This window comes from Paroedura picta, chromosome 2, assembly GCF_049243985.1.
Source record: "Paroedura picta isolate Pp20150507F chromosome 2, Ppicta_v3.0, whole genome shotgun sequence".
In the NCBI taxonomy this organism is placed as follows: Eukaryota; Metazoa; Chordata; class Lepidosauria; order Squamata; family Gekkonidae; genus Paroedura; species Paroedura picta.
Window position 1 is genome coordinate 167188017 of NC_135370.1, and position 251700 is coordinate 167439716.

At 44.0% G+C, this 251700-nt stretch overlaps 5 protein-coding genes and 1 long non-coding RNA gene across 23 annotated transcripts; 3 read left to right on the forward strand and 3 right to left on the reverse strand.

The window, feature by feature from the left end:
- Positions 1 to 25093: 25093 nt before the first annotated feature.
- PPP2R5C (protein phosphatase 2 regulatory subunit B'gamma) lies at positions 25094 to 116328 on the forward strand. Of its 8 annotated transcripts, none has more exons than XM_077323723.1 (16): positions 25095 to 25382; positions 28697 to 28762; positions 39577 to 39736; positions 89624 to 89823; positions 91580 to 91690; positions 93026 to 93118; positions 93208 to 93338; positions 96057 to 96116; positions 96481 to 96589; positions 98436 to 98489; positions 101450 to 101620; positions 102281 to 102408; positions 104626 to 104727; positions 107555 to 107648; positions 111706 to 111822; positions 113316 to 116328. In XM_077323723.1, exons 1-16 carry the CDS (start codon positions 25350 to 25352, stop codon positions 113445 to 113447), a joined length of 1761 nt encoding a protein of 586 aa, XP_077179838.1. In that variant the 5' UTR covers positions 25095 to 25349; the 3' UTR covers positions 113448 to 116328. The 8 variants fall into 8 exon arrangements, with proteins under 8 accessions (XP_077179833.1, XP_077179832.1, XP_077179838.1 ...); XM_077323716.1 differs by having other exon boundaries at positions 107555 to 107627; XM_077323718.1 differs by lacking the exon at positions 111706 to 111822 and having other exon boundaries at positions 25094 to 25382.
- Positions 116329 to 118387: 2059 nt separating this feature from the next.
- On the forward strand, positions 118388 to 126767 carry LOC143830756 (uncharacterized). Its single transcript, XR_013228591.1, has 2 exons — positions 118388 to 120717; positions 126478 to 126767. It is a non-coding gene; the product is annotated as an uncharacterized LOC143830756 (long non-coding RNA).
- A 3346-nt stretch (positions 126768 to 130113) lies between these two features.
- Positions 130114 to 195617, forward strand: DYNC1H1 (dynein cytoplasmic 1 heavy chain 1). 2 transcript variants are annotated; one of them, XM_077323699.1, is made up of 78 exons: positions 130114 to 130507; positions 134387 to 134474; positions 136165 to 136338; positions 137305 to 137560; positions 138125 to 138311; positions 138893 to 139164; positions 139877 to 140104; positions 142297 to 143373; positions 144056 to 144235; positions 144853 to 145002; positions 146117 to 146263; positions 146378 to 146518; positions 147115 to 147291; positions 147514 to 147624; positions 148255 to 148374; positions 148596 to 148835; positions 150354 to 150509; positions 150646 to 150759; positions 151224 to 151334; positions 151434 to 151643; positions 152413 to 152559; positions 153181 to 153347; positions 153524 to 153697; positions 154084 to 154249; positions 154333 to 154521; positions 155542 to 155736; positions 156054 to 156336; positions 156777 to 156877; positions 157356 to 157515; positions 158516 to 158759; positions 159415 to 159598; positions 160316 to 160528; positions 160645 to 160883; positions 161004 to 161160; positions 161916 to 162143; positions 162286 to 162516; positions 162629 to 162769; positions 163765 to 163998; positions 164702 to 164908; positions 164997 to 165118; positions 166351 to 166516; positions 166624 to 166787; positions 168737 to 168866; positions 169874 to 170007; positions 170354 to 170468; positions 170590 to 170751; positions 172203 to 172417; positions 172984 to 173188; positions 173460 to 173633; positions 173740 to 173859; positions 174169 to 174289; positions 175612 to 175807; positions 175950 to 176067; positions 176280 to 176495; positions 177327 to 177539; positions 178038 to 178165; positions 179513 to 179666; positions 180337 to 180483; positions 180579 to 180729; positions 181321 to 181574; positions 182548 to 182682; positions 182803 to 182897; positions 183580 to 183754; positions 184207 to 184282; positions 185112 to 185272; positions 186162 to 186273; positions 186382 to 186442; positions 186539 to 186662; positions 187748 to 187861; positions 188339 to 188509; positions 189089 to 189306; positions 189419 to 189522; positions 190842 to 191053; positions 191302 to 191455; positions 192297 to 192439; positions 193278 to 193446; positions 194754 to 194881; positions 195244 to 195617. In XM_077323699.1, exons 1-78 carry the CDS (start codon positions 130240 to 130242, stop codon positions 195370 to 195372), a joined length of 13953 nt encoding a protein of 4650 aa, XP_077179814.1. In that variant the 5' UTR covers positions 130114 to 130239; the 3' UTR covers positions 195373 to 195617. The 2 variants fall into 2 exon arrangements, with proteins under 2 accessions (XP_077179814.1, XP_077179813.1); XM_077323698.1 differs by lacking the exon at positions 175612 to 175807 and adding an exon at positions 174995 to 175190 and having other exon boundaries at positions 130115 to 130507.
- Positions 195618 to 200580: 4963 nt separating this feature from the next.
- LOC143830758 (uncharacterized) lies at positions 200581 to 209001 on the reverse strand. 3 transcript variants are annotated; one of them, XM_077323701.1, is made up of 5 exons: positions 208673 to 209001; positions 205928 to 205995; positions 203961 to 204011; positions 202292 to 202354; positions 200581 to 201280 (listed from the first exon to the last, which is right to left on the reverse strand). In XM_077323701.1, exons 1-5 carry the CDS (start codon positions 208725 to 208727, stop codon positions 200738 to 200740), a joined length of 780 nt encoding a protein of 259 aa, XP_077179816.1. In that variant the 5' UTR covers positions 208728 to 209001; the 3' UTR covers positions 200581 to 200737. The 3 variants fall into 3 exon arrangements, with proteins under 3 accessions (XP_077179816.1, XP_077179815.1, XP_077179817.1); XM_077323700.1 differs by having other exon boundaries at positions 203961 to 204014; positions 208673 to 208999; XM_077323702.1 differs by lacking the exon at positions 203961 to 204011.
- A 5505-nt stretch (positions 209002 to 214506) lies between these two features.
- Positions 214507 to 226569, reverse strand: LOC143830759 (uncharacterized). 8 transcript variants are annotated; one of them, XM_077323710.1, is made up of 7 exons: positions 226452 to 226539; positions 223014 to 223079; positions 222004 to 222093; positions 221277 to 221327; positions 219733 to 219796; positions 217292 to 217395; positions 214507 to 215131 (listed from the first exon to the last, which is right to left on the reverse strand). In XM_077323710.1, the coding sequence occupies exons 5-7, from the start codon at positions 219746 to 219748 to the stop codon at positions 214577 to 214579; spliced, it is 675 nt and encodes a 224-aa protein (XP_077179825.1). In that variant the 5' UTR covers positions 219749 to 219796; positions 221277 to 221327; positions 222004 to 222093; positions 223014 to 223079; positions 226452 to 226539; the 3' UTR covers positions 214507 to 214576. The 8 variants fall into 8 exon arrangements, with proteins under 8 accessions (XP_077179825.1, XP_077179824.1, XP_077179821.1 ...); XM_077323709.1 differs by having other exon boundaries at positions 221277 to 221330; XM_077323706.1 differs by having other exon boundaries at positions 221277 to 221406.
- A 2898-nt stretch (positions 226570 to 229467) lies between these two features.
- HSP90AA1 (heat shock protein 90 alpha family class A member 1) lies at positions 229468 to 237658 on the reverse strand. The gene is made up of 11 exons (XM_077323713.1): positions 237482 to 237658; positions 235530 to 235688; positions 235077 to 235443; positions 234578 to 234711; positions 233476 to 233784; positions 233137 to 233302; positions 232776 to 232966; positions 232536 to 232683; positions 231698 to 231966; positions 230530 to 230863; positions 229468 to 230182 (listed from the first exon to the last, which is right to left on the reverse strand). The coding sequence occupies exons 2-11, from the start codon at positions 235686 to 235688 to the stop codon at positions 230073 to 230075; spliced, it is 2187 nt and encodes a 728-aa protein (XP_077179828.1). The 5' UTR covers positions 237482 to 237658; the 3' UTR covers positions 229468 to 230072.
- Between the last annotated feature and the right edge of the window lie 14042 nt (positions 237659 to 251700).

A 251700-nucleotide genomic window follows, 5' to 3' on the forward strand; every position in this document is an offset into this window, starting at 1 on the left:
ATTTTATTTATTTATTTATTTATATTTTTATACCGCCCTTTCCTACAGTTCTGGGTGGTTTACATAAAACATTTTTGAACATTCACATAGAACACTATCAAAGTCAATATAACAGTATAGCAATAACATCAACACATCAACTGGAACAATTAGAACAGCACTTCAACAATAACTTGACAATCCCTCAGTCGGTTCATTCCCTCAGTCTGGGGGGCACCTGTAGATGTTATGGCTCAGTCGGCCCCACCAAATGCCTGGTGGAAGAGCTCCTTTTTGCAGGCCCTGCGGAATTGTGGAAGTTCCGGCAGGGGCCTGATCTCTTCGGGGAGCTCATTCCACCAGGTGGGGGCCGGGCCTGAAAAGGCCCTGGCCCTTGTTGAGGCCTGACGTGCCTCTATGGGGCCAGGGATCCGTAGCCAGTTATGTATTCTGCTTTATTTATGCCTGACCATTGATTAAGGCAGTAATGCCCAAACATGTCTGGCCAGTGGTGGCATTAGTATGAATGCACACTTCAATTTTTATTCAATTTTAATATTAAGACTTGAATTTTTAATTTGAATAAATATTAATATTTAATTTTACAACATGGTTTATCCTACAGAGGCTTGAGCACATATTCCTTATTTTGACTCCATTTTGGGGTGGGTTCATGACTTGGGTCAGGATATTTTCTCCTTTTTGTTGTGGCCAGTAATTAGTCACCTTCTGGCCTGCCTCTCAGGGGGGAAGTTCTTCATGTAGCTCAACACTGCACAGGCCTACCATCAGCTACCCATAGATGACAAGTCAGCTGAAACCCAGACGATCGTCACCTACTGGGCTGCATTCGAGGTCAGACGCCTGCAGTTCAAGGTAAGCATCACTCCCAGAATCTTCCAAAACCTCCTCAAGGGCATCCCAGGGGTCATCCCATATTTTGATGATCTCTTGCTTGCCGGGAGAATCAAAGAGGAACTGGCCCCCCACTTACGAGAGGTCCTCAGCCTTTTCCAAGCCACCGGGCTTAAGGTCAAGCAGGAGATGTGCCACATCAGGATTCTGTCTCGAGTTCCTGGGGTTTCTGATTGACATGGCTGGCACCCACCCGAATCCCAAGAAGGTCAAGGCAATCCGGCAGTCTCCAGCACTGCAATCCAAACATGATCTTCAGCCCTTCATGGGGCTGGTTAATTTCTACCACGCATTCCTCCCCAACAAGGCAACAATCGCAGAGCTGCTTCACCGACTGCTGGACAAGAAGACCCCGTAGGTATGGGGGCCCGCACAGAAGTCTGCCTTCTCCGCCATGAAGTGCCTCCTGACCTCCAACAGCATCTCTGCTCACTTTGATGATACACAACCTGTTGTCCTCGCCTGCGACACCTCTCAGCACGGCATCAGGGCCATCCTCAGTCATCGCTTCCCAGATGGACAAGAGGCCCCGGTCGTGTTCTACTTGTGGAGCATGTCATCGGCCAAGCACAACTATGCTCAGATAGATAAAGAGGTGCTTGCCATCATGGTGGGACTCCACGATTACCTATATGGATGCAGGTTTATAATCATCAAAGATCAGAAACCTCAGTCTATTCACAATGGACCACTGGACACCCCAGATTCTGTCACCCAGGATGCTGCATTGGTCTATTTTTCTCCACAGATACAACTTCCACCTGGAACACTGCCCATGAAAGTCCATCAGTCATGCCGATGTCCTTAGCTGTCTGCCACTGCCCAACCTTGGTCAGGATCTAGCTCCCACTGCCTTCATCTTGCAGATAGACTCACTGCCAGACGCCACTGCGCCCCGCAGATATCGCAGACGTGTAGTCTGCGAAAGACTGTCTCTTCTCCCATGTCATCAACTGGGTGTGGAGGCGATGGCCGAGTGGTAAGCAAGATGCCAATTTTGCTCCTTTCATAACCCAGTGGACAGAGCTTTCACGAGGACTGCCTACTGTGGGGCCACCCAATGGTAGTTCTACTGAGGGCCACCCGGGAATGTAAAAGCACTGGCCCATAGTTACATTTGTTGACCGGACATCGATCAAGAGGTGGAAACATGGGTCCACCACTGCCAAGGCTGCCAGGAGTGCCGGCTGGAAATGCCTCAGGCCCCAGTGCAACCGTGGGAGTCTGCCAAGAACCCCTGGTCATGTAGACTTTGTCAGACCGTTCCAGGGACATACATTCTTGGTGGTTGTGGGTCCTTGTTCAAAGTGGTTAGAAGTGGTTCCCATCTCCACCATGACTTCTGCCGCAGTCATCAGAGCCTTGCCACGGCTATTCACGACCCACGGACCGCCAGACACATTGGTATCAGACAATGGGGCTCAGTTTACCTCAGCAGAATTCAAGGCATTCCTAGAGTAACGACTGATCTTCCACATCACATCAGCACCATTCCACCCTTTCACAAACGGCCAGGCAGAGAATATGGTCCGCATGACCAAGGATGCACTCTCTTACCTCACCTAGGGAGACTGGCAGCAGCAACTCTTCCTGGTAGGCCAGCATGTCACGCCATCATCAGCAATGCGATCTGAGATGCCAGCCAGCACAAGCCAACAACCACACCTTTCCAATTTGTCCCGGATGACCTGGTCTACATCCAGAACTACAGGGCTGGTCCTGCGTGGGTGCCAGCTACGGTCACACAAGCTACAAGACCTGTCTCCTACCACGTGGAGACACCAGAGGGCTGCCTGCTGAGAAGACACATGGACCAGGTTCGGCACCACATTCCAAGAGTGGCCGGCTCCACCAACCGACCTCCATAACTGCTCCCCTGCTCAGCTGCACGCAAAAATGCAGGCGTGCTGATTCAAATGCCAGTCACCGACAACACACTGCCAACAACTGCAGCCCCAGCTGTGACCACTGAGCTCCGCCACTCTACAAGGACTCGCATGGCCCCCCAGTACATGCAGGACTTTGTACATCATCTGCTGAGTGACTTCTTAAGGGGGTAGCGGTGTTGTATATGCAGGCACACAAGCGATCCATATGGTCCACAGTAGGATTGGGTAGACCTGGACTCTGTCATGGCTAACATAGCAGTCAATCAGTTTAAATTAATCAAAGAGTCTGAGCCAATGGCTTGCTGCCCTGGCCAGCCTCATTGGCCAGCCTCATTGGCCAGCCTCATTGTTCTGTGTGTGTGTGTGTATGCATGTGTATATGTGAGTGTGTATATATGTGAGTGTTTGTGTGTGTGTGTACGTGTATATATGTATGTATACATGTATATATATGTATGTGTACGTGTGTGTATGTGTGTGTGTGTGTGTACACACACACACACACATATATGGGTTTTCTGGGAGGGGTTAACAGAGTGAAGTCTTGGTATTTTCTGTATCATGTTCTCTCACAGTTAAAGAGGTGCAACCATTCCAGTCCTTGAACCCACATATTCAACATGGTGAATCATGGGAGGCCTTCGCATCCATAGCTACCCAACTCTGCTCAGGATGTCTCAACAGCTAGAAATCTTGGTTAGGAATACCTGAAGATTGGGGGGGAGGGCTGGATTTGGAGAGGGACCTCAGTGCGGACCTCATTGTCCAATATGTGTAAAAGAGTATACGGGATGAAGAGGAAAGCAAAAACTCCCATGTAATTATTTTTACTGAGCAGTATTTTACATTGCCAGCTGAAGGATAAACAAACAATATAAAATGAATACCACAAGTATATTTTTTTACAAATTCTTATCATCAAACAATTTTAAATAACAAGAATGCAGTCCATTTTGCACTAAAACAAGCGTTACCACTAGAGGGCGGTGTTGGCACATGCAACTAATAGTAAGGAAGAGTTACTAACGTGACCTTTGATTCAGTAAAGACAGTCACAGTCCCTTTTTTTTTTCTTTTTTTGAAACTGCAGGCTTGTAGGCACAGCAAACAGCGAAGCTCTCTTCTCCTCCGAAAATAGAAATGTCACGCTGCATAATTGCTCATCATGACTAATCTGCTGTTTTATAAGCGCTTCTGTTATACTCTCCTGAAATGAATGCAGTAGCTCAGCAAGCTGAAGACACTGGCTATATTCTGTGATTAAATGTATTTTTGGTGACTGCAAGATGGACAGTACGAATCTCGTCATTTCATTGGACACAGGCTGATACAGAACACATTAAAAATGCCCTAAAAACTGAGGCTTTTGTTGTTGCAGTTCAAATTATACAATGTTTCCATTAGTGGCATGAGAATATAAAGTGGTGAAAGTTTTTGAAAAGGGTTAAGCAGGTGTCCTTAATCAAGGAAACAGAGAGGGGGGGGGCAATTACTCCCATTCTACAGTAGCTCTGTTGGTTATGGGGCTCAATACAAGGCCTCCATGTCCCTGGACCTTCATGTTTGGGGGCCTCCTCTCGCTCTATGCTCCTCCACAACAGCTTTGATCATTTGCAAAGGGCTTTCTATTGGTAAGGTAAAAGGTATCCCCTGGGCAAGCACCGAGTCATGTCTGACCCTTGGGGTGACGCCCTCCAGCGTTTTCATGGCAGACTCAATGCAGGGTGGTTTGCCAGTGCCTTCCCCAGTCATTACCGTTTCTATTGGTGCCATCTTCCAAATTTGGAAAATCAACAAGGGTACATACACATGGACCCCACCTCGTGGCCCCCTCCTTTCCAGGGAGGTCAAAACTGAATTACTCAAGAGGGCTTTTTGCATGCACAATAGGGCTGCACTGTTTTGTTTCATTTGACTTCCCTGTCAATTAATGGATTTAAGATCTCATGATGCTATTAATGTTTGAACTCATGGCACACAGACAACAACTACGCATGGACTTATTTTTAGATATATATGTAAGATGGATAGATGGATGGATACCAGAAGTGAGGGAAAGTTATGCAGTTATTGGGAAAAAACACAATTGCTTCAACAGCTTTCAAAGTCTGGTTTAAGTGCATAGCTGACCTATAGGCATTTTTAGGCTAGAATTTAATACATTATCTCCAAGAGAAAACACTGTTTAGCTAGGATTTAAAAATGGGCATTCTACAGCGAGTAAGAAACATGTTTGAGAAGGCAACTCTGGATTGAGTCAGTGACCTAAAAATAAAAGGCATTTTATTATCTGAGCGTTTTTTACTCTGCTCCTAAAGAGATTTGTTTACAAGCTTTAAACCCCCCCCCCCCCACAAAGATGCCACAAGCCATTTTACACTTATGACAATCCTGTGAGGCAAACTTGGCTTAGAAGACAAGCATATTGGTCAAGGTCTCATTTATATAAGTGTTTCATTTTTTATAAGCAGAGCTGAGAGGAGAATAAAAATGAGGCCCCACATTTATTTCTGCTGGATACTTCTGTTTTTCATGCCCTTTTAACTACCTGAGGGAGTCTCCAAGGGGTTTACAACCGCCTACCCTTCCTCTCCCCCACACCAAACACCCTGTGAGGTAGGTGAGGCAGAGAGAGCTCTAAGAGAACTGTGACTGGCCCAAGGTCACCCAGCTAGCTGTATGTGGAGGATGAGTGGGGAATCAAATCCAGTTTTCCAGATTAGAGGCTGCCACTCTTTACCACTACAACACACTGGCGACACAATAAGGTTTTCATGGCGATTAGGTAGAGGTGGTTTCTCATTGCTTGCTGCAAAGTCTCCTTGGTGGTCTCCCATCTCAACACTGAACCGGCTTGGCTTCTGAGATCCAATGAGATTGAGCTATATACCATGCCATCCTATTTCCCTAAAAAGGTAAAGGTATCCCCTGTGCAAGCACCGAGTCATGTCTGATCTTTGGGGTGATGCCCTCTAGCGTTTTCATGGCAGACTCAATACGGGGTGGTTTGCCAGTGCCTTCCCCAGTCATTACCATTTACCCCCAGCAAGCTGGGTACTCATTTTACCGACCTCGGAAGGATGGAAGGCTGAGTCAACCTTGAGCCGGCTGCTGGGATCAAACTCCCAACCTTATGGACATCGCTTCAGACAGCATTTCTGCCGCTTACCACTCTGTGCCACAAGAGGCCTGGTTACTTATTTATAAGAAAACTATACAGGGACCCGAAGCAGTTGACAGCATGATTCTTCCCTCCACCCCTTTCTCTTCCTGACAATGATCCCTCTGAGGTATAAGCACAAAGACAGTAGCAGCATGAATGGTATTTCCAGACAAAGAAATTACGGTTTAACTAAAGGCAGATTACTTGAGAGGAGATTGTCAGGACTGACAATGGACTGATGAACTGCATGTCAGCTTTGTTTGTTCCTCATGCCTTTGTTGTTGTGACGAAAAAGATCTCCTCTGGCTCCAAGTTTTGGAGAGCTCACAGCCAAGGTGACACCCCCCCACCCCGCCCCCAGTGAGCCGCCTCCTTGTCGTTCCCTAATGCTGATGCATTCTTCCTCTTCCTCCAGGCCCAGATCTTCACCACCATCCGGAGTGTGAGGACAATTATTTCTACTGTCTATTTCTAACCCATCATTCTTCCAAGGTCAGGGTGGGACACACTGTCATTCCCTCTCACTCATTTTATCCTCACAATACAACTCTGTGAGGTAGGTCCAGCTCAGAGCATGTGAGGGCCCAAAGTCACTCAGTGAGTTCTCAAAGCAGATTAGGGATTCAAGCTGAGTAAGGATACCAGGCCCCAGGTGGGACCTGTGGGACCCCCAGTTTTACACCTCATCTCTAGGTGACAGAGATCAGTTCCCATGGAGAAAATGGAAGCATTGCAGGGTAGACTCTGTAACACTGTTCTCCACTAAGGTCCTTCCCTGCTCACTCCCAGCTCCACGCCCGAAGTCTCGAGACATTTCCCAACCCAGCAAGCTGACTCTTCCCAGATTATTGATGTAGCACATTTCTGAATGCAACTCTTCAAAAATTTGCCTGAGGACTTTCCCAATAGAATGGGATGGAATGGGATGATTCTCATGACTGGAATGTAATGGTGGATGGATATGAACTGTTCAGAAAAAACAGAATAGATCGAAGAGGTGGAGGAGTGGCACTGTATGTGAGGAAAGGGCTTACCTGTCAGGAAATTCTAGTGAAGGAGAGCATATCTGCAGTGGAAAGCATCTGGGTGAAAATAAGCGAGGGGAAAACAAACCGTGTGGTGGTTGGTGTCTGCTACCGACCGCCTGACCAACGAGAGGATGTGGATGCTGCACTTTGTGAGCAGCTTGAGAAAATATCCAAACGGCAGGACCTTGTCATCATGGGTGACTTCAATTTCCCAGATGTGTGCTGGGAAACTAACTCTGCGAAGCGTCCTCAGTCATGCAAGTTTCTGACCTGCCTGGCTGACAATTTCATTTATCAAATGGTAGATGAACCCACAAGAGGTTCAGCCATACTGGACTGACCAACAGGCAAGAGTTGGTGGATGAGGTGAAGGAGGTGGGGACCCTAGGGGGAAGTGACCATGTCCTCATAGAATTCCTTTTGAGATGGGGAACCAAGGAAGCTTGTAGCCAGACGCGGATGTTGGATTTTCGTAGGGCAAACTTTAATAAACTCAGAGACATGATGAGTGTCATACCATGGACGAGAATGCTGGAAGGCAAGGGAACATGTGAAGGGTGGGCGCTACTCAAACAAGAGCTATTGCATGCTCAATCAATGACTATTCCAGAAAGACGAAAACACTGCAGGAGCTTTAAGAAGCCTATTTGGATGAACAGAGAACTTCAAGAGGAACTAAGAAAGAAAAGGAAAATGTTCAGGAAATGGAGGGAAGGACAGAGCTCTAAAGAAGAGTACCTACAGGTTACTAGGCACTGTAGATCAATCATCAGAAAGGCCAAAGCTGAGAGTGAGCTAAGATTGGCCAGGGAAGCCCATTGTAACAAGAAAAGATTTTTCAGTTATGTGAGGAGCAAACGTAAAGTCAAGGAGGCAATAGGCCCACTGTTGGGTGCAGATGGACAAACTCTAACGAAAGATGCAGAGAAAGCAGAAAGGCTTAGTGCCTATTTTACATCAGTTTTTTCCCACAGGTCAAAGTGTTTAGGCACATCTAGAGATGGCTGTAGCCAAAGGATAGTGTCTGGGTGGCAGGTTAACATGGATAGAGAGGTTGTCGAGAGGCATTTAGCTGCACTGGATGAGTTCAAATCCCCTGGTCCAGATGAAATGCACCCGAGAGTACTCAAAGAACTTTCCAGAGAACTTGCACAGCCCTTGTCCATCATCTTCGGAACCTCTTTGAGGACTGGAGATGTCCCGGAGGACTGGAAAAGAGCAAACGTTATTCCGATCTTCAAAAAAGGGAGGAAGGATGACCCAGGAAACTACAGACCAGTGAGTCTGACCTCTGTTGTGGGGAAGATAATGGAGCAGATATTAAAGGGAGCGATCTGCAAACATCTGGAGGACAATTTGATGATCCAAGGAAGTCAGCATGGATTTGTCTCCAACAGGTCCTGCCAGACCAACCTAGTTTCCTTTTTTGACCAAGTAACAGGTTTGCTGGATCGGGGAAATTCGGTTGATGTCATTTACTTGGATTTTAGTAAAGCTTTTGACAAGGTTCCCCATGATGTTCTGATGGATAAGTTGAAGGACTGCAATCTGGATTTTCAGATAGTTAGGTGGATAGGGAATTGGTTAGGGAACCGCACTCAAAGAGTTGTTATCAATGGTGTTTCATCAGACTGGAGAGAGGTGAGTAGCGGGGTACCTCAGGGCTCGGTGCTTGGCCCGGTACTTTTTAACATATTTATTAATGATCTAGATGAGGGGGTGGAGGGACTACTCATCAAGTTTGCAGATGACACCAAATTGGGAGGACTGGCAAATACTCCAGAAGATAGAGACAGAGTTCAACGAGATCTGAACACAATGGAAAAATGGGCAAATGAGAACAAGATGCAATTTAATAAAGATAAGTGTAAAGTTCTGCATCTGGGTCAGAAAAATGAAAAGCATGCCTACTGGATGGGGGATACACTTCTAGGTAGCACTGTGTGTGAACGAGACCTTGGGGTACTTGTGGATTGTAAACTAAACATGAGCAGGCAGTGTGATGCAGCGGTAAAAAAGGCAAATGCCATTTTGGGCTGTATCAACAGAGGCATCACATCAAAATCACAAGATGTCATAGTCCCATTGTATACGGCACTGGTCAGACCACACCTGGAGTACTGTGTGCAGTTCTGGAGGCCTCACTTCAAGAAGGACGTAGATAAAATTGAAAGGGTACAGAGGAGAGTGACGAAGATGATCTGGGGCCAAGAGACCAAGCCCTATGAAGATAGGTTGAGGGACTTGGGAATGTTCAGCCTGGAGAAAAGGAGGTTGAGAGGGGACATGATAGCCCTCTTTAAGTATTTGAAAGGTTGTCACTTGGAGCAGGGCAGGATGCTGTTTCTGCTGGCTGCAGAGGAGAGGACACGCAGTAATGGGTTTAAACTTCAAGTACAATGATATAGGCTAGATATCAGGAAAAAGTTTTTCACGGTCAGAGTAGTTCAGCAGTGGAATAGGCTGCCTAAGGAGGTGGTGAGCTCCCCCTCACTGGAAGTCTTCAAGCAAAGGTTGGATACACACATTTCTTGGATGCTTTAGGATGCTTAGGGCTAATCCTGCGTTGAGCAGGGGGTTGGACTAGATGGCCTGTATGGCCCCTTCCAACTCTATGATTCTATGATTCTATGATTCTATGATTCTATGAATCACAGAGTTGGAAGAGGCCATCAAGGCCATGTAGTCCAACAGCCTGCTCAGTGCAGGATCAGCCTCAAGCATCCAGGATAAGGATCTGTTCAGCCACTGCTTAAGACTACCAGCGAGGGGGAACGCATCACCTTCTTGAACAGCTGATCCCACTTCTGAACTATTCTGGTTGTGAAAAAAATGTACCTGATATCTAGCCAATGCCATTCTACATTTAGTTCTGTCAGAGCTCTCTAAGACTCATCTACCTGAGTGTTTGTTGTGGGGAGAAGAAGGGAAGGCCATTGTAAGCTGCATTGAGACTCCTTTGGGGAGTAAAATGCAGGATACACAAAACCAGCTCTTCTTCTTCTCCTCACAATAGACGCACGGGAAAGTAGGTGGGGCTGAGAGAGCTGTGAAAAACCTGTTCTGCAAGAATGGCTCTAAGAGAACTGTGACTAGCCCAAGATCATCCAGCAGGCTACATGTGGATGAGTGGGGAATCCAGTTCTTTAGAGACTACGGTTCATAACTACTATACCATGCTGGGAAGGAAGAAAGACACTGATGGAACAACTGGTAACCCATTTTTGCTCTACATGCCAACAGTGACATCTATGCATAGTCACTTATAACTCTACCTGCAGGACCGTTTACCTGCAGGACTGCTTGGTTGCTTATGCCCCCCGCAGGGCACTCCGCTCTGCGGGTATGAATTTACTGGTTGTCCCGGGTCCACAGGATGTTCGCCTGGCCTCGACCTGGGCCAGGGCCTTTTCAGTCCTGGCCCCAACCTGGTGGACTGAGCTCCCAGAAGAGCTACGGGCCCTGCGGGATCTACCAGCTTTCCGCAGGGCCTGTAAGACGGAGCTCTTCCGCCAGGCATATGGTTGAGGCCAGGGCAGCTCTCCCACAAATCCATCAGAGGATCCCCTCCAATATCGAGATCTCTAACATCGAGATCATTGTTAGATCTATTGTATTGGTGCCATCCTCTTCTGAATATTATTCTCCCCACCAGGCTGAACTTGGGGGGAACTCAGGTAACTAATATCAGAATTGTGACCACAGCCGCTTATATGTTATATGTAACTTTTGTTGATGTTAATTGGGGTTTTTATGGGGGTTTTATTGTGTTTTAACTATTTATGTTGTAAACCGCCCTGAGACCTATTTGGAGAAGGGCGGTATAAAAATTTAATAATAATAATAATAACAACAACAACAACAACAACTTTATTGACATAGTTTCATATATTCAGCTAGAATGTACAAAATATGCTTTAAAAAAATGGAGAGGGTGTGTTTTTAGTCATGGGCTAGCCAGAAGCTATGATAGTCACATGAACAGAGACCAGCATGTCTGAGCAACAGGCTAATGATACCGCTAGGACCTAATTTTGGGTTTCTGTTAAACATTGCCTGAAGCATCACAGGAATCTCCATAACTAATGTCCACAGAAATCATGGCAAACAGAAAACATATACACTTCTAGCAATGACATATCTACACGGCTGTATTCCTCTCCTTGAAACTTTACCATCTGCACAGTCTTAAGACTAACTTCTGTGCATATTGTATTTTTATACACCAGATTTAAATAATGATTTGATATTTATTTACAACTGATAGCATAAGGTACCTTAAGCATGATAACCAAATATCCTACAATATTGTTTGTATGGTGCTTGAAGGACCCTCCAGACACCCAAGAGGGCTTGTCATCAGATATACTTCCCCTGGCATTTAAGAAGAGTTGCTTTTTGTACCCTGCATTTCACTACCTGAAGGAGTCTCAAAGCCCCATACTTTAGTATTTTAATTAGTTCAAATCTGTGCAAATCTCAGGCAACGTTTAATGTAATGCCTTCATGAGTTTTGGAAGGCAGATTCCGTGGGATACCAGCTGAAGATAATACTACGCCCATGTGGTACTGATGAGAGACTTTAGTTCATATGATGTTTTATTGCACCTTTTATTAATCTCAACAGAAAATTTATATTGGGTACCATCTAGATGAGAGCACCAATCCCTCTGATTTAATAAGACTCTGCAATCTCTTTGTTGACATGATGCCTGAGAGAACTGAGAAGGTAGTGTGATTTCTACAGTGTTCAGTTTATTGGCCAGAGCAGTTATGGTATTAATTGAAAATTCATCTAATGTATATTTGTTATTTGTTTTGACAGTCACCAAATATAATGGCTATAATGGTGCTAAAACTGGAACAGCACTCTCAGGACTCTGACTAGCCAAAGGTCACCCAGCTAGCTTCATGAGGAGGAGTGGAGAATCAAACCTGACTCTCCAGATTAGAGGACACTGATCTTAACCACTACATCAAGCATGTGTGCTGTGTATAACAAGTCCCTTATCATTTTTAAAAGGCTACTTCAGAGGGCAGCCATGTTTGTCTGTGGCAGAAGAATGAGAGTCAACTCCAGTGGCTTTCAAGAGTCAGAGCTCCCTTTGTCAGATATCTTCCCAGATAACTATGAAAACCCCTACTCCGAAAATCTGGTTGGTCTCTAAGGTGCTACTGGACTAGAATCTAGCATGTGTGCTGTGTATAACAAGTCCCTTATCATTTTTAAAAGGCTGCTTCAGAGGGCAGCCATGTTTGTCTGTGGCAGAAGAATGAGAGTCAACTCCAGTGGCTTTCAAGAGTCAGAGCTCCCTTTGTCAGATATCTTCCCAGATAACTATGAAAGCCCCTACTCCGAAAATCTGGTTGGTCTCTAAGGTGCTACTGGACTAGAATCTAGCTCTTAAAAATAAATGTGAAATAAGTGAATGAGTGAAACAAATGTATGGCACTCCATTCGACGAATACTAGAAATAAGCATGATAGGCCAGTGTATTTTAATGTTCTGTGAAAATGTAGATTTGTAACAACAGTTAAAAGGGGGGCAAATTAATTAACAGACTGCAGGTGACACTACATTATTCAGGATGTTAAAAGGTAAAAGGTCAAGAACTCCAAGAGGATCTTTCCTGCTGGGTAATTTGGTGAGAATACTGTCTATCAACACTAGGCCTTATCAGTATGTTGAGGTAGCTACGTTAAAGACTACTATGAAAATCTCACTCATTCAGTGGAACTCGATTGTGAATGAAGCTGTCAGGTACTTAATTTCACAGGAGATGCTGTCATAAAGCTGTTGCCATAAGCTAGTTTCTTGGAAACGGAAACCTCCATATCCATTATCCAGAGTCCCTTGAGATCTGGTTTGCTGATCTGAGGATAAAATGCTATCAATAATTTATTCACAGTTTGTAGGATCGTTTTCATTTTTGACATAAATCCTTTTCAAGCTGTGCTGCTTCTCTTGCATCCTGCCTCTTCCCCAATGGCACCACACATCTTTATAAAGTTATTACAGTTAACATCTGGGAGGGGGAGACTTTGAAAGCTAAGTTATAGTTATTTTAAATCTCAGGGTGATGTCTTTGAACTGCTATTTAAAAATAATAATCAGAGAGGCTATGCATAGTATCCAAGGCATGCCTAGCACAATAACAAATCACACGGCATTTCATGTAGGAAATTTCACAAGCAATAAAACTCAGGTGTTAAAATTTATATGCTTTCTGGACAAGAAAAATAGGAGGGGGATCTTTCAAACAATACAAATAGCCTTTGAAAGGCCCCATCAAATTGATGCCCCCTCCCCAGCTTTCTGTTAACATGTATGTGAGGAAAACTGTTTGGAATGCATTCATACCAAGTATCTGAACTATTGGTGGCCATGTCAGAAAACTAATTCATAATTGCATTTCAGCCTCCCTGTGATTTTGACCTGAGCATGTTATTAATGGAGTGATCCCATTCAAAATCTAAGGCCACTGATTTCAATAGGCTTGGGATGGCATAACTCTCTACAGGATAGCACTGTATATAAGCTGGGCTTTTAACAGAATATGGAGGTGAGTGACATCCTTTGTATCCTGTTACTCATGCACCACAAACTATGATGAATATATGTGCTGGTGCCTTTGAAATCTAGCCTTTAAAAAAATGATGCAAGTCACATGCCCAGGAGAACACTAAGAATACTTGATTTTTTTAGATATGAAAGGTATGTAAATATGTGGATACTTTTAGCATATTCAGTTTAAAATACAGACTAGCAGTGACAGGGTCATGATCATGCATACACAAGTTGCATCCATTTTAAATTTTATTTAATTGCTTAGGACTCCTGCATCAGGTATCTGGAGAGGAGAGGTATAAATGACTTAAATAGGAAGGGGTCTAGAAAGACACTCCTGGAAGAGCCCTGATATTCCCTCAACCGAAGAGTGGTTAAGGAAATTGGTGGACTATGCTGAAGTTGCCAAATTGTCTGCCGTCTACAAAGATCCAGATCTTGGAAAATACGTAAAGCAATAGGCATAGTTTTGGAACTATATGAAAAAAACCCATCCAGACTTTGTGAAGATTTGTAAAATTTAACATAGTAACAGCAGGTTTTAAGTATAAAGTTATATCACAGATTAGGCTTTACTATTTCATTTGTTAGGGTTAGGAGAGAAGTCTTGAATATACATTTGTATTTATTTGTAATTGAATGTTAGGTTAGTGAACTAATGGATTAGTAATGGGTACAGATATATTGTTTGATATCACAATAAAATATTTGAATTGAAACTAAAAAAAAAAGGCACTCCTGTGTTCTTTATACACAAATCCTTTATACTTCCTTCACGTATCCCACTACTAAAAGTTAATTGAATATTACAGAACTCACCAGCATGGTCAAGTCTGCTGCTTTGCATGTGGAAGTCATTTCAAATGAATGCTTCCTTATGCAGGAAGTGCACAATATAAACATTTTACTTGACAAAATCTCAGTGACAGGAATCCCACAGGGGGTTCTGTGTGTCCTTGAAACACACCCATCCATCATCATTGCCAGGATGGGGTTATGCAGATAAAAGCTGAACTTGATTTTCAAAGGCTGAGGTCATCGTGGACAAAACCAGCAGCTCCCTCCCCTCTGGGGTATTTCCATGTACAGCTTTTTACTTCCTTCCGTATAAGTAAATAGGAGTGGGTTTGCCTTTTGATTCTATGCAGAAACAGCACTACATTTAGAGATGCCATCATGATTTTTTTTAAAATCCATCTTCCTTCCCTGAGCTGTTCAGATATAGTAACAAACCATGATCTGGTGCTCTGTGAATGAGCCCTGGTATCTGTCTCACACACACACACGCACACACATACAAAAAATGAGGCAGCCATGCCAAGCAACGTTATACTGATTTAAGTCATTTACAGTGTTTTCACTCTGCTTAGGAAGGAGCAACTTGTGGAGGGGGCCAGTTTGTAGATAAAATAACAATAAAAATAACAACTCTGCACAAATTTCCTATTACATTATTTATTATTTATTTTATTATTTGAATTTATTGCCCGCCACTCTTGGCGGGTTACAAGATAAAATGAATAAATACAATCCCCTAGAAATCCCCCTAAAACACAGTCATTAATAAAATACATGAGTACAATAACTCTTCTCCCACCGCCACACTCTGGGATCAATTATGGAGGAAGGAGCGTAATCAGCCAAGAACTGTGCCCCGTATCCCCGTCATGGCGAGGCAGTAGGCCAATAATTCGTGGTTGATCACATCAAACGCAGCCAACTGATCGACCATAACGAGAATGGCTGAGAAAGCCAGACTGATATGTATCAAATACATTCATACTTCTTACTCAGAAGACCCATTTAATTCAATAGGCTTACTCCCAGGAACCTGTTCTTGCAGCTAGGGTTGCCAAGTCAGAGTTGCTACATTCCAACAGACTGTGAGGAGGAGGCTGAGGTTTGGGGAGGGGAGAGACTTCAGCAGGGTATGATGCCAGAGAGTCCACTTTCCAAAGCAGCCATTTTTTTCCATGGGACTAATCTCTGTAGACTGGTGATCAGCTTTAATTCTGAAAGACCTCTAGGCTCCAACAGGAGGTTGGCACCCTTCCCCCCTTGAAGCATGAGGATGGAGGATGAAGAGACACGCAGAGACATGGGCTTGTTCACATGCCACGACTACATGGTGTGACATGTTTCATTCAACAGACAAGGTGCCCTTGAGGAGATGGGAGAAGTACACAGAGAATCCATTGCACCCCCTCCCTCACAGGACTCTTTCAAATATAAATAGTCCCATCTCACATATAGCCTGTCCTAATAATGGGTATTTTGCTAGCAGTCAGATACATGCATGCATAAGTACTTTCTTGTTTTCCACTCATGTTTAAGGCATTAGACTAAGACACAAGGAGATCAAATGATTTACTTGCCTGAAGTTATGACCTTATTAAGGTTTCTTGTAATGTAGTCTTGGAAATCGGTGTAGACTCAGTATAAATTCTACCAGTGGGTAAAGAATATCACATGGTACATTCCTGCTTGCATAGACCAAAACAAAAGTTATCACATTTCTATTTTGCAAAAACAGCGTTTCAACAAATTCCAGAATGGTAGCTTGTTTCATCCAAAACAGCAACAATTCCTGAACCACTTTAAAGACTAGTGTTTATTGGGGTATAAGCTTTTATGTCAGAGGTATATATATATAATCAGATGTATGAAGCATTATCCGCATGAAAAGATACATGAATAATGTGATTGTTTATGCATCTGGCTGAAAGGGCTTTGGGCTGACAAAGGCTTATGCCAAAATAACTGTGTTAAGATTTAAGGTGCCATGACACTTGCTATTAACTTTAAACAGCATGAACTAAATATGATTCTCCATATTAATAAGTTTTTCTACTCAGCCAGATGACAAAAAAATCTATCTTGTATTACAGTTGTAACAGTGAAACGCCTGGCAATTATCTGAACTGGCATTGTGTCTACTTGCTCAGAGAAATAAGTCTTTCAGGTTCTGTGAGGGCATGAAAATTGTCAGTTTGGCTGGGGGGGTGGGAGGAATCGCACAGGAACAGACTGAGGACTGAGATTGCAGGAGGCAGACATAGACCCTGGTTCACAGATGTTTATGTCATTATCAATCTATTAATCTTTTAAGATTGTTGTTGTTGTTATGTGCGAAGTCGTGTCCGACCCATCGCGACCCCATGGACAATGATCCTCCAGGCCTTCCTGTCCTCTACCATTACCTGGAGTCCTTTTAAGTTTGCACCTACTGCTGCAGTGACTCCATCCATCCACCTCATTCTCTGTCGTCCCCTTCTTCTTTTGCCCTCGATCACTCCCAGCATTAGGCTCTTCTCCAGGGAGTCCTTCCTTCTCATGAGGTGGCCAAAGTATTTGAGTTTCATCTTCAGGATCTGGCCTTCTAAAGAGCAGTCAGGGCTGATCTCCTCTAGGACTGACCGGTTTGTTCGCCTTGCAGTCCAAGGGACTCGCAAGAGTCTTCTCCAGCACCAGAGTTCAAAAGCCTCAATTCTTTGACGCTCGGCCTTCCTTATGGTCCAACTTTCGCAGCCATACATTGCAACTGGGAATACCATAGCTTTGACTAAACGCACTTTTGTTGGTAGGGTGATGTCTCTGCTTTTTAGGATGCTGTCTAGATTTGCCATAGCTTTCCTCCCTAGGAGCAAGCGTCTTTTAATTTCTTTGCTGCAGTCCCCATCTGCAGTGATCTTGGAGCCGAGGAAAATAAAATCTGTCACTATCTCCATTTCTTCCCCATCTATTTGCCAGGAATTGAGAGGGCCGGCTGCCATGATCTTTGTTTTCTTTTAAGAAAACAATCTTTTAAGAAAACAATCTTTTAAGATGCTACCATACTTTTTTATTATTTGAAATCTTAAAAAAAAAAAACCTAGCCAAACATTAGGGCAGGGGTAAGAACCCCCTAAATAATAGAAGCACCCCTTGTAGCTTTAAGAAATGCATATCTTCTAATACAATAGTATTGCCAACCTTCAAACCTTGGTTTTGTCAGTAAGTCAGGAGAAAGCGGCAGGGCCAATTCTAGGGCAGTTTAGGCCTTTTAGGGAGGCAAACCTAGCAGCAACCACTGTATGTCTTACTAGTACACGATTTGCATGATGCTCCCAAGACTGGCTGCTTGCTAATTTTTAGCAGCAATCATCATATGAAAGCTAGTGGGTATAGTGGTTAGGATGAGGATCTGGAAGACCCAGGTTCAAATCCTCACTCTGTGGTAGAAAACTCACTGGGTGACTGCTTTCATGCAGTGGCTGCTGTTGAATAGTATCAAGCAATGCTAAACCAAAAAAGGAATAAAACCCAACCTTAACAAGTAGGAACTCAAAAGTTGAGCTGAATAAAAATAATGTAAAACTTGTTAATTATTTATTATAGTGCACAGTTAAAAACAGAATAAAAACATCTTAAAAACTATACCGAACTAACAACACATAAGACCAAACACTTTTTGACCCTCCCGGGTTTTCCTCAGTGGTCAAAATTATAATAATACACTATATAGCACTCTCTATAATGTGTAGCTGAATGGTTGAGTGGGGACTGTAACTTATGGCTCCAACCAATAGCTTTTTCTGATGCACATGAGAATACACTCTGAGTACAGAACTTAATGATAGCAAAGAGTGGTGACTTTAGGGACAACATAGGAATTGGTCTCCAAAAAGGATATAATTTATACATATTGGTTGGAGCCATAAGTTACAGTCCCCACTCAACCACTTAACAAGTTTTACATTATTTTTATTGTTCAGCTCAACTTTTGAGTTCCTACCTGAATAGTATCAAGCAGCCAGACCTTCTAGTGGTTACTGCTCGAATTGGCCAAAAAGGCACAGTCATAGTTCAAGCAGATTTATAGGATATTAAACATTATCAGAAGTGGAAATTCCAAAAACAAACAAATTTAGAAATCCCAGTACACATTAGTTCTTTGTTGCTCCTGGAGGCAATGAAGTGTTGTTATATCATACATCCTCTGTGTGTGTGAATGTGTGTGAGTATATAATATCTATAGACAAGGTAAGTGCACTGCAGGAAAGATGCTCTCTCTTTTTGACTAACTTGCAGCTGTATAAGTTAACCACAAAATTAGACTCATTCCACATGAGGAATTTGCCCCTGGACAGCCTCTCATTGCTCACGGATCTTAATGCTGCTTCCACATGACATCAGCAACAACCCAGGGGAGGCGTGTGAGTTGTCCACGCTTCAGGCTACTCTGCCGCCTCAAAGGGAAGAGAAAAGCTGTGATAAGGCAGCCGGATAATGCAGGATGGGGTTCCCATCAGAAAGTGTGTAAACGTGGAGTTTCCTATTGCGCGTTTGCTCTATAGCTTGAGTAAAGCTACTGATCCCCTATAGATTTATGAAAGAATATTCAGTTTAATTATACAGATGTTTAATTTTCTTCATAACATTCAGGAATACCCTTGGGGTACTTAATCCCAAAGGTTTTTAAACATTACTGTAATTAGACTTTTGAACTGAACTGTTCAAATCTCTCCTCCAAGTATAGCTAAACTATAATGCAGACTGTTTGCTTGAAAAAACTGGTCTTATCCTTATTCATTGTTGTTCCTCTATATCCTTATCCATTGTTGTTCCTCTATATATTTATGAAACAGCCTAGGGGGTGGGACGTGTCCAGCTGTCAAAGTTGGAATAGGGCCAATCAGGGTGCAGCCAGCTTTGTTCTGATTGGCCCTACCCCTGCGGCTCCTGCCCTCCAGCCCTGGACACCTCAGTGCCTGGAGCCAGGAGCAGGTGAGAGGGCCCTGGGCAAAGGGTTGTGGTGGAGGGCTAGCTAACAAGGGCATCCCGACCTGCTGACTGCCTGCTAAGGAGCTCTGTCTCGGCCCTGCTAATGAGCTGCCCAGCCCCCGCCCGCCCCACTTGATCCAGCTGTCAGCTGCAGCCAAAAGCCACTTTAAGCTGCCTGGCCAGGGGAGGGGACCCTTTCAGGGCCTGTTCTTAGGAATTTATATAATTTATATAATTTATATAATTCAATCCAGGTTAGGACCCCCAAGATGGTGAACAAGGACATTAAAATCAGCTTTAAAATCAGTACATACCTATATAGGTCATTTTTCATATACTGGCAGATGCCCCACTTCTTAAAACAGGAAGTCACTGGCCCTAAGTGGGGGATATTCCACCAATAGGAAACAGGAGACCGAGTGATCTGCTCAGCAACTGCTGATGAAACCTGACTGCCCTTTTCCTATTGGTGAAGGCAAAAGATAGCAAAGGAGCTACAGCCCTCTCTTCAAAGCAAGTGGGCAGCCATCCTGCTGCCCCAAACACAGGCAGATCCTGAAGCACACCTGTCTGCAGCCTCCTCCATGACAACCAGCCTTTAGCAGTGGACCTGAGCGGCCCAGGCACAGCCCCCCTCCCTGTCCTTCCTTCTCGTCCTCCCCTTCTATTGATGTCATCAATGAGCTTGGAAGTGTGTTCAAGTCTGTACTGTCATCATCCATTGCCTTTTAAAGCAGGGGTAGTCAACCTGTGGTCCTCCAGATGTTCATGGACTACAATTCCCATGAGCCCCTGCCAGCAAATTCTGGCAGGGGCTCATGGGAATTGTAGTCCATGGACATCTGGAAGACCACAGGTTGACTATCCCTGTTTTAAAGCACCTAAAAATGCTAGGAACTCCATAAGAATAAATACACACGGACACATGGAAGAAAAATCAATTACTTTGGATGGCCATTAAAAAACCTCTGGATCAAAACAGAGTTGTTCTGCTTTATATAACTTATGAAGCAAACCACCGTTCACCCTGCAAAATGTATTTATGTGCTTGCAAGTTTTATCTTTCATATGGGGGGTAGAGATGCCAGCCTCCAGGTGCAACCTGGGGATTCTCCAGAATTACAACATATCTCCAAGCTACAGAGATCAATTCCCCTATAGAAAAAGAATACTTTGGAAGGGGGACTCAACAGCATAGAAGGTGATTGTAAGCCGTTTTGAGACTCCTTCTGTTAAAGTGACATACAAAAAACAACTCTTCATTTTTTACAAGAAATGACATCAGCATGATGCCAGTGTGAGCTCCTATTTTCACCTCAATTTCCTTTCACTGCTACTTCAGGTGTTAGTGAGCAACAAAACAGACTCGCTTCAGATTATGGTGGCACCCAAAGCAAGCCCCACGAATAAGATTGCAGTGCTTCATATAAGCGTAGGTTATCCTTAATATATGCTGGTCCAAAGTTGGATTTTTTAAAGGTTGAAGACAACAGAATTACACAGTCTCTCTCTCCTCTTTCTATACAAAGTTTGTTTCTCTTAATAAAATTATTTTCTTTTAAGCAGTTTGGTACTCTGCTCCAATGATATGGTTTCTACAACTCACTCCAGTCAGCTCTTGGGACTGCAACATTTCGGACCAATTGTACCTTCTGAACACGAGAGCCTTGCCAGATCAGACCAATGGTTCACCTAGTCCAGCATCCTATCTCACATAGTGGCCAACCTGCTCCTCTAGAGAAGTGATTCTCAACCTGAGGATCAGGATCCCTTTGGGGGTTGAACACAACAACCTTGTGGGATAGATCGAGATAGAGCGTTCATCTGTCTGGGGCAGCGGAAGAACAAGATCGGCATGGTGGGACAAGAGGCAGAACTGAACTGAGAAACCCCGGGTGGGGGGGGAAACAATTTATACACAATAATGAAAAATGGATCTTCACGCCATTGGTCAGTTTCGGTTTAATTCTGTGAAAGAACACTTGCATTATTTTATGGTTGGGAGGTCACAACTTGAGGAACTGTATTAAAGTGTCGCGACATTAGGAAGGTTGAGAACCACTGCTTTAGAGGGCCAACAGAGCACAGAAACGGAGGCCTTTCCCTTATGTTGCCTCCTGACACTGGGATTCGGGGTTTAGTGACTTTGAATGTGGCAGCCCCCTCAATCACCCTTAGCAGAAGATGTGCTGATTTTCCCTCAGCAGGCTTAATGTGCCTAACAATCTATCTTTGATTACAGTTTCTACTAATTTGCCTGGGTCATTAGGCTGACTGTCCTGCAATTTCCTAGTTCCTTCTCCAGATCCATTTTTAAAAATTAGTGTTACATTTGATAAGTCTCCAGTCTTCTGGTACAGTAGCTGAATTTAGTAATGTTACATGTTAGTAGATAAGGAACTCAGATGTGAGATAGTTTAAGAACTCCCAGGTGTATGCCATTAGGACCTGGAGACTAACAGGCTTTTAATTTCCCCAATAGGTCTAGAGCAGTGGTCCCCAACCTGCGGGCCGCGGCCCGGCGCCGGGCCGCAAAGGCCATGGCGCCGGGCCGCGGCTCCCTCTCCCCGCCCCCCCCCGCGCAGTAAAAAACTTCCCGGGCCGCAAGCTTGCGGCCCGGGAAGCTACTTACTGCGGGAGGGCGGGGAGAGGGAATCAGGGCCAGGCCGCGCCCGTGCAGGCCGCGCCCGCTCGGCCCGATCCGCGGGCGTGGCCCGCGGTTGCGGCCCGATCCGCGGGCGCGGCCCGCGGTTGCAGCCGGGCGTGGCTCGCGGGTGCGGCCCGCGGGCGCGGGCGGGCGTGGCCCGCGGGCGCGGCTCGCGGGTGCGGCTCGCGGGCGCGGCCCGAAGCATGGGCGTGGCCTGCGCGGGCGCGGTCCCTGCGGGCGCGACCCGATGCCCTGCCGGTCCCCAGCCTAATAAAGGTTGGGGACCACTGGTCTAGAGTTTCATCTCTGATCACCTCAATTTGGCTGTTCTTCAGATTCCCTTCTTGAAAATAGGGTCACTTTCCACAGTGAACACAGAAGCAAAAAAGTCATTGAGCTTCTATGTTATCTCCCCATCTTCCTTTAACAAGCCTCACTGCTTCTCTGGCTGGTTTCCTGCTCCAGATAATTTTAATGTGCTTGTCTTGATGTTTTGAGCAACCAGCGCCTCAAAATCTCTTTGCACACTTAACGATTGACTTACATTTATTTTGTCAGAGCCTGTAGGCCCTCTTATTAGACCAGACCTTCCACTTTAAAAAAGCCTCCTTCCTTCTTATAGCTTACTTAACCAGCATTGTTAAGTACACAGGCCTGTTTTTAGACTTGGCAGTTTATTTCCCAACCTGTGGAATGCATTGTACTTGGGCTTCAATTAGTTTTAAATACCATGCAAGCATTCTCTATGAATTTGACTCTCTTGTGTTTCCCTCTTTAACTATTCCCTTTATTTTTGTAAAGTTCCCTCTTTTGAAATTAAATGTGAGTTTTGTATTTTAGGGGTAACTTTCCATTGATCTGAATGCTGAACTTTATAATAAGGTGACCAGATTGTCCCACTTTTGGAGAGACATCTGGGGGAACCTGGCAAATTGTACTTATGTTGAAATTTAAAAATATATATATTACAATACTATTTTTGCGTTCTATGTGTTCCATGAAAAATTTTGTTGCTCATATAGACCAAATTTTTAATCAAGAACACCCCCCCCCCGATCAATGGTGTCCCGCTTTACCAATGTTAAAATCTGGTCACCTTACTTAATAACAATGTGGTCACTGTTCCCAACTGATGTAACAACCTCTGCAGCTTTCACCAAGATCATTTTCCCTCTGGTTGGCTCCGTGACCAACTGTTCCAGTGCAAAATCATTTATGATGTCTAGGAATTTCATTTCTACACCATGACTGGAACATGTTTACTCAATGTGAAGATAGTCTCCCAGTATAACAACATTCTCTGCTTTAATCACCTCCCATTTCCTTCACCATCTCAAGATCAGCCTCCTCACCTTTAAGAAACCCTTAGGGCCCAGAATTACCACACATATTGTTTCTAGTGGAGAGTTCATTTCCCTGACGTTTTCTAACTTATCTGATTCTATGCCCTCTGATGTACAATGCAACGCCTCCCCCAATCCATCCTTCCCTGTCCAACCTATAGTTTATATCCAAGAGTGTCCTAAGGGGTTGACATGTCCCCCTTTCTGAACATTGTCATTCTCCCCTCTGAAAAATCAGGCTTCCCTGAAGAAACCACAGCAGAGGGGTAGAAACCAAGCATAAATGCTGAACGTAGCTAAGCCTTTCCTATGTAGCCCACAACAGTTTCGCCTCTGACACCATACGTTGAAAGGGGAAACCGATTGAAGATTTCCAGATTAACCAGCCTGAAGCTGCCTCAGGGAACAAAGCCCATCCGGCAGCCCCACCACAGAACCTGCAACATTTTCCTCTCACAGAACATTTACACACTGGAGGTTTCATGCCAGGCTGCAGGGTGGAGTTTTAGTTGAGGCAAGTTGCCCCACTTCTTCCTGCACCCACCTGGGGGAACATTTGGCCTTGTGCACCTCATCCGCCCCTGATCTGTGCTCCTACACTGGAGCTGAGGCAGTGAAGTTCCCAGTGCATTAATGGTCACATAGGAGACGATGAGGGAAGACCACCTGAGGACTCCCGAATTCGCCACACTGAAGCCGCCTCAGAGAGGCCCATTATGCACGGCCGCCGAAACGGCGATTTCGGGTCACGTGGAAAACGCGGAGGGGGAAGACGCGACGCATACCGGTTATGCACGGGGCGGGGCGCGACGGCGGCAAAACCCAGAGTAACCGATTATGCACGCGCCGATCCGGGCGCCGCTTCTGGTTGCGCCCCGCTCACCCGGAAGCTGCGCTTTCTTCCGCATTTCACTGACGCGGCTTTTTCGGCGGCATGCACCGAAGCTGCAGCCGGTTGCAGCTGGCTCCGTGCATTATCCGTGATTTTAGTCGCCGCCATTCCACCCCGAATGTGCGCTAAAACCCCCGTGCATAATGGGTCAGAGCGAAACTCATCGGGCAGCCCCACCACAGAAAGCGCCTTTCCTATGTAGCCCACAAAAGCTTCCCCTCTGACACCATACTTTGAAAGGAGAAACCGCTTGAAGATTCGCCAGCCTGAAGCCGCCTCAGGGAGCCAAGCCCATCTGGCGGCCCCACTACAGAACATGTAACATTTCCCTCTCACGCAGGAGACGTTGAGGGGAGACCACCTGAGGACTCCCCAATTCGCGACGCTGAAGCCGCCTCAGAGAGCGAAACTCATCGGGCAGCCCCACCACAGAAAGCGCAACAGCTTCCCCTCACAGACACACGAGACTCTGAGGGGGGGGGGAGTCCTCGAGAGGACTCCCAAATCCGCCAGGCTGAAGCCGCCTCAGGGCGCGAAACAAATCGGGCGGCCCCGCCACAGCTTCCCTTCACACACAAGACTTCGCGAGGGGGAGTCCTCAGTCTTGAGGACTCCCGAATCCGCGAGGCTGAAGCCGCCCCAGGAGGCGAGACTCATCGGGCGGCCCCGCCGCAGGAGAGCCTCCCTCTCCTCCCCTGCGTGAGGCGAAGCAACAACCAACCGCGACTCCCGCCAACTGCGCGGGAGGGGAGGAAAGGAACGTTAGTCTCACGTGACGCGGCGCGGCCAATGGAGAGGAGGCTTTCGGGCGCGGGGCGGGGCGTGTGAGCGAGCGAGCTCCTGACTGGGGCCGCCTCCTGCCTTTCCTCGCCTGGAGTGCCCGAGGAAAGGGGGGGGGGGCAGAGGAAAGAGCCCTGCGCGGGGTCTGAGGGAGGGAGCCAGCCAGCCAGCCAGTGAGCGCGGGAGCCAGGCAGGCAGGGCCGGCTGGCCGGCCGGTGGAGAGGGGAAGAAGCGGAAGGCAAAGAGGCGGCGGCAGCTGCTGCTGCTGCTGCTGCAAGGGGGGCGCCTCACTCCCTGCCGCCCCCATCACCACCACCACCACCACCGGGAGAGGCTGCGACTCTCCGGCCTGGCGGGCCCCCAACCACCCAACCTCTCGGCCATGCCGAATAAAAAGAAGGAGAAAGTGAATCAGGTCAGGCCGCAGGGGGAGGCGGAGGGGTGGGAAGGGGAGCAGGCCCTGAAGGGGGGGCGGGGGGGGGGGAGAGAAGGCAAGAGTTAGTTGGAGGCAGGCCTGCGAGGGGCCAGCAGGAGGCTGAGGCAGCGGGGGTGGCTGATGGGAGGAGGGGGGAAGGGACTGTTGGTTGGGGGGGGACTCTTGAGGAGGCGGCTGGAGCCTGCCCAGTGCCTTTTGACCTAACACGCGTGCACACGCTTTCTTATACGTGTGCATGTATGCATACGTGTTTTATTTGTGTGATTACACACACGCTGTTAGATATCGGTGTAGCTGCACAATTTTTTAAATTTCAATATTCAGTGTGTGAAAGCCTATTTGTGATAAATAACCAGTGTAGCTAGGTAACAGATATGTAAGTGTGTATGTGTGTATATACACACATATACATACACATACGTCTGTATCTGTTACCTAGCTACACTGGTTATTTGTCATAAATTTAGTGTGTATGTTACAAAGAGTCGCATGGTGTTGGTCGTATCTGTTGAGTCCTGATATGTTATATTGACGCATGAACTATTTTGTCATATGTACTTTGCTTGTGTGCCAAGTCCGCCTTGAGCCTTCTGGGAAGGAATTAAAAAAAAAAAAGAAATAGACCACAATATGTTAACCATGTTACTCTCAAGAGTGACTCCTCCCATACTATAGTATCTATGGGACACACTGACTGAAGGCAGTTTGCTATCATTTAGCAATCTTTATTGGGTCAAAAAGAGCAAGAGCCATAAGATTGTACTTTGAAGTTATTACTGGAGGTGGTGATTGTACTTTGAGGTTGTTTCTGGAAGTGTTGGGTCAGGTAAAGAATGGTGGTTTCATGTCATGGTGATGTAAGCATACGTGTGTCATGTTAAAAAAAGGAGCCATTGGCCATGCTTGATGGCCAGTATAACTAAGACCAAAATGAAAAGGAACATCTTAACAGGATTGGCATTGAGTCTTTCTTAAAACCCATTTCTAGTTCCTTTTCTAGATCCATCAGTTATAAAATGCATCAGTACACACTTAAAACAATTAAGGTTTAACATGCTGTCTCCCAAATGAATTGAAGTAATTTTTCAATAATCTTTGCTGTTATTACTTATAAGTTTTGGCCAAGCATGCATAATTCTAAGTAAGGCAGAAATCCTGTGGCCACATACATGGAACAGGAAGACCTGATTTGAATCTTCTCTCTGCTATGAATCTCAGTGCATGATTTTGGAAAAGTCATGCTCATCCTCATGTCTCACAAGTTAAAACAGAAAGGGTGATCCAAAAAATGCTGTGAACAAATAACATGTAGGGCTGTGTGCCGGTTTAGGATTGCATATCCTGTCTTCTGATGGATATACTGACTGAGGCAGTAGCCTAGTCTCTTCAAGGCATTCTGAGGAGTCTGTGAGCATTAATATTGGACATATGGGCGGCTCCCTCTTTCACTTAACAGTTTCCAGTAGTGTTGAATTGAAAGCTGAACCATGCAGCATCTCCACATCTGCTCAAAATATATGGGCTTACTGCACTGTATGTCATTCCAATATATTTGTGCACAGTCCAAAAGTAGCAGGCCAAAGGAATCAAGCAATGTTCTGAGAATGCCTTATTTTAGTCAACCTGTGGTCCTCCAGATGTTCGTGGACTACAATTCCCATGAGCCCCTGCCAGCATTTGCCGGCGGCATTTGCTGGCAGGGGCTCATGGGAATTGTAGTCCATGAACATCTGGAGGACTACAGGTTGACTACCCCTGAGATAAGGAATGTAAACCATGTACGGGCCACATGCAGACCACTAGTCTTAGCCCTACATTGAGGATGCTAGCTGTTCTAAAATGCTTAAATATAAACGGTACAACATGGCAAGCCATGTTTTAGATCGGGTCCGTTCTTTCCCTCTGCTTGTAAGTCTTATGGTTAGCGGGTCATGGGGTTAATCCTTAAATTGTACACTGCATGTGTACACTTAAATTGTACACTTGCCAACTGAGGGGTGTCTCTCAGAATTGGGGTGAGTACTACTTGGAGATTGTGCCCCACATGGCCAGCGGGATCCCCCCCCCCCCACAAGTCTCTGGGTATCTGGGACTTTCCCCTTTAAGCCAGAAAACAGCTAAAGCTTCCTTTGCTCCAACTTAAAAAGGAAATGTTGGGATGGCTGCATATTCTAATTCTGTCTGCAGACAGTGTAAAAGTTCTGTCTGCGGCCAATGCAGACAGGGGATGGAGACTTAAGCTCTGCCTTCAAAGTAGAAGAGTTAAGTTTCATTTTTCTTCTCTCTTCCAGCTCTTTTAGTTCAAAGCTGAGCCTCGGCGTCCCTTTAACCGTAACTCACTTGTGAAAGCGAAAGGGGGGGGGGTTGCCATCACTTCTGCATTGATATTATGAATCACATGGGGAGGGTCCACGATGCCCATGTCTATCTTGCTCACTGCTACTTACACAGCATGGGTGCCTTTTTGTGCCTTTGTGAAGTGTCCCTAAGAAATTATAGCCCTCTATTAGACTTCAGGAATACCTGGCACCACTAATCCTTTTAAAACCTCTTCCAACCTTTGGACCATGGAGGAGCCCCTGAAATAATCTTTCAGACTTTAAGGGGACCCAGAAGTAATGTCAGCAGGCCACCCCTCCCTGCCACACCCTCGAAAATGACATGTCATCAAAAGTAACATCACCACCCATGTTAACAGGCAGGCTTGAGGTGGATTGAGGGGGGAAGAGACAGGAGGTGGTTTAAGCCGGGAGGAGGCCTGCAGGCACAGAAACAACAAGATAACTTACTCATGCTTGAGGGAAGCAATGGAAGTGGCTGTTTCCATAGTGTGTGGCTGAGTATACTGAGGCAGGAGGAGAAAGTCTGCAGATCCCCTCTGGGTCTTCTGCAGACCTCTGGTTGGCCTAGGGAAAAGATTTCCCAGACTAATATCTCGTTCCTCATTCATTAAATATACCTACATTTTATTTGCTTGCTTCATTTATAGTCCACCTTTCTTGCTCCAACTCAAGATGGATTATAAAATGCATTTGCTTCAGTACCTTGCATTGCATTGTAGGCTTCTTTTCTTTTTGTTCTTTTCGTATTTTAAAAGTATTGCATGTTCCCTTGCCTAGTTTTCTAGCTGCTCTGTTTTCTGAGAGTGGATAACGCTTAATAATGCTATTAAGCATTCAGATCTTGGGTTATGATTTGGTATACTTAAAACATGGGGTTCTGTAACTAGAATTCTACTTTGTTTCTATTCCTACTTGAATTATAGAAAACTTCCATGTGATTGTACATTTCAGGAACCTCCAAAAGCAGGCAAAAGTGGGAAGAGTAGCAAAGATGTGCAAGATAACCTGGACATTGATGTAAGTGTTGCTCATGATTCTTGTTTTGCTTCGGAAATTATGTTTAAATGCTATAGCATTTGAAAAATGTCCTGCACCAACATATGCTTCTCGGGCTCTTTAACCTCCCTCTCTTGCTTTTTTAAAAATAACTAGCAACATGACTGTTACAAAATACATTGATCATATGCAGAATAATTTCCTTCCTGCGACCACTGACTTGAATAGATTTGGTCTGGAATAACACTGTAAGATAGCAATGCTAATGTCGTTAGTTTGTAAGCTGGTAAAGGTAAAGGTATCCCCTGTGCAAGCACCGGGTCATGTCTGACCCTTGGGGTGATGCCCTCTAGTGTTTTCATGGCAGACTCAATACAGGGTGGTTTGCCAGTGTCTTCCCCAGTCACGACCGTTTTCATGGCAGACTCATTTCACCGACCTCGGAAGGATGGAAGGCTGAGTCAACCTTGAGCTGGCTGCTGGGATCGAACTCCCAGCCTCATGGGCAGAGCTTTCAGACTGCATATCTGCTGCCTTACCACCCTGCGCCACAAGAGGCTCTTTGTAAGCTTGTAAGATGTGGTAATAACAAGTACTCAGTTCAGGAAAAGCCTTGTTCCTCAGTAGTTATAAGGGAAATGTTGGAAATGTTTATGGAGCATTTAAACAACTTTCTTTCATTTGGAAAGAGTTGGAAGGAACCTCCAGAGGCATCTAGTCCAATCCCCTGCAGAATGCAGGAAACTCACAACTACCTGCCCACCCACAGTGACCTTGTTTCCATGCCCAAATGATGCCCCCACACACACACATATTAGAATCCCTGGTCAGGCTGGCCTGGAAGAAATTTGCCTCCTGATCCCAAAGTGGCAATCGATATTGCTTTCATTTTATGTATAAGCATGCCATCTTCAGTGAGCTTTTTAAATTCCATAGGGCAGTTGCCACAACTCCTTCCTCATGTAGTAGAAAGGAATTTGTAGGATCTAGTCCAGGCTTTTTCAACCAAGGTTTTGTGAAACCCTGGGGTTTCGTGTTGGCTCTGGAAGGGCTTCCTGGATAAGTGGAAGTTAATTCATTTTAAATACATCAACAGTAAAAAAGTTGAGAAAGGCTGATCTAGTCAAATCAATAGTCATCATGGGTTGTTGAAAAAAACAGTTGCCATTGTCAGCCATGTTCTAATATTCTAGGTGTCTTTTTCTTTATAATATGCAAGTTAGCTGAATATTATTGCTACATGAACATTACTGTAAAAGTATGATTTGGGGTTTTTTTACATTGCAAAACATAGATTGCACTATTTGATTTTAATGTGTTCTGTATTATAAAATTCAGTGGCTTGGATCCTATAGAATTACATATAAAACAAATTCATAGAAAGGAAAGGAGAGGTGACAAAAATCTTGTGGCAGCTCCCTGCATAAACTCTGTATATATGTAACTTTTTCTGTATTAATAAACTATTTCCCCCCAAAAAAAACACTTTTAAATTCTGAAGTTAGGGGCATTGGCAGAAATTTTTCCTGCCCTTTTACACCCCAGTGAAGCCACACACACGCCAAAGGTTTGAGGTTCAGTCCCCACCATCTCCAGTTAAAAAGACCTTTGGTCCCTGCTGTTGGCAGAGCCTGAACCATTGGAGAGTGCTATTGGCTGGATTAAAAATCTCTGAGCTAGATGGCCCAGTTTTCCAACCTGCTATATTGCAATTTTATGTGTTCTATAAAACAGTGGTCCCCAACCCCCGGTCCGGGGACTGATACCGGTCCGTAGATCAGTCGGTACCGGGCTGCGGCTTCTCCTCGTCGTCCTCCCCGGCTGCTGCCTCGGGGTCTGCCCTGCCACTCTGCTGCCGGCTCACCTTTGGTGTTCTCCAGCGGCCGCCATGGCTGGGGCTCCCCCTCGGCGTGGCACTGCACAGCTGCTACTGGCAGCGCCCCCCAGCGGGTGGCGGGAAGTCAGGGGCGCTGGCGGGAAAGCAAGTGGAGCCAGGAGCTCAGGCGGCAGCAATGTCCCTGAGCAAAAGACTACTCCTCCCCCCCAGGGCCTCAGTAAAATTGTCAAGCGTTGTCCGGTCCCCGGTGATAAAAAGGTTGGGAACCGGAATACAGCTTGTCCATGAAGGTGCTGATAGTACAATGTTGTTTTGATGCAAATATATGTTTGCTGTACTGTATTCTTTGCCAGTAGCTTGGCTTAAGTGTGGTCTTTTGCTCCTAGGCTGTAAGCATATTTTACTACTTCTTCCAAATTTAATGTTAATCAAATCAGGAACAGCTCACTAGGGAAACACAAATGCTATTCCAATGAGCTGTGCTTAGACTGCACAACTACTTCAGCCAACTCCATGCACAGGTGGGTAGACGGTTGCTTCTCTCTGCTACATATATTAGAGGCCACATTAATCGTGAATTCTGATTTGTCAACATTTCATGGAAATGGAAAAGTTATTTGAGGTATCATAGAAACTAATGACTCAGCTTCTGAGACTGAAATATACTTCCCTGTGTTCAATATTTATCACAAAATGCCTCTGTAGCTTCCTTTGCAGTGTTTGCCTTCAAGAGAACTCCAAAAAGAGCTGCACAACTTGTTTATTATCCTTGCCCTTGTCTACAAAGAGGAAGAGCAATGGAGACAGAAATTCTCTCCTGTTTCTGTGGAAGGGTAGGATGAGAGAGACTGGAACGTTGACAGAATTATGGACTGAACATATGCTGCGGTTAGCATCTCTAACAGATGATTTAGTTGCAAAAAATCACAGGAATCTGAACATGCAGCTGTTTCAGCACATAATTTATTATGGTGATGTGAGAAATGAGTGCAAGTACACATTTAATATTCAGTTAGATATTTTTGTGGGGAGAGGAAGGGAAAGTTGTTTGTAAGCCATTTTGAGACTCCTTCAGGTAGTGAAAGGTATGATATAACAACCAGCTCTTCTTCTAAATGCCTTAAATCAGTGGTCCCCAACCCCCAGTCCGTGGATCAGTTGGTACCGGTCCGCGGCTCCTCGTCCTCCTCCCCGGCTGCTGCCTTGGGGCTGCCCTGCCACTCTGCCACTGGCTCTCCTCTCCAGTGGCTGCCATGCTGGGGCTCCCCCTTGGCATGGCACTGCGCAGCTGCTGCTGGCAGCGCCCCCCAGTGGGCAGCGGGAAGTCAGGGGCTCCGGTGGGAAAGCAAGTGGAGCAGAGGCTCAGGCAGCAGCAACGTCCCTCAGCAGAAGATTACCCCCCCCCCCGGGCCTCAGTAAAATTGTCAAGCATTGACCGGTCCCCGGTGATAAAAAGGTTGGGGACCACTGCCTTAAATTATAGAACCTATTCCAGTGGATGGGGTACATGTGGATGCTTCCCAGACAATGGAATTGTAACTACCAACACATGTATTTATGAGTCAGTGCAGAGATAAGTAAGCAGAGCAAAGGCTTAGCACAGAAGCTGGCTTCAGTCAACCTCCTTAATGTCAGGCCAGTCTTCAAAGAAGCAGTAATTGCTAAAGCATATCCATTTGATGCTGAATGTGATGTCTGGATTATGCCAAGAACTGAGCTTGCTTCAGAGTAAGTGAGGGTTTTGTGCAACAGAACGGATGGCACGATTTTGTGGTCCAGTCTTCCTCTGGCTACAGCTCCACTCCCCATTACCAAATGCAGTCACTATCTTAGAGACTGCTGTCTCATTTTTGAAAGTATTAGACCTCTGTCTCTGGAAATGTACTAGCATATGTTGTGTGCGTTTTTCCCCCCAAGTGCAGAGAAAAACGGCAGATTGTGAAGACTAGAGAATGTCCCTCGTTCAGAGAACACAGAGAACACAAGCAGCAGCATCCCACAAATACTCCTTTATTTATAGACACCTGTGTAAACCTTAGCACTGTATTTTAATTCACACTGACACCTATTTTAACATCTCTTTTCCTGCCGACCTGAAATGAGTAAAACTGATCTGTATCGCTAACAGTTTCGTAACTGATATGCGTAGCATGAGGCTACGTCTCCAAGGTCCAGGAGAAAATTAATTCATGCCTAGGGCTGCAACTTAGTGTTTATATTCTGGTAGACTTCTAGCAGATGCAGGAGTTTTGAGGCTACCTACAAAATGGCACTCTAGAATCATTGTCGCCCATCTCTCTCAGTGACTTCCATCCTGCCAGCTTTCCACCTAAGCAACCACTACCAAAATTGTAAAGTGAAGGTGGGGAATCTTGCAGAACAGTAATGTTAGTCTCATGTTTTGCACATGGGGCGCGGAGGGGGGGGTAGCAGCAGCTAGTATGCTGTTTTGGGCAGTAACCATGCGGCTTTCCTCATGTCTTGTTCGAACTTCAGAGTTCTTTGTTAAATCTGTTTACAGAAATCTTTTAGGCTTCCAGCAAAAAAATCTCGGTTGCATCAGTTCTTCTGACGCTACAGTTGGGGCTGTCATGCGCACTTAAAACAGCCTGCAGAACCCTTATTATGTGAGACTTTAACAGAACTCTCTGTTCTAAGTGTTTCTGAGCTTTGGTTGAAGCAGACATTTTATCTTCTTTATTTTACCTTTAAGTTAGCAGGCAGGGTTGATCGTGAGCGGTTTTCATTTTGATCTTTTGAGGTTGTTTTGATATTATAGTCTGCATAATGTTTCATGTAAGTTATAATGTTCTGTGTAAACTGCCCAGAGCTGCAAAGAAATGGGCGGTATAGAAATCTAAATAAATAAATTATTGATGGCAGCGGTGGATGGTCAAGGAGGCAGGAGGCAGTCTAGTTCAGAATCTATTCCTTGGGATGCAGAAAAACACTCTTGAGTGTACCTTACGCTTAGCAACCCAAAGGCGATTGATTAGGATTGTATATCATCAGGCGTTCAGAAGAACCATCATTTCAGTGCTTTTTCATTATGATTGGAGGCAATGGTTAAGTTAAATAGTCACACTAACATCAAGATCTGGGCGAAAATAGTCTAGAATGGAATATGTTTTGGAGATAATATATTATGGAGGAGGAATGGGAAACTGCCTGTTTTGGTGCCCCAGAACACTCTTAGGAATTGGTGTCCGTAGGTATTGAGGGTTGTTTTTTTGGCCAGTGTTCTGCTGGGTTGTTCTAAGCTAGTATCTGTGAAACGTATGAGGAAACAAGGCCTCTTCAGCTGCCTGGCAAACGAAGAGCTAAACTTTAGATGAGTGTACTTCTATGGAAATGTGGGGAAGGGTGGAATTTTTTTTTTAAATCTGAAACATCTGCAGACATTAGACATAAATTCTAATGGCTTCTTCTACAGATTTTTATACAAGTTGCAGTCCTACTGTCATGTATGTGTGTTGCATGGAGAAATGGAACTGTGAAACAGACCTCTATAGGGAAAATGGTCATGGATTTCCACAAATATTACAGCCGTTTTTCCAGCTCTTATGAACATATAAAATTGGTGCATGTGTGTACTTGTATAGCCGAGTTAACGTTTTCATTTTAAGTGTGTCATAGATTTTAAGAAGTTGAGAACATGCTGCAGTTTCTTGCTTGATGTATATAACCGGCTAATGGAAATGACCTAAAACTCAGAGCTGATGAGTCTTTTAAGTCACTTAATCTGATCTTCACTCCATAGGTCTGCTGCTCAAGCTATTTCATAGTGTCATTCCGCCAACTCAAGAAAGTAACTGTATCTAGGCATTACTTCACTCACTTTGCTGCAGAACAGCTTAACTGAAAATTATTTATTCCATATAAATATTGATACTTGAGCTTGCACATCATTTTCTGTGAATGTCCTACAAAGTCCCTTTATACTTGCTCAGAATTCTGTTTTCTTAATATTGTACTATAAAGTCATCCTATCAGTTATGACAGAGCTTAAGAACTCCCAGGCGCAAGGTCAGCACAGTGCTTAGAAATTTCATTATGGCACCTAGTAAATCATTTTCAGCAATGATTTAATTGTAGTATTTTATATCATACTGGAATTATGATATAAAATGTATGTGAACATTCGTCCTTCATATGGAACATTTGTAATTTCCCCCCACCTCACCCCTCTTGCAGCACCATCAGTGTCTCCCCAAAATCCTGTTCTTATAAGTCCCATGGGAGGGATGGGAGCTGTGAAAGTCACATTCCATTGGCAAATATTCTTGCAACCATGGAAATAGTGTGAGGGATCATCAAGCCTAGTATTCTGTATTAGTATTTATTTATAATACAGCTCCAAGTTGGATACAGACACACATAATAACCCAGAACAGCATTCAAAATATTACAAGCTGGTAAGTCCTCATAAATGAATATTTAAGAATTTTTTTTAAAACAGTGTTTTCTTCTAAAAGGAGCATCTTAAATCCTGCCAATATTAATCACTTCAACTGTAGTACAATATTTTTATGTTCAACTTTCTACATTAGGATATATACTATGCAGTAACATATAGTAGCTTTTAAGTATATTGATCACAAGATAGAAAACTGGGCTAAAATGAATTTCAATAGTGATAAATGTAAAGTTCTTCATTTAGGTAGGAAAAATCAAATGCATCACTGTAGGATGGGTGAGACTTGTCTTGGCAGTAATATGCGTGAAAAGGATTTGGGGGTCTTAGTAGACCAGACACTGAACATGAGTCAGCATTGTAGCCCAGAAGCTAAAAAGGCAAATGGAATTTTGGGCTGTATTAAAAGAAGTATAGTTTCCAGATCACCCAAGGTGATATTACCATTTTACTCCACTCTGGTTAGACCTCACTTGGAGTACTGTGTTCAGTTTTGGGCACCACAACTGAAGAAAGATGTAGAAAAACTAGATCATGTCCAGATGAGGTCTATGGAGATGGTGAGGGGTTTGGAGACCAAGTTGTATGAGGAAAGGTTGATGGAGCTTGGTCTGGTTAGCCTGGAGAGAAGACAACTAAGAGGTGATATGATAACCATCTTCAAATACTTGAAGTGCTGTCATATAGAAGATGGAGCAGAGTTGTTTTCTGTTGTCCCAGAGGGTCAGACCAGAACCAGTAGGTTGAAATTAATTCAAAAGGATTTTCAGCTAAACATCCGGAAGAAGTTCCTGACAGAGGGGTTCCTCATTGGAACAGGTTTCCTCAGGAGGTGGTGAATTCTTTCTTTGGAAGTTTTAAAGCAGAGACTAGATAGTCATCTGCCAGAAATGCTGATTTTATGAACTCAGGCCTATTGTGAGTGGGTGGGCAGGAAGGGATGTGCCAGTGTTTGTCTCTTGTGGTCCTTCCTTGCATACCCAGGGAATTGCTGATCACCACTCAGGCCAGGTTGGACTCTGGAGATTTTGGTGGGGGGATCACTTGGGCATGAACTTGGGGTCATTGTGGATGGGCAGGTAGGTGTGAGTTCCTGCATTCTGCAGGGGGTTGGACTAGATGATGCTGGATGACCCTTCGAACTCTTTGCTTCTATGATACTCCGGAAGATAGAGACAGAGTTCAACGAGATCTGAACACAATGGAAAAATGGGCAAATGAGAACAAGATGCAATTTAATAAAGATAAGTGTAAAGTTCTGCATCTGGGTCAGAAAAATGAAAAGCATGCCTACTGGATGGGGGATAGATACGCTTCTAGGTAGCACTGTGTGTGAACGAGACCTTGAGGTACTTGTGGATTGTAAACTAAACATGAGCAGGCAGTGTGATGCAGCGGTAAAAAAGGCAAATGCCATTTTGGGCTGTATTAACAGAGGCATCACATCAAAATCACAAGATGTCATAGTCCCATTGTATATGGCACTGGTCAGACCACACCTGGAGTACTGTGTGCAGTTCTGGAGGCCTCACTTCAAGAAGGACATCGATAAAATTGAAAGGGTACAGAGGAGAGCGACGAAGATGATCTGGGGCCAAGGGACCAAGCCCTATGAAGATAGGTTGAGGGACTTGGGAATGTTCAGCCTGGAGAAAAGGAGGTTGAGAGGGGACATGATAGCCCTCTTTAAGTATTTGAAAGGTTGTCACTTGGAGGAGGGCAGGATGCTGTTTCTGCTGGCTGCAGAGGAGAGGACACGCAGTAATGGGTTTAAACTTCAAGTACAACGATATAGGCTAGATATCAGGAAAAAGTTTTTCACAGTCAGAGTAGTTCAGCTAGAATAGGCTGCCTAAGGAGGTGGTGAGCTCCCCCTCACTGGCAGTCTTCAAGCAAAGGTTGGATACACACTTTTCTTGGATGCTTTAGGATGCTTAGGGCTGATCCTGCGTTGAGCAGGGGGTTGGACTAGATGGCCTGTATGGCCCCTTCCAACTCTATGATTCTATGATTCTATATGGAACAAGAAGAGTTGGTATTTATACCTCGTTTTTCAGGACTCGAAGGTTTTCAAAGTGGCTTACAATTGCCTTCCTTCCTCTCCTTACAACAGACACGCTGTGACTTAGGTGGGACTGAGAAAGCTATGAGAGAACAGCTCTAACAGGACTGTGACTATACCAAGGTCACCCAGCTGACTGCATGTGAGGAATGGGGCATCAAATGTAGCTCTGCAGATTAGAAGCCACTGTTCTTAACCACTACATCAGACAGGCACAAATAGAATTGTGGTTTCTAAAATGTTGATCATGAACAGTTCAATAAATATAATGCTAAGAGCGAGAATGTTCAGCAAGGAAATCAGCCCTTGTGGTAAAGTCTACGTGACCTAGCTGTAAGTTCTCATATTGAAGGGATAGATTTACTTGTATTGCTTGAAGTCTTACATTGGAGTAGTCCAAGGAATTAATGTACTTTCCAGAAGATTGTCTTAACGTGGGCTGGGAATTGTCTTTTGCCTTCTTGGAGTGTGTGAGAGATCAGGAAAACAGAAAAAGGAGTAGTATACCATTCGTCAGCTGTTCTCTGAATAGGGAGAGAACCGGAAGTTGCCTACAAAAAGCAGAGAATGCTATAATATTCTTGCACAATGTTTGTAAACAGTTTTACCTATTCCTTGCAAGTGAAATTGTTTCTTGATGGCCTTCAGGGGGCTTCCCCACTGACCTGCTGGTGCTCCTGGTGAATCCTTGATTGCTCTCTGAAACTGGGAGTCGGCCTGTGCTGTCATTTGCAGGGTGGCCCCCCTACTCCTTATAGCACTCTGTTTGCTGCCGAGTGTTGGGTAGCAGAGGAAATAGTAGGTGCTGAGAATACAGAAACTACATGGAATTGACGTAGCCACTGAGCATAAGATATATTCTTGTTTCTACGGGAAAGACTAAGAAATTAGTGTGTTGCTCACATGAAAGATTGTGCAATAAGCTCATAGTACTTCCACTCAGATAGAGCCTCTTGGGGCGCAGAGTGGTAAGGCAGCAGACATGCAGTCTGAAAGCTCTGCCCATGAGGCTGGGAGTTCGATCCCAGCAGCCGACTCAAGGTTGACTCAGCCTTCCATCCTTCCGAGGTCGGTAAAATGAGTACCCAGCTTGCTTGCTGTGGGGTAAACGGTAATGACTGGGGAAGGGAATGGCAAACCACCTCGTATTGAGTCTGCCATGAAAACGCTAGAGGGCGTCACCCCAAGGGTCAGACATGACCTAGTGCTTGCACAGGGGATACCTTTACCTTTACTTCCACTCAACTGTTGGCTGCCTTTTTCTCCACAGCTCATGCTTCTTAAGATGTTAATTGCCCAGACAGGACATTTCAGCTAAATCACTGCTTAAAAAAAAAATACAAGTAGCAAATAAGCCATACTTGAGGATGTTTACTTTCTGCATGTCAATATGCAAATATAGTAGGATGAGGTTTTTTTCAGGTTGTCTGTCCTTGTGCAACTCTCCCTGGACAGGTTTCTGCATAAAGATTTAGGTATACATTGATGTTAGGTTGGCACTGTAGTCAGCTGATTTGTCACCTGACCCAGGCAGTTTGATTGGTTGTTGAATCAGGTTAGATGTTGTCAAGTACTCCATGAAAATGAGTATATCACTGTGCAGGTGGCAGTTTACCTTTGCAAAAAAAAAAATGATCGTGGTATCTCTTGTGGTATCTCTTGTTAAAAGGTAAAGGTAAAGGTATCCCCTGTGCAAGCACCGAGTCATGTCTGACCCTTGGGGTGACGCCCTCCAGCGTTTTCATGGCAGACTCAATACGGGGTGGTTTGCCAGTGCCTTCCCCAGTCATTACCGTTTACCCCCCAGCAAGCTGGGTACTCATTTTACCGACCTCGGAAGGATGGAAGGCTGAGTCAACCTTGAGCCGGCTGCTGGGATTGAACTCCCAACCTCATGGGCAAAGCTTTCAGGCGGCTGCCTTACCACTCTGCGCCACAAGAGGCTCTTATCTCTTGTTATCAAAGCCAATAGTGAGGGCAGCTTTCCTCATAGCCCAACAGCAGTTAATGGGACTGCAGGAATCTCCAGACAGGAACACAAGTTGTCATTAGTGGCAATGATCACTGTCTGGCATGACTGATGACTCCCTCTTTCTTGCTATGGGAACAGCTGGTGTTCTAGGATGACAGCCAAAGAAGCTGTTTACTTTTTATAGAACTTTTGCTGAGTGTTGCTAAAAGTTATGATTTGTTATATATATTTTTTTATTTCATTGCATTTTTCACAAGAACCAGTAACTGACTTGTTTTTTGTAATTAGGGCAAATCTCGAACCTGTTGAATGATGTGTGTCTTTAGTTCTAATAACGCTACTGCTTTAAAACAGTTTATCATGATTTGATAGTATTTCCCACTTAATTGAACCTTATTAGAATAATAAAATGTATTGCCTCATGTTGCTGACAATTCCCCCCCCCAATTTTTTTGACAGAGAGTTCTAGTTTGAACCCAAATTACTGTGCCTTACATGAATAATGTTCTATTTTAAAAGCCTCTGATTGTGCTTTTCTTTTTTTAAACAGGTCACAAGTAAAAAGTCCAACAGCATTCCACCTACCACACAACTATCTAAAATCAAAGTACCTCCTCCGCAGGCTGTAGCGAAGAAAGAGAAACGACAGAGTTCTTCTAGATTTAGTATTAGCAGTAACAGAGAACTCCAAAAGCTGCCAGCTTTAAAAGGTAATTCATTTGATGTTCTTGGTCATGGAAGCATGTATGATTGGAGGGCATATGTTCCCAGGTGTGGGTCTGGTCAATGCCTGCATGGAAGACTTTATGAGAGCCCTGCTTGCATCAGTCACCTTGCAGTGAATAAAAGGCAGGATATGAGTATATCAAATAAGAACAGGATATCATTCATTCTTACATTTGGGTAGAGTCCTGTAAGGTTCATTTATGAGGAGAAAGTCAGAAGCTCTTCTGTCTGGCCTAAGAGGAGTACATTGCATTGCTTGAAAGAGGTCATTCAAGCCTCGCTCAGGGATGCTTGGTGGGGGAGGCAAAGAAGCTAGAGACCAACTGTAAGTACAGCTTACTTTGTGCTTGGCCACGAGTGCCAGATTACATTGGTGTGTTTAATAATTGTCATATCAAGCTGGGACAGCTATTAACTGAGATTTTGGAGGGTGAAGGGGGGGGGGTCCCGTTCACCAAGCATCATGCTGTGGATATATGTTCTGCTATATGAGTTTTCTTTAGTAGTGAGACTGAGGACCATTTTGGAAGGAAATTGAGGTAGAACAACAAAGCCAGCTGCTACCCAGGAAATCGAGCACATGATCAGGTCTTGCTTTCAGCTATAAGACACAAAGATACGACTGCAAGGCAGTTTATATCCTCCCATGCAAATATTCCAGCTGTGCTTGTGGTATGTCGATTGCATCGTAGGTGTTGCTTATCTCAGGAAATTGGCATTTTAAAGCAGGTCTTAAGTTTGCCACAGATGTCTTTTTTTCACAAATTCTGTACAGTTTAATGTTAAAACGGAATGTTTAGGATATGCAGAGTTGTTATGAAATGTGTCAGACCACTAGTTTTAAGTTATATTTAATCTATTAATGCTTTTGAATAGCTTTAAAGGTGCAGGATTGGCTGTAACAGAAGGTACTGTAATCCACTAAGACTTCGGGAAGGGCGGTATATAAATATAATAAATAAATTTAGTTGCCTTTTTATACACTTTTCCCAGGGCTACAATACCTTTGTTGACATATAGAATCATAGAGTTGGAAGGGGCCATACAGGCCATCTAGTCCAACTCCCTGCTCAACGCAGGATCAGCCCAAAGCTTCCTAAAGCATCCAAGAAAAGTGTGTATCCAACCTTTGCTTGAAGACTGCCAGTGAGGGGGAGCTCACCACCTCCTTAGGCAGCAGCCTATTCCACTGCTGAACTACTCTGTGAAATTTTTTCCCCTGATATCTAGCCTATATCGTTGTACTTGTAGTTTAAACCCATTACTGCGCGTCCTTTCCTCTGTAGCCAACAGGAACAGCATCCTGCACTCCTCCAAATGACAACCTTTCAAAAACTTAAAGAGGGCTATCATGTCTCCTCTCCGCCTCCTTTTCTCCAGGCTGAACATTCCCAAATCCCTCAACCTATCTTCATAGGTCTTGGTCCCTTGACCCCTGATCATCCTCGTCGCTCTCCTCTATACCCTTTCAATTTTATCCACATCCGTCTTTAAGTGAGGCCTCCAGAACTGCACACAGTATTCCAGGTGTGGTCTGACCAGTACAGTATACAATGGGACTATGACATCTTGTGATTTTGATGTGATGCCCCTGTTGATACAGCCCAAAATGGCATTCGCCTTTTTTACTGCTGCATCACACTGCCTGCTCATGTTTAGCTTACAATCCACAAGTACCCCAAGGTCTCGTTCACACACAGTGTTACCTAGAAGCGTATCCCCCATCCAGTAGGCATGCTTTTCATTTTTCTGACCCAGATGCAGAACTTTACACTTATCTTTATTAAATTGCATCTTGTTCTCATTTGCCCATTTTTCCATTGTGTTCCGATCTCGTTGAACTCTGTCTCTATCTTCCGGAGTATTTGCCAGTCCTCCCAATTTGGTGTCATCTGCAAAACTTGATGAGTAGTCCCTCCACCCCTTCATCTAGATATATATGATAATCAGAACTCTATTCCAAATTGTCATAGATCTGTACAAAGGTATCACAATACAGGCCATTTGTTGTCGTTCCTTTTCCTAATAATCTCTAACAAGGACAACCTTTTACTATGCTACAGCGCAGAAAGTTGACATTTTCATCAAACTGTCTACCTACCACACCAGGAGCACTTTTCTAGTCAGTCACTACCGATTCAGGCTTGAATTCAGTATATATTTAACATTAGAAATTATTCTGCCCTAATGTACATGGCTTTATACTTGCATTACATTGTCTTTACTACCTTGCTTCCTACTTGCAATCTTCTTTTGTTCTCCCTATCCTGAGTAATGTGGTATTGGCCACTTTGCTGCTTATTCCTAATTCCCAATACGTTATGGACAAATTAAATACCACCTGTCTCTGTAGAATTCCCTGTTTCCTTCCTGTCACTAATCATCATGCATTTAATCCTAGTATCCGCTTCTAGTTATTTAATCAGTTTCTAATCCATGACAGGCCTTCAATGAAAGACTCTGCTACAGCTTTTTTTTCTTAAACCCCCCCTGTATGAATGCCCATCCAGGTTAATTTTTAATTTATCCATTAATCCTCGAATTTCATCTCTTGTCACTTGTCGTTTTCTCAATTTTTCTTAGATATACCTGAAAACTGCAGATTAGCTTTGCTGTAGTAAACAGGTACACATTTGCTACAGTGAAGTCTCCCCGTTTCCCTTTAGCAATCCTTTCATGTATTTGTTATCCGGGGGGAGGGGGGGCCTTTCTGGTCAGTTTCCTGCTTCTGACATGTTTTTTAAAAATTATACTTGCTTGTCGTAATATTTTTGCAGTATGCTCCTCATTCTCATTTTCCTACCTTGTCAATTTACCTTTATTTTGGGAGAGCTTGTTCTGCACCCTGTTTCCCTCAGGTGGACAAGACTTGTAAAGGAGACATTGCTACTTTTTGTGATTCCATTAGCTTTGTTTGTTAATGACAGGCATTCTCTTAAACATTATGGTGCCTTTCCTAATCTCCAATGTTCTATTACCATCTGTCATTTTGGATTTAAGTAAATTATAAGCATCCTGAAAAGATTTTATCTTCTTTTCCACCCTTTGACTAATCCCCTCATTTTTTGACAATTTTTTCTTCTTCTAAAAGCAAATGTCATATTGGACCTTTTTGGTAACCTTCTATTTGCATATAAATGCTGAACTGAAATAGCCCTGTGGTCACTGTTTCCAGTTGGTGCAGCTACATTTTACTTACAATGTGAAGCCTAAACTCTTCCCTAAAAGCTAAAATGATTAAACTGAGGCTGGTGTCACTGAAAAAAAACAATAGTGCTAGGAAAAGTTGAAGGTAGCAGGAAACGAGGAAGGCATAACATGAGATGGATTGATATATGCGTATTTTTGAATGTTAAATTGTGTGCTTTTGTCCCTGGTTTGCAGAATCATTGTCAGACGAAATTTGTGCATGTCACAAAATGTTTAATCTGTCTCCAATGGTTGGTGTGTCTATGTTTTTTTTAAAGAGTCTGTTTTAAATATGTTTTCGTTGGGTTTTCCATAATGGCCATACAGGAAGGCTGGCATACAGTTAGCATTCAAGCCTTGCTATACTTTTAGAACACACATTGATTTCAGCCTTGTAGTGGCAGAGAGAAAGAGTGATAAAAGGTGAGTTCTGGGAGGAAACCCATTTTGTGAATGTTGTTTAATGTTTAATTTTCGGGTTTGTTGTGAGTTGATTTCTTTATACTGAATTTAAAAGTTTAAACCTGAATGGCCTATCATTTGTGTCATCTTATCTTTTGCCTCCTCTTTAACTTTGTATGGTTGTACAGGTAGACTTCCATCTAAAACCTACACTGTGTCCTGGAATATGTCTCCTCTCTGTGCTGTCCTAAACCAATACATGCTATTTTGTTATAGGACTTATACAAATCCTAAACTTAAGAATTGTTCTCTTTAACAAGACAGAAGTGTTCCCTTACAACATGATTGAACTCATGAAGAATTGCTGGAATATGTCTTTAGGAGAGAAGTAATTAGGAAATCTTCTCTATTTGACCCAAATCCCCTTTTCCAAGATATTGCAAACTCTTAAGGAGATGGGCCTGTGCAGACATCTGTTTTATTCTTTTTCTTAGCTGCTCTTGAGATTCCAATGATAGTGAGCATACTCAACATTTGTCAACATGTTTGGAGGATTGCTACCTAAAAATTTATAAACTAATCTTTTGCTGCATACGTAGAGAATTCTCCAAATCTCTAGACAGTCCAGCACTATCTGTGAGCAGGCTGCTGTTGCTGTCGTTGTGGTAGGTACTCGGCTGTGAAGTGCTGGATACAATTGTCTGTATGTGGAGAAGAAGGCAATATGGGAATCTTCATCCTAGCTCCAACTCTCCATGATTCTGCAGGCTCTCTGGGCAGGTCTGCCCCCTACCCCCGTAACTGACAATTGGTTGGTCACTCTGAAGTATATTCATAGTCAGGATAGTTTTTAAGACAACTTATTTTGGTTAATGTACAGTGTCATATTTTTCTGCATACTTGGGAAATCTCTTGAGGACATAGAGATTCTTGTCTTGTCCTTGGGTGATCCTGTTGTGCAGCTTTGTTTACCTAAAGGCCAGACAGTTTACAATTGCATGAAGTGAAGATTATTCCCAGACTCCTCACATTGTCTTACATAAACATTTGTGATTAATGTATTTATTTATAATTTGATTTGTAAGACCGCCCCTCTGGGCCCAGTTGTATCGGGGTGGTGTACAACACATAAAACAGCATAAGTTAAAAACTGTTACTCCAAATAGCATCTGTGTCCTTTCAGGCTTTTCACACATTGTCCTCCCATGCTGATTGCCAGAATCTACATGTTATAGGGGACAGTGTTTTTTTTTTTGGGTGGGGGTACATGTTCTTAGATGTTACTAGCAGCCCAGCCTCAACCAAATATCTGGTGAAAGAGCTCTGTTTTGCAGACCCTGTGAAACAGGGTAAGTTCCAATAGAATTCGTGTCTCCTCTGAGAGCTCATTCTACCAGGTCAGGGACAGAGCCAAAAGGCCCTGGCCCGGATTGAGGCCAGGGGCACCTCTCATGGGCCAGGGACCACCAGCCTGTTGGAACTGGCTGAGCATAACGGTCTTCAGGGGACATATTCAAACTGACTCTGAGTTGGCCCCAGGAGTGCCACTAAATCGCCAAATTATAGAATTAGAATTAGAGGTTTAGGCTTTTCTAAGTTGGTTAACCAGCTCAGCTACCATCAGGATTCCTGTGTATATGCCCTCTATTTGTTACTAGGTATATAATAGTAAATTCTTTGTGTGCTTTTTAAATTTAGCAGTCTAACTTTCTGCATTCTTGGAAAAGTTTTGTGAAGATTCAGAAGCCATGAATTTGGTTGTCCCTTAAGCTTTTTGATACGTCCTCTTATTCTAAGTTAGCTACTGGAGGAGGTATGTAGGGCTTGTTGCTACAACATGTTGAACACTTTTATAGATTCAGGTAAATAGTTGATGTTAGAATATTTTTGAAAGGGATGGGAGAAATTCTAAAAGGATGAGGGGGGAAGTGTGAAGGGATTAAAATTTAAGTTTAGCATTCTTCTCCTTTACAAAGTACTCTATATATTTTTTTTCTTTCATAAAAGCATTGTAGACTGATGCAGAAACTATAATCTGGCAATTTAGTGGCACTCCTGGGGCCAGCTCAGAGTCAGTTCTAACTTGCTTTCCTTAGGGCCACAAACAAAATTTGAGTCCAATGGCACCTTTAAGACCAACAAAGATTTATTCAAGGTGTGAGCTTTTGTGTGCATACGCATGAAAGCTCACACCTTGAATAAATCTTTATTAGTCTTATACATTGCCATTGGATTCATATTTTGTTCTGCTACTTCAGACCAACCTGGCTACCCACCTGAATCAAACATTAGAGTACTTATTGAAGCTGATCATCATGTCTATCTCTTTTGCCTTTTATAGAATCACCATGCAAAATATTTACCTATACGTAATCCTCTCTCGATGACACAATAGGATAGTTGTAGTAGTAATCATAGTTAGTTAAACAAGATATACCTTTCCCAGGTTCCTGCCCAGGTAAATCATCCATATAAATTCAGTGGCAATCCTGGTTTTGGGATTAAAATGGATTAAAATTACCACTACCTAAAAAAAAAATTCAACCAAAATACAAGTAATGTGCATAACACATTCTAACTTGCTTTCCAAATCCAGTTTTTAATTAAAAATAAAAGCATACATTTCACAATTCATAGATTTTTGTCTTGCCCTCTTGAATTCAGGCCTTGGAAAACAGTTGCACCTTTCATAGAAGTCTATATCAAGGTAGGCATCCATTCACAAGTTGCTAGTTGTGCCCATGGGCTTCTGTTGATTCGATCTTTTTTAATTTTAGCTTTTGCTAGTATAGACTAACCATGACATTCTTTGATGTGTTTGGTCCAGAATAGCTGCATGTGACATGCAAGTAACTTGAAAGAGTCTGCTTATCACTTCTTTTGTTGGAGAGCTTGAGGAGCATGCTGATAAGCTATCTTTTGCATTTTTGTAAAATAATCGTGGAATAAAAGTGTTGGCAAAATTGATTGGTGCCACTGGAACAACATATACTATAAAATTATTGGAATGCATAAGGCTTGCAAACCCTCACTTCTAATAACAATTGTTACTATTGGGAGATTATTTAAATTAGAGCCAAATTCCATAGCATTTAAGACTTTGGAAAAATATCTTGATGTTTAGAGGGACAATCATTAATTTTATCAGTTACTGCTTTTATATTAGCTTTATATTGCATTAATTTCATGTTTCTGCCATTATTCTGGCAGTTCTTCCTTTCTTTAAAACAAACAAACTGACAATGTACATGAATATCAAAGATGTTGTAGAACTCTGGAAGGATGGCTTTCTATAAAGGTAATCCCTGCCTTTATTTTATTTTCTTAGTCAAATGAGCAAAGTATGAGTGACTTACAGTTCAGTTTCGACATCCTGCAAAAACCATGATTGGTTTAAAGTAACTGTGTGTCTGAAGGCAGGGAACTCCCTTGTGTGGTTAGTTAGGGGGCTGTCAGACTACAATCTGAAAGTTCTTTTTCACTGAAGTTAGTATAGTTTTAACTGTGGTTAATAAACCAGCCTTTAGCAAAGAAAAAGCATAAAATGTACATATACCGTATTCTGAGCTGCTGTTTGAGGTAGAAAGAGCAACACCAGCAATTAATATTCATGTGCCCTGATTGATACAACTGCATGCTGTAAAATTAGAGTACTATTGTTTGGGTCTTTATGCATGGACTGGAGAATACTTCCATTTCTGCAAGTGGCGCACAATCCTAGGAAGATCAGAAGCCATTGTACAGGAGCTCCCCATATTCGGGTCAGATGGGATTTTGCCTTCCTGTTTACATTCAGTGCCATTGATAAGTGATTTGTGGCCTTATTTTCAGTCCCTGCGGCCAGCCAATCGCCTTCCGTCCCACACCCCTGACTACCCCGTCCTCCTTCCACTTTCATCCAAGGTTCAGAGGCTGCAGATCCCTGCCACATGAAAGTTGCCCCTGCCAGTGGGTTCCCTGCAGCCTTTCCAGGTCCTGGGGTGATGGTGAGGCTATCTGCAGAGTTCTCCCACCCCACCCCAATCTAGTGCCCATTGTATTCCTGAATATAATGGGCTTTGCCCCTAATACAGATATAAGGCCTTGGTTAAAAAAAAATCCCTTCTCCTGTGTCTCTTTTAGTTTTATAGATGATATATATACAAAATCAGGTATCTACCTTAGCAGCCATTCATAAATTGTTTGATTAAACAGTTCCACTAAACCAGCCTTTCCCAATTTTTTTCACCGTTGAGAAAACCCCTAAAATATTCTTCAGGCTTTGAGAAACTGCAGAAGTAGTGTGATCATGTAAAATATGGTTGGGAAGCATAGCTGTGTACATGTCCACTCACCTGTGTCATGAAACCCTGGTTGAGTAAGCCTGCACAACCAATGGAGAGAGTTTCTTGCCTCATAAATTTGGGAAAGTCTTGAAAATGACAGGCAGAAAGCATCACATCACATTACATACATAAAACTGTGAATTGGATACAGCCAGGTCCCCTCCCCTCACTAATTTCATCCAGTTGTCCTCTTTTTTGTACCCTCCCTCCAAGATTGATTTTGTACATCCGCTGCATGGTATTTTTTTGACAAACGAGGCTCTTCCTCCCTTTTTCTACTACTGGCTTGCCTAATGTACCCTGTGCTTGCCTGATGTACTCTAATCTACATTTCTGTTTGACCTCTTCTGAACTCCATTCTCATTTAGTCTCCATTAGCTAGAAGCATTAATATAATAATTAGTTGTTTCCTTTAATTGACATAATTGAAAATCTTTAACAGCACACTTAATTTCACTTCCCATAAGCAGCTCATTATGCAAGAGCTTTCCCATTGATAGGCCAAGCATCTGTATGTAGTCCTATTATTTTGCTATTTGTCTCACTAGCTTTTTGAATATTATTAATTGTACTAACAGGTTAGTTATCTGTGCTCTGGCTCAGCTTCTTTAAATAACAGCCAGTGAATTTAACAAAATATTTCCCCTTGCTGTCGCCCTTAAAAACAAACTTTTCCACTGTTTTTTCCTTCAGCTTTATGTATTTTGCAGCAGTTAATCCAAGCTGTCTGTGTTCTGTTTTAAAAATAAAAAGGGGTCCTGTTACCCAGGCCGTTCAGATTCTTCTGTGAGAAAAGCTGGAATGCTGGTGGAATTACACAGGGCACTGAACTCCCTCTTGAACTCCATTCTTGAAAATCTTATTCTGCTGCCTCTCGGACTTGAGGTTTCAGCAATAATTGCTTGCACAACTTCAAGTACAATCATAATGGCTGAACTGCTGAAACCGTTTGGACAACTTTGAGCTAAAGACTTATCCTTGTTGAACTTTTTTGGAAGAATACTTTGACAAGTGGCTCCGCAACTTAATCCTTTTTTAGTACATTGCCATCTGCATCTCTGTAAATGGTGTATTCAGCCATCTACCAATAATGATTTTCTTCTTGTAAAAAGAAAAGTAACTGGGCTATGTAGCAGACCAGCGATGTGCACGAACACACACAAACAAAACAGTCTTATTGCTTTATATTTTGGCTTAGGAGCATTTAAAAGGTCCTGGGTCTATTTAAATGCCTCCAGAGCCTACTAAACAGCTGATCCTGGGGAGAGAAATCTCTCTGATGGATCAGCTTGGACTGTGTGGGATGGCAGTGGTTCTAACTGGCCCTCTGCGTATAGCCCATTGAACACATGATTCATGAAGAGAAGTCTCTGCGCTGAATTGGCTTGGGCTGTGTGGGGGGTTTCAAATGGCCCACCCCCAGCCTGATAAACAGCTGATCCCAGGAGAGATGCCTCTCAATGGATCATCTGTTTGTTGAGCTGTGCAGGGGAGTGTACTTTAAGCATCTTTCCCAGTCTCTGCAGCAGCGATTTGCTATTTTGACTTTTTATGATTCTGGTCCCAAATCTAGGGAATTGTGGTACAACTGAAAACTGTGGGGAAACCCCAGAGTCAGCATTGATGGGGCTGAGTTTAGCCAAGCCGTATGCACATCCCTACTACTCATTTTTTTTTTACTTAGGATTGCTTTTAACCCTAGTCAGTGGGGTAAAACAAAAAAGTTGTAGAATTTGCAAAAACAAAGACTGATTTAAGTAAGCATGGAACTGGGTTTCATTGGAAAACATTTAACTAATCATAGATAGAGGCATGATTTAGATAGGAAAGCACTCTTTCAAGTCCTAAAAAAATGTTAGTAATTTATTTATTTTATTTTATTTTTATTTTATTTGTTAAATTTATATGCTGCCACTCCTGGGCAGATAAGAATAAAATGTTTGAAAAAGGCCCTGGGTGTTTGAAAATACTTTCTTCTAACATCACAGACATAAGTGTGTTTTTGGGAGGTGGGTTACTACTTTCAATATGTACTGGAATATCTCTTGGGGAAGTGAATATACCTCAAATACAATGGTACAAGCATTTCTATATGACACATGAATTAAAAGTACAAAAATGCACGTCACTTTACTGATCTTGGCAGGCCTATGACACATGCACAAATATTCAGTTTTCGATACCCTTCTTTTTTTTAAATGTTGGATTTTATTGAGAATGCTAATTGGATCTAAACTCTGGATTCATATACATTCTGTTTTTAATTGTAGAATTTATGTTTGTAGAATTGCTCTGCCCTTCTCCTCCTGTTCCTGGAACTAGGACAGAAGCTGCCTCCTTGATGGAGAAAAATAATGATGTGCCTGCCTGCTTGGGGCAGAGACTTTTTTCTTAAGTGCAGAGATATTGTCATGTGTTCTGCATTTCTGCCTGCCATGTGAATGACTCTGTTGATGTCAAGTAATAGTGGAATTTACTGGGTTTCTGTTCAGGGGCTTTTCTCTTTTGACATTGTAAGCTGCTATGAGTCTGCATTAAGTAGTGAGTTTAAAGCCACCCAAATAAATATAATTAAGCATACCAGATACTTGGGCAATCTGGTGTTTGTACATGAAAAGCTCTCTGGGAAATACAGCTCTTGTTCAGAAAAATGTTGCAGTTTTGCACGCTTTCAGTGTGGACACACATGGAAGAAACAAATTCTAAAAGATTGAGTGTGTTAAACTCATTTGACAAAACAGAATCCTTTGGCACCTTAAAGGTGAACACTTTTATTGGGCTTGAGCCATGATGCACTTGGAGGGAACAGAAGCTGCATTGCAAGTGTGAGAGCCAGTTTGGTGTAGCGGTTAGGAGTGTGGACTTCTAATCTGGCATGCCTGGTTCGATTCTGCGCTCCCCCACATGCAGCCAGCTGGGTGACCTTGGGCTCTCCACAGCACTGATAAAGCTGTTCTGACCAAGCAGTAATATCAGGGCTCTCTCAGCCTCACCCACCTCACAGGATGTCTGTTGTGGGGAGAGGAAAGGGAAAGGCCACAAGGAAGATCTGGGCCCCCTTATAGCAAAGTGGCAGCAGTAGCAAAATGCAAACAGCACCCTCTGTTTTCCATCACCCACCACCCTCTAGAATGGGTAACCGGGGATAATTTATATAGACATTGGAGTTTTTGCCGCATCTGTTTTATTGTTTTATTTTGTGTATTATTGTGCATTGCGGTTTTATGGATTTTACTGTATGGTTTTATTGGGGATTTTGTGCTGTAACTCTCCGGGGAGAGGTGAGTAACAAGTCTAATAAATAACAATAATAATAAGGTGATTGGAAGCCTATTTGAGCCTCCTTCGGGTAGAGAAAAGTGGCATATAAGAACCAACTCCTCCTCCTCCTTCTTCATCTTCTTCTTCACATTTGGCACTTTCTAATATTCCCAAAAGTATAGCAGTACATGTTAATGTTCCAGAAAATATTTAAACAATACTTGGCCTTGCACTGTTCGCAGAACCAGTCAAGGATACAAACCCTCCTATTCCTCTAGGAGGCTATTCTAACAACAACAACAAAAATTAGCCTGAGCAATAGCTGATTCAATGGGTGGCATTTTTAGGAGGAAGCTGTTAATGGATCTGAGGTGTTTGGATCATATTTACAGCTGTGGTAACTGGACTCAATGGCTCCATTTATTGTTTTTGTATGTTTTTTGTAGGATAGTTGAAAAGCATAGCTACATGTGCTGGTACAAACAAGTGTTCATTTTTGGCCTTACCATTGTGGCCAGCAAGATGCATTGAGAAGTGCACAGGTTGAGCTGTAGAGAATGAGCCATCCGCTGATGCTTGTCTGGTCTTCTGGTTATCAAATGTATGCTACTCCCAAGTAATGGCCTGTCCTATTTAGCTATTTTTTGCTCATGGGTCTCTCAGTGGCTTATGTCCTATGATTTTTTTTGGATGCTTTAAAAAAACTGCCTACGCTAAAGTACTGTAACTTCCTGTAGTGCTGAGTTCTATAGGCCTGTACTGAATAAAGTGGTACTTTATCTAACCAGCCATCAGTTTCTTTGAGAGGTCTAAGCTGTAGCATAAAAGTAGAACTTGGGGACATTGAAAGACGGCTGCTTCATAACTCTTTGTGCTCTGTTGTTGTTGGATCTTTATCGCGTGCGATTCCCTTCCCAGATTTGTTGAATGAAGCCCCAAATGCTGTGGCCTATCCTTGAAGGGAAAAGGCTCCACTTCTGTCACTTGTAGCTGCACTTTTCTGCACCCTTTAGGTGTAATTTAGGTTGATGCAGAGAAGAATTTCAACTGAAAATTCTTCCAGAGTATGCTACATTAAAGTCATTAATTTCACTTCTTAGTTGTAATTTTGTCATTAATCTTATTTTCTACACCAATGCAGAGGGTAGCTGTATCATCAGAGCTACATAATTGTGTGTGTAAAGTGCCATCAAGTTGCAGCCAGTTTATGGCAACCCCCATAGGGTTTTCAAGGCAAATAATTAAGCAGAGGTGGTTTGCCATTGCCTGCCTCTGCAGTCTTCAGATGTGGATTGTCACAATGTGGAAACTTTATGGTGGGGCAGCTGATACATTGGCCAGCAGTGCCACAAGCTTTAGGTGTTTCTGCAAAAACACAAGCGTTTAAAACAACTTCCTTAAAATGCTGTCAGTAAATTTTGAAATAGTCTTATTTTATATTTGTTCAGTCCATCAGGAATCGGATTTGAGACAATATGTGTTATAGCCCACACTTGAAAGTGAGAGGTGTATCTGTCTGCACACTGAGTAGTCCCTTCTCAGATTTCGGACACTGACATTCAAATAAAGCTCATTTTCTGCAGCCTGTTGGCTTTTTGCTTACACTGAAGTCCCTAATTGATGCCAATGTTGTCATTCAGCTTTAGGAATTGACAATTTGTTCTGTTTGATCTCATTTTGCACCACTATTTCAGCAGAATTTCTAGCAGAATCTCTACTTAGAAGGATCACCCTTGGAAAAGAGTGTACTCGTGATGCAATTGTTGGCAGGGTTGGAAAAAACTGCACTTCAGATCCAGAAACAGAATGGAAATGACTGACTGCTGAAATGTTTGGCAAAGGGAAATGGAAGTGCCTGTGTGCCTGTGACATTAGTGTCTTGTGTTATTTAAGCACAGGTAAAACATGCAGCAAAAAACCTGAGTGACACATAGGAGAAATGAAAAGCGAGTTGCATCGACAGAATTACAAAAAGAAATGAATCGGATTGTCTTTCCTTGCTATTTTTACCTCCTTTCATTCTGCTGCTGATGAAACTAGTCCGGTGCTTTAGTAGAATCATAAAATTATAGAGATGGAAGGGGCCAGACGGACCATCTCATCCAACCTCCTGCTAAATAACAGGATCAGCCTGCGATTTCGGGTCACATGGAAAATACAGAGGGGGAAGATGCGAAGCAAACCGCTTACGCATGGGACAGGACGCAACGGCGGCAAAACCCAGAGTAACCGATTATGCACGCGGTGACCCCGGCGCCGCTTCTGGTTGCGCCCTGGTCACCCGGAAGCTCTGCTTTCTTCCGTGTTTTGCTAACGCGGCTTTTTTGGCGGCCTGCACCAAACCTGCGGCTGGTTGTAGCCAGCGCCGTGCGTTATCTGTGATTTTAGGCAAAGCCATTCCACCCCGAATGCGGACCTTCCCCTCTGTGCATAATGGGCCCATGTGACAACTTTTCAGATAATTAAAGAGATCAATCATATCGCCTCTCAACTTCTTCTTCTCCAGGCTGAACATTCCAAGTTTCTCAGCCTTTCCTCATATGGCTTGATCCCTCGTCATTCTCCTCTGCACCCTTTCAATTTTATCTGCATCCTTTTTTAAGTGAGGCCTCCAGAACTGCACGCAGTACTCCAGGAGTCTGACCAATGCAGTATACAGTGGGACTATGACATCTTGTGATTTTGATGTCATGCCTCTGTTGATCCAGCCCAAGACTGCATTGGCCTTTTTTACCGCCACATCACACTGTTTGCTCATATCTAGTTTAGTCTGCACGTACCCCAAGATCTTATTCACACGCAAAAACATTGGTACCCAGATGCATATCTCCCATCCAGCATGTATGCTTCTCATTTTTGTGACCCAGATGTAGAATTCTGCACTTATTGAATTGTATCTTGTTTTCATTTGCCTACTTTTTCAGTATGTTCTGATCTCCTTGCACTCTATCTTCTGGGGTGTTTGCTACTCCTCCCAATTTGGTTTCATCTGCAAAATTTAGTGAGAAGTCCCTGTTCCCCCTCATCCATCCAGATTTATAAAAATATTAAAAAGTACCAGTTATACCATTACTGAGCCCTGTAGCACCCCACTGCTCGCTTCCCTTCAGTGCGATGAAACACCACTGACAACTACTCCTTTGGCCCAGTTCTCTAATTATTTCCCTATCCACCTTACAATCTGAAATTCCAGCCTACAGTCCTCCAGCTTACCCAACAGAACATCATGGAAAGCCTTGACAAAAGCCTTACTGAAATCCAGGTAATCAATATCAATGGAGTTTCCAAAATCTAGTAAGCCCATCACTCGCTTAAAGAAGGAAACCAGGTTGGTCAAGCAAGACTTGATAGAGATAAATCCATATTGACTTCCCTGGATCACCAAATTGTCCTTCAGATGTTTGCAGGTCGCCCCCTTTAATATCTGCTGGATTATCTTCCCCGTGACTGAGGTCAGACTCGCTGTTCTGTAGTTTGTTTCCCAGAATACATCAGGGAAATTGAAGTCACCCGTAATTACAAGGTCCCGTTGCCTGGATATTCTATTAAATTACTCAAGGAGGATAGCATCCACGTCCTCACCCTGGTCAGGTGGTCTGCAGCAAACGCCAGCAACTAAACTTTGTTTTTTTCCAGTTTAGTTGTGCTGGTGGACACTTGTTATATTCTTCTAGAACAGTGCTAGAGGCCATTTCCCAAGAAAAAGCAGCAGCCAGTTATAACTCAAGTCTCAAGTGTACTTGTGTGTTACAATGCAAATGTACTTGATGGCATTCACATTTCACATTTTATAGCATGCATGTTCTGTATAACATAAATGTTGAGTAGCCTAAAAAAAATATCTATAGACATTTGTGGATTGAACTTCAGTTTATTGACACTCATTTGTCCCAGTACCCAGGACTTTTATAGTCCCCACCCTACTCAGTTGGTAAGGACAAATAGATTTGTCATCTGACTATTGGTGGCACATCATTCCAGATCCACAAATGATTTCTCCAAGCATTTTCATATAAATTTTAAGCTGCTTGGAAGATGAGATATACTCCTGCAGAACCCTGCAGCCTCAATGCTATCAGGCTGAGCAGCAGTCTCCCAGCACTGCCTTTTGGAGCTGGCCATCTATATTAGATCCACTAAAACACAGTGCAACCCCCCCCCCCCAATCCAGCCAACGTCTTTAGAAAGCTACCATGGCTGATGATTTTGAAACTCTAGACAGGGTAACCAAAGCAATTTCTCTCTCCAAATTTGGGTTTAAATGGCTCTAGATGATCAGTTACTTCCAAGACAGTTGAGCACATTGCCAAAGAATTGTCATGAGGTTTTAATTATCAAGGTCATTTGGATTGAGCCACCGTCTTGAGGAATGGTCTCACAACTGCCTCATTTAAAGTGCCCATAAACACATGAATCTGTCTTACATTTTATCAGACCTTTGATCCATCAAAGTCAATACTGTCTACTCAGGTTGGCAGTGGCTCTCCAGGATCATAGGATGAGGTCCTCCTCATCTACAACATGATCCTTATTGTCCTTCAGGGACTGAACCTGAAACGTTCTGGATGCCAAGCAGATATACTACCACTGAGCCCTGCCCCCCCACCCCACCCCCCTACATCCACCACCTGAGGCACATTATCTCTCAACCTGACCCTGTGCTACCAACCACAAAGGCCAAGAATAGAGTCCAGACATGGTGGGCCATATGCTTCTATGCAGTTTGTCAGCTTCATCAGTCCTCAGCAACTGAAAGTCATCCATTCAGCTAGGACTAGACTATGCTTTGGTGGTATCCTGAAGAGCGCTTATATCAAAATGTGTTTTCAGTTTCACAGGTTTTATTTGCCTATGTGCTTTGTTTATTTTACAAAACATATACACTGCTTTTCTGCCCTCCCAAGGGCCACCAAGGTAGCCAACAAATTAAAAACATGCATAACCAAAAGTATACAAAACCCAAAGCACATCATTAAAACAATTAAAACTAGAACTAAAATACACAAAAACATTAACACTACAATATTGGGCAGAAAAGGATCACTGAGGGAATGCCAAATGAAATTTAAAAAGTGGTCTTCGTCCCCTGGAAGAAAATGGCTACACAAAGGAGCACTCAGAGCAGCCCTGCAGTAGTTGGAAAGGTTCATAAGGCAGTAGGTGGTCCTTGAGATATGGTGGTCCCAAGCCATACAGGGCTTTAAAGATCAGCACTAGGAATTGTACCAGAAACCGATTGGGAGCCAGTGTAAATAGATCAGACCACCCCAGTCAGCATTCTGTCTGCTGCATTCTATCCCATTTGATGTTTCCAAAAATTTTTCAAGGGTAGCCTGATGTTGAGCACTTTGTAGTGACCTAATTTAGATGTAACCAGGCATACAGCTCATTGACCATGTCTTTTCTGCTCAGGAAAAGCTGAAGCTCACTAACTCATGGAAGATGGTAAAAAGCTGCCACCAGCTTATCCAGCAACAGACCTGGGTTCAAGGGCACTCCTGGATTATAGATCTGTTGTTTCAAGGGGAGTGCAACCGCATCCAGAAGGGGTGATATCCAGTTCAGACCTTCTACTTACCAGTTGCACTTCTATCATATCAGAATTCAATTCAGTTTATTCGCTCACATCCAATCCAGAACTGCCTCCATGTTCTAGTTCAGGATTTCTGTATCATTCCTGGGCTCATCCAGAAGCTGAGTGAGATCTGTCATTCCAGATCTTCAGATGAACTCACCCAGTAGTTTCATGTAGAAAGTAAATAGCACTGGGAACAAGATGGAGCCTTGTGGAGGAAGCCAAAGGCCAAGGGACTGAGCAGCAGTCCCTTAGCACCACTTTCTGACACTTACCCTCCAGGTGGCAACAGAACCACTGCAAAATGATACCTCCCAACTCCAAATCAGGAAGTACACCACCCTTTTACCATCTTGGGTGATGATTGTTGACATAATCCTCTGCCGTCCGGCGGCAGGCATTCCATTATGTTATGGGGAAGGATTGTTTTTCTGCCATGTGTGGGTTTTGTATTGTTAGTTTGTTTTAATGGGGTTTTACGGTTGTGGGACTTTTTATGCTGAGAGTGGTGGGTAAGAAATCTGTTTCATGTAATTTATTTCTGGTAAGGCCTTGGAGGAGAAGTGTGTCTCATGGCTTAAGTGCTGCTCAGCGCTTAACACCCTCTCAGGACAGTTGGTCCATCTCTGAGTTCCTCCAAATGGTTTCACTGTCTGTCCAGCAGCCAGCCAATCACCTTCCGTCCCCCATCCCTGTCCATCCACTCATCCTTCCACTTCCCTCTGAGGCTCAGAGGCTGCAGATCCCTGCTGCATGAGAGCTGCCCCTGCTGGTGGGTTCCGTTCCCAGAGGTCTCCAGCCTGCAGCCTTTCCAGGTCTTGGGTGGAGGGCCATCCACAGAGTTCTTCCACCCCACCCCCCACCCCAATCTAGCACCCGTTGTATTTGTGAATGCATCGGGCTTTGCCCCCAGTATAAATAATAATAAAAAGATCAATAACATATATTTCTTGTATTTAAATGTACTCAGATTTAATAGGATTTTTGCTCCCGAATTTGAGTTATTTTTTTAGTTGGATCTTTATACCCACCTTTTCACTTCCCGAAGGAGTGTCAAAATGGCTTACGGTCACCTTCCTTTCCTTTTCCCACAATGGATGCCCTGTGAGGTAGGTGAGGCTGAGAGAGCTCTGACAGAACTACTCTGAGAACAGCTCTAATAGGACTATGACCAGCTCAAGGTCACTCAGCTGGCTGCATGTGGAAAAGTGGGGATTTATACACTATACCAAGCTGGATCTCTTAACCACTACACCAGGCTGGCTTTAGGAGATGCACAGGGGGGAATTCATAAATCCATTTGTCTTAGTGGTAGACACTCTGCTTTTTATGCACAAAGTCTCCTTTTTAATCCCTGACATCTTCAGTTTGAAAGACTCATGTAGCAAGTGATGTGAAGGACCAGTGGCCATGGGGATCTGTTACCAGTCAAGGAGACACTAATTTTGGTTAACGAATGGTCTGACTCAGTGTAAGGCAAAGAACTAGAGCAGGGGTAGTCAACCTGTGGTCCTCCAGATGTTCATGGACTACAATTCCCATGAGCCCCTGCCAGCGTTTGCTGGCAGGGGCTCATGGGAATTGTAGTCCATGAACATCTGGAGGACCACAGGTTGACTACCCCTGAACTAGAGTGTTAAAAACAATCCTTGTGAACCTGTGCTAAAAACTACACTGCAAATACATGCACACTTGCAAATCTGGCATGAGTTCATTACAAAAGGAGAGAGGACGAATTAAGCATTTCCGGTGAACAATTCTGAAACAGAAATGACACCACGTGTCTATTTGCGGATCTCTGTTGTGGAGTGTATTTACGTACTTTTTTGGGGGGAAATGCTGGTAGTCTTCCCTGAAACAAATCCAAGTGAAAGTGTCCTGGTTCTCCCTTTTTGTGATATACTTGTTCACTCCGAGGGGTTCTTGCTTGCGTTTTCAAACTGTGTTCCAGGCATTCGTTTACCGATGATGAATGGAGGTACAAGGAAGCTGACAAATGTACAGGCTTAATACACAGTGACAGCCGCACAGAAAGCTCTTTTCATTTGTAGCTTTTTAGAGTCATTTTTAAGTTGGCGAGGTTAGCCAATCAGCTTCTCCCTCTCTGCTGACATCACTAACTAGCCAGTTCCCTCCAGCTGCAGAGAGCTTCAGTTTCTTTTCTTTTTTTTTTAAACTAAAATGGAGGCTGGTTTCTTGCCTTAAGGAGTACACTGCTTTCCCTGCTGAAGCATAGATGTTGACATGTAATAAAACAGGCAGCAGGATGGTAGTGGACGCAGCCAATTCGAACGGGCCATTCCAGCCTGTGGCCCTTCTACATATTCGAGGTGAGTTATTCGGCGTTCTGAATGAATTGTAGCCCTCTGTGGCTCTCTAATAAAAGGCTATTGTGATTCTCGAATAAGGAAAGCAGGAAGTCCTTTGTAGCAGAATCCATTTTTGTTCCGATGCAGATTTATCAGAGTTCAGAGATGTAGATATTGGAGTTGCATTAAATCTTAAGGTTTAAGAATCCTCAGGGGGTTGCTTGCATCGTTAAACAGGTTTTGCTGCTTTCTCCCCTAACGCTCCCATCCCCCCCTCCCCTTTCTCAAGCTGTGCTGATGTCAAAGGATGTGAAGTCACTACCCCAGAAAGGTGTTGTGAGGTGGGGGAGGTGGAGAGAGGAGAAGAGAGGCAGGGCACTTAAGCTTCCTTGCCGTTCTTTGGAGAATTAACAGTGCAATAAAGGGTTTTGTGTACACAACGAGGGCTTCTTTGTAGTTGTTGCTTAGTTTATAATCAAACAGGAAAGTGAATGAAAGGTTCCCTCCAACAATCAAATGAAAGATAATCACTGTAGATTTAGAAAGCATTTAAAGGAATCTGCTGAGGAGGGGGGAGAATGCCCCTAACATTCTGAATTCTAAAGTTTTATATTGCTCTCCGTTGATGTAGAGACAGGGATATACGTTGCTTTCAGGGGCTGTAGAAAGCTGCATTTTAAATGTCTGGCAATGTCTGCATTTTTAAAACTTTCTCTGTTTCAAACACTTGTAAGATTATTGGCAGTTTCTTTGAGCAGTTCACATATTAGGGTGAGCTGATTATATTTCTCTGTGAGCCTTTAATCAATGTACCCTCCTTACAAATATATTTTAAGATTTTCCTTTATTCTCTGATTTTACTAAAATCATGCTGGGATTATAGATAGGCGTTTTCCCATCCCCACCCTAGCTGAATGCTTGGTGCATTGGTAAAAGACTTCAAACAACTGTCTGTCAGTCTGTACACTTATATACTGCCCCCAGCCCCAGGTTAAGATGGATTCTGGTTTGCAGATTTTGATGCTAACTATATTTTTGCAAATTTCGACAAAAAGAGACTTTATAATTTGTTCCAAATACATAATTTAAATGGCAAAGATGGATTCTTCTTAGAGTACTTAATTGCACAGCAAAGCTTACTGTTTTCACAGTCTCATCCAAGAGTTGAGGTTCGGCATATTTATGCTCACTTTGTACTGGTTAAGGTTGGGCATATGTGTACTCACTCTGTACAGTCCTCTCAAATGTGAATTGTGTGTAAAAAATACACACTTAATGCATAATTTCCCATTGTTTCATATCAAAATATGCAATCATTACTTGGCAAATGGTAGAAAAGTTTTGTGCCCGGACTAGTCAATTTCTATGCCATCATTTCCCATGCTGTGCATATACATGGACCGGTCAAATTTTTTACAAGTTATTTTTCCCTTGGAACTAGCCTGTGGTATTTATCTCATTTAACTTAGTGCGAATGAAGAGTTAAACAAAACACATCTAACTATACCAGGTGCCATTAGTCTACTGACACTCACTCCAAATCAATCAGTAGGAAGATTTGAACTGAAGCTGACAACCCTTTCCTCACCCATGCCCTTACACAGTTGTTGTTAGCTAATTTCAGGTTCCCAGTCATTTGAATCAAAACCTTTTTTCACTTTCTTGATTCCATGAATTGGTGAGTGATGTCACTCACAATGTGCATTGAGCCAGCTGCTTAAATCTTCATAAGCTTGGTCTAAAGAAAGAAATGGCTACATGTTTTGATTCCTGAGTATATTCAGCCACCGACAGGGCTGGTTCCTAAAATAAATACAGTTAAGATAATCTTGAGGTTAGAAGTGTATCGCCAGTCTGGATGGTCGCCACCAAAACCAAGATTTTCCTTAAGATTTTTATAGTCGTTTATGCTGAACATTGTACTGGAGAAGAAATTTCCTCCCTGCAATCTTTCTATTGATAGGCTGTGTATTTGTGGGTGTCGGTAGGGTAACATCCAGAGATTACGGTGGGATTATGGCAAAAAGAATTTGGCAGTTGGTTCAGAAATGGCTTAGACATGCACAAATACAATGCTCCTTTTTCTTTCCTTTACTTTTCTAGCAGTGTTTTTTTTTAATTTGAAATATATTTATGCTGCCTTTTGACCTGATCAGCTTCCCAAAAAGCATGAGTACAACAAGCGAAGGTTTATATATTGTAAGAGGACCAGAGGACACAGTTGTTCTCTACAAGAATACACACTAATAAGCTTTGCAGAATGTTGGTTGGAGTCACATAGTGATAGTGACACAATTATCTTGCACTTCTCAAAAAAGGTTGGTTTTTTTCTTCAATATCCCCCCCCCCCCCCACAATGGAAATTGCTGCATGTTAAGGCTACAGTTTTCAAAGGACAGGACAGGACTCAGAAGTGGGTTGCATCTGTCTTGCAAGATGTTGTGAAGCAAGGAGGAGGAACAGGATAAGCTAGCAGGGGAAGCTCTGGAAGGCTCAGTGACAAATTTGGATGTGTTGGCTTGGTACATTTCGTTAATCCACCCTTTCCTTTGAGTAGCTCAGGATGATTATTGTTCTCCCTTCATTTTCTCCTTACAGCTCTGGTCCAAGGTCACCCCTGAACCTTCCTAGTAAAGCGGGAATTTGAATCTTAGTCTGCTGGATCCTAGTAACAACGATACCATGTGCAAGATCACTGTTGCTCAGTATTTTTTTTTTATAACAATTTTTTTTAATTTTCTTTTTACACAAGATAGAAAAATACTAGTACATTGATAAGGCCCGACATATTGCATGAAATAAAAATATAAAGTACAATAAGCCCTGATTGAGCCTCTTGTGGCGCAGAGTGGTAAGGCAGCTGACTGGGGAAGGCACTGGCAAACCACCCGTATTGAGTCTGCCATGAAAACGCTAGAGGGCGTCACCCCAAGGGTCAGACATGACCCGGTGCTTGCACAGGGGATACCTTTACCTTTAAGCCCTGATTGTGTATACTGATAATTATACAACCTGTAATATCTTTTATAATATCCCCCCACCTTATAATATCCCTTTATGATTCATTTTGCTAGCTAGCTCAAGTATGGACCCCATTGTTCATGGAAAGCATCTTCTGTTTTGTCATTAACAATCAAGGTTAATTTTGCCATTTTGGCAAGGTCTGCCATGGCAGACCTCAGTAATTTTACATATTAAGAAACACTAAATGTAAAAAATAAAATGTAAGCTTGTCCTTTGTTAACTGATGTGAGATTCCAACTTTTTATGTCATGGAATGGGAAAATAGTGTAAAATTACTTTGCAAGTGCATCACAAAAAGCACGGTAGTTGCAAATAGATGCGAGTCCCACTCAGAAAAATATTTCAGAGTTGCTGTTCTAAGTCCAAGATCTACTATATAAATAGGCATTTAAGATGCTAGGTTTATTTCTGCACAGAGAATTATTTAAGTCATGTGTGTTATGTTAATTGAGCAAATCTACAATAAACGATAAGCAAACTGAGATCCATGAACTTTTCTCTAAGAAAATTCCTTATTATAATTAGGAATCTATACATATTGTTTCAATTAATAGAATCATAGAGTTGGAAGGGACCATAGAGTTGGAAGGGTCATGTAGTCCAACCCCCTGCCCAATGCAGGAACTCACAACTACCTGCCCAAACACGGGGATCCCTATTTCATGCCCAGGTGATCCCTCTACTAAAAATCTCTGGAATCCAGCCTGGCCTGGAGGAAACTCACCTACCATCCCATAGCAGCAATCAGCAATTCCCTGGGTATGCAAGGAAAGGCCACAAGAGACAAACACTGTCATATATTTATAAATTTACTGATAAATAATTTACTTATCACACTGAAACGCTTCTCCCGTGTATCATTAGATAGTATATATTTATAGTTGACTTCTCAGTGAATCTGTATTATCATGCATAAGCTGTTTTTCTTTGTCTGCTGTAATCTTATAGTAAATACTATTTGAAGACAGAGAAAACAACTGAAATACAAACTGAAGCACCATCCCAAATTGAGTATTTTGAACGAGAATCTTGAAAGGAGTGACAGGGGTGATTGGTTTTAAGAAGCATATTTTTCAATAATGCAGTGTTGTGGTTATAAATTCAGGTGTCTGTTCATGTTAAACTTTTAGTACATACCGATGAGCTTGCTGACACACACTCTGCTAACAAATGAATTCATAATAAGTTGCTGTATGCGATACTTCGCTAACTAGGCAATAAGGATGCAACAGACCTCCTTAGATGACAAAAGGTAAAACTCATATGCAGCTCAGACAGAATTTATTTGAACTCGGAAGTAATAATGCAGTTTAGGCTTGGTATTCTTTTGTGACTAGAACCCTTGACTAGGCCTGAGATCCAAGTTCAAATTCCTACTTCGCTGTGAAGCTCACTGCATGTCCTTCCCCACAGGGTTGTCATGAGGCGAAGAAGAAGAGTTGGTTCTTATATGCCGCTTTTCCCTACCCGAAGGAGGCTCAAAGCGGCTTCCCATTCCTCTCCCCACAACAGACATCCTGTGGGGTGAGTCAGGCTGAGAGAGCGCTGATATCACTGTCCGGCCAGAACAGTTTTATCAATGCCTTGGCGAGCCCAAGGCCACCCAGCTGGCTGCATGTGGGGGAGTGCAGAATCGAACCTGGCATGCCAGATTAGAAGTCCGCACTCCTAACCACTACACCAAACTGGCTCTAAGACGAAGATGGGAAGAACTTCCTTGTGATAGTAGCTATATTAAAATCTGCTCATTGTAAAATGGCAGATTTGTTCTTCAATATAAATATGCCTGAAGGTAAAGGTATCCCCTTTGCAAGCACCGGGTCATGTCTGACCCTTGGTGTGACGCCCTCTAGCGTTTTTCATGACAGACTCAATACGGGGTGGTTTGCCAGTGCCTTCCCCAGTCATTACCATTTACCCCCCAGCAAGCTGGGTACTCATTTTACCGACCTCGGAAGGATGGAAGGCTGAGTCAACCTTGAGCCGGCTGCTGGGATTCAACTCCCAGCCTCATGGGCAGACAGCCTCAGACTGCATGTCTGCTGCCTTACCACCCTGCGCCACAAGAGGCTCTATAAGTATGCCTAAGAACTTCTATTTATTAAATGTAAGGGCTTTTGTGTTAGGTATGGTTTATGCCTTTCCCACCATAGATGATGCTTGGCCTAGGTCTGGGTCTTCATTAGAAGAACAAGCAGGTGTTCATGGGAGAAGCTTAAACAAAAAACAGCCTTCTTAATTCAGCACTCACAAATACAAAAATTGTAACTTGGGCTGTAATTTGGCAGTACTGACAGCTGCTTAGGGGATCAACCTGATTAAAGACCAAGAGCTCTGCTAGGACTAGCAGTCATGCCCTCCTCATAGCTTTCTGCTTTGGTTGGCTCTGCCCCTTGTGGTTATGCTGCCTGCCTCTGGAAGAGCTTTGGCTGTTCAGACTGGTGAAATCTTCAAGTGAAAGCACATCTTGCCTCAAGAAGCTCTCATGATGCCCAGTGTTGGGCACAGGAGAGGCTTCCACAGAGACAGTCAATAGATTGTCTTATGCTAGACCTAGAAGAGTTAACTGTGCTGAAGTGCTACCGCTGATTGAGAGGGGTGGACACTGCACTGCTGAAGGAGTAGCTGAAGCTAGGCTTGAGAGCTTTTTGCCATGGTGTCAAAAGATAAAATGCATGTGATATCTAAAGCAGGGGTAGTAAACCTGTGGTCCTCCAGATGTCCATGGACATCTGGAGGACCACAGGTTGACTACCCCTCATCTAAAGGATTGTGTTAACAGCTGAGTTTGAAAGCATACTATATGAGTTGAAAGCATACTATATGAGATGGGAAAAGTCAACTGGTTTCAATTAACTTTCTGAAGATCATTTCCCCCAAAAAAGTATGTTTACTGTTTATTGGCTAGGTTTGCATGCTGCTCTCAAAATGTCATTTGAGCATCAAGTTTATACCCATTACCACATTAATTGACAATATTTATTTTATTTTACGCGTACATGCCTCGCCTTTCTCCCCAGTGAAGACCCCCCAAGTGATTTCCATCATTCTCCTCCATTTTATCCTAACAAACCCATGACATGCCACCAAAGATGTATTATTGTCACAGTCGGTGAAGCCATAATGTCAAATGTTACCATACATTTTTAGAGGATTCAAGTCATATTGCACATACCATTCTTAACCTTACGAACACCCCATGAAGATGGGATAGAAGTTGTTCCTACATTTCAGAGAGCCCGAGAGTGGCTTCCCCAGTAAGTGCATGGCAGAAGCAAGACTGAAACTAGAACATTATCATTCAGATGGTTGCTAAATCCTAATTTTGTTTGAGATCTGATTTAGTGTGATATCTGAATTCAGGGTGTCCTACAGATTATGGATGGGTTCTATAATTCCAATATAGAACCCATCTATAATCTGTAGTATATATGCTCATTAACTATGGTTTCTTGTGCTTTCTGAGTACAGAAATCCCAGTTTGTTCATTTGGATTCTAATCTGAGGTTTCTTGTGATATCTGAATACAGTTCAGGAGCGTCTTAGCCATTTGTACACAGAGAAGGGAGCACAGTCAGTTAGTGGTGCAACCCCCCCCCCCCCCCCCGGTGATGTCTTACAAAGTAGGATTGTACTTCATACTTCAGCCTCTTTGTGTGACAATATAAATGGCATGTTTTCTAAATGAATTAAAATTGGGAGGACTGTAGATTTCCTTTGTCTTATGATACAAGTCAGGAGGAAATTTCCGACGTACTGGAGTGACTAGACAGAAAGGAGAGGGGTGGCTGGCTGACAGCTCGCGAGAGGGAGAGGTGGAATTAGGGCTGTAACAGATTCAGACTAGAAAGCTCCAAGAAGAAAGAGGAGGCTTGACTTACCCTGCCCCCTGGTTTCTCTCACATGTACTGTGGCCAACCAGTAATTGGTGGACTGTATGTGTAATGCGACTTCTGCAGCAGCCTGGCAATGTTAGTGAACTTGGCATTACATCCCAAGTATTCTAATTGGAAGCAGAAAAGGAAGGAAGCAGGTGAATAACTGAGGCTTACAAACCGTGGTCTGTTATGCATGTCTGGTAGACAAATGAAGATTAGAACAGCAAAACATGGTATAAACAAACCAGTTTGTCTGGACATCTAGATGCAACACTATTATCATTATTTGAATTTATTACCCGTCACAACACGATGGCAAACCAACCCCCCACCTACCCCCACTGGGAACTAGGGGGGAAACTGCTGGCCACCACTGTTAGAATGTGGTGGGATACCTTCCCTCCTTGCTCTTCCTTTGGGGGACCCACAGATTTTCTCTTTGCCCTGGCCTCAATCATAGACCTGGTGGAAGAGCTCTGTCTTACAGGCCCTGCAGAAAGCCAAAGTTCACATAGAACCTATGCTTTACATTTTTTGAGACAACCGATTAAGCACATTCAAATAATTGTCCAGTGCATCCTTGCTGTGACTCCCTTTCTGTTTTATAATACTTGATTATGATGATGCCTACCTTTATATACAGTTTGCCCTGGCTCTAGTCCCTATGCAACTGTTCCAGTTGCCTATCTTGACCAGATGGGACTACTATCCCTGGTCAGTACCACCATATGACACTGCAAGTATTTCTTCTCCTGGCCCTAAAAGTCTTTTAGTCCTGCCCGGAAGTAGCAAGTTGGGGTTGTCTGGTCTGCTGTCAGTTAATGGCTTGTAACAGAGGTGTGCATAACAGAATTCCAAAAATATAAGTGGAAATCTCTGTCCCATGTTGTAACAGTTATTTCCTAGAATGGTATTAGCAGTCTGTGATTCTTACTGCTTATCGAGCTGTCAACTAAACTGATCCTTACAAAGGAGGAGCACAGAGTGGTTCCAACCAGTCACCTGTGGCATTATCTTTGAGGACTGTTGGCCAGATCCTGGAATCGGCTGTCTATACAGAAATTATGGTGTCTGCAGTGCATGTGCATGGATGCTCCCTTACTTCAGGGTCCATTGTTGAATGTGCGTGAAATTCAGGGCATCTTAAGAGGAGAGGGAGGACCATGGTCTGTTCAAATTTGGTGATGTTCTGGTCTATAACTGCTGCCCCTGACCCTGGACTTGGCTGTCTATTGAAAATAATGGTGTTTGCAGGGAATATACTATAGGAAAGATAAGAATGCCCATTAGGGATATGTGCAAAGGCCCATATGATATGATAGGAATCTGGAATGCTGGTTAACTTGCAGGGGTTATTCCCCAGAGTGGAATGAAGTTCCCTGGGACCAGATAAACTGTTCTGGGATTGAATTGGCATCCCTCAGAGTGGAGTGTTGACCCCTGGGAGTTAGGGTTGCCAGCTGGCAGGTTGGTTGCCCATTGGACTTATTGGTGGGGAGAGCACTAATTCCAATTCCAGGGACTGTCATTCCTCATAAGGGCTGTCATTCCCATTGCAATACTGAAGAAAACTGGTGGTGTTCTCATTAGGGGCAAATTGTCTTCTGGACAGCATTCAAAAAGTACCTCCTGAAAGCTGGAACAGACATATTGTGACCAGCCATTCTGATGCTTCCTTCTGATGCTTACAGTAAGACTCTCACTCATGGCATGCTGGTTACTCTGAGAGTTGCTGAATATACATTGGCTTAAAAGGCCTAGCACATCTCTTTGCTATGTAAATATGTTCACTTGATGACTGTAAGCATACTCTGGACACTGCATACTGTGGTCAGGAAAATATTTGCAATTCGGGAAGGTCGCTGCAAAGCCAGTGTGTCCGTTTGGTCCAGTGACTATAAAAATGACCCACCAACCCTGCAAACATTTCCCAAGCTCATCTTTTCAGTCATGGTGCTTTTTTTTCCATCACAAGAACGAGAGACACTTCTTTATGTACAAAAGGCGGGTGGAGCTGTCGTATGGTAAGATTGGTGGCTATTGATTTTTCCTGTTGTTATGACTGGCCAGTAAGTTGATCTTTTTCTCAAATTGTGGCTGTTTTGCCTTGGCCTTTCATTTAGCTGAACATCCCCCCCCCCCGAAACAATGTGGTTATTCAGTAGTGGGACTCCTTTGCTGAACAACAGTCTCCAGAATCTTATCTTAACAATGACTTCTGCTACTCAGTCCAGTGTGTCAGCATTTGAGAACTGTTTGGGAACTGGGTCAAGAAACGGTTGGTGCTTTGGACAGCTTGGTTACTCGTTTGCAGTGTTATGGCAGTTTGTTTGAACTCATGCTATTTTAGGTTTATCTCCCCCTCATCCCGAGAGAAAGGATCTTGGGATCACGTACAGCAGTAGTCCCCAACCTTTCCGAGGCTGGGGACCGGCAGGGCATCGGGCCGCGCCCCCGCGGACCGCGCCCGTGCGGGCCACGCCCGCGGATCGGGCCGCGCCCACGGATCGGGCCGCGCCCACGGATCGGACCGCGCCCACGCCGCGCCCGCGGGCCGCGCCCATGCCGCGCCCGCGGATCGGGCCGCACCCGAGCCGCGCCCGCGAGCCGCGCCCGGGCGGGCCGCGCCCGCGGATCGGGCCGAGCGGGCGTGGCCCGCACAGGCACGGCACGGCCCTGATTCCCTCTCCCCGCCTCCCGCAGTAAGAAGCTTCCCGGGCCGCAAGCTTGCGGCCTGGGAAGTTTTTTACTGCGGGGACGGGGCGGGGAGAGGGAGCCGCGGCCCGGTGCCATGGCCTTTGCGGCCCGGCACCGGGCCGCGGCCCGCAGGTTGGGGACCACTGACGTACAGGTTTTCCGACACATGGTTTCTCCTTCACAGAATGATTTTGTAAAGGTCTTGTTGAAAGAGAGGCAGAACTGGAAATGATCTACAGATAGCAGACCCCATTGTCAAATGCATCAAAGTCCACATCTTAATCAGTCTGGGATAGTTTCCCCAATGACCACATCCTAGGCAAGAGGTTACCACTGCTGAGAGCTTCTTTCATCACTTGCTGGTATTGCCTTAAGGAGAACAGAAATTGTGCTCAGTTCCACTGTTTTTCAGGATTGGTTTGGTTCATCAGGGTATAAATTTCGCTCTTCGGGCTGCAGGGCTACTATGATTTTGCCTTTCTGTGTGTAGTGGGATTTTTCCAGATCTAAACTTTATGTTGTGGGCCACTTGCCCCCTAGACCTGTGTCCCTCTTGGCTGGTGAAAGCCAAGGTACTGGTAAAAGGTAAAGGTATCCCCTGTGCAAGCACTGGGTCATGTCTGACCCTTGGGGTGACGCCCTCTAGCGTTTTCATGGCAGACTCAATACGGGGTGGTTTGCCAGTGCCTTCCCCAGTCGTTACCGTTTACCCCCCAGCAAGCCGGGTACTCATTTTACCGACCTCGGAAGGATGGAAAGCTGAGTCAACTTTGAGCCGGCTGGTGGGATGGAACTCCCAGCCTCATGAGCAGAGCTTTCAGACTGCATGTCTGCTGCCTTACCACTCTGCGCCACAAGAGGCTCTTTTCACAGGGTACTGGTACTGACCTTCAAATCCCTAAATGGTCTGGGACCTCCATTCCCCATCCCCCTCAAAGGAGCCTACACTCTAGATCCCCAGCCCCATGGGCATAAAGCTGGCGTTGAGAGCAGGGCTTTTCTTGGCACTGACTCCAGCCTAGTGGACTGCTATCCCGAACAAGATCAGGGCCCTGCAGGGGCTACAAAACAGTGTTGTTCCTTCGGGCCTACAGTTGAAGCCCACAAGAACAGAACATCCAGCTGCCAGAGTAACATCTTTTTAAGCACTTTATTCTTCCTCCTCTACTCTCAGAAGAGTAAGCTAAAATTAACACTACCTGAAGCTATAAGCTACAATTTTAAGGCCTGTCCTTTTAACAATTTTAGAAATGTTAATAATGGGGATGAATTGTTTGCTATACATTTTATGCCAATGATTGCAATTTGGCCTAAAGTTAAGAGTGTTTTATAATGTACAGTGCCCTGAGGCAGCATAGAAATAAATAAATAAATAAATAATATATATTTTATAAATTGGCCTGAGCACATGGGGAAGGGCAGTATAAAATATTAATTAATTAAGTAATTAATGGTTTGTCTTTGCTGACCATTCCATTATCTCACACTGGAATGAGTTGAAAGGCTTCTAATTGCTGGCTCTTATATAATACAGCCATAATGTGCAATTGCCTTTCATTCATGGATTGCCGAAAAATCTCCATACCATGCATGTCGTCTATGTGGTGAGAGAGACTTATGGCTTCTGCTCTGACCGTCTGACAACATGGGAGCCTATAAAACAGACTCCCACATGATTGTCATGATCTGCAAATCTGCCCTGAACAGAAGTCTTGGTAACATTTTGCTCACAGATATTGATGAGAATTGATCTGGGGGGCTGGCTTTTTGCACTAAAAACTTGTATAATTTCAGTAAAGAAATAATAAAAACATTAATAACCTATACATTCTGTCCTCAAATAATTAAGGGCACATAAATGGCCATGTAGCATTCTGAAGCAAGATACCAGTTTGAATGAAGTTGAGGCCAAGCCTGTTACCTTACCGAGTGACTGTGGGTTTCTTCATGTTTTTACCCTTTTTCCAGTTAATCTTTCTCCCCCCTGAGAAAGTGTGTTGTAACAAATAAGCAATGAGATGCCTCTTCCACCTCAGGCAAGTAGGTTGTGACACTATCATGTTTGTCAGCTTTCTAGTCAGTACAGAAGGTAGGAAAAGACATTCTCACAGCTATTATATGTTACACAATCTATGGAGGTTCCAGCAGGTTCGTCTACAAATTGGTGTTTGTATGGAGGGAGAGGTCTCAGTCCTGTACATTTTGACAAGTCTCCTTTTAGTCTGGGTTTCAAGCTGGTTATGATTATCTGGTTGAACTTGTGGCCTTAATCGGTTGTCTCAAAAAATGTAAAGCATAGGTTCTATGTGAACTTCATGGAGTTCTCCTATACACACACACAGACATATACATATATTCTGTAGGACCTGATGGACTTCTGCCAGATTGCTTTTTGGAGAGTCTGCTTGTTGATAGGCAGTGTGGAGTAGTGGTTATGAGCAGGTGATTCTAATCTGGAGAACCAGGTTTGATCCCCCATTCCATATGAAACCACAGTTCTCTCCAAGTTCTCTCAGCCCCACTTGACTTACAAGGTGCCTGTTGTGGGGAGAAGCAGGGAAGAATCCTGGTAATCTGCTTGGAGACTCTTTAGGGTAGAGAAAAATGGCATAAAAACTAACTCTTTTTACTTTTTGAGTGGCCCACGGGAGGCAATTTTACCATCTCCAGTATACTGTGTCGTCTTCTGATTTTGTGGGCCTTTCTGGTCAAAGCAAAATACTTACCCTTCACTAAAACATAATTTTTCACAGAATATAATGGACTGTGGTAATTTACAGGGAAATTAATTCACATAACCAGTTTCACAAGGCAGGGAAACATTTTCTCTTCAGAAGCATTTATTCGCTAGCTACCCTGTTTTATATACACATACATCCACGCAGGCTAAGAGCCTCTTGGGGCGCAGAGTGGTAAGGCAGCCATCTGAAAGCTTTGCCCATGAGGCTGGGAGTTCAATCCCAGCAGCCGGCTCAAGGTTGACTCAGCCTTCCATCCTTCCGAGGTCGGTAAAATGAGTACCCAGCTTGCTGGGGGGTAAACGGTAATGACTGGGGAAGGCACTGGCAAACCACCCCGTATGGAGTCTGCCATGAAAACGCTAGAGGGCGTTACCCCAAGGGTCAGACGTGACTCAGTGCTTGCACAGGGGATACCTTTACCTTTACCTACCATGCAGGCTATAGTATTATATCTTGTGTTACTCTGGCTCTAGAACACTTGGTTTGATTTTTCTAAAACTGAACATAAACTAATTTCTGCAAAATATTTTGCACTGGATATACATGCAGATTATTTTCATTACTTGTGTCAGAAAAGTAAATTTCTGATATAGCATGGAAAAAATATCTCCACCATATGTAGAAAAACAGGCTTTTGCATTTTATACATTTCTTGGTTTCCATAGTGATGCAAATCTTGAAACAATATTCACACCACCAATGGCAAATATAAAAAAATATCCTTTTCCCATAAGTAATCCAAAGTTCTACTTATTAATTGTCCATTTTTCTCCTGTTTTCCTTAATTCTTTTTATATATTCATCTGATCATAGCAAAAACTGGAATGGTGTATCCACTACAATTTCTGGTTTGAATTTTTCCGAGGAATGTAATATCCTTCAAAATGTGATTGCCTTCCAGTTTTAACTACATGGATACAAGGGCAGCATAGCAGCCATTCTTTCTATTTATTTTGAATGTCTCTGCAAATTTCCTTAATGAAATAAAGTATAACTCAGCACACATGGCATGACATAGAATATTTATTTTTCTCTCTCACCGAAGCCCATGTTATCTGAGCTAGTTAAACTGAGGAATCACATAGGATCTCAGGGACTTTCTGCCCAGTTTTAATAATCACGACAGTAGGATCAGTATATTTAAGATCTGCACGTTTTAACATTCACCACCTTTGCAACCCTGTGTTGGGTGGAAAGGAGGCATAGAAATGTTTTAAAATTAAATTGCATTTCAGCCAGAAAAGGGCTCACTGCTCTGCCCATTCCACAATTAAAGTGCAGAATGAAAAGTGTGTACAGAATTTATTGCAAGACTCCTTCTCTGTTGCTGGCCCATCTGCTGTTGTGCTAGTAGCGCATTTGCAGTACATCCAACCAGTAAGTGACCAGCAATTGACTATCCATATGGCCAAAACTACTGCCACCGATCGCCAAGAGTGGAAACATATTCTAATTTTGATTAGAATTGTGACCACTGCCGCTTATATATGTTATATGATGTAATTTGTAATTTGTGGTTTTATGGGGGATTTTATTGCGTTTTTAACTGTTTTGTGCTGTAAACCGCCCTGAGACCTAATTGGAGAATGGTGATCTAAAAATTAAATAATAATAATAGTAATAGTAATATAATAATAATAATAGTAATAATAATAATAATAATAATAATAATAATAATAATAATAATAATAATAATAAACAAGGCAGAAAATACAGCAGCAACTACAGCAGCGTATTCGCTGAGAGGACAACCTGCTCCACAAATGGCTATCTAAGGGATAAAAAGAAGGAAGGAGGAAGTGTATACCCTGCACCTATGTTCACGTATCAGACGCTGTTCTCCATTCCCTGTGTAAGCAGTGTTCCTTTGTGGTATGCAGAATAAGGTGGGAGTGGAAAGATGCACATTGGAACCACAACAATTTGACAGAACCAGATTCGTTCTGACACTGGGAAGTAGCAGCCCAGTTGCACACATGACTTTGTCCTACCTGTAATGGCTGACAGTCTTGCCCCATATGCAATAGTGAGAATGAAGTTACTGCTTGTGCTACAATATTATTATTTATTGGACTTGTTCCTCACCACTTTTGGCAAGCTGGTTCGTGGCGGTTTACAGAATAAAACCCCATAATACAATAAAACTCCCATTAAAAACCCAATTGCAAAATTAACGTTAACAATACAATACTGAAATACTTTTACATTCTGGCTCTTCGGGTGCAGAAGGGGCTGTCAAACACTGAGTTCACTTTTACAGAAAACAAAATGTTTTTGTGATTAATATTGGGGATTACTGATTTCAGGTGTTTTTTTTTCTTTTTAAACTGTTCTTCAGTGGCTCCAAAATGAAGCTTTGTTAACATTTACCCCGTATTCAGTATCTAATCTTGCGCAAATTGTGAAGAGTTCTGAAACAGTATAATTCTTGGCACTACATTTAAATTCCAAGTTTGATTTTATTCATTAAACATTCTTATTAAAAAGTTTCTTCTCACATCCCTTACAAAATTAGGGGGTAAAGTGGGGCCTTCCCAATGCCTTCTGAAAGGCTGTTCCACAAGCAGGAGGTGCTACAGAGAAAACGCAGGCAGCAACAAAATATTGTTCCAGGCCTTGAGATAAACAAACAGGGCCGGTTCATGTGCCGGAGGTGCTGTAAATCGCCCTGAGACCTAATTGGAGAATGGTGTTCTAAAAATTAAATAACAACAACAACAACAATAATAATAAACAAGGCAGAAAATCCAGCAGCATATACAGGCCACACACCTCCAGTGCCCTCAAATGGTGCCTTATCCCTCATGGATCAGAGCCGTAGTCTCTTTCCTTCCCCCTTTTCCCTCTGTAAAGAGCAACCCCTTTTCACTGGGGGGGGCGTCTCCTCTCAGTCTGCCTGCTCCCACCACATTGCCCTCTGCTAGGGCCTTGCAAATCCTTAAGCTGACTCTGGTGTTGTGGGCCCCACAAATCCTTAAGCCAAGAGGTGCTACAGTGCAGTGCAAAGTCCCTGCATAGGCTTACCTATGAAATCATGGCCCTTCATATGTACCAGACTCTGAGAACATCTTGACTGGGAAGAGAACAGAGTGAAAATTAGTGCTTCAGCCGTGAAAGCCAAGTATATCTCCCCCTAGTTCAGCACCATTTTCTATAACAAGCCCTTTTGCTGTTCCGAACAAAATGCCGTAGTGGTGAAGGCTACATATCTTTGAAAATGTAACTTCAGTAAGGGACATTGTGTTTGGTAGTCTGTTGAGAACCAGTCAGTTATCACGCAGTGCAAGTCAATCAATGAACACTTTGATGAGGCCAGAAACAAAAACAAAAAAAATGCAGCCTTGGAAAAATGAATGATAATCTTATGCAAAGCAAGCTAAGGGACTTTTTCCCTTTACTGATACTTTGTAAATGCTAAGGAAAAGCATTCACACTGAAGTCGGCTTTTTAACGTTATGCTTGCTGGGCTAACTAAAAGCACAGCAGACAGTAAAGTTAACTGTATGCATCTATATTTTCCATCTGATTTTTGTTTTGCCATTATCTCTTACATGCAAAAAAATTTTTATCTTTTAACCATAATTGCCTATATTTAAATGATATTCACCGTTAAGGTTCATATGGCTAACCAGTTGAAATTCAATAAAATTCAATAAAAGTCCAGTAGCACCTCTAAGACCAACAAAGATTTATTCAAGGGATGAGCTTTTGAGTGCAAGCACTCTTCCTCAAAATTCAGAGTTTTATGCCAGTTATGCTTTTCTGCTGGTAAAAGAGGAAGGAAAGGTCCCTTTTGACCACCCGGAAGGTTATACTGGGTATCATAAGATTTGCATGGACAACTGATATGTCAAACAGGGGCTGTAGTAAGCATGGGAGTTTGATGAGAACAGGTTGTATTGATCACAACACAGAGGGACTAGGGAGATGAAGAGATGTTTTCTTGCCTCTGAACAGAGCTGTCATGGGTGGAAAATGACCACTGGCCTCTTACCATTGAAGGGCCATTCTCACCTATCTTCCACTTCAGGCGGTGAACTGGTGTAACTGTTCCCCTTAATTTACAGAACTCAAGTCTGCTTAAAAATGAGTATGGCACCAAGAAACCCTTTTCTGCAAATCTAGCCTATCCTGCAATTACAGTACTATTAGTGTTGTAAAGTTAATCCTCAGGAAAATGGAAGAAAAAAACCTCAATGAGGATCTCAATTCTGACAACATTTCTCCCAGCTTCTCTAAAACTACTTTCAGATTTGTTTGTTTGTTTATTATATTTGTATACCGCCCTCCCCGAAGGCTCAGGGCGGTTCACATAAAACAGAACAGAAACAATACAGATAATTTAGATTAACAATAATGAATGTAATGAAACGACAAGCAACATGGAACAGTAGAAAAATTAAACAATGAAGTAACTCCTACTGATAGCCCAGTGGGTTGGGTGGAATTATGGTGGGTATCATAGGAGGGAGGCTCAGGGGGAGGGCCCTTGGGAAGTGGTGGTTCAGGTTGACCTCAACCAAATGCCTGGTGGAGGAGCTCCCTTTTGCAGGCCCTACAGAACTGTTCAAGTTCCGTCAGGGCCCTGATGTCCTCTGGGAGCATAACCCATATATATTAAGGTTTGGCCAGCAGACTAGAAACAGAAGGAGCACTCAAAGAAGCTACAGATTTGACAGTCCCAAGTATCATGACTCAGAGATGGAAGGAAGGCAAGATGCAGGAGCACTATGTTTAAAAGAATTTCTACTGTGTAATTAGAGTCCAGTGTCACCTTTAAGACCAGCGCAGTTTTATTCAAGGTATAAGCGTGTGTGTGCATGCACACTTCCAGGTGCCACTGGACTCAAACTTTGTTCTGTTGCTTCAGACCAACACAGACAACCTACCTTAATCTATTGTGGCATTACTCTTTGCCTTCACACCAGTTCACAAAAAACAAGAACGGCTAACAAATACCAAAAGCTCTCACAAATTACAGTAGATCAAGATGGGTATGTCTCTCTGTAGCAGTATAAAAGAGCAAGAATCTAGTAGCACCTTAAAAACTTATAAAATTTTGGCAGGGTATGAGCATCCGTGACTCACTGCTCACTTGAAAGATCATACCCTGCCACAAATTTTGTTAGACCTTAAGGTGCTACTGGGCTCTTGCTCTTTTCTACAGGAACAATTTACAATAACCAGCACCAGAACCTTTAATGAATATAAGCTAACTGCAAACATGTATATACAACAGAAAATCAACAAAAAGATCAAGAACTAAAGGGTGCCACCTAGGAACTCTATGGGGCACCACCACCACAGAAGAGACCTATTCCTCATAGCTACCTATAATAGCTATAAAGGTAGGGGGCACACAATGTATACAGGATCTGGTATAAAGGGCTGCTTGGAATAATCCATTAGGAGGAAGAGGAAGAAGAAGAGTTAGTTTTTATATGCCGCTTTTTCCTACCAGAAGGGGTCTCAAAGTGGCTTAGAATCACCATCTCTTTCCTTTCCCCGTAACAGATATCCTGTGAGGGAGGTGAGGCTGAGAGAGCACTGATATTACTGCTCATTCAAAACAGCTCTATCAGTGCTGTGACGAGTTCAAGGTCACTTAGCTGGCTGTGTCTGGAGGAGCAGGGAATCAAACCTGGCTCACCAGATTAGAAGCTGCTCTTTTTAACCACTGTACCATGCTGGCTCTTAAACAGTACATGAACATGAGAAGACAGCAGGTAGGGACCAGTGCTAGAAGGGCTTTGAATATTTGGAAGAAGACAAATAATTCTATTTAGACAACTGAGGAACCTCCAATATTTAGCCTTTTTGTGATGGTATTAAGATCCCTGTGTGCTTAATCAACAGTTTTCTTAAGCCACACTACTGATGTATGGTAGATTTTTTGTTAAAAAATATTTCTTATATGCTTAATCTATAAAATGTATGACAGACCTAAATACACTCAATAGATAAAATGACTAGAGATGTAAAAGCACAAGGAGAAAAAATAACATTTGGGGGAGATCTTTTCCTCCCATTCCCCACCCTGGCAGATCAAAACTACTAATATTGTTGACATTCACAATATTTTCAAGAATTTTTGTTTAAATTTAAATAATTTTGAAAATTAATATGCTACAATATTTCATGATGATACACCGCTAAAGAATTAAATTACTAAATACCAATCACTTTCATTAGCTATAGAATTTGTTTTCTGGCTTCATTTTTTCTTTTTTCTCATCTCTTAGATAGCAACAATTAAAGATACATATGGTATGGTAGCCGTAGAGTGTACAAGTCTGCAGCGCTTTCTCAAATATATAGTATAATTTTTTCTTAAATAATGAAATTGATACTTTTAAATTCTGCAAATATACAAAACAGTATGCTAATTATAAGCCAGCCTGGTGTAGTTGTTAAGAGCGGTGGCCTCTAATGTGGAGAACCCCCCCCCTCGCCACATGCAACCAGCTGGGTAACCTTGGGCCTATCACAGTTCTCTCAGAGCTCTCTCAGTCCCACCTCCTTTATAGGTTGTCTGTTGTGGGTAGGTGATTGTAAACTGCTTTGAGATTTTTTCTCAAAGTTTAATCTTTCCAAAATTTAACACCCCCTTCCCCAGCTGATTTTTTTCTCAAGGCTTTAAAATTTATAAAAGTTTTACATCTCTAAAAATGATCAACTGAGAAACAAAAACAGTTACAATTAATTTAAAATTCAAATGATTAATCATCATACCATCATATATTTACGTGCAGCTCAAAGCATTCACTCTAGATGGTACACATGTAACATTAGATCAGCATTTTAGAAGAGACAAGTCTGGTCTTGCAAGATTCTTGGGAGGGTCTCTCCACTCCGAGTTACTTGGTAGGCTGGCTATTCACCAGTCAGCCCGCCTGATTAAATTTCTTCTGCCTGCCTTCAACCATAGCCTTCTACAGTGGGGTTATGGGCGTGATGTTTGACACCTGTTTTGTTTTTTAGTTGTTGGATTTTTTTGCACACCTGGCTGTCCTCTCAGTTTCAGATAAATATATTTTCAATTTGATTTGATGTATGGCCCCAGTCCATGGATTTAATTATCCACAGATTGGGTCATGTTTAGAATCAGGGATACTGACGAACAGGGGACCTGCAAAGACTTGTAATGATTACATCTCATTTACCCCCTTCCTGACTATTTCTTCTTTTCCTTCACTGAAACCTCTCATAGGCCCTCTTCTCCTCTGTAATCTGAAACTGGTGTTCACACACTAAAGAAATATTCACTCAAGGAACTCAGGCTAAGATATAGGGCACTGAACAGTGGAACGGAATAATATAGACAGATTTCATCAGATCTTGAGAGTTGAGCAGGCTCAGTAATTGGATGGGAGACCATCAAGTTTAGAATTTGAAGAGGAAGGCAATGGCAAGGTCTTAAGGGCAAAGGCGCCTCCCGATTATGGTGACCAGATTTTACCATTGGTAAAGCGGGACACCATTGACTTGGGGGGGGGGGTTCTTGATTAAAAATTTGGTCTATATGGAGCAACAAAAATTTGCATAGAACACAAAAATAGTATTGTAATATATATTTCTTAATAATTTCAACATAAGTGCAATTTGCCAGGTGCCCCCAGATTTCCCTCCAAAAGTGGGACAATCTGGTCACCTTACTCCTGATGTTTGTAAGGTTTCTGCTGGTTGTTTCAGTAGTTTGATGTTTTAAAATCCTTGGTTGGATTCAGCCAACTTTTGTTCAATCTTGCCCAATTGCCCTACTTATAACAGCGCTTGTCATGTATGGCTTTTGTCACATACGGCTTAAGTTTGGGTCCATCCATTTATATTGTTCATTTAAGAGAAATTCCCTTTAAGCCTGCATGGTGTAGTGGTTAAGAGTGGCGGTCACAATTCTGGAGAACCAGGTTTGATTCCCTAGTCCTCCACATGCAGCCAGCTCAGTGACTTTGGGCTAGTCACAGTTCTCTTAGAGCTGTTCTGGTTCAACAGTTCCCTTAGAGCTCTCTCAGTCCACCTATCTCACAGGGTGTCTCTGGTGAGGAGAGGAAGGGAAAGGTGTTTGTAAGTCACTTTGCGACTCCTTCAGGAAGCAAAAAGCAGAGTATAAAAGACCAACTAATTAACATCCGTTGTTTGTAGGGTTGTACTGTCACCTGTTATAAATTTAGATATCCTCTTTCCAGGGTTACATGAAAATTTTTAAATTACATTTCTCATTAGAATTGATCCCAGGTATTTGTTTATCACAATTTGGCAAAATTGCCATTTGCATTACTTCATCTTTTTTTTCTTTCTTCCTAATATATCTTATACACTAAAACTGCCTAAGGTCTTTACTGTTCAATAAGAATAGCATCAATTTTTTTTCTTTAAATTATGTTACTTAATTTATTTAAGCACAGAAAGATGTGTTTAATAGAATATACTGTTACCATTTTGTCTGTTCTAGTGTCCATTTAAATCTTCATCAAACTCATTCTGAAATGAGATTTACCTCTCCTTTTTCCTAGTTTGCTCTGAAGTAGATAGATAATTGTCAAATAATTCAGTATGTGTTTTGCTTTTTTTTTCCAGTCAATATGGGGCTCTTCTACTGAAGAAAAAAAGGCTTTTACTCCCAATGGAGAAGGGTTTGCACATTGATCTAATTTTCTATTGTAAGACCTGACTTTGCATATTTTCCTCCAAAAATTAGATCCTAATGAGCTTACAAGACTCTTCAGGGAATTTTGGATAAACAAGGAATTAATTTATGTTCCCTAACTTAAAAACAGTTAACAGCCATAAAAATAGCGGTATAAACTAGCTTTTGTAACAGGCTGAAAAAATTATGCTTCTGTAGGTATATTTAAGTGTATACTTAATTAGCACATGCTGGCAGGGGCTCATGGGAATTGTAGTCCATGGACATCTGGAGAACCACAGTTCGTCCACCCCTGGTCTAGCCTATGCTTCATGTGAAGGCAGCTAATATTTAATAGAATTTAGGTGAGTTTGTAGGGAAAGGTGGTTGCAGTAGTGTTTGCATATAAAGCAATTTGAAAAAGGTGGTGAAAGAATCTCTTCCACTTGGGCCTCAAAAGAGAAACATTTATTTAAAGCATTTTGGCATTTTGAGACATTAGGGGTCTCACATTTGGTTAAAAGTGACACTGGTATTGTGCCAGTTGTCATAAGAATGGTTTTATGTTCATAAACAGCTGTCATTTAGCACCTTCTTTGTGGTTACTAAGCTATCTGCTATCAGTGGTCTCCTAGTAACACTGACTAAAGCTGTAATTGAATTTCGCTTTGCATGGTATGTTTACTTGGATATGCTCCTATGTTGGTTTTTTGCTTCCCCTGATTTTTGAGCATGCAGCTTGGAATATCTAAATATGCAGAACCTTAATAAATGTTATAGCTGCTTCTTCCTTATTATGGAACATGTTAATTGACATACAAAGCATGATGCTAAAATGTTGCAAATTGAGCAAGATTTCAAGTTCCTCAGCTTGCCTCCTACTGTATGATTTTCTTTAGTCCTAGTGAAAAGTGTTGAACTATTAGGATGAAACTACTGTTAATGAGCTTACACTAACCTGTTACATAAAAATAAGATTGGACAACTAACATACATACTGAAGTAACCTGTTTCCTATTTATAGCTAACTAAGTCTGTGCAAGAAAATCTCACTATCTGTGGAGCCAGAAATGGGTCACAGAAGTTGTCTTTTAGGAAAATAAGTGGGTTGTGTATTGTTCACTCCTGTTTATTTTCTCCCTTCAGATCAAACTCTATTTTTCTGATGAAGCTGTTGCTTAGCTGTTGTAGTCCTTGTTCTTCCCTACATACATTTTTAATCTAGGTTTACATCAGTGTTAAAAAACAAACTTAAATAATTGGCTTGCATTAAGTATAACATAATCTTCGTTTTCTTTTTTTTTTTGAAGATTATGTTATACTTAATGCAAGCCAATTATTTAACGAAGATTATGGCATCCGGCCCTCTCAATTCATGGCAAATAGATGGGGAAGAAATGGAGATAGTGACAGATTTTATTTTCCTGGGCTCCAAGATCACTGCAGATGGGGACTGCAGCAAAGAAATTAAAAGACGCTTGCTCCTGGGGAGGAAAGCTATGGCAAATCTAGACAGCATCCTAAAAAGCAGAGACATCACCCTGCCAACAAAAGTGCGTTTAGTCAAGGCTATGGTATTCCCAGTTGCAATGTATGGCTGCGAAAGTTGGACCATAAGGAAGGCCGAGCGTCAAAGAATTGAGGCTTTTGAACTCTGGTGCTGGAGAAGACTCTTGCGAGTCCCTTGGACTGCAAGGCGAACAAACCGGTCAGTCCTAGAGGAGATCAACCCTGACTGCTCTTTAGAAGGCCAGATCCTGAAGATGAAACTCAAATACTTTGGCCACCTCATGAGAAGGAAGGACTCCCTGGAGAAGAGCCTAATGCTGGGAGCGATCGAGGGCAAAAGAAGAAGGGGACGACAGAGAATGAGGTGGCTGGATGGAGTCACTGAAGCAGTAGGTGCAAACTTAAATGGACTCCGGGGAATGGTAGAGGACAGGAAGGCCTGGAGGATCATTGTCCATGGGGTCGCGATGGGTCGGACACGACTTCGCACATAACAACAACAAAGTATAACATGTAATTCCTAATTGATTGTGACAACCATATTGATTTAAAACTGAATTAAACTTTATGCAGTCTTGGAGAGTGCACTACAATTGTTTTGGAAGTTTAGTACTTTTGCAACTTAAAAAAAATGGCAACATATTCTCAGGATTTAGTGTGGTTACTAAGTTACATTAGTTTTTATTATCATTTCACCTCATGCATCCTATTCTTGATTCTACCTGACCTTTTCCCCTCCTAGTTAAATGAAATATTTTATTTTGAACTTTTCAAAAGCCTCTTGTGTGCCATTACAGAAGTAGAATACAAGCAGGTGATTTGTCTCTTTCCTCTAGTCCCTGTACTGGGCCAGGATCATCAAAATCAAAATATATAATAATGTGGCAGGGTGGGACAGCCAAAGACCAACTAATAAGAAAGTAGATATAGAGGCCACTAGAAAGAAGGAAAGAAAATTTCCTGTGAGTAAGATGGGGAAGAGAGTGAGATTGCTGTAAGTCAGGGGTAGTCAAACTGCGGCCCTCCAGATGTCCATGGACTGCAATTCCCACGAGCCCCTGCCAGCGAATGCTGGCAGGGGCTTGTGGGAATTGTAGTCCATGGACATCTGGAGGGCCGCAGTTTGACTACCCCTGCTGTAAGTAGATATCTCAGAAACAAGGCGGAATGGGGAACATCTATGGCAGCCTTTTTTTTTTCTTGCTGCCAAGAAACCCCTAAAACATTCTTTGGGTTTCAAGAAACCCCGAAGGGTGTGATCATGCAGAATATGTTTGGGAAGCATAGATGTATACATGCCTACCTGGGCCCTCCCCCTTCCTACCCCCTCCAGCCCCATCATTGGCCATTGGGGGGGGGGGCAGGGAGACGTGTCCATATCATGTCACCTCATAAATGTTTAACTAATTTTTAAAATGCATACAAATTAATAACTCCCACTCATTTGAGAAACCCTTCCAGGGCCATCAAGAAACCCCAGGGTTTCACAAAACCCTGGATGAGAAAGTCTGATATATGAGATAAAGTCACCCCTGGATATAAGCTCTATAGTCAGGGCATGGAGAGATGGGAGAGTAACCATTGGGTATTTACCATGAAGGGTCCTTCTCCACTGAAGAAAGGAGGACATCTAGATGGATAACTCCAATCATCTACTCAGGGAGGCAGGAACTACTTTTTCTTCATCCTGTCTCAGCAGGAGTCAGGTACATCCAAAAGCCATAGTCAAAGCAAGACTATGAAACTGTATATAATAGAAAAGTTTTAACATTAACTTAAATGAGTAATAATATAGAACAGTTAGCGCAGGAAGAATCTAGGTACAACTATAAAAGGCAGTTAATTGTCCTACAAGTAGACAATGACTTGGGTGGAACAAGATGTCTTCTTTTCCTCAAAAGAGAAGGGACCCTTCACAGTAAATTTCCAGTGGTCATTCTCCCTTTGAGGCAGAAGACATCTTGGGAGGACTTCCCATATCAGTGTCTAATTTTCTGGATGGGTCATCATAATCCGTGTCTGGTAGATTCTTCTGCTGGACGCAACATCAGCTGAGCTGTATACAGGGAACTTATTATACTTGACAAACCAAAGACCATGCCACCGCCTGCATACTTCTTCCACTGTGTCATTCTTGGCAATGGCTGCATTAGCTGCCGCACTTCTCATCGAATTTGAATAGTTATTCAAAAGTTCGAAGCTTATAGGCTTCTATAATACATGCTTTGAGACAGCTGCTCATGACAGATCTGGACCTTTTATTCCCCAAGTTCAGTGAGGAGATGGAAATGAATAGATCATTGGCTTTACTAATACACTCTGTGCTGAGTATGTATGTTTTCAGAACTCTCCTAACACCTAGCCTGTGTCAGAGACTTTCAGATGTATAGGATTTGAACTGAAGCAAGGTAGGTTAATCTCTTGAGATCTGTGAACAATAGAATTGGCCTTAAATCTGAAAACTGGGTCGTTGATTCTACTGTATCCTTATGGAAGGTACATAATTCAGATTAGAGCCCCGTTTTACAAAAGTGATGGCCACTAAACAAAAAGCCTTTATTCTCAGACACTATAAAAAGGCCTATTTAGTAGGCTCAAATGGCGATTCTGTTAGCTATGATAGTACAGTATGCTATTTCCAAGTTGGAGATCTGTGCCTCCATCAGAAGTAGCATTGTAGATAAAACTACCACTTGTCTTCCAAGAGTTATCATTCGTAGACCTCTGTCTCGGCCTCCTATAAAAACCAGGATAAACTTGTTATGAGGACTCATTGTGATTATTTTTTCCTCCTACCTCAACAAGAAATGTATTATGTGTGAACTTGTGTATCTTATTGCTTGACTGCCTCTTAGGTGCAAGCATAGGATCTGTGGCTTCTACTAGCCCAGTCTCAAAAGTTGCCCCATTCAGTTTCCACACGGTTTCCAATTTTAGCTGCTCTAGATGAGGATGGGACTGGGCCCTGGTATAACATGTCCACTGTAGTGCTAAGAACCATGGCCATTAAAGTAAAAAGAAAAAGAGAGAGAGAGCTACTGCAGTGGTCTCTACCTGTTGCTCCCTGATCTTCTGGATCAGTTTTGGTAGAACTGGAATTGGAGGGAAGGTATGCAGTAAATCTCTTGGCCATTCTGGCATTTAGGCATTTGCAGCCTCTACACATGGGGGATGGTATCTGGAGAAGAAGAGCTGGTTTTTTGTACCCTGCTTTTTGCCACCCATAGATGAGATTGAGAGAGCTCTGAAAACTGTGATTGGCCCAAGGTCACCAAGATAGCTGCATGTGGAGGAGTGGGGAATCAAACCCAATTATCCAGATTAGAAGCTGCAGTTTTAATCACTACACCAAGCTGGCTCTATGGTGAAGAATCAACCTGTTTAATGAGTGACAGGCAATGTGAAACGATCCACTGGTGGAAGACTGACGTGGCTGAAAACCAGGTTGAATAGATCCTTCTTTCAAAACTATTCTTTCTCTTGGATCTTCTGATGCCTGAGCTAATTTGTCTGCACATCCACTATTCCCTGCTTGGAAGCATCTGAGAGTAATTGCTGCAGAAGACTAGAGTGGAATCTGCCCCATTGTACTAAACCTATGTTTGTCTCTGCTGGTTCCAGCTGATCCCTCTGTTTTTTTGTTTAAACCTAGAGAATGTGTGTTAGGCAATAAAGCAATAATTTTCAAAGTGCCTTTGATCAGGGCATATTAAAATTCTAGGGAAACTTTTATTTTTGCCTCTGGTCTTAACTAAAATCTGGTTGAGTGTATCTCCAAACCATCTGTCCCCTTGGAATGTGTACGCCAGTACTATTGCTTTGGAATGGTCATCTGTTTGCCATGTGCGTAGCCCTAATACTCTTCTGGTGGCTGTGGCAAAAACCAAGGCTCTTGACAAAAGATCAAGTAGTCCAAAGTTGCATCTGCCAAAAGAGATGTAGCTTTAAGAAGTCTGTAGGCATCCTCAAAAAGCTTACAGTTCTTGTCTGGAATGAGCTGCAGTGCATCCCTAGTCCAGAATGTAGCCTCCGTAGACACAATAGAAGCAGAGGTGGATGCTCTAATAGTCATTGCTGTGGTAGCGCATATAGTATTAAAATGAACCCTGTATCTGATGAACTTCTGATAGACTGCAATTGATGGCTATAGAACGAGTTATGCCAACAATAAAAGTGCATGCAAAACTGGAGCATGTCCAGAGGAGGGCTATGAAGATGGTGAGGGATTTGGAGACCAAGTTGTATGAGGAAAGGTTGAGGGAGCTTGGCCTGTTTAGCTGGAGAGAAGATGACTAAGAGGTGATATGATAACCATCTTCAAATACTTTAAGGGGCTGTCATATAGAAAATGGAGCAGAGTTTCTCTAGAGCAGGGGTAGCCAGCATGAGTAGGGGCTCATGGGAATTGTAGTCCATGGACATCTGGAGGGCAGCAGTTTGACTACCCCTGCTCTAGAGGGTTGGACCAAAACCAATGGGTTGAAATTAATTTCTTCAGGAGGTAGTGGGTTCTCCTTCTTTGGAAGTTTTTAAGCAGAGGCTGGATAGTCATTTGACAGAAATGCTGGCTTTATGAATTTAGATGGGTGGGCAGGAAGGGATGTACCAGTGTTTGTCTCTAGTGGCCCTTCCTTGCATATCCAGGGAATTGCTGCCACTCTTGGATGGTAGGTGAATTTCCTCCAGGCCAGGCTGGATTCTGGAGATTTTTGATGAGGGGGCCACTGTGGGTGGGCAGATAGTTGTGAGTTCCTGAATTGTGCAGGGGGTTGGACTAGATGACACTTGAGGTCCCTTCCAGCTCTATGATTCTATGAAAATGGCTGCCACTTGGGGTTTGCTGAATAGCGCAGCCTTTCTCAACATTTTACCATTGAAAAAGCCCTGAAACATACTTCAGGCTTTGAGGAACCCCAAAAGTGGTGTAATCATTCTGAATATGGTTGGAAATCATAGGTGTGTACATGCCCACATGGCTATCCATTTGAATCTATCAAAATAGTTTAGGTTAGTGGTAATGGTAGTTCTTTGACTTAAAAAATCTTATAGAATGTTCTGGAATCTTTATCTAGGTTAGCTTAGCGTGTTACCAACTGCACCAGGCGCAGCTACTAGCACCCTACCTGTCCATGGATCACTTGGCCACAGTAATTCATGCAGCAGTCACCTCCAGATTGGACTTCTGTAACTCACTCTATGCAGGCCTACCCTTCTCCCTGACCTGGAAATTGCAGCTGGTATGAAATGCAGCTGCTAGGGTCCTCACTGGGACATCTTGAAGGGCCAACATCCAGCCAGTGTTGATGCAGCTGCATTGGTTGCTGGTTGCGGTCTGGATCAGGTTCAAGGAGGGAGAACTTAGAATCAAGTAAGTTAGAAAACATCAGGGGAAATAACTCATCAACAAAAGGTATATGGGTGGGAATATGGGCCTTCAGGGTTACTTAAAAGTGGAGTTGTACTGTTGCCATCAAACCTTTGAGGCTAATCTTGATGTGGAGAATGAGCACAGGAATCCCAATCTGGATCAGGCCCTGCTGCAGGTTTACTCAAGAGGTACCACTGGAAATTCACAACTACAGTATGGCTGCAAGCTCCCACGGTGAATTTGTGTAGTTCATAACGTAGTTAGGCTCTGAGGTGGAGGTTTTTCACATCATCTGCTTTCTGATTATTTTTAAAGTGAGGATGCTTGGCATTGAACCTGGACTTCCCGCTTACAAAGTAGATCCTTTGTCACTAAACCACAGCCTTACCCCAGCCCCCTCTACACCTACTAATTTTGGACATCTCACTAGTATACAATGTATTCTAGATCCCCCCCCCTTTTTTTTTTTGTAATTACACCTCAGGTTTCCAAGAGTTTAAGGCAGCTGACAGATACAAGATTAAAGCTTTATGATAATTCTACAAACAATAAACATTCAGTAAAAATTGCATCATATTAGGTACAACTGTGTCTTGCAACAAATAACAAAAATTAGCAAATGTTACTTAGCTTGTTTAGCTTACTTGACCAATGTCAGAATCATGACTCAGTGGACTTTTAGCTTGAGCCAACCATGACTGTTCTTCCTGCTGATTAATCAGTCTCAGAGTCGAAAATCTTGAGGTGGTGTCTGATTTAACGCATCTTGGCCACAGTAGTCAGCTATGTGGAAATTCAATGCAGGCTTTTTCCCCCAGTCTGAATATGTCTTGCGCCTCCTGTTTGCATGTGCAGAAATGCAGGACTGAATTGGGACCAAGCGTACACTGATGTTTGTTGGGGCAGTAAAGTAGGCATAATAAACTTTTTAAAAACACCAAGCTCTTGTGCCCTTGCCATTTTGGTTTAATCTGAAATGTAATTTTAGTCATGTTAAACAGTTCATGTTTTAGGCTGTCATGCCCTCCTTCACCATAGATTTCTGGCAGTGTACTGGCTCAGGGATTTTCCAAGTAAAATATAGGTGGCAAGTTGCATAGGCAAATTACTATATGTACTATATAAATGGACTACATGTATGAGGAAAGGCTGAGAGACTTGGGAATGTTCAGCCTGGAAAAGAGGAGGTTGAGAGGGGACATGATAGCTCTCTTGAAATATTTGAAAGGTTGTCACTTGGAGGAAGGCAGGGAAAGGTTCTTGTTGGCAGCAGGGGATAGGACCCACAGTAATGGGCTTAAATTACGCATAGAACGATACTGGCTAGATATCAGGAACAAAACTTTCACAGTCCGAGTAGTTCAGCAGTGGAATTGACTGCCTAAGGAGGTGGTGATCTGCCCCTCATTGTTGGTCTTTAAGCAGTGGCTGGACAGATCCTTATCCTGGATGCTTAAGACTGATCCTGCATTGAGCAGGGGGCTGGACTAGATGGCCTGTATGGTGCCTTCCAACTCTAGGATTCTATTTCATGGGCAATGTTAAAAATATTTTTATGGTAGTCTGGCAATTTCAACCTACATATTTGCCACGTTTACAGGTTATGTGGAAATACCCTGTTTTAATCCTGCCATAATGCCAACCTCATACTGTATCCAAAGGACTAGGTATTTTTTGAACTTTTTATTTAAATATCTTTGTTTACCAACAAAATATACTGTGTAGGGATTATATAACAAGGACAGGATGTATGCAGATATGCAAAAAATAGAGGAAGAAAAGGTATAACACATCACCACAAGCTGAAGTACAACACTTTAAGAACATAAGAGAAGCCATATTGAATCAGGCCACTGGCCCAGTCACTTCAACACTGTCACACAGTGGCCAAAACCCAGATGCCATCAAAAGGGCCATAACACCAGAAGCCCTCCCACAGTTGCTCCCCCAGCACCAAGAATACAGAATATCACTGCCCTAGGCATAGTATTTCATCTAGCACTTGTGGCTAGGCACTGTTGGACCTCTGCCCCATATGGTGGTCCAGTCCCCTATTGAAGCTGTCTATGCTTCTGCCGCCACCACTTCCCACAGCAGTAAATTCTGCATGTTAAATACCCTTTGGATCAGTGGTCTTCAACCCCCGGTCTGGGGACCAGTTGGTACCGGGCCGCGGCTCCTCCTCGTCCTCCGCTCCGGCTGCTGCCTCGGGGGCTGCCCTGCCACCGGCTCATCTTTGGTGCTCTCCAGTGGCTGCCATGGCTGGGTCTCCCCCTCGGCATTGCACCGCGCAGCTGCTGCTAGCAGTGCCCCCCAGCGGGAGGCGGGAAGGCAGGGAAAGCAAGTGCAACAGGGGTCCAGGCAGCGACATCCCCCAGCAAAAGACTACCCCCCCTCCTGGGCCTCAGTAAAATTGTTAAGTGTTGACCGGTCCCCGGTGATAAAAAAGGTTGGGGACTACTGCTTTGGATGACTAAGTGCTTTTTAAAATGTTCTAAGTCTCCTGCTCATTTCATTGAGTCCCCACAAGTTCTTGTATTGTGAGAAAGGGGGAACAGTACTTCTTTCTCTACCTTCTCTATCCCATGCATAATTTCGTAAAGCTCTATCATGTCACCCCTCAATCTTCATTTCTCCAAGCCAAAAAGCTTTAACCTGTTTTAACTTTCCTTCATAAGGAAAGTATTCCATCCCCGTAATCATTTTAGTTGCCCCTTTCTGCACCTTTTCCAATGCTGTAAAAAAAAAAAAAAAGATTCCGGTACATTGACAAAACCTGTACACAGCGTTCCAAATGAGGCCACACCATAGATTTTTTTTTTCTCAGCCAATACAATTTTGCTTTTTGTCTTCTAGGTTTTCCCCCCTTCTCTCTCAGAAAAAAAGTTTCTGTATTCTTTCATAGTACTGTCATCTTTTATAGTACCGACAGCATATAACAACAAAATATTTTTGCTCCCCCCGCAGATGTTCCCCCCGCAGAGCAAGAAAAGCTCTTTATTCAGAAGTTGCGACAATGTTGCGTCCTTTTTGACTTTGTGTCTGATCCACTAAGTGACCTAAAGTGGAAGGAAGTAAAAAGAGCTGCTTTAAGTGAAATGGTAGAATACATCACGCATAATCGCAATGTGATCACAGAGCCTATTTACCCAGAAGTAGTACACATGGTAAGTGATTTAAATGAAATTATTCTCAGAATTAAGCAGCTTTGTTGAGGAGGATTTTGAATAAAGGGTTTTCTTCACACTTTCTTCTGTGCTACATAACATAACTTTTTCAATGGTATATATTATTAGTACTTAGAACTGCAGGGATGACTTGGCTTTCTAGAGTATTTTATGCCTTGAGGCTTGTTATTATAACAAATGCAGTGAAATTTCACCATGATAGCAGCATGAACCTGTGCCTCACTGGCTTCAGTAGAACAAGTTTTACTTTTGTTTTTTTTTATGAATATCCCTACGGTTCACCAATTCTGTTCTGTGTTTGCAAACCAGCACTTCATTGTCAGTATCCGCAAGAGTAGTCAACCTGTGGTCCTCCAGATGTTCATGGCCTACAATTCCCATGAGCCTCTGCCAGCATTTTCTGGCTGGGGCTCATGGGGATTGTAGTCCATGAACATCTGGAGGGCCACAGGTTGACTACCCCCTGAGTTAAGGCACATCCTGGTTTCACTTTGAACTGTGGCCTTAGAAAGAAAAGCTGCCAAAAGATCACAGTTTTGAAAAAGAACAGCAGTTTTGCTTATCTTCTGAATACAATGGAAATTTCTGTTTCAAAACCCTTTTCCTAATTGATCGAAGCACTTCTTGTACATTATCTCAGTTAATTTTTCAACAGCCCTGTTAGGCAATTTTTGCAAACAGATGCTGAGACTGTGAGATACCGGCTTGTCTGCTGTTCCCCAGCAAGCTCATGTCTGAGCTGTGATTTAAACCCAGGACTGTGGAGTGGTGGCTGTTCTGGCTAGCACAAGAATACCGGATGATCATCTAAGTGCTGATGCAAATGAGAACTGGAGAGGAATGAGGACTGTGTCTGATTGCTCCTTTAGAAAAATATTCTGCAATCTCCTTCCCTTATCTAAGACACAAAAAATCTCTTGTAGCAAAGAGAACATGAAGCTGAGATATGCAGAATTAAATTCTCAACAGCAAATATTACTAAACTGAATTAAAAATAATTGTTAGGTTGTGTGAATTCATGCAGGATTCCTGTATGAAGGCTTCATGTAAAAAGATAAGTGCCACTCACTGATTCTCACAGAGAGCCTATTAGCCACTGCCATCAACGAAAAAAGCCACATTAACTTCTCTCCCTGCTACGAGGCCTGCACCTGAGGGAAGGTTACCTGGGTTCCTCTGGCAGTGGTTATTTTTTTGAGGGATTAATCTGCTATCCACAAGCTTCCCGGCCCTAGGGAAGCACGCCTATCTTTAACCAGCGTTCCACAGGGTCTGTAAAATGGAGCTCTTCCACCAGGTCTATGGTTGAGGCTGGGGTCGGCGAGGTAGATCTGTGGCCCCCCTGGGCCTCCTGACTCGGAATGAACATTGTCAGACCTCCTTCTCCACCCCCCCCCCTTAACAGTAGGGATCAGGAATGGGGTTTTTCCACCATGTTGGGAGTATTTTAAAGTTTTAATGGGTGATATAATGGTGTTTTTTCTTTAGACATTGTGAGCTGCCACAAGCCGTTTAAGGAGTGGCAGGCAATTAATCTAAATATAATAATAATAATAATCACATTTCCTGAAACATGGCGCAGGTGCCATATTGGGGAATGGTGCCCCGAAGAACTAGAAGTGGTGTGTCAAAGATCAAAGAGGCACATGTGGCTCCCAGTAAACCGAGTATGACTGAAATGTGTATTCAGATTGCTCCTTTTCTGTATCAAGACTTTGGCATGTTTGATTTTTAGTTTGCAGTTAATATGTTTCGCACATTACCACCTTCATCTAATCCAACGGGAGCAGAATTTGACCCAGAGGAGGATGAACCAACCTTAGAAGCCGCATGGCCTCATTTACAGGTACTATGAAGACATCATTTCTTCTGATTAAACACAGAGTGGCTAAAGTTGCTGCTGACTAAAAGATGATAAGCTGAAGTCAGAACACAAGCTGTACTGGCCGGCTGTTTTGGTGTCTTAACGGGTGACCTATCTCTTCTACATTTTGCTTGGTATGAGGTAACGCCGCTTGCTTGCTAGAGCAGGGGTAGTCAACCTGGGATCCTCCAGATGTTCATGAACCACAGTTCATGAAGTTCATGAACATCTGGAGGGCCACAGGTTGACTACCCATGTGCTAGAGGGTCAGTCTTGTGTTCATTGTAAGCTTATCTTGACACGGCATTTTGCTAACCGTTGAAAAATATTATTGCATTAGTGTTTGATGCTATTACTTTTTTTTTTTGTTCGACTAGTACTATAGCTTTGACACATGACGTTTCTGTATGAACAGAAAGCAGGTATATATAAATTCAGTATCTTCGTATTTAATAACAGCATCAGCATCCAGGTCAGGGTGGATAATATGGCGCTTGTGGGTGGTATGCATCTGCAGAACTGCACACATGTCCTTTTGTCTCGGAGGGGGCAACCTGTATGGTTTCCTGTATGGCAGCAGGTGCACCTTGCTCACTTTCAGTCTAGAGAGAGACATTAATATAGTTCCTATGACTAGGTAGATGCTGCTATCCGCATCTCACAGATGTAACTGCTTCAGTCTCTTAAATGCAATGAGATCTGAATCCCGCAATCTGTCTCTGTAGCTCCTGTTTAGATTATATCTACTTTTCCTACCCTAATTGCTGTAAAGGGACGTATTGCCCCGTCTCAATTTGCAAGTCTCCTCTTAACCAAGAATTGGCTCCAAATATGGTGGAACCTGGTTAGCATTAAAGGCGGTAACGTTTGATATCCTTACCATGGAGGCGTTCCCAACTCCATCTCCTGAGTTTGGAACTGCATTCAAGAGAAATCTGCCACGTTTGTGCTACCTCAGGAGCTGAGGTCCTTTTTGAAATTCACAGGTTATGACCAAGCCTGCTGCATTTGGAAATTTAGGGCACAATCTGCTTGGAACTTTTCCTCATGCCCCATTGCAATAAGTGGGAGCTTTACATCACCCCTTTGTTTCACAGCAGCTTGAGCAGGAAACATTCTGGTTAGATTGGGTCCATAGGAATGTAAGAGAGCGCATTTAGAAGGCTGAAGTGAATTAATGCAATCTGTATCTTCAGACTACGATTGAATTTTGCTATAAAAGCTATTTAAAACTGAGTACTACTTAATTGCTTTAAAAAATCAAATTTGTATTTCTGTTTTTTTTAACTAATCTTGTGTTTTGTGGATTTTTTTCAGCTTGTTTATGAATTTTTCTTAAGGTTTTTAGAATCTCCAGATTTCCAGCCTAATATAGCTAAGAAATATATTGATCAGAAGTTTGTATTGCAGGTGAGGTTAAAAAAAATGAATATATCTTCAAACTTTCAATCCAGATTAATGTGAAATCAATTAAACAAGTAAATATGTGTTTCTTGCAGCTTTTAGAGCTCTTTGATAGTGAAGATCCTCGAGAGAGAGACTTTCTTAAGACTACTCTGCACAGAATATATGGGAAATTCTTAGGCCTAAGAGCTTACATCAGGAAGCAAATTAACAATATATTTTATAGGTACGTTGTCATTCTGTGCCGATGCATTTTAATCAGTAAGGTATTCTAAAACGTTTCTGTCTTGAAGTTACTGAGAGGTGTGTTTTGTTGTTCTTGAAGGGGACCCACCGCAAAACTTGCAAGTCAACTTTATTTTGTAATTTTTGTAACATAATTTCAAGATGCACAGGGAAAACCAAACCAGAGGAGGAAAGTAACAGAAGATCTGGAAACAGGATTTGGATTCATCCACTTCTTGTGTGAGGGCAGCTCTTGTGCTGTGTTGATTTCCAAAGAGCAAACAATGATATTTGACATCCCTAAGGTTATAACTCTGTTGTTTAACCATAGGCATTTTTCCTATTCCCATAAGACAAGCTTTCTGTTACGTAGATTAAAAAAAACAATTGTTTCTTTGTACAGTCATGCAATCGCAGGTGATATATTAGCTTATGTGGACCATCTTTTTATTTGATATCTTGGTACACTGATAATATAAAATCAGGCTGAAAAAAAAATAAAGGCTTTAAAACCCACATACTTGCTTGCCTTCCCCCCCCCTTTCCTCCCCTTGAGGCATATTGAGCTATATTGACACTGCCTGCTTTTAGCTCATCTTTCTACATTTTTTTTCTGCCTTGTGCATTTTCCCCAATAGGGAACATATGGTACTGCCCCTTAAAGAGTATAATGCCAATTACATTGCAGCTTTTTGCCAGTTCATCCATAAAAGACAAAGGCATCAACTGTAGAGAGAGCTTATCTGGCATACAAATAGTAACAAATATGCATGGGATGGGGCGGGGGGGGGATGCTGTCTAAAAATAGTAATCAAGCCCCAGCTTCTTGCATGCTGCAAGGTTTTAGCTATTCTCTGCCAACATTAACGTTGTGGATGAGTGTGTGTGTTTTCTCAGGATAATAATTCAATAGAGATATGGGGTGGCAGAACTAAAAATATCCCAGCAGGAAGGCTGTGATTAAGACTGGTGTGCACAGTGTCACGGCAGTAATATCCATGCTTGGAGTCGTGCTAAAATAGAATGGGATTTAATGGTACTATTTCAGCAGGGCCGTGTTTTCTCATTATCCTGATTTCGGAAGCATATTGGATGTTCCCTGGTCTGTTGTCTGCAAAAAATCTCTAGCCCTTTCAGGTATAGAAGGAGATGCGAAAAGCTTGTGGCCAAACAGTGCTAGGGGCTCAGACTAGTGCCGCCTACTTAGGCTGCGGTGCTGAAGCCGCTTTTAAACTTGTAGGTCACACTTGAAGAGTGGCCATCCTACATAAAGGTTTTTAGTTTGCTAATTTGAAAAGTTCTTGGGCTCATGGGGTAGCTTCAGTTTTGCTCTAGTGACAGAGTATAAGTCAGCAAAGCTGTAGAATCTAATACTTTTGGTGTTGATAGCAATAATGTACAAGTGGGTCTAAATTTGCTGAGACTGAAAGGGGAAAAGATCTTGGGGTCAGAGTGTCAGCCCATAGGGTTCAACAGCAAACTCTGGGCTATGAGTTTTTAGGAACGGGATTGAATATAAAATGACCAATATTAAAGGTAAAGGTATCCCCTGTGCAAGCACCGAGTCATGTCTGACCCTTGGGGTGACGCCCTCTAGCGTTTTCATGGCAGACTCAATACGGGGTGGTTTGCCAGTGCCTTCCTCAGTCATTACCGTTTTACCCCCCAGCAAGCTGGGTACTCATTTTGCCAACCTCGGAAGGATGGGAGGCCGAGTCGACCTTGAGCCGGCTGCTGGGATTGAACTCCCAGCCTCATGGGCAGAGCTTTTCAGACAGTATGTCTGCTGCCTTGCCACAAGAGGCTCTATGACCAATATTACAGTGCCCCAAATAGATCTATAGAGCAACCAATATGATTGGGGTTTGGAACATGTTTCCTGTGAGGAATGGCTTAAGGGTCTGGGACTTAGAAAAGAGAGAGAGTTGACAAAGAATATTTTCTCTGTCTCCCAAAATATATGAACTTGAAGGCATCCTGTGAAACTGATCAGCAATGGATTCAGGACGGATAAAAGGATATATTTCTTTATAGGATATATATTAAAAGGATATATTTCTTTATCACAGGCAGTGATTAAAATGTGGAATTTGCTGCCAGAGGATGTAGTGATAGCCACAGGTATGGGCAGCTTTAAAAGGGGATTACTAGCCATGGTGACTGAGAAGAACCTCCATGTTAAGTAGTAGTCAGCCTCCGAAGCCCAGTACCAGGAGACATCAGGGCCTCTTGGCCTCTAAAGCTTGTAACAGGGCAGATAAGGATGGTGTCTAGTGTTTTTAAAATAGCATCTCTGATTGGCCATTTGTATACTTGAATCTGCTTGATAACACTTTTATCCCAACACACACTGGAATGTTGTCCTTACTTGGGGAGCAACCTTGAAGAAGCTGTTCCAGGTTGTACGGAATTCTTATGACCCATTTTTAAACAGAATGAACTATAGGGAGCATATTGTGCACATTATCTCCCATTTGCATTTGTTCCAGATCCAGTTCAGAGTGCTTTTTGACCACGCTAATTGATCAAGATTTACTAAATTGGGGGACAGCATCCTAAAAACTGGGTAGGAAGTAAGAATATTGGAAACAAAAATATTGTTTTTGATGATACCTCAAATGATTGTTATATCTTAAGAAAATATGGATCACATATGTTATCAGGCAAATATGAATAGTCCCATCAGTCCTGCTTGCTCATAACATATTTGTTTTGTCAGGTTTATTTATGAAACGGAACATCATAATGGCATAGCAGAATTACTGGAAATATTGGGAAGGTAAGTTGTGTTATATCCATACATTATAATGACAGCTTTAAAACAGGATGATGTTTGTCTAGATTAAAATGAATTTTAAATCATTTTTACAGCTGAATTGAATTATAACTTCAGGAAGTCATAATCACAAATGTATAAATTCAACTATGCTTTAAAATGAAGTCAAGTCTCTAGTAAAGAATGTGTCTAAACTTTAAAAAAAAGTTTAAAAGTCTGTATTTGCTTTTAATAATTATTTAGACTATAGTCAGAGAAATTTATGTTGAAATCTGTATGGAAACAGCTGGAAATAAATAAAATTGAAATTGAAAATATGATGATGTTTTGTTAATAAAGCCTGAATTCCCAATTTCACCCCCCTCAGTATAATTAATGGATTTGCCTTACCATTGAAAGAAGAGCACAAAATCTTCCTTCTGAAGGTGTTATTACCTTTGCACAAAGTGAAATCACTCAGTGTCTACCATCCACAGGTAAATGACTATGTGTGAATTTTGTTTTAAAAATATATTTTTTGTCGTTTCATAACTTTTATCGAACAGCGAGCACCATATTTAGCAAATGGCAAAAGGGTGTTTGCAGAAATCTCATTCTCGTTTGCAGAGTTAATAACCTAGTCAGTTAAACGTTTGTTCAATACTGAAACCTGATCAATGTTTCTGTACGGTGGTGAGTTTTTAAAAAATCATACAAGCTGACAGAATGGCTTGTTTGCATTTAGGCTCAGACTTTTCGCTGCTATGCACTTATCACAAGACCAGGGCACTTGCTTTGTACCTTCCAAACAGAATTCCACTCTGACTCTGTTGACCTTCGGGGTAAAAGTTACAAGTCTGGCTTTTTACACATTTTGGCTGTAAGTGTGGTTGCTGTCATTTTAGGACATTCTGCGTGCTTGTTGATTTCTGCCCCCTTTGTAAACAGCATCCACAGTTTTTACAAAAATTTAATTTTTAGGTGTTTCTAATTGTTATAGGTCACATCACACAAATGGAGAAGGGAAGTCAACGTGTGTTGAATAAATAGTCTTAAATCCAGATTTCAGATGTGTATTAAAATGCTCTTTCCTCGGATGACTTCCTTGTCTCGTCCTTCAATAAATAGTAGCATGTTTCCATTTACCAGGAAGCGAGGTGGTGTGTGTTTTCTCTTGTGCAGACACAAAGAGCCATCTGGAGAGGCTCAACATTGTGCATTACTATTTTTATAGTGTGAAAAACTCAGCTGCCTTTGGATAAATCCAAGTTCAAATAAAATGCACAATGGGCTGCGGCGATGCTGGACTCGGCCCATTTTTGTTTTCAGTTGCTTGACCTACCTCTGCTCAGTTCCTTACTTCGCTTACCTTTTCCAATCAACACTCCTACGCAGAAGAGGAGGAATATATTCACTCTCCATTTCAAGAGCAAGGGCTTCATCTGGGGAGACAAGGGTTCTTCAGTTCCTCTACTTATAAACATGCAGAATAGGTTCAGTTTAGGTATAGGCAACCATGACCGTAGACTGATTGCAACACATGTCTGCATATTCTTGTTAAAGGTAAAGGTATCCCCTGTGCAAGCACCGGGTCACATCTGACCCTTGGGGTGACGCCCTCCAGCGTTTTCATGGCAGACTCAATACGGGGTGGTTTGCCAGTGCCTTCCCCAGTCATTACCGTTTACCCCCCAGCAAGCTGGGTACTCATTTTACTGACCTCGGAAGGATGGAAGGCTGAGTCAACCTTGAGCCGGCTGCTGGGATTGAACTCCCAGCCTCATGGGCAAAGCTTTCAGACTGCATGTCTGCTGCCTTACCACTCTGCACCACAAGAGGCTCTTCATATTCTTGTTATGAACGAATTTAAAGTCCACTGGCACCTGTAGTCCTGTCATGGTTTGCAGGCAGTTAAATCGGAAGTATCCTTATTTGTTACAGACTTTGGTGTTTTGTAGTGACTTTTCATTTTCTATGCATAGTTGTTCCTGATCAAGTGGAGTTCAGCACCTGATTCAGTTCCTTAGCTAGTATGATAACAGCTGGCATTCAAGGTTTTTTGTCATGGTGGGGGAGAGTATGTAAACTTTAAGTATGTAGTAGTATCTTTCAGTAATAGGACAAACCTTGCATGTAAAATAAAGACTGTGCAGATAAGTGGTTTTATCAGTGCTGTAAAAGTTCTGTCAGAATATATGCCTTTTAAGTTCTAACTCTTCCATGCACAAGGTCTATCCCTTTCTTGCACAGTAGATATTCAGTAGCAACAAAATTTGGATAACTTCTATAGGGTTGTTTTTTGTTTAGCCTAATAATGTTTCTTTTTCCCCCTCCTCAATTCAGCTGGCGTACTGTGTAGTTCAGTTTTTAGAAAAGGACAGCACACTTACTGAGCCAGTAAGTTTTCTCATTTTCTGGGTTTTGCCTTTTTATAGTATATTAACAAAACAAAATGTTTTTGAAACATGTTTGGAATCAACATCTGGTCACTTGGAATAACTCATTAATTGTTAGAGTGCAGTACTGCATGCATTAGTCCAAATTAATGTAAATGTCATATGCCATCTTCAGAATGCTAACCCATATGCTGTTGTGTGCTAAATCTTTTTGTAGAAGAGAGTCAACTTGTAAAATTTTAGTTACAGAGGAACAAATTAGTCTGGGCAACCACTATCAAGGTCTTCCCTTTATTTCTTCCCCTTGTTGCTTATGTTGTCCCCCTACAGCAGAACTCCTGTTTCACAGTCTGTCTAGCAATTTGGTTACAGCCCATCCCTATTCTAACACAGGCCATGGAACAACATAGATGCTCAAGTATAATTGAATGCTTGAGAATACAGGGAGGAAACCAGATACGATGGAAGATGCTTTCTATAAGTTTTGGGAATCATAATGTCCATTTACTGCTAGAGTATCTCCGATCCTACGCTCCTCTCTCCAATACTGTTCAACATCTGTATGTGCCCTCTTGCTCAACTGGTGCAAAAGTTTGGGCTGGGATATCACCAATATGACAACCAGCTCTTCGTCCTGATGGATGACCGCCCTGATTTTCCCCCAGAAGCATTAGCCAGCTGCCTGGAAGCAGTGACAAGGTGGCTCAAGCAGAGTCATCCGAAGCTCAACCCCTCAAAGATGGAGGTTCTATGGCTGAGCAGAAGGGTCCAAGTGAGGAAGCATTCCTACCCAACCTGGACAGAGTGCAGCTATCAGTGGCTCACTCTGCCAGGAATCTGGATGTAATTCTCGATGCCCCCTTCTCAGTGGAGGCCCAGGTCACGAATGTAGCATGGCTGGCATTCTGCCACCTTTGCCAAGCCACGCTACTAGCACACTACTTGGCCACAGTGATCCTTGCAGTGGTCACCTCTAGACTGGATTTCTGCAATGCAGGCCTGCCCCTTCTCTATGCAGGACTGCCCTTAACCTTGATCTGGAAACTACAGCTGGTCCAGAATGCCACGGCATGGATCCTCACAGCAACACCTTGGAGGTCCCACATTTGGCCTGTTCTCCAACAACTACACTGGTTACCAGTTGAATTCCAGATCATACTTAAGGTCCTCATAATCACCTTTAAGGCCATATGCGGTCTGGGTCCAGTGTACTTGAGACCGAGACCGCATATGTGTCCAGTGTACTTTCTGCCTACACCCCTCAAAGAGTTTTATGCTCTGCTTCCTCCAACTGCCTAGTGATCCCTGGCCCCAAAGAAGCTTGCTTGACCCCAACCAGAGCCAGAGTTTCCCCCATCCACCCCAACCTGGTGGAACAAGCTCCCAGAGGAGATCAGAGTCCTGACGGAAAGGGCCTGCAAAAGGGAGCTGGTTGAGGCATTTGGTTGAGGTCAACCAGAACCAACAGCTTCCACTGGGCCCCCAAGCCTCCCTCCCATGAACCTCAACATCCATGAACTTCAGTACCTTGAACTACAGGTGCATTGTATGTTATGGTTATGAATTTACTGTTCTCACTATTTATTATTGTTCTATTGTTATTTATGGTTACCAATTTCTCTGTATTATTCATGTTTCTGTGTTTCACGTGAACTGCCCTGGGACTCTGGGGAGGGCGGTATAAAAGTGTTGTATATCCTTATCCATCAATCAATGGTTCCTCTATATATTTGTGAACCAGCCTTAGGGGTGGAACATGTCTGGTTGTCCAAGTTGGAATAGGGTCAATCAGGTTGCAGCCAGCAACGCTGGTTTTACCCTGATTGGCCCTGCCACTACAGCTCCTGCCTTCCCTCCCTGGACGCTAGCCATGTTCCTCTCAGACATGCCAGAGACAGAGAGAGACACACAGAGGTTTGCCATACCGAACTCAAGCACTGAGCCCTCGTTCCCTCCTATTGCTCCTGCTGCAAGGGAGGCACAGAGAGACACAGAAAGAGCTGCCCCTGCTGTGACAGAGGGAGAGAAAGAGACAGAGAGAGCTGTCCAAAACTGCACACCAGCCCTCCTTCCCTCCTAATTACCTGCTGGGAGGCACACTGATAGACATGCAGCAAGAGGGGGAGAAAGAGAGACACAGAGAGAGATCTGCACTTCCCGGTGTCCCCTGGATCCCAGCGCCCATTGCATTCCTGCTTGCAATGGGCTTTTTTGCTAGTGTGTGTATATATATATATAAGTTATATATATAAGTTATGCAGCCATTTCAGAACAAAGCAGGGCTACCAAGTTTGCTCTGGCTCAGTCCTGATAGAAATTTAATAATGGAGGGAACAGCAAGATGTTTCTTGCTGGGCTTGTGAGCGAAGCTGAGTGTTAAATTGTACATCTAAAGACATCTGCTCATTCAATAACCTAAAAATATTAGATACGATTTGGGTGTGGCCTCTCATGCCACATTAAGTACACAGCAGTCAGAACCAGAAAAGCATTGTAAAAATATACAGAACTCTATGTATTGTTGCACGTGGTAGTGGAAAGCTCTTGCAATGGGCGCCTTTCTTAAGTAACCTCCCTCTCTAGAAAGTATTCCTCTGAAATACAGTGGTTATATTTTGTGCATACACTTAGTACAAGATGTACTTCAGTAATATCTACTTTGAGTAAACACTGAAGGCTGCTGTAGCTGTTACAATGAGGTCGTTCCTTTTAAGGATTTCAGAAGACTGCTTTGTTTGCAGAATGCTTTGAGAGAAAGTGACTTGTAACCCCAATTAACAGGGTTTTGATTGGTGGGAGGCTTCCTGAAATGCCTGATCAATACAATTTTGAGTGAAGAAGTCTTTGAGTTCCAGTCTTCAAATAGTTGTGTAACAGTGGTAGCCTATGCGATGTCCGGAAACCATTTATTTTAGTGTGTTCTAGAAACGGGGCAATTTCCCCTCTTCTTTGTTTCTGCAGGTTGTGATGGCACTACTCAAATACTGGCCAAAGACTCACAGTCCAAAAGAAGTTATGTTTTTAAATGAATTAGAAGAAATTTTAGATGTTATCGAACCATCTGAATTTGTAAAGGTTATGGAACCTCTCTTCAGGCAGCTAGCCAAGTGTGTCTCCAGTCCACACTTTCAGGTAGGTAACTTTAGGAAGTGCAGTACATCACATGGCATTAATTGCTCCTCCTTCGATTTGTGACACAAAACACACCACTTCATTCTGCTGCGAGGTACAGTATCTGAGGCAACAAAGGAATAAGTTCAGATGTGTGAAGTTTCGAGAAACACCAGAAGTGGCATGATCGTGCAGAATATGGTTGGGAAACAGAGCTGTGGACTCTATGCCCTGTTCTTGGCCCCTGTATGAGAAAGGATGTTGGACTAGATCAGTGTTTCTCAACCTTATTAATACCGCGACCCTTTGATACAGTTCCTCATATTGTGGTGACCCCCAGCCATAGAATCATGCAAGTGTTCTTTCGCAGAAATTAAACCAAAACTGACCAATAGCATGAAGATCCATTGTTCGTGATTGTATATAAAAGTTTTTTCCCCCTCGGGTTTCTCAGTTCAGTTCTGCCTCTTGTCCCACCATGCCCATCTCGCTCTTTTCTGCTGCTCCAGACAATGAACACTCTATTTCGATCTACCCTGGCCAGGCTGCTCGCCCTGCCGTGACCCCTGTTAAAGGGCCATTTTAACCCCCAAAGGGATCCTGGCCCCCAAATTGAGAACCACTGCTATAGAGGCTTGTAGTCTACTCAAGTTGCACAAATGTTCCTCTCTTTTTTTTTAGGTGGCAGAACGAGCACTGTACTACTGGAATAATGAATATATTATGAGCTTAATCAGTGACAATGCAGCCAAGATTTTGCCCATCATGTTTCCATCCTTGTACCGGAATTCAAAGACACACTGGAACAAGTAAGGAATTGTCATAGTACGTTGCTTGATCCCTTAAAGTCTAATTCTACATGGCTACTATTCCAAGCAGAGGTTGTGGCCCCAGGAATCAACTTTCCCCCAGGTTGGAAGGGACCATTGGTCAATATATCACTAGGTCCAAAGTATTGCCCACCATTAATTAGTAAGACAAGCCATTAGCTGCAGAAGACTAACTTTAGTGGGGAGATTTTAAGCCAAAATTTCCTGTTGAAATTCTGTGGCAGTAATTAATACTGAGACGTACATTTTCCCTCTTCTTCATATCCTGTTTTTCCCCCTTCCTTCTTCATATATATATCTTATTTCCTGTCATCCACTAGTTTAGAATTCAATTCTGTGGCTGTTTTTATGTCTAAAGAAACTCTTGTTTGAACGGTTGTGAGGAATATTTGTTTCATTGGTTGCTCTGAAACAACCAACTCTGTGGACATGAGGGTTATTGATGGAGGTGACTAAGTGATGAATCTCCCACTTCAATACAATGAAAGAAAATCTTGAGTAAATGACATTAAGTGCTGAGGTAACTTCACTGGATGCAATTAGTCTATTGATGTATTGACATAAAGTACTTAAAAAAAAAAGACTTCAGAAGGAATTTTAACTGTAGCCCTTTTATTTAAAGAACACACCTAGGCCCAGCATATGGATTGTTTTTGTTGGGTGTTTATGGCCATCCAGTCATTTTGTACTAAGCGCTGTATATCCAAAGTTCTGCATACTTTCTCACTTTAAGGTGAACAACGTTGAACAGATTCAAATGGGTAACCGTGTTGGTCTGAAGCAGGACAACCAAATACGAGTCCAATAGCTCCTGTAAGACCAACATAAATAAAGATTTGAATAAATCTTTTGATGTTGAACAGGTTTGCCTTTTGGATCCGATGAAGAGCTTTTTCTTCTTTAATGCCTGTTTCTTACTGGCTAACTTGGCTTGAGTTCTGAGCTAATGGGTGACAATCCCCCCCCCCCAAATAAATGTTACGATCCTCCAGAAATATTTCTTGTGCAGGCTATTTTAGCTTTGTTCAGGAGACATTTGCCTCACTAGATAGCATAATAACCCCATTGGGTAATTTGTGTGGTAGTGGTAGTAGTGGAAAGTAACATTAAGTTGCAGCGGACTTACGGTGCTCTCATAGGTTTGCGAGGCAAGAGACATTCAGAGGATTGTGCGCTTCGGCCGCCAAAGCAGCCGTTCATGCCCAAAGTGGCCAGCGGCATGGGGTTGAAGGGTGGTGCCGTCGCGCCAGTCAGAGCTCTGCACCTGCCTGCATACATGCAATGACTGGTGTGCCACCTCCGGATGCTTTAGGCATGAATGGCCACTTTGGCGTCAGAAGCGCACAACCCTAATTCAGCGATAGTTTGTCATTGCCTGCCTCTGGGTCACAAGTCTGGTATTCCTAGGAGGTCTCCCATCCAAGTATTCTGCAGGGCCAATTCTGCTTAGCTTCTGAGATCCAACAATATTGGGCTATCCTGGGCAATCTAAGTCAAAGATATATTATTACTGTAAATAAATTAAAACATAACTTAGTGTATTGCCAGCATAATTATCTTTACATTGTGAAAAGGACCCTTCTGTTAATATGTGATGTTTGTCAATGTTAACGTATCAAAATTCGCTTTCTTGCCTGTTAACATTGCAAACAGAAAGGAGATCTTTATGGTCCCCAACCTTTTTATCACTGGGGAAAGGTCAACACTTGATAATTTTACTGAGGCCCGTGGGAGGGAGTAGTCTTTTGGTGAGGGACGTCGCCACTGCCGCCTGAGCCCCTGCTCTACTTGCTTTCCCGCTGGTGCCCCTGACTTCCCGCCGCCCGCTGGGGGGCGCTCCCAGCAGCAGCTGCTGCCAGCCATAGCAGCCGCCGGAGAACACCAAAGGTGAGCCGGCGGCAGAGTGTCAGGGCAGCCACCAAGGCAGCAGCCGGGGAGGAGGACGAGGAGGAGCCATGGCCCGGTACCGACTGATCCACAACCAATACCGATTCCCCAGACCAGGGGTTGGGGACCACTGCTTTATAGCATCTAAACAGTGTAGGATTATAAGTATTTGTATTAGTGATCCTTTGGCAGAAGAGGGCTTCTTCTAAAATAACACTATTTCCAGTGAAATAGCGAGACTGCCCACAGAAAGGGTAGACTTCGTAATAAGTCTCAATCCCACTTTTATTTTTTTTTATATACTTGTAGGACAATACATGGTTTGATTTACAATGCTCTGAAACTCTTCATGGAGATGAACCAAAAACTGTTTGATGATTGCACACAGCAATTTAAAGCAGAAAAACTTAAGTAAGTTTCCTCTTACATGTTCTTATGTCTAATTTTTATAGCATATATGGGAGCGCTACTGACTTATTACGAGAGTGATTTATAGCACCCTGAAAACATACCCAGAAGCTGCTATAGTTATTGTTTTATACACCACTTTTCCATAGGTTCAGAGAGAGAGAGAGAGAGAGAGAGAGCTATGAAACTCAATTGGGCCAGTCCCTCCTCTCTCAGCCTCCCTTACTGAACCAGGTTGTTGTGCGGATAAAAGGGGGGGAGGTTAAAACCATATATGCTGCCTTAGGTTTCTTAGAGCAAGGCCAAGATAAAAAATACACTAAATAAAAATCGCAGTATTCACTTTGTTCAGTCTCCAAATTCCACAGAGAAGATGATGCTATATTTGGACTAAGGGGATCAAGACTTGCTTAGAACTAGTTGATCCATGATTCAGAAGGTATTGGGGCCCAGATCTCTTGAGTCAAAACTTGGCACCAAACTGGCCCCTTGTCAGTCTGAATGTACTGAATGCCTATACTTTTGTTTAATAAAAAGCACTTTGTCTGCAAGATTTCACATAATAGACTTTTACATTAAAAAATTGGGTAAGGTTTTAAATGTAATTTTTTTAAAGGAAATTTTAACATTGTAAAAATAAATTGAATTAAACAGTTGAAAGGATATGATTTGCTGTCATAGGTTATACCTTGCAAATCTAATGCCTCTGCAGTTTGCTGTTCGGGCAGCAACCAGAAATCAAATAAAACAAAACAGAGGCTAACATTGAAAATTTCATTCCATAAACTGTTTTCTCGGTATGCTTTTATAGTTGTTTCAGAGAGTGAAAAACCACTATAGTGATATACCCTCATTCATCAGCAGGGTGGAAGGACTTAGGGGTAAGCAGTGGGTAGAGGAAAGGGGAGGGGAAGAAATTCCTCATATCTCCATGAAACTTCTATGAACGCCAGGTTCTTACTAACAGGGACTAAAAACTCAATGCTACCAGTGAGAAGTAAACTGATATAAATCCCTGAGTTGTCTTCATAATGAAAAATAATGGGTTTGATCCCATGGAACTACATAGTCAAATTTTTCTTTCCCTCCCCCCCCAAAAAAGCTGCTTTTGGGGAGGGGGGTGGATGCCAGTAATAGAACTGGAGGCAGTTTTTGTGCAGTCTCCTTTCTTCTCTGCAGTGACCCATATGCCATGGCTTCTTGGCCATAAAATACCCCCCCACCAAACAAAGATTTTCAGAGGTAACAGGGGGATTGCTGGAGGAAAGCGAGGAATAACTGCCTCTTCAAATACTTGCATTTCATAAGATCCAGCTCCATATTTACAAAGCCCATGAATTAATCACATTAGCTGTTTGCATATAACTCTTACTTTTTGTCATCATCATTAAGAGCCAGTTTGGTGTAGTGGTTAGGAGTGCAGACTTCTAATCTGGCGAGCCGGGCTTGAATCCATGCTCCTCCACATGCAGCCAGTTGGGTGAGCTTGGGCTCGCCACAGCACTGGTAAAGCTGTTCAGACCGAGCTGTAATATCAGGGCTCTCTCAGCCTCACCCACCTCACAGGGTGTCTGTTGTGGGTAGAGGGAAAGGAAGGTGAATGTAAGCCGCTTTGAGACTTCTTCAGGTAGAAACTCCTTCAGGTAGAGAAAAGCAGCATATAAGAACCAACTGTTCTTCTATGCTTTGTCATCATCCTGAAATAAAAGCAGGGGTAGTCAAACTGCAGCCCTCCAGATGTCCATGTACTACAAGCCCCTGCCAGCATTGACTACACCTGAATAAAAGGAAGCAAAAGCTCTTAGCCTTCAAGTGGAATTCTAGATAGTAAGATCACTAGGCCCATGAGCAAGGCCCATGAACCTTTAAATAATAAATCATTAAAGGAAACCAAGCATTCTGTGACTTTGGCTCTTATCTCTGAAGTTTTTTTACAATGACTTTCAGTCATGAAAGAGATGTAGACATTTCTGCCTCCACTGTATTTTATTAAAATATACTGTTTATTAAAATACACATACCTTTTCCTGAATTCAAATTGATTTCAAGTAGTAGTATTCTGCAGTAGAACCAAAATAAAGTGACTGCCCAATAGGAAGTAACAGTGAAAAACACCACTTTTTAATTTTTTATTATGATAGCCATGCCACACGGTTGAATCGAAACATTTTTTTTCTAGCGTAAGGAGCTTCTTCCACTGGGGGAAAGGGTGTATGTACAACTTGTGCCACTTCCTCCAGCCTTCCTACTGTATCCTCCCGGTTCACTGTTAAGCTGTGCCCAGGAGTGGCACTTCTGGATCTCAGTGGGCTAAGGAGGGAAGTCCCTGTTGGTGGATCTCTGCTGGGAATCTTTTTGATCTGATCCATAGTTTCTGCTTTAAGCTTCCTAGTAGAAAGCCAAATCTTGGGACGCAAATGCTAAAGTCAAATCATATCACATTTTCAATCACATTTCTGTGATCACTAGTAAAAATTCCCCCCTTCCCCCCTTGAAGTGTTTGGGTGTTGCATCTTTAATCGTCTCTGCAATGCGTTTTACAACTGGGTAACTATTCATCTACACAAGCATAATAACAAGATCTGCGGCATCTATTTTCATTTCAGTAGGAAGTTGTACAGAAAAGGCTTCATAAGAAAATGGGGGGGCACATGTCCTGTATCCATTATCTATTCACTATGGGGGCGGGAATTATATGCACCGTTTTTAAAAAGTAAGGAAAAATCACTTGGCTTTCTAATGTTTATGATAGTTTGGTAGCATAATTTTGGAAGGGGAAACTTCATTAAGCTTTAATCTGTGTGTGGGGTATATGTGTGTTGTTTTTCAGAGAGAAGCTAAAAATGAAGGAACGGGAAGAAGCATGGGTTAAAATAGAAAATCTAGCCAAATCAAACCCACAGGTATATGGAAAATATTCAGAGGTTGAGTATTTCAGCTTTTTACTAAATATTGCTGCAAGATTAGGGATCATAACAAATTCCATATTTATTTTAAGCATGCAAGGAATCTAGTAGTTATGGATCAAGAAATGTGCCTTTTGGTAGATTACATAGATCATGTTTATCATTTTCACTTTTAATTTTTTTTTCTTAGTAATTTCTCTATAAAATGAGCCCAAAGGGGTTTACAACAATATAAAAACATAGATTATGAGCAAATCAGTAAAACTAGTAAGATAGTAGGGTAAAAGTATATTAAAACAACTTGAATTGGCAGTTCAATGCAATAGGTAGTGGAACGGGCCGCAATGGACCAGCTCCTGGCGTTCCTGGAAGAAACTTCGGCACTCGACCCATATCAGTCTGGCTTTCCACTTGGCCATGGGGTGGAGACGGTACTGGTTGCCTTGCTGGATGATCTTCGTCGCCAGCTGGATTGAGGTGGTTCTGCTGTGCTCATTTTATTAGATCTGTTGGCCGCGTTTGACGTGGTCGACCAGGAGCTACTAGCACACCGCCTTGCCGGGACAGGGATAAGGGGCACAGCTCTTAGCTGAATACACTCCTTCCTCCAGAACTGGATCCAGAGGGTAGGAGTTGGGGAGAAGTTGTCGGGCCCTTATCGACCCCCTTGTGGGGTCCCTCAGGACTCTCCCCCACGTTATTTAACATCTTCATGCACCCTGTGGCCCAGCTGGTAAGGAGCTTTGGGCTGGGGTTCCATCAGTATGCTGGTGACACCCAGCTCTATCTCCTAATGGATGGCCGCCCAGACTCCCCCCCCCGCCCCCTCCCAAGATCCATTTGCCAGATTTGAAAGCAGTAGCTGAATGGCTCGAGCAGAGTCGGCTGAAACTCAACCCCGCCAAGACAGAGGTCCTGTGGTTGGGACGTAGGGGACCAGGAGAGGAAGCCCATTTACCCCCTCTGGCAGGGACGCAACTTAAGATCACACCCCAAGCCAGAAATTTGGGGGTGACCATTGATGCCTCCTTAACACTTGAGGCTCAGGTCAAGAAGGTAGCCAGCCAGGCTTTTTTCCATCTGTGCCAAGCTTGGCTACTAGTGCCCTACCTGTCATCCGAACACCTGGCCACAGTGATCCATGCGACGGTCACCTCCAGAATAGATTTCTGTAACTCGCTCTACACTGGCCTCCCCTTGTGCTTGATCCGGAAGCTTCAACTGGTGCACAATGCAGCTGCTAGGGTTCTCACAGGTACATCTTGGAGGGCCCATATCCAGCCTGTGCTGAGGTAGCTGCACTGGTTACCGGTTATTTACCGGATCCGGTTCAAGATTTTGGTTTTGACCTTTTAAGGCCTTACGCAGTCTGGGCCCGGCATATTTGAGGGACCGCCTGTCGTTCTATGCCCCCCCGCAGGGCTTTACGCTCTGCGGGTACAAATCTATTGGTCATTCCCGGCCCCAGAGATGCACGCCTGGCCTCAACCAAGGCCAGGTTCTTTTTGGTCCTGGCCCCAACCTGGTGGAATGAGCTCCTGCAGGAGCTGCGGGCCCAGGAGCTTTCAGCGTTCTGCAGGGCCTGCAAAGTCTGGTCAAATGTAAATAAGTGAACAATGTGGTCAAAGGGACCACCTCTAGTGCCCTCCTTGGTATCCCGCCACCCCAGGGGCAATATCGCCTATTTTGAGTACCACTGTTTTAAATAGAGATTCTGGGGATTAGATCTGGGTCTTTCTCCATGTCCAGCAGATACTCTACCACTGATATAAAGCTCCTCCCCTTTAGCAAAATTTGGATTTGGCTATATAATAATCAAATGGTGATGTAAAAATATCCGTGAGAAAAATTGTCCTTTGGCAAGTATAAAGGTTTCTAATGAGCCACCATTTTCTTAATGCATGTTTTTGTATACAAGTACTTACAAAAACAGTTGTTGAAATTAGTCCCCATGCAGACTGTCCCCAATTCTAAAAAGAGGTCAAGAAATGTATTATCTCTTGGAAGTACAGAATTTTTAGGTTAAATGAATTATAGCTCTATGAAATTTAAAACATTTTGAAATTGGCGGTTGCAAGAAATTGCTAGAATAATTTATTTTGGTAGAACTAAAATTCTTAGAAATCTTAATGAACCATAACAGACAGGTTTGCAATCTTGTTTAAATGTGTATCTTGGACAGACCACCCATTTAAACAAACAGCTTTTTTGTTGTTCTTGAATGGCACTCAGAATCCATGTCAATTTTCAAGCAGTATTTTAAAACAGAAAGGTCCTTGGTGTTTGTTCTAATTATTACTTTTCGCAGTGTGGTGCTGAACATGTTCTTCTTTTCACCGTATCCACTAACAGGATTCTTTTGGCATTATAATTACACATTCCTAGTTGATCCTTACACCAGGAAGTGGGTAAACCTTGGCATGCATTCAAAATGGCAGGCACCAGATCATTTTGCTGAACACACAGGACTAGTTCTGTGCATGAGCAACCTAGAGGAGGTTCCTAAAGTGTTGGCAGTACACTGAGACCAGCAGCATAAAAGGAGGCAAAGGGCATGCTGCCCCTTCCTAGATCCACATGGCCCCCAGATGGTCAGGGGTAGGGTTGCCAGCCTCCAAGTGGGACCTGTGGAATTACAGCTCATCTCCAGGCTACAGAGATCAGGAAACCTGGAGAAAATTGATTCTTTAGAAGTTGGACTCTGTGGCACTGTACCCCATTGAGATTCTTGTCTCCCCCAGGCTCCATCCCCAAATCTCCAGGAGATTTCTAACCTGGAGCTGGCAAACCTACCCTCCCATCCACCTCTAGGGACCAGGAGGGATCTGGCAACCCTAGTCTGGGAGGACTCTGCTGCTTGTTCTCAACTTGCTTCCAGCACTCGGACCAAAAATGCAGCCTTTCCCTGCCATGTACAGTGAGAGACCCTCAAATTAGATCCTTGCAATAGAAGCTGTTCCTTTATTGAATTCTGTTTTAAATTATATGGAAAAGCTGTTAGATAAAAGTTTTGGCTAGAGATCAGGTGTCTGGAAGTATGGACCTGGTTTTAGACGAACACTTAAATTGTTTATGTTAATGCTTAGCCACGTAGAACAACATTTCTTTTATATCTAAAATGTGTAAAAATATTTATTGAACTGTTAGATAATCGTTTAAATCAGCAAACATTTGTCAACTCCTAAGGTTTGTATTTTCTAATTTTTTCTTCACTTGGGGAGATCCAGAGACACCCATCCACTCACAGAAAGGAAACTTCCATGACAGGAAGGTTTCTACTATAAACAAAAATGCTCTTTGGGGCCCAGTCCATAATCTCATTCCACTGTTGGGACAGAGCAAAAATTCAGCATGCTGAACTTTAAATCCAAGCATGTATCTTGTTGCCATCATTTTTGTGAACATGATTGCTTTTGCTTTTCTGTCAAATTTCAAGCATCGGCAAGTCACCCCCTGTGAAGGTGACACTAATTTGGTATAAATTAAGGTGTTTCTGATTACAGTTGGGATCCAAAATTCTGTTTAAGGGCTTGCATTGACCCCGTGGGATTTCTTAAATTTGTGCCAATAACAGGTTACAGTCTGTTTTTGAAAACCTCCTTAATTTTCAAAAGGCCAGCATTGGGGAGGGGGCAAGTATTTGAGCAACGCAAGTTCTAAAATAAGCAGCAAAAGCAGTTGCATGGTTCTTAGATACCGGTTACATCTTGCATTTTTAAAAAGCCCCAAAACATTCGGTTCCATGTTTCTGTTGCAGGAAGGAGAAACTAACCACTAGTAGTTTCCCTCTTAAAACAAAATTCTTTGGTTTTTTTTGTCAGTGTTCTGTAGCTTTATTGGATTTCAGTATGCTGTTTTGATAGCAGCTGCCAAATCTGCAGTTCTTCAAGAAACTTAGGTTAAAACACCCCATTGTTTTGGTTGGAAGCTAAAATGCCCCGTGCCATAAAAGCGAATACATTGCTTTTTTATCAAACCTGTGGTTAACATTCCTGGCACTCGAGTTCCTGAATTGCTGTAGTTCTCCGGTTTTACTACCCAAAATTCTGACTCAAAACATTTTGCGTTTGGTTAGTACTCAGTATATAGTGAAACATGTCTGGTGACCAGTCCTGTTGAAATGGAAACTGACGGGCCTTTAATTGAAGACTTGCAGGTGCTGGCAAACACAGTGAAAGATGAAGCTTGTATGGTAAGCACACAGGAAGAAAAATTAAACCTACCTATTGCAAACTTGATTCAGTGGCGTTTATGCATTTTAGCTAGCCATTCCTCCTTAGGCGGCAACAGAAATTTGAAACTCTGGTCCCATCAAGTGTTGTCTTGTCTTGTGTGCATCAAACACTTTCAGAACTGTTCAAATTATTTGCACCAGAGAGGCAGTGGTCTAAAGCCTTATTATGATAAGCCACGCTTAGACTGTTTGATGGAAGTTGTTCATTGGTGCTCCTTGGCCATCTATAACACTCGGTTTCCTAACCATGAGGAGGTTTTTTGGCCCTGTTATCTATCAAGAGAGGAGCTAGACTTCCAAAAGTCCCACTGGGAACTGTTTACCTTTGGGCATTATTGATATTCTTTGGGCTGTGAACACTATCATCATGTATTAACATAGGTTGCCAAACTGGGCAATAGTAAATGTTGATTGGAGGCTTAGTTGTGAAGAGGGAACCATCCCGGCTTCATAACATATCAGGACTATAATCTTCCTAGAAAATAATCTGGCTTTCCTTCCTCCCCCTCCAGTTCTGGGTTTCATTGTTCTGGTCTGATAGTGCATGCTCCCCACAGTGCATTTGGGACCAGAACTATTCCTTGAGCAATAATGACCAAGCAGGAGTGCAAATAATTATTCAAGGACCAGTTGTTCATCCTCACCGTCACCTCATCCATTCTGCTTTTCCCTCCCTCGTTTCAGACACTGGCAAACGACCTGAAGTTGATTCTCTGACACCCAATAGCCTTTCCCCCCATGAGAACTACTATACCAGTCCTTTTTGTTGTTGGTTATTCTAGGAGTCTGTTTATAATCCTTTAAATATAGATTAGCAGCAATCAGAGCATTGTCCACCTGCAGCAAACTTCCCTGCCCTGGTCTTATTTTTGGGTAGATAGTGTGTGCCAAAGCAGGAGGAACATGGGACTGAGTCTTCCTACTCATGAGAATGCACAAAATGTACTTTCTTCATGACTTACTGGCCTACTTGGAAGAAGGAATGCAAATTCTTAAGTGCAGTTGTCATAGTTCTGCACTAGTTTCTGTGGTCCTGCAGTTGCTACCTCTCTCCACATTCTGTCAGCAATAGGGCACCTGTAGCCATGGAAGAAACACCGTTAGTGACTTCTAGCCTTCAGGAGCTGTTCATCTAAGCAGCTCACAAATTGGGTATGTTATATATGAGCACCCACTGTCACACTCCTGATTTTATCATTTCCTAGAGAAATGGAAGGACTAGGCAGTAATATGGAGGGGGGATGCTTTGTGTGGATGGCCCAGCAATGTTCCCATGTCGTTCCTGCAGTAGCCAAGAGGGATGGAGTTTTCTAATCGTCAGAGCTTCTGGAGTAGACCTCTAATAGGCATTTTTTTCTGATTAAAAAAAAAATAGAAGTGATTACATGTTTACCTTGACTATAAAAAGAGAACAGTTGCTTTTAAAAAAAAATGCCACACTTTGATTTCAGGCACAGAAGGATCAGAAAAAGGAGCGTACTTTCGTGCGGCGCAAGTCAGAACTGCCTCAGGATATCTATACCATGAAAGCCTTGGATTCCCATTGCCGAGCTGATGAGCTAATATCGCACGATGGGCATTAGACTTCTATTCAAGTGAAATCTTATTTGGAGGAAAACCCTTTTTTTTTCCTTTTTTCTGGACTCTGTTCCACAGTAGAGAACTTACTTTTTTTGTGCCATACTGATGAGTTACACACAAAGTCAAACCTTTTTCTTTTCTTTTTCTTTTTCTTTTTTTTTTATCTGACCCAATTTTGTTAGGCAATAACTATGATACGGTGTACGTGCAGCTCAAGACTAGTAGTTCAAACAATGGTAAATTACCTGATTCTGTATGCAGAGCCTAGTATTAAACAGAGTAATCTTGATGCTGTTGGCACATTACCCATCAGTTGAGAACATGCATTGTTCTCGTACGAGTGCTGAAAGAAGGAGCACTCTTGGTGCAAAAATCTCCAAGCTCTGTTGCCACCTGGCCTCCCATTCATTTCAGGGCTGCTTCATCTATTGCATACTGTTTACCTGGTGTTGAGGGAAGAAGTGCAAAGCCGTAACGTTGTTGATGATGATGTTTGCTTCATGTATACGCATTATGAAACCACAGTTGGTTGCATCTCGTGGTGCCTGGGAGATACCCATGTGACTGCCATGTGAACATCTACAGGAGTTTCATGCTTTTCCCTATACATAAATGCTTTCTGCAGATGCACAATGTAATATATGAAGCAGCCTACAGTGGATTTGCAGGAGGGGGTCCTCTTCCAGTCCCACTGATGCAGCTGGAGTGCCTGGTAGGTGGGAGTCGATTTCCATCATCTCCCACCCCTCAGCCCTTCCCCACTGATGTTTGGTACTGTGGCAATATGCATCTCCAAAAGCAAGATTCCAAATCCATACACAATTATTAGGCATTTTTCTAAAACGCGAGTATTTTAAAGAAATGATTTCTGCATTATTGTCCTGCCGCTTTTTTTGGCAGCTGGAAAACATGCCATTAAATTGTTCTCTCAGTGCAGCTTACAGAATGGTAATCTACATGACAATCTTCAATCACGGCTAATTTCTAGGAGCTCTGAAAACCAATTATCAGAGAGACAGGCACCCTGTCCAACTACTTTATATGGACTGAAGCCATATTTTCCGTTCCTTAGCATGTAATACAAAATGCATATTTCAGATCTGAGCAGATTGGATACTTTGCTTTCTTTACAAAAACAAAAAACAAAAACCTCCAATTGTCTGCCTTAATTCAAAATTAATTCCTTTTTTTTTTTTTTTTTTACGGTGACTGAGATTACTGCCATTTTTTCTCCCTTGCTTAACCACATGGCATCTTTTGGGTTTAAAGAGTTCCAGTCACAAACATCATGAGATTAGCTATTTTGGATAATGCCCCCCTCCCCCAGGACAATTTAATGTAAATTATTTTCAATATGTCAGAAAGATCTGGATGCATTCTGCATCGTGGATGCCCTAAGAGCGGGGAGTGAAGTAACAGTAGTTTTACTGTCAGGTTGCCTGTTGTTGTGAAAAGCACATGTGACACTTATACCACCTCACAAGCAAAATGAAAATATACCTGAGTTTCTTTCAATCTTCAAATGCTGCTGTGTATTCCTACAAGATGACTTGTGTGTTCAGGGCCCTTTTTTATTGTTGTAGATGGCAGAGCACAAAACCCCATTTTTAGTGCTTTATTTTCAATATTTAATTTCTCTCAGGGTGGCCAGTATTTTAGATCTCCAGATTAAGAGCTTCTACAGATGAGTTTTATTTGAAATGGGTGACTTGTTTCTTTTGTCTCTGAGAGTAACGTGACATAACAACATTTTACAGTCTTGGTGCAGAGAACGTTGAATATGTAGCTCCTTCAAAATAGTTTGTTTGTTTTTTTAAAGAAAAGAAATGAGGTCTTTTAATCCATAAAAAAATTATTGTGCAAAACAGGCAATTAGAGTAACCTTGTGCAGATGTTGTGCCTGCTGTGTCTGTTCTCACTTAAAACGTTCAATATTTATTGCAAAGTTTTGGAAAGAAAATCACAAAGGGTGGGATCAGGATTACTGTTAAAACAAAATGAAATCTTAAAGACCACTCCAGACTTCAAGTGAAATAATACCCACTCGGTGTGAAAATTCCTGTTACACTTGAAAATTAAATATGCTTTACTGTAATGAAAAAACTATAATTAAAGCAGTTTAAAGATGTCTTCCCCTTTTTTTGACAGGGGAAGAGGGTGCTTTTATAATTGCATAAAGCGATGTCTATATGTATTTTGATATACCATTGTTTGAACTTCCATCTTTAGCTGATAGCTTGTCAAATATCTTTTTATAATTTGGCTGTTCAGTAGGTTCATGGAAGAGGTTTCTGGAAAGAAGCACTCTGACTAATTTTATCCTGCGGAAAAAAATGGGGGGAAAAGGGGAAATATTGTATATCAATGTTTGGTTGACTGTGTAACGCTCAACGTATAAGATCTTTCACTGTCTAGATTTAATTTTTGCTCTTTACTGAAGATAAACATTCACCAAAAAAAACAAACTTCCTTGGATATAGCTAGGAAAATTATGCCATGACAATTTTTGCTCTTGAGATTTAGGCCAGTTGGCAAACTTTTGCCTAAGCAATATTCTAAAAATTTAGCAGCACTAATTGTTTGGCTTGTTTGTTATCACCATTTTATGCTCTGTAGAAGTTCTGTAATGAATTATTCATTAAAAATGAATACATCCCAAATAAAAATGTCCAAATACAGTACAGTTTTGGTGACTGTTGTTCTTCATAAAGTTCAGTGTTCACCACTTCCCATCTCCAAAATTACGCCTGTACATCAGGAATGTCAAAAAAAAATTTACAAGTGTCTTTCTTTTCTGGTGTGGCTTTAGTATGGCTTCATTTTAATATTGTACATACATTGTACTTTGTTTTATTGTAATGAGTAATAAAAATGTAGACTTCATATTTTGTACAGAATGGTCCTATGTACAGAATAAAAGTTCCTAGAAATGGCAAAAAAAAATTTAAAGGTAAGTGGCACAATTTTACTTTCTGCTATATCTGTATCTATGCTTTAGTGGAATGCTATGTTCAAATGTACTGACCTTTTTTTAAAAAAAAATTGTAATTCAGATATTTTTGTTCAGACATTGTTTATGAAGAAAAGCATCCTACACCCTGCCATTTAACATGCTCTTATTCAGTTTTTTTAAAGTCCAAAACCGATGTATCATATTGATTAAATAAAGAAGTGGAATCTTACCAGCTGATCATAAAACTGCATTCAGCTCTAGCACAGGACCTTCTGGTGGTAGTACAGAGAGCTTTAAGGAGCAAAATCGCATTGCCTACAGATCGCCTAGTCAAACCTCTGCTTGACCTGAAAGTGATGGAACAACCTATACCAGGGGTAGTCAAACTGTGGCCCACCAGAATATCCATGGACTACAATTCCATGGACTGAAATTGTAGTCCATGGACATCTGGAGGGCCGCAGTTTGACTAACCCTGGCCTATACTGATGGTAGTCAGCATAACAAATCAGTCATTCTGCCTGTTGACCAGTTATCCCAAATAATATGCAACTTGAAACATGGCTTGTAACAGTTGGGTTTTCTTTGTGCAAAGCTTAAGAGTTGGTGTCACCTGGTCTTGTTCCTTCATACAAAGGAGGCTTGCTTTTCTATAATAGTGTATATTTAATGAGCTATTTTGGCCAGTCATGTTACCAATAATTAGGGTTTTAAAAGGTTTAGGTTACCCTTAATCTATATTTACTTAAAGACAGCTTCATTTTCTTGAAGTTCTTAAATTATACCCTAAGCTTTCAGCCAAATTAAGGTTTCTTGGCTTTCAGTAACAAGTATAAATGAAACATGACTACGAAAAGAGAGATACTGTCCATAAACATTACTCATAACATCCAATTCATTATCCAACATGGATTTGGAAAGCCCGGTCTGTAGCAGTCTCTAATGTATAAGTATTGCTGAAACGCTTGAGGAACGTGGATGGGACATACGGCAGATATCCAATAACCATTTACCTTTTAGCTGGCTTGCTATCTCAGACAATCTAAAAAGTGATTCTTGCTCTCTCTTTCTCCCACACTCATTGTTAAGAGTGTCGCTGTTCCCTAGAAGAGAATTTGTCTGATTTCAAAAGTCAAATGTTGTTGTTTTTCCCCTGAGAAGTACTGGAAAAAATTTAATTTGAACTGCAGTCCACCTCAGCCCTAGATGTTTTTTTCCCCTTCCCTAAGCAAAATTAACACATCTTAAAATTCTTTAGAGTTTGCTCCATTTAATTGCAAATGCATTATCTGAGTGACAGTGGGTTATCATAACTGTCAGTATAATCTATGCTCATTGTTACAATACATCCTGGAAAAAGGTGCTTACTGCATTCAGAATATTTATTTTTCAACATAGAAAGCCAAGGGTAGTAGCCAAGCCATATGCAGTCAATGAATTCATGTCCTACAAAAGAGACTCAAACTAAAACAGGTAATTGGCCAAAACATACAGCATGGAATAGCAGATACTTGATTTCCCTCCTCGCTTAACCTCCAAAGGATTAATTCATCCTTATTTGACCTGCCTTATTTTGAAAACCTGAATCCAAAGGGGCTTTTGACTTTTGTTAACAGAATTCCATGCTCCACTCTACCCCCACTGTACTACTGAGGGGTTTTACAAGTTCCATGACATATAGGAGACATATTCAAACAAAACAAACCATTTCACAAGCCCCTTTGCCGGAGTCAAAAGGATTTCTTTGGAACCCAACTAACCCAACTATTGGTGTGTTTCAGTCCAAATTTGATGGTAGATGCTAGAAAACCATACACAAGTTTTCTTCTAGTTGGGTTTTCTAAATCTAGAGTGAAAATTAATTCCATTTTCTAAGCTTCTTCCTATAGAAGTACAGTCTAGATCAGGGGTAGTCAAACTGCGGCCCTCCAGATGTCCATGGACTGCAATTCCCAGGAGCCCCTGCCAGTTGGCAGGGGCTCCGGGAATTGTAGTCCATGGACATCTGGAGGGCCGCAGTTTGACTACCCCTGGTCTAGATTCTTATTTAAGTCTACCAATTACTGTGCCATAAAGCCACTTTTCACACTGCAAGGTGTAATGAGAGCTACACATATTTCTGGACAACCATTACATGCCTGCTGTTGTGTGTCTGTATCATAGAAAGCTGGCCTGCATTCAACCTTTCTTGAAGTACCGATATTTCCCTGTGTTGTTAAACATGCCCTCCAAACAGAAGCCCTGTGGCTTTGCCTATTTCACCTTGCCTTGTCTACCTCTACAAAACCTTAGTAGCCCTTAAGTTGCTGTTTATCTCCCTACCCCCCCTGCTCAACAACTACTTGCTTGGTATAAAATGCACAAGCCAGTACCATTTTATAAATTCTGTTGCTGGGGCCAAATGCACACATCAGGGATGTGATCCTCTGCCACGATGGGCATGTATTGTGCTGGCAACAGGTACGGTTCATAGACTGTAAGTCGCCGCTCACAATTATAGTACAAGCCCATCCGTTTTTATAATTGTGCTCTTTACATGTGTTTTATATGTACTTGGGAAGAGGTTCCCAAGAAGAAAAAGGGACCAATCAAGCAACCCAAAGCTCAGGCAAAAAAAAAAAAAAAGACTGATTTTCCTGTGCGTGTGTCTGTCTTGGGGGTGGGGGGTAATTAGCAGGGTGCAGAGGGGAAAGGTCAGATCACCTGCGGAGAAACCCAGCATTGATCATTAAAAATTCATGGGGCTTTGGGAGTTTAGTCTCCCTAAATAATGCATTTCTTTTTGTACGTTTTGTATCTCTGCTTGAGCTCATGCAACTGTTACTCATAAAAAATTAAGGATGAAAATGTTGCTTGTGTAGCTAGTGTCTTTTGTGCATTTGATCACCCTCGGGGCAGCAACTCATGTGAGACTCTCATGTCAGAGCTAAAGCAATTTACTGCTAATAATAGAAATGCCAGTAAACAGTGAAGAAGTGGTCAGTGGTGCCACACTTAAAATGATGTTATCAAATCACTGTCCTGCAAGGTATCACAACTGGCCTCAAACGACAATCCATCACATGAGTACCTCAGTGCAGATTCAGTTACATCAACCAAACCACGTTGTGTCATAATCTGAGCCTTCGGGGAGGGCGGTATAAAAATATAAATAAATAATGCTGGGGTACATCGACTGCTCTCCCCCGGGCTTCTTCTTGAACATCGTTGACCTCCTTCTCCTCCACCCCCCCTTTTTTAGGAAGGGGGGTAGGAAGGGGATCTTATTATTGTGCCACCATGCTGTGACATTTTAAAGTCTTTGAATGGGAGTTTTAATGGGGTTTTAAGACACTAACCCGCCACGAGCCATTTGCGAGTGGCGGGAAATAAATCAAAATAATAATAATAACAATAATAAATAATCAGAAAACTATATTTTGTAGAACTGTAGCAAAAGATCCCAACATTTTTTTCCTTTTGTTCTAGTTGTTTTGGTTCATTTGAGAACCGACCGGGTGTAGTGGTTAGCAGCGGCTCTAATTCAGAGAAACCAGGTTTGATTTCCCAATCCACCTGCAGCCAGCTGGGGAAGTCAGTTCTCTCAGAGCTCTCAGGCCCATCTACATCACAGGGTATCTGTTGGGAGAGGAAGGCATGGTGATCATAAGCCGCTTTGAGACTCCTTTGAGTAATAAAAAGTGGGTTACAAAAAATCCCAGCTCATCTTCAGCCTTCTCAAAGAGTCTTGCGTTGTTTTTGTATGCCTCCTCATTTAGGGTTCTGAGGATCATTGTCTTTGGGGTCGCGATGAGTCGGACACGACTTCGCACCTGAGAACAACAACAACATTCTTCTCTACAGCAGTGTTCTGAAGGAATATTCAAAGGAGACAAAGGTTATTGGGACAAACTGACAGCCACTGAGCTCTCTGGCTGGATGACCAAGGAACCATGGATGGAAGAAAAGGAGCAAGCTTAGGGCAGAAGCCCTGCCTCTTTCATTTCTGTCCGGCTTCAGTGCTCCTTTGTTCCCCCTGGTGATTGAGGGCTTTGTTTCTAGGAAAAGATACCAAGACTTCCTGGAAGCCTTTCCTAAACGTATGAGGATTTTCTGTGATTAACTGTAAATACGTTTGCATGTCCTCAAGGCCTTTTCCCTTTGTTCCTAGTTTTCATATACTGCACAGTTTAGGCCACCTTGACAGAAATTAAGATTCAAGGGACTCTTTGGCCACTCTTCTTTCGGCATCCTCTTTAAGACAGATCCTCTAACTGCTACACAATGAAACAAATTTCGAGTCCAGCGGCACCTTTAAGACCAGCAGAATGTTACATAAGGTATGAGCTTTTGTGTGCATGCATGCTTTTTCAGATATCTTCAGATATCCCCCACAAGCAGCCAGCTGGGTGACCTTGGGCTTGGCACAGCACTGATAAAGCTGTTCTGACCGAGACGTGATATCAGAGCTCTCAGCCTCACCTCCCTCACAGGGTGTCTGTTGTGGGGAGTGGAAAGGGAAGGCTACTGTAAGCTGCTTTTGATACTCCTTCGGGCAGAGAAAAACAGCATATAAGAACCCACTCTTCTTCTTCCATTCTGGGGGTTGGGGGAGCAGCATATATATAAATTGTGCTTGCTGCCCTCTGACAATTCACCAAACAGAAAGGTAAAGGAAGAACAACTAAATAGCTGTTTTTCTGATCTTTCACTATATAGCAGAGGAACACCCTGTGCTATAAGCCAGTATTTGGAGCACTAGAACAAGTCGATCTGAGAATTTTCTTCACCTGCTAATTCTCCTTGTTCTCTTGGGTAGTGGCAGATAAGACTCAAGATGTAGGATACACTCAGCATAACGACTCCCAAACACTATAATAGTATAAGGGCATATCCCATTGTATACGGCACTGGTCAGACCACACCTGCAGTACTGTGTGCAGTTCTGGAGGCCTCACTTCAAGGACGTAGATAAAATTGAAAGGATACAGAGGAGAGCGACGAAGATGATCTGGGGCCAAGGGACCAAGCCCTATGAAGATAGGTTGAGGGACTTGGGAATGTTCAGCCTGGAGAAAAGGAGGTTGAGAGGGGACATGATAGCCCTCTTTAAGTATTTGAAAGGTTGTCACTTGGAGGAGGGCAGGATGCTGTTTCCGTTGGCTGCAGAGGAGAGGACACTCAGTAATGGGTTTAAACTTCAAGTACAACGATATAGGCTAGACAGCAGGAAAAAAATTTTCACAGAGTAGTTCAGCAGTGGAATAGGCTGCCTAAGGAGGTGGTGAGCTCCCCCTCACTGGCAGTCTTCAAGCAAAGGTTGGATACACACTTTTCTTGGATGCTTTAGGATGCTTAGGGCTAATCCTGTGTTGAGCAGGGGGTTGGACTAGATGGCCTGTATGACCCCTTCCAACTCTATGCTTCTATGATTCATATAACCGTAGGCAAGTTAAGGAGCAAGCAGCCCGAACCATTAAATCAGACAGATTTGGTTTGTGTGCTTTGTGCAACGCCTTGGATGACATTTGTGTCATTAATTGGTTTAACTGAAATAAACTACTGTGCACTTGTAGAAGTGCTGGAATGGGCAGATTATGTGATTTTCTATCCACTGCTTTTGGTGCTGAAGTTTTGTTTTAGACCCAGTTGTATGCTAGACTTGTGTATATTCTTGGACATGTGTTCAAAAGCAGTAACACAGTAAAAACCAAGGTGCAACAGGGGAGGCTGGAAGGTTGTCAAAAGGGAGCTACTGCTTGCAATAGCTGATTATCCCAGTCCCAGAACTCAGTAATTATCTGAATGAGGCTTGAATTGGGCCATTTGACTCTTTATCTGGGATCTCATGTGCACCCTTAGGCTGAAATTATGCAAAATATATGCTGGAGAATAGGCAATAAATAAAAGATTGATATGGCACTTTAAAGCATGTTAGAATCCTGAATAGGGTAAACATATCGGCAATGACTAAGCAGATGATTTCTCTGTTGCACATGAATATTATTAGCAAGTGCTGGCTTTCCTTTAGTCACATTCTGGCACTCATAGAACTCCTTCAAGAATCCTGGATGCTGGATGTTAATTAAATTAGGGCTGCAAATTGACATGCACCTGACTGGACATCGTCCCACATAGTGGGACTATGTGTGCATAGCATGGATCTTACAGTGATGGGAAAATAGCTCCATGGAAGGGGGGATGGAATGCCCTGTCTTCATTATGGTAACTTCTTGAGATCCTTTTTAAAGAACCCAGGTTATGGGCTGCAGAAATCTTCCACAGCAACTCTGCAGATGTTCTGCAGGGCTCAGTGGTCAATAGTGAGATACAGGGCCTTGTGAGACTCTCATATACTGCCTTGAGTTTGAGGGTTGAAGAAAGCTGGGATGTAAAATTATTTACTTCATTTACCCACAAGGTGGGAGCCGTAACAGAATTCATGTGTATAGATAGAGTGTGTCCAGTTGGAAACAGAGGCTGGACACCGGAAACAGGTCGGACAGAGGCCAGACACGCTCCGCCCAGCAGGGCTTTTCCCGAATATTAACTCCACAAAAAGGGTAAGGATAGAGGGTATTACCACACAGGATATCTGGGCATTACAATAGTTTGGCTTGAGGATTACTGTGGAATATTATCCATGTGACCAGATAAACCAAGTCAAGTTAAGAAAACACCTTCCAGGCCAAATTTTATAATTAACTCAATATTTAAGATGACAAAAGTACAAGTTTTGAGTCTTATCCTCATGATTCTTGATTTTCCTCCTCTGTCTTTTCTTCCCCTTCTTCAGTTCAAAAGTCTCTTTCAAATTTCTGCCAAAATTCTCTTGCCTGTTGTAACGTTGTCAATCTGTATTTTTTCTTCTTCCATTTGAAGGAGACTCTATTCCCATTTGAAAGTTATTCCATTCTTTTTCAAAGCTTCTATTATGAAGCCATGTTCTCCCCTTTTTAAAATACTAAGAGGGATTTCTTTCATAATAGGTATTTCCTTTCCTTCATAAACAAGTTTTTTGTAAAATGCAATTTTAGCATGTCATCTCTAGTCTTCTGAAGAAAGAAGACCAAAATATCTCTCGCAATATTATTCATTTTAGAGTATCTCAAGGTCTATTTCCACCTCCAAAGCTTCCTCTGTTATATTAATAAATTCAGCCAGTATTTTAATCATTTCCCCCCTAATATCTACAGATCCTGATTCAACTAAATTAGACTATTTAATAGGAATTCTCTCTGAATTTAAAACTGATGTAACCTCAAGGTTGAATGGCATTGAAACATTCTTCGGGTGTCAAGAAACCCCAGAAATGCTGCAGTCGTGCAGAATATTGCTGGGAAGTATAGCTGTGTACATGCCCACCTGGGGGCCCTTCCCTTCCGACCCCCGTCCGGGCCCATCATTGGCCATTTGGGGAGTTGGAGGGGGGTCAGCATGACCATATATGGCCGTAAAGGTAAAGGTATCCCCTGTGCAAGCACTTAGTCATGTCTGATCCTTGGGATGACACCCTCTAGCGTTTTCTTGGCAGACTCAATACAGGGTGGTTTGCCAGTGCCTTCCCCAGTCATTACCGTTTTACCACCCAGCAAGCTGGGTACTCATTTTACCGACCTTGGAAGGATGGAAGGCTGAGTCAACCTTGAGCCGGCTGCTGGGATCGAACGCCCAGCCTCATGGTCAGAGCTTCAGACTGTATGTCAGCTGCCTTACCACCCTACGCCACAAGAGACTCATATATGGTCTTATCACCTGAAAAATGTTTAACAAATTTAAAAATACATTTTAGAAATTAATTAACTCCCACTCATTCGGGAAACCCGGGGCCATCAAGAAACCCCAGGGTTTCATGAGACAGTGGTTGAGAGAGCCTGCTTTAGAAAAAGGAGGAGAAGAGTTGGTTCTTATATGCTGTTTTTCTCTACCCAAAGGAATCTCAAAGTGGTTTCCAATCCCCTTCCCTTTCCTCTCCCCACAACAGACACCCTACGAGGGAGTTGAGGCTGAGAGAGCCCTGATATTACTGAAGAAGAAGAGTTGGTTCTTATATGCCGCCTTTCTCTACCCAAAGGAGGCTCAAAGCGGCTTACAGTCGCCTTCCCTTTCCTTAGAAAGTGAGCAGGGTCAGCGGGAGCTTTTGACCAGCCAGAGTTCTAATTGAACACTTGGGATTTGCTCAGCTGCGCAGATTTTTGAAAATGTTGCTCTGGAAGCAGCTGCCACCACAGTGCCAAGATTTTTACCATGTCAGCTATGTTGTGGCTTGTCCTACCTTCTGCAGAGGTGGTCATGCACCCCACACTGTGTCAGAATCCCAGAGGTAATCACAAACTAAAAAGTCTGGGGACTCCTGCCGTACTATCCGAGTATTAAATGAAAGAAGTTTCTTGCTGCATTTTGCTCAAACCCTTTCCAATTATGCAATTAGTTTATAGAACTTGGGAGCTGTGGCCCTGTAAATTGTGTAGAGCTGTACAATCAGCTACCTTCTGAGATCATCTGACCTTGTAAGTAATACACATATATTCTTATTAAAGTGTAGCTAATGAGAGTCTAATTTTAGGACTACCAACTGCCTGAAGAGGGGAAATTTTTCTGATTTTAATAGAGGCTTAATTCATCCAAATGGACAAAAGAATTTTTTCATTGCAGGGGGATAAACCACATCTGGTAAATAACATCATATTAGAGTGCTGTTAAAGAGACAGGGTGTTTCTTTGTCTCCAGGCAGTTGGCAGCCTAGTTCTACCCCTCTCCAACCCCCCACAGAAGGTTTATGACAGAATGAGGACGAGGATTTGATCTCACTAGTTCAGCATGCAATCCATCACCACACCAACTGGATTCACTCTTCTCCCACATGACCCTCCTTATTTATGCCCACAGTTCTGTTTTGAAAATCCTGACAACTCTGGATTTATCTCTGTTCTACCAGCCAAGTCAGCCATAACCAAGGATACTTAAACCCGGAGGCTGGATCCATGAGCAGACAAAACATCTTTTTAGAAAACTTGGAAAATGCCCCAAATTTGTAGGAAAATGTGAAATCTTAAAAGGTTGGGGATGGTTAAAAAAACACAAAATGATAAAAAGTAGTCCCTGTAACTTAAAAAAATGGATGTCCTCAGTGGCTGTTGTTAGGAAACCACAAAAAGCTTGGTTTCTATCAGTAAAAGGCACATGAAGGACAGGGCCCTTTCTAGGCCTCTATTTGTCTCTGAGGCAGGATTCATCAAGGCCAGGGATAGCAGGAACCACTGCACAACTTGATAGCACTCCACAAAGCTAGCATAGTGTTACTAGTGCCCGACTGAGGCCCAAATGACATGAGGCAGGGAGCAGTGCTCAGCTTTTGACCAAGCCCCACATGAAGGGGGCACCCTGTTGGCCCTGCCAAGCAGTACCTGGCCCATTTGGGGCCTGCCTGAATCTAGGAAAGCAATTCCCAGCCAGTTGGTTAGGCAGACTGCCTCTACCTCCTTCATTTATGATTCATTCCATACCCTTCGCTCCTTTGTGAGTGGTAACTGGGAGGGCTAGAGAAGAGGCACTTTCCCAGGATTTTTCACTCCCAGCCTGCCCCTGCTAACAAGAGTTTTCTGAGCATAAAAAGGAGGAGAGGAGAATGAAGCAAAGTGCCTTGAGTCTCTATTGACAGCAAGGAATGGGTGCCCTTTATAAGTCCTTACAGGTTCTTCATGAGAGAAAAAGGCTGCTTTGGAAGGCAGATTATATGGTATTATTCAGTGCTGAGGTCCTTCCTCTTCCTAACCCCGCCTTCCTCAGTCTTCGCCCCCAAAATCTCCAGGAATTTCCCAACCCAGAGGCGGCATTCCTAGAGCTACTGGGCCTAGCCTGGCAGCTGGCACCACACAATTAGGCCATAGTTTTCCTCAGTAAAGGGTGCCGATGTAGGGTAGGGAGGAAAATTAAAGACTGGGAGAGCTTAAAGTTACGTTGGCTGGTGAATGGGAAGGAGAGGAAGCAGAAAGGAAGGAATGCTATTAGGAAAGGGAAAAAGGAAACTGTATGGGAGGAAATTAACTTCACAAAATCTTGTGGGTTACTGCTTGTTTTTATTATTTTTACTTATTTAGGTACTTCTGCACTGCTTGTCTTTCCAATTAGGACTCAAAAGCGACTTATCACACCGTTCTCCCTGTTGCTTCTGTGGCCACAAAGAGACTTTAAGAGGGAGACGAGACTGGGATCCTGAACTCTTGATAGGGATTTGGCAGTCCTGGAGTTTTAGCCAATCATTGGACAGACATTATGGACCAATCACAAGCCTCCAATAACAGCCAATTACATGTCTTGGTGAGAAGCTTGAGAATGTTCAACAGTTCTGATTATCAGTGTTCCTTGTTCTAATAAATGGTTATTTGGAGTTGAGTGTTCATGTCTTGATAAACCTACAGATTTAATACTCCTCTTCTCCATTTTATACTGTTCGTCATTTTGTAGTTTTGCCAGCACCATCTTATGCTGATTTATGTATATATAAAATACATACTCTAGTTCAGGTCACCTTAGGAAATCTGATACAAGGTGATAGGTGTAGGATTGCCAGGTCTGTTGGACCAGCCAGTGAGGGGTGGTGAGAGGAACTCACCTGCAACGAGGATAGAAGATGAAAAGAATTGCAACGTTGCTACACCTCCCAGAAGTAACAAAGGGATGTTGGTGATGACAATCTGATTTTTGTGGGAAACTCTATGGTAGAACTAGCTTCTTAACACAGAGTTTTGCCCAAAAAGCAAAGTGTGCCCCCAGCCCAACATCACCAACACCCCTTGCGAGTGACATAAAAATGTCACAGCTTCTTCCAGGTTTCTTGCCTAATTGGATGAAGGTTCTCCCATGGTTTCTTAAACCCCTGAAGTGGGGGGAAAGGCACAAACCGGGGAATCCCCAGGTCCCAACTTGGGATTGGCAACCCTAGCCAGGTGCAGCCACATCTTATCTTCAGTGACAGTGAAGTGTTTGTACCTGCTGTCCCAAAAACATATCCTGCCAATCAGAAGCCTTGTTGGGCAAAAAAACCCCATCTCGCCCTGCAAGCTTTCTAAGAACACTTGGCAGGCACTATGTGAGGGACCTGTGCTCAGATTAATGGTAGATTTCCCCTGAACTAATAGCAGTTGAATCACCCTTTATCTGGTCACCTGGCCTCATTTGAAAGGAACAACTTCCAAACTTACTGGGAACTCTTGTCTAGTTCATCAGTTAAATGAATGAGACTTATTTCCAAGTATTTATTTATTTTTATTACATTTCTATACCATCCTCCCTTGCGGCCTAGGGTGGTTGACAGTGAAGACTACCCTACAATACTTTGGGGGGCTCTGTGTGCAAGTAAGCATAAGTAGAATAACAAATGAGCTACCTGACCCTAGCCTAGTTCACTCTGTAATAAGAAAAAAATGTCAGAAGAAAAACCCTAAATCCCAGAACACAATCCATATGCTTTTAAATAGGATGGACAAAATTACAAATAATTTGCCGGCTTCCAAGTTCTAGAGAATTCTTCAGAATGAATGTTACACAAAATAAGAATTTAAAAAATAGGGAAAGAAAAATGTTTGCAGATGTGGTGTCAAGCCCTAGTAAGGGCTGTGGCTATATTAAGATTATTACATTGTGGTTGGGAAATACCAGGACATTTTAGGGAGGGAGCCTGAAAGGGACAGGGTTTGGGGAGGGGAGTTACTTCAATGGGATATAATGCCATAGAATCCAACTTCCAACATAGCCATTTTCTTCAGGTGAAGTGATTCCGGCTACCTGGAAATCAGGTGCAACAGTGGAGATCTCCAGCCACACCTGATGCAGACACGTGATGTGAACCCTATGTCACCTGATGCCACCTATGATGTAAAGGTGGTGATGTTTGAAACGCTGCCGCTATCCAGTTACACCTAGATTCTTTCAGCAAGAGAAAATGCACAATCCAACAAATACCTCTAGCACTTCTTTTTTTTAAACCCTACAGTAAGTCGGGCTTGGGAGGTAGAAAGTATTAACTTCTTCTCTGTGTGCCACCCAGCCACGATGACAAGACCAATACAGCAGCTAGAGACGGACAGAAGCGTCATTTTGCAGTAAAAACCTCAAGACACCGAGAACAAACAACTCCCGGTTCACTCGTCAAATCACCCTGGAGTGTAGCCACGATTGACTCATTCACGCAACTAGGGAAGGGGCTGTTCTTCCCCTCTTAACAGAACCAATCAGATCTCCCAAGATGCATTGCAATCACACCCCGTGCGCATGCGCGACTTTGACAGGCCGTAAGCCGGCGCGGCTTCTTTCCAGCTGGAAGGTTGATGAGTCAGAGCTCACTTCCTCAGATGCATCTCTTCCATAAAGTCAATGTACTGCAGAGCGCACAGCTTTTCTTCGGCTCTTCTGTCCTTCGCAGCCTTTCATGTAAATTCCTTCACTTTATGCATGTGCCCTTCATTGTATCCACTGACGCGAGGAGTTTAGGCTGGCTTACAAGTATTTTAATTTTTATTAATTATTAATATTAAAATTCCATTGGACCTCGTTAACTGCAAATTTGGTGCTACTGGGCAGTTTCAAGTGGGCAGCCATTATCGTGTGCAGTAGCAAAACAAAATTTGAACCCACTACACAGGACCACTACACAGACCCCCCCCCCCGGTGGTGTAAACTACGGTTGCCAACCTCTGGGCGGCACCTGAGGATTTCCTGCTATTGAAATTGAACAGACTCCAAGATCAGTTCCCCTGGAGTAAATGGCTAGTTTGGAGGGTGAATTATACGGCATTACACCTGCTGAAGTCTCTCCCGTCCCTCAACCGAAAACAACTGTTTCACCGCCCGCCCACCTCCAAATCTCCAGGTATCCTACCCCGGAGCTGGTAACTCTAGTATAAAGTGTTGGGTGTCAAAACCCAGCTTCTCAGATGCCCATCACGAATCGCCATTCACGCGTCACTGTTTCTGGGCAATACATTCAGTTCGTTTCACTGGGAATGAATTCTGTCAGTTTATCCTGTAAATTACTTGTAGAGGCTAGCTAACAAATTCATAATTCTTTTTTTTTTTAAGCAATGAATTTGCAGCATTTTTCACCAGGGTAGACAGAACTACGATTCCCATCATGCTCCCTGGCTGTTTACTTATGCCCGCTGGAATCTGCAGTCTTTGTGGTCGGAATTCAAAAGAATGTTCAGATTTGAATTAATTCAAAAGAATTTTCGGCTAAGCATCCAGAAGAAGTTCCTGACAGAGCGGTTCTTCAGTGGAACAGGCTTCCTTCGGAGGTGTTGGGTTCTCCTTTGGAAGTTTTAAGCAGAGGCTAACAGAAATGCTGATCTTATTAACTTAGGCAGATGGTTGGGTGGGCAGGAAGGGATGTGCCAGTGTTTGTCTCTTGTAGCCCTTCTTTGCATACCCAGGGAATTGCTGATCGCCACTGTGGGAGGGTAGGTGAATTTCCTCCAGGCCAGGCTGGATTCTGGATATATTTAGTGTGTGTGGGGTGATCACTTCGGCATGGAATTGGAGTCACTGTGGATGGGCAGGTATTTTTAAGTGTCCTGCACAGTGCAGGGGGTTGGACTAGATGGCCCTCGAGGCGCCTTCCAACTCAATGATTCTATGATTCTACTCTATGAATGTTCCAAGAAGGCGCCTTCCAGACTACGCTTCCCAGGATTCCGCGCGGCAGGGCTGGCCCGCGAGGGGCGGCCCACAGCGGGGCGGAGGCTGGGGCGGCGCGTTTGGCGCCCAGTCCCCAAAGTCGGCCGCGGCAAGAGCCGGAGAAGCGACGCTCTCTCTCTCTGTCTTGCTCGCTCTCCTTTGCTGGCCGAGCAGGGAATTCGCCCGCCATGTCCGAGTCCGGCGGTGGAGGCGGCGGCGGCGGAGGCGAGGACGGCGGCTTGGAAGTGACCGGCTCGGCGGTGCAGAATGTGGCCGACGTGTCGGTGCTGCAGAAGCACCTGCGCAAGCTGGTGCCGCTGCTGTTGGAGGACGGCGGGGAGGCCCCGGCCGCCCTGGAAGCGGCGCTGGAGGAGAAGGGCGCCGTGGAGCAGATGCGCAAATTCCTCTCCGACCCGCAGGTCCACGCCGTGCTGGTCGAGCGCTCCACCCTCAAGGGTCAGTCTCTGCAGGGCGGGCCGGCGGGCGGAGGCCTCCCGGGTAACGGGTGGGGCGGGCCGGCGGGAGAGCGAAGAAGGAAGAGGAGGAGAAGCCGGACCTCGCCCTGCCCGGCCGGAGACTCGCGGGGAGGATGGAGGGGCGTGGCCGCCTGGGAAGGAGGCTGTCAAAATGGCCGCCGCTTTGTCTCTGACAGGAATGAGGGGACGAGGAAGAGGCTCGCGCGACCTCCGCCTTGCTTTGGCGCCGGCGGAGAACGAGCTCGGCGTCATGGCTGGAGCGGGATCCACAAGATCCCGGCCCCCGAGGCATTGTTGTTATTCGCCTCATCACCCTCGTTATTATTTATTAATATATTATTCTTATGTCAAATAAGAATGATGCCTATTCTTCTCCCGTTCTTCCTCCTGCGGCCTCAGAATGGCGCCCGTCGTTTCCCCCCAGTCCTTTTTTGCTGCAGGCTAGCTGTACAGCTGGAGCCTTAGTGCCTCAGAAACAAAAAGATGGGCACCTGCCCTCCTCTAGGAGTTTAGTGGATCAAAACTTTGGCAGCAGATGAGCTAAGAGAGAATAAAATTTTAGTTATATCCCACCCTTTCACATTGCTCAGGGCGGGTGACAACATCTAGAATTTACAAAGATTTTAATTCTAAAGCTTCACGATGTGTCAGGATGCCCACAGCTTAAATTTCTCACATGGGTTTTTTGTAAGGAGCCGGTCTGCCTATTCTCCTCCTCCTCCGGAGGTGAGGCAAGAAAGGGAATGTTTGTTTCTCTGCATTGGAGACCCACAGTGGCTTCCTTGGCTTCCATAATGAGAGATTTGTTTTGTTTTTCCTCACCCCCACATGGTTCCCTCAGGAGACTAAGGAAGCAGCTTGTTGAGTTCAGCACCCATCTTCTCTGAACCAGCAACACTTATGAATAAATATTTTTGCATAAAAAGGGAACGCACAGCCAGGTCTATGGTAGCGGGCTGACTCTCCCTCTCTCCCAGTCTTTGGAAAGATTATATGGGGACTACTTTATGTAGAAGCATTTGTTCATGGTAAGAAAGTATTGTGCTACAATTAACTATGGCTTCCTAGCTTGCAGGCAACTTTCAGTGAGGAAAATCCTCAGAGGGTATTCCTGCATATCTGATGCTTCATCCATATAACCATAGACAAGCCAAAATACAAATGAAGATAAGAGATGTGTGTTACAGATAGCTGCAAGTTGATTTCAGTTTGGTTCTGTGGTTCTTGGACTTCTATGTGTCAAGGAATCCTGTGTTTCTTTTCCTTCCAAAGAATCTCAGCAAATTGCAGAATATTCTGAGATCTACACTTGTTTCATGCTGGATATTGATGGGCATTGCTAGGCCTCCGCTTTGCATCTCGGGAACTGCAGCATGACTTAGGACACTGCTGGTGCTCCCTCGTGATGTCTGTGCGTCACCGAGGGAGGTGCCTTTCAGGGAGGTTTGCCCTGCCTTTATTGTTCTGAGAAGCTTTCAAAGGAACTTTAGGATTTCACTAGTTGGAGAACCACTGGTCCAGCTTACACATAGAATCTGACCTCTGAAGATATTTGTACAGTAGCACAAAGGATTGCATATTTTCATCCATACGTTTTCATTTGCCATCCTGCATGGTTCCTATTCTAATTTGCATATCTTTTCTGTTTCCATATTTTGTTACTGTTGCATTTCTGTTGCCTGTGACAAAATAGATGAGTTATTTGAATTAATGGCAAACATAGATTTGCTTAGTGGCAATAAGTGGAACAAATTTATGTGTGCCAAGTAGGTTCCGGTGCTATAACTTTCTCCTAAACATTCTTTGAACAATACTTTTTTTGAACGATATTGTATTAGCAAGCAATATTTGCAGCATGCTACTCATACTTCTAAGTATTGTTAACATTAGAGGCTTTTCCCATTATCCAAACACTAATAGTCTGTGGAAGGGCATGTCTTTGTTCAGGTATCATACAGGAAAGATAACCTTAGTCACTTTGTCAAGTTTTGCTGGCTTTTCGAATGTAAACAGGCTAGCAGTGTAAATTTAACAGTCATAAATAATAGAAACATTAGAATTAGGAAGTCTAAATACTGAAGTCCATAAACCACTAAGAGGTTTTTGGGTTTTAGAAGAACTTTCCCTGTTGCTCACTAGGTTTAGTTAAACATGATGAAACAGTCCTGGAATAAACTTTTAATAAAAGTTCTGCTATATTAAATATAGTTAATGGCATTTTAAATATAGATGAACAATCCTTTAAGTCTTACTGGCACCCTGCTAAAAATGGGATATTGCGAGGTATCCCAGTTATTACTGCAGAGTCATTGGCAGAAATAAATTGTTCTTAGAAATTGTATGCTTAGAGGAGTTCCCTGGGTTCAGTTTGGCTTATAACTCAAAATATTTCCATGTGCCTCAGTTTCATATACAACTGTAGGATCATTGTCTGCTGAATAGTACACAACTCAAAGATCTGACTCCATTTTACAGAAAACTGCTTTTATTATATTATATATAAGTGGTCATTTCATTATGTCAAATGAAAGGATGGAAGAGTCTAGAGGTTTCTTAAGAACAGTTCTTTTTTCAGGCAGGATGCATTCTTGAGTCCAGCGATACTTTCCCTTTCTGTTTCCCACTTCTGGGTGTGCCTCTCTTTTGCTGTGCTGCATTGCAGTGGTTTCACTGCTGCGGTTGGCTGCCAAAGCAGTGACGACACCGTGCAAATCACCACCCACACTTAACAAGGCTTTTCCACTCTGCCTAACTCTTTGTTCCTTCACTGTAATTTCTAAAGGTCTTTAAGGCCAGTAAAGCTGCTCTCAGATCTTGTTTCTGTTGTAGTTCTTTAAGCATTAACAGTAGATTCTGCAGATCTTTCTGGCTAGCATCCCAGTTTACAAATCCCTAGTAGGAACTGGTCTTTGTTCATCAGTCATGCCTAGAATACTGAGTGTGGAATCAAGTCCACAGAAGGGAAGATGTGTGTTTGCAGCAGCAAGTGTTTATCCCTATGAATTCATTGAGTCGATGAATTTAAGGTAATGGATTCTAGAGAATATATGATGAGAAATGCTGCCATTTATTTTACTTAAAATATTTATTAGCAGCCTTTCTGTCTTGTAGAACTCAGCCTTTCTTTCTTGTATAATGTGAATAAAACAACAATGACTAAAAAAACCATAAAAGCCATAATTTGAAAGCTCAAATTCTACGTATCCTTACCTTGGAGGATGTCCATTGGGGAAAGTGAGATATTTTCCCAAAGTAAACATGGCGGGAACACATGCAAGTAAGAAGAATAGCCTTCATTCCATTTCTTGACATTGTTTAAACTCGCTCTTCTCTTTTTGGTAAATGTTGCCCTTTTAAAAAAACGTATGCTCCAAACTCCTCCCTCTCCCTTGGAACAGAAGGGTGGTTGCGCTTGCACAGGAAAGGTAGTGATTTTTTCCCCTGGCTGCCCCTTGCAACTGCAAGCCCCAGCATCATATTAATTAGGATTGGCTTTATAGGGGGAGGTTGCAGGGGACTGCAGCAGGAAGGGGTATATTTTCTGTAGCTCCATCTTTAGATCCAGGCCAGTGTCAAATAGAACTCTTAGGAGATTAGCCCAGTATGCTTATTTGATCAGTGGAAAGGTCTGTCTGTTGGTGTAGACCAGGGGTAGTCAAACTGCGGCCCTCCAGATGTCCATGGACTGCAATTCCCATGAGCCCTTGCCAGCACACCCTGGCAGGGGCTTATGGGAATTGTAGTCCATGGACATCTGGAGGGCCGCAGTTTGACTACCCCTGGTGTAGACCCTGTGTCAGCCGTAGATGGAGCTAGATTCTTCAAACTGATGCTAATAAGATTTCTTAATTCTTTACAGAGGATGTTGGTGACGAAGGAGAGGAAGAAAAGGAATTTATTTCCTATGGCATAAGTACTGACATTCATTATGGGATAAAATCAAACAGGTGAGTCAAAGCTCACAGTGCCTTAAGAAGTGATCCTGCAGATTATATAACAAGAACCCTTGCCTTATTTGCTTCTCACACCTACTGTTAGAAAAAAATGTATAAGCTGGGTTTATAATCATTTTACAAATAGCTAATTTTTCACTGTTTTATTGCAACAGAAGATACAGCTTGCTGGTGGGGATGACAGATCATAACAGATTGCACGGGATGGACATAATGGGTGAAGAGATGAGTCTTCTGGCCAGCTTGCTGCATACTCCTGAGCTGGGAGAGTTCAGGTGGCCTATAAAGGCCAGCAGGATGCAGGGGGGGAGGGTCCAGTGGTTCTTAAGAAAACTGCAGTTTTTTTCAGAGTATTTGTTTATTTATTTATTATATATTTGTATAATTCCCTCCCCTAAGGCTCAGGGCAGCCCACATGGAACATAAACATAAACAGTAAATGGAACTTTGTGTCTTCATAACATATAAGTGAACTGCAACAATAACAATATCAACCATATCTGAAGGTAACAGTGATTACAGATAGTGGGCATGTTCAGAGTGTGGTTCACTGACCATCCTGTACATGTAGCTGAAGGTATCCCCTGTGCTGAAGGATCAGCACCACTTTTTCCTGGACAGCACTGCACAGCCTTTAGGTGATGCTACAGGAAAACTAATGTGCTCGAGGATGCTGCGCTGTAAGATAGGAGTCCATTCCCAAATGCAGGTTTATGTTTTCACACTATTGGAGAAGTTTTGTGTCATTTGCCCAATTGGATTCCATTTGTTTTTTTAAAGGGGTGGAGGGATGTCTGAACTACAGAGAAGGTTTGGTGTCTTGGGGAGTTATTAGGAGTTTCCAATATGAGTGTAAGTTGTGCAGAGGAAGTGAAGTATGATGCTAGGGTTGCCTGAGAGCAGATCCAGTAGTGCAGAGCTATGTCTGTGGAAAGCTTTGACAAACTGCCTGATACAGAATTCTTCCCAGCCAGATAACCTGCAGTTTGATTCACCAGTTGCCAATCAGAAAGAACAGCAGCAGGAAACTATGAGAGGAGGGATGTAAGACAAGTGCATCATATTTCGTTGGGAGGAGGCAGTTTCTAGAGCAAATAGACCTTATATCCTGAGGCAAAGCTCCCAGTCGCTTAGTCCTTGGGCTTCTGACAAATTTATCTTCCTTCTGAGTGTGGATCCAGTTGTACTTGTAGATATATAAGACAATAAAATGCCCCTTAGTAATCATTTGTATCAGTAAGCGTTTGGTGTTAACATATGAAGCAATTTGATCACAGTGATCTCAACAGCTCTATAAAGGGGACCAGCAGTATTGACCTATACTGCAAGCAGGAGGCTGGGGTTGAGACAGAATGGTTTGCCAGATGGGGCCTGATGAGACAGTAACCGGGGTGAAATTTGAGTCGGGTGTCTCTTAGATCTCAGGTCACAGCTTTAGCTACCACTCTGACCAGCTACTTAATTATTTTATCTAGAGCAGTTCAAGAATTATACATAGATTCATCATTTATTTTTAAAAATCCAATTCATTAAAATGTTGAAGGAGCTGAAACCTTAATAGTCTTGTAGAGTCTTGCTTTAAAGCTGCATGATTAACTTGTGCTAACTTATCTGCCTTCTCCTGTCTTCCGATATTGAATAGTTCAACAACTGCTTGCTAATGTTTCTTTGATTTTTTTTGCAGTTTGGCATTCATTAAACGAGCACCAGTAATTGATGCAGACAAGCCTGTCTCCTCTCAGCTCAGAGTTCTCTCCCTCAGTGAAGACTCTCCTTATGAAACTCTGCATTCATTCATCAGCAATGCTGTTGCTCCCTTTTTCAAGTCATACATCAGAGAATCTGGAAAAGCAGACAGGTACTTAATAGCTTTAATTTATGCCAATTCAAGCTCCCATACACATTCAGGAAAAAAGGGTGAGTAAAAGAGAATCTCCTTGGAAAACCTATTGGCAAGATCATAACAGCTCTGTGTTTAAGTTTAAAAAATTAGTACAAGGATCAGGGCTACCTCCTCCTGTGTTTGCAATTTTCATGTCAGAGGCAATTTGTAAGGGTCCTCAGGAGTTTGGAGAGTGGTGTGGCTGATAGTGTAGTTTGCCGGATATGAAAGGCGAGACCTGTAAACCTCACACGTAGCGTAAGAAGAGCCCTGTTGGATCAGACCAATGGTCCTTCTAATCCAGTGTCCTGTCTCAAGCAGTGGCCAACCAATTCCTCTGGATGGGCCAACAACAGAGCCTTTCCCAACTTTTCTACTATTGAGAAACCTCTGAAACATAGTTCAAGCTTTGAGAAACTCCAGAAGTGGCATGATTATGCAGAATATGGTTGGGAAGCATAGCTGTGGACATGTCAACCTGGGGTCCCTCCACCTCTCGCCTCCTCCAGGCCCATCATTGGCCATTTGGAGTGGGGAGGGGCTTGGCATGACTATATATAGTCAAATCACCTGATAAATGTTTAACAAACTTAAAAAATATATAAACAATTAATTAACTCTTACCCACTCAGGAAACCCTTCCAGGACATAAAGGCTGAGGCCTTCCATGATGTTGCTTCCTGGCTTTGGGATACAGCGACTTAAAGCCTCCGAACATGGAGGTTCACCATGGATAAGAGCTGTTGGATAGACTTGTCCTCCATTAATCTATCTCATCTTTTAAAGCTATTTATTCCTGTGGCTATCGCTACATCCTCTTGGGTAATTCTTGGGTTGCTCTTTCCTTTAATTAGGTTGACCTGTGAAGAAGGGAGATTATAATGCAGAGGAGATTTTGTAAGCATAACAATTTGAGAGATAAATTTGTATTCACTGTTTCAGGGATGGAGATAAAATGGCTCCTTCAGTCGAGAAGAAAATTGCGGAACTTGAAATGGGACTACTGCACCTCCAGCAGAACATTGAAATACCAGAGATCAGTTTGCCGATTCATCCAATCATTACTAATGTTGCCAAGCAGTGCTATGAACGTGGAGAAAAGCCAAAGGTCACTAATTTTGGCGATAAAGTTGAGGACCCGACTTTTCTCAACCAGCTGCAGTCTGGCGTGAACCGCTGGATTAGAGAAATCCAAAAGGTATGAATTATATAAGAAGTAAGATGAGTTAGAGCAGCTGTCTCCAACCTCCAGTCTGGGGACTGGAACCAGTTCGTGGATCAGTTGGTACCAGGCCGTGACTCCTCCTCGTCTTCCTTCCCGGCTTCTGCCTCAGGGGCTTTCCTGCCACTCTGTTGCCAGCTCATCTTTGGTGCTTTCTGTCAGCCCCCATGGCTGGGGCTCCCCCTCGGCGTGGCACTGCGCAGCTGTTGCTGGCAGCGCCCCCCAGTGGGCAGTGGGAAGTCAGGAGCGCCGTTGGGAAAGCAAGTGGAGCAGGGGTTCAGGTAACAGTGGCGATGTCCCTTGGCAAAAGACTACCCCCCTCCCCGGGCCTCAGTAAAATTGTCAAGCGTTGACCAGTCCCTGGTGATACAAAGGTTGGGGACCACTGCATTAGAGGCTTTAATGTTACCTTTGGATGCAAAATCTCCCTTTCTGTTTTGCTGTTAAGTTCCTTACAAGTTGGTTAGGCCTTGCTGTTTGGACTCTAGTGCCAGCTGCATAAAGAAACACTGATAAGTTTTTTTCATTCATATTTGCAAGGTGACCAAGCTAGATCGGGACCCTGCATCAGGGACTGCTTTGCAAGAAATCAGCTTCTGGCTGAACTTGGAACGGGCCCTCTACCGTATTCAGGAGAAGCGTGAAAGTCCCGAAGTCCTCTTGACCTTGGATATCTTAAAGCACGGCAAGCGCTTCCATGCAACTGTCAGTTTTGACACAGACACAGGTAAGGTCTTACATAGCTGTTCAGAAATATAATTTGGCGATGGCAAAGTGATTTAATGTTCAAAATTTCAAAATGTTCAAAGCATTTTCAAAATGGATTCAAACACAAACTGGTCTATAGCAGTGACTGCTATAGAAGAAATACACATAGTGATGTAAATATTAGAAGACCCCTACAAATTTGAATTACTGCAACCAGTTTGTGATTGAATTATACATCCAAGAAACTATTAGAGATTAAGTTATTTCCAACAATATTAGTTCCAACAAACATTATTAGAGAAGATTGAAATTACAATATTGAGAATTCACTGATGAAGGAAGCGAAAACAGAATATACCTGGGAATCCGTTTTGAAAATGCTTTGAACATTTGATATTTTGAACATTAAATCACTTCGCCATTGCCAGCTTGAGACTTTTTTTCTTCTTCTGTATCACGGCTGACAGATCTTCACCTGTTGCACCAATATAATTTGGCATTTAGCTCCTTAGCAGGGTTGCTATGAATGGATAGTTTGTTAAGTTACTTCTGCATTTTCTTATTTTAAAAAATGGAGGTCTGTTCTGAACTCTTCCCTAGGCCTAAAACAGGCTTTGGAGACTGTGAACGACTACAACCCTCTGATGAAAGACTTCCCTCTGAATGACCTGTTGTCTGCTACTGAGCTGGATAAAATAAGGCAGGCGTTAGTGGCAATATTCACTCATCTGAGAAAAATCAGAAATACTAAGTACCCTATTCAAAGGGCGCTGCGCCTGGTGGAGGCCATCTCAAGAGACCTGAGCTCCCAGCTGCTGAAAGTGTTGGGGACACGAAAACTGATGCATGTTGCCTATGAAGAATTTGAGAAGGTAAGGAGAAGTGGGAGGAAGACCTCAGTCCTGTAAGCTGCATCAGACTCCTCCCAGCTCCCGGAAGCTTCAAACATGAAGAGCCCACATTTGGTTTTAAAGGATGGATCTGTATGATAACATTACCTATCTGTCGTTTTAAAAATACAAAGTTTGGGAAGAAGAGCCCACATTTGGTCATACAGGACGGAGCTGTATGATAACATTACCTATCTGTCATTTTTAAAATACCAGTTTGGTTTAGTGGTTAGGAGTGCAGACTTCTAATCTGGCATGCCTGGCTCGATTTTGCACTCCCCCACATGCAGCCAGCTGGGTGACCTTGGGCTCGCCATGGCATTGATAAAGCTGTTCTAACTGAGCAGGGATATCAGGGTTCTCTCAGCCTCACCCACCTCACAGGGTGTCTGTTGTGGGGAGAGGAAAGGGAAGGCGAATGTAAGCTGCTTTGAGACTCCTTCGGGTAGAGAAAAGTGGCATATAAGAACCAACTCTTCTTCTTAAAAATACAAAGTTTGGGAAGAAGATCCCACATTTGGTCATACATAAAGCTGTATGATAACATTACCTGTCATTTTTAAAATACAAAGTTTGGGGAAATTGTCCCATGAAATTTCAGCTATAGTAGGTACCCACAGTTCACTGAGACTGTGATAGGCCAGATTGTTCACTGCCGGTTCTTCTTTCTTCTCTCCAATCTGCCACCCCCCAGGTCATGGTTGCATGCTTTGAAGTCTTCCAGACTTGGGATGATGAGTATGAAAAACTGCAAGTCTTGCTGAGAGACATTGTGAAGAGAAAGCGAGAAGAGAACCTGAAGATGGTGTGGCGTATCAATCCAGCCCACAGAAAATTGCAGGCTCGTCTGGACCAAATGAGGAAGTTCAGGCGTCAGCATGAGCAACTGAGAGCTGTTATTGTGAGAGTCTTAAGGCCACAGGTAACAGCGTCTCCTCCTCTTTCCCCTCTTGAATAGCGACTGGTGCCTTTTCTTAATGGAGGCATCGTATTCTGTTGTGTTTGTAAGTGGTCCTATCAGAGTTATGAATAGGCCGTTCTTTCCTTGCCATAGATTGTTTTGACATTGAATGCTTTGGGTTATGGCTACTAGGAATGTACTGTATCTGGGGTTTGGGGTGGGGGATCCCTAAATGCTTAAGCTGTTTGTATCAGACACTGCCAGTTCAGCATTCAAATCCATGTGTTTCTTTGTGTTGTAGTGCTTTGGGTCTTTCTTTCAGTGGGAAATCTATTGTGGGGGGGGGAGGGTTGGGGTAGCTGTTAAGAAAGTTAATGGCACAACAAGGGCATAGAACATAGTCCCCTCTCTATTCTAAAAACAACAACAGAGTTTCAAATTAATTGGACCAAAGGGTTTGACTGTACAGACCCCCAAAGTAGGTCTCTCTTAGAGCAGGCACAATTCTCTCCACTGATTCCTATTGGTGGGGAAATGGCTCCAGCCACAAACATTAAAAAAACAACAACTCTGTATTAATTATTTTTCTTACTCTCACACTGTCTGATGGACAATAAAAAAGATTACCTTTCTGCTGAAAACTGTTTGCAATCCTTCCTTGTTGTATCTGTTCTTTGTTTCCTTTCACAAGAAAATAAAAGACTTTTTCCTGAGGGGAGGGGAGGGGAGCAGCTGGAATGGCTGTTTTCAAACAAATGACTCCAAAATTGCAGAGGAGCTAGTGCTGCCTGTCCACTAAAGCAGGGGTAGTCAACCTGTGGTCCTCCAGATGTTCATGGACTAAAATTCCCATGAGCCCCTGCCAGCAAACGCTGGCAGGGGCTCATGGGAATTGTAGTCCATGGACATCTGGAGGACCACAGGTTGTCTGCCCCTGCACTAAGGAACCTGCAAATTTTAAGTGAGTTGATCTGTGGGTTCACTTCTGTGGGCCCCGGAACAAGGCATACCCAGCTGCCATACTTTGCTGAGAGGGGAAAGGCCTGCACTCATCCAGTGAGGGAGGGAGCAAAGGAGAATGGCATCTCTCTGTAGTTTAGCTCCAAAGGTGATTGGCTGAGAGTACCAGCTAGATATAAGGAAAGAACTTCACAGAGAAGATCAGCAGTGGAATGGAATGCCTAAAGAGGTAGCTAGCTCCCCCTCACTGGCAGTCTTTAAGCAGTAGCTGGACAGTTATCATGGATGCATTGAGAAGGGAGTTGGACTTGGTGGCCTGTATGGCCCTTTCCAACGCTATGATTCTATACTATATTTCTCCCTTGCAAAAGTCCTGTAGGAAGGGAGAAATGATATTGCCCAGGAAATTGTTAGATTCAGAGAAAAACATGAGCATATGTTGCATACTGGTAAACACCTAAACTTGAGGGAAACAATATGTTGTTTGGGAGAGGGGGCAGTTCTCAAGAATCCAGATTTATATTCCTGTTCCATGAAACAAGGTTCAACAATCTGAAACAGCAATTTCTGAGAGTAGATCTTTGACTCAGTCTTTTTGCATTTCTGAAAAATAGTTCTGAATTCATTGCTGAAAGCATTGCACCCCCTACTGGTTGCAGGATAAATGCTATTACAAAAAACTTTGATATCAATAAAGCTGTTGGAAAATAGAAACTAAGATCTTGCGATGATAAAGTGTGCACTTTCAGTTAATTTCTTTTAAAAATTGTTAGCCTCCTTTCTACTTCATGGAACTCCAAGTGGCTTGCAATATAATTAGAACATCAACCAAAAAAAATACATAAAACCCATAAAAGGCCATGAATTCACTTAAAACTGCGGATAGGCAGAAAAACAAAATGAGTGGAATGCTGTCCTGAATAAAACCATCGTCCACTGTTTCCTAAAGATAGAAAGTGAGAGGGGACCAAGCATACCTTTCTGCGGTGGTCATGCCATAATCCTGGGCCTGCCACTGAAAAGGTTGCATCATGTATGCACCAGAGATCTGGTTGATGGGACAATTAGGTGGACCCCTTTTTGTGATCTTCATTCCCCTGAAGGAATCTATAGGACAAGACAGTCCTTCAGATGCTCCGAGTCCCAAGCCCTCCTAGAGAGTCATTAGTAGTGATCTATGGAGCTGTATGATCATGGACAAGATAATGGCGATTACTAATATTGCTTATCTGTATTCTGTTGTGTTAACAAAGGTGACTGCAGTAGCCCAGCAAAATCAAGGAGAGGTACCTGAGCCCCAGGACATGAAAGTAGCCGAAGTCCTGTTTGACGCTGCTGATGCCAATGCAATTGAAGAAGTAAACCTTGCTTATGAGAACGTCAAAGAGGTAGATGGGTTGGACGTTTCCAAAGAAGGCACAGAGGCCTGGGAGGCTGCGATGAAGCGATACGATGAACGGATTGATAGAGTTGAAACTCGCATTACTGCTCGCCTGCGGGACCAGCTCGGCACAGCAAAGAACGCCAACGAGATGTTCAGGATCTTCTCCAGGTTCAACGCCCTGTTTGTCCGACCCCACATCCGAGGCGCTATCCGTGAGTACCAAACGCAGCTGATCCAGCGGGTGAAAGACGACATCGAGTCACTTCATGACAAGTTTAAAGTGCAGTATCCGCAAAGCCAGGCTTGCAAAATGAGCCACGTTCGGGACTTGCCCCCAGTGTCTGGGTCTATAATTTGGGCCAAACAGATTGACAGGCAGCTCACTGCTTACATGAAGCGTGTGGAAGATGTCCTCGGAAAGGGCTGGGAGAACCACGTGGAAGGGCAGAAGCTGAAGCAAGATGGAGACAGTTTCCGCATGAAGCTCAACACACAAGAAATATTCGACGATTGGGCCAGGAAGGTTCAGCAGCGTAACCTGGGTGTTTCTGGCCGCATTTTCACCATTGAGAGCACGCGTGTTAGAGGCCGAACAGGAAATGTTCTGAAACTGAAGGTCAACTTCCTCCCGGAAATAATTACACTTTCCAAAGAAGTCCGCAATCTTAAGTGGCTCGGGTTCCGGGTTCCTCTTGCAATTGTCAATAAAGCTCACCAAGCAAACCAGCTGTACCCTTTTGCTATTTCACTGATTGAAAGTGTCCGTACTTACGAACGAACCTGCGAGAAGGTGGAAGAACGCAACACCATTTCCCTCTTGGTGGCTGGCCTGAAGAAGGAAGTGCAAGCTTTGATTGGAGAAGGGATTGCTCTAGTGTGGGAATCCTACAAACTTGACCCATATGTGCAACGACTGGCAGAGACAGTCTTCAACTTCCAAGAAAAGGTGAGTTTGCTTTGAGGTGCCTCCTCTTTGGACGCTTGCTATTTGTTTGGTTTTTAAGTAATTGCTGTGAGGGTGACATTTCAACATAGTCTTTGAGCCACAAGGAGTTTGTGTGGGTGGAATTTGGCCTTCTTGTGACAGGCCTCTGGGCCATCCCAAAAAGCTGCTACTGAAGGTTTGAAGACCCTTGGAGCAATGTGAGGGAAAAGATCTTTCTGAAAACCTTCCGTCCATGAAAAGTTCTCTCCAGATCTGCTTTTCCAAGAACATTTCTAAGAGAGGACTTTGAGAAATGGTTAAGGCTGGTGCCAGTCCTCCTAACTTTTAATTTGGGTGAAGTCTTTTATTGATTTCATTAAAGCAAATGAAAAGCAGTGGCATATTTGCTTTTCCAGATCATAGGTATTGTGGTGCCTTGCACAAATAATACAGTAAGATGAATTTAATTGAGGCTTTTTACAAAGCACTGTTTATGTTTAAATAGCACTACAGAGTTCAGAACACTCTTTAAAAGTAAGCCGTTGGCTGCCCAAATACCAAATCGTTTATTAGGATTCAAAACCTTTTATGGGTGGGGGAGTAAAGCTAGAAGTTGTGCTAATATGAACAGGTAACTTTGTGATGAAAGACTTTTCTGTGCTGAATTGCATTTGTAAAGGCTGCATTTATTTTGTTTTCTTAGGTGGATGATTTGCTTATCATTGAAGAGAAAATAGACCTGGAAGTAAGATCCTTGGAAACTTGCATGTACGATCACAAAACCTTTTCGGAAATCTTGAACAGAGTTCAGAAGGCTGTAGATGACTTGAATCTTCATTCGTATTCCAATTTGCCCATCTGGGTTAACAAGCTAGACATGGAGGTAAGCGTATCAGGAAGCTGCAAGGAGAGGACAATTAAATTTACCAAGGTGAAATTATAGCCATTAGTCTAGTTTCTAAAATAACTGCTGCACTGAAGCACTCAGCCAAACATCTGTGTTGGAAATTTAGGCTGAAGTTTAATTCCAATTACTTTTCACCAGCTCTTCAGTTCAGTGGGCTGTGGATACTGCCTAGAAGAAGGGTGGGTGGGTGATGGTGAGTAAAGAAAATGAGTTTAGGAGAATATGATAAACTGGCATAGCAACTGCTTCATAAGCACCAAGATTAATTCTTATTTGGGATTAAACCGGCTGTTTGTATCAGCTATCTGAAATTAATTATGAAGTTAAAAACTTAGCACACTGAGCCAGAAATGAATGTGGGAGTATCATCCCTGAGGAGTTGTAACATTTGTAAAATTCACAGGGCTTCTCTGTTTTTATTAGGATATTGTTCTTCTGCTCAGGATTAGGGATGGCGATTTGCAAATATAATTGAGGACCAAATACTAGTAAACATGGTAAAATATTTTATCAGTTTTGTCTAGGAGCCTGTACTAACCCCCCAAACTACATCTTAGGCAGGACTTAACTCTTGCTAACAAATGTGGTTCCAGATTGAGAGAATCCTGGGAGTACGTTTGCAAGCTGGGCTGCGAGCATGGACACAAGTACTGCTTGGGCAAGCTGACGACAAGGCCGAGGTTGACATGGATACAGATGCCCCACAAGTCAGTCATAAGCCCGGTGGAGAACCAAAGATCAAAGTATGTGATGCCTTGCCTCTGATCTGGATCTATGTAATTTTGCATGCTAGAGGTAGCTGGTGGGGACTTGGGATGCTTGGTTTAAATTACTGTAATATAATTGTTTTGTTATCCACTTTTCTTACACAAGTGGAAGATGATAATAATTCTGCACAGAACTTGGCATTCCAAGAACCTCGGCTTCCTAAGTAAAAACAAGATTGTCTGGTTACACAGCAAATGAAATTAAAATGAAGGCCTTTGAAATACAGCTCCATGCTGGTTGTTAAAGTGGCCAGATCTAAAGTATTTTAAGTATTTCATTGGCCACCCAAATTCTTCATGATATGATTACATAAATGCTAAATGATGCAAGTGTATCTGTTTTGGAAACCCACTAGTTATTTTGTTGTTGTAGTTGTTAATCCTTTTATCATTATTAATGTTTATTTTAATTTGTCATTACTGTAATTGCTACCCATAAAAGTTGCTAACATATGTGTTATAAAAATACAATTTTAAGAAGGTGAAAGTTTTGTTACAGCCTAGCTGTATAGCTGTTGCCTTACGGTCTTAAAAACAAAAAAAAGGGCATCTGCTCTCTAGATGCTTAATACAAATTTTGAAAGCAAATGAGATAAGAGAGAGTGAGGAAGGGAATATTTATTTATTTGCTTCATTTATACTCTGCCTTTTTCCACAGTGAGAACCCAAAGCAGTTTACATCATTCATTTTATTCTCACAACAACCTTGTGAGATAGGTCAGAATGTATGGCTTGGTCTAAAGTCACACAGCAAGCTTCCATGGTGGAGTAGGGATTTGAACCTGGATCTCTCAGGTCCTAGTCTAGCATTCTACCCACTACACCACACTGCAAATGCAGTTGTGGAGGAATATTAAGAGTAAATTCAAAAGCTTCATGGCTTTGATGTGTTTAGAACTTTGATTCATGTTAATACTGGGGATAAAAAGTTAGAGTTGCTGTAACATGCAGTCTTGAAATGGCTTCCTTTTCAATTATTAATACTATAGTAAAATTTAGGACAGCGTTATTTCCTGAAGAGCCGGTGGTTCTGTAATGTGTTACTTCCTTGTGTAGCAAAACCAAGCACTTTCCCTTTGTTTTCCTGCAGAATGTCGTGCATGAGCTGCGGATAACTAATCAAGTGATCTACCTGAATCCTCCGATTGAAGACTGCAGATACAAGCTCTTCCAAGAATTGTTTGCTTGGAAGATGGTGATACTTTCTCTGCCTAGAATCCAGAGTCAGAGGTATCAGGTAAGAATGATCTAAAAACGATAATAGGGATAGAACATAAATCTTCAAGGAATTTAACAGGAGCTGTTTTGTGAACAAACCATGTGCTTTGTGCTTAATTCTGTCATTTCTTAGGTTGGTGTACACTATGAGTTGTCAGAAGAGGAGAAGTTCTACCGGAATGCACTGACACGGATGCCTGATGGCCCTTCAGCACTCGAAGAGTCTTACTCTGCCGTCATGGGGATTGTAACAGAGGTCGAACAGTACGTTAAGGTAAGATAGGAATTCTTTATCATTCTGCTGTGATTATGTAACGTTTTCTAGGTATTCCTTTGCCTTAAGCCTGTGGGGAAAAAATGTTAAAAAAGAATGTTGCTTTAAAATTTGTCTGTTCTTATACCTGAGTATTGGATTCCTTTTAGTTTCTAAATTCCAAATTGATTATTCTCACAAATTTTTATTCTTCACTCTCAGTCACTATGCTCAAGATGTCTCCCAATATTCAAGTATAAAAAGAGCCAGCTCTGTATGGTTGTTAGGAGGTCCGACTTCTAATCTGGAAGGCTGGGTTTGATTCCCCGCTCCTCCTCCACTTGCAGCCAGCTCGCCACAGCCCGGATAAAGCTGTTCTGACCAGGTGATATCAGGGCTCTCTCAGCCTCATCCACCTCACAGGGTGTCTGTTGTGGGGAGAGGAAAGGGAAGGCGATTGTAAGCTGCTTTGAGACTCCTTCTGGTAGAGAAAAGCGGCATATAAGAACTAACTCTTCTTCTTAAAAAATAAAAAACCTTAAAGATTTGACTATTGTAAAACCTAAGTAGTCAAAAGTTGTTTTATTTAGAAATAGTTTTCTCTGCTTGATCCTTAGGTCTGGCTTCAGTATCAATGTCTTTGGGATATGCAAGCTGAGAATATCTACAACCGTCTTGGAGAAGACTTGAACAAGTGGCAAGCTCTCTTAGTTCAGATAAGAAAAGCAAGAGGAACCTTTGACAATGCAGAAACCAGGAAGGAATTTGGCCCCGTCATTATAGACTATGGAAAGGTAAACATATTTCATGTACCTAGTTGCCTACATCTGTGTTAACTTACAAATCAGCTAATACTGTGCAGCAGTGTCAGATGATCAGGTCAAAGGAGATAACTTCCATTAACTTTCTAGCGACACAGATCAGAAGGAAAGGGATTTGCTTGTACTTACAACAAGTGAATTGTCTTGATATTGAGGCTTGATAGTTAAATGCTGTTGTCTGTCTTGACTACATAGGTGCAATCCAAGGTGAATTTGAAGTATGACTCCTGGCACAAGGAAGTACTCAGCAAGTTTGGTCAGATGCTGGGCCAAAACATGACAGAGTTCCATTCTCAGATCTCCAAGGTAAGGAGGTAGCTGTTAAGCATGTGTTTTAGTGAACTGTCTTAAGAAAGTGCCTGGAGACTCCCTAACCATGCCTTTTGACACATCATCTCTTGTGATCTATGATACGAGATGAAAGAGGTGGTGTAAGGCCATGTTGATCCAGGATATGCTTGGAGCTTATTGATTTGAGATTGTTAGACAAAAATCCCATGTGGCAGAGGCTAGTGTCCAGAGGAAACATGTCCTCTCTCCTTGCTCCTGTTATGAATGATTCACATCCAAGAATGATTCACATCTCCTAGAAGAGCACTGCCCCATCTAAGCAATGGCTACAGACCATATCCCCTCTCCTTGCCCTAAGGGATCTAGTTTTTGCTTGAACACATACAATACTTGACTCTGTTAAGATCCCGTCCATATGCATGTGCTTAAAGTCTGTTTTAGAGTTAACAGGCTTTTCACCTATGGTGACAAGGTTCTCTGTGTTAGGGCAGCAGATTGTAGCTTCTGATTTAAATTGGTGTGTGAATATAACCCCCATTTAATTTGTATCACCCTCTAATAGCTGTACCGTCTCCCCTCTCCTTGCCCTAAAGGCTCTAGTTTTTGCTTGTACACGTACAATACTTGACTCTGTTGCATTTGCAGTCACGACAAGAGTTGGAGCAGCATTCTGTGGACACAGCAAGCACATCAGACGCAGTGACCTTCATCACTTATGTGCAGTCCCTGAAGCGCAAGATCAAGCAGTTTGAAAAACAAGTTGAAGTAAGTCTTTCGCAGCATGTTTTTGCAAGACAGTTCTTCTGCTTAAACCTTCATTGTTAAGATCCCATCCATAGGCATGTGTTCAAAGTCTGTTTTAAAGTAACGGGCTTTTCAGCTACGGTGACAAGTTTCTCTGTGTTAGGGCAGCAACTGATTGTACCTTCTGATTTAAATTGGTGTGTGAATATAACCCCCATTTAATTTGTATTACCCTCTAATAGCTGTACCGGAATGGGCAGCGTTTGCTTGAGAAGCAGAGATTCCAGTTTCCCTCGTCCTGGCTGTACATTGATAACATTGAGGGAGAGTGGGGCGCTTTCAATGACATCATGCGTCGTAAGGACTCGGCCATTCAGCAGCAAGTAGCCAACTTGCAAATGAAGATTGTGCAAGAGGATCGAGCTGTGGAGAGCCGTACAATTGACCTGCTGACAGACTGGGAGAAAACAAAGCCAGTAACGGTAAGGTTTGGGGTTCTGCCAGTTTGGTGTAGTGGTTAGGAATGTGGACTTCTAATCTGGCATGCCGGGTTCGATTCTGCACTCCCCCACATGCAACCAGCTGGGTGACCTTGGGCTCGCCACGGCACTGATAAAACTGTTCTGACGGAGCAGCGATATCAGGGCTCTCTCAGCCTCACCCACCCCACAGGGTGTCTGTTGTGGGGAGAGGAATGGGAAGGTGACTGTAAGCCGCTTTGAGCCTCCTTCGGGTAGGGAAAAGCGGCATATAAGAACCAACTCTTCTTCTTCTTCTTCTAAATGGTAATGCATAGTGTGAAATGTTATTTGTGTCCATGTGCACACCCCAAGGGGAGGGTGGGATGTCCTTGGAAGCAACTGACTATAAAGCAAACCTATAATTTGGTGCACACGTAATCAAAAGCACCCTGCTTAATAGAATAGTGTGGAAGTAGGATGCTTACATTTCTCCACCTCACATTGGGGCATAAGACATGTTGCAGGGTAACTGTATACAGGCTGGACAAAGTTTTGAGTCCAGAGTCACCTTTACGACTAACAGTTTTATTCAAGGTATATAAACTTTTGTGGTCAGGATCACTTCTTCACACATATTGAAATGGAAGTTGCCAGTCCATACATACAGGTAGAAATTAGCTGTGCAGCTGGGAAGTGGCTGTAGACACAGTCTTGCTGTGACAGCTAACTTTTGAAATAACTTCTAAAACAGTGAGAAAACTGTTAGGTGAGAAAACATTTTTTAAAAAGAAGCTGGTTAAAGCTGGTTCATTAAACTATACATTAAGAACACTGGCACATCCCCCCCCCCTTGAAGTAGTGAATATAAGAACTAAAAAGCCCTGAATCTGTATAGCCTAATACATTTCCATATTTCGAGGTTAAAAACCTTGAACCATTTCAAAACAGAACCAAACACTTTTTGGCCTCCGAGGCTTTCCTCAGTGGTCAGATATTTGTATATACATGAACGCTATAACATAAATGTGAACGCTATAACATAAATGTGTTAATACTAAGGCAGGTTGATTATAAGGTATTTTGTGTGGCAAAAAAATTGGGCTGTCTGAAGGCTATCTTAAAATGAAGAAAAAAGTTGTTTATTTGATAAGTCCATGAGCTGAAGGTGCCTTCTATTTTATCTTAAACTTTTAAGCACACACATCTAAGGAATGCAGCTTCAGTAGTTCTTTCTGACCATGGTTATCATAATTTTAGAGTGTGCATATTTATATCAACCTTGAAATGACAGTTTTCTCTCTGGGTTTCCACGTTGTTGCTTCTGGGTTAGTTTTTCCCCCTTCTGTTTTGGTTCACATAACTTCTGAAATAACCAGTTGTTCCTGGGCTGCTTATTCTTTCAGCCTAGCCTACTTCACAGTGCTTGCTGTGAGGATAAAGGAGGAGGAGGAGAGGACATTGTATGCCCCTTTGGCTCCTCATTGGTGAGAAAAGCAAGGTATAAACATCTAAATAAATTTGCACTGCTGTTTATTTAAGGGTAACCTGCGTCCAGAAGAGGCTCTTCAAGCACTTACCATATATGAAGGAAAATTTGGGAGGCTGAAAGATGACCGGGAGAAGTGTGCAAAAGCCAAAGAAGCCTTGGAACTTACAGATACAGGACTACTTAGTGGGAGTGAAGAGCGTGTGCAGGTATGAAATTCCAGTAGTTGGATAGGTGAATTTCAGCTGTTATTTCTTTAGTGATCAGAACCTGTCCAGCATCACAAGGACTCTTGAATCATGACACAGGTCTCTTTTTCATTGGAAGTGCACCTTGTCCTTGTAGGTTGCTTTGGAAGAGCTGCAGGATCTGAAAGGAGTTTGGTCCGAACTTTCCAAAGTCTGGGAGCAGATTGATCAGATGAAGGAGCAACCCTGGGTTTCAGTACAGCCTCGCAAGGTAGGCTTATTTGGCTGTATGTGCAGAGGGCTCAGTGATGTCCGTGAGTTTTGTGTGAATAAATAATCTGTTAAAAATGCAAACATTAACTGGACCATTCAGAGGAAATGCACTCCTGACACATCCAGCCTTTTAAAACCATCTACCTCCATCCGCTCCATTCTAGCCAATGGGACGGTTTCTCCATTGGATAGACTAGAGAGATGGAGGCACCCTCTTCTCACCCCTGGACCCCATAGTCCAATCCTTTGAATTTGGGGGCAGGGGGCAAGGAAAAGCCTGGAGCTATCCTTGAATCCCCATCCCCCCCAGGCCCCGGGAAAGGCGGGAATGCCAGAATTCCCATTAAAGTCAGTGGCACAATTCACTTTAATGGACGCCAAAGTCAAATCTGTCTGGATTGGGCCCCTGGTGCACAAGCAGAATCAATTTCTCTGTTTAAATTGCTGCTTTCTCCTTGACAGCTTCGACAAAGTTTAGACGGCCTACTAAATCAGCTGAAGAATTTCCCGGCTCGCTTGCGTCAGTATGCCTCCTACGAATATGTTCAGAGGCTTCTGAAAGGTTACATGAAGGTTAGTGTATTTGTGCCGGGGAGGGGGGAATCACCTGGGGTATAATAACATTTTGATACTTACATCCATGATGTGCTCTTTTTATCCTTCCTTGCTCAGATCAACATGTTGGTGATTGAGCTGAAGTCGGAAGCGCTTAAAGATCGTCACTGGAAACAGTTGATGAAGAGGCTGCATGTGAATTGGGTGGTTTCTGAGCTAACCTTGGGACAGATTTGGGATGTCGACTTGCAGAAGAACGAGCTGATTGTGAAAGATGTGCTCCTTGTGGCTCAAGGAGAGATGGCGCTGGAGGAGTTCTTGAAGCAGGTTACTACTTTAATGCCTCTGTTGTGCTGACTTGTTTCCCTGATACATTTTCCTGAGCAAAATCTGTGAACCTAGTGACTACTAAGGAGCATTTACACTTGGTGATGCTAATATCTGTAGACCTCTGTATAGTGGATACCATAGAAACATTGGGAGATCGAACCACATACATATTACCATAGGATTAAGGTCATATCCTTCTAAGATTTGATAAGAATTCATTTAAAGAGGGTTAAAGAGTATCTTGCATCACTGACGAAGATACCGAAAACAGAAAAATACCTAGGAGTTTGTTCTGATGTTTTGGAAGTTTGAGGAATTGTTTATAGTGGAATAAACTGTTATTTGCCATTGCCAGCTTGAAAATCATTTCAACAGCTCACTTCAAGCAGGCAGTCTCCTGAGGAAGAACCCTAGAGTTTCTAGGGCATCAGATATCATAGCATTTCTAGAGCATCAGTTGATAGGCTGATGTCACATCCAGGTTATTGCCCAGACATGACATCATGTAGCCTCATAGAACTTCCACCCATCCCTGAAGTTCCCAGGGATGTTTTGGCTACTTGTCCCAAAGAGTCAAAGTGTAGAGGTACTCTTAGTGACTTAAGTACTATGCAGATAAGTACAAGAAAAATCACCAGGCCAAGCATACATGAAAAGGTGGTGAGTTTTTTTAGTTGCGTTATCCAGCTCTCTGTTTGGAAAACAGGCAAAACTAGTCAGCTTAATCACACTTATTCTAAGGCATAATTTCATATTTTCTGTAAAGATCAGAGAAGTGTGGAACACATACGAACTGGACCTGGTGAACTACCAGAACAAGTGTCGCTTGATTCGTGGCTGGGATGACCTCTTCAACAAAGTCAAAGAGCATATCAACAGTGTCTCAGCGATGAAGCTCTCGCCATACTACAAGGTACAGATCAAGCTCCATCTTTTTGTTGTTTCTCTGTCACTAGCAAGTGTTCTTCACCCATGTGCCTTGTTGCATTCTTTTCTCTGACTTCAGCAAACCAGCAAACACTGACTAGAGCCACCCAGGTGAGAGCCAGTTTGGTGTAGTGGTTCGGAGTGCGGACTTCTAATCTGGCATGCCAGGTTCGATGCTGCGCTCCCCCACATGCAACCAGCTGGGTGACCTTGGGCTCACCACAGCACTGATAAAACTTTTCTGACCAAGCAGTGATATCAGGGCTCTCTCAGCCTCACTCACCCCACAGGGTGTCTGTTGTGGGAGAGGAAAGGGAAGGCGACTGTAAGCCGCTTTGAGCCTCCTTCGGGTAGGGAATAGCGGCATATAAGAACCAACTCTTCTTCAGTAATATCAGGGCTCTCTCAGCCTCACCCCCACCCCACAGGGTGTCTGTTGTGGGGAGAGGAATGGGGAGACGACTAAGCCGCTTTGAGCCTCCTTTGGGTAGGGAATAGCGGCATATAAGAACCAACTCTTCTTCTTAAATCTTTTAAACTAATATTGGCAAAGCTAGAAGAGTAGAATTGTGATACGTAAGTTAAACTCTCTTTACTTGGCCTGTAGGTGTTTGAAGAAGATGCCCTGAGCTGGGAAGACAAACTGAATCGCATCATGGGACTCTTTGATGTTTGGATTGATGTCCAGCGGCGCTGGGTTTATCTGGAAGGCATCTTTACTGGGAGTGCTGATATCAAGCACTTGCTACCTGTGGAAACACAGAGATTCCAAAGGTAACCAATTGGATCTCCATTTTGAATGTGAATATGAGAACCCTCGCAATTTGCTGGCTTAGTCAGTCCTAGGAGAGTACCATGGAGAAGCTAACCAAGCTTGAGCCAGTGATGTCCTTACCCAGAATGGGTGGTGGGTCTCTTTTCTAATCTTCTCTTTCTTTTTGAATTTGTAGCATCAGTACAGAGTTCCTGGCTCTCATGAAAAAGGTGTCCAAATCTCCCCTGGTCATGGATGTTCTGAATATTCAGGGTGTGCAGAGATCATTGGAGAGATTAGCCGACTTGCTTGGAAAGATCCAGAAAGCCTTGGGCGAATACTTGGAAAGAGAGAGATCTTCTTTCCCCCGGTAAATAATTGTGCCTGTTCAAAATATGATGACTAACAGTTGGTTGGTTGGTTTCTTGTATGTGTCTTGTTCCATATCCTTGAGACATTAACCAGATATGTTCTGACACTGAGTTCTGGCGTTCAAATGCATTCTTCTAACATTGTGGGCTTTTATGTCTTTTATAATTGTTTTATTTATACATTGTAAGCTATCCTATTTTTAGATATCACTCTCTGCAATGTCTACACGGAGCCATGTTTGACTTTAAATAATGGTCTGCTTGTCCAGTCAGCGAATAAAGATTATCACAGATGCAGTGACTACATAAAAGATTGTCGTATTGTTTGTTTTTCTCCACTGTAGCAATTTTTGATCCATTCAAAAGCTTGAGCTTTGTTCTTTAGGTTTTACTTCGTTGGCGACGAAGACTTGCTTGAAATCATAGGGAACAGCAAGAATGTGGCAAAGCTGCAGAAGCACTTCAAGAAGATGTTTGCTGGCGTGTCAAGCATCATTCTGAACGAGGACAGCTCCGTGGTTCTGGGGATATCTTCCCGGGAGGGCGAAGAGGTACAGGAGCCCTTTCCTTAATCGTCACTTATGCTTAAGAAATACAAAGAACAGAAATGAATGAAATCCTCTTTATTCACCAGGTGCTGTTTAAAACGCCCGTGTCCATCACGGAGCACCCCAAGATCAACGAGTGGCTCACGCTTGTGGAGAAAGAAATGAGAGTGACCCTTGCCAAGCTGCTTGCCGAGTCGGTCACTGAAGTCGAAATCTTTGGGAAAGCAACCTCAATTGACCCATCCACCTACATCTCCTGGATTGACAAATATCAGGTATCTGTAAAGACTCTGTAGCTTCTCAGAAAACACGGTCTTTTGGCAGAAAAGAGGCTGAAAGGTTTGCAAAAACCCAATAGTATGGGTTTTCCTTTTTGGTTTTTTGACTAATGAATTGTGATTTTTACGTCTGGGATTTTTATGTGGGGTTTATTCAGACATATGTAACCCGCCACGAGGCTTTTGAACTCTGGTGCTGGAGAAGACTCTTGTGAGTCCCTTGGACTGCAAGGCAAACAAACCGGTCAGTCGTAGACCCATTATGCACGGGGGGAATAACGCACATTCGGGGTGAAATGGCGGTGACTAAAATCACCGATAACGCACGGTGCCGGCTGCAACCGGCCGCAGCTTCGGTGCATGCCGCCGAAAAAGCCGCGTCAGTGAAACGCGGAAGAAAGCGCAGCTTCCGGGTGACTGGGGCGCAATCAGAAGCGGCGCCGGGATCACCGCATGCATAATCGGTTACTCTGGGTTTTGCCGCCGTCGTGCCCCGTCCTGTGCATAACTGGTGTGCTTCGCGTCTTCCCCCTCTGCGTTTTTCATGTGACCCAAAATCGCTGTTTCGGCAGCTGTGCATAATGGACCGTAGAGGAGATCAGCCCGGACTGCTCCTTAGAAGGCCAGATCCTGAAGATGAAGCTCAAATACTTTGGCCACCTCATAAGAAAGAAGGACTCCCTGGAGAAGAGCCTAATGCTGGGAGCGATTGAGGGCAAAAGAAATAGGGGACGACAGAGAATGAGGTGGCTGGGTGGAGTCACTGAAGCAGTCGGTGGGAGCTTAAATGGACTTCGGGGAATAGTAGAGGACAGGAAGGCCTAGAGGATCATTGTCCATGGGGTCGACTCGCGATGGGTCGGACACGACTTCGCACCTAACAACAACAACCCGCCACGAGCCATCTGGGAGTGCTGGATAATAAATCAAATCAATAATGTTAATAATTTTTATTCCTCTCCCTCCCTCTCTCTCTCTCTCGCTGTCTCTGTTTCTCTCCCTCTCCTCTGTGCTTAGGCCCAGCTTGTTGTCCTGTCAGCCCAGATTGCCTGGTCAGAGAATGTGGAATCAGCACTGAGTGGCATGGGTGGCGGTGGCGACAGTACTCCCCTGCAGTCTGTGCTGACCAACGTTGAGGTCACCTTGAATGTGCTTGCAGATTCTGTGCTGATGGAGCAGCCGCCTCTCCGCAGAAGGAAACTGGAGCATCTGGTAAGCCCGTCATCTCCAAGAACCCATTCAGATGCCCTCAGGCTTCCTGTTCAAGGTTTAACCAGGCAGCACCTCCTTGGAAAGTGCTGTCAAGTCACAGCGTATTTACGGTGACCCCACAGGGTTTTCTGGATGATGAAGAAAGGAGGTTTCCAATTGCTTGTCTCTGTGTAGCAACCCTGTGCTTCCTTGGTGGTCTCTCATTCAAGTATTAACCAGGGTTGATCCTGCTTGGCTTTTGAGATCTGATGAGATCAGCCTCACCTGAGCAGGGGAGCGCCTACTTAAATGACTATACATATTTCCTTCTGCAATAGATCACGGAACTGGTGCACCAAAGGGACGTTACGAGATCGCTGATCAAAAGTCGGATCGACAACTCCAAATCCTTCGAGTGGCTCAGCCAGATGAGGTTCTACTTTGATCCCAAGCAGACAGATGTGTTGCAGCAGCTGTCCATCCAGATGGCAAATGCCAAATTCAACTATGGCTTTGAGTACCTCGGAGTGCAAGATAAACTGGTGCAAACTCCCCTGACTGATCGCTGCTACCTGACAATGACACAAGCTCTGGAGGCCAGGCTGGGAGGGTCTCCGTTTGGTAGGTTGCCGCTGGCACAAGCTCACCTCTCAAGAACTGTTTGAATACTCTGCTGCTCACATAATTAGACTTACCTGAATTCAGACTTTGGCATTGCTTGTAGGCATATGAGCAGTTGTTGTTGTTGTTAGATGCGAAGTTGTGTCTGACCCATCGCAACCCCACGGACAATGATCCTCCAGGCCTTCCTGTCCTCTACCATTCCCTGGAGTCCATTTAAGTTTGCACCCACTGCTTAGTGACTCCATCCAGCCACCTCATTCTCTGTCGTCCCCTTCTTCTTTTGCCCTCGATCGCTCCCGGCATTAGGCTCTTCTCCAGGGCAGTACCAACATAAAAATGAGCACCATATGCGTGATAATCGATGTGTGCGATATGACTAGTGTGGGGCAAAAAGAAATCTTAATTGTATAACGGGTTTTTCTTTTTTTTTAAAACAGGGCCTGCTGGTACTGGTAAAACAGAATCTGTTAAGGCTCTTGGACACCAGCTTGGCCGATTTGTCCTTGTTTTCAACTGTGATGAAACATTTGATTTCCAGGTATGGGACTTTCCACTATAATGGTGTTCTTTGGATGCATGACTGTACAAGCGTCAAGTGACTTTAAACATCATGAGCACAGAGCTGCTATGCAGCAGAACTCCCTAGGTCTTTAGAGCTTGTTCTGCTCCTTGAAATGCAGTCCCTCAGGATTGGTGCTCCCTCTGGGGGAAAGAGGTTGGGATGCAGCATAGGAATCTACAGTGAAAGGGGAGGGGGAGCAGAAATCCTTCCCCCTCACTTTGGCAGATTTGCACAAGCAAAAGAAGTCCGACTCTATCTCCAAATGTTTATCTCGTTGAAATACAATGATTTAAATGGCATTTAGAGGTGGTGAAAGGATGCTGCACGGTCTCCAGTGTCTTAAGAATCATAGGACTTATCAAATAAGGGAGATGTAGTGTGCAGTGGTGCGCTGTCTGAATATGCCAGATCATCTCAGTGTTTATGAAGAGACTTTTCCTTTCTCTGTCTTCAGGCAATGGGTCGCATCTTTGTGGGTCTCTGCCAAGTAGGCGCTTGGGGCTGCTTTGACGAGTTCAACAGGCTTGAGGAGCGGATGCTTTCTGCCGTGTCTCAGCAGATTCAGTGCATCCAAGAAGCCTTGCGGGAACATTCCAATCCAAACTATGACAAAGGTAGGAGTGCGAGAGTGATAGGTTGGTAGTTCAGTATCTTACCTGACTTTTAAAGAAATGGGGTGAAAGTGACTTTCTGACGTCCTTTCGATTCTTGACCATTACTCTCCCAGTAATATAACATCTCTCTTAAATTGGCTGCTTTATTGCTCCTGAGTCCTCATTGCCTTCCAGCTGATCTGTGGGTCCTGTCTACAGGATCCTGGATCCTTCTCGAAGGCAGCCAGCCACTGGTTCTGCTTTTACAAAGGTCTTTCTTACATTGCTGGTATTTTGGGAAATGCTTGTGGCACCATGACGCTCACTGGCACCATGTTGGGAAATTCTGGTTAAGCTTAATCTAACTGCCTAGACCAGCCTTTTTCCACCTTTTGACTATGGAGGAGGCCTTAAATAATTGTTCAGGCTTCAAGAATACCCAGAAGTGATGTCAGCTGGCCCGCACCTCCCTTCCATGCCTCCAGAAGTGACATCACTGGAAGTGACACAATCATCTGTGTTAACTGGCAGGCTTGAGGAGGACGGAGAGGGGAGAGACAGGAGATGGTTTAAGGCAGGAGTAGGTATGCTAACTCCATCCTCCCCCCTCCCTCCTCTTCCAAGAAACTACTCACACTTGGGAGGGAGGAGGGGGAACAATGGAAGTCATTGGTTCCCTAGCTCGTGGCAAAGAGCATTATGGCAGGAGGAGAAAAGCCATGGACCACCTCCAGAGCTCCTGTGGACTCCTGGGGATCTGTGGTTCCCCTGGTTAGGAATCCCTGACCTAGACTAGTTCTATCTGCTCTTGACTGGTATTGGCTCTCTTGAAGTCAAATGAAACGGTTTTCCTAGCTTGGACACTCAAGGTCCACTGCAGTGGTCTGGTACAGAACCTCCATGTAAAACATGTGCCATCGCAGAGTTATTTCTCGTGGTGCATCACACAGGCTGCTGTCATTGGTTTTTTTCTTTTTAATTGTTGGAAGCTGGTTAACCTAGGGCTGACATTTATTTTCAGCGTCTGCCCCCATCACCTGCGAGCTGCTGAACAAGCAAGTGAAAGTGAGCGCGGACATGGCGATCTTCATCACAATGAACCCCGGCTACGCTGGGAGATCAAACCTCCCCGACAATTTGAAGAAGCTGTTCCGCAGTTTGGCCATGACAAAGCCCGACCGTCAGCTGATTGCCCAGGTCATGCTGTACTCTCAGGGCTTCCGGACTGCGGAAACCCTCGCCAACAAGATTGTTCCGTTCTTCAAGTAAGTGGAGGCGCGTCTCATAGCAAGAACTGCCTAGTCCCATAAAGAACTTACCTGATTGCTAAGGTCCTCTTCAGAGGCGCTGCTTCATGTGGCCCCCGGTGACCAGGAGCAGTGGTCTATAAATGTGATTAATAAATAAATACAATAATAAATAAAGGTGCTGCTGTGCTCAATTGTCATTCTGCCACTACCGACCAACAGTGGCTACCCACCAGAAACTGACTATATCACAGCCATCCATGATGTAACTTCTGCTAGGTAAAGGATTCTGGGTTCCCCTGTCCTGATTTGCTGCCAAGTGAAAGTACCTCTTAGCTAATCCCATAGCTGCTGGAATAGTCTTGGCTTCCTTGTTCTCATCTGAGCTTGGAAGCTAAATAGGGTTAGCCGTGGTGAGTATTTGAATGGGAAGTCCAGGGTGGCTACACCGAGGAAGGCCATGACTAAGGACCTTTGCTCATCTCTTGCCTTGAATATCCCACAGGCCTGGGGTTGCTATGAGTTGATTGCGATTTGATGGCACGACGATAATTATTAGCCGCTTCAGCCCATTCGGCAAGACTATTGTATATTGGCACACCTCCAGAATTGAATATGCTTGTTTACTTAGATGTATTCTGTGACACTTGAATGAATGTCTTTCGCTCCCTAGGTTGTGTGATGAGCAGCTGTCTTCTCAAAGCCATTATGACTTCGGCTTGCGAGCACTCAAGAGCGTCCTGGTCAGCGCTGGCAACGTGAAGAGAGAGAGAATTCAGAAGATAAAACGGGAGAAGGAAGAGCGGGGTGAAGTGGTTGACGAAGGGGAAATTGCTGAGAACCTACCAGAACAAGAGGTACAGTGTCAGTTGTAGCGAATGCAATATCTGCTGACATGGATGTGCACTGTTAATACAGAAAAGGGTCTTGAAATCCATTACTGGAGAGCCAGCTTGGTATAGTGGTTATGAGCGGCAGCCTCTAATCTGGAGAGATGGGTTTGATTCCCTTCTCTTCCACTTGCAGCCAGCTGGCTGACCTTAGGCTAGTCACAGAGCTGTTACAGCTGTTCTCACAGAGCAGTCCCCTCAGGGTTTTCTCAGCCTCACCTCCATCACATGGTGTTTGTTGTGGGGAGAGGAAGGGAAGGCAAATGTAAGCCACTTTGAGCCTCTTTGGGGTAGAGAAAAGCGGGGTATAAAACCCAACTCTTCTTCAACTGTGCTGTGTATGCTTATACACATAGCTCTGTGGTGCTCTCATGTATTACTTAATAACCTAGCAGCAGGCCTTTAGAGTAGAACACCTGAGTTCCTGGAAAAAATCCAGTCCCTTAGTTATTAGTGACCATGTATTACCTGAAACATGTTCTGGTTTCCCTTTTTGACAAAAGGAAAGGATTATCCACAAAACTTTTATTGATCAGTTTTCTAACATGAAGCTGTCATTTGTTAACATCTCTGTTGCTTAGGCAGAGCAGGTTTTGGACACTGTAGGCCTTTGGCCTCCTGTCAGGCTATTGTTGGTTCCCCTCCTTTTGTACTAAGCAACTAATTAAGTACTTTTCCACGTAGATCCTGATCCAGAGTGTCTGTGAAACAATGGTCCCCAAGCTGGTTGCAGAAGACATCCCGCTGCTGTTCAGCCTTTTGTCCGACGTGTTCCCTGGCATCCAGTATCACCGTGGAGAAATGACTGCCTTGCGAGAGGAACTGAAGAAGGTGTGTCAGGAAATGTACCTCACATATGGCGACGGAGAAGACGTCGGTGGCATGTGGGTTGAAAAGGTAGGCTGACGGCTCTATTCAGTGGCCTTGACAAGGTATGATTTCCCCTCCCAACGCCTTTCGAGATTACAATGGACTCGTGTGAGAGTCTGGATTTCTTACTCCTCCCATCACAGGTTCTCCAGCTCTATCAGATCACCCAGATCAACCATGGCTTAATGATGGTGGGTCCTTCTGGAAGTGGGAAAAGCATGGCTTGGAGAGTACTTCTGAAGGCTCTGGAGAGGCTGGAGGGTGTGGAAGGCGTGGCCCACATCATCGATCCCAAGGCAATAAGCAAGGACCATCTGTACGGCACCCTGGATCCCAACACCAGAGAGTGGACCGATGGGTTGTTCACACATGTCTTGAGAAAGTGAGTGGGGGGGGGGGGAGAGAAGCAAGGCAGAAGCTTAGAACCAATGATTGTTTGAGCGCCAGGCTGAGAGTTGAATGTGTAAATTCAGCTTGTGCTACGTTATTTTCCCTGTTTTAGGATTATTGACAATGTGAGAGGGGAACTGCAGAAACGCCAGTGGATCATCTTCGATGGAGATGTCGATCCTGAATGGGTTGAGAACTTGAACTCTGTTTTGGACGACAACAAGCTGTTGACTCTGCCAAATGGGGAGCGTCTGAGCCTTCCACCAAATGTAAGGCTGGATTCCTTTTTTATTATTATTATATTTATTAAATTTCTATCCCACCTTCCAAAGGATGGCTCAGGGTGGTGAACAACATAATTAAAACGTACAATACAAAATATATCAATAAAAATTAATTTCAAAAAAAATTCTGCCATTTATCATAAACAATAACAGAATGTTTAAAACTTATTAAGCAGCTGTCCAGTCAGCTTATTCCAGCTGACCCTGGATGTTCTCCTTGGGCATTTTGGGGGGATTTCTGATACATGTTAACAGTTGGTAGAGGAGCTCCATTTTACATGCCTTGTGGAACTGCATCAGTTTCAACTGGGCCCAGATATCCAGGAGCTCATTCCTGCAAATAGGGGCCAGGGCAGAAAACCTGGAATAAATTACCATGTTTATGAAATACTATGTGTGGACAGTGCAGTATTGTCCATTGAAGTTTATTTCTAGCTGGTATGTCTACCTCAGTTACACACATTGTATTTCCGAACACGTTATGAAGAATGTTGTCTTTATCACACTGGTTTTCATTTCCCAATCGAATTAGGAAGAACCAATTGTTAATAGGTGCCTATGAAATAATACACAAGGCTTAGGTCTTCTTACTGCTGTGGTGGACACCGGAAGCCTTCAAAACGGACAGGAGCCAGAATCAGCCAGAGGAGGAAATTCTTTCCAAGTAATCTGCTTTATGTGCAGATGATGTGCCAATTTGAAAAGTAATTCCTAAAACATATTTTCTGCTTTTCCTGTAGGTGCGCATCATGTTTGAAGTTCAGGATCTGAAATACGCCACCCTGGCCACAGTGTCAAGATGCGGCATGGTCTGGTTCAGTGAGGATGTTCTGAGCACTGACATGATCTTCAACAACTTCCTGGCCAGACTGAGGAGCATCCCTCTGGATGAGGGGGAAGAGGAAGCTCAGCGCAGGCGGAAGGGCAAAGAAGATGAGGGAGAAGAAACAGCTTCTCCCATGTTGCAGGTATTGATAGAGGGAGTGGTGACAAATGATTGTCCATATCCTGTCAATTAGCCCACTGCCGCCTTTCCCCTGCTTGTTACGATTAGACTCTCACATAACAATATTTACAGGCTGTGAAACAAATGAAATGCTTTATCAACAGATTCAGAGAGATGCAGCCACCATTATGCAGCCCTACTTCACATCAAACGGGCTAGTGACGAAGGCCCTCGAACATGCTTTCAAGTTGGAGCACATCATGGATCTCACGCGCTTGCGCTGCCTCGGCTCCCTCTTCTCCATGCTGCACCAGGCTTGCCGGAACGTAGCCCAGTATAACGCCAACCATCCGGACTTCCCCATGCAGATAGATCAGCTTGAACGCTACATCCAGGTAACTCCTGTTGTGGTTCTGGGGGAAAGGTGGCAGACTCGTTAGTTTCACCATTTTGGATGTGATTGTTTTGTGTTTTGTTAACTCTCTTGTTTTGGTCTGTGTCCCATAGCGCTACCTGATTTATGCAATTCTGTGGTCATTCTCCGGAGACAGCCGTCTGAAGATGAGAGCGGAACTGGGGGAATACATCAGAAGAATCACCACTGTGCCACTGCCTACAGCACCAAATATACCAATCATTGATTACGAGGTAACCATCCAGCTGTGAGCACTATAGTCTGGTCTACAAACACTTAATGCCATGTGCATCTGGTATTTGGGCTGAACATAATCAGTGCAACACATTCTTCCAAAGGCCTAACACCACACAGAGCTTTTCCTCAGTGTACAAACATTATGGACATGAGAAGAGCTGGATCAGACCAGTGGTCCACCTAGTCCAGCATCCTGCCTCACACACTGGCCAGCCAGCTCCACTGGACGGTCAACAAAAGGGCATAGAGGCCAAGGCCTTCCCCTGATGTTGTCTCCCATCCCTGGGATTCATCAGCTTAATGCCTCTTGGCACTGAGATTCCTCTCGGTCGCCATGGCTAGTAGCCATTGGCACTTAACCCTTTGTGAATTATTTTATGGTTATGTATTCAGTTTATAACCACCCCTCTCGAACTACCATCTTGGGGCAGTTAACAACCATTCTAAGTTACAGTAAGCATTCAAAAAGCCTGATATATAACATTTAAGCCTTTAAAACATTTAAAATCTCTTAGCTGCCAATCTCTGTTGTTAGAATAGATCTGTTCACTTCTGGTTCCAGATGAGAAATTCTTTGGGGAGGGCTCCTGTGATGTCCTGTTAGTCATTGGCTCCAGGTAATTACCTGGCGGAAGAGCTCTATTTTGCAGGCCTTTGGAACTGTGAAAGCTCTTGTAGGGCCACAGATCTTCCGGGAGCTCATTCCACCAAGTAAGGGTCAAATGTACATCTCTTGGGCCAGAGGTCACCAGCCTGTTCATGTTGTCAGAGTGAAGCGCTCTTTAGAGGATATAGTCAATTATCTATCTAATCCCCTTTTAAAGTTATTTATTCCTGTGGCCATCACTGCGTCCTCGGGCAGGGAATTCCACATTTTTATCACTCTCTTCATAAAGTAGTATTTCCCCAGAGTTTAACTCCTGAGGTTCGGTGGCTGAAAGCAGCGTGTCTGACTGGTCAGAAGCAGGCGGATAATTCCATCTTTCCGTAGGTGTCTATTACTGGAGAATGGGTGCCTTGGCAGTCGAAGGTTCCTCAGATTGAAGTTGAGACTCACAAAGTGGCTGCTCCAGATGTCGTGGTGCCCACCCTGGACACCGTCCGCCACGAGGCGCTACTCTACACCTGGCTTGCTGAGCACAAACCCCTCGTCCTCTGTGGCCCGCCAGGTTCTGGAAAGACCATGACTCTCTTCAGTGCACTCAGGGCTTTGCCAGACATGGAGGTAAAGTAGTTCTTTGTGTGTCGATCTAGCATGTTGGCAATCATTAAATCTTAATCTAGGCCCAGAAAACCCAGAATGCATCACTAGCTACAGTTCAGTTGGTGATGGACAGAAATCTTGCACTTGCAAGTAACCAGTTGATGATGTTTCACTGTGACACAGTAAAAGAGGGTTTTTCCCCTGTTCGATCCTTAGCTAAGTTTCTTAACCCAGTGTTGCTTTCCCTTTTGCTTTTGTTAGTAACAGGAATGTCCAAAGTTGCTTAATAGAACATTGGGATCTACTGTTTTTTGTTTTTTTTAAGAGTCTAAAATTTCTCTGGGCACACAAGAGTTCTTGGTCTTGCCTAAAGTAAATCTTATTTGTCCCTTGCCAGTCTCTTGAGCTAATTCTGATCGACCTCAGGATGACTTTTTTCCTAGTCCAGACTGGTGCATAGTTATTTCATTGCAAACCTTAGTTGTATTTCTGAAGATCTTCTCCCAGTCCCAGCTGTGGCTTACAGACTCGTGAGCCCAGATTTTATAAGCACCACTTGTTTTCCCAGTTCTGCAAAGACAGGATGATGCATTCCTTAAATCAATACATATTTGAAAAACTGTTCAAGACCAGGGTACGCCACTGAAATGTTACACTGAAGAAATATAACATATGAATCTCAGTGTGTCCTTTGGCTTCTTTAATCATATCCTTGCATTTTTAGGTGGTTGGATTGAACTTCTCCAGTGCTACTACTCCAGAACTTCTCTTGAAAACCTTTGACCATTACTGCGAATACAGGCGTACGCCAAATGGTGTGGTGCTGGCTCCCGTTCAGCTGGGGAAGTGGCTGGTGCTCTTCTGTGATGAAATCAACCTGCCAGATATGGATAAATACGGCACACAGAGAGTCATTTCCTTCATAAGACAGGCTAGTATGAATTGAATGACGAGTTCAGCTGTCTCATTTGTGTATGACCATGGGTCTCCCCTTATAACCAACCTTTTTATTTCCTCAGATGGTAGAACACGGAGGCTTCTACCGCACATCAGACCAGACATGGGTGAAACTAGAGCGAATTCAGTTTGTTGGCGCTTGTAACCCACCTACAGATCCTGGAAGGAAGCCTCTTTCACACAGGTAATACGTCTGCAGCACAAACCCTAAGTCTACGTGTACAGAACATGTGCCAGTGCTGGATTCTTTTAAACCAGGGGTAGACAAACTGCGGCCCTCCAGATGTCCATGGACCACAATTCCCAGAAGCCCCTGCCAGCGAATGCTGGCAGGGGCTTCTGGGAATTGTAGCCCATGGACATCTGGAGGGCCGCAGTTTGACTACCCCTGTTTTAAACCTTCCTTGTATGAAGCTTCAAGGTTTGAACCCAGTTCCTGTATTTGTACTCTTGTACTTTATTAAGCAGCTAGAGTTAACTTTGCAAATGGACTGATACATTTAGGGCTATAATATAGTAGCCTAATCAGTATCTTTTGAAGTGTATTCGCTGGTGCCATATTTAGTGGAAGAAGGTTTTATCCATCTGGTGTATTTTATTTCATAAGCTGTTGCAGGCACATTCCCTGGAGAAGCAGCATACAAATCCTCTAAATATAAAAATGATCCTTTTTCAGCAGTGGTAAAAATGGGCTGCACTTGGGCTGAGAAACCATGACATGGCACTATCCTTGGTGTGTGATGCAAGGGCAGTTCGGAACACTACTTGATTTATTTATCCCCTGCTTTTCTCTCCAATGAGGACCCATAGCAGCTAACGGTGCAGAAAAGACATGTAACAAGTCAACAGAAAAGATGGAGATCTGAGAGCCAGATTTCATCTCTTTCTGCTGACTGATTTTCTGCTAAGAGTCAAAAGGCAGGAACGCTGACTCTTGTTTGTGTCCGGGGCCTTGTGCTTATGAGCATGCCTAATCCTTAAATATGTATGGCATATCTCTTCTTTTTATAAAAAAATCTTATTTAGTTGCTAGAGTGTAAGGTTTTTTTCTCTTTTTTTGAAAGAAAGGATTTTTTAAAAATGTCTGATCCTTAAGTACCTGTACATAATTGCAACACTTTATTCAACAGTTGCTCACTAGCTAGGTGTCAGAGTCATAACCAATTCCTACCCTAAATTCAAAGGCTGATCAAATAAATGAAGCCATCCAAAGTATTATAGAGCCTGTCTTAAGCATCAGGGCTCCACTGGCAGCCATACAAGATCCAGCAGCTGCCACAGGTCCAATAGTGGCTCCCATAACCTCTTGTTTCCCCCTTAGCTGGCGGTTTTACTGACTTGACTTACAACTTTGAAGGCTTTATATTTAGGCCAATAGGCAAAGTACTGAAGAGCTTCTCTGGCATTCCTCTCTAGATTCCTGCGCCATGTTCCAGTTGTGTATGTGGACTACCCTGGGCCAGCTTCTCTCACTCAAATCTATGGCACTTTCAATCGGGCCATGCTGAGGCTCATCCCATCTCTCCGCACCTACGCAGAGCCTCTCACCGCTGCTATGGTTGAGTTCTATACAATGTCGCAGGTAACGTGGCCGATGCCACCTTTCCGCTTCTTAATAGTAGCTGTAGTGAGGGCAGTGAATAAATGTGCTTTTAACGACTCACAGCTTGGCTTCCTTTGGCTCTTCAGGAAAGGTTTACTCAGGACACGCAGCCGCACTACATCTATTCCCCCCGTGAAATGACTCGATGGGTGAGAGGCATCTTTGAAGCTCTGAGACCGTTGGAAACTTTACCTGTCGAAGGCCTTATTAGAATCTGGGCACACGAAGCTTTGCGTCTCTTCCAAGACAGGTAAAACATGAAAATACCAGCCTGTCGGTGTTCTTTAAAATAGGGTGAAGTCCCATCTACTAAAATACTGAGTCTGCCGAAATAAAATACTATCTCCTTATTTATTTTGGATTCGAGACTGTTAGCCATACTCTCCATGTATGTGGGCTTTCGGGCTGCAGATAACTTTTGTGTTTGTATTGTAACAAGTGAGCCCAGCAATAGATGAACAAAGCTGCATTCATCACAGAGAGATTAGTGTTTTAAACATTTGGCTTCTTGTTTACTGACCAGAAGGTTTCGTGTCATAATACATTTTTCTTATTTGTCCATCATAGGGTTTTTCTTAGGGTTTTTTTCCCCCTCTGTCCTCTGTTCTTAGGGCTTTATTTCATAGAATCATAGAATCATAGAGTTGGAAGGGGCCATACAGGCCATCTAGTCCAAGCCCCTGCTCAACGCAGGATTAGCCCTAAGCATCCTAAAGCACCCAAGAAAAGTGTGCATCCAACCTGTGCTTGAAGACTGCCAGTGAGGGGGAGCTCACCACCTCCTTAGGCAGCCTATTCCACTGCTGAACTACTCTGACTGTGAAACATTTTTTTCCTGATATTTCCCCTCTGTCCATTGCAGCCTTGTAGGGTTTTCAAACAAGAGACGATCAGAGGTGTTTTGCCATTGCCTGCCTCTGTGTAGTGACCCTGGTATTCCCATACAAATACTGACCAGGGCCAACCCTGCTTAGCTTCTGAGATCTGACAAGATTGAACTAACCTGGGATATCCTTGTCAGGGGATGTTAGTCAGTGGATGATCAAAAATACTGCCTTATGTATTCAGAAGATGTTCTTAAAAGGCACTGGTAGCAGACCAATATGTCTGTATCACAACTCTAATATAATAATCTAAAACTATATTAAATTGTTTTGCAAACCTTCCTGCTAAAACAGGTTGTCGTGAGTAAAATCCTTTCCCACACATTTAGAGTGGTGGAATTCTTCAGCATGAATGAAATTGAATATGAATAAATTCAGAGACTGACTCAACGAATTGAATCATCAGAAGTTATTTTACATCCAGTTTTAAGTAATGCAGACTCTGTGACAAGAAACCAAGGTTCTCTTCACATTTGCATGATTCCTGTTCTGCTGAGCATCTGGAACCAAGTGAAACTTCCATGTGTCCGAGCTTTTATGGATGCCTAAAACTGTTCTGGTCCTCAGCTGCAGCTTCTTAGCTACCGTATTTGCCGGCGTATAAGACGACTGGGCGTATAAGACGACCCCCCCAACATTTCCACTCAAATATAGAGTTTGTTGCATTACATTACGGTACTATGGGCCACTATGGGCAGCTATGTCTATCCCAACAGAAGTGCATCCGGCGTATAGGACGACCTTGGAGGCATGTTTTTCAGGGGGGGAAAGTAGTCTTATACACCAGCAAATACTGTAATTGTTTTGGTTGCTTTCCTTGTTTTCATTAATGATCTATTTCGTTATTTTTTTTTATTTCTTAATTGAAAACTGCTTTGAGAATCCCATGGGTTAGTAGGCAGGACAGACAATATATTTACTAATATTGAAATGAATATTCTGAAATTTATCAGTTTTTCATGGCGTGTGGCTTGAATTATGGGCGTATGGATTTGAGATAGGATTGGCATTTACAACACCTGGGTTTAAAATATTAGTTCATAGAAGGTGGACTGAAGGTGTTGAAATCCCTATGGTAGCTGACACATGAATGATCCGCCAGTGGTGTGTATAAGCTGCTGGAAGTGACATACATGCAGAGTTTATGTTCTGCTAGTAATGACTCGACTTCCTGATTGGAAGGAGAGTGGATTTTTTCAGCCTTTCATGTAGTATTAATATTTCACCTGATCACTCTCCTTATATGTTTGCTGGAACCAAATGGAGCTGTTGTTAGCAGATATGTTACTTCATCACTCTTCCATTTCCCCCCTAGGCTTGTGGAAGATGAAGAGAGACGCTGGACTGATGAAAACATTGACATGGTAGCTCTCAAGCATTTCCCCAACATAGACAAAGAGAAAGCGATGTGCAGGCCCATTCTGTACAGCAATTGGTTGTCAAAGGTAAAGGCAGATGATGGATAGAATCACCACTACTTGCTTGCACTTCTAACATTTAAAAAAGCCATTTTTATCACTATTTCGATTGCAAAGTAGATCATTCTAAAGCTTTCCCTCTGAGTGACTTAAATTTTCACTTCTGAACCGAAAGTTGAATGCAGCCTAGGAAACTAAGGAAAAGCAATTGCACTACAAATGGTATTCTGGTTAAACTAAATAAGAGCCTCTTGTGGCGCAGAGTGGTAAGGCAGCCGTCTGAAAGCTCTGCCCATGAGGCTGGGAGTTCAATCCCAGCAGCCGGCTCAAGGTTGACTCAGCCTTCCATCCTTCCGAGGTCGGTAAAATGAGTACCCAGCTTGCTGGGGGGTAAACGGTAATGACTGGGGAAGGCACTGGCAAACCACCCCGTATTGAGTCTGCCATGAAAACGCTAGAGGGTGTCACCCTAAGGGTCAGACATGACTCGGTGCTTGCACAGGGGATACCTTTACCTTAAATAAGAGGCATACAAGGACTGTAATATTATTACCTCTGCCATTGGCTATAGATGTGGAGTTTTGGCCAGAAACCTTTTTTTCTGGGAGTCTTTTGAATCAGGAGGGCTGTTGCTTGAAGGAAAAGGAAAGGCTTCTTTTACATTTGAGTTCCAGTCCCCACTGCCAGTTACTTGGAGAACATCTTGTAAATATTCTAGTTAGCGGGATCCCAAGACATGGCACTAATTGGAATATTTTTGCTTATAATAACATGAGGTACTTGGAAGAGCTTTTGATACAGAGAGATTCCCATCTTGCCTTGTTCTCCCTCTGAAGATGCTAGCCACAAGTTACTGGCGAAATGTCAGAGACTAAAACAAGGGGGCGATCTTTTTGTGAAGGGGAGGCATTTCTTTCATCTCAAAGCATTACCATAAGCAAGAGCAGCTCCAACTCAAACTCTGTGTTGTTTGAGTTTTATCCCTAGAGAGAGAGAGAGGGAATCTGCATTTACTTGTCCATACTGTCTTCTAGGATTACATCCCAGTTGATCAAGAGGAGCTGAGAGACTATGTAAAAGCCAGGCTGAAGGTTTTCTATGAAGAAGAGCTTGACGTACCGCTGGTCTTATTCAATGAAGTCTTGGATCATGTGCTCCGAATTGACAGGTACAGCCAGCTTATGATCCAGATGCGTTTCTGCTAGTAAATGGGAAATCCATTTGGATGTTTTACTGTTTTATGGGATTTTAGATTTATGTAAAGCGCCATGAGTCAGTTGCTCCAGGAGTGGTGGTCTAAAAATTTGAAAATAAATAAATAAAAATAAAGGGGAGACCATTCATCCTGGGTCTTGGACCAGTAAATGAAAGTTTGAGAAAGACCGTGAATGGGGCCTAAGGTTCATCTTCAGGTATCATGTGCCAGTAATGCATCAAGTATTTGAATAGGAAAAGGCAGCAAATTTAATTCTTACTCTGAATCAAAGTGTCTCTCTCTCTTGTTCTCTCTCAAGGATCTTCCGTCAGCCTCAGGGACATTTGCTTCTGATCGGCGTTAGTGGAGCTGGGAAAACTACTCTCTCACGATTTGTGGCTTGGATGAATGGCTTAAGTGTCTACCAAATTAAGGTTGGTATGCCCCCTTTTCTAACACTTCCCCCACCAAAAAAAGAATAAAGTTTGTGCTCCTTCTTAAATCTTGTAGGGCATATAAAAGCTATAAGATGTTAATGATAACTGATGTTTATAGGTGCATAGAAAATACACTGGAGAAGACTTTGATGAAGATCTAAGAACAGTGTTGAGACGCTCTGGCTGCAAGAACGAGAAAATCGCATTCATAATGGATGAATCAAATGTACTCGATTCTGGGTTCCTGGAGAGAATGAATACTCTTCTGGCCAATGGAGAGGTAACTTTATTTGTAACTGAGTTGGCCAAAGGCTGGACTTCTGGTACTGCAAATTTTCAGTGGGAAAACAAAACCCCAACTTATTAAAAGTAGTCAACTTCTATTCAAGTTGCCAGAAATGTTGCCATTATATTACATGGAAAGGGAATTACAGCCATAATCTGCCGCTAATCAATCATGCTTTTTCTTATAATTTTGTTTATCTATTTAGAACACTTATGAGTTGCATTCCTACCTTGCGGAACTCACAGTGGCTTACAATAGGAATAAAACAATGATTATTAAAAGCTTGTAGACCCCAATTGAAAATCTCCAGTTAGGACTGCCAGCAAATAAAAACTAGGTTAATCAAATGCTCTCCTCAACAAAATTGTCTTCAGCTATCTCTTGAAGATCAGAAATGAGGGAGCCAGGCACATTCCCTTAATAGTGAAGCTGAGCTGCTCCCAAAAAGACCCTTTCTCATCTGCCCACCAAATAAGCATTTTTAATTGGTGGGAAAGTCAGGAGGGCTTCTCACCAGTACTAATTCCCAGGCAGGAGCATGTAGGAAAAGATGACTTTCAAATATCCGGTCTGCAAGCCATCCAGGGCTTTAAAGGACAAAGTCTTGAACTGGGCTCAGTAGCTGATCACTAACCAATGTAATTAGGGTCATATCAGAAGCACATGCTCCCAGCAACTGGCCCTGGCCAGCAGTCTAGCCGCAGCATTCTGTAATGGCTGCAGCTTCCAAATGCTCTTCAAGAGTAGCCCTAAGGAGAGTCCATTGCAGTAATTTGGTCTAGATATAACTAAGACATGTACCACTGTGGCTAGATCGGACTGAACCAGGACACGGCTAACACACCAACTGAAGCTGGGCAGAAGCACTCTGAGTCACCGCATTCAGCTGATTTGCTAGGGTGACTGCTGTGCTAAGCAGCATTCCATGCTGCGAACCTGGATTTTTCTCCCATCTAGGACAGGAGCGATGTGTAGTCCTTTGTCTGCTGTTCTACTAACCCAGAGAACCCATGTCTTGTCAGGATTAAGTTTCTACCCACATAGGAATGGGTAATGTCTGCATATTGGTGACATCACAGTCCATACTCCCTGATGGACCTGTCCCAGTGGCTTCATATACATATTAAATAGCTTGGGGATAGGATCGAACCCTGCAGAGTTCAGGAAGCTGACAACTAAGGAGCAGGGCAGGAGTCCCCCAACACTACCACCTGAGACCAACTTCCCTTTGACTGAATATTGTATTACAGCAGAGTTTTGGGGTGGGAGGGGGGGGAGTCTTCTAATCACATGGCCTGGTTTCAGAGGCTCTGGTTCTAATGCCCCTCATGTCCCGTATGACCTTGCCTTTGGAATCCGACATTTCCCCCCAGGAAATTCTATGGGATACCCACTCAGAAAATGGCATCATTTAGCTTGAATAACTTGTGTATCCCTCAAATTAGGTTCCTGGCCTGTTTGAAGGCGATGAATACGCCACTCTTATGACGCAGTGTAAGGAAGGGGCTCAGAAAGAGGGCTTGATGTTGGATTCACACGAAGAGCTTTATAAGTGGTTCACCAGCCAAGTCATTCGCAATCTCCATGTCGTCTTCACCATGAACCCGTCTTCTGAAGGCTTGAAAGACAGGGCGGCCACGTCTCCGGCTCTCTTCAACAGGTACACAAGCTTCTCATTCTTTGTCATGGTCTCTGTGCATCACACTGATAGGATCTCAGGTGTGCAGCTTTGGAAACTTTCAGAGCTGACAATGTTTTTGGCTCAAACGCCACTCATTCTAGCAGTGCATATAAACTGTACGAGCAGAGCCACCTCCTGCCCTTAGTTCTTTGGGAAGTGTTGCAGCAGGAAGCTCTTTGGAAATTTCTCTGTCAATAGTTATGAATATATTTTTTTATTTGCTTGCTTTCAGTTCTAACACAATACTTAGATAACTGAGACAAGGGCAGGTCTTTTAGAGCAGGGGTAGTCAACCTGTGGTCCTCCAGATGTTCATGGACTACAATTCCCAAACGCTGGCAGGGGCTCGTGGGAATTGTAGTCCATGAACATCTGGAGGACCACAGGTTGACTACCTCTGTTTTAGAGAAATCACATGCCTGTGGCACAGCAGAACTTTCAAACTTGCTTGCCTGTGGGGGAAAGCAGCACGGTGTCTGAAAACACATGAATTAAATTCCGAAATAGAGGGTAAGGCACTCAGAAATTGCCTCTTTCTTGCTTAGGTGTGTCTTGAACTGGTTCGGAGACTGGTCTACTGAGGCCCTTTATCAAGTTGGCAAAGAGTTCACCAGCAAAATGGATCTTGAAAAGCCAAACTACATTGTGCCCGACTACATGCCAGTTGTCTATGATAAGCTGCCTCAGCCCCCCTCCCACAGGGAAGCCATTGTAAACAGCTGTGTGTTCGTTCATCAGACCCTTCACCAGGTGAGCTTTCCTCTTTGCTTTTTGTCGCTTGTTCTTCTGAGCAGCTTGCTCCATCTTGCTGTCTGTAAAAGTCGCAGAACGGGCTCCAGTTCATAGAATCACAGAATCATAGAGTTGGAAGTGGCCATACAGGCCATCTAGTCCAACCCTCTGCAGCCCAAAGCATCCTCTAAAGCAAAACACCCTAAAGCATCCTTCTCCCTGAAGCTTAACACAAGGGATTTCTAAACGAGCGCTGTGACATCCGTGCACTTTCTGTTTCCTCTGGCAGGCGAACGCTCGCCTCGCAAAACGCGGAGGCAGGACTATGGCCATCACTCCTCGCCATTATTTGGACTTCATCAACCACTATGCCAATTTATTCAACGAGAAAAGGAGCGAGTTGGAAGAACAGCAGATGCACCTGAACGTCGGCCTTAGGAAGATCAAGGAAACAGTCGACCAGGTAGAAACCTTAAGGAACAAAAACAAAATCTTCCTTCACAATTCGAGGAAACGGTGTCGTGTTCTCCCAGATCTTGATGTGACTGAGAATCTGTCCCTTGTCTCAGGTGGAGGAATTGCGCCGTGACTTGAGAATCAAAAGCCAGGAGCTGGAAGTCAAGAACGCAGCCGCTAATGACAAGCTGAAAAAGATGGTGAAAGATCAGCAAGAGGCAGAAAAGAAAAAGGTAGGGAAAGCTTTTTAATGCGCAATTGCATGCCAGCTGTCTTAAATGCACTGTAGCCTGCATACAAGGGATCGTAGAATTGTGGAGTTGGAAGGACCTCCAGGGTCATCTAGTCCAACCTCTTCCACAATGCGGAAAACGCACAACTCCCTGCCCACCCATAGGGACCCTAATTTCATGCCCAGATGATGTCCCTCCCCCCAGAAAGGGAAACCAGAATCCCTGGCCAGTCTGGCTTGGAAGAAATTTGCCTCCTGAACCCAAAGTAACAAACAGCATTTCCTTCATCCTGTGTAACTTTGCTTGTAGGTTATGAGCCAAGACATCCAGGAACAGCTGCACAAACAGCAGGAGGTCATTGCAGACAAGCAGATGAGCGTGAAGGAAGATCTGGATAAAGTCGAGCCTGCTGTCATTGAGGCACAGAATGGTATGTCCCATCTAGACTTCTGCTTCAGACAGCGGGCGGGTTCATGCTTCTGGATGGGCTGTCCTAGCAATAGTTCACTTTTAGTGCAGACCCTAACCGAAGTTTAATAATGGCCTCCAGTGTTAATGGGTCCCAGGCAGTCAGTGTTTTGATTAATAGTGTTAAGTATTGTTCTGTCCTACTGAAACCTTAACAAAGTTTTCCGGAGTACTAGGTCATATTGCTGTAATACGGTTTTAGATCACATGACCTATTAATTTACAGTGGTGCTTTTAAAGACGTTAAAAGGCTTTAGACTGCAAAATGCCTACTTTAAAAGTGATTTTGCTGCAGCGCATGTGGCTGCTGCTTCTGGCTGTAAGCTGCACACCTGCTTGCAGAAAAACGATTGCCCGTTAATTGTTCCTTTGCATATTAGAAACAGAATTACTGAAGGATGAGAACCTGAAAAATTAGCACACATCTATGATCCTTCTGTTCTTCCTTGCAAACTCCGTCAGTCAGTGAAAAAACAATGACCTGTCAGACCGTGCTATTTGATTTTTGTTTCACTTTTGAATAAGCAAACTTGATTTGTGCTGAAGCTTGAACTCTTTCAAATCCTCCTCCTCTTGAGAATTGCTAATCGGCTTGCTGTCTCCTTGTTTTCTCCCAAATCAATGTCCTTTCCTCTCCTGGTTTGAATCGGGGCTTGCTCCTGCCTAGCTGTTAAATCAATAAAGAAGCAACACCTGGTAGAGGTCCGGTCTATGGCCAACCCTCCTGCGGCAGTGAAGCTGGCCCTAGAGTCCATCTGTCTGCTCTTGGGCGAAAGCACAACTGACTGGAAACAGATACGCTCCATCATTATGCGGGAAAACTTCATCCCCACCATTGTAAACTTTTCAGCTGAGGAGATCAGGTGAATAACTGCAAGTACACAGCGGCTGCTGCTGGGAACAGAAAGAAATTGTTCTTGAGGGACTCTGCAAGAAAACAAGGGAGATACTACAGTATTTTATATGCACACACACAGATATATATATATATTTTTAAGGGGAGCATACTAATTCCAGGAACCATGCTGGTCTGCAATAGAGCAGCAAGATTTGAGTCCAGTAGCACTCCAGAGACCCACAAGATTTCACAGGTAATAAATTTTCTGGGGTCGAAGCTCCTGCTGTCTGGTTGAAGAAGGGAGCTTTGAGTCCCAAAAGCTTGTGCTCTTAACGAGAACTCACTGGTGGTCTCAGAACCGAAGTTTCTTTCTCCCATTCCCAGCGGCAGCCTGGGCACATGTTGGCGTTGCATGCTGAATGCTTTTCTCCATCCCCCTTTACCAGCCGTGAGCTCTATAAAGAAGCAGCACCTTGTCGAAGTAAGAACCATGGCGAACCCGCCCGGTGCGGTAAAACTGGCTTTAGAATCAATCTGTCTCTTGCTGGGTGAGGAGACAAATGACTGGAGAAAGATCAGGCCAGTTATTCTCAAAGATAATTTCATCAGCAGCATTGTCAACTTTAATATCGAAGATATGAGGTATTTGGGCTTTCTCAGTTTTTACCTACCGTGGTGACGGGCTGTCCAGTAGTCTTGGTGGTAGTGAATGCACGTCGGAGGATGCAGCAAACTCTTGGCAGACAGTTCCTCAACCTCTTTGTTTCACCTCCTCCTCTTCCAGTGATGCCATACGGGACAAGATGAAGAAGAACTACTTGTCGAATCCAAGCTACAATTACGAAATAGTGAACAGAGCATCCCTGGCCTGTGGTCCTATGGTGAAATGGGCTATTGCACAGGTAAATGTCATGTGGAGGGAGATGATGCAGCACCGTGAGAATTGTGTAGTGATTTGGGAAGTGATGGGAAGGGGTGGAAAGCTGCTTGCCAAGATTCACTCTTGGCAGTTAACTCCGCAGTCCTTTGGTAGTCCCACAGTGGCTTCTGCAGTAGCAAAGCTTGTGACTAAGCAACCTAGGGCATAGGCTGATGTCACCTCCTCGTGTCCCAGCTGAACTACGCCGACATGTTGAAACGAGTGGAACCCCTGCGGAATGAGCTGCAGAAGCTGGAGGACGATGCCAAGGACAACCAGCAGAAGGCGAATGAAGTGGAGCAGATGATCCGAGATCTGGAGGCCAGTATCGCCCGCTACAAGGAGGAGTATGCCGTGCTGATTTCGGAAGCTCAAGCGATTAAGGCAGACCTGGCTGCTGTAGAGGCAAAGGTAAGTCCCCCACCCCCACCCCCTTTCAAGGCAAGAGCCTTTGCATACCCACCCTGGTCTCCCATCCCAGTTACAAACAAGGGGAAACTCCACTTAGTTTCTGAGACCTGGTGAAATTGGGCCATCCAGATCAGGGCTCTTTAATATGTATCCCCTTCATTTATTCACGTTCTTATGTGATTAATTGACTAGCAACAAGTGCCTGGTGCTCTCCTGGGTTTTCAGAGGGAGTGTCACATCCCCGCTTTGAACAGCCATTCCTCTTTTTCTTTACATTCCATTATTTCTTTTTTTAAAAGTATGATTTCTACCGCCTCACACAATTTACCCTATAGTCAGTTGAAGAGCAAAATATTTGTTTCTTGAGAGCTACAGGCCAGACCCGGCCTAATAGCAAAAGGGGGTGGAGGTGACACTTCCTGGTGGCCAGAAAGGCCCATGTGGGTCCAGGAGGAGGTGTTAAACAGAAAAGCATTATTGAATTCTTGATTTGCAGGAGGCATTAGCACTGCATAGAAAACCTTTTTTTAACAAACCTTTTCAGTGGTTTTTGTTTCAGAGGTTGGCCATGTTGGTCTGCAGTAAAAAGACTCAAGCCCAGTAGCAACTTTACCAACAAGATTTTCAGGAAATAGGCTTTCAAGACTCAAAACTCCCTTCATCAGTGTTTCTGTGATACATCTTAAGCAGTACTTTGCTACTGCTGCCCCCCCACATTCCTTAAATATGATTTTATACTGGACCTATAACAACCTGGTCAGTGGCTTACTTCATGTGGGGGGCTTTGATCTAGCCTTTTTTCCTAAGCCTGTCGACCTATTTTGCTTCCAGGTAAACCGTAGCACAGCTCTGCTGAAGAGCTTGTCTGCTGAACGTGAAAGATGGGAGAAAACAAGTGAAACCTTCAAGAACCAGATGTCCACCATTGCAGGGGACTGCTTGCTTTCAGGAGCGTTTATTGCTTACGCTGGCTACTTTGACCAGCAAATGCGTCAAAACCTCTTCACAACGTGGTCCCACCATTTGCAGCAAGCAAATATCCAGGTAAGAAGCTGTGTCCTACAGGTCATAAAAAAACAAAGTCCTGGCATTTCTTCTATTTTTTCCCCTTGTACTCCATTCTTCCTCTCTCAAGCTCAGACCAGCTTATGTATGTTTCCCATATGACCAGCTGGACTTGCTTCAGCCTGAGGAGAATTGTCATGTGCCTTCAGACTATTGTCTACAGTTCAAAGTGCTGCGGCATTTGAGCAATTTGGGGATATGGAAAGTGCTTCCCTCTCTCTAGGGTTGCCAGCGTCAACTAACAATTGGTGATAAAATTCCATCTCCTTTGAAGACTCACTGCAGGGGGTGGGTTTGCCGCTGATGATGCATCTTCTTCTAGGCAAGTCTTGTCACAAAACAGCTCTGTTTTCAGGGGTAACAACCAGTCACACACCTAGCCTGTAACCTGCAAGAAGCAGATTCATTGTCTTGCCCACAAGAGTGGTGAACCCTTTGGTACTGCTTTACTGAATCTCAGCAATTCTTAATCTACAGTTCCGTACAGATATTGCTAGAACTGAATACCTGTCCAACGCAGATGAACGCCTTCGCTGGCAGGCAAGCTCCCTGCCTGCCGATGACTTGTGCACAGAAAACGCGATTATGCTCAAGCGATTCAACAGGTAATTTGCTGTTTTGTGCATATCGGTAACTCCTCTGAAAGTGGCCACCAAGTGTACTACTTGAGCACATCTATCATTTATTATGCCTTTCCAAACTTTCTGGTAAAGGGAGTATTTTTGGAAGTGCTGGGATTTGGACAACGCAATCAAATGCTCCCGATTATTGTCCAAACTTCCTATCCAAATGCCCACAAAGGATTCCATGTGACACCATTAATTTATGGAACATGTTGCCTAAGGATGTTGAGAGGGCCACTAACATAAAGGGACGTATGCTTGTTTAATGGAGGATTTCTGTGTGTGAGTAAAAAAATGGAAGCTTCATGTCCAGAGATTATGGACTTAGTAAATTATGTTGGGTGATAGTTTGCTCCTCCATCTTGTGGGTTATTACGTGTACTGCCGTCGTTTTTATGGGGGGGGGTGTGTGAATTAATTAATTAATTAATTGCCATGACCAAGCTTGCAAAGGACAACAGGCTGGGATATTGGTGGTAACAAAAATTTTCAGTGGCGGGATCTGATGTAATGTGGTACTTCATAGAGCAAATTAAATTAAAAATGAATATTGCTCTTCATCTTTTTGTGAGCTTGAATCCAGTAGCACCTTAAAGATGAACATGTTTTCCAGGGTGTAAGCTCTCAAGAGTCCAAGCTGTCTTACCTGATCAAGAGGGCTTTGACCTTAGAAATCTTGTTGGTCTTGTTGGGCTTGAGTGGTGCTTTTCTGCTGGAGAAAAACACAGCTGTGATGGTGGGAAGAGCCACCAAGTTGCAGCCAACTTGTGGCAGCCCTGTAGGGTTTTCAAGGTGAGAGATGTTCAGAGGTGGTTTGCCATTGCCTCCTCTGCGTAGCACCCCTGGCCTTCTGTGGTGGTCTCTCGTGCAAGTTGGCCCTGCTTAGCTTCTGAGATGGAGGTAACCGGTGAGGGCTCCCAACACCACTACCCACCTGTAAAACAAGTGGGACACAAGAAATGCACATCTTTGTGCACAAGGCATCCAAGATAAATGTTGCCCAATTCAATCATTCCAGGGATGCCCACACAACTGCATAGAATTTTAAAGGATTGTGGCAGAAAGGGAGAGGCAGGGAAGTCTGTTCCGCAAGCAGAGGCCTCTGGGTTGTCCTTTTGGATTCAGCCCATCATCTTTGAAGTAAAAACTAACCAGAGCCACCATCTTTGCTACTACAATAACAAATTGCACATGAGAAGCCTTGAGTCTGTGAAAGATAACTAATAAGTCTTGTAAAATTGTGTTTTTAAGATAAGCATTTTTATTGTATGTTAGGCAAACCTTCTTAAGTCTTAACTAATATCGTAAGTAATTTGACATTTTCTTCAGGTATCCCCTGATCATCGATCCCTCCGGGCAAGCGACAGAATTCATCATGAATGAATATAAGGACCGGAAGATAACTCGTACCAGCTTCTTAGATGACGCTTTCCGGAAGAACTTGGAGAGTGCTTTACGGTTTGGTAATCCTTTGCTTGTCCAGGTGAGTTGCAGCTACAAGCAACGTCTTCGTTATGAGCTGAATCCCCATTTCCAATTATTTCCCTCTTGAGAAATCAAGCCAGAGCTTAGTCAGTTTATAAATTACAGAGGTCTTAACAAATAAAAGTTGTGTCCTGTTCAAAGCTCTTGCAATCCATGGCCTAGCTGCTCCTGTGCTGCCTTCTAACACTGTACGATACATAGAAAGTCCTGCACAACCCTCATTGAAGCTAATGGGCTAGATCCAGACTAAACCTTTTGATAATAGAAGATGTAATTTCTACTAATCTCCTACTCCTGCTGCAGATCCCCAATTTGCCTCCATACTGTTCCTGGCCCCTGGGACCAGCACTTCACAGAGAGCAAAAAAACATAGATGGGAGGTGAAGCAGGAAAGTTCTGCCTTCTTTTAGCAGAAAACTTAGTCTGGATCCAACCCAAGCAGAGACTGCTGAAGGAGTTTGCCATTGGTGGCCATGAAGCCCACATAGCATGTTGCTTTTGAAATTAAGGAGGCAGCTTGTGAAATTGCATGAAGCCTTGCCTTTTTGAATGCCAAAATCACTTTTTTGATTCTGGCTCATGCGTGCATTCCAGTTGTTACTAGCTCAACAATTATCCTTCATCGGTATTCTGCTAACGTATTGTCCCTCTCTGAACTTCTTATCCAGGATGTGGAGAGCTACGACCCTGTCCTGAATCCTGTGCTGAACCGAGAGGTCCGGAGAACTGGTGGCCGCGTCCTTATTACCCTGGGAGATCAGGATATCGATTTGTCGCCATCCTTTGTCATTTTCCTCTCCACCAGGGACCCAACAGTAAGGAAGTAGCATTTTGCATGGTTTAATCCAGCGGTAGAATGGAAGGGGGAGAACATGCTTTAAAAAGACACTGTTGCATTGTGTCTCGGTAGGTTGAGTTTCCACCTGATCTCTGTTCCCGTGTGACGTTTGTGAACTTCACCGTAACTCGCAGCAGCTTGCAGAGCCAGTGCCTGAACGAGGTGTTGAAAGCAGAAAGACCAGATGTGGACGAGAAGCGTTCTGATCTCCTCAAACTTCAAGGTATGACATTAAGATGTCAACTCTTGAGGGGTGTGCACTTGCCATAGCTATCTCAATCTTAATACTGTATGTCGGTGGCAGAACATCTTAAAGCATGGACAGCCTAAAGCAGTGGCTCTCAATCTTCCTAATGCCGCGACCCTTTAATACAGTTCCTCATGTTGTGGTGACCCCCCAGCCATAAAATCATGCAATTGTTCTTTCACAGAAATTAAACCGAAATTGACCAATGCTGTGAAGATCCATGGTTAATGATATACATTAGTTTTTTTTCGGGGTTTCTCAGTTCAGTTCTGCCTCTGCCGAGCTGTGCCACCACCTGGAGCGCCTGGGGGAGACTGCGCTGTGCTGGAGGCACTGCTGGAGCAGCTGGTGGCTGAGCACAGGTGCCTGCAGGAGGAGCAACAACAGTGGCAGCACACCCCCCCCCCCCGGCCGAAATACTTGCCCTGCCACGACCTCTGTGAAAGGGTCGTTCAACCCCCAAAGGGGTCCCGACCCCCAGGTTGAGAAGCACTGTCCTAAAGCTTATCAAATTTTGTACTGATTTGGCTTGGATGAGACTTGAAAGTCCTCTTTTTATACTTAAAGGTGAATTCCAGTTGCGTTTGCGCCAGTTAGAGAAGTCCCTTCTCCAAGCCCTCAACGAAGTAAAGGGTCGGATCTTGGATGATGACACCATAATAACGACCCTGGAGAACCTGAAGAAAGAGGCAGCTGAAGTTACCAGGAAAGTAGAGGAGACAGACATTGTCATGCAAGAAGTGGAAACGGTGTCTCAGCAGTATCTTCCACTTTCTACGGCTTGTAGCAGTATCTACTTCACAATGGAGTCGCTCAAGCAGGTATTGAAGGGGTTCTCTCTCACATTTTGAGCAAAGCATAGCTAGAGGAATTGGTGCATAGAATCAGGGGGTCAGTAGAGGGCTGGATGAGTGCGAACCAGATGAAATTGAATCTCAACAGAGGTGTTTTCGGTTTGTGGAAAGGTAGACCAAAAGAGAATTCAGATCTCCCCTGCCTTGAATGTGGTTGTGCACCCCTTGAAAAGCCATGATTGCAGTTTGGAAGTGCTGGTCAACACAGCAGTCATCTTAGAAAACCAGGTGGTAGCAGTGATCTCGAGTGCTTTTGCCCATTCCTAGATCAATCAGATCTAGCCACAGCGATCCATGCCTTAGTTATATCTAGACTGGATTACTGCAGTGTGCTCTACTTAGGGGCTACCCTTGAAGGGTATTCAGAACCAGCAGCCAGTGCAGAACTCTGGGCTGGGTGGAGCCAGCTATAAGGACCATGTGATCCTGATATTACATGGTAATATTACAGCAATTTCATAGGTTACCAATCCCTTCCCGAGTCCTAAGGGTGTCATTTTTTACTTTTAAAGGCCTTAAATGTCTTGGGAACAGGTTATCTTGAAGGGCTGTGTTCCTCTGTATGTCCCTGCCAGGGAATTAAGACCACAGGGAGAGGCCCTCCTGACTGTCCCATCAACCAAATAAGCTTGGTTAGTGAGCACGTGAGAGAGGCCTTTTCAGAAGCAGTCATAGAAAAACCTCCCCAGAGAACTGCGCTAGGGAACCTCACCATTGATCTTTAGGGAGCAGCTAAAGACGATTTTATTTAGGACTTCATTTGACTAAATCAGCCCTAAATTGTGATTTAAAATGTGATCTGCGTTATTATGTATTTTTATTAATAATATTGTAGGAAGACAGACAGCTAACAAATATTTTTTTTATTAAATAGAAGTAGATACGACAGCATCCTGCTTGTTTCCTTGTTGTCTTAAAAATCTTTTTTTTTTTTTTTCAGATTCACTTCCTGTACCAGTATTCTCTCCAGTTCTTCCTGGACATCTATCACAACGTCTTGTATGAGAATTCGAATCTGAAGGGTATTACAGACCACACGCAGCGTCTCTCCATCATCACAAAAGATCTCTTCCAGGTTCAGTAGAGCCCTTTCATACTTTAAAAGCCACATGCTGATAGCATTTTTCAGTTACTCTCTGAAAAGGGAGGGCTGCCTGCCGAGCTACTGACCTTCCTCATATTCTTATATTGACAGGTGGCTTTCAACAGAGTGGCTCGTGGCATGCTCCATCAGGACCACATCACCTTTGCTATGCTGCTGGCAAGGATTAAACTGAAAGGCACTATTGGGTAAATGCACTCTTTCCATTCATTTAGGGTTGCCACTAAATTGAATAAAGCTCCGGCACCATGTTTCTGCTACCAAGCCCAGGTTGAGGGCAAAAATGCACCAGTTAGAGGACATAATGAAGATTTGGCTGTGTAAAAAGATGTTCCTAGCATCATGAGGCCATGGTAGGAATGGAGAGGGGAGTTTACCCCTTCACTATGCCAAATTTGACTCCCTTCTTTGTTAGTCCTAAATCTCTGAAAGGGAAACCTTAAATGAATAAACAAATAACACTCTTAAGAGGAAACCAAGCGTGGCTTATTCTACAATGTGCATGTCATAGTTAAAAGCCCCCTCTCCCCCCCTGTATGGGCTCACAACTGCATGAGATAGATGGACCCTTAAGCTGATTAAGAGATGGCTAATTTTCCATCCTGATTCTCCATTTAAGTTTTGATGTTGTGACTCCCTCTGACAAAATCTAGCACTTAATGCATCACAGTTTTAGTTTCTGACTGGTCTTGAAAACATGTAAACTCCAGGTCTGTCTGTTGACCATGGGGAGGGGCAGGAGGGGGAGTCAGAAACAAGATTCCCCCCCACACACACCACTTTATTTTCAAGTAATGCAATGCATTACCAACACCAAAAGTGAGCTATAATGTTCTTCTCAACATGAGCGTTGTGTTTTTGCAATTGAAGGGAGCCTGTCTACGATGCGGAATTCCAGCACTTCTTAAGAGGAAAGGAAATTGTGCTCAGCAACACGGCTCTCCCCAAAATCAGCGGCCTGACCGTGGAACAGCTGGAAGCCATGATGAGGCTGAGCTGCCTTCCTGCATTCAGGGACCTAGTTTCAAAAGTGCAAGCTGATGATGTAAGTCCGTTCTTCAAGAAAGGCAGCAGAACTGAACTTAAAGCTTTTGGAATGCATGGTTTTTGGTGCATGGAAATACATTCTCATATCAAGTTTAGCATTAGTTTGTTGGGATCACATCACAGGGACCACCTTTCCCCAGAACTCAGAACGTAAAATCATAGAATCTTGGAAGGTACCTCCTGAGTCATCTAGTCCAACCCCCTGCACTATGCAGGACACTCACAACCCCATCGCTCATCCACTGTAACCTGCCTTCACCTGCCTTCACAGAATCAGCCTCTCTGTCAGAGAGGCGGGGGCTTGGGGGCCATTGCTGCTGATCTTGTACGTCCTCTTCCCATGTGACCATCACCATGTTGGGAAATTGTCAACAGCTCTTGATCTAATTTAAAAGGTACGGGGAGGTTGTTGTATCATCACTGATCTTCTTTCCTGCACTTGATCTCTAGCAATTCTGCATCTGGCTTGATAGCAGTTCACCAGAGCAAACTGCCCCCTATCTTTGGACTGAAGACAAGCCGGCAAGTAAGTTCAGCCAGAACCTTATCTTCCATTTCAGCATGGGTTTTTGTATACTTGCGTACTATTTGGGGGAAATGCACAGCTTTCTTCCGTGTTGCCCTCCCAATTCATGGGAACTGTTTAGCGGAGAGGCTGGGATTGAGTGTACTTTCAGTGGATGAAATAAGTTACAGTTTTGCAGAAGGCATATTTGCAGGAAGGAGCAAACAGGGAATAGTTCAGGCAACTCTCTTTTTTTCTCATTCTGTTCTGTGCCCTGATATATATCTTTTTTAAATGTGGTGAACTAGGTATCCAGGCAGTCTCCCTCCCACCTGATTGGCAGCTTGTTCCCTAGCAGTCATGAGTATTATGTTTGGAAGAGCTTGGCTGGGTCACGCGGCTCTCTTGCTTGCAAGTCATACACAAGATACCAGGTCAACTCACTTAGTCCCGAGTTGACTGCCAGGCTTCGACAAGCATGGTGGGAGTAAATGGTCCCTGAGCCAGCCCAGTGCGCTATCAGTGCTGGAGCACAAGAAAAGAGGTGGATGCCAGGGGCAGCACCTGGGGCAATTGTTCCCTCAGTCCTTTCTTGTAAGACCCCTTAGTCCTCAGTCAATGGTTCCAGGAACAAGTTAATAATCCCCTTGTATCTACGGCACAGCCACAGTCAAGATACATATGGCTCAAATTATAGCTAATATAAATTGTGCCAGAGAGGATTAAAATTCCCTATAATGTTCGTAGAACGTAAATGGCAATTGGTGCTTTAACATTGGAAGCAAAGCACTCAGTTACGCTGCAGCTTCAAAGCCAGACACTGACCGCCCCATCCTTCCTTTATCGTCAGCCCCCATTGGGCAGGCCATCCACCGCTTGCTCCTGATCCAGGCTTTCCGTCCCGACCGTCTCCTGGCCATGGCCCATCAGTTTGTTTCCGCGAACCTCGGCGAAAACTTCATGTCCATTATGGAGCAGCCCTTGGATCTCGCACACATCGTAGACACTGAGGCAAGTAGGCGTTTACGTTGACTAGAAGTCGTGGAGCAGAGACAGGTAACATGTCAGAGTGCACTGGCTACTTCTCAGGGCTTTGGAATATGCTGTGTGGCCCGGCCAGGTATCCTCAGGTCAGTCCATCACGGGGAAATGCTCTTGAAGGATAGGGAAGATCTAGCCCTTCCTCTGGTATGTCACAACACCATCTTCCTTGGCGTACGGTTTGAAGGGTGAGGGGGGGTAAGTTGGGAGCCAATGGGGGTGGGAGTTGGGCAGGGCAGGAGGCATTTTTTAGATTGTCGTTGTTTTATTTGCTTGTTGTGATCCACCATGAGCTAGCTGAGCTGAGAACGGTGGAATGTAAATGTAATAAATACCCAGCACCATGCCACCTGTCCCCTGAGTACTTCTTTTGTTCGGTATTTTTATGATTCTTAACTTCTTTGTACCCCAGCATCAATGAGGGGGGAGATCCTTGACTCTCCTCTTTTCACCTCTCCCCTCCAATCTGGCCCTTGGGAATGGTTGATGGGCCACACACACAGACACACACACACAGAGATTAGTAAACCAAACCAGTATTTGTGTATTTCCAGTATACACGGGAGGAAGACAAAACTTATAGAGAAAAACCTGGCACTTGTTATTTTGTACCTCGCCCCATTCTCCATTGTGAATATAAAGGCCTTTGTTACTCTGGTAACAAAGGAGGGACAGTCAGCCCTCCTGCAACATGAAACGGAAGGAAGAGTTTCCCTCCATCTTAGTACTGCAAGAAACGCAAACTTTCTGATGGGGGGAGGGGGGGAAATATCCCTGTTGTCGTGGTTGATGGTAGAAGCAAAGTCACTTGCTGTGCACCGGTACTGATGCATCTCCCCTCTTCTCCCTTGGATTTTAGGTGAAACCAAACACTCCTGTGCTGATGTGCTCGGTGCCTGGCTATGACGCCAGCGGTTATGTCGAAGACCTTGCTGCCGAGCAGAATACACAGATAACTTCTATTGCTATTGGTAAAAAAAAAACAACAACTACAAACCGGCCTTCAGTATTTGTGTTCAGAATACCATGAGAGGTTAACTTGGCGCTTCTGACCTCAAGCCCTGTCTTCTTTCCTGTAGGTTCTGCTGAAGGGTTTAACCAAGCAGACAAGGCCATCAATACAGCTGTGAAATCGGGCAGGTGGGTTCTTTTGTGTTTATAGGACAGTCTGCCCTACAGTAGCAAAATCTAGTGCTTTTTTAAACATCTTTTTGTTTTCCCCTTGTGCTCCCCCAGGTGGGTCATGCTGAAGAACGTTCACTTGGCACCTGGGTGGCTGATGCAGCTGGAAAAGAAGCTGCATTCCCTCCAGCCTCATGCCTGCTTCAGGCTCTTCCTGACCATGGAGATAAATCCCAAAGTAAGTGGTTTGCTGAAGGCAAAATCAAGCATTACCCAGACTGTTACTGCAGACTGTTCGGAAAAGCTTGCTGACATGGATAACTTCAAAACAGACAAGAAAAGAAGGGAAGCCCTTTTTCCAAACTGTGTGGCCATTTTACGACTTTTTCATGTATCTATAGTATTGTAAGATCTGAGATCTCTTAAACTTGGACAAAATTTCCACCCAGCTCAAATGATCAAGAATCCATTAGATACAACTAGTTTCACAAATAGATGGCAACCCTTTTTTTTTTTTAATTTAAGAAACAAAATATAAGCAGCCGATTGATGAAAGATCTTCGAACTACAGCTCCATCCCTGGTTTGTTAGGTAGTCAAACCTAGCATATATTTTAAATATTTCTCCAACCATCTATATTTTATGTGATGATGTGATTACCTAAATGTTCACTAATCCAAGTAGGTTTATTTTGGAACATCCCCGATTGGCTGCTGCTATTATTTGTCTTTCCTTATTCATATTCTCTAAATGTTTTTCATTCTTTTCCCCAGTAAAGCCAACTGATGCAAAAATTGGAAGATGCATAGCATGGTTATATATCTCTTCTTGGGTGTTTGGAAAGCTTCACATTATATTAGTACTCAGGAAATTATGAAAAATCCTGCCAGGAGCTTGAAATGCTCTCTAGATTTTTAATTCTCCTCTGTTGGTTTGTGGATTGTTTATTATTTATGGGTACTTTCACGCATGCTAAATAATGCAGTTTCAATCCACTTCAGTGACCCGTCTGCAAGTGGATTTTGCCATTTCACAAGTAAAATCCAGTTGCAAAGGGCATTGGAAGTGAATTGGAAATGTATTGTTCAGTATGTGTGGAAGTACCCCTATATACCAGCTGCTCAGTTCTGTGATCCCGATCCAAAACTTTATCCTTGTTGAAAGAACGAAGACACATGACCCTGGAGTTAGAATGTTTTACATCAGTCTTGGCATACCTACTTTCTAAGTGGGTATTAGTCTGGGAAAGAGGAGAGTATCTTGCAGTGTGTAATGGAGAGATTATGTTGACACGGATAACACAGTGACTTACTTTGTCTTCAGGTACCAGTAAACTTGCTCCGTGCCGGACGCATTTTCGTATTTGAGCCGCCACCTGGTGTGAAGGCCAACATGCTGAGAACTTTTAGCAGCATCCCTGTGTCCAGAATGTGCAAGGTGAGTCCTTGGCTACAGCCACACAGACCCCGCCAGGATCCACAGCTACAGAAGCCCCTCCCCGAGTTCCAATTCAAGGCATCAGGTGAATGTCATCCATCCCATAATTCCTGGTACAGCAGTGGCCCTGGCAATTCCCATCACCATTATTGATGGACCACTTAGCCATAAAAACATTGAAGTTTCTCCTTGTGACAAACCCCCGTGCCTTTTCTTTCTCTCCTCCTTGTGAACAGAAATCTGGGGATAGAGCATACAATTAATCCCCAGCAAGACTAGCCAGCTGTCTTGGTCTCATTGCATGAGTCTTGGTCTCATTCTTTCTCTCCTCCTTGTGAACAGAAATCTGGGGATAGAGCATACAGTTAATCCCCAGCAAGACTAGCCAGCTGTCTTGGTCTCATTGCATGAGTCTTGGTCTCATTGCATCCAGCGTGAAGAAGTAAAACTTCTGTTTTTTTTTTTTTCTTTGTCTAGTCACCAAATGAGCGTGCTCGCCTCTACTTCCTCCTTGCATGGTTCCACGCCATCATTCAAGAGCGCCTCCGATACGCTCCTCTGGGCTGGTCGAAAAAATACGAATTTGGTGAATCGGATCTCCGATCTGCATGCGATACTGTAGATACGTGGTTGGATGACACCGCAAAGGCAAGTAACCGTACCATTTTATTTCTGAGTAAGAGGAATGTGTATGGCTTTTATGATATGCAAGACCAGTGGTCCCCAACCTTTTTATCACCAGGGACCAGTCAACACTTGACAATTTTACTGAGGCCCGAGGGGGAGGGGTAGTCTTTTGCTGAGGGACATTGCCACCGCTGCCAGAGCCCTTGCTCCACTTGCTTTCCCGCTGGCGCCCCTGACTTCCCGCTGCCTGCTGGGGGGCGCTGCCAGCAGCAGCTGCACAGTGCCATGCCGAGGGGGAGCCCCAGCCATGGCAGCCACTGCAGAGTACCAAAGGTGAGCCGGTGGCAGAATAGCAGGGCAGCCCCCGAGGCAGCAGCCGGGGAGGAGGACGAGCCACAGCGCGGTGCCGACTGATCCACGAACCGGTCCTGGTTCCCGGATGGGGGGTTGGGGACCACTGTGCAAGACAACTTGACTTCCTGGTACTGTTAATATAGTAAGCAGCCAAAACACACAAGGGGAAAAAACAACACCCTTGTAGTAACTGCTCTTGTCGTCTTTACTGTCGGTCCATACAACAAAACCTGTCTGCTTCTCCAGGGCCGTCAGAACATCTCCCCCGACAAGATCCCATGGTCCGCTCTGAAGACTCTGATGGCCCAGTCGATTTACGGAGGCCGGATCGATAACGAGTTCGACCAGCGGTTGCTGAACACTTTCCTGGAGCGCCTCTTCACCACTTTGAGCTTTGACAGCGAATTCAAGTTGGCTTGTAAGGTGGACGGACATAAAGACATTCAGATGCCAGATGGAATCAGGTATTCGGCAGCTCCCTTTCAGAAGTACAGACGAGCTAGGCTGGCTCACATAAGTCAGTCTCGCGAACTTTGCAATGTCTTTGTGGCAACTGTATCGTTTGTGACTTGACAGGCGTGAAGAATTTGTCCAGTGGGTGGAGCTGCTGCCGGACACCCAGACCCCATCCTGGCTGGGCTTACCGAATAATGCTGAAAAGGTCCTGCTCACCACCCAGGGTAAAGAAACCTTACTTTTTTCTATATTTTCTGTTGTGGTAGCTAGCAGTCAAATACATGAAAAATAATTATGCACCTCAGGGATTTGCAGTTAGAGCCCCATCCCCCTACACTCCCAGAAAATACACAAAACTCCCCGCTTCTTGTCAGGTCTGTAGTCACTCCTCACCATCCTCTGTACCTCCCAGATTATCATGTGTACTAATACGGCTAGCCGCCCGATGGAGGGTAGATGTTTGAGTGATGGATCTGCTGAAGATCCCTGGCCCCAGGGAGGTAAAGATGGCCTCAACCAAAGCCAGGGCTTTTTCAGTCCTGGCTCTGGCCTGGTGGAACAACCTCCTGATTGAGATCAGGGCTCTGCAGGACCTAAAGCAGTTCCACAGGGCCTGTAAGATGGAGTTGTTCCGCCAGGCCTAAGATTGAGGCCCACAGAACACCAAAGGCACTGGCGTCCCTTCACACACACTCAGTTACATATTAGTAGATAAGATTATAACATCAACTACCATTAAATATCCTATTGGCTTCATCCCACTATTGAGGAAGGTATTAAGCTCCTCAGAGAATATGAATCACAGTAAAAGGTAAAGGTAAAGGTATCCCCTGTGCAAGCACCGGGTCATGTCTGACCCTTGGGGTGAAGCCCTCTAGCGTTTTTATGGCAGACTCAATACGGGGTGGTTTGCCAGTGCCTTCCCCAGTCATTACCATTTACCCCCCAGCAAGCTGGGTACTCATTTTACCGACCTCGGAAGGATGGAAGGCTGAGTCAACCTTGAGCCGGCTGCTGGGATTGAACTCCCAGCCTCATGGGCAGACAGCTTCAAACTGCATCTCTGCTGCCTTACCACTCTGCGCCACAAGAGGCTCTTTACAACCAGGAGTGTAAATTATAACACAGGGTTTTATCTTTGTAATAATTTTAATAATTGCAACAAATTGTTTTGAAGATAGTGACCGTGCTTTTTATCATGCATGTTGTAAACCGCACTGAGGGAAGGCCAGTATAGAAATTCAGTAAATAAAGAAATAAAATTAGGGGATCCACATCATGGTCAGAAGGATGCAGAGAGGCTTCCTACAACGGATTACAGCTCCAGTGCCTCTGTCTCGTCTGAATTAGTCTCAATAAAAGGTTGACTTGTGATGCTCACCAGTAAAAAATTTGATTTTGGTTTTGATAGAGAGTTGTCGGAAACCATCCCTGAATCTTAGCAATTTTTTATTTAATGGCCAAGCAAGTCATCGTATTGTAAAACTAGCGTCAACTTGACATCCAGAGTTTTCAATTTTATGTCACATTTGTTCACTATCAGGTATTGACATGATCAGTAAAATGCTGAAAATGCAAATGCTAGAAGATGAGGATGATCTAGCCTATGCGGAGGCGGAGAAGAAGGCGCGTACAGACTCCACCTCGGACGGCCGCCCAGCCTGGATGCGCACGCTGCACACCACGGCCTCCAACTGGCTCCATGTTATCCCGCAAACCCTGAATCACCTGAAGCGGACTGTGGAAAACATTAAGGTAAGAAACGCAGGCTTGAAGAAGAAGTAGTGAGGGAAAGGATCGTACAAAATCAGATCAGTCGCTTGCTACTAGCATTAAGATTTATACAACAGACTTAAGTCTTGGCTTAGCTGGGACACAGCAGAAGTTGGATTCCTTTTCTGAAAGGGTTACGATTGCCCTTTTAGTCACCGTCGATTCCCTTGTCTCATCTGGGCACGTCTCGCCCAGCAGACTAAATGTCTCCTCTCGCTTCTCAAATCAAGGATCCATTGTTCAGATTCTTTGAGAGGGAAGTGAAGATGGGAGCCAAACTCCTCCAAGACGTCCGACAAGATCTGGCGGACGTCGTTCAAGTGTGCGAAGGCAAAAAGAAGCAAACCAATTACTTGCGGATCCTTATTAACGAGTTGGTGAAAGGTAGGCTGCGCTGTGCAGTTATTTAAAATGTGCATTCAGCCTCCTGAATAAATGAGGCAACTGAGTCGTAGTAGAAAATGGGACATATAGACCGTTTACGCACTGGAGGTTTCATGCCGGGCTGCAGGCTGGAGTTTTAGTCGTGGCAGGTTGCCCCACCCCTTCCTGCACCCACATGGGGGAACATTTGGCCTGGTGCACCTCATCCGCCCCCAATTTGTGCTCCTGCACGGGAGCTGGGGCAGTGAAGTTCACAGTGCATAAATGATCATAAGGAGGCAATGTAGACTCTTAGGCAGGGGCTTTAACATACTTCTTAACCTAATTCTTTAGATCAAAAACTTAATACAATAGCCGGATCAAATTTCCTCCTTTGTATAAACTCAGCATGTTGATACTTAGTTTGTAAACAGGAAAGATGGAAAATTTTCGAATGCTTTCATTGTAAACTGTGGAATAGCTTGGACCTTTAGCTCTGGCTATGTTGTGGCATTTGCATGGTATCTAATGGAAGTTAACCATCATTTCCCTTCATTAGGTTAGCTTAAAATACCAAGTTTAATTACATTCCGCTAAGCTGTGTGCATGATTTCAACTGACAGTTGAAGAACTTTTGTTTTTGATTTAGCTGATTTGTAAATGGGAATTTAACTGCAAGATCTACATGTGTTCCTAGCTGTACAAAGTTAGCGTCCAGTTGGTCAGACCAATAAAAATGTGTTGGTCTGAAAGGTGTCAGGGGACTCAGACTTTGTTCTGATGCTTCAGACCAATACGGCAACCCACCTGAATATCTCTAGATGTTCTCAATGTAAGAACTCCTCTTATACTTTCTCTGTAGGAATTCTGCCTCACAGCTGGTCTCACTACACAGTCCCTGCTGGTATGACAGTGATCCAGTGGGTGTCTGACTTCAGTGAACGCATTAAGCAGCTCCAGAATATCTCCCAGGCAGCAGCTTCTGGTGGAGCCAAAGAGCTCAAGGTAAGCTGAAATCCTCTTCTGGGTCCACTCTACTGAACTTCCAATGTGACGGTGTCTTCAGCTTTTTCGGTAACTGGGAGCTGAACTACATGCTTCATGAAGAACTTTGCCCAGTTCAACCTGGAGCCTTACAAGTCAGTGCTTTAGAACAGGGGTAGTCAACCTGTGGTCCTCCAGATGTCCATGGACTACAATTCCCATGAGCCCCTGCCTGCATTTGCTGGCAGGGGCTCATGGGAATTGTCGTCCATGGACATCTGGAGGACCACAGGTTGACTACCCCTACTTTAGAATACCATGGCAGAAAGCCCCATGGGACTTCAAAGCTTTGCTTTTTGAATACTTGGCGATTCAGCCAGCTCGTGGATCATGTTTTCACAATGCCACGATGCATGTATAGTAAGGTTGTGCTCTGAAATCTCTTTGTGGAAGAGTAATGTGAAATCTTTCTCAATTCCATTCAGCTGATGTGGCTTTAACTCCCCTGGGCTGTACTGTCACTGAAGAGTTTTGTGACGGTGGTGGGACAGAAAGGGGCAGGCAGAGAGTCCCTGGTTGCCAGTTATTGAGTTGGACAAATCCAAAAGGGGCTAGAGAAGTAGGGCTGAAGGACTTGAAGAGAAGAGCAAGAGGGCCTAAGTCCTAGGAAAGCAATGGGGCCTTAGAAGAAGTTGGAAGAGAGGTGCAGGGAACAAGAACAAGGGAAGGAAGCTGGGCAGAGATGAGAATTGAGGAAGGGGCTCATCAGCTGGATCTCTGGCTACTAGAAGTCTCAGGTGCTGCCTGTATTGCACCAAGGAGCATCAAACAACTGAGCTGTGCACTTCTTGCTCAACAGAACATCCATGTGTGCTTGGGAGGCCTCTTTGTGCCTGAGGCCTACATCACGGCCACAAGGCAATATGTGGCTCAGGCCAACAGCTGGTCCCTTGAGGAACTCTGCTTGGAGGTCAATGTGACGACCACTCAGAATGCAGTACTGGATGCCTGCAGTTTCGGAGTGACAGGTTAGTGGCCCCACCTTGGAACTGGGAAGTATCTGTTTGCTTGCTTGCTTGTTTGTTGGGGGGGGGGGGTAACCCCTTATGTGAAATGCCAAGTAGCGTAGTGGTTTGCCAAGAAAAGTTAAATTGCAAACAAGTTTGTTAGCTCTGAAACAAATAGTAATTCATCTTAGCCTAGAGTGGCTTGTTGTGCTGGTTCAGGATATAAATGTGGGAATTAATAACCCTGCAGAACGGGGAGAGCGGGAAACCCACAAGCACACGGGCCAGGGATTGCAGCCTGGCAAGCTTTGGATCTTCTGTCTTCCTGCAGCGCCAGCCCTCCACTCCGCCCCCTCCCCCCCCAGGTTATACCGGTAGCCGGTTGTCAGGGGTTGTTAACTGGAAAGTGTGAATGTGAAGTGATGCAAAGACAAAACTTCTTAACTGCACAACAGCCTGTTTATACTAATGGAGCTGTCTCCATAAAGGAGGATCACACTGAAAATAACAGGCATGAATTCATCAGGGTTTGACCCAGACTAAATTTTCATGGAATAGATGGGAAACTTCCACCAGCTCCCTTTTCCTGTTGCAGGATTCCTGTTGCAGGATTCCTGCAAGCACACCAGCCTTTCTCTTCCTGTACTAGCAAAAATGCTGGAGCAAAATTGGTGCCCTTAACTTAGTCAGTGTGTGAACTGTGCACGTCTGAAAGTGGGGCTGTATAGGACACCATACCTGCAACCTTTGCTAAAAGCTTGCTTCTCATCCCCCCCCCCCCCCACACACACACACTTACTGCAGACATCAGGGCTTTCCCCTCATGCTCTTCTAGAGAAGCAACAGTTTGGGGGACAGGCAAGGAAGTCTTATTCCCCCGAGGGGAAATCTCTTGCATCAGTGGAAGTCCAGCTACAGGGATCCAAGCCATAAGCTCCTCTCAAGGGGAAGCCTGCAGAGCCAGGGAACCAAGACAGGTTCCGCCAGCCCAACCACCAGTGCTTAAGGCGGGGCTGACATTCAGAACGGTTGGGCTTGAGCAGGATGGGAATGTTGCAGGGATTATGCAGGATCTTCCCTTGAAGCTATCGTCTGCACCTCCTTTGTGTTTACGGTTGAATGATAGTCCGTCCTGCTTGCTTTTCCTGGTTATCTGCTGAGATCAGCCCAGCATCAGGAGCTTTTTTAGTTTTCATAATGATGATATCTGCCTGCTGCGCATGTGAAATCTAAGCTGCCTGCAGGGACTCCGTCAGCTTAAATAGCCAGTGGAAGTGCTTCTCGTGTGTGCCCAGGCGGTTAAGCGCCTCTTCCTTTCCCCGCGTCAGGTCTGAAACTTCAAGGAGCCACTTGCAACAATAACAAGCTGTCTCTCTCCAATGCGATTTCCACTGTCCTGCCCATAACGCAGCTGCGTTGGATCAAGCAGACCAATGCTGATAAGAAAGCTAATGTGGTAAGATTGCCTGTTTAGACCCCTGCCTCTAGCTTCCTGGGCTGTAGCTTCTGGAGAACCAGCTTGACATAGTGATTAAGAGCGGCAGCTTCTAATCTGGAGAACCAGGTTTGATTCCTTGCTCTTCCACATGCAGCCCGCTGGGTGACCTTGGGCTAGTCACAGTTCCTCAAAACTCAGCACCATCTCCCTCGTTGGGTGATTGTTGTGAGAAGAGGAAGGGTAGCGATTGTAAGCCGCTTTGAGACTCCTCCTGCAGGGGACCAAAACCCAGTTCTTCTTCTTCTCCTCTGCATGCTCCTCTTCCAGTCGGTGTGCCGCCTCCCACTAACCGTCTCCTGCACCTGTTTTTTTTCTTTCAGGTGACTCTGCCAGTTTACCTGAACTTCACTCGTGCCGATCTGATTTTCACCGTCGACTTTGAAATTGCTACCAAGGAAGATCCCCGGAGCTTCTACGAACGCGGTGTGGCTGTTCTGTGTACTGAATAAAAAGCTTAACGCATAACAGCAGCATATATATATATATGTATTTAACCATATATCTATAATTTCAGTTCTAGGATGTTAGTTTAACGCTGCAGGGTATGCGGTTAAGTTGTCAGATGGTTGTGCAGAGTTGAGCAGAACGGACGTAGTTGGAAGAATGGGAAACGGTCGGAAGGATTGGTTTTAGACGGTTATAGAGAAGCGCATTGTTGAATTGGATTTTACATGAAATAAAACTTTAATGCCCAGTTCCTGCCTTTGTGTCTTCACAGTTGCTTAGCTCAGCTTGGAGGGGGTGGGGGCAAAAACAAAATCTGGGGAGAATGTTAAATGGAGTGTTGATTAAATCTAGGGCAGGGAATGATGGGGGTTTTTTTTTTGGGGGGGGGGTCTGTGTTGATTGGTTCTCCAAAAGGAACAAGCTATACATAGTGCAATTAGGCCACCCATAAGGGCAAGGTAGCAGTGGTTCAGAAGAAGAATGGAGTTAATTTCATCAGAGTTTTCTTTATCTTTCCCGTCTACGAATGGCCTCTATATCCCATTAGCAGGCTTTTCTGTAGTGCTCAATACAGAACTGATTACAGATGCTGATTTGATATAATCTAACCCGAAAATCCCTAAGATTTGATATAATTATAACCCCAAAGCTATTTCTAGCTGCTTTATTATAACTGCATAGCCTATTTCTGCCTCAGTGCAATTCTTCTCTTCCCAACCCGTCTTCCTGATGTTAAAGAAACTGCATGTAAAACTTTGGACTGGAAGGATATAGCCAGAGGGGCATAATGACAAATGGCATTTGGTACAAAGACCCTTTTTAAGAGCCAAGCCTATACAACCATCTGGATATTCATTTACTGTTCTCATTTCATAGAATCCTAGAGTTGGAAGGGACCTCATAGGTCATCTAGCCCAACCCCCTGCACTATGTAGGACACTCACATCCCTATGGCTCATTTATTATTTATTAGTCACCTTTCTATCTTGTGCCACTCAAGGAAGGTGGCTTACGGTAGGTGCTTGTGATGACTTTGTCCTGTTTCAGGGGGTGTCCACGTTGGTCTGCAGTTCGATTTCAGTCCACTTCCACCTTCAGCACCAATAAGGGTTTCGGGACATCAGCTTTCGAGAGTCAAAGCTCCCCCTGTTAGCTTATATGGTCTCTAAGGTGCCCCTGGACTCTATTTTCTTCTGTAGGTAATCCTGGCTTCAGGAGCTAGAGGTGTAGCTTCACCAAACATGCTCTGCATCGTTCAAGCTTTATGTTTCCAGCATGCATGGATGGCACGGGTTGTTCTGCTCAAGAGCCACGTTCTCTGTTCTGTGCTGCCCCTCTTATAATTGATCCACTGAACAATTGTTCCCACTGACTGACACCAAATCCATAACTAAATCCAGCTGGGCAAAGACCCTTCATGTATTCAGACCTTTTGCTCTGAAGGGACTTTTGACACACAGGAGCAGGTGCATGGGGGTTTTCACTCCAGACCTTTGCTCAGCACTACTGCCTGGTAGCTACAGCTATCACACGAAACTCACAAAAGACGTCAAGCCTGTTTTCCAGCTTAGGTCTGCTCTCCTGATGAGTAGTGCTTTTATCCACCTTTCTGGCGTTTGCGCGGGCCCCGGGTTGCCCTCTCCCCCCCCCCCCTTGGCAGCGGTCCACAACCGGAAAAAGGTTGCAGACTGCTGCTGTAGACGTTGTTGGTTGTGGCTGGTCTCAACCAAATCCATGGTAATGCTAATCAGAACTTAGGGGTCAGGAAAGAATTCATCTTCAGGCAAGATTGGCCCAGGAAGCTTTTTGCCTTCCTCTGGGCACGGAGCAGGCGTCACTGGGGGGAGGTAGCTGCATTGTGCAGGGAGGGTTGCATTAGAGGAGAGAGAAAGTTTGTCGCACTGAACTTATGCAGAAAATACCAGAATCATCTTCATGTGGAAACAGGAGGCTGCTATTTGTTCTTTTCTCTGCATGATTCTGCAAATATTAAGAGCACAGCTCCTATTGATCTTATTAATTCTATTTCTTAGTTCCCAGTTCCAGATCTGCCAGCTCGCAGCAGCTTACAATAATTAAAACAATGAAATACAATAAAAATACACCAGTCCTCACCACTCCAACCTCATCGCTCTATCTCCTGGCTTGGCTGCCGTCTCCAGGGTGTTGTTCCAGTATCCAGACATTCAGAGGAGGGGGCAAGATCTTCCAATCCATCAGGCCTCAATCAAATGCCTGGTGGGAAAGCTCCGTCTTGCAGGTCCTGCGGAACTTTGAGAGCTCCATCAGGGCCCTCGGCTCTCCCGGGAGCTGATTCCGCCAGGCAGGGTTGAGAGCAGGCGAACATCCCACAGATTGGAGCCTCCAGCCGATTACCAGTTACACAGCACAAGGCCCTGCGTAGGACATAAGGAGGCAGTCCCTCAAGTACAAGGGAAAGCTGTCGACTCTAGTGTCCAATTTACAAAGTTGGGTTACCTGTGCTGGAGTATATCCCTCTTTTGAAGGAAGCAAGAAGCCCTTCCCCTCCCCTGTTATTTCAGAAGATGGACAGGTAATGTAGGAAGGCTGGTTGCCGATGTTTTCTAAAACAGCTGGGGGAATTGGAGAGAGGCATAAAATCAGACGCCGTAATTTACATTAACAAGCAGGAAAATATTCCCCAGTCACCATTAGAGACCGAAGTGGTCTTTGGTTGAGGCCGGGGTCAGGGGACCTCCTCCAGTTGACATACCATCATACGAACCCCACCCTGTGGTGATTGACTGACGACTGGGGAGGAATGCGGACTCTGCCTCTGCCGTGTGTTGCTTATTAAGGGGTTTGATTGGTTTTATTTGGGGTTTTACTGTTTGTATGTAACCCACCATGTGCCTCCTGTGGCGCAGGGTGATAAGGCTGCTGACATGCTGTCTGAAAGCTCTGCCCATGAGGCTGGGAGTTCATTCCCAGCAGCCAGCTCAGGGTTGACTCAGCCTTCCATCCTTCCGAGGTTGGTAAAATGAGTACCCAGCTTGCTGGGGGGTAAACGGTAATGACTGGGGAAGGCACTGGCAAACCACCCCGTATTGAGTCTGCCAAGAAAACGCTGAAGGGCATCACCCCAAGGGTCAGACATGACTCGGTGCTTGCACAGGGGATACCTTTACCTTTTTATGTAACCCACCACAAGTGTATGGAAAGTGGTGGGATAGAAATCGAAAAGATAAATAAGGTGAGCTTGCATATATACATGTAGGTTTGTGTCTTCAGCTGCACAGGTGTGTGCTTACACAGGTGTATGCCTCAGCCACCCAGCTTGGACACCCAGTTTAAAGGTGAGTCACTGCAAAGAAGAAAAACAGCTTTCTGCCTGGGAGGAGTGTGGTGGCAGGCAGCAGGGAGTGCCTGGGAAGGTGCTGAGTCAACAGTAAATGCTAAGAGCTGTCAGGTTTGGCATGTTAAAAATGGCATTGGCTTGCTCGACTCCAGAAGCCCTGATTTTGTGTGCACCCCACCCCCCAAAAAAGGTTTTACTGTTAAGTCAATACCAAAATGAACAGACTGCATACCAGTTTATGCAACTATTACTAAATTTTGAAATAAGGCCCACAAAACATTCACACCCCTCCTTCCTGGGAGGTCCTTCAATATAGAATCATAGAATCAGAGTTGGATAGGACCTCCTGGGTCATCTAGTCCAACACTCCCAAGACCTACACAGCCTTCACAAATGAGGATTCATTTGGCACTTCATCTGACCCCGTATCTGAGGCAGCGTGAATAGAATGGACCTAGGCTGTATAGTCCAACCCCATGTACTATGCAGGACACTCACATCCCTATCGCTCATCCCCTGTCACCTGCCACCCCCTTGAATCTTCACAGAATCAGCCTCTCCAGCAGATGGCTATCCAGCCTTTGTTTAAAAATCTCCAAAGATGGAGAACCCACCACCTCCCGAGGAAGCCTGTTCCACTGAGAAACCGCTCTGACTCAGGAACTGATTCCGGATGTTGAGATGGAATTTCTTTTGAATTCATTTCATCCCATTCGTTCTGGTCCGTTCCTCCGGAGCAAGAGAAAACAATTCTGCTCCATCCTCCATATGTCACCCTCTTAAATACTTGAAGATGGTTATCAGATCCCCTCTCAGTCGTCTCCTCTCCAGGCTAAACAGACCAAGCTCCCTCAACCTTTCCTCATACGTCTTGGTCTCCAACCCCCTCACCATATTTGTTGCCCTCCTCTGGACATGTAGAGGAGTTAATGGGCCATCAGCCTTACTCTAATGCAGGCTTTCTCAGCCAGATTTTGTGAAACCCTGGAGTTTCTCAACGGCCCTGGAAGGTTTTCCCTGAATGGGTGGGAGTTAAATTTTAACACTTTTTAAAAAATATTAAAAAATTATCAGGTGATATGACCATATATGGTCGTCAACCTGCCCCCCCCCCCCAAATGACCAGTGATGGGCCCCAACCTGCACAATCACGCCACTTCTGGGGTTTCTTGAAGCCTGAAGAATGTTTCAGGGGTTTTCTCAGTGGTTACAAGTTTGAGAAAGGCTGCTCTCAGGCCAGTGAGGAATGTATGGGTCATTTAACCCAGTCCTCCTTGAGTATATTTGAGTATATTTCCCTCACCCCCCAGCGCTGGGCAGATATTCAGGTTCACAGGAAACATTTATACTTGTACTAGCTTCAAAGCCTGTTCCTAAGAACCAGCCTTGAAAGGGTCCCCTCCCCTGGCCAGGCAGCTTAAGGTGGCCTTGGGCAGCAGCTCGTAGCCAGATCAAGTGGGGTGGGTGGGGGCTGGGCAGCTCATTAGCAGGGCCTGGACATTGCTCCTTAGCAGTCAGCTAGTCAGCTCCTTAGCAGTCCTTAACAAGCACGCAGCAGGCTGGGAGGCCCTCGTCAGCAGGCCCAGCCTAGCAGGCCAAGAGGCCCTTGTTAGGAGGCCCTCCACCACGACCCTTTGCCCAGGGTCCTCTCCTCTTACCTGCTGCTGGCTCCAGGCACTGAGGTGTCTGAGAGCAAAGAGACTAGAGTCCAGGGACGGAGGGCGGGAGTTGCAGGGGCAGGGCCAATCAGGGCAATGCTGGCTGCACCCTGATTGGCCTTATTCCGACTTGGACAGCCAGACATGTCCCACCCCTTAGGCTGTTTCATAAATATATAGAGGAACAACAATAGATAAGGGTGTTATGAATCATACTCTTGCAAAAGAAGAAACACAGCACAAAGCAGTTTTTAATGGTCTAGCAATGCTGTCAGTATGAAGGATTTGTGGCATGACCCACTTCCAGCAGAGAGCCCCTGTCCCCTACATTTACACTGAAATTAGCCCACATTTACGCTGAAATTACACTGAAATTAGCCCACTTGTCCCTCAAGTCGCTCGCAGTTTCTTCCTCAGTTTTTCCCCAGCACATTCTAGAGCAGGCTGTCCTTGCTTCCGCTTGGCAACCGGATCTTCACGGGCTCTTTTGTCACTCATCCTCACAGTGGGCTGCAGCACAGAAGCCACAGCTGCATTTTCAGAGAATCGGCTACATTGGGAAGGATTGTGCTGCATAAACCAGGAAGGCTCGGTTGTCAGATGCAATACAGTTTCGCATGGTTCAGCTTCCCAGGGGAGTCGTGAAGGCAAACCCTTCCCTTCGTCTTCCGTGGTTGTTTCCGTGAGCATTAAGTTGTCTCTTAGCTTCATGCCATCAGTTTCATGAGGGACGGTTGCAGGGACTCCCCGGTATGGTGAGGCCAAGAGGAACTCCTGCTGTTCTGTAGGAAAATCTTTTTCCACTGTCAGACCCTCAGGGATGGGGGGCCTCCGAAAGATCCCCCTCCTCGGACACACGTCAGCAAGCGAATCCAGACTACAATCAGAGGTGCCAGATGCTTCTTCATAATCCCCATCATAAGGATCCAGGAACTAAGGCAACAGATACCATTACCTGTTTTTGTCACTTACAGCGAGGGTAGTGAACAGCTCCTAAAACAATATGCAACATCTATGTCACTGGTACCAAACCAGTGCACATGGAATTGCCTTCCACTGAAAGAGGTCTCTGGACTCTCAAGACAGGGATTGTTGGCAGAGATTGAATATGCAGAGGAAGCAGAGCACCGGGCTGCTTAAAGAATAAAATAGTTTTTTAGTCATAAAGAGAAATAACAATGCATAGAAAGAGCGAGAGACCTAACTATCTAGTTAGCTGTGGTCTGCAAGCAGGGAGGAAGTGTGCTTAAAAAGCCAGGAGTCTCCCATTGAGCCAATCAGGACACTGGAGGAGAAAATTCGAAAATCATCAGGAAGTTCCCGTCCTAATTATGAGAAATATACCTCTCCTCCGATGCCCTCTGCAGGACAAACTTGATACTCTGCTCAGTTATGCACACTGCAAATCTTATATATCCCACAGTCTTCTTCAGGGCCCCCCAACTTTACTGTATCTGCAGGCAGACTTTAAATCTTGAGAGCAAGTAGAGGACACCACACTAAAATGGCAGCCATGGTGCATCAGAATTAGTCACAAAATGGCAACCAAGTAGGCCGCATCCAGTCTCAAAATCTTGTGTGTCTCCACAAAATGATAGGAGGCTCCTCCTACAACTATTTTGGAAGCGCTTCCATCTCCGATGAGGCAGAGGAAAGACAACATGGACTCTTTGCTTTGAAGTGGTGATGCTTTGAGGAAATTCCTACTCACTGTGGTGTGTGATTGGCCCTGGCTTCAGCCTGGTGGAATGAGCTGCCAGCAGAGATCGGAACTAGCACCATACCGAAAGGGCTGTGAAATAGCACACCAGGCCCATGGTTGAGGCCAATCCTAACACACAGTCACATTGGAATGGCCATTCCTAGCACATTGTGGCCCCTTCTCTCCACCTCCCCACCATATGAACCTGGGGCATCAAAGTTAAGTAGAAGTTGCCAACTTACTTGAAGTTTTTTGTAAGCTGTTTTCTTAAGCGATCCTCCTGGAAAGGAGCTATTCAACAAAACCTGTTTTAGACAAGACTCTCTTTCAGCTATCAATCAGTATTTATTTCGCAGTCATAGACCAAAAAAATACAACAGTAAAATGAGACTTAATAGCAGTAAGACAATTAAAACATGTAAATTAAATACAAGATTAAGAAACACACCATAAAAGCTACTAGCCTAAGAGCATAAATAGTTCGACAAACCTACGGGTATACTTAGAATGGCTATACATTAGATATCCAATACAGATATCTGCATTGCGATTTTCAGTGGCAACTTAATGTTATTTATTATTTTATTTTATTTATTTATTTAGATTTATATACCGCCCTCCCCGAAGGCTTAGAAACTTAATCAATACAAATGTTCCATTTCTTAGTGATTGCCCACTGGGATATGGAATAAAAGGATTTTATCCTATTAGTAGTAGAAGAAGAAGAAGAAGAGTTGGTTCTTATATGCCGCTTTTCCCTACCCGAAGGAGGCTCAAAGCGGCTTATAGTCGCCTTCCCTTTCCTCTCCCCACAACAGACACCCTGTGAGGTGGGTGAGGCTGAGAGAGCCCTGATATCACTGCTCAGTCAGAACAGCTTTATCCAATACAGATATCTGCATTGTGATTTTCAGTGGCAACTGACTCATTAATGTTAGAAACTTAATAAGTTTATACTAAACTTTTAATATTATGCTAAACTTTGTAAGCCTGGCTTTGGAACATATTCTTTGTTACAAACAACAGATTTTTTAGAGATTTCAAATTAAAATTTAACAATTCCTGAACCATCCGGTTCATGTGTCAGCCATCAGTAACCATGGCTGACATTCTCAGATAGCTTCAAGGTCATTGATTACCTATAAAAATACAGTAAATAATGTTTTTTTATATTGCTGTGAATTTAGAAAATATGTTTGATGCCTCTCCAGATTTGAGCAAGGTGGCTCACAGCTAATACTACACAACACAGTAAGAACAAACAAATCATGCAGTAAAATGAGAGAAATAAAAAACAAAAAGCCAAGCTCTGGCCCATCTACTCAGGATAAGTGAAGGAACTATACTGGTAATGCAACAACTAGGTTTATTCTCCAGCATGCTCATGATTCTTGCATTTTACTTTCTTTATTGAAAAGTACTGACAACTGCATGAAGGACAAATTTAGAGCAAGGTCCATAAGAGAAAGGAAATCAAGACTCCACATGGGAAAGAGTGATGCTGTGTCACTGGCCATGTGTAGGAAAAAGCTCCCAACACATAGAAAATTAGTACAGCAGGTGAAAGAGCTCTGCTCATCTCATAATCCATCTCCTCATTTTCTAGTTTTAGTATAAAGCCGAATTTCCTTTTTTTTTTAAGCGGTCTTGCAGCCTGAAATAAAACAGGAGCTGTGGTATATTGAAGACTTTAAACTTATTCTGGCATAAACTGGAATGAAGGTTAATTACACTAGAATACAGTGTGTTAGCTTTTAAAGTGCTGCTAGATTCTGATTTTATTTTGCTGGTAAAAAAGGTGTGGCTATCCGTCTGGAATCTGGTGTCTGAAACAGTAAACTTAAGTATAGCTGGCCTCCAAAAGCATAGGAAATAAACTAGAGCTTTTCAGTATACAAATAACTGCATTACCTCTGTGTTAGCATCAGATTCAGAATCAGTGCTGGATTCTACTCTGCACTTCTGCTACAAGCAAGAGAAACAGAAGCTGGTAAACATAAAGGCATATTTGATTTCATCACTTACTTACTGATATCTATTCTGCTTTCTGATCACGGTTCCTAAACGTTCACATTATAAAGAATTATTGTTAAAGCTTCAATGTCAGGTCTTGGATACATTAAAGATGAAACTACACAAAAAACCCCACAAAAAATCTCAAAGAGAATTTGCTGCAGTTATATTTTAAACCTCTATAAATTACAGCAATATGACCAAAGCATACCTAACCATCACCTTTTATTTTTAATTTAAAACAGGTTACTGATAATTGTTTATAAGGTATAAAAATTAACCACAAATACAGAACATATACGGAACATAAAATACAGAACATATTTTAATGAATTGGTGCTGGTGGTGGTGAATATCATCTGTAACTGATATGTTTGCTTGTTTTCCAAAAGATTTTTTTTTTGCCAGTGCATACAAACTTATTAATAGGCTAGCTAACACACTTGCAGGAAAGGGAAAAGGAATCCTGGGCCAGCAAGAGAAAGTCAGATTCCTCCTAATCATAGTCACCATTCAAATAAAACTGAGCAAAGCAAATTATTTAATGTATTTAACTGGTAACCTCAGGTCCAATGTTGCCAACTTTGGCCTGAGAAATTCCTGGAGAATTCGGGATACTGCCCAGTGCAAAGAGATATTTAACAATACACGGTATACCATAGAGGCTGCCCTCTAAATCCGCCATCCTCTAGGGTAATTGATTCCTGCAATCTGCTTACTACCTGTGATTACAGAAGAACACCAGACCCCACCTGTGATTACAGAAGAGCAGCAGACCCCACCTATGACCAGTTATCTCATCTCACTGCAGCCTTCCATGAGGTTCCTGGGGCAGGGGGACTGGCCTGCAGGGACACAATTTTCAGGAGCACGGAAAGTCAGCATAGGGAATACAGGGAAGCTCTGCTTCTAGGGTTGCCGGTTGCCCCCTAGCCACTGGTAGAGAATTGGGGGTGCAGGTAGGGTGGGTCGGGTCCAAGTTAGGAAACTTTTGGAAATTTGGAGATGAAATCCGGGTAGGAGAAGTTCCTGTAATTCCAGGGGATTCCCAGATCTCACCTGGAAACTGGCATCCCTATTGCTTGCCCTGCATTGCATCTGCCATGGACAGATTTCATCCTAAAATGTAGGGGATACCAATGGAGAATCGTGGCAAATAGTATTTCAATCAGGTTCATATCACTGGAAGGAGCATGCTTCTGCTGAAGAATCTCTTGGCCAATTTCATGCAAAATCTTTTCCGTGGTCCCATTTAAACAATACACTTCCCTGGATGAAAGCCCCACTGAATATCATGGGACTTGCTGCTGATCAGACCTGCTTAGGGTCACTCCCAAAGCCACAAAACAAAACAGCTGTCATTAGCCAAAACTTATTTTTAAAGCTCAGTGTTCAGCACCTTATGAGAATGTAAGACTCACTGAAAACCCTTCACCTTTTCTTCACGTCTGTTAGGAAAAAAAGACGACCCTCATGTGAAAGGGATTAACACATTAAACCAGAGATGGTCAAACTGTGGCTCTCCAAATGTCCATGGACTACAATTACCATGGGCCCCTGTCAGCATTCAGGAAGGCCATGGACATCTGGAGGGCCGCAGTTTGACTATCCCTGCCTTAAAGGAAGCCTTCAGAACAGAAGACCAGGATAGGGCTGTTAAAAAGACTTTGGGAGGTCGTTAATTCACAGGGGTTGAAGCTGGGGAACTGATTGCTGTCATCTGGAGGCCAGTTGTAATCCCATGAGATCTCCAGCCACCACCTGGAGGTTGGCAACCTTGTTTATTTGTATGGTCAACATAAATCGGAAGCGAGTAGACAGCACATAACACACACACACAGAGCATTTTAGAAAGAGAATTTTACCATGTACTTGTGAGCTAACTGCGTTATGTCAGCAGAACTTTTTCCTGGGTTGACCGATTCGCGAGAGTCTATTGTGGAAGAAAAGAGAGGGGAAGAGGGTTACAAACATGCCAGATATTAATTGATATTTCCCTCCCACAGTCTACTGAGAAGGAACTTGATTCAAGCTGAATATGTTTACAGTACACACAAATGATAAGAAAAGCATACAGCTGGGGACAATCCAAAGTTCCTAAAAATGTGGACAGGAGCATTGCTGTCATATCATTAGCAACTCTGGCTTGAAATTCCTGAAGATTGGTAGCAATGCACAGGGAGGGCAGAGTACATAGGAAATGCACGTTGGAGCATGCAAGAACTGCAGTGCGCACAACTGAGCAGAATATAAAGGATGTCCTGCAGAGCAGCGGTCCGCAAGCTTTCACCTGCTGCGGACCGCTGCGGCGTAGTGGGGGGAGAGGACGGCCCGGGGGCCCCAGCGCAAACGTGCATGTGCGTGCGCGGCAGTCCGCGTATGCACGTTTGCACCACCGCCATGCCGTGGCTCCCCCTTCCGGCCCCTCCGGGCCGCGAGCAAATCGGCCGCTAAAGCTAAAGTGGCCGATTAGCTTGCGGCTCGGCAAGCTTCTCTTCCCTCCCCTCCCGAAATAAGAAACTTGCCGGGCCGCAAGGTAATCGGCCACTTTGGCGGCCAATTTGTTCGCGGCCTGGCGAGCTTCTCGCTTCGGGGGGGGGAGAAGGAGCCGCGGCTCGGCACCGGGTTGCAGCCCGCGGGTTGGGGACCACTGCTGCAGAGGACATCGGAGGAGATGTATATTTAGCATAGATAGGAACATCCTGATGGTTTTCAAATCATCTATTCCTATTTATGATTGGCTCAGTTGGAGACTTCCTGCTCCTCTGAGCACACTTCCTCCCTTCTTGCCTCCAAAACAGCAGCTGTTGAAGAATGACTGCAGACAACAGCTCACAGTTAGTTAGATTTCTTATCTCCTCTTTCTATACATAGTTGTTTCTCTTCATAAATAAAAACTGTTTTATTCTTTAAGCAGCCTGGTGCTTTACTTTCTCTGCATATTTGAAATCTGACAAGAATGGGCACCAGGGCACCCAACAATACCTTTTATGGATGCCCACCAGGTATTTTGAGAAAGTGGGTGGGACTCTTACCCAGCAGGGCTTCTGGTGAGCCACTGAACATCTGATCAGCTATCCAGATTACAGTAAGCGTACCACGGTGTTTGTTTCATTCTTTCTCATCCTTCTTAACTAAGGTGACCAAATTGTCCCACTTTTGGAGGGACATCTGGGGGTACCTGGCAAATTGTACTTATGTTGAAATTTAAAAACATATATTGCAATACTATTTTTTGTTGCTCCATATAGACCAGATTTTAAATCAAGAACCCCCCCGGTCAATGGTGTCCCACTTTACCAATGTTAAAATCTGGTCACCTTATTCTTAACTAGTGTACTTTTAGTTACTCCTCTTCCGCCCTGCACTTGGGCTTCCCGGGCTGGCTCCACCCCCCACAGCAGCCATTTTGTGGCTGGGCCACCAGCCTGTTCCAGAATTGTTCCCACAGGCTCAAAAAGAGCAGGGGCCCATGCTGTAGCAAGAGGCCTCCTGACCTGGTATTGTCCCTCTGATTAAAAGAAGCTGCCCCCAATGATTAGTTTTGGGGCTGAGCAAAGAACTTGGAGCATATTTATTTCCATGTTATTGTCTGTACAAAGGAGCATCGAAAAAAAGACTCTTACCCACTACTCCACGCTACCTCTCGCTACTTCATTTATGTCCCACCCACTTGAGGACCCAAAGCATCTTACAGAGGTCTCCCCTCCTTTTTATCCTCACAACACTTCTATGAGGCAGCCTAGGCAAAGGTTCTGAGAATGTATTTAGCCCAAGGTTACCCATGGCAGAATGGGGACTCCCAGGCCTATTGTTTTTAAATTATTCTCTTGACTGTTTTGTTTTTACTTAAGTGTTTTTCCAGTGTGATGGCGTAGTTAGGAGAGCAGACTTCTAATCTGGCAAACTGGGTTTGATTCCCTGCTCCTCCCCCACCTGCAGCCAGCTGGGTGACCTTGGGCTCGCCACAGCACTGGTAAAGCTGTTCTGACCGGGCAGTGATATCAGGGCTCTCTCAGCCTCACCCACCCCACGGGGTGTCTGTTGTGGGGAGAGGAACAGGAAGGCAAATGAAAGCCGCTTTAAGGCTCCTTCGGGTAGAGAAAAGCGGCATATAAGAACTAACTCTTCTTCTTCTTCAGTAATCTCAGGGCTCTCTCAGCCTCACCCACCTCACAGGGTGTCTGTTGTGGGGAGAGGAAAGGGAAGGCGACTGTAAGCTGCTTTGAGACTCCTTCGGGTAGGGAAAAGCAGCATATAAGAACCAACTTCTTTTCTTCTTCTATGGTGACTGTGGTATATTTTACATCTTTTCTTGCTTCTGCTGCTTTTCTTGCTCAGTTGACTATGGTTAATTTCTGTTGTTTTTTTCTGAATCTACCTAATTAAAAAAAAATTATTTGAAGAGAGCCATCCAACCAGCTACTTGCCCTCCCTCCCAGGATTGTTGTGAAGAGAAAATGAGAGAAAGAGCTACCTATACCACCCAAAGCTCCTTGGTGCATTATTATGAAACTGGAGAGAAACAATGCAAACTCATTTAGAGCCACTCTTTAAACTGAGAGAAAACTATGACCACTGCCTGCTGAGGAGAGTCGCCTCCCTCATACCTGCCATGGGCTTCCCACATTGGCTTTTCTTCCTTCTGCGTTTCCTTGGCTCCATAGGTACCACTTCTGCTCCCTCAGTCTCCACAGCTCTGCAGTTGCAAGGAAGTAACTTCTCCCCTTAATGCTTTTTTACCTCAAGTACTTGCACCTGAGCTCCTGTGGAGACTTCTCCAGGCTTCCAAATGCAAAAGGGTTGCCAACCTCTAGGTGAGGCCTGGAGCTCTCCCGGAACTACAATTGATCTCCAGACTGTTTATCATTATTCATCTCAAACATTTATCCTACTTTTCTCAGAGGAAATACCTGCTTTAGAAGGTAGACTGAATGGCATTATAGCCTACCGTGTTCCCTCCCTAAACCCCACCCTCACATCTCCTGTTGTTTCCAAATGGTCACCGCTTTAATGTCAGGCTCTGTTTAAGGAGGTGAAAAGGAGAGGAGCCGCTTATGAGAGGTTCCTAATTCTTTGTTTCTCAAAATAACTATTAAGGTTTGCATTAGGCCCTCTGCCTTTGTGGGGAGAGGGCTAAACTCCTATAATACATAAATAAACATTATTTTTATTTTCCACCTTTGCTATGGGGCTCGGGGCAGTTAACAATACAATAATATAACATCTAACAGTAAAAACAGTTATCCCCATGTCCCCAAACAAATTAACAATCAGATGTATATTTAACAGCTGTCATGAGAGGCAGAAATCCCACTGGAATACTTGTTTGCAGCAGGCTGGAAATAAAAAAACACAATGTCCTGCCCCTTTAAATGCCTCTTGGATTTCCTGTCCCTCGGCTCTGTCCTCAGCCGAAAGGCAGACTGCAACCAAGAAATCGGAAGAAGACAGAGATGGAGAAAGGCAGCCATGGAGGAGCTGGAAAAGATTCTGAAGGGTAAGGACTGGCAACCTGGGTCAAGTTATTTCATGCTGAAGTATTCCCCGTTACTGTGTAGGGGAGTGACCATTGGTCAACCAAGAAAAGTGACAGGAAAAAAGTTGACTCCTTTGAAATGTGGTGGTGGAGGAGAGTTCTGTGGCTATTGTGGACCACCGAGAAAAGAAATAAGCAGGTTCTAGACCAAACCAAGCCTGAACTCTCCATAGAAGTTAGCATGACTACACTGAGGCACTCACGCCACGGGGTTTTAATTCTGAATTGTACGTGTCACTTTATTGTTCGATGTTATATTTATGAATTGTTGTGAGCCACCCTGAGCCCCCAAGGGAAAAATAAAATAAAAACAATAGCCCCTCCCCTCCCCAAACGACACTCCCATATTTTTTCCTGGAATTCGCAACCCTTGCAGATTTCCCTCTGGAAGAAAAGAAATGAAGTGGGTATTTCTCCTAGCTCATTAAATTCTGTTCTGTGGTCCTCTCTGCACTTTGTCTATTCCAGTTCTCCAGACCAGGGGTAGTCAAACTGCGGCCCTCCAGATGTCCATGGACTACAATTCCCAGGAGCCCTTGCCAGCATTCGCTCATGGGAATTGTAGTCCATGAACATCTGGAGGGCCACAGGTTGACTACCCCTGCCCTAAAAGACATTTCCCTGCAATGCCCCTCCCCCATGTTCTCCTCCCCACACCCTTTCTCCACCCAGGTGTCCCTCCTCTTCACCTTTCTCTCTCTCCTTCCTCTGCTACCTGCCTAGCCTGGCCCAGCTTCAACCGGCTGTTCTGCTATATTCACCCTCCACCCCCTCCTCCAAAACCAGAGGCAATGGCCGTCAGGAGAAAAGGTGGGGCCACCCACAGTGGGTTCTCACCCTCCCTTCTCCTGGGGAGGGCTGTCCCCGTGGGAAAGGAAACCACCCAGTGGCTGAGAGGTGTGCCTCTGAGAGGTGATTTTAATTCCTGAAACACGTCTAAGTCATCGTTCTATACGCTCTGGAGAACATGGGTGCCGCTTGCACTCGAAAGCTCACGCCCTGAATAAATCTTTGTTGGTCTTAAAGGTGCTACTGGACTCTGATTTTATTGGGCTACTTCAGACCCACACGGCGACCCATTTGAATCTCTCCCGCCTCTGTTGACGTCTAATCAGATGTCTTCTTGTGGCTGGTTCGGCTGGAGCTCTTAAAAAAGCAACCCAAAACATTGAAAAATCCGCTGGCCCACAACAGATCCAATCAGTCCTTGAAAGTGGGGGGGGAATGCGAGGACCAATTTTTTTTCATTTTGGCTACCACTACAAAAAATGGAAGACAGCTTTAGAAGCAACAGGGCCTGTTGAAGCTGAGCCAGTTTTTTTACAGGAGCCCCCACCTTGATACACCATAATTTTCAGTAGCCCTTGTTTACAATTTTATGTATGCAATATCGGAGAATATTGTTTTATCCGTATATGTATCATATTGTTTTTAATTATGTTTTGTAATGGACTTTGGCTGCATACAATAAATGTTATCGTATCGTGTAGTGGTTAGGAGTGCGGACTTCTAATGTGGCAAACTGTGTTCGATTCTGCACTCCCCAACATGCAACCAGCTGGGTGACCTTGGGCTGACCACAGCACTGATAAAGCTGTTCTGACTGAGCAGGAATATCAGGGCTCTCTCAGCCTCACCTCCCTCACAGGGTGTCTGTTGGGGGGAGAGGAAAGAGAAGGCAAATGTCAGCCACTTTGAGACTCCTTTGGGTAGAGAAAAGCGGCATATAATAAGCAACTCTTCTTCTTCAATGTTGAACCACGCCTCATAGAATCATAGAGTTGGAAGGGCCATACAGGCCATCTAGTCCAACCCCCTGCTTAACGCAGGATCAGCCCTAACCATCCTAAAACATCCAAGAAAAGTGTGTATCCAGCCTTTGCTTGAAGACTGCCAGTGAGGGGGAGTTCACCACCTCCTTAGGCAGCCTATTTCACTGCTGAATTACTCTGACTGTGAATTTTTTTTCCTGATATCTAGCCTATATCGTTGTTCTTGAAGTTTAAACCCATTACTGCGTGTCCTCTCCTCTGCAGCCAACAGAAACAGCATCCTGCCCTCCTCCACGTGACAACCTTTCAAATACTTAAAGAGGGCTATCATGTCCCATCTCAACCTCCTTTTCTCCAGGCTGAACATTCCCAAGTCCCTCAACCTATCTTCATAGGGCTTGGTCCCTTGGCTCACCAAAAAAATGTACAGTACTTTGCTGTCTGCTATTATTGTCTCAATAGGGCAAGGATTCCCAGAGTAATGACTTGAGTAGAGTTACCAGTATATGTTGGGAAATTCCCAGAGGCTTGGGGGATGGAGCCTAGGATGGAGCCTAGGGAGGGGAGACGCCTCAGTGGAGTAGCATCATACATGAACCTGCCTTCTAGTGCAGCCATCTTCTCCAGACTGATCTCCATAGCCTGGACATCTGCTCACAATTCCAGCAGATCTACAGGACCCACCTGGAGATTGACAAGGGTGTCATGGTACCTGCTTGCTTTCTCCCCACTGTTTCCCTTCCCTAAAGCTGTGAGCCATTCCTGAGCTTATTTCACTGGAATAGCACAACAAAAATTGAGTCCAATAGCACCTTTAAGGCCAGCAAAGATTTATTCAAGGCGTGAACTTTCGACGGCAGGCACTGGAATAGGTGTTTCTGAAGAGCCCTCAAGTGAAGGTGTCGCCTCTGCAAGGAGCAGCCATGGGGAAACTTCCCCCCTCCTGTGAGGAATTCACGATCAGCAACCTTTTCCCCGCTCCGGTCCCAGGGTCCATCCCAAGGAATTTCCCAGCTCCGATTGGCAACTCAAGTGAGCCATCCCATGAGTAGACTCCCAACTCCCTTGTTAGCCATTTTGTTGTGGCATCCAATCCATGTTATTGAAATTCAAAACGTGCCTACTGGTTCAAATTGTTGTTAGAGTTTGAATATGCAGAGAAGTCGCATTGCTCACCTTCTTCACAGAGGGCAGCAGAAAATACAGAGTACAGTGAGGCAGACAGGTTTATCATTCCCATTTTATTTGCGCTACAAGGCTGAGGTTGAAGCTTGTGTAACCCCCAACTTGGGATTGAAGGGGTGAAAGGGTGCAGAATGTGTGGAAAGCAGAAGAGAGAAGCACAGAATCATAGAATCATAGAGTTGGAAGGGGCCATACAGGCCATCTAGTCCAACCCCCTGCTCTACGCAGGATCAGCCCAAAGCATCCTAAAGCATCCAAGAAAAGTGTGTATCCAACCTTTGCTTGAAGACTGCCAGTGAGGGGGCGCTCACCACCTCCTTAGGCAGCCTATTCCACTGCTGAACTACTCTGACTGTGAAAAATCTATTCCTGATATCTAGCCTATATCGTTGTACTTGAAGTTTAAACCCATTACTGCATGTCCTCTCCTCTGCAGCCAGCAGAAACAGCATCCTGCCCTCCTCCAAGCATGAGTGTCTTAATCAGAGGCTCAGCCCCTGGCTTAAGGTCACTATGATTTATGTATGGAAAGGGAGACTTCTGCTCTAAACTGGGAATTGTAGAATTATTGTTACAGGCCAGGAGATTGAAGGGATGAGGGGCACTCTTTCACAAAAGACACCAACCTTGCACTGGTTCATCTTTTTATCATGGTCAGGCTTTTGTGAAACCCTGGGGTTTCTTGACAGCCCCGGAAGGATTTCCCAAATGAATGGGAATTAACTTTGTATATATTTTTAAATTTTGTTAAATATTAATCAAGTGATATGACCATATATGATCATGATGGTCCGTTTCCTCCCTCCCAGAATGGCCAATGATGGACCTGGAGTGGGTGGGAAGGGGAGGGGAGGGGCCCTGAGTGGGTATGTTCACAGCTCTGCTTCCCAACCCTATTCTGCATGATCGCGCCACTTCTGGGGTTTCTTGAAGCCTGACGAATGTTTCAGGGGGTTCTCAATGGTGAAAAAGTTGAGAAAGGTTGGTCTAGGTTCACCATCATATTTGTTGCTACTGCTGCTTCTGGTACCAACCCCCTCCTCCTCCCCCCCCCCCCATATTCTTTAACCCAGAATTCCAGAGTGGGGTTAGGAAATGATTGCTCCGACCTTCTTGTGGCTTTGGACAATCATCATATAGCCTGGGGTTGCCAGCTTTGGCTTGGGATATACCTGGGGATGTTGGGGGTGGGGTTTCAGGAGGGGAGGGACTTTAAAGCACTATTAACCTATAGAGTTCACTGTCCAACGTGGCCATTTTCTCCCTATCGCCTGGAAATCAGTTGTAATAGTGGGAGATCTCCAGCCCTACCTGGAAGTTGGCATCCCTAAGAGAGCCATATCTGAGTGGGTACATGGCACTGTCATGAACTTTCATAGAGTTGGAAGGGAGCTCCTGGGTCATCTAGTCCAACCCCCTGCACTATGCAGGACACTCACAACCCTATCGCTCATCTACTGTCGCCTGCCACCCTCTTGAATCTTTGAACAGACCCTGCCCCCACGGCCTGAGTGAAGACCTCTTGGGTGTTGGGTCCAATCTGCCTTTGGAAGGCAAAGGTATCTTGAACAGTTGCTGTTCACCAACCTAGTCCTTTGGAGTTTTCTGGACCTCACAGAAAGGCTAATGGAGGCTTGGCTCCTGTGAACAATTTCCTTGTGTGCTAGGCACAGTGGGACACACTTTCTCTCCCACAAAATCTTACATTTGTGCAAGATCGGTAGATTTCAAAGGACCTTTGTGAAGCTCCACTGCATAAAAGGCACATGGAAATCATTCATAAGATCCAAACCAGGGCCAGCTGGGCGACCTCCATGGAAACAGCTTAGAAAGAGTCCTTCATCATGCTAGTTAAGCGGAAAGGAAAGAAGGAAGGTTTGTATCCGACTGGTCTGCTCAGCCTCTGAAAACCTTCTTTTCATTCAAAGGAAGGGAAAGGAGAAATGTCTTCACCCAACGCACCTACTGTGATTTATTGTGTTCACACATAATATCGGCAGCAATCCCATTTTCCTGCTTCAAACCTGCGTTGCCCGCAGTTTCTGCTTCCTCAGAGTTTCCCCAACCCGTTCTAGAATGGGCATCTCTTTGGTCTTTCTGATGCCCATTTCGTTGTGCATTGGGATGTCCCCAACAGGGGCCACTAGCAGAGGCGAGGGAGTCCCAAGGAAACTCTGCAGGAGTTCTGCAGAATCCGAAGGGTCGATATCCATGAGGGAGGTGGGATCAAGCGCTGGGTCTGCTGCTTCAACAAAAGCCCCCATGCCTTTAGGATGGTCAGAGGACCTAGAAGACCCTTGGGGCAGATGAACTCTGACGCCGGCACAGAGGCCTTCGTTTACTCTGTGGTCATGGGCTGCTTCCATATCAATATCTGCATGTCTTCCTGTTGAGACCCATATTGCCGTCTTTTGGAAGGATTTTTGTTCTTCTGAAGGCAAGTTGGCTTCCAGTTCTGCCAGGCGTGTGATGTACATGTTGGCCTTGGGATATCTTCTGTCGTTAAGTGAGTTCACCGCACTATCAGGATAACTCGCCAGCTCTTCCCAGCATCTACCGCTGGACTCTGAAAACTACCACAGCAAAACAAGCACCAGTTACCATAACATAGACACAGAACCGACACTCAATGGAAAGGTTGCCTCTGTATGAACTCCCAAAAGAGACCAGGGCCCTGTCAGAGCTGCCTCAGTTCTGCAGGGCCAGCAAGATGAAGCTCTTCCACCAAGCTTAGGACCGGTGATCCCAATAACAGTAAATGGAACTTCCCCATCTAACACCCCCCCCCCCCCATGGCAAATGTCCTCTGACTCAGGGGTAGTCAACCTGTGGTCCTCCAGATGTCCATGGACTACAATTCCAATGAGCAAATGCTGGCAGGGGCTCATGGGAATTGTAGTCCATGGACATCTGGAGGACCCACAGGTTGACTACCCCTGCTCTGACTGGTTCGTTGGAAAACTGCTGAGATGCTTTGTTTTTTAATATTTCTGATTTATCGTTCTTAAGGCTTGAATGCCCATGTTTTATTGTTGCAAATGTCTATTGTACACCACCTTGAGCCACACGGGAGGGTGATCCGTAAATTAATAATGATTAATAATGATCTGCCCTCCTTCAATTCCAAAAGGCAGCAGCCTGGGAGCCTGAGAGCCAGTTTGGTGTAGTGGTTAGGAGTGCGGACTTCTAATCTGGCATGCCAGGTTCAATTCTGTGCTCCCCCTCATGCACCAGCTGGGTGACCTTGGGCTGGCCACAGCACTGATAAAACTGTTCTGACCAGGCAGTGATATCAGGGCTCTCTCAGCCTCACCCACCCCACAGGGTGTCTGTTGTGGGGAGAGGAATGGGAAGGCGACTGTAAGCCGCTCTGAGACTCCTTCGGGTAGGGAAAAGTGGCATATAAGAACCAACTCTTCTCCTTCTTCAGTAATATCAGGGCTCTCTCAGCCTCACCCACCCCACAGGGTGTCTGTTGTGGGGAGAGGAATGGGAAGGTGAATGTAAGCCGCTTTGAGACTCCTTCGGGTAGGGAAAAGCGGCATATAAGAACCAACTCTTCTTATTATTATTCTTCTTCTTCTAAGGGAGGGTTAGGGTAGGCAGAGACTCTGGAGCAGCTCAGGCAAATGGAGTTTGCTAATGACACCCTAAATAATTACTTGCAAGGCTGTGCACACCTAAAGGGTAGTCTCCCCAAGATCAAAATTAAGGCAGGCTTCTGTGCCAGTAGCAGGCTCAGGTTTCACTTGCAACACCCTGCAGTCTGAGCATCTCAGACTTCCGGTGCAAGCTCAGCTCTTATGTGGATTTGGAATTCAGAGGTGTGAACTTAGAAGTCCTGAATAGCTCCTTGAGGAGGCTTTTGCTGAACCCTGGTTCTTCCAGTAGCATACGAAGGACTGGGACAACGGCTGGCATCAGCATACCCTATGCGCCCAGTGCTGTCAAGCCCTACTCACTAATTTGCTAGTGTAGTGGTTAAGAGGGGCAGCCTCTAATCTGGAGAACTGGGTTTGATTCCCCACCCCTGCACATGCAGCCACCTGGGTGACCTTGAGCCAATCACAGTTCTCTTAGGGTTGTTCTCACAGAGAACAGAGCTGTCTCAGCCTCACTGACCTCACAGGGTGTCTGTTGTGGGGAGGCGAAGGGAAAGGTGATCCTGCGTTGGACTAGATGGCCTGTATGGCCCCTTCCAACTCTATGATTCTATGTAAGCTGCTCTGAGACTCTGGGTAGTGAAAAGCAGGATGTTAAAACCAGCTCTGTCTCTCTAATGCTCCACCCTGCTCCCAGCTACCAGCATTGCTCCATACCATCAGGACAAGTGCTGTAGGCAGTGGTGAGCATGGTCAGTGGAGAGCTTGCAAGCAGGAAATTTTTAAACAGTGGCCCACATGCTTCTGTCATGGTTGCTCCTTAGAAGAAGAACTGGATTTTTGTACCCTGTTGTTTACTACCCAAGGGAGACTCAAAGAAAGAAAAAGCAAGAAAGAGCTAATTAGGTATCATGGAAGTTCTGGATATATTGTGACTCCCCCCCCCCTTTTTTTTTTAATCCTGTGCATCTTAGTTTAAAGTCATTACTGAGGGTCCACCAATTACCCAACCTGGAGTCAGCAGCCTCGTTTATGCCAACTCCTTCTCTTGCTTTGACTTGATTTATACTCGTGCCCAAGCCTTGTGGCACTCTCCCCTCTCACCAGACAAGGAGAGCACCCTTAGGGCACCTTTTGGTGAAAGCCGGCAGTTCTCTTCCGGAGCTTCAGGGAACCCGTTGTGCTAAGGACGCTGAAGGCTCCCCTGGTGCAGTTTCTTCTGTTCTGCCTTCCATCTGGACCAAAAAACAAAAGATTTGTTCCTTGTTTATTATGTTTTTACAGCCAGGCACAATGAGGTTCTGTGTCTCCCCCTCCCTCCCCAAAAAGCCTTGGAAATTGCAATGCACAGGTGGCTGCCACCTCCCGGAATCTTGACTGGGCATCTAGTGGTGCATTGGGCGAGTGGTACACCAACCAGATGGCCAAGTTCTCGACCGACTCCCATCTGATGCTGACACACTCCACTCCGGGGATTGATGGTGCCGGGAGAGCCGATAGGAGTAAGTCTCCTGGCTAAGGATGGCCATCCCTCCCTGGCTCCCTCCTCCCATGGAGCCAGGACTAATACGTGAAAGGACAAAGGAGTCCAATTCTCCCAACATGTCTGTGCTGGTGGGTGGGGTCTGATGTCCTGTTGCTCCAGAGTACAGATGCTGACTGGAACTGGAGTTCCTACAGCCACAGGGCCGCACTGAGAAGAATGTCCATTAGCAAGGTTGTTCACAAGCTGTGACCCAAAAGGGCCAGGAGAGTCCATAGAGCAAGCTGAGAGTCAGAGCCGTGTAATCAAAATGCCAGCCAGCAGGATCCAAGGTCAGGGTCGTGGCTACCAGTCCAGATCATCAGGTAGTTCAGAAGCAAAGATGTGGAGCCAGGCAACCTCAGAGAAGATGCAAGTTGTATCCAGCATTTGTGCCAGCCCTGCCCTAAATCAGTCTTGCAGTTTACAGGCTTCTGTAATTACTCACTATCAGAGTCTTGTACGCAGCACCAGCTTTGTAGGCATGCCAACTTCCATCTTTCTTGTAATCCTACTCTAAGTTCTGGCAGTCCTCACCATCAATGGTACAACCAAGACACACATCCTGGCCATCTGTGCCCCTACTGAAACCAGCACAGATGCAGTTTTACGTCCAGCTCCAAGATGAAGAAGAAGAAGAGTTGGTTCTTATATGCCGCTTTTCCCTACCCGAAGGAGGCTCAAAGCGGCTTACAGTCGCCTTCCCTTCCCTCTCCCCACAACAGACACCCTGTGGGGTGGGTGAGGCTGAGAGAGTCCTGATATCACTGCTCGGTCAGAACAGCTTTATCAGTGCCGTGGTGAGCCCAAGGTCACCCAGCTGGCTGCATGTGGGGGAGTGCAGAATCGAACCCGGCATGCCAGATTAGAAGTGCGCACTCCTAACCACTACACCAAACTGGCTCTAGATTCAATATCGCAGACAGATTGACTATCCTGGCTGGAGATTTCAATGCCCACATTGGTACTAAAACGTCTGGTTGGGAGGAAATAATGGGCAAATTTGGCCATGGGAAGATAAATAACAATGGACATGTCTTTTGCACATAATTCTATCATCAAATAATGTTATCGTTTATCACTTTCCACATCCCACGAAACACCAACTAACATGGAGAAATCCATCATGCAAGAACTCAGCCCTGGTCTCACAGAGCAGTTCTGTCAGGGTGTCTGTTGAGGGGAGAAGAAGGGAAGGATGTTCATACACCACTTTGGGACACCTTTGGGTACTGAAACAAGCCATGTGTTGATGAAATAACACCATGCAGCTGCTGAAGATTTCCTAAGGCAACTCGCCAGAGCACCAATGCTGAGGAAACTCCACCAGCACCTTCTTTGCAAGCCAGGGCTAATCCATTCCAGAAACTACAGGAAATCAAGAAATCTGTTACTGTGCTTCAACATTGTTGTTGTTGTTAGGTGCGAAGTCGTGTCCGACCCATCGTGACCCCATGGGCAATGATCCTCCAGGCCTTCCTGTCCTCTACCATTCCCCGGAGTCCATTTAAGTTTGCACCTACTGCTTCAGTGACTCCATCCAGCCACCTCATTCTCTGTCTTCCCCTTCTTCTTTTGCCCTCGATCGGTCCCAGCATTACGCTCTTCTCCAGGGAGTCCTTCCTTCTCATGAGGTGGCCAAAGTATTTGAGTTTCATCTTCAGGATCTGGCCTTCTAAGGAGCAGTCAGAGCTGATCTGCTCTAGGATTGACCGGTTTGTTCACCTTGCAGTCCAAGGGACTCGCAAGAGTCTTCTCCAGCACCAGAGTTCAAAAGCCTCAATTCTTTGATGCTTGGCCTTCCTTATGGTCCAACTTTCGCTGCCATACATTGCAACTGGGAATACCATAGCCTTGACTAAACAAACTTTTGTTGGCAGGGTGATGTCTCTGCTTTTTAGGATGCTGTCTAGATTTGGCATAGCTTTCCTCCCCCAGGAGCAAACGTCCAAATTTATTTGCTGCAGTCCCCATCTGCAGTGGTCTTGGAGCCCAGGAAAATAATATGGAGGTACACAAATTCAACATGGAGGTACACAAATGTACAAACCTATTTGATGAGTCATTTGTCCAGATTTTTCTTGGTGTCTGTCTTTGGGCACAAAGAGTAGATCCTGTTTCAGAAAAAAAAAACACTATCAGAAAATGTGTGTGCAAATATGTAGGCCTACTCGGAAGTGAGCCCCCTGTTCTTCAATGGTCTTACTCTCAGGAAAGCATCCTTAGGATTGCAACCATAGGAACCTAGAACATCCTGCATGTGGGTAAGAAGGCCCAGTAGAATCAGACAGGAAGAGAAAGGGAAAAAATCCCATTGCGTATGCACAAATTGTATGCATTAAATCTGGATAACAATTTCAGCAGAGGGGCAAGAATGCAGGCTTCACGTTAGAAGTACAGTGCAGTATGGCCTTGCCACCTCAAGGGCGGGACCCATCCAAGTAGACATTGCCTCTGACACAAACAGGGTCAGGGTCTCCTCTGCCCCATGTTCTTTTAACAAATGAATGTCACATGGGTAGATCCGACAGTCCCAGGCACACCAAGAAGGGATTCAGCTGAGGAATGGGACAGAGGGAGGAGGGGCTTCGATTTTCACGACTGCACCAGATGTAGCTGCCGTAGGAGACTTTTTCTCCTGCTGTGGGGCTCCACATGCTAGACTTACAGATTCCTGACCTGACTTGTGTCAGAGGTAATGTCTACCTTGGCCCCTAAGGTCATTAAATGCAAAGTCAAATATTGTCTAAGGCCATGGCTTCTTGTAATGTAAAATATCTTTTTAAGAATTCATGGGATTGCTTTGCTCCTATGAATTATTAGTTTGTCCAGTACAGCAAATATATTCTGTACTCCACAGCTTGCTCTCCAAAAAGTGTGGAGAAAATATGGCTTGGTTAAAAGGATGGTTGTGGAGCTGCCAAGGAAAGCCGCAGTCTCAGAAAATCCTCCCCCACTGTTCCCCTGGCCTACATTCCAGAGGAGATGTTGTTGGGAAGCACCATCAACTCTTAGCCAACTTACAGGGACCCTGTAGGGCAGGGTTTCTCAGCCATGGTACAACTCAATGTTACTGTGGTATTGTGGTCTTCAAAATGGTGGCGGGGGAGAATCCCCCCCTCCATGTCTGCCATTTCCAGCTCTGAGCGAAGAGGAAAGAAAAAGGGTTTGGCTTTTTAAAAAAACTACCCTTACTAGGCAGGTTGACCTACCCCCTCCCAGAGTGGCCAATGATGGACCTGGAGGGGGTGAAGAAAGGGGCCCTGGACATTTAAACCTTTGCTGGCCGAGGCTCCTCCCACTTCAAGAGGGGTGGCAGAGGGGCGTGGCCAGCTGACGTCACTTCCTGCTACCCTGAAGCCTGAAAAACATTTAAGCTCTATGGTCAAAAAGTTGAAGAAGGCTGCTGTAGGCTTTTCAAGGCAAGAGATGGAGAGGTGGTCTTCCATAACCTAGCTCTGTGTAGCCACCTGGGACATCCTTGGTGGCCTAAGTATCAAGCAGGGCTGACCCTGCTTAGCTCCTGAGACCTGATGAGTCTAACCTGGTCAGGGCGTAAAATAAATACTTTCCCAGAATAGCAGTAGGTGTTACCTTCAAGTTGGTGTCAGAAGCTGGTCTTGCAACAGATTCTACTGTGCATTTCTGCTGTAGGGAGAGAGAAAGCGGAGGCAGGCTCGCAAATGGCTGACCACAAATCATGCAACAGAAGTGTCTGTCTTGTCTGTATAAAAGATACAAAGTGGGTGTGGTAGCATGTGTTTTTTTTTGGGGGGGGGATTTCTGTTAGTTTTTCAGTGTCAAGCATTTGTGTTAGGTAGGGTTCTTCCAGCTAATGCCTTTTTACATTACACCTAGTTGCAAGCTGCACAGGGACACTGTGGGTGGGGGAGGCAGTGTTCCCCCTATGCATGGGCCCGGCCTGTCATGGGTGCGGATGGCACCAGCATTAAGGAAGAGAATGCTGAGAAATCAGAATTCCCTTCCCGAGGAGCATCGGAAGCCCTAACACGGGCCAGGGCCAGACTGATGGCAACATCATGCACCTGCAGTGATTTGCCCCACTGACATGCGAGCGCTGCCCCAGCACACCCATCCTGTGCATAATCTCCCAGCCTGCAACAAATTCTGTTAGTCTTTTAGGCCCTGCTGGACTCTTGCTTTCCTACTGCTACAGATAGAGTAACACAGCTACCTGTCCAGCATTCTAACCACTACACTACACTGCCTCTCATAAGTTGAATATGTAAGAAAAGGAGCAAACCACGTAAGTCCAGTATCCTATTTCTAAGCGTGGCTAGCCCCCTGCCTTCAGACATACCTTAAGCAGGTATGACTACAGGGGAACTTCCCCAGTAGACGGGAAATGGCAGAAAGTGCTCAGAATATCGTCCTCATCTAGTCTCTGGAGCTGCAAATAATTAGAGGGTAACTTATTAGCAGTAAATCATTCAGAGGTGCAGTGGGCCGCATTCTCCGAGGTTGCAAAGTCAGGGCTCACAAGGGCTTATTAGCCAATTCAGTTTTTTCACACGGTTGTTTGCTATTTCCATAAAGCCACTATTTTCAGTCCCTTTCTTGGCATTCCTACTAGTTAAAGTCTGGAAACCAGATATCCTTATCCATGGTTCCTCTATATATTTGTGAAATATATAGGGGTGGGGGGTGGGGGGTGGGGGGTGGGACGTGTCCGGCTGTCCAAGCTGGAATAGAGCCAGTCAGGGTGCAGCCAGCAAAGCCCCTGCAGCTCCCACCTTCCGTCCCTGGACTCTAACTTCTTTGCTCTCAGACGTGCCTCAGTGCCTGGAGCCAGCATCAAGTATGGGGAGAGGGCCCTGGGCAAAGGGTCATGGTGGAGGCCCTGCTAACGAGGGCCTCTTGGCCTGCTAGGCTGGGCCTGCTAATGAGGGCCTCCTAGCCTGCTGACTGCCTGCTGAGCTGGCCAGCGCCCTCCTGACTGCAAGCTGTGGCCCAAAGCCACCTTAAGCTGCCTGGCCGGGGGCCAGCGAAGGGGAATCTTTCAAGGTCCGTTCTTAGGAATGGGCTTTAAAGCTAGTAGTAAATTTTAAAAAAACTAACATTTTTTCTTCTGCAATGGGAGGGAAGGTGACAGGGGCCAGCTCTGTCTCCTCAGATCTCAGAAGTTGAGTCTGCCATGGCGAGCCATGAGGCAGACTTCAGAGGAAGGCCATGGTGGAGCACCTCTGCTTCTCACTTGCTTTAGAAGTCCCTTGTTGGGGTCACATCAGCTTCAATGGCAGTTGACACACATGCACACGCATGCACAATGGGTGAATGGAAATAATTAACAATCAGAGAGAAAATAATTACCATGAATCTGTGTCTAAGTCCCTCAATGCAGTCCGGATACTTGGCAAAATCCATCAGAGTACAAACCTAAACCAAAAGGAAGAGAAGGGGAGCTTTGCAGAGGGGCTACTGCCACCAAATTCTCTTCCTGAAGCAGCTGCTTTTCTAACCCAGCACCATATTATGCATCCTGGTCACAGTTTTACTGGGAGCTGCTTTGAAAGTGACTCGTTGCAGTTGCAGTCTACGATTCACCCTCTTGAGAAAGGAAATCCGAATGACTTGCAAATCCCCAGGGCAGTGGTCAAAACACAGTAATGAACCACACGCTTTGGGATTTACTGTTTCTTTCTCCTCGTGTTTCTTTCTTCCTTTGTCTGAGGGGCAGCATTGTTTGCTTTTTCTTCTTGGGGTTGTGTTTCTTTTAAAAGTTGATTTTTACAGTTCTTTCAGTGTTCGGTGTTACAGTTCTTTATTTCAGTGGTTGGTTCTGAGGGGGGCACTGTAATTGTAGTTAAGAGTTGTTCATTCTCCCAGTTTGGTAGCTGTTGTACTTGGTTGCCAACTTTGGGTACTGTTGTTCTGCTCTAGTTTGCTGGCCTGGGGGGCACTGTTTGATCCTCCTGCTAGAGCTTTTCTCACAGAGCAGTTCTGTCAGAGCTCTCCTAGGGTGTCTGGCATTGAGGAAGGGAAGGGAAGGCGATTGTAAGCCGCTTTGAGACTTCTTTGGTTAGTGAAAAGCAGCTATTCATCCTCTTTTTTCTGTATTTGTAGGGGGATGGAAGGCTGGATGGGAGAGCCTGTGATGATGGAGCATGGATTAAGCACTTAGGCCCCTCTGAGCTCCTCCACTGGAGGTCAGTAGGGTAGATTCACATGATAATCCTGCTGAAGAGGAGGACACTCCCCCCTTGCTTTGTGATACTGTGGATGGCAGTGAACACAGCGCTTTGAGAATGACAGCAGAGATGGTGATTACTGCAAGCTCAGTGATGGCGACAATGTCTGTGCTGATAACCTCACACCAAGTATAGAACCGTGGATTCCTCAGTGTGGACTCAGAAGAAAAAAGGAAACCACGAGGCACAGTGATACAGTTGTCTTCTCTATGTTTATAGGTGAAAAGGTTATAACATAAAGTCATAAAGAGTCAACCAAAACGGGATCCTAGGTTAAGTGACCCGCTTTCTGTTTTATCTTCGTCAGTGGTTGCTCTGCAAAATGAATAAAGTAGACAATATGTGCATGTAGAATTTCAAAACATGGTTCATAACATACCTTCCAATATACTGTCATAGTAGTAGTCGTAGTATCACATTGGCAGAATGCTCATAATTGTCTGGGGATTTCATAAAGTGCCCATGAGGGCTACCTTCAGTTAGTATTTATAGAGAAGCTGGCAGTTACAGGTGTAGTCAATTATTTAAAGGGGCCAGATCCATTAAAGTAAATAACCCAAACAGATTTTTACAAAAAACAATTGTAATCAATGTTGGCATTAAGACCCCCCCCCCCCCCCCCCGGCATCACAGTATTCAAATGATGAATGAAAAAACTTTCCCGTTGTTGAAGGCGGATGATAATGTTGTCCTTGGCATTTAGTGAAGGTTGAAGTTGTTCCAGTCCTAAGAATATGAATTCTTCTAAGCTAAGATTATGTTCCAACCAATGTGAGACGAGAGGAACATCTTTAATTTTGTTTCTCAGTTGGCTCCTATGTTCTGATATTCGAATTTTAAGAGGTCTAGATCAGTGGTCCCCAACCCTTTTATCACCGGGGACCACTCACCGGGGACCACTCAACGCCTTTTACTGAGGCCCGGTTTGGGGGGGGGGTAGTTTACTCCTCTACTCTCAACCACTGCCCTAACGCTCTCTGATCGCTATGGTAATGTTTAAACATCCCTTCAAAATAAGATACAGACACGCCACAACAAAGAAGTGTGTTGTAAAGGGCCGGGGGGGATGAAGTAAAGGGCCGGGGGGGGGAGAAGGTGTCCTTCGGGGTCCACCTCCGATTAGTCGAAGGACCACATGTGGTCGGCGGCCCACAAGTTGGGGATCGCTAGTCTAGATGACATTCCCACATAGCAGTTTGCATTTGCATATAATCATATATACTGTATTACTGGACTCACAATTGATAAATTGTTTAGCATGTGCTTTAAAGCCATTGGAATGTTGATACTCTTTAGTTTCCAACATATATTTGCACACCATACATCTACCACAACGATGATTACCCATTGGTAAAGTATTAATAGGGCGTTCTATGGGTCTGATAATATCCTGAATATTTCTGCCAAGACGCCACGATATAATTGGTTTTTCCTTGCAGCCCCCAATATAGTCAACCATATGCCAGTGTTTGGGTATAATTTTTTGCAGTTCACGAGAATAATCTGAGAACTCCAAAGATGAGGTTAACCTGTTGGATTTTGGCCCGAGTTTGTATTGTAACAGAGCCTCACGGTCTGTTCTATCAGTGTGTTTTTTTGCTGCATTAATGCCAGCTTCTCTATAAATACTAACTGAAGGTAGCCCTCATGGGCACTTTATGAAATCCCCAGACGATTATGAACATTTTGCCAATGTGATACTATGACTATTACTATGACAGTATATTGGAAGGTATGTTATGCTGCTTTGTAAAATTATGAACCAGGTTTTGAAATTCTACATGCACATATTGTCTACTTTATTCATTTTGCAGAGCAACCGCTGACGAAGATAAAACAGAAAGCGGGTCACTTAACCTAGGATCCCGTTTTGGTTGACTCTTTATGACTTTATGTTATAACCTTTTCACCTATAAACATAGAGAAGACAACCGCATCACTGTGCCTCGTGGTTTCCTTTTTTCTTCTGATAACCTCACACCAGCTACAGCTGAAGCTCTGTTTGGATATACAGATGATGATGATGAATCCAGTCTTGGATTTTACCTCTTGTGTTTTAGCTTGGTTGCTGATTGAGCTAAGGTTTTTGCACTTTTAAAGTTATTGTTGATACCATATTGTTTTTGACCCCCCTTTTGCACTAACAGAACTAGTTTATAGTTTTTTCTTTGAAATAAACATTCAAAAACATTTAACCTACTGATGCCTCAATTAATGTAAATGTACCAGTATATTGGTAAATTAATGTGCATTTCCCACCCTCGGCTTAAATGCAATACGTTTGCCCAGATTTTGTGTTATAATTAGATGCTTCGGCTTATATGCAAATATATGTGGTAAGTTATGATTAACAGGCTCATTACTTCACTGGCAGTTATGACTAAGTACTCAAGAGTGATAGGACTTCATGACTTCTGTAGACTGTTGTGATACAAGCCTTTTTGAAGATACTGAATGTGAAATCAAATATTTATCTTTAAAATCTTGAAAAATAAAAATATATGCCTGGTACGTATCTTATACCTACCAAAATTGAGTGCCAACAACATGCTAAACTCACCTTTCTGTCATTTTGTTAACCCTTCAAATGCTAGTCCTTGCATTCACAGGCAAGACATTACAAAAACAAGGTGATTTGTTTCAGAGCATGGCTGTCGTTAAGGCAACAGTATTGCAGCATAAGCTGCATTATGACATCACTTTTATGACAACACTTCCCAGCACTTCAACTACAACAGTATGAATTACAACAGGGGTAGTCAACCTGTGGTCCTCCAGATGTTCATGGACTACAATTCCCATGAGCCCCTGCCAGCAAATGCTGGCAGGGGCTCATGGGAATTGTAATCCATGAACATCTGGAGGACCACGGGTTGACTACACCTGAATTACAAGACATGTTAAGATCATCAATATTACATCCATGTCGGCACCCACTAATACATGTTTTAAGGCTTAAGTGGTTTTTTGGGGCTAAAGGAAGACATCTAGCAATATATTTCAATTCTTTGAGTTTCATTTGTGGTCACTTTTCAGAGTTCCTGCACAATTAAATCACATGCCGTTATTTCAAACTGTTTGGATCACTCCCGGCCCAGGGAAGCATTCAAGGCTGTTCTCCTTTTATCTTATTAGATTGACGTGAGTTTTATAGTGAAATAGAAATTCAGACCTTTGTTGTCTTTGTACTTCCCAATTATCAGCATTTTGAAATGGCATGCATGGTCTATCAAAATAGGCACACAAGTTTCTAAGAGTAGCCAGCCAAATACCATAGAGCTCTTTGCCCTTGTCTACAAGCAGGCTTTGGGTGGTTCACAGCATATTTCCACACGTAGCACCATCATAAAATCACAAAACAAGTAAAAGGATATAATGCTCTTATTTAGCCCTCTACCTGCCACTTTCCACATTTCATCTTTGTATCCAAATTTAGTGGCAGGAATAACCTGGAGGTGAATAGGGGGAAGCCCATAATTTTTCTTGGTTATGCTGACCTCAACCAAATGTCTGGCAGAAGAACACTGCTCAGGTAGTTCTGTCAGGTCTGGGGCCCCAACTGGCAGCTCATTCCATCAGGTTGGGACTGTGGCTGAAAGGTTCTAGCCCTGGTTGAGGCCAGATGCACCTTGAAGACAGGGAACCAACATATTAGTGTTTTAGCTCCTTTCTGGGGCAAACCTGGGAGACGATCCCTTCAATATGCAGGGCCCAGGCCCACACAGGACCTTAAAAGTAGCACCAGGAGGGTAGGTTGTATGCGAGCCCTTCATGGTTTCCTAGTAAGGTCCCCAAGTGGCTGAACTTTGTACCAGCTGCAGCTTCTGCATCACAGTGAATTACAGTAATCTAGTCTAGAGGTGACAGTCACATGGATGACTGTGATGAGGTTTTCCTGGGCCAGATAGGGTGCTAGTAGCTTCACTGGGCAGACTGAAAGATCCCTGGTGTGCTAAGTTCATGACCTGGGCCTCCATGGTAAGGAAGGCATTGAAGATCACTCCCAACTTCCTGACCAATGAAAAACAGGCAATTCAGTTTGCATGGGATGGCTTTTGCAACATGTCCAAAATTATTGCTTTAGAGAAACAAATGAAGCACTGGGCAGATAGCAATTTTATTATTTTTGGTAGTTTTCATCTATTGGACCAAGCAATTACAGGATTTCCAAATAATTCCAGATCCCAAAACAGGCAGAAATCCTTAATTTTTTCAGGTCAAGTAGACCCAAAAAAACAGAGGAACAAAGTTGCCAAACACAGCTGAGCAGCGAAAGCACAGTCATTTTGTTTTTTGTTTCAGCTGGCCCTCCCTAGCAGCGATTCTGGACAACTGACAGAGTCAACTCACACAAAATTATAGCCATTTAAACTTTTAACAACCATGTTCTTTCACTAGAAATATGGGAAGATGGATTGGAAAGGGTTACAGCCCAGGCTTGGGGGGAGGGGGCTATTCATGGAATCATAGAAGAGTTGGAAAGGACATCATGGATCATTCTAGTCCACTATGCAGGACACTCAAAACCCTATCGTTCATCCACTGTAACTTGCCACCCCCTTGAGCCTTCACAGAATCAGCTTCTCTGTCAGATGGCTATCCAGCCTGTTTAAAAATCTCCAAAGATGGAGAACCCACCACCTCCCGAGGAAGCCTGTTCCACTGAGAAACCGCTGTCAGATACTTATGTTTAGATGGGATTTCTTTTGATGTTACTGCTAGCCTTGGCCTCAACCATATGCTTGGTGGAAGAATGCTGTTTTGCACGCCCTTTGGAACTTCTGAGTGTTCCAAAAGGGCCCAGATCCCTGCTGGCAACTCAATCTGCATAATCATCTGGTATTGGTGTTTTGGGGGAAGGAATTGATTCAATGCCACTATCCTGTCAATTGACTGCCTATTGTCAGGTGTGTGTGAGTCCATAACACCCTATAAAACCTGTCCAGCAGCACTAAAAAATTTAACATTTTATTCCTAGGTGCACATCTGTAGGAAATCACCATTTGACATTAGGACTAAGTAGTGATATTCAGCTGAATCATACACCTTGCTCCTGTTTATCCATTCAGGATCATTTTTTCCCAGTACCATTGTTCTCCTCCTGAAAGCTTTTTCTTTCAGAGAAAGTTATTTCCAAGCAGAGAATTGACTCCGCAACACTAGGAGAAGGGTACAACTAGGGGGAAAATGTGGAAAAGCTATTTGTGTATGGCCTGCTTTGTCCTGGGCAGGAATGTCATAAATCTCTCTTGGGTTACTGGCTTTTAGTTTATGAAGACATGTTCTCTATAGCTGCATGTGAATTTCTTCCTTAGTTTGAATCAGAATAGATTAAATGAAGGAAGTAGGGATTTATCAGCAAGTTACTGCTTTAGGTCTAACTTATGACACAAGCCATTTTTTCTCTACCAGCTTTTACTTCATTTGCTGTAATTCTCAAATTGGGACAGGAAAGTGATTGCTACACCTATTGAAAACAGTTTCACATATTCAGTATTAGTATTTGCCTCCAGGATCTTGATAAATGGGGGAGTGGGGAAATCCAGATTTGACTGAAGGATACACCAGACACAGCATTCTGTGACCAACATTAATTCAGAACACTTTTATTCCTAGATAGATCCAGATTAGAACTGTACATGCAAAACTGTTAGTCACCATAGATTTTACAGCAGATTCTATTCTATGAGAGTGGAATTCAGAATCCTTTTTATAGTATAAAAAGACTAAATATCAATACCTTGGAACAAGACATGACATATTCCAATGTTTTCAGTTCCAGTACCTAGCTACTAGGTATTGTATGTTATGGATGTTCAGTTATTAGAACGTCAGAGGTTTAACATCAACATTGCAGAACACATAGTTCGCCTCTTTTCTTTCCATTGCCATCCTGAAACCCTGCCAACAAACTAACCGATATTCCTTAACAGTACATAAGATTGTACAGTGTTATACATCAAAAAAGGATATTCCCTCAATGGCATCTCACATTACCTTAAAAAAAAAGCAATGTAACAAAAATAAAGGTATAACATCTCCAAAAATAAATACAAAGAGGGAATGCAGACAAGTGTCAAAAGACTTTTTGGCAGGTCACATTCATAATATACAAAATATAACTTATTCAAAGCCAAGGGCAAAAGGAAATATCCAAAATTTTCCTCAAGTGGTCAACCATTTAATCCACTTCCTCCATACGTGATGTGTCATCATCACCCTCCAGTGGGGGCATCTCTTCCGCAACTGCTGGGCTAGCTTCTTCTGGAGCAGTATCATCTTCATCTATGCCTGTAAGAATAAAAATGATTGTACTACATGAATAGCTGCCTCTCACCATGTAACATTCTTTTAAGTTGCTAATTAGGTTAAAAAGCTTATTATGGTAACAATGTGCAAATACAGGACTGCCCCACTGAGGAGCGAGGTAAAGTACTTCAGAACAGCAGAGACACCAAATGTGAAAAACAAGAATTTTTTTTCTGCACCTTGTTTCGGTTCCTTCAACTGCTTGACTAATGTTTGTTGTTGCTAGAAGAGATGGCCAGAGAGAACCAAAAACCTGGGTTTCCCAAATGACCTTTTTCAAAGAAAGTTAATACAAGAGCTACTTAATAACAGGAAAGTGTTTCACTTACCTAAACCAAGTTTGATCATTCTATAAATGCGGTTGGCATGGGTTTGGGGATCCTCTAGGCTGAAGCCGGAAGACAGCAGAGCAGTTTCATACAGCAAGATAACCAGATCCTTCACAGACTTGTCGTTCTTGTCTGCTTCTGCCTTCTGCCTCAGAGTCTCGATGATGGAATGGTCAGGGTTGATTTCCAGGTGCTTCTTGGCCGCCATGTAGCCCATTGTGGAGTTGTCCCTGAGTGCCTGGGCTTTCATGATCCTCTCCATGTTAGCAGTCCAGCCGTATGTACTGGTCACAATGCAGCATGGAGAAGTCACCAATCGGTTGGAGACTACAACCTGAAGAGCATTGCATGAAGAGATTGGTGAGAAGAGCCCTGCAAAGTGCTTCACAGACTATAACACTGCCTATCCTTTTAATGTGCAGCCTTGTTATAAACTGAAAGACAAACTAAACCCAGGTCACCAAAGTAAACAGAAACTGACTCCACCTAGTGGAAATCTCAGGAGCCTCCGTAAAACCCTTAACCATGCCAGATTAACTTAAGATGTAGGAGACATCAACTCAGTAAGATCGGCCCACAATGATCTGTTTAAGACTGATACAGGCCATCTTTCTCTGAAACAGTTCAGTGACAGATTCTTTGCACCCAACACTATCCCAAACAGTTCTCAGGCTATTTGTGGGACCCAGAGTTTCACAGGCATTATAAGCCACACAGCTAAACTCAATCTCTACTGGAAAACCTCCACAGTGGACACTATTAACAAAAGGGGTGACTCAGTACAATGTAGCTTTAAGGTAAAGGTAAAGGTATCCCCTGTGCAAGCACCGAGTCATGTCTGACCCTTGGGGTGACGCCCTCTAGCGTTTTCATGGCAGACTCAATACGGGGTGGTTTGCCAGTGCCTTCCCCAGTCATTACCGCTTACCCCCCAGCAAGCTGGGTACTCATTTTACCGACCTCGGAAGGATGGAAGGCTGAGTCAACCTTGAGCCGGCTGCTGGGATCGAACTCCCAACCTCATGGGCAGACAGTTCCAGACAGCATATCGCTGCCTTACCACTCTGCGCCACAAGAGGCTCAATGTAGCTTTATGTTGATTTTATTATAACAGAAATTGAAGATCACTACTTTGACACTAGGAGATATAAAGATGGGCTTTATTTACCTTTTCTACTTTCTTTTCAAGAATATCTTTCATGATCTTGCAGAGGTTTTCAAATTTTGTTTTTTTCTCTTCCTGTTTCTTTTTCTCTTCTTCATCTTCAGGGAGCTCCAGACCCTCTTTTGTTACTGAAACCAAAGTCTTGCCCTCAAATTCCTTCAGCTGCTGTACACAATATTCATCAATAGGCTCAATCATATAGATAACTTCCAACCCATGCTTACGAAGACGTTCCACAAAAGCAGAATTTGCTACTTGATCTTTGGTTTCACCTATGAAGAGGGAAAAAACGAAGAGAAAACAGAGTTCAGCTAAGTTTACTACGTTAAAAAAACCCTTTTGCTTTAACAAACATTCTCAGAGAAAAACCTCTGAATATTAGCAACACAGATGCAAATATTCCCTCAACAGTTTAATGTAGGCATCTGTCCATTAATCATTAATCTTGACATTTTTATTTCCTTTACAATGTTTTTTTCATCCAGTTGATCCCAAGTAAAAGATAACCTTATAAAGCCTATGTATCAGGCAAACCTCTTCATTATAGTTTGTACTAATCCATGACCAGCCTTCTCCTTATCTATGCGGTCTGATAATTTCCTCATAATCGTCTGATGAAGTGCTCCTGAACTCAAAATCTGATCTGCTGTTTTAGATGCAGCTACGTGCTTGAATCTTAGTCTGATGTATAGAAAAATCTATACAAAAATAACTTATGTGTAACATTCTGTCTGTTACCCAAGTAATCATGTTCCTTTAACTACCAAATTCTTGACAGAAGTCTTAACAGTTATGATTACTGCCACTAATCAGCATGCAAATTATTGCACCATACACTTACCTGTAATATAATACACATGTTTCTGGTTTTCCTTCATTCTTGTGCAGTAGTCTTTCAGGGACACCATCTCATCACCTGATGCAGAAGTGTAATATCTCAACAATTCTGACAGTTTCTTGCGATTTTGTGAATCCTCATGTATGCCAAGCTACAAGAAAAATTAAGTTTGAAAGCTATTATGCAAAGAATTATTCCAAGACATACTTTTTAAAAACACCTTAAAAGTTAAGCTAAACAAACCTTAATGTTTTTGGAGAACTGCTCATAGAACTTCTTATAGTTTTCTTTATCTTCTGCAAGCTCAGTAAAGAGTTCCAAGCATTTCTTCACCAAGTTTTTCCGGATCACCTTTAGAATCTTGCTCTGCTGTAGCATTTCACGGGAGATATTGAGAGGCAAATCTTCTGAATCCACCACGCCTCGCATGAAGTCTGGGGGGGGGGGGGGGGGAGTCTGGTTAGTCAGGCCTCTCATTAACTTATCAAAGTTGGTTTTAGCAAAAATGCTATTCATGTTTAGATCCCACAGGCCTTTTGAAAACCCTCCAAGCAGCAACAGATTTACCCGAATGCTTCTATAGCACATGTAAAAGTTTACTCACTCAAATATTCAGGAATTAATTCTTCACAATTATCCATGATGAACACTCTGCGCACATACAACTTGATGTTATTCTTCTTCTTTCTATTTTCAAACAAGTCAAAAGGTGCACGTCTTGGGACAAAAAGAAGTGCTCTGAATTCCAGCTGCCCTTCCACTGAAAAGTGCTGCAAAAACAAGAAACCAAATTAAGTGAAAAGGGAACAAAATCAATGCCTCCTGAACCTTATGGGAGGGCAGTATAGAATTATAACAAATCTATTTGCTTTCAAATCAGCAGAGGAGAGTATTCATCCAGTGACAGATGTCAAAAACATTTCCAGAACTGCAGCAGACTTACTTTTACTGCCAGGTGGTCTTCCCAGTCATTAGTCAGACTCTTGTAGAATTCCCCATATTCCTCATTAGTAATGTCATCTGGGTTCCTGGTCCAAATCGGCTTGGTTTTGTTGAGCTCTTCCTGGTCAATGTACTTCTCCTTGATCTTCTTTTTCTTCTTCTTGTCACCCTCTTTCTTTTCTTCTTCCTCATCAGAGCCAACATCCTCAATTTCTGGCTTATCTTCTGTTTTTTCTTCTTTTTCTTCCTTCTCTTCTTCTTTTTCTTCTGCCTCATCATCACTCACTTCCTTATCACGTTCTTTCTCCACCTGCATAAATGTAGAATAATTAAACCAAAATTGCTAATCATGCAAATGCCCTAATGACTAGAATAAGTAAGAGTCTTCATGGTGCTTAATTATGTTTGACTCCTTTTCCCTTAAAGGCTTTGAACTTTGCCCTTCACATGCCACAAATTGTAAAATGCTGGTCTTACTGATTATTTCAATAATTGAATTCTAACATTTTGCAAAGTGTTTCCATTCATTAAAGATAAAGTTTAACAAATTTCATCCTTATCCATTGTTGGATAACAATGTGGGACATGTCCGGCTAGGGGGGTGGGATGTGTCCGACTGTCCAAGTTGGAATAGGGCCAATCAGGTTGCAGCCAGCTTTGTCCTGATTGGCCCTGCCCCCTGCAGCTCCCACCCTCCGGCTCTGGATTCTAGCCTCTTTGCGCTCAGACACCTCGTGCCTGGAGCCAGCAGCAGCCAAGGGGAGAGGCCCTGGGCAAAGGGTTGTGGTGGAGGCCTTGCTAACGAGGGCCTCCGACTGCCAGCTAAGGAGCTCTGTCTCGGCCCTGCTAACGAGCTACCCAGCTCCTGCCTGCCCCACTTGATTTGGCTGCAAGCTGCAGCCCAAAGCCAGCTTAAGCTGCCAGGCCAGGGGAGGGTACATTTTCAGGGCCCGTTCTTAGGAACGGCCTTTGAAGCTAGTCTTTAAATAAAATCTAAGGCAGTGTTTGGTAAAGTCTATGTAGATTACTGTTAGCTAATATTTTACATTGTATTTACATATGCATAACTATAAATGAAATTCTTAAGGGAAACCAGAACTTACAAAAAGTGTTATTGGGTAGCCAATAAACTGAGAATGCTTCTTAACAATTTCCTTGATTCGCCTTTCCTCTAAATATTCTGTCTGATCTTCCTTCAGGTGTAGGATAACCTTTGTTCCACGACCCAGAGGCTCACCTGCAATATGAAGAATCAAACTCCGGTAACTGGCCAGCCCTTTTCTTCTCATGTCCAACTTAAAACATGATTAGATGTATAAAACTGCATTGTTTTCTAGACATGGCAGTCAGCACCCCAAAAGTATGTTGCATTGATAAAACACTGATTTCCACTTCTGCACTACAGGTAATTCTAAAACTCTTAGAAAAAAGTCAGCTATTGCAGCTGGATTTTCCCTGCCTTATCCTTAAAATATTCTAATAGCATCTTAATTAGTGCTGTTCCAACACTCCTTTAACTGTAGCCTACATCTACTCTCTTATTTGCCTGCTTAGAAAGGCTGTCACTTATAAAGAGAGGGAACACACATACGCAACCCTTACCATTGTCCAGTCTGACAGTGAATGAACCCCCAGCTGAGGACTCCCAAGCATACTGCTCATCATCGTTGTGCTTTGTGATTACTGTCACTTTCTCAGCAACCAGATAGGCAGAGTAGAAGCCAACACCAAATTGACCAATCATAGAAATATCTGCACCAGCCTGCAAGGCTTCCATGAAGGCTTTGGTGCCAGATTTGGCAATAGTGCCCAGATTGTTCACCAGGTCAGCTTTGGTCATCCCAATGCCTGTATCTATAAGAGTTAGGGTACGGTCATGCTTGTTAGGAATAAGATTGATCTTCAGATCTTTTCCAGAATCCAGTTTGCTTGGGTCAGTCAGGCTTTCATATCGAATCTTATCCAAAGCCTATAAAAGACAAAGGCAGCTGTTTGAGTAAAGAAGCCTTGTATGGGGCAAGCTTTCCCCCCCTAATCATTTGAAGCTTTACTTACATCAGATGAATTAGAAATCAGCTCCCTAAGAAATATCTCCTTATTGGAATAGAAAGTGTTGATGATCAATGACATCAACTGAGCTATTTCTGCTTGAAAGGCAAATGTTTCCACCTCCTCCTCCATTGGCTGATCTTGTGTATGCACTTCTTCAGGCATCTGTCAATAGATCAAGAACACAATACAAAACTGCATTGGTTAAAGAAGTAACGAAATAACATTTTAAAACATAACAGCAGTCCTAAAGAAAACCCATCAATTACCTACATATGTAAACTTTCTTTGCACTTTCCTGAAATAATAGGCATGCCTGAAACTCTTGTTTCAGATACTGTACAACCCAAGTGAGATGATATTTTGACATAAAAAGCAATGCAATGAATGTCTTTTTATCTGTGCTGGCAATACATAAAATTAACATAATTGCTTGGCAATTCTCAGGAATCCCTCTTACATAACAGAATATGGCTGCTTTTGTGTTTAAGATGCATCGTTGACCACATGCATCCAATACCACTATCAAGATACCACATATTTGCCATCTCAGCACAAGCTTCAACCATGCTTCCGCAAACACCCATTTCTCTTGCACACCTACTCACAAAGGCAATCCGTATTCTTTATTAACTAACTCTATGGCCCACTGTCTGAGGAAGTGTGCATGCACACGAAAGTTTTTATAAACCTTTTATAAATCTTTGTTGGTTATAAAGGTACCACAGGACTCAAATTTTATCTTCATGGTAGGAAGACTGTTCCACATGCCAGCTAGGACCAATACCCTCCACACAACTCTAGAAAATCCATCTAGCACCAGCAAGGACTTCATGCCAGGCCAACCTGCCACGAGCATCCCACCCATAAATTAACCTATGAAGCCAGGTGGTTTACCAGACCGCCTAAGTAGGCGCATGGTCCCCACTACAGGCAGGTTTGCAAACCTGGGCTTGCTCCTGCACAGCATGCAGTAGAACTGAGAATACAATTTAAAAACTCATTATTTTACGGGGAGGGGGGGAAGGGAACCCACCTAGAGCACCAAGGACGGGACAAATGAACAAATGAAAGAGCGGGCACCAATGCCAGGCAGCCGGGACACCAGCCCGCGACGCCACCTGCCGGCCTCCGCGTGGAGCGCCCGAGGATTCTAGAAAGTGCTAGAGCCTCCCCACCCCCACACGTCCTCCGCCGTGGGCTCCCCCGACACACGCGCCGCGCCTCTAAGCCCCGCCCCCCCAAGCCGATTCTCCGGCCGCGCCGAACGTGTGAGCGCCGCTACGGCCAGGACTCCTCTCTCGCCAGCCCCGCCTCCCCCCAAGAGCACCGAGAAGATTCTCCCCCCCCCCCCAATCCCGAATCCTGTCAGGCGTTGAGCCCCCTTCTAATGGGGCCACCTGCCTCAACGTCTCCGCCGGCATCCATTCTGAACTATCCCACCCCGAACTATACATATAAATACAATAAATAAATAATAATGAGAGACGAAATCCCGCATTATAACTGCCGCCTTCCTATAGGGGAAACCGTGTTTCGTCCCCCCGCTGCCCCATTCATTTCTCCTCAACCCTTTTCACACGCGCGCAGCCGCCACCGGCGCCCATTCAGGACTACTCCAGCCCCCGGGAGGGGTTAATCTCCGGCCGGCGCTGCTTTACGGACGCGCACTCAAGGACCCCCCCCCCCCAATAAAAAGGACCCCGTCGTCTCCCTCACACGGCTGAGTTCGGGCGCTTTTCCGAAAAAGCGCCCGGATGGAGAGAGAGGGGATGATGGCGAGCGTGGCCTCATATCTGCCTTCGCCGCACAGACCTCCCCCCCCCCCATATGGTCTCTCTCCTGACGACTCAGCTCCGCTTGCCCCAGAGAGGCGCCTCATTTTGGGGCAGGAAGCGCCGCCCGCCTGAGTTCGCCCCGCGGTCGCCATCGTTGCCCACCCGGGCGCCGACTCTCACCTCGGCGGCGGCTCGGATGGACGGTCACAGCACCGGTGAAGGCCAAGGGACTAGCTCCGCTCTCGGGCTCCGCGCGAACTGCACTGCGCGGCTCCCGGCCCGCCGCCCGCCTTATATAGGCGCGCCCCCTCCTCTTTCCAGAACCATCGGGAACCTTCAGCGACGGGCAGAGGGAGGGGGCGGAGAGGGGGCGGGGCTCCTCCGAGCCGTCTCCCGAGGGAGGGGCGGGGCGAAGGGAGGAGCTCGAGGCCGGAGAAGCGGCGCTGCCGGGGAGCTGTGCGCACGCGCCGTTTCCCACGCGCGCCCTGGTCGCGTCCTTCGGGCCCAGGTTGTGAGCCGTACGCACGCGCCGGGCGGGAGACTCGGGCGGGCTCTCCTCCTGGAGAGACAGAAGGCCGCATGCGCAAGAGCTTGCTTCCAGAACCTGGAGAGGGCCGTTGAGGTTTTTTTCATTCTTCCTTCCCCTGGCGCTCCTTCAAGGCGGGCGGGTGGAGGGAGCGCGGCTCTGCATGTCCGTAGGATGACATCATCACCCTCGCCTATTCACCAGAACAGTCTAGATAGGGGCGGAGCCACGAGGAGGAGGAGGGCTGGCTGGAGTTCCCTCGCCCCTCCCGCCGCCCTCAGAATGCCCTAGAAGCGGAAGACGGTTGGCGCGGTTGCTGCCGTTCTTTTCTCCCATTCCACCCAGAACCTCCTTGAAATAAGGGATTTCAGCCATTCTCAACCTTTTGTGGGCCCACAGCTCTGTTTGGAGTTCTCCTCAGGTTGCAGAGCTCTCTGTTAAATAAAGACACGACACAAACAGATAGCTAGATAGTGATCTTATTACTGAACACCAAGAAAACGTGAACATTCCAACATATTGGGAAAAAAATTTTAAGATTGTATGAAGTTAAAGTTTCGAACCTTTGACAGAGAGAAACCTACGCGTTCACTTTTACTCCCTAGAATACATCATAATTCAAGCACTCAACAACGAGACGGATTTCTGTTGCTTTCCCTTGAGAAAGGTCGAGCTTTCAGTTAATGACATCATACATGACAAAAGTATTTCATCAGATCGGTTACCAGGGTCTCCCAAAACCCCATTTCAGGCTTTTTCCCCCAGTCTGTAGCCCCCCTCAAATGTGTCAGAGCCTCCAAGGGGGTCATATTGCCCCCATCGAGAATAGTGACTCTGTTTCAACTTTGCATTAAGAAGAGAAAGAAGGCCATGTAACAACTCAAAAGATACTATGAGTTTCAAGGTAGCAACAGCTTTCCTCTGGTGTTTCTGAGAGTCATTATATCAAACATTTCTCCAGAGGGGCTAGCTATGCTGATCAACTAACTAAAAATAACAAAAAATGTCCTCTAGAGATACCTCAATGACTAATAAATTTACTGAGATATGATCTGTGAACCAGTTTACATGGGGCTGTCAGGTTCCTCCTAAACACTGGAGGGAGATGAGGCTGCCAGCTCTAATTTTGGAAACTGATGGAGATTTGGGGATGGAACCTGGGGAGGACAGGGATCTCAGTGGTGCACAAAATAATTGAGTCCCCCCCTCCAAAGCATCCATTTTCTCAATGGGAACCAATCTCTGTAGTCTCAAAGTGATCTGTAATTCCATCCCCAGGTCCCAACTGGAGACTGGCATCCCTAAGTCTGAAACATTATGCCAGAGGTTCCTGTCATGGGTTATATGGCACCACTGCTATGATTAGTTTTCAGCCTCCAGGTGGGACTTGGGGATCCCCTAGAGTAGCAGCTTTATCTGCAGATTATAGAGATCAGTTCCCCTGGAGAAAATAGCAGTGTTGAAGAGTGAACCCTGTGATATTGTACTCCACTGAGGTCCCTATCCTTCCTGGCTCCATGCCCAGATCTCCAGGAGTTTCCCAACCTGGAGTTGGCAACCCTACCCCATCACCTGCCAGTGGCTGGGCTCTCACAACTCTATCAGTGTGGTTTCTGTCACTTTACCTTAAAAGGGTGGATGCCAAGCCGGGCTTTTTAAAGTAGGAAGAATAGAGTTCCCCTTCAAAGCATCCATTTTCTCCAGGGGAAGTACTTGTGTAGAATCCCCAGTCTTAGTAAGGACCTCGTGATGATCAAATCATCTTCAACAATGTGCTTTCTTTTCCTAAATGAAGCCTAGTTATTGGGAGTGATTGGAGATTTTCACGAGTAGTACCTGTTTACAAACATACAATCAGAGTCCTAAAAACAAGCAGCCAAATTATTGTTGTAGGTTCAGATGATAGATGATGTGAAAGACTTCTATCAGAGACCCTAGAAAGCTGCTGCCAGTCAGAGCAGACAACACGGTCCTTTGTATACCTATGGCCTGGCTCAGCATTAGGCAGCTTCCCACGTACTATATCAAAGCCCCAAACAGCAACCATAACACTCCTGGCCAGACTGCCACCTCTCTCTGTACAAGTGCAATATTACAACTAAACTCAAAAATTGTGACAATCCGATGGCTGAAACCCACTGTTTTAGTCCATACGCCACAGCTCTTTTTATTGTTGGCAACAAAGCATCTATAGCAGGGGTGGCCAACCTGTGGAAAGCCACAGTTTGTCCACTGGAACACTAAGCCAGCTTTCATCCATGTATGATCCCTTTCCATTCTCAATTCTGCCTTACGTATATCATCAATTCTTGAACAACAATGCATGTCTATCGTTCAGATCTACACTAATAATAAAAAAAGGTTACCCATACTTCCTACAGAGAGCCTGTTCGGTATAGTGGTTAGGAGTGCTGACTTCTAATTTGGCATGCCAGGTTTGATTCTGCGCTCCCCCACATGCAGCCAGCTGGGTGACCTTGGGCTCGCCACGGCACTGATAAAACTGTTCTGACTGAGCAGTGATATCAGGGCTCTCTCAGCCTCACCCACCCCACAGGGTGTCTGTTGTGGGGAGAGGAATGGGAAGGCGACTGTAAGCCGCTTTGAGCCTCCTCAAAGCGGCATATAAGAACCTTCTTCTTCTTCTTCTTCTGATAGGTTTGTCAACCTCCAGTTGGGTGTGAAAGATATCCTAGAATTACAACTTAGCCCCAGACTATATGCATTGGTTATTTTCATTAGTTAGTTCATTCATTAGTTAAAACATTTATTACCCTTCTCCTGGTGGCTACCAGTATCCCTCCCTTCCTGAATCCCCACTTCCAGGATCCCCCCTCAAATCTCCAAGTATTTCCAAACCCAGGGTTGAGAACCCTAGCTACATGAAAGCCAGCTTGGTGTAGTGGTTAGGAGCGCCAACTTCTAATCTGGCGAGCCAAGTTTGATTCCCCACTCCTCCACATGTAACCAGCTGGGTGACTGTGGGCCAGTCACAGTCCTGTTAGATCTTTTTCTCAGTCCCACCTGCCTCTCAGGGTGTCTGTTGTGGGAAGAGGAAAGGGAAGGTGATTGTAAGCCACTTTGAGGTTCCTTCTGGTAAAGCCAACTCTTCTTCTTCTATATGGGTCCCAGTTAGAATATCTCATATAAAGGGTTGGAGCACAAGAAAGTGTATTGCCTACCACATCAGCTCCCATCACCTGCCGTAGTCTATAACAAACAAGTATAGAAGAACAAAGGCCAGTGTTTTTATTGTGGTTGTTAGTGCTGTACTTGCTACAATTTGCCAGTCATCACTTGGTGACTTTATATCGATTACAAATTTTGCAAAGATATAGTTGTTTTATCTACAAAAGTGAAAGGGAAGGCAAGACTGAGTCCCTCTGCAGTTTTAAAAATCCTACTCACATGCCAAACTGCATGTTAGCTAATGTTTTCATTACATGTCATCCGTTAGGTTGGTACTATTTTAGTTCTGTTGTAGCCATGAGCGTTTCTATGCTGTTTCCTGCCCACTCAAATACAACAGATTCAGTTTTACGAAATTTCTTGAGCAGCCTGCTTCTCTTCTGGGAATAACTTATCAAAGATACTTTACCTCTGCGTCTAAAAGCATCGAATTTACTTCGCAAAAATGAGGGACACAAAACAAAAATTACTCTTTAAAAAATCTAACACTGACAAAAATGGCTTCTTTTGGGAGCAGAAGTACTTTTTAGCTGACAGAAAGAGGTCTCTCCTTCCTCCACACTGCCCCTTACAGCTGCAGACATAAGTATACCGTTTGCTACATTCCATAATTTTCCAGAGGGCTTATACCTTGAATAAAACTTGCTTGGTCTGAAAGGTGCCAGTGTACTCAAGCTTTGTTCTGCTGCTTCAGACCAACACACCTACCCACCAGAGTCTATCCAGAGTAGTTTTTGAGGGTGGCAGGGAGGTACAGCACAACAGGGGAAGTAGAGCTGCATCCACATTGCTTTGGATCCAGCTCAGTATCTTTTTGCCTGGAATTTTTACTAAAGCCTGTAATTAGCTGGCTATTAACTATGAGGAAGAAGGTGGAAGATACTAGTGTCTGCATTCACACTTTTGTTTTCTTATTACTGTGTTTTCAGATATCTCAGCAATCTCAGCAGATCTAGAATTTTTTCATGGAATTCAAGCAGATCATGGAATTTTTTTGACAGGGGCAAGGCAAATGTGCTGTTTTGGGGGGCTGCCAACCTCCTTGTGGGGCCTGGAGATCTCCCAGAATTACACCTGTTCTCCAGACCAGTGGTCCCCAACCTTTTCATCACCGGTCAACGCTGAGGGACCGGGACCAGTCAACGCTGAGGCCCGGGGGGGAATAGTCTTTTGCCGAAGGACATTGCAGCCACCTGAGCCCCTGCTCCACTTGCTTTCTTGCCGGCACCCCTGATTTCATTCCGCCCACTGGGGGGCATTGCCAGTAGCAGCTGCGCAGTGCCACGCCGAGGGGGAGCCCCAGCCATGGCGGCCGCTGGAGAGCACCAAAGGTGAGCCGGCGGCAGAGTGGCAGGGCAGCCCCCGAGGCAGCAGCCGGGGAGGAGGACGAGGAGGAGCCACAGCCCGGTACCGAGCGATCTACGGACTGGTATCAGTCCCCGGACCGGGGGTGGGGGACCACTGCTCCAGACTATAGAGATCAGTTCCCTTTGGAGGTTGCACTGTATGGCAGCATATACTGCTGAGGTCCTGCCTTCCCTACCTCACCTCCAAGATTACTAGGGATTTTCAAACCTGGAGCAGTCAACCCTAACTGTCTGTAGCAGGGATTCTGGGATCAGGGAATCCATAGAAGCTCTGGAGGGGATCTGTGGCCTTCTACCTCCTCAGGGAGGGATCAGGGAATCCATAGAAGCTCTGGAGGGGATCTGTGGCCTTCTACCTCCTACCTTAATAGACTCAGCTGCAAGCTATGGAACTGGTTTCCATTGCACCACAAGTTTTATTGTGTTTTCTGGCCTCGGAGGGGGCAGATATTGCACTTTTACTCCAGGTATAAAACGCCTCCTGTCAATCCTCACCTCAGTCCTCCTCAAGCCAGCATGTCAACATGGTTGGTGATGTCACTTCTGAGGGTGTGACAGGGAGGTGTGGCCAGCTGACATCACTTCCAGGGCTCCTTGAAACCTGGAAAATTATTTCAGGGGCTCCTTCATGGCCAAAAGTTTGGAAAAGGCTGATTTATAGGGTAATGTACAGGCTTCAGTGGGTTATTTGCATCTTCACTGTGCTTTCTTGGGTGTATTTGGCTCATGTCAAAGGGGAAGCTGTGAACTGGGCCAATCCATTTAGCCTCGTCACAGCCTTGGGGGGCAACTAAGGGCTGAAACACACCTTAGTTCCCCTCCCTCTTTTGCAAATGTATCTGCCAGGATTGCCTTTTCTCTTAATGAACGTGATCTGCCCAAGGTCCAAAGAATTAGATGAGTTGGGCTCCAGCAGCACCCAGCACTGCTGAAGTCAATGGTGGTGGCAAAACCACAGACAGGTGCTGGCTGGCTACAGAAGAACACAAAGAGAACACAGTTAAGCCAAGGTGTTAGTGTGACAAAATTATCCAGCCACTTGTATGTGCTGTTCAAGGCATTTTTGCGCCTCAAGGCCAGCCTGACCTGGGTGCTGCCTGTCAGATGCCAAGCTGTCCCAGCCAGAAACATTCGCACACTGCACTTAGCAGTTCCTACACAAATACATCAGAGCTAGGAGAACTGTAACTTACTACAACTCCTGCCAATTTCTTAGCTCACCTTAGGGGCAGCACTCTGTCCTGTTGAAGCCCACAGTCCAGCAAGCCATGAGTGACCTGCCTTCCTGTTCTTGGGAAGGAGTTCTGCACGCAACCTAGCTGGGTTTTAGAATAGGACCTGATTGTTGGTGCAAATGGTTGATGTCAGCTCATTTTCTCTTTGTTTTATCCTAATTACCTTGTAACTTTAAACAAAAGAGTTGCCCATGTTTTTATGAGACATAAAGAAGATAAACAATCCTGTGCAGCTTTAGAACAATGCAGGTAGACCTTTTGGGATCAATGCATGTAAATAGAGTCTGTGTTGCCAAATATGCATACTTGGAGGTCTGCTTGGAAGCCTGTCCCATTTGATTCTCATTTATTCATTTATCCATCTGATAGGGCAGGCATCCCTAGTACCCCCTCCCCCCCCCATGGGAGAGTGCACAGAATTGAATTCTTACTTAGCAGTAAAGTTCATGGAAATCAGTGGGCCAACTTTTGGAAGGTGAGGTCTATTGGTTTATGTAATGGCAAGGTAATTCCTAGCAGCTTCTGTTCAAGGGCTATCTGTGCCTCTAAACTTGGAGGTCCTTTAAAAACTGAATGGGATCCTGTTAGCTTTCCCGAATGACTTTCCATTTGTTCACATGTTGATTGAGTTGAATTGGGCAAGTCCAAGACGTTCTCTTCTTAAGTCACTTCCACGGCTGGTTGTTTTAAGGCCTGTGCTTTGAACCTAGAAATATTGTCTGTTCTGCCCACTTCCTGGAAGCTAAGCAGGATCTGCCTTGGGAGTACTTGGATGGGAGACCACCAAGGAAATCCATGGTTACTAGCTAGAAGCAGGCAATGGAAAACCAACTCTGGAAGCTCCTTGCCTTAAAATCTCTTCCAGGTTGTTCTCAGCCGGCTGCAACAATGCCAAATTCCTCTAGCCCACCCCCCCTTCTTCTATAGAAGAGACATAGCTACCTCTGGTATAGGAGGGGCATAATACATGTACATGCTTGCTGATACTGTTTTTCTTAGTAAACTAAAATTCCGCATGCAGAAAGGGAAAGAAAGGCATCAGTGAATGTCTGTTTATCCTGCTTTGAGCCAAAAAAAAGTCTGCTCTCTAACACTCTCACAGGTATCAAAATCCAGTATTAATTCATGGGGGAAGGAGGTTGTCAGCACATTGGAGAGCGACCCGGTTGCTTCCTGCTTCCCCTATCGAGGTGACTGAAGGAAGGAGGGCTGTCAGGTGGACAAATTTAGGCTCCATTCACGAAACAAGTGGGCATCTGCTAACAGCGCTATAGGACAAGCTGTTACATGCTTCCACAAGTTCACCGTATTTACTGGGAAAAAAATACAATAATGTCATAATATTGCATAATCCAGGGTCTGTGGGGATGAGTCTGTTGCTCCAGGAAACTCGGATCAGGGCCTTACTCTAAGTCATGTTCAATTAGTGCTGAATGTACTCATGGATAAGCAACAAATGAGATCTACCAGGTGTGGCTGTCATACGCAGTCTAGTAATTTCCGTTTTATGGCAACCCTATGAATTAACAACTTCCAGAATGTCAGATCATTGTTATCTTGCTCGGGTCTTGCAAACTGGAGGCCATGGCTTTCGTGAATGAGTCAAACCATCTCATTCCAGCTGCTGTCAATTTTTCCTAGCATTATCGTCTATCCCAGAGTTATCTTCTCATAAAATCATAGAGTTGGAAGGTACCTCCAGGGTCGGCTAGTCCAACCCCCCTGCAGAATGCAGGAAATTCACAACTACCTGCCCACCCAAAGTGACTCCAATTCCATGCCCATTCTCTCCCCCGCAATGCCCCCAACCAATATCCCTGGACAGTCTGGCCTGGAAGAAATTTACTTCCCAATCCCAAAGTGGTGATAGACATTTCCCTGGGCATGCAAGAAAGATCCACAAGAGCCAAGCACTGACACAGTCCCTTCTGCTCACCCACTCACAATCTGCCTAAATTCACAGAATCAGCATTTCTTTCAGATGGCTATCTAACCTTTGCTTAAAAACTTCCATAGAAGGAGAACCCACCACCTCCCGAGGAAGCCTATTCCACCGAGGAACCGCTCTGAGTGTCAGGAACTTCTTCCTGATGGCCTCAGTTTAGTCCTTTTAACTTCCAGGCAGAATTGAGGCTTGATTCGATCTTTTTGGCAGCCCCTGTCATCCACAAACTGTCCTCCAACACCACATTTCAAAAGAATCAATTTTCTGCCTATCACCTTTTTTCCACTGTAGCACTGGAATATTTTCCCCCACACAATTAACACCAGTATAAACACCACAGTTTCCTCTAAGGGAATTGTTGTTAACTTCTGAAATTGTTCAAAATTCATAGTGTCTCCTAGGACTCCTTCTAAACTGTCATAGAATCATAGAGCTAAGGAGAGAACTTAGGGCCCTGATAAAATTGTCCCAATTCTGGGGCAAAGAGGAAAGGAAACTAGCACAGCAGGGGAGATGGCTGAGTTAGGGTTTATGGAGGAAACATCCCCTGACATGGGGTCCCAGGTAATTGCACCCCTTCTGGATTCTCTCCCAGCCACCACCAGAAGAAAGAGGAAAGAGCAACGGAAGAAGGAAAGGGGGATATATTGATAGCCCTGCTCAGAGCATCCCTCAGTTACAGCAAGACTTCAAGGCAAATTTGTTGCTCTGAATAAATGCAGTTAAAAATAAGGCAGGGCATTAAATTTTCAGGCTTGCAGTCTGGAACAGAGGCACCAGAGGGAGCTGAAGCAATACATTCCCACTCCGATTTGCAAAGGTTTGATTGCAACACCAAAACATTAGAACCTCCCCTTTTCTCCTACCACGGTTGCATTCCACAACATCACTTTCTTTTTTGTTCAGGTAGACTTGGCACATAATCTATTCAGATTTTTTTTTGCTATTTGTGCAGATGCTGTAGGAAGATGGGGAAATGTTTTTGCAATGCTATGTTTACAGTAACACAGACTGCAGTTTTCTGTCCTGCTATGTCAGACATTCTTCCCCCCGATAAAAGAGATGTATACCTGTCAATAATAGAAATGTCTTAGGGATGCATTGGATTGCACTTAGCATGTCCATGACTGCTTTGATCCTTGTGTAGTTTACACTGTGCATCATTCACTGTTTTTGCAGCCCAGCTCTGTTGCATTGTTTGTATGTATTATTCTCGAACTCCCAGAATTCTGCAGGGCCTGCAAAAGGGAGCTCCTCCACCAGGCATTCGACTGACGTTAATCCAACCTAGAAACATCCGGCAGTCCCCCTCAAATCATACCCTCCATAATATGAACATTTCTGACCTCCCTAGGGGCTTTGTTTTTGCATTGCTTTGGATTGCCTTGAGTCTCAGGGAGAGAAATGAAATAGATTGTTGTGTATTGTCTCTTTAAGATACTACCCAAGTAGACAGAGCAAGCAGGAGAGTAGGAAGGACTCACCATGGCTGGTGGCCATTGATGGATCTCTCTTCCATGAATCCATCTAACCCACTACGAAATCTATGCAAGCTAGTGGCCAACACTGTCTCCCCTGGCAGGGAATCCCACAATTTCATTAATTGTTGGGAGAGGTCACCCAAAAATTTGGGCTGAGTTGCCACTAATAGGTGAATGTGTCTTGTATTTCCAGGAAATCCCAGGCGGGCAACGGAAACCAGGAACAGGTGGAGGCAGTTTCGAAACAGATATAAGCAAATGAGCTGACACATTAAGGTCTGGCCTGTGAAGATGGGATGTCTTCTGCTCTGGATGGGGTTGTGCTCCCTGTAAAGGAGCAGGCTTGTCGCTTGGAGTGTTGCTGAAGCTGGGACTTCTGATGGATAAGCAGATGGCAGCAGTGGCCAGGAGAGCTTTTCACCGGCTTTGGCTGTTGAACCAGCTGCATCCCTTCCTGGGCAGAACAGATCTTGCCACTGGGATGCATGCTCTGGTAACATCTAGATTAGATTACTGCAATTGATTCTATGTGGGGCTGCCCATGAAGACTGTCATGAAACTAGTCGGTACAGAATGCTGCAGCAAGAATGTTGATTGAAGTGGGTTGTAGGAACTGTAGCACTCTAGTAATTTTTTCCCCATCTGGCAACCATTTTGTTTCTCAATGCAAGGAGTCTCAAAGCAGCTTACTATCGCCTTTCCTTCCTCTCCCTCTAACAGACAGCCTGTGAGATAGGTGAGGCTGAGAGAGCTCTAACAGGACTGTGACTGGCCCAAGGTAATCCAGCATCCAAACCTTTATTATGGTCACCAAGGTCATGTGAAGGAAGAGTGGGGAAAGACTCAGTTCTTCAGATAGAGGCTCCTAACTGGATTCTCCAAATTAATGGCTCTTAACCACTATACCAAGATAGTGACCTGAGAAAGGGCCTTCTTGGTCATGGTTCAAAAATTTGCAACTCCCTCCCCAGGGTGGTTTGTCTCCCTCCCACTTTTGTTGTCTTGAAGCAAAAACTGAAGACTTATTTGGTTTTGTTTGTCATATCCCAATAACTATCATTGATCTTCCTCCCTAGTTTGGAAGTTACATGTGTTTATGCTTTTACTGATATATATACACACACACACACACACACACACACACACACACTTTATTTTAAATGCTGTTTTAATGTTGAAATGATTGTGTGGACTATGGTTGAAAAGTATAGCTGTGCACACACCCACACAGGGCCACTCTCCCACCCCCTCCAGGCCCATTGGGGGGGCAGGTTGACTTGACGATATATAGTCATTTCACCTGAAAAAATACATAATAAATGTAAAAATATATAAGAAATTAATTAGTACCCTCCCATTCGAGGAAACCCTTCCAGGGCCATCAAGAAACCCTGGTTGAGAGAGCCTGCCTTAATGGCTAGAAAGGTGGGATAATGTGAATAACCCATAACTGAAACTCCACTTCCTGCCTTCCCTCATACACTCCCTGGAGCCGTATGAACAATTTCTCATCACATTTCTGGAGTTAGGGATGCCAGATGTCCCAATTATTTTCAAGAACTTCCCCCTCGTTGCCATCAATCTCCAGCATCTCTTGGGCCCTATTTGAAATCAACTCTATCGCAGAACATCAGAGGCTGTGGCACATACAAATTAATTGTAACTTCCATAGCCTTCATGGCTAATGTTAAACCAGCCATTTAATACATTCCTGAATGCAGGAGGGGAGGTATGTCTAATGGTGATGAAGAATCAGTGCTATTTATGGCAAAAGAGGCATGAAATGGATGTGGGATGAGCATGAAATGATCGCTCTGATGGCTTGCCCACATTGAAGACTTGACAAAATATTCCAGTCCACCGGGCACACCATCCGTGAAAACATCCTTTGATTCCCAAAAGCATTGTAGCTTCTTATCTTATCATCATAATAAAACATACTTCTGTTTTCTGTGCTGCTGTTTCACACCCTAAGAGTTCTTCAGCAGCCTTTCTCAATGGAAAGATCAATCACTTTCTCTGTGTGTGTGTGTGTGTGTGTGAGAGAGAGAGAGAGAGATTCTGGACTGCTATGAGAATCCCCAAATGCCCTATAAGTAGGGTTGCCAATCTCCAGGTGGCACCTGGAGATCTGCTATTACAATTGATATCCACCCAACCAAGACCAGTTCCTTGGAGAAAATGGCTACTTTGGAAGGTAGACTCTATGGGTACCCAAGTGAAATCCCTCCCCTCCCCAAACCTCTCTCTCCTCAGCCTCTACTCCCCCAAATCTCCAGGTCTTTCCTACCCAGAGATTTTCCAGGATGTCTCTGCATGTTCACCCATGATTATTTTTTTCTTTTTTAACTTCTGTTTTTATTTTGCTGCAAACCTGGGTGTCTCTCTCTCTCTCTCTTATATCTAGTGATGATATTTTCACACAGAATTTTTTCTGCAGTTTGGGTGTCACTTCCCATCTGTTGTCTTCCTGTCATTTCTCTGACCGTGATCTGATTGGAAGAAGCACAGAAAAATGACGACAATAAAACACACTTACACAAATGAAAAATGGATAAAATTCCCGAAGAAGCTTGGAGTTTGGCATCCCAGCCAAGGGAAACCCTCCATTTCCTTTTCACCTTCATGACATCAACCCCTATTTTTCCTGCTGGCAACCAGTTTGGTGTTTCCTAGATGCAGACGGACAAATAGAACCCAAGTACTGACTCCATAGCACAGATACTTAGTCTAATTGCTTTTCCACTTATGTGCTTAAGTAATCATCTGCTGAGATTAGATGGCTGCTGGCAGGTGGTATTCTCACATCTTTGCTCTTTTCTTTCTCCCACCTTGCAGCAGACCACCATAAAGAATGCAATCCTATGCACACTGCCTTGATAGTAAGCCCTATAGCACTGTGGGACTTATTCCAGATGCACCCGATTAGGCTGCAAAGTAATCAATATTTCTTCACTAACAAGGGAAAAAACCCCAACACTGGATCAGCAACTCATTTTATAAAAGTGGTGCTTTGCAGGAGCAATGGAGGTTGCCAGGCACCCCCCAAAATGGATCACCAGCTAATGCTATTGCAAGATTTTCCCCACGAATACTCTGCTTTGGCACTGGCAACTGGTAGCTCTTCAGGGGAGAGATGCCATCTTCCATATGGGACCTGGAAATCCCTCGGAATTACAACTCCGCTTCAGACTACAGAGATCAATTCCCCTGGAGAAAATGGGTGCTTTGAAGGGTGGACTCAATGCCATTGTACCTTACAGAGGTCCCTGTCCTCCCCAAGCTCCACCCCCAAATCTCGATTTCCCATCCTGGTAACCCAAATATTCTAAATACATTTGTTTATTAGTTGGCTCTCACACAAATTAAGTGCTGCTAGTAATGCGTTCCAGGAGCTAAGCATACCCTGTGATATACTTGGTGATGATCCACACCATCTATAAGTGAAGAGGAAATGATTATTCTATGCATTTGCCTGACTTGGGGTTATTTTCATCAATGCAAATATTACGTTGCTGTTGTGCTTGGTGCAGAAATGGAAACGGGAATGGTAGAAAAGGCATCATGTTCTTCCAGAAGCTAGAAACAGCATTATCCAAGGTCAATGATGCACTTCTGAAGTTCATTTGGTCTGTTTTATAAAAAGCCCTGTATCTCATGCTGCATTCTGCTCAGGTGTGTTTCACCTTCCCCCCCACCCCATCTGCACCATTTTCCCAGTGTTCAGGCTCAACCACATAGTCAGCCCACTCTCCCCCCAGGATATCCGAGAGTGGATTTTCTGTGTTTTTTTCTGAGAAATGTGCAGCCATCATACAGTCTTCTTCAAGCAGATGCAGTTCCTCCATCGGATTTCCTCCTCCTCTGCAACTGCCTCTCTATCACCGACATGTCTCTGCTCATTGGTTATTTTAAGGCAGGGGGTACCTTTTGAAATTGTAAAGAGAGGCAGAGGATGGGGAGTTAGGGTTACCAGCTCCATGTTGGAAAACTGGAGATTTGGGGTGGAGACTGGGGACCTCAATAAGGCACAATGCCATAGAGTCCACCCTTCACAGCCCACAGCATACATATTTCTCCCATTATACATTTTGCAAGCACAACAGCCCTGTGAAGAAGGTTAGGCTGTGACTGGCCAAAGGTTATCCAGCAAGTTTTAGTGCAGAATGGGGATTTGTATCCAGCTAACCCAAATCCTAGCTCATGGTTTCCCAACCACGTTACTGGTGCTTTATGGTGCCACAAAGGACCCTCAATGGTACTGCAGTTTTTTCAAAATAGTGGCTGGGGAGAGCCCGTACACCCTGTGCCAGTTGTTTCCGGCTCCTGGCAAAGAGGAAATTGTATATGGCAACCTTGGGCCACCCAATACCTGTAAGCCTGGCCAACTTCCCAGGTGGTGCTTCCAACCTCCGGGTGGTGTCTGGAGAGCTCCTACAATTACAGCTAATCACCAAATTGCACAGATCTGTTCTTCTGGAGAAACGGATGATTTGGAGGGTGAATTCTATGGCACAGTACCTGTTCTCCTCACCTGACCACCCTAGGCATTTCCCTAGAGTTGGCAACCCTACGATGAAGATACCAGGGAAAACCCACACCTCACCTACATCTCTCTAAGCTCTCTACATCTGTCCTGTTCCAGGACAGAGATAC

What these genes read in the sequence shown, in the direction of transcription:
- PPP2R5C (XM_077323723.1), top strand. Translation starts at nt 25,350, where the DNA reads ATGCCGAATAAAAAGAAGGAGAAAGTGAATCAG. An exon ending in ACCCAGAAGTAGTACACATG is followed by an intron (nt 89,824 to 91,579) that starts GTAAGTGATTTA and finishes TTTGATTTTTAG; the next exon opens with TTTGCAGTTAATATGTTTCG. An exon ending in TCTCCAGTCCACACTTTCAG is followed by an intron (nt 101,621 to 102,280) that starts GTAGGTAACTTT and finishes CTTTTTTTTTAG; the next exon opens with GTGGCAGAACGAGCACTGTA.
- DYNC1H1 (XM_077323699.1), top strand. Translation starts at nt 130,240, where the DNA reads ATGTCCGAGTCCGGCGGTGGAGGCGGCGGCGGCGGAGGCGAGGACGGC. An exon ending in TGAGAGTCTTAAGGCCACAG is followed by an intron (nt 140,105 to 142,296) that starts GTAACAGCGTCT and finishes GTGTTAACAAAG; the next exon opens with GTGACTGCAGTAGCCCAGCA. An exon ending in CTGCAGTTTCGGAGTGACAG is followed by an intron (nt 193,447 to 194,753) that starts GTTAGTGGCCCC and finishes TCCCCGCGTCAG; the next exon opens with GTCTGAAACTTCAAGGAGCC.
- LOC143830758 (XM_077323700.1), bottom strand. Translation starts at nt 208,727, where the DNA reads ATGGAGCCAAGGAAACGCAGAAGGAAGAAAAGCCAATGTGGGAAGCCC. An exon ending in ATGTGGGAAGCCCATGGCAG is followed by an intron (nt 205,996 to 208,672) that starts GTATGAGGGAGG and finishes CTTCCACAATAG; the next exon opens with ACTCTCGCGAATCGGTCAAC. An exon ending in AATCTGATGCTAACACAGAG is followed by an intron (nt 202,355 to 203,960) that starts GTAATGCAGTTA and finishes TGTCTAAAACAG; the next exon opens with GTTTTGTTGAATAGCTCCTT.
- LOC143830759 (XM_077323705.1), bottom strand. An exon ending in CTTCTGACACCAACTTGAAG is followed by an intron (nt 219,797 to 221,276) that starts GTAACACCTACT and finishes TTTCTGAAACAG; the next exon opens with GATCTACTCTTTGTGCCCAA. An exon ending in ACAAATGACTCATCAAATAG is followed by an intron (nt 217,396 to 219,732) that starts GTTTGTACATTT and finishes TTTTTGGTCCAG; the next exon opens with ATGGAAGGCAGAACAGAAGA.
- HSP90AA1 (XM_077323713.1), bottom strand. Translation starts at nt 235,688, where the DNA reads ATGCCTGAAGAAGTGCATACACAAGATCAGCCAATGGAGGAGGAGGTG. An exon ending in TGATTTCTAATTCATCTGAT is followed by an intron (nt 235,444 to 235,529) that starts GTAAGTAAAGCT and finishes TGTCTTTTATAG; the next exon opens with GCTTTGGATAAGATTCGATA. An exon ending in TTGAAAAGAAAGTAGAAAAG is followed by an intron (nt 230,864 to 231,697) that starts GTAAATAAAGCC and finishes AATGCTCTTCAG; the next exon opens with GTTGTAGTCTCCAACCGATT.